Source organism: Chaetodon auriga, chromosome 20 (genome assembly GCF_051107435.1).
Source record: "Chaetodon auriga isolate fChaAug3 chromosome 20, fChaAug3.hap1, whole genome shotgun sequence".
Taxonomy (NCBI): domain Eukaryota; kingdom Metazoa; phylum Chordata; class Actinopteri; order Chaetodontiformes; family Chaetodontidae; genus Chaetodon; species Chaetodon auriga.
The window spans coordinates 20,230,490-20,518,847 of NC_135093.1; the positions used below are offsets into that span (position 1 = coordinate 20,230,490).

Genomic DNA, 288,358 nt, shown 5'->3' on the forward strand with positions numbered 1-288,358 from the left:
AAAACATTGTCTGACGATTCTGGAATGGAATGTTCTTCAACATTCTAAATCACATGTTTGACAATTCTAGAATGGAATGTTCGCCGACATTCTAAAAACAATGTCTGACGATTCTGGAATGGAATGGTCGTCAACATTCTAAATCACATGTTTGACAATTCTAGAATGTAATGTTCATCAGAATTCCATAACGTTGTTTGAATGTTTGAAAATTCTAGAATGGAATGTTTGTCAACATTCTAAATCACATGTTTTATAATTCTAGAATGAAATGTTCGCCAACATTCTAAAATCAATGTCTGACCATTCTGGAATGGAATGTTCGGCAACATTCTAATGGAATGTTCGTCAACATTCTAAATCACATGTTTGATAATTCTAGAATGAAATGTTCGCCAACATTCTAAAAGCAATGTCTGACGATTCTGGAATGGAATGTTCGCCAACATTCTAAAAGCAAAGTCTGACAATTCTGGAATGGAATGTTCGTCAACATTCTAAATCACATTTTTGACAATTCTTGAATGGAATGCTCGTCAATATTCTAAATCACATGTTTGACAATTCTAGAATGGAATGTTCGCCGACATTCTAAAAACAATGTCTGACGATTCTGGAATGGAATGTTCGTCAACATTCTAAATCACATGCTTGACAATTCTAGAATGAAATGTTCGCTGACATTCTAAAAGCAATTTCTGACGATTCTGGAATGTAATGTTCGCCAACATTCTAAAAGCAATGTCTGACCATTCTAGAATGGAATGTTCGTCAACATTCTAAATAACATATTTGACAATTCTAGAATGGAATATTCGTCAACATCTTAATAGCAATGCTTGACAGTTCTATTATGGAATGTTCGTCAGAATTCCAGAACGTTGTTTGAATGTTTGAAAATTCTAGAATGGAATGATTGTCAACATTCTAGAATGGAATGAATGAAATGTTCGCTGACATTCTAAAAGCAATGTCTGACGATTCTGGAATGGAATGTTCGCCAACATTCTAAAAGCAATGTATGACCATTCTAGAATGGAATGTTCGTCAACATTGTAAATCACGTTTGACAGTTCTAGAATCTAATGTTCGCCAACATTCTAAAAGCAATGTCTGACCATTCTAGAATGTAATGTTCGTCAACATTCCAAATCACATATTTGACAATTCAAGAATGGAATGTTCGTAAACATTCTAATAACAATGCTTGACAGTTCTAGAATGGAATGTTCGTCAGAATTCCATAACGTTGTTTGAAAATTCTAGAATGGAATGTTTGTCAACATTCTAGAATGGAATGTTCGTCAACATTCTAAATCACATGTTTGATAATTCTAGAATGGAATGTTCGCCAACATTCTAAAAGCAATGTCTGACGATTCTAGAATGGAATGTTCGCTAACATTCTAAAAGCAAAGTATGACGATTCTGGAATGGAATGTACGTCAACATTCTAAATCACATTGTCTGACAATTCTAGAATGGAATGTTCGTCAACATTCTAAATCACATTTTTGACAATTCTAGAATGGAATGTTCGCCAACATTCTAAATCACATGTTTGACAATTCTAGAATGGAATGTTCGCCGACATTCTATAAGCAATGTCTGACCATTCTAGAATGGAATGTTCGCCAACATTCTAAAAGCAATGTCTGACCATTCTGGAATGGAATGTTCGTCAACATTCTAATGGAATGTTCGTCAACATTCTAAAAGCAATGTCTGACCATTGTAGAATGGAATGTTCGTCAACATTCTAAATCACATGTTTGACAGTTCTAGAATGGAATGTTCGCCGACATTCTAAATCACATGTTCGACAATTCTAGAATGGAATGTTCGCCAACATTCTAATAGCAATGTCTGACCATTCTGGAATGGAATGTTCGTCAACATTCTAAATCACATGTTTGACAGTTCTAGAATGGAATGTTCGCCGACATTCTAAATCACATGTTTGACAATTCTAGAATGGAATGTTCGCCAACATTCTAATAGCAATGTCTGACCATTCTGGAATGGAATGTTCGTCAACATTCTAAATCACATGTTTGGCAATTCTAGAATGGAATGTTCGTCAACATCCTAATAGCAATGCTTGACAGTTCTAGAATGGAATGTTCGTCAGAATTCCAGAACTTAGTTTGAATGTTTGAAAATTCTAGAATGGAATGTTTGTCAACATTCTAGAATGGAATGTTCGTCAACATTCTAAATCACATGTTTGACAATTCTAGAATGGAATGTTCGCTGACATTCTAATAGCAATGTCTGACCGTTCTGGAATGGAATGTTCGTTAACATTCTAAATCACATGTTTGAGAATTTTAGAATGGAATGTTCGCCAACATTCTAATAGCAATGTCTGACCATTCTGGAATGGAATGTTCGTCAACATTCTAAATCACATGTTTGACAGTTCTAGAATGGAATGTTCGCCGACATTCTAAATCACATGTTTGACAATTCTAGAATGGAATGTTCGCCGACATTCTAAAAGAAATGTCTGACCATTCTAGAATGGAATGTTTGTCAACATTCTAAATCACATGTCTGACAGTTCTAGAATGTAATGTTCGCCAACATTCTAAATCACATTTTTGACAAAAAATGTTTTTTTTAGAATGTTTGTCAACATTCTAGAATGGAATGTTCACCGATATTCTAAAAACATTGTCTGACGATTCTGGAATGGAATGTTCTTCAACATTCTAAATCACATGTTTGACAATTCTAGAATGGAATGTTCGCCGACATTCTAAAAACAATGTCTGACGATTCTGGAATGGAATGGTCGTCAACATTCTAAATCACATGTTTGACAATTCTAGAATGTAATGTTCATCAGAATTCCATAACGTTGTTTGAATGTTTGAAAATTCTAGAATGGAATGTTTGTCAACATTCTAAATCACATGTTTTATAATTCTAGAATGAAATGTTCGCCAACATTCTAAAATCAATGTCTGACCATTCTGGAATGGAATGTTCGTCAACATTCTAATGGAATGTTCGTCAACATTCTAAATCACATGTTTGATAATTCTAGAATGAAATGTTCGCCAACATTCTAAAAGCAATGTCTGACGATTCTGGAATGGAATGTTCGCCAACATTCTAAAAGCAAAGTCTGACAATTCTGGAATGGAATGTTCGTCAACATTCTAAATCACATTTTTGACAATTCTTGAATGGAATGCTCGTCAATATTCTAAATCACATGTTTGACAATTCTAGAATGGAATGTTCGCCGACATTCTAAAAACAATGTCTGACGATTCTGGAATGGAATGTTCGTCAACATTCTAAATCACATGCTTGACAATTCTAGAATGAAATGTTCGCTGACATTCTAAAAGCAATTTCTGACGATTCTGGAATGTAATGTTCGCCAACATTCTAAAAGCAATGTCTGACCATTCTAGAATGGAATGTTCGTCAACATTCTAAATAACATATTTGACAATTCTAGAATGGAATATTCGTCAACATCTTAATAGCAATGCTTGACAGTTCTATTATGGAATGTTCGTCAGAATTCCAGAACGTTGTTTGAATGTTTGAAAATTCTAGAATGGAATGATTGTCAACATTCTAGAATGGAATGAATGAAATGTTCGCTGACATTCTAAAAGCAATGTCTGACGATTCTGGAATGGAATGTTCGCCAACATTCTAAAAGCAATGTATGACCATTCTAGAATGGAATGTTCGTCAACATTGTAAATCACGTTTGACAGTTCTAGAATCTAATGTTCGCCAACATTCTAAAAGCAATGTCTGACCATTCTAGAATGTAATGTTCGTCAACATTCCAAATCACATATTTGACAATTCAAGAATGGAATGTTCGTAAACATCCTAATAACAATGCTTGACAGTTCTAGAATGGAATGTTCGTCAGAATTCCATAACGTTGTTTGAAAATTCTAGAATGGAATGTTTGTCAACATTCTAGAATGGAATGTTCGTCAACATTCTAAATCACATGTTTGATAATTCTAGAATGGAATGTTCGCCAACATTCTAAAAGCAATGTCTGACGATTCTAGAATGGAATGTTCGCTAACATTCTAAAAGCAAAGTATGACGATTCTGGAATGGAATGTACGTCAACATTCTAAATCACATTGTCTGACAATTCTAGAATGGAATGTTCGTCAACATTCTAAATCACATTTTTGACAATTCTAGAATGGAATGTTCGCCAACATTCTAAATCACATGTTTGACAATTCTAGAATGGAATGTTCGCCGACATTCTATAAGCAATGTCTGACCATTCTAGAATGGAATGTTCGCCAACATTCTAAAAGCAATGTCTGACCATTCTGGAATGGAATGTTCGTCAACATTCTAATGGAATGTTCGTCAACATTCTAAAAGCAATGTCTGACCATTGTAGAATGGAATGTTCGTCAACATTCTAAATCACATGTTTGACAGTTCTAGAATGGAATGTTCGCCGACATTCTAAATCACATGTTTGACAATTCTAGAATGGAATGTTCGCCAACATTCTAATAGCAATGTCTGACCATTCTGGAATGGAATGTTCGTCAACATTCTAAATCACATGTTTGGCAATTCTAGAATGGAATGTTCGTCAACATCCTAATAGCAATGCTTGACAGTTCTAGAATGGAATGTTCGTCAGAATTCCAGAACTTAGTTTGAATGTTTGAAAATTCTAGAATGGAATGTTTGTCAACATTCTAGAATGGAATGTTCGTCAACATTCTAAATCACATGTTTGACAATTCTAGAATGGAATGTTCGCTGACATTCTAATAGCAATGTCTGACCGTTCTGGAATGGAATGTTCGTTAACATTCTAAATCACATGTTTGAGAATTTTAGAATGGAATGTTCGCCGACATTCTAAAGCAATGTCTGACCATTGTAGAATGGAATGTTCGTCAACATTCTAAATCACATGTTTGACAGTTCTAGAATGGAATGTTCGCCGACATTCTAAATCACATGTTCGACAATTCTAGAATGGAATGTTCGCCAACATTCTAATAGCAATGTCTGACCATTCTGGAATGGAATGTTCGTCAACATTCTAAATCACATGTTTGACAGTTCTAGAATGGAATGTTCGCCGACATTCTAAATCACATGTTTGACAATTCTAGAATGGAATGTTCGCCAACATTCTAATAGCAATGTCTGACCATTCTGGAATGGAATGTTCGTCAACATTCTAAATCACATGTTTGGCAATTCTAGAATGGAATGTTCGTCAACATCCTAATAGCAATGCTTGACAGTTCTAGAATGGAATGTTCGTCAGAATTCCAGAACTTAGTTTGAATGTTTGAAAATTCTAGAATGGAATGTTTGTCAACATTCTAGAATGGAATGTTCGTCAACATTCTAAATCACATGTTTGACAATTCTAGAATGGAATGTTCGCTGACATTCTAATAGCAATGTCTGACCGTTCTGGAATGGAATGTTCGTTAACATTCTAAATCACATGTTTGAGAATTTTAGAATGGAATGTTCGCCGACATTCTAAAGCAATGTCTGACCATTGTAGAATGGAATGTTCGTCAACATTCTAAATCACATGTTTAATAATTCTAGAATGTAATGTTCGCCAACATTCTAAATCACATTGTCTGACAATTCTAGAATGGAATGTTCGTCAACCTTCTAAAACAGGTTTGACAGTTCTACAATGTGATGTTCGTCAACATTCTAAATCACATTTTTGACAATTCTTGAATGGAATGCTCGTCAATATTCTAAATCACATGTTTGACAATTCTAGAATGGAATGTTCGCCGACATTCTAAAAGCAATGTCTGACCATTGTAGAATGGACTGTTCGTCAACCTTCTAAATCACGTTTGACAGTTCTAGAATGTAATGTTCGCCAACATTCTAAATCACATGTTTGACAATTCTAGAATGGAATGTTCATGATCATTCTAAATCACAGTGTCTCACAATTCTAGAATGGAATGTTCGTCAACCTTTTAAAAAACGTTTGACAGTTCTACAATGTAATATTCATCAACATTGTAAATCACATTTTTGACAATTCTAGAATGGAATGTTCGCCAACATTCTAATAGCAATGTCTGACCATTCTGGAATGGAATGTTCGTCAACATTCTAAATCACATGTTTGGCAATTCTAGAATGGAATGTTCGTCAACATCCTAATAGCAATGCTTGACAGTTCTGGAATGGAATGTTCGTCAGAATTCCAGAACTTAGTTTGAATGTTTGAAAATTCTAGAATGTATTGTTCGCCAACATTCTAAATCACGTTTGACAATTCTTGAATGGAATGCTCGTCAACATCCTAAATCACATGTTTGACAATTCTAGAATGGAATGTTCATGATCATTCTAAATCACATTGTCTGACAATTCTAGAAAGGAATGTTCGTCAACCTTCTAAAACACGTTTGACAGTTCTACAATGTAATGTTCGTCAACATTCTAAATCACATTTTTGACAATTCTTGAATGGAATGCTCGTCAATATTCTAAATCACATGTTTGACAATTCTAGAATGGAATGTTCGCCAACATTCTAATAGCAATGTCTGACCATTCAGGAATGGAATGTTCGTCAACATTCTAAATCACATGTTTGAGAATTCTAGAATGGAATGTTCGCCGACATTCTAAAAGCAATGTCTGACCATTGTAGAATGGAATGTTCGCCAACATTCTAAATCACATGTTTGACAATTCTTGAATGGAATGCTCGTCAACATTCTAAATCACATGTTTGACAATTCTAGGATGGAATGTTCTCCGACATTCTGATAGCAATGTCTGACCATTCTGGAATGTAATGTTCGCTAACATTCTAAATCACATTTTTGTCAGTTCTAGAATGTAAAGTTCGCCAACATTCTAAATCATATTTTTGACAATTCTAGAATGTAATGTTCGCCGACATTCTACAAGCAATGTCTGACAATTCTAGAATGGAATGTTCGTCAACATTCTAAATCACATGTTTGACAATTCTAGAATGGAATGTTCGTCAGAATTCCAGAACTTAGTTTGAATGTTTGAAAATTCTAGAATGTAATGTTCGCCAACATCCTAAATCACGTTTGACAATTCTTGAATGGAATGCTCGTCAACATTCTAAATCACATGTTTGACAATTCTAGAATGGAATGTTCATGATCATTCTAAATCACATTGTCTGACAATTCTAGAATGGAATGTTCGCCGACATTCTAAAAGCAATGTCTGACCATTCTAGAATGGAATGTTTATCAACATTCTAAATCACATGCTTGACAATTCTAGAATGGAATGTTCGTCAGAATTCCATAACGTTGTTTGAATGTTTGAAAATTCTAGAATGGAATGTTTGTCAACATTCTAGAATGGAATGTTCGTCAACATTCTAAATCACATGTTTGATAATTCTAGAATGGAATGTTCGCCAACATTCTAAAAGCAATATCTGACGATTCTGGAATGGAATGTTCGCCAACATTCTAAAAGCAAAGTCTGACGATTCTGGAATGGAATGTTCGTCAACATTCTATATCACATGTTTGACAATTCTAGAATGGAATGTTCGCCGACATTCTAAAAGCAATGTCTGACCATTCTAGAATGGAATGTTTGTCAACATTCTAAATCACATGTCTGACAGTTCTAGAATGTAATGTTCGCCAACATTCTAAATCACATTTTTGACAAAAAATGTTTTTTTTAGAATGTTTGTCAACATTCTAGAATGGAATGTTCACCGATATTCTAAAAACATTGTCTGACGATTCTGGAATGGAATGTTCTTCAACATTCTAAATCACATGTTTGACAATTCTAGAATGGAATGTTCGCCGACATTCTAAAAACAATGTCTGACGATTCTGGAATGGAATGGTCGTCAACATTCTAAATCACATGTTTGACAATTCTAGAATGTAATGTTCATCAGAATTCCATAACGTTGTTTGAATGTTTGAAAATTCTAGAATGGAATGTTTGTCAACATTCTAAATCACATGTTTTATAATTCTAGAATGAAATGTTCGCCAACATTCTAAAATCAATGTCTGACCATTCTGGAATGGAATGTTCGTCAACATTCTAATGGAATGTTCGTCAACATTCTAAATCACATGTTTGATAATTCTAGAATGAAATGTTCGCCAACATTCTAAAAGCAATGTCTGACGATTCTGGAATGGAATGTTCGCCAACATTCTAAAAGCAAAGTCTGACAATTCTGGAATGGAATGTTCGTCAACATTCTAAATCACATTTTTGACAATTCTTGAATGGAATGCTCGTCAATATTCTAAATCACATGTTTGACAATTCTAGAATGGAATGTTCGCCGACATTCTAAAAACAATGTCTGACGATTCTGGAATGGAATGTTCGTCAACATTCTAAATCACATGCTTGACAATTCTAGAATGAAATGTTCGCTGACATTCTAAAAGCAATTTCTGACGATTCTGGAATGTAATGTTCGCCAACATTCTAAAAGCAATGTCTGACCATTCTAGAATGGAATGTTCGTCAACATTCTAAATAACATATTTGACAATTCTAGAATGGAATATTCGTCAACATCTTAATAGCAATGCTTGACAGTTCTATTATGGAATGTTCGTCAGAATTCCAGAACGTTGTTTGAATGTTTGAAAATTCTAGAATGGAATGATTGTCAACATTCTAGAATGGAATGAATGAAATGTTCGCTGACATTCTAAAAGCAATGTCTGACGATTCTGGAATGGAATGTTCGCCAACATTCTAAAAGCAATGTATGACCATTCTAGAATGGAATGTTCGTCAACATTCTAAATAACATATTTGACAATTCTAGAATGGAATATTCGTCAACATCTTAATAGCAATGCTTGACAGTTCTATTATGGAATGTTCGTCAGAATTCCAGAACGTTGTTTGAATGTTTGAAAATTCTAGAATGGAATGATTGTCAACATTCTAGAATGGAATGAATGAAATGTTCGCTGACATTCTAAAAGCAATGTCTGACGATTCTGGAATGGAATGTTCGCCAACATTCTAAAAGCAATGTATGACCATTCTAGAATGGAATGTTCGTCAACATTGTAAATCACGTTTGACAGTTCTAGAATCTAATGTTCGCCAACATTCTAAAAGCAATGTCTGACCATTCTAGAATGTAATGTTCGTCACCATTCCAAATCACATATTTGACAATTCAAGAATGGAATGTTCGTAAACATCCTAATAACAATGCTTGACAGTTCTAGAATGGAATGTTCGTCAGAATTCCATAACGTTGTTTGAAAATTCTAGAATGGAATGTTTGTCAACATTCTAGAATGGAATGTTCGTCAACATTCTAAATCACATGTTTGATAATTCTAGAATGGAATGTTCGCCAACATTCTAAAAGCAATGTCTGACGATTCTAGAATGGAATGTTCGCTAACATTCTAAAAGCAAAGTATGACGATTCTGGAATGGAATGTACGTCAACATTCTAAATCACATTGTCTGACAATTCTAGAATGGAATGTTCGTCAACATTCTAAATCACATTTTTGACAATTCTAGAATGGAATGTTCGCCAACATTCTAAATCACATGTTTGACAATTCTAGAATGGAATGTTCGCCGACATTCTATAAGCAATGTCTGACCATTCTAGAATGGAATGTTCGCCAACATTCTAAAAGCAATGTCTGACCATTCTGGAATGGAATGTTCGTCAACATTCTAATGGAATGTTCGTCAACATTCTAAAAGCAATGTCTGACCATTGTAGAATGGAATGTTCGTCAACATTCTAAATCACATGTTTGACAGTTCTAGAATGGAATGTTCGCCGACATTCTAAATCACATGTTCGACAATTCTAGAATGGAATGTTCGCCAACATTCTAATAGCAATGTCTGACCATTCTGGAATGGAATGTTCGTCAACATTCTAAATCACATGTTTGACAGTTCTAGAATGGAATGTTCGCCGACATTCTAAATCACATGTTTGACAATTCTAGAATGGAATGTTCGCCAACATTCTAATAGCAATGTCTGACCATTCTGGAATGGAATGTTCGTCAACATTCTAAATCACATGTTTGGCAATTCTAGAATGGAATGTTCGTCAACATCCTAATAGCAATGCTTGACAGTTCTAGAATGGAATGTTCGTCAGAATTCCAGAACTTAGTTTGAATGTTTGAAAATTCTAGAATGGAATGTTTGTCAACATTCTAGAATGGAATGTTCGTCAACATTCTAAATCACATGTTTGACAATTCTAGAATGGAATGTTCGCTGACATTCTAATAGCAATGTCTGACCGTTCTGGAATGGAATGTTCGTTAACATTCTAAATCACATGTTTGAGAATTTTAGAATGGAATGTTCGCCGACATTCTAAAGCAATGTCTGACCATTGTAGAATGGAATGTTCGTCAACATTCTAAATCACATGTTTGATAATTCTAGAATGTAATGTTCGCCAACATTCTAAATCACATTGTCTGACAATTCTAGAATGGAATGTTCGTCAACCTTCTAAAACAGGTTTGACAGTTCTACAATGTGATGTTCGTCAACATTCTAAATCACATTTTTGACAATTCTTGAATGGAATGCTCGTCAATATTCTAAATCACATGTTTGACAATTCTAGAATGGAATGTTCGCCGACATTCTAAAAGCAATGTCTGACCATTGTAGAATGGACTGTTCGTCAACCTTCTAAATCACGTTTGACAGTTCTAGAATGTAATGTTCGCCAACATTCTAAATCACATGTTTGACAATTCTAGAATGGAATGTTCATGATCATTCTAAATCACAGTGTCTCACAATTCTAGAATGGAATGTTCGTCAACCTTTTAAAAAACGTTTGACAGTTCTACAATGTAATATTCATCAACATTGTAAATCACATTTTTGACAATTCTAGAATGGAATGTTCGCCAACATTCTAATAGCAATGTCTGACCATTCTGGAATGGAATGTTCGTCAACATTCTAAATCACATGTTTGGCAATTCTAGAATGGAATGTTCGTCAACATCCTAATAGCAATGCTTGACAGTTCTAGAATGGAATGTTCGTCAGAATTCCAGAACTTAGTTTGAATGTTTGAAAATTCTAGAATGTATTGTTCGCCAACATTCTAAATCACGTTTGACAATTCTTGAATGGAATGCTCGTCAACATCCTAAATCACATGTTTGACAATTCTAGAATGGAATGTTCATGATCATTCTAAATCACATTGTCTGACAATTCTAGAAAGGAATGTTCGTCAACCTTCTAAAACACGTTTGACAGTTCTACAATGTAATGTTCGTCAACATTCTAAATCACATTTTTGACAATTCTTGAATGGAATGCTCGTCAATATTCTAAATCACATGTTTGACAATTCTAGAATGGAATGTTCGCCAACATTCTAATAGCAATGTCTGACCATTCAGGAATGGAATGTTCGTCAACATTCTAAATCACATGTTTGAGAATTCTAGAATGGAATGTTCGCCGACATTCTAAAAGCAATGTCTGACCATTGTAGAATGGAATGTTCGCCAACATTCTAAATCACATGTTTGACAATTCTTGAATGGAATGCTCGTCAACATTCTAAATCACATGTTTGACAATTCTAGGATGGAATGTTCTCCGACATTCTGATAGCAATGTCTGACCATTCTGGAATGTAATGTTCGCTAACATTCTAAATCACATTTTTGTCAGTTCTAGAATGTAAAGTTTGCCAACATTCTAAATCATATTTTTGACAATTCTAGAATGTAATGTTCGCCGACATTCTACAAGCAATGTCTGACAATTCTAGAATGGAATGTTCGTCAACATTCTAAATCACATGTTTGACAATTCTAGAATGGAATGTTCGTCAGAATTCCAGAACTTAGTTTGAATGTTTGAAAATTCTAGAATGTAATGTTCGCCAACATTCTAAATCACGTTTGACAATTCTTGAATGGAATGCTCGTCAACATTCTAAATCACATGTTTGACAATTCTAGAATGGAATGTTCATGATCATTCTAAATCACATTGTCTGACAATTCTAGAATGGAATGTTCGCCGACATTCTAAAAGCAATGTCTGACCATTCTAGAATGGAATGTTTATCAACATTCTAAATCACATGCTTGACAATTCTAGAATGGAATGTTCGTCAGAATTCCATAACGTTGTTTGAATGTTTGAAAATTCTAGAATGGAATGTTTGTCAACATTCTAGAATGGAATGTTCGTCAACATTCTAAATCACATGTTTGATAATTCTAGAATGGAATGTTCGCCAACATTCTAAAAGCAATATCTGACGATTCTGGAATGGAATGTTCGCCAACATTCTAAAAGCAAAGTCTGACGATTCTGGAATGGAATGTTCGTCAACATTCTATATCACATGTTTGACAATTCTAGAATGGAATGTTCGCCGACATTCTAAAAGCAATGTCTGACCATTCTAGAATGGAATGTTTGTCAACATTCTAAATCACATGTCTGACAGTTCTAGAATGTAATGTTCGCCAACATTCTAAATCACATTTTTGACAAAAAATGTTTTTTTTAGAATGTTTGTCAACATTCTAGAATGGAATGTTCACCGATATTCTAAAAACATTGTCTGACGATTCTGGAATGGAATGTTCTTCAACATTCTAAATCACATGTTTGACAATTCTAGAATGGAATGTTCGCCGACATTCTAAAAACAATGTCTGACGATTCTGGAATGGAATGGTCGTCAACATTCTAAATCACATGTTTGACAATTCTAGAATGAAATGTTCATCAGAATTCCATAACGTTGTTTGAATGTTTGAAAATTCTAGAATGGAATGTTTGTCAACATTCTAAATCACATGTTTTATAATTCTAGAATGAAATGTTCGCCAACATTCTAAAATCAATGTCTGACCATTCTGGAATGGAATGTTCGTCAACATTCTAATGGAATGTTCGTCAACATTCTAAATCACATGTTTGATAATTCTAGAATGAAATGTTCGCCAACATTCTAAAAGCAATGTCTGACGATTCTGGAATGGAATGTTCGCCAACATTCTAAAAGCAAAGTCTGACAATTCTGGAATGGAATGTTCGTCAACATTCTAAATCACATTTTTGACAATTCTTGAATGGAATGCTCGTCAATATTCTAAATCACATGTTTGACAATTCTAGAATGGAATGTTCGCCGACATTCTAAAAACAATGTCTGACGATTCTGGAATGGAATGTTCGTCAACATTCTAAATCACATGCTTGACAATTCTAGAATGAAATGTTCGCTGACATTCTAAAAGCAATTTCTGACGATTCTGGAATGTAATGTTCGCCAACATTCTAAAAGCAATGTCTGACCATTCTAGAATGGAATGTTCGTCAACATTCTAAATAACATATTTGACAATTCTAGAATGGAATATTCGTCAACATCTTAATAGCAATGCTTGACAGTTCTATTATGGAATGTTCGTCAGAATTCCAGAACGTTGTTTGAATGTTTGAAAATTCTAGAATGGAATGATTGTCAACATTCTAGAATGGAATGAATGAAATGTTCGCTGACATTCTAAAAGCAATGTCTGACGATTCTGGAATGGAATGTTCGCCAACATTCTAAAAGCAATGTATGACCATTCTAGAATGGAATGTTCGTCAACATTGTAAATCACGTTTGACAGTTCTAGAATCTAATGTTCGCCAACATTCTAAAAGCAATGTCTGACCATTGTAGAATGGAATGTTCGTCAACATTCTAAATCACATGTTTGACAGTTCTAGAATGGAATGTTCGCCGACATTCTAAATCACATGTTCGACAATTCTAGAATGGAATGTTCGCCAACATTCTAATAGCAATGTCTGACCATTCTGGAATGGAATGTTCGTCAACATTCTAAATCACATGTTTGACAGTTCTAGAATGGAATGTTCGCCGACATTCTAAATCACATGTTTGACAATTCTAGAATGGAATGTTCGCCAACATTCTAATAGCAATGTCTGACCATTCTGGAATGGAATGTTCGTCAACATTCTAAATCACATGTTTGGCAATTCTAGAATGGAATGTTCGTCAACATCCTAATAGCAATGCTTGACAGTTCTAGAATGGAATGTTCGTCAGAATTCCAGAACTTAGTTTGAATGTTTGAAAATTCTAGAATGGAATGTTTGTCAACATTCTAGAATGGAATGTTCGTCAACATTCTAAATCACATGTTTGACAATTCTAGAATGGAATGTTCGCTGACATTCTAATAGCAATGTCTGACCGTTCTGGAATGGAATGTTCGTTAACATTCTAAATCACATGTTTGAGAATTTTAGAATGGAATGTTCGCCGACATTCTAAAGCAATGTCTGACCATTGTAGAATGGAATGTTCGTCAACATTCTAAATCACATGTTTGACAGTTCTAGAATGGAATGTTCGCCGACATTCTAAATCACATGTTCGACAATTCTAGAATGGAATGTTCGCCAACATTCTAATAGCAATGTCTGACCATTCTGGAATGGAATGTTCGTCAACATTCTAAATCACATGTTTGACAGTTCTAGAATGGAATGTTCGCCGACATTCTAAATCACATGTTTGACAATTCTAGAATGGAATGTTCGCCAACATTCTAATAGCAATGTCTGACCATTCTGGAATGGAATGTTCGTCAACATTCTAAATCACATGTTTGGCAATTCTAGAATGGAATGTTCGTCAACATCCTAATAGCAATGCTTGACAGTTCTAGAATGGAATGTTCGTCAGAATTCCAGAACTTAGTTTGAATGTTTGAAAATTCTAGAATGTATTGTTCGCCAACATTCTAAATCACGTTTGACAATTCTTGAATGGAATGCTCGTCAACATCCTAAATCACATGTTTGACAATTCTAGAATGGAATGTTCATGATCATTCTAAATCACATTGTCTGACAATTCTAGAAAGGAATGTTCGTCAACCTTCTAAAACACGTTTGACAGTTCTACAATGTAATGTTCGTCAACATTCTAAATCACATTTTTGACAATTCTTGAATGGAATGCTCGTCAATATTCTAAATCACATGTTTGACAATTCTAGAATGGAATGTTCGCCAACATTCTAATAGCAATGTCTGACCATTCAGGAATGGAATGTTCGTCAACATTCTAAATCACATGTTTGAGAATTCTAGAATGGAATGTTCGCCGACATTCTAAAAGCAATGTCTGACCATTGTAGAATGGAATGTTCGCCAACATTCTAAATCACATGTTTGACAATTCTTGAATGGAATGCTCGTCAACATTCTAAATCACATGTTTGACAATTCTAGGATGGAATGTTCTCCGACATTCTGATAGCAATGTCTGACCATTCTGGAATGTAATGTTCGCTAACATTCTAAATCACATTTTTGTCAGTTCTAGAATGTAAAGTTCGCCAACATTCTAAATCATATTTTTGACAATTCTAGAATGTAATGTTCGCCGACATTCTACAAGCAATGTCTGACAATTCTAGAATGGAATGTTCGTCAACATTCTAAATCACATGTTTGACAATTCTAGAATGGAATGTTCGTCAGAATTCCAGAACTTAGTTTGAATGTTTGAAAATTCTAGAATGTAATGTTCGCCAACATTCTAAATCACGTTTGACAATTCTTGAATGGAATGCTCGTCAACATTCTAAATCACATGTTTGACAATTCTAGAATGGAATGTTCATGATCATTCTAAATCACATTGTCTGACAATTCTAGAATGGAATGTTCGCCGACATTCTAAAAGCAATGTCTGACCATTCTAGAATGGAATGTTTATCAACATTCTAAATCACATGCTTGACAATTCTAGAATGGAATGTTCGTCAGAATTCCATAACGTTGTTTGAATGTTTGAAAATTCTAGAATGGAATGTTTGTCAACATTCTAGAATGGAATGTTCGTCAACATTCTAAATCACATGTTTGATAATTCTAGAATGGAATGTTCGCCAACATTCTAAAAGCAATATCTGACGATTCTGGAATGGAATGTTCGCCAACATTCTAAAAGCAAAGTCTGACGATTCTGGAATGGAATGTTCGTCAACATTCTATATCACATGTTTGACAATTCTAGAATGGAATGTTCGCCGACATTCTAAAAGCAATGTCTGACCATTCTAGAATGGAATGTTTGTCAACATTCTAAATCACATGTCTGACAGTTCTAGAATGTAATGTTCGCCAACATTCTAAATCACATTTTTGACAAAAAATGTTTTTTTTAGAATGTTTGTCAACATTCTAGAATGGAATGTTCACCGATATTCTAAAAACATTGTCTGACGATTCTGGAATGGAATGTTCTTCAACATTCTAAATCACATGTTTGACAATTCTAGAATGGAATGTTCGCCGACATTCTAAAAACAATGTCTGACGATTCTGGAATGGAATGGTCGTCAACATTCTAAATCACATGTTTGACAATTCTAGAATGTAATGTTCATCAGAATTCCATAACGTTGTTTGAATGTTTGAAAATTCTAGAATGGAATGTTTGTCAACATTCTAAATCACATGTTTTATAATTCTAGAATGAAATGTTCGCCAACATTCTAAAATCAATGTCTGACCATTCTGGAATGGAATGTTCGTCAACATTCTAATGGAATGTTCGTCAACATTCTAAATCACATGTTTGATAATTCTAGAATGAAATGTTCGCCAACATTCTAAAAGCAATGTCTGACGATTCTGGAATGGAATGTTCGCCAACATTCTAAAAGCAAAGTCTGACAATTCTGGAATGGAATGTTCGTCAACATTCTAAATCACATTTTTGACAATTCTTGAATGGAATGCTCGTCAATATTCTAAATCACATGTTTGACAATTCTAGAATGGAATGTTCGCCGACATTCTAAAAACAATGTCTGACGATTCTGGAATGGAATGTTCGTCAACATTCTAAATCACATGCTTGACAATTCTAGAATGAAATGTTCGCTGACATTCTAAAAGCAATTTCTGACGATTCTGGAATGTAATGTTCGCCAACATTCTAAAAGCAATGTCTGACCATTCTAGAATGGAATGTTCGTCAACATTCTAAATAACATATTTGACAATTCTAGAATGGAATATTCGTCAACATCTTAATAGCAATGCTTGACAGTTCTATTATGGAATGTTCGTCAGAATTCCAGAACGTTGTTTGAATGTTTGAAAATTCTAGAATGGAATGATTGTCAACATTCTAGAATGGAATGAATGAAATGTTCGCTGACATTCTAAAAGCAATGTCTGACGATTCTGGAATGGAATGTTCGCCAACATTCTAAAAGCAATGTATGACCATTCTAGAATGGAATGTTCGTCAACATTGTAAATCACGTTTGACAGTTCTAGAATCTAATGTTCGCCAACATTCTAAAAGCAATGTCTGACCATTCTAGAATGTAATGTTCGTCAACATTCCAAATCACATATTTGACAATTCAAGAATGGAATGTTCGTAAACATCCTAATAACAATGCTTGACAGTTCTAGAATGGAATGTTCGTCAGAATTCCATAACGTTGTTTGAAAATTCTAGAATGGAATGTTTGTCAACATTCTAGAATGGAATGTTCGTCAACATTCTAAATCACATGTTTGATAATTCTAGAATGGAATGTTCGCCAACATTCTAAAAGCAATGTCTGACGATTCTAGAATGGAATGTTCGCTAACATTCTAAAAGCAAAGTATGACGATTCTGGAATGGAATGTACGTCAACATTCTAAATCACATTGTCTGACAATTCTAGAATGGAATGTTCGTCAACATTCTAAATCACATTTTTGACAATTCTAGAATGGAATGTTCGCCAACATTCTAAATCACATGTTTGACAATTCTAGAATGGAATGTTCGCCGACATTCTATAAGCAATGTCTGACCATTCTAGAATGGAATGTTCGCCAACATTCTAAAAGCAATGTCTGACCATTCTGGAATGGAATGTTCGTCAACATTCTAATGGAATGTTCGTCAACATTCTAAAAGCAATGTCTGACCATTGTAGAATGGAATGTTCGTCAACATTCTAAATCACATGTTTGACAGTTCTAGAATGGAATGTTCGCCGACATTCTAAATCACATGTTCGACAATTCTAGAATGGAATGTTCGCCAACATTCTAATAGCAATGTCTGACCATTCTGGAATGGAATGTTCGTCAACATTCTAAATCACATGTTTGACAGTTCTAGAATGGAATGTTCGCCGACATTCTAAATCACATGTTTGACAATTCTAGAATGGAATGTTCGCCAACATTCTAATAGCAATGTCTGACCATTCTGGAATGGAATGTTCGTCAACATTCTAAATCACATGTTTGGCAATTCTAGAATGGAATGTTCGTCAACATCCTAATAGCAATGCTTGACAGTTCTAGAATGGAATGTTCGTCAGAATTCCAGAACTTAGTTTGAATGTTTGACAATTCTAGAATGGAATGTTTGTCAACATTCTAGAATGGAATGTTCGTCAACATTCTAAATCACATGTTTGACAATTCTAGAATGGAATGTTCGCTGACATTCTAATAGCAATGTCTGACCGTTCTGGAATGGAATGTTCGTTAACATTCTAAATCACATGTTTGAGAATTTTAGAATGGAATGTTCGCCGACATTCTAAAGCAATGTCTGACCATTGTAGAATGGAATGTTCGTCAACATTCTAAATCACATGTTTGACAGTTCTAGAATGGAATGTTCGCCGACATTCTAAATCACATGTTCGACAATTCTAGAATGGAATGTTCGCCAACATTCTAATAGCAATGTCTGACCATTCTGGAATGGAATGTTCGTCAACATTCTAAATCACATGTTTGACAGTTCTAGAATGGAATGTTCGCCGACATTCTAAATCACATGTTTGACAATTCTAGAATGGAATGTTCGCCAACATTCTAATAGCAATGTCTGACCATTCTGGAATGGAATGTTCGTCAACATTCTAAATCACATGTTTGGCAATTCTAGAATGGAATGTTCGTCAACATCCTAATAGCAATGCTTGACAGTTCTAGAATGGAATGTTCGTCAGAATTCCAGAACTTAGTTTGAATGTTTGAAAATTCTAGAATGGAATGTTTGTCAACATTCTAGAATGGAATGTTCGTCAACATTCTAAATCACATGTTTGACAATTCTAGAATGGAATGTTCGCTGACATTCTAATAGCAATGTCTGACCGTTCTGGAATGGAATGTTCGTTAACATTCTAAATCACATGTTTGAGAATTTTAGAATGGAATGTTCGCCGACATTCTAAAGCAATGTCTGACCATTGTAGAATGGAATGTTCGTCAACATTCTAAATCACATGTTTGACAGTTCTAGAATGGAATGTTCGCCGACATTCTAAATCACATGTTCGACAATTCTAGAATGGAATGTTCGCCAACATTCTAATAGCAATGTCTGACCATTCTGGAATGGAATGTTCGTCAACATTCTAAATCACATGTTTGACAGTTCTAGAATGGAATGTTCGCCGACATTCTAAATCACATGTTTGACAATTCTAGAATGGAATGTTCGCCAACATTCTAATAGCAATGTCTGACCATTCTGGAATGGAATGTTCGTCAACATTCTAAATCACATGTTTGGCAATTCTTGAATGGAATGCTCGTCAACATTCTAAATCACATGTTTGACAATTCTAGGATGGAATGTTCTCCGACATTCTGATAGCAATGTCTGACCATTCTGGAATGTAATGTTCGCTAACATTCTAAATCACATTTTTGTCAGTTCTAGAATGTAAAGTTCGCCAACATTCTAAATCATATTTTTGACAATTCTAGAATGTAATGTTCGCCGACATTCTACAAGCAATGTCTGACAATTCTAGAATGGAATGTTCGTCAACATTCTAAATCACATGTTTGACAATTCTAGAATGGAATGTTCGTCAGAATTCCAGAACTTAGTTTGAATGTTTGAAAATTCTAGAATGTAATGTTCGCCAACATTCTAAATCACGTTTGACAATTCTTGAATGGAATGCTCGTCAACATTCTAAATCACATGTTTGACAATTCTAGAATGGAATGTTCATGATCATTCTAAATCACATTGTCTGACAATTCTAGAATGGAATGTTCGCCGACATTCTAAAAGCAATGTCTGACCATTCTAGAATGGAATGTTTATCAACATTCTAAATCACATGCTTGACAATTCTAGAATGGAATGTTCGTCAGAATTCCATAACGTTGTTTGAATGTTTGAAAATTCTAGAATGGAATGTTTGTCAACATTCTAGAATGGAATGTTCGTCAACATTCTAAATCACATGTTTGATAATTCTAGAATGGAATGTTCGCCAACATTCTAAAAGCAATATCTGACGATTCTGGAATGGAATGTTCGCCAACATTCTAAAAGCAAAGTCTGACGATTCTGGAATGGAATGTTCGTCAACATTCTATATCACATGTTTGACAATTCTAGAATGGAATGTTCGCCGACATTCTAAAAGCAATGTCTGACCATTCTAGAATGGAATGTTTGTCAACATTCTAAATCACATGTCTGACAGTTCTAGAATGTAATGTTCGCCAACATTCTAAATCACATTTTTGACAAAAAATGTTTTTTTTAGAATGTTTGTCAACATTCTAGAATGGAATGTTCACCGATATTCTAAAAACATTGTCTGACGATTCTGGAATGGAATGTTCTTCAACATTCTAAATCACATGTTTGACAATTCTAGAATGGAATGTTCGCCGACATTCTAAAAACAATGTCTGACGATTCTGGAATGGAATGGTCGTCAACATTCTAAATCACATGTTTGACAATTCTAGAATGTAATGTTCATCAGAATTCCATAACGTTGTTTGAATGTTTGAAAATTCTAGAATGGAATGTTTGTCAACATTCTAAATCACATGTTTTATAATTCTAGAATGAAATGTTCGCCAACATTCTAAAATCAATGTCTGACCATTCTGGAATGGAATGTTCGTCAACATTCTAAATCACATTTTTGACAATTCTTGAATGGAATGCTCGTCAATATTCTAAATCACATGTTTGACAATTCTAGAATGGAATGTTCGCCGACATTCTAAAAACAATGTCTGACGATTCTGGAATGGAATGTTCGTCAACATTCTAAATCACATGCTTGACAATTCTAGAATGGAATGTTCGCTGACATTCTAAAAGCAATTTCTGACGATTCTGGAATGTAATGTTCGCCAACATTCTAAAAGCAATGTCTGACCATTCTAGAATGGAATGTTCGTCAACATTCTAAATAACATATTTGACAATTCTAGAATGGAATATTCGTCAACATCTTAATAGCAATGCTTGACAGTTCTATTATGGAATGTTCGTCAGAATTCCAGAACGTTGTTTGAATGTTTGAAAATTCTAGAATGGAATGATTGTCAACATTCTAGAATGGAATGAATGAAATGTTCGCTGACATTCTAAAAGCAATGTCTGACGATTCTGGAATGGAATGTTCGCCAACATTCTAAAAGCAATGTATGACCATTCTAGAATGGAATGTTCGTCAACATTGTAAATCACGTTTGACAGTTCTAGAATCTAATGTTCGCCAACATTCTAAAAGCAATGTCTGACCATTCTAGAATGTAATGTTCGTCAACATTCCAAATCACATATTTGACAATTCAAGAATGGAATGTTCGTAAACATCCTAATAACAATGCTTGACAGTTCTAGAATGGAATGTTCGTCAGAATTCCATAACGTTGTTTGAAAATTCTAGAATGGAATGTTTGTCAACATTCTAGAATGGAATGTTCGTCAACATTCTAAATCACATGTTTGATAATTCTAGAATGGAATGTTCGCCAACATTCTAAAAGCAATGTCTGACGATTCTAGAATGGAATGTTCGCTAACATTCTAAAAGCAAAGTATGACGATTCTGGAATGGAATGTACGTCAACATTCTAAATCACATTGTCTGACAATTCTAGAATGGAATGTTCGTCAACATTCTAAATCACATTTTTGACAATTCTAGAATGGAATGTTCGCCAACATTCTAAATCACATGTTTGACAATTCTAGAATGGAATGTTCGCCGACATTCTATAAGCAATGTCTGACCATTCTAGAATGGAATGTTCGCCAACATTCTAAAAGCAATGTCTGACCATTCTGGAATGGAATGTTCGTCAACATTCTAATGGAATGTTCGTCAACATTCTAAATCACATGTTTGACAATTCTAGAATGGAATGTTCGCCGACATTCTGAAAGCAATGTCTGACCATTCTAGAATGGAATGTGCATCAACATTCTAAATCACATGTTTGACAATTCTAGAATGGAATGTTCATCAGAATTCCATAACGTTGTTTGAATGTTTGAAAATTCAAGAATGGATTGTTTGTCAACATTCGAGAATAGAATGTTCGTCAACATTCTAAATCACATGTTTGATAATTCTAGAACGGAATGTTCGCCAACATTCTAAATCACATGTTTGACAATTCTAGAATGGAATGTTTGCCAACATTCTAAATCACATGTTTGACAATTCTAGAATGGAATGTTCGCCGACATTGTAAAAGCAATGTCTGACCATTCTGGAATGGAATGTTCGTCAACATTCTAATGGAATGTTCGTCAACATTCTAAATCACATGTTTGACAATTCTAGAATGGAATGTTCGCCGACATTCTAAAAGCAATGTCTGACCATTCTAGAATGGAATGTTCATCAACATTCTAAATCACATGTTTGACAATTCTAGAATGGAATGTTCGTAAACATCCTAATAACAATGCTTGACAGTTCTAGAATGGAATGTTCGTCAGAATTCCAGAACGTTGTTTGAATGTTTGAAAATTCTAGAATGGAATGTTTGTCAACATTCTAGAATGGAATGTTCGTCAACATTCTAAATCACATGTTTGATAATTCTAGAATGGAATGTTCGACAACATTCTAAAAGCAATGTCTGACGATTCTGGAATGGAATGTTCGCCAACATTCTAAAAGCAAAGTCTGACGATTCTGGAATTGAATGTTCATCAACATTCTAAATCACATGTTTGACAATTCTAGAATGGAATGTTCGCCGACATTCTAAAAGAAATGTCTGACCATTCTAGAATGGAATGTTTGTCAACATTCTAAATCACATGTCTGACAGTTCTAGAATGTAATGTTCGCCAACATTCTAAATCACATTTTTGACAAAAAATGTTTTTTTTAGAATGTTTGTCAACATTCTAGAATGGAATGTTCACCGATATTCTAAAAACATTGTCTGACGATTCTGGAATGGAATGTTCTTCAACATTCTAAATCACATGTTTGACAATTCTAGAATGGAATGTTCGCCGACATTCTAAAAACAATGTCTGACGATTCTGGAATGGAATGGTCGTCAACATTCTAAATCACATGTTTGACAATTCTAGAATGTAATGTTCATCAGAATTCCATAACGTTGTTTGAATGTTTGAAAATTCTAGAATGGAATGTTTGTCAACATTCTAAATCACATGTTTTATAATTCTAGAATGAAATGTTCGCCAACATTCTAAAATCAATGTCTGACCATTCTGGAATGGAATGTTCGTCAACATTCTAATGGAATGTTCGTCAACATTCTAAATCACATGTTTGATAATTCTAGAATGAAATGTTCGCCAACATTCTAAAAGCAATGTCTGACGATTCTGGAATGGAATGTTCGCCAACATTCTAAAAGCAAAGTCTGACAATTCTGGAATGGAATGTTCGTCAACATTCTAAATCACATTTTTGACAATTCTTGAATGGAATGCTCGTCAATATTCTAAATCACATGTTTGACAATTCTAGAATGGAATGTTCGCCGACATTCTAAAAACAATGTCTGACGATTCTGGAATGGAATGGTCGTCAACATTCTAAATCACATGCTTGACAATTCTAGAATGAAATGTTCGCTGACATTCTAAAAGCAATTTCTGACGATTCTGGAATGTAATGTTCGCCAACATTCTAAAAGCAATGTCTGACCATTCTAGAATGGAATGTTCGTCAACATTCTAAATAACATATTTGACAATTCTAGAATGGAATATTCGTCAACATCTTAATAGCAATGCTTGACAGTTCTATTATGGAATGTTCGTCAGAATTCCAGAACGTTGTTTGAATGTTTGAAAATTCTAGAATGGAATGATTGTCAACATTCTAGAATGGAATGAATGAAATGTTCGCTGACATTCTAAAAGCAATGTCTGACGATTCTGGAATGGAATGTTCGCCAACATTCTAAAAGCAATGTATGACCATTCTAGAATGGAATGTTCGTCAACATTGTAAATCACGTTTGACAGTTCTAGAATCTAATGTTCGCCAACATTCTAAAAGCAATGTCTGACCATTCTAGAATGTAATGTTCGTCACCATTCCAAATCACATATTTGACAATTCAAGAATGGAATGTTCGTAAACATCCTAATAACAATGCTTGACAGTTCTAGAATGGAATGTTCGTCAGAATTCCATAACGTTGTTTGAAAATTCTAGAATGGAATGTTTGTCAACATTCTAGAATGGAATGTTCGTCAACATTCTAAATCACATGTTTGATAATTCTAGAATGGAATGTTCGCCAACATTCTAAAAGCAATGTCTGACGATTCTAGAATGGAATGTTCGCTAACATTCTAAAAGCAAAGTATGACGATTCTGGAATGGAATGTACGTCAACATTCTAAATCACATTGTCTGACAATTCTAGAATGGAATGTTCGTCAACATTCTAAATCACATTTTTGACAATTCTAGAATGGAATGTTCGCCAACATTCTAAATCACATGTTTGACAATTCTAGAATGGAATGTTCGCCGACATTCTATAAGCAATGTCTGACCATTCTAGAATGGAATGTTCGCCAACATTCTAAAAGCAATGTCTGACCATTCTGGAATGGAATGTTCGTCAACATTCTAATGGAATGTTCGTCAACATTCTAAATCACATGTTTGACAATTCTAGAATGGAATGTTCGCCGACATTCTGAAAGCAATGTCTGACCATTCTAGAATGGAATGTGCATCAACATTCTAAATCACATGTTTGACAATTCTAGAATGGAATGTTCATCAGAATTCCATAACGTTGTTTGAATGTTTGAAAATTCTAGAATGGAATGTTTGTCAACATTCGAGAATAGAATGTTCGTCAACATTCTAAATCACATGTTTGATAATTCTAGAACGGAATGTTCGCCAACATTCTAAATCACATGTTTGACAATTCTAGAATGGAATGTTTGCCAACATTCTAAATCACATGTTTGACAATTCTAGAATGGAATGTTCGCCGACATTGTAAAAGCAATGTCTGACCATTCTGGAATGGAATGTTCGTCAACATTCTAATGGAATGTTCGTCAACATTCTAAATCACATGTTTGACAATTCTAGAATGGAATGTTCGCCGACATTCTAAAAGCAATGTCTGACCATTCTAGAATGGAATGTTCATCAACATTCTAAATCACATGTTTGACAATTCTAGAATGGAATGTTCGTAAACATCCTAATAACAATGCTTGACAGTTCTAGAATGGAATGTTCGTCAGAATTCCAGAACGTTGTTTGAATGTTTGAAAATTCTAGAATGGAATGTTTGTCAACATTCTAGAATGGAATGTTCGTCAACATTCTAAATCACATGTTTGATAATTCTAGAATGGAATGTTCGACAACATTCTAAAAGCAATGTCTGACGATTCTGGAATGGAATGTTCGCCAACATTCTAAAAGCAAAGTCTGACGATTCTGGAATTGAATGTTCATCAACATTCTAAATCACATGTTTGACAATTCTAGAATGGAATGTTCGCCGACATTCTAAAAGAAATGTCTGACCATTCTAGAATGGAATGTTTGTCAACATTCTAAATCACATGTCTGACAGTTCTAGAATGTAATGTTCGCCAACATTCTAAATCACATTTTTGACAAAAAATGTTTTTTTTAGAATGTTTGTCAACATTCTAGAATGGAATGTTCACCGATATTCTAAAAACATTGTCTGACGATTCTGGAATGGAATGTTCTTCAACATTCTAAATCACATGTTTGACAATTCTAGAATGGAATGTTCGCCGACATTCTAAAAACAATGTCTGACGATTCTGGAATGGAATGGTCGTCAACATTCTAAATCACATGTTTGACAATTCTAGAATGTAATGTTCATCAGAATTCCATAACGTTGTTTGAATGTTTGAAAATTCTAGAATGGAATGTTTGTCAACATTCTAAATCACATGTTTTATAATTCTAGAATGAAATGTTCGCCAACATTCTAAAATCAATGTCTGACCATTCTGGAATGGAATGTTCGTCAACATTCTAATGGAATGTTCGTCAACATTCTAAATCACATGTTTGACAATTCTAGAATGGAATGTTCGCCGACATTCTGAAAGCAATGTCTGACCATTCTAGAATGGAATGTGCATCAACATTCTAAATCACATGTTTGACAATTCTAGAATGGAATGTTCATCAGAATTCCATAACGTTGTTTGAATGTTTGAAAATTCTAGAATGGAATGTTTGTCAACATTCGAGAATAGAATGTTCGTCAACATTCTAAATCACATGTTTGATAATTCTAGAATGGAATGTTCGCCAACATTCTAAATCACATGTTTGACAATTCTAGAATGGAATGTTTGCCAACATTCTAAATCACATGTTTGACAATTCTAGAATGGAATGTTCGCCGACATTGTAAAAGCAATGTCTGACCATTCTGGAATGGAATGTTCGTCAACATTCTAATGGAATGTTCGTCAACATTCTAAATCACATGTTTGACAATTCTAGAATGGAATGTTCGCCAACATTCTAAAAGCAATGTCTGACCATTCTAGAATGGAATGTTCATCAACATTCTAAATCACATGTTTGACAATTCTAGAATGGAATGTTCATTAGAATTCCATAACGTTGTTTGAATGTTTGAAAATTCTAGAATGGAATGTTTGTCAACATTCTAGAATGGAATGTTCATCAACATTCTAAAAACAATGTTTAACGATTTTGGAATGGAATGTTCTCCGACATTCTAAAAACAATGTTTAACGATTTTGGAATGGAATGTTCGTCACCATTCTAAATCACATGTTTGACAATTCTATAATGGAATGTTCGCCAACATTCTAAAAAAAATGTTAACAATTTTGGAATGGAATGTTCGTCACCATTCTAAATCACATGTTTGACAATTCTAGAATGGAATGTTCGCCGACATTCTAAAAACATTGTCTGACGATTCTGGAATGGAATGTTCTTCAACATTCTAAATCACATGTTTGACAATTCTAGAATGGAATGTTCGCCGACATTCTAAAAACAATGTCTGACGATTCTGGAATGGAATGGTCGTCAACATTCTAAATCACGTTTGATAATTCTAGAATGGAATGTTTGCCAACATTCTAAGAGCAATGTCTGACGATTCTGGAATGGAATGTTCGCCAACATTCTAAAAGCAATGTCTGACCATTCTAGAATGGAATGTTCGTCAACATTGTAAATCACATGTTTGATAGTTCTAGAATGTAATGTTCTCCAACATTCTAAAAGCAATGTCTGACTATTCTAGAATGGAATGTTCGTCAACATTCCAAATCACATATTTGACAATTCAAGAATGGAATGTTCGTAAACATCCTAATAACAATGCTTGACAGTTCTAGAATGGAATGTTCGTCAGAATTCCATAACGTTGTTTGAATGTTTGAAAATTCTAGAATGGAATGTTTGTCAACATTCTAGAATGGAATGTTCGTCAACATTCTAAATCACATGTTTGACAATTCTAGAATGGAATGTTCGCCAACATTCTAAAAGCAATGTCAGACGATTCTGGAATGGAATGTTCGTCAACATTCTAAATCACATGTTTGATAATTCTAGAATGGAATGTTCGCCGACATTCTAAAAGCAATGTCTGACCATTCTAGAATGGAATGTTTGTCAACATTCTAAATCACATGTCTGACAGTTCTAGAATGTAATGTTGGCCAACAGTCTATATCACATTTTTGACAATTCTAGAATGGAATGTTCGCGATCATTCTAAATCACATTGTCTGACAATTCTAGAATGGAATGTTCGTCAACATTCTAAATCACATGTTTGACAATTCTAGAATGGAATGTTCACCAACATTCTAAATCACATATTTGACAATTCTAGAATGGAACGTTCGCCAACATTCTAAAAGCAATGTCTGACGATTCTGGAATGGAATGTTCGTCAACATTCTAAATCACATGTTTGACAATTCTAGAATGGAATGTTCGCCGACATTCTAAAAGCAATGTCTGACCATTCTAGAATGGAATGTTTGTCAACATTCTAAATCACATGTCTGACAGTTCTAGAATGTAATGTTCGCCAACAGTCTAAATCACACTTTTGACAATTCTAGAATGGAATGTTCGCCAACATTCTAAAAGCAATGTCTGACCATTCTAGAATGTAATGTTCGTCAACATTCCAAATCACATATTTGACAATTCAAGAATGGAATGTTCGTAAACATCCTAATAACAATGCTTGACAGTTCTAGAATGGAATGTTCGTCAGAATTCCATAACGTTGTTTGAAAATTCTAGAATGGAATGTTTGTCAACATTCTAGAATGGAATGTTCGTCAACATTCTAAATCACATGTTTGATAATTCTAGAATGGAATGTTCGCCAACATTCTAAAAGCAATGTCTGACGATTCTAGAATGGAATGTTCGCTAACATTCTAAAAGCAAAGTATGACGATTCTGGAATGGAATGTACGTCAACATTCTAAATCACATTGTCTGACAATTCTAGAATGGAATGTTCGTCAACATTCTAAATCACATTTTTGACAATTCTAGAATGGAATGTTCGCCAACATTCTAAATCACATGTTTGACAATTCTAGAATGGAATGTTCGCCGACATTCTATAAGCAATGTCTGACCATTCTAGAATGGAATGTTCGCCAACATTCTAAAAGCAATGTCTGACCATTCTGGAATGGAATGTTCGTCAACATTCTAATGGAATGTTCGTCAACATTCTAAAAGCAATGTCTGACCATTGTAGAATGGAATGTTCGTCAACATTCTAAATCACATGTTTGACAGTTCTAGAATGGAATGTTCGCCGACATTCTAAATCACATGTTCGACAATTCTAGAATGGAATGTTCGCCAACATTCTAATAGCAATGTCTGACCATTCTGGAATGGAATGTTCGTCAACATTCTAAATCACATGTTTGACAGTTCTAGAATGGAATGTTCGCCGACATTCTAAATCACATGTTTGACAATTCTAGAATGGAATGTTCGCCAACATTCTAATAGCAATGTCTGACCATTCTGGAATGGAATGTTCGTCAACATTCTAAATCACATGTTTGGCAATTCTAGAATGGAATGTTCGTCAACATCCTAATAGCAATGCTTGACAGTTCTAGAATGGAATGTTCGTCAGAATTCCAGAACTTAGTTTGAATGTTTGACAATTCTAGAATGGAATGTTTGTCAACATTCTAGAATGGAATGTTCGTCAACATTCTAAATCACATGTTTGACAATTCTAGAATGGAATGTTCGCTGACATTCTAATAGCAATGTCTGACCGTTCTGGAATGGAATGTTCGTTAACATTCTAAATCACATGTTTGAGAATTTTAGAATGGAATGTTCGCCGACATTCTAAAGCAATGTCTGACCATTGTAGAATGGAATGTTCGTCAACATTCTAAATCACATGTTTGACAGTTCTAGAATGGAATGTTCGCCGACATTCTAAATCACATGTTCGACAATTCTAGAATGGAATGTTCGCCAACATTCTAATAGCAATGTCTGACCATTCTGGAATGGAATGTTCGTCAACATTCTAAATCACATGTTTGACAGTTCTAGAATGGAATGTTCGCCGACATTCTAAATCACATGTTTGACAATTCTAGAATGGAATGTTCGCCAACATTCTAATAGCAATGTCTGACCATTCTGGAATGGAATGTTCGTCAACATTCTAAATCACATGTTTGGCAATTCTAGAATGGAATGTTCGTCAACATCCTAATAGCAATGCTTGACAGTTCTAGAATGGAATGTTCGTCAGAATTCCAGAACTTAGTTTGAATGTTTGAAAATTCTAGAATGTATTGTTCGCCAACATTCTAAATCACGTTTGACAATTCTTGAATGGAATGCTCGTCAACATCCTAAATCACATGTTTGACAATTCTAGAATGGAATGTTCATGATCATTCTAAATCACATTGTCTGACAATTCTAGAAAGGAATGTTCGTCAACCTTCTAAAACACGTTTGACAGTTCTACAATGTAATGTTCGTCAACATTCTAAATCACATTTTTGACAATTCTTGAATGGAATGCTCGTCAATATTCTAAATCACATGTTTGACAATTCTAGAATGGAATGTTCGCCAACATTCTAATAGCAATGTCTGACCATTCAGGAATGGAATGTTCGTCAACATTCTAAATCACATGTTTGAGAATTCTAGAATGGAATGTTCGCCGACATTCTAAAAGCAATGTCTGACCATTGTAGAATGGAATGTTCGCCAACATTCTAAATCACATGTTTGACAATTCTTGAATGGAATGCTCGTCAACATTCTAAATCACATGTTTGACAATTCTAGGATGGAATGTTCTCCGACATTCTGATAGCAATGTCTGACCATTCTGGAATGTAATGTTCGCTAACATTCTAAATCACATTTTTGTCAGTTCTAGAATGTAAAGTTCGCCAACATTCTAAATCATATTTTTGACAATTCTAGAATGTAATGTTCGCCGACATTCTACAAGCAATGTCTGACAATTCTAGAATGGAATGTTCGTCAACATTCTAAATCACATGTTTGACAATTCTAGAATGGAATGTTCGTCAGAATTCCAGAACTTAGTTTGAATGTTTGAAAATTCTAGAATGTAATGTTCGCCAACATTCTAAATCACGTTTGACAATTCTTGAATGGAATGCTCGTCAACATTCTAAATCACATGTTTGACAATTCTAGAATGGAATGTTCATGATCATTCTAAATCACATTGTCTGACAATTCTAGAATGGAATGTTCGCCGACATTCTAAAAGCAATGTCTGACCATTCTAGAATGGAATGTTTATCAACATTCTAAATCACATGCTTGACAATTCTAGAATGGAATGTTCGTCAGAATTCCATAACGTTGTTTGAATGTTTGAAAATTCTAGAATGGAATGTTTGTCAACATTCTAGAATGGAATGTTCGTCAACATTCTAAATCACATGTTTGATAATTCTAGAATGGAATGTTCGCCAACATTCTAAAAGCAATATCTGACGATTCTGGAATGGAATGTTCGCCAACATTCTAAAAGCAAAGTCTGACGATTCTGGAATGGAATGTTCGTCAACATTCTATATCACATGTTTGACAATTCTAGAATGGAATGTTCGCCGACATTCTAAAAGCAATGTCTGACCATTCTAGAATGGAATGTTTGTCAACATTCTAAATCACATGTCTGACAGTTCTAGAATGTAATGTTCGCCAACATTCTAAATCACATTTTTGACAAAAAATGTTTTTTTTAGAATGTTTGTCAACATTCTAGAATGGAATGTTCACCGATATTCTAAAAACATTGTCTGACGATTCTGGAATGGAATGTTCTTCAACATTCTAAATCACATGTTTGACAATTCTAGAATGGAATGTTCGCCGACATTCTAAAAACAATGTCTGACGATTCTGGAATGGAATGGTCGTCAACATTCTAAATCACATGTTTGACAATTCTAGAATGTAATGTTCATCAGAATTCCATAACGTTGTTTGAATGTTTGAAAATTCTAGAATGGAATGTTTGTCAACATTCTAAATCACATGTTTTATAATTCTAGAATGAAATGTTCGCCAACATTCTAAAATCAATGTCTGACCATTCTGGAATGGAATGTTCGTCAACATTCTAAATCACATTTTTGACAATTCTTGAATGGAATGCTCGTCAATATTCTAAATCACATGTTTGACAATTCTAGAATGGAATGTTCGCCGACATTCTAAAAACAATGTCTGACGATTCTGGAATGGAATGTTCGTCAACATTCTAAATCACATGCTTGACAATTCTAGAATGGAATGTTCGCTGACATTCTAAAAGCAATTTCTGACGATTCTGGAATGTAATGTTCGCCAACATTCTAAAAGCAATGTCTGACCATTCTAGAATGGAATGTTCGTCAACATTCTAAATAACATATTTGACAATTCTAGAATGGAATATTCGTCAACATCTTAATAGCAATGCTTGACAGTTCTATTATGGAATGTTCGTCAGAATTCCAGAACGTTGTTTGAATGTTTGAAAATTCTAGAATGGAATGATTGTCAACATTCTAGAATGGAATGAATGAAATGTTCGCTGACATTCTAAAAGCAATGTCTGACGATTCTGGAAGGGAATGTTCGCCAACATTCTAAAAGCAATGTATGACCATTCTAGAATGGAATGTTCGTCAACATTGTAAATCACGTTTGACAGTTCTAGAATCTAATGTTCGCCAACATTCTAAAAGCAATGTCTGACCATTCTAGAATGTAATGTTCGTCAACATTCCAAATCACATATTTGACAATTCAAGAATGGAATGTTCGTAAACATCCTAATAACAATGCTTGACAGTTCTAGAATGGAATGTTCGTCAGAATTCCATAACGTTGTTTGAAAATTCTAGAATGGAATGTTTGTCAACATTCTAGAATGGAATGTTCGTCAACATTCTAAATCACATGTTTGATAATTCTAGAATGGAATGTTCGCCAACATTCTAAAAGCAATGTCTGACGATTCTAGAATGGAATGTTCGCTAACATTCTAAAAGCAAAGTATGACGATTCTGGAATGGAATGTACGTCAACATTCTAAATCACATTGTCTGACAATTCTAGAATGGAATGTTCGTCAACATTCTAAATCACATTTTTGACAATTCTAGAATGGAATGTTCGCCAACATTCTAAATCACATGTTTGACAATTCTAGAATGGAATGTTCGCCGACATTCTATAAGCAATGTCTGACCATTCTAGAATGGAATGTTCGCCAACATTCTAAAAGCAATGTCTGACCATTCTGGAATGGAATGTTCGTCAACATTCTAATGGAATGTTCGTCAACATTCTAAATCACATGTTTGACAATTCTAGAATGGAATGTTCGCCGACATTCTGAAAGCAATGTCTGACCATTCTAGAATGGAATGTGCATCAACATTCTAAATCACATGTTTGACAATTCTAGAATGGAATGTTCATCAGAATTCCATAACGTTGTTTGAATGTTTGAAAATTCAAGAATGGATTGTTTGTCAACATTCGAGAATAGAATGTTCGTCAACATTCTAAATCACATGTTTGATAATTCTAGAACGGAATGTTCGCCAACATTCTAAATCACATGTTTGACAATTCTAGAATGGAATGTTTGCCAACATTCTAAATCACATGTTTGACAATTCTAGAATGGAATGTTCGCCGACATTGTAAAAGCAATGTCTGACCATTCTGGAATGGAATGTTCGTCAACATTCTAATGGAATGTTCGTCAACATTCTAAATCACATGTTTGACAATTCTAGAATGGAATGTTCGCCGACATTCTAAAAGCAATGTCTGACCATTCTAGAATGGAATGTTCATCAACATTCTAAATCACATGTTTGACAATTCTAGAATGGAATGTTCGTAAACATCCTAATAACAATGCTTGACAGTTCTAGAATGGAATGTTCGTCAGAATTCCAGAACGTTGTTTGAATGTTTGAAAATTCTAGAATGGAATGTTTGTCAACATTCTAGAATGGAATGTTCGTCAACATTCTAAATCACATGTTTGATAATTCTAGAATGGAATGTTCGACAACATTCTAAAAGCAATGTCTGACGATTCTGGAATGGAATGTTCGCCAACATTCTAAAAGCAAAGTCTGACGATTCTGGAATTGAATGTTCATCAACATTCTAAATCACATGTTTGACAATTCTAGAATGGAATGTTCGCCGACATTCTAAAAGAAATGTCTGACCATTCTAGAATGGAATGTTTGTCAACATTCTAAATCACATGTCTGACAGTTCTAGAATGTAATGTTCGCCAACATTCTAAAAGAAATGTCTGACCATTCTGGAATGGAATGTTCGTCAACATTCTAATGGAATGTTCGTCAACATTCTAAAAGCAATGTCTGACCATTGTAGAATGGAATGTTCGTCAACATTCTAAATCACATGTTTGACAGTTCTAGAATGGAATGTTCGCCGACATTCTAAATCACATGTTCGACAATTCTAGAATGGAATGTTCGCCAACATTCTAATAGCAATGTCTGACCATTCTGGAATGGAATGTTCGTCAACATTCTAAATCACATGTTTGACAGTTCTAGAATGGAATGTTCGCCGACATTCTAAATCACATGTTTGACAATTCTAGAATGGAATGTTCGCCAACATTCTAATAGCAATGTCTGACCATTCTGGAATGGAATGTTCGTCAACATTCTAAATCACATGTTTGGCAATTCTAGAATGGAATGTTCGTCAACATCCTAATAGCAATGCTTGACAGTTCTAGAATGGAATGTTCGTCAGAATTCCAGAACTTAGTTTGAATGTTTGAAAATTCTAGAATGGAATGTTTGTCAACATTCTAGAATGGAATGTTCGTCAACATTCTAAATCACATGTTTGACAATTCTAGAATGGAATGTTCGCTGACATTCTAATAGCAATGTCTGACCGTTCTGGAATGGAATGTTCGTTAACATTCTAAATCACATGTTTGAGAATTTTAGAATGGAATGTTCGCCGACATTCTAAAGCAATGTCTGACCATTGTAGAATGGAATGTTCGTCAACATTCTAAATCACATGTTTGACAGTTCTAGAATGGAATGTTCGCCGACATTCTAAATCACATGTTCGACAATTCTAGAATGGAATGTTCGCCAACATTCTAATAGCAATGTCTGACCATTCTGGAATGGAATGTTCGTCAACATTCTAAATCACATGTTTGACAGTTCTAGAATGGAATGTTCGCCGACATTCTAAATCACATGTTTGACAATTCTAGAATGGAATGTTCGCCAACATTCTAATAGCAATGTCTGACCATTCTGGAATGGAATGTTCGTCAACATTCTAAATCACATGTTTGGCAATTCTAGAATGGAATGTTCGTCAACATCCTAATAGCAATGCTTGACAGTTCTAGAATGGAATGTTCGTCAGAATTCCAGAACTTAGTTTGAATGTTTGAAAATTCTAGAATGTATTGTTCGCCAACATTCTAAATCACGTTTGACAATTCTTGAATGGAATGCTCGTCAACATCCTAAATCACATGTTTGACAATTCTAGAATGGAATGTTCATGATCATTCTAAATCACATTGTCTGACAATTCTAGAAAGGAATGTTCGTCAACCTTCTAAAACACGTTTGACAGTTCTACAATGTAATGTTCGTCAACATTCTAAATCACATTTTTGACAATTCTTGAATGGAATGCTCGTCAATATTCTAAATCACATGTTTGACAATTCTAGAATGGAATGTTCGCCAACATTCTAATAGCAATGTCTGACCATTCAGGAATGGAATGTTCGTCAACATTCTAAATCACATGTTTGAGAATTCTAGAATGGAATGTTCGCCGACATTCTAAAAGCAATGTCTGACCATTGTAGAATGGAATGTTCGCCAACATTCTAAATCACATGTTTGACAATTCTTGAATGGAATGCTCGTCAACATTCTAAATCACATGTTTGACAATTCTAGGATGGAATGTTCTCCGACATTCTGATAGCAATGTCTGACCATTCTGGAATGTAATGTTCGCTAACATTCTAAATCACATTTTTGTCAGTTCTAGAATGTAAAGTTCGCCAACATTCTAAATCATATTTTTGACAATTCTAGAATGTAATGTTCGCCGACATTCTACAAGCAATGTCTGACAATTCTAGAATGGAATGTTCGTCAACATTCTAAATCACATGTTTGACAATTCTAGAATGGAATGTTCGTCAGAATTCCAGAACTTAGTTTGAATGTTTGAAAATTCTAGAATGTAATGTTCGCCAACATTCTAAATCACGTTTGACAATTCTTGAATGGAATGCTCGTCAACATTCTAAATCACATGTTTGACAATTCTAGAATGGAATGTTCATGATCATTCTAAATCACATTGTCTGACAATTCTAGAATGGAATGTTCGCCGACATTCTAAAAGCAATGTCTGACCATTCTAGAATGGAATGTTTATCAACATTCTAAATCACATGCTTGACAATTCTAGAATGGAATGTTCGTCAGAATTCCATAACGTTGTTTGAATGTTTGAAAATTCTAGAATGGAATGTTTGTCAACATTCTAGAATGGAATGTTCGTCAACATTCTAAATCACATGTTTGATAATTCTAGAATGGAATGTTCGCCAACATTCTAAAAGCAATATCTGACGATTCTGGAATGGAATGTTCGCCAACATTCTAAAAGCAAAGTCTGACGATTCTGGAATGGAATGTTCGTCAACATTCTATATCACATGTTTGACAATTCTAGAATGGAATGTTCGCCGACATTCTAAAAGCAATGTCTGACCATTCTAGAATGGAATGTTTGTCAACATTCTAAATCACATGTCTGACAGTTCTAGAATGTAATGTTCGCCAACATTCTAAATCACATTTTTGACAAAAAATGTTTTTTTTAGAATGTTTGTCAACATTCTAGAATGGAATGTTCACCGATATTCTAAAAACATTGTCTGACGATTCTGGAATGGAATGTTCTTCAACATTCTAAATCACATGTTTGACAATTCTAGAATGGAATGTTCGCCGACATTCTAAAAACAATGTCTGACGATTCTGGAATGGAATGGTCGTCAACATTCTAAATCACATGTTTGACAATTCTAGAATGTAATGTTCATCAGAATTCCATAACGTTGTTTGAATGTTTGAAAATTCTAGAATGGAATGTTTGTCAACATTCTAAATCACATGTTTTATAATTCTAGAATGAAATGTTCGCCAACATTCTAAAATCAATGTCTGACCATTCTGGAATGGAATGTTCGTCAACATTCTAAATCACATTTTTGACAATTCTTGAATGGAATGCTCGTCAATATTCTAAATCACATGTTTGACAATTCTAGAATGGAATGTTCGCCGACATTCTAAAAACAATGTCTGACGATTCTGGAATGGAATGTTCGTCAACATTCTAAATCACATGCTTGACAATTCTAGAATGGAATGTTCGCTGACATTCTAAAAGCAATTTCTGACGATTCTGGAATGTAATGTTCGCCAACATTCTAAAAGCAATGTCTGACCATTCTAGAATGGAATGTTCGTCAACATTCTAAATAACATATTTGACAATTCTAGAATGGAATATTCGTCAACATCTTAATAGCAATGCTTGACAGTTCTATTATGGAATGTTCGTCAGAATTCCAGAACGTTGTTTGAATGTTTGAAAATTCTAGAATGGAATGATTGTCAACATTCTAGAATGGAATGAATGAAATGTTCGCTGACATTCTAAAAGCAATGTCTGACGATTCTGGAAGGGAATGTTCGCCAACATTCTAAAAGCAATGTATGACCATTCTAGAATGGAATGTTCGTCAACATTGTAAATCACGTTTGACAGTTCTAGAATCTAATGTTCGCCAACATTCTAAAAGCAATGTCTGACCATTCTAGAATGTAATGTTCGTCAACATTCCAAATCACATATTTGACAATTCAAGAATGGAATGTTCGTAAACATCCTAATAACAATGCTTGACAGTTCTAGAATGGAATGTTCGTCAGAATTCCATAACGTTGTTTGAAAATTCTAGAATGGAATGTTTGTCAACATTCTAGAATGGAATGTTCGTCAACATTCTAGAATGGAATGTTCGTCAACATTCTAAATCACATGTTTGATAATTCTAGAATGGAATGTTCGCCAACATTCTAAATCACATTTTTGACAAAAAATGTTTTTTTTAGAATGTTTGTCAACATTCTAGAATGGAATGTTCACCGATATTCTAAAAACATTGTCTGACGATTCTGGAATGGAATGTTCTTCAACATTCTAAATCACATGTTTGACAATTCTAGAATGGAATGTTCGCCGACATTCTAAAAACAATGTCTGACGATTCTGGAATGGAATGGTCGTCAACATTCTAAATCACATGTTTGACAATTCTAGAATGTAATGTTCATCAGAATTCCATAACGTTGTTTGAATGTTTGAAAATTCTAGAATGGAATGTTTGTCAACATTCTAAATCACATGTTTTATAATTCTAGAATGAAATGTTCGCCAACATTCTAAAATCAATGTCTGACCATTCTGGAATGGAATGTTCGTCAACATTCTAAATCACATTTTTGACAATTCTTGAATGGAATGCTCGTCAATATTCTAAATCACATGTTTGACAATTCTAGAATGGAATGTTCGCCGACATTCTAAAAACAATGTCTGACGATTCTGGAATGGAATGTTCGTCAACATTCTAAATCACATGCTTGACAATTCTAGAATGGAATGTTCGCTGACATTCTAAAAGCAATTTCTGACGATTCTGGAATGTAATGTTCGCCAACATTCTAAAAGCAATGTCTGACCATTCTAGAATGGAATGTTCGTCAACATTCTAAATAACATATTTGACAATTCTAGAATGGAATATTCGTCAACATCTTAATAGCAATGCTTGACAGTTCTATTATGGAATGTTCGTCAGAATTCCAGAACGTTGTTTGAATGTTTGAAAATTCTAGAATGGAATGATTGTCAACATTCTAGAATGGAATGAATGAAATGTTCGCTGACATTCTAAAAGCAATGTCTGACGATTCTGGAAGGGAATGTTCGCCAACATTCTAAAAGCAATGTATGACCATTCTAGAATGGAATGTTCGTCAACATTGTAAATCACGTTTGACAGTTCTAGAATCTAATGTTCGCCAACATTCTAAAAGCAATGTCTGACCATTCTAGAATGTAATGTTCGTCAACATTCCAAATCACATATTTGACAATTCAAGAATGGAATGTTCGTAAACATCCTAATAACAATGCTTGACAGTTCTAGAATGGAATGTTCGTCAGAATTCCATAACGTTGTTTGAAAATTCTAGAATGGAATGTTTGTCAACATTCTAGAATGGAATGTTCGTCAACATTCTAGAATGGAATGTTCGTCAACATTCTAAATCACATGTTTGATAATTCTAGAATGGAATGTTCGCCAACATTCTAAAAGCAATGTCTGACGATTCTAGAATGGAATGTTCGCTAACATTCTAAAAGCAAAGTATGACGATTCTGGAATGGAATGTACGTCAACATTCTAAATCACATTGTCTGACAATTCTAGAATGGAATGTTCGTCAACATTCTAAATCACATTTTTGACAATTCTAGAATGGAATGTTCGCCAACATTCTAAATCACATGTTTGACAATTCTAGAATGGAATGTTCGCCGACATTCTATAAGCAATGTCTGACCATTCTAGAATGGAATGTTCGCCAACATTCTAAAAGCAATGTCTGACCATTCTGGAATGGAATGTTCGTCAACATTCTAATGGAATGTTCGTCAACATTCTAAATCACATGTTTGACAATTCTAGAATGGAATGTTCGCCGACATTCTGAAAGCAATGTCTGACCATTCTAGAATGGAATGTGCATCAACATTCTAAATCACATGTTTGACAATTCTAGAATGGAATGTTCATCAGAATTCCATAACGTTGTTTGAATGTTTGAAAATTCAAGAATGGATTGTTTGTCAACATTCGAGAATAGAATGTTCGTCAACATTCTAAATCACATGTTTGATAATTCTAGAACGGAATGTTCGCCAACATTCTAAATCACATGTTTGACAATTCTAGAATGGAATGTTTGCCAACATTCTAAATCACATGTTTGACAATTCTAGAATGGAATGTTCGCCGACATTGTAAAAGCAATGTCTGACCATTCTGGAATGGAATGTTCGTCAACATTCTAATGGAATGTTCGTCAACATTCTAAATCACATGTTTGACAATTCTAGAATGGAATGTTCGCCGACATTCTAAAAGCAATGTCTGACCATTCTAGAATGGAATGTTCATCAACATTCTAAATCACATGTTTGACAATTCTAGAATGGAATGTTCGTAAACATCCTAATAACAATGCTTGACAGTTCTAGAATGGAATGTTCGTCAGAATTCCAGAACGTTGTTTGAATGTTTGAAAATTCTAGAATGGAATGTTTGTCAACATTCTAGAATGGAATGTTCGTCAACATTCTAAATCACATGTTTGATAATTCTAGAATGGAATGTTCGACAACATTCTAAAAGCAATGTCTGACGATTCTGGAATGGAATGTTCGCCAACATTCTAAAAGCAAAGTCTGACGATTCTGGAATTGAATGTTCATCAACATTCTAAATCACATGTTTGACAATTCTAGAATGGAATGTTCGCCGACATTCTAAAAGAAATGTCTGACCATTCTAGAATGGAATGTTTGTCAACATTCTAAATCACATGTCTGACAGTTCTAGAATGTAATGTTCGCCAACATTCTAAATCACATTTTTGACAAAAAATGTTTTTTTTAGAATGTTTGTCAACATTCTAGAATGGAATGTTCACCGATATTCTAAAAACATTGTCTGACGATTCTGGAATGGAATGTTCTTCAACATTCTAAATCACATGTTTGACAATTCTAGAATGGAATGTTCGCCGACATTCTAAAAACAATGTCTGACGATTCTGGAATGGAATGGTCGTCAACATTCTAAATCACATGTTTGACAATTCTAGAATGTAATGTTCATCAGAATTCCATAACGTTGTTTGAATGTTTGAAAATTCTAGAATGGAATGTTTGTCAACATTCTAAATCACATGTTTTATAATTCTAGAATGAAATGTTCGCCAACATTCTAAAATCAATGTCTGACCATTCTGGAATGGAATGTTCGGCAACATTCTAATGGAATGTTCGTCAACATTCTAAATCACATGTTTGATAATTCTAGAATGAAATGTTCGCCAACATTCTAAAAGCAATGTCTGACGATTCTGGAATGGAATGTTCGCCAACATTCTAAAAGCAAAGTCTGACAATTCTGGAATGGAATGTTCGTCAACATTCTAAATCACATTTTTGACAATTCTTGAATGGAATGCTCGTCAATATTCTAAATCACATGTTTGACAATTCTAGAATGGAATGTTCGCCGACATTCTAAAAACAATGTCTGACGATTCTGGAATGGAATGGTCGTCAACATTCTAAATCACATGCTTGACAATTCTAGAATGAAATGTTCGCTGACATTCTAAAAGCAATTTCTGACGATTCTGGAATGTAATGTTCGCCAACATTCTAAAAGCAATGTCTGACCATTCTAGAATGGAATGTTCGTCAACATTCTAAATAACATATTTGACAATTCTAGAATGGAATATTCGTCAACATCTTAATAGCAATGCTTGACAGTTCTATTATGGAATGTTCGTCAGAATTCCAGAACGTTGTTTGAATGTTTGAAAATTCTAGAATGGAATGATTGTCAACATTCTAGAATGGAATGAATGAAATGTTCGCTGACATTCTAAAAGCAATGTCTGACGATTCTGGAATGGAATGTTCGCCAACATTCTAAAAGCAATGTATGACCATTCTAGAATGGAATGTTCGTCAACATTGTAAATCACGTTTGACAGTTCTAGAATCTAATGTTCGCCAACATTCTAAAAGCAATGTCTGACCATTCTAGAATGTAATGTTCGTCACCATTCCAAATCACATATTTGACAATTCAAGAATGGAATGTTCGTAAACATCCTAATAACAATGCTTGACAGTTCTAGAATGGAATGTTCGTCAGAATTCCATAACGTTGTTTGAAAATTCTAGAATGGAATGTTTGTCAACATTCTAGAATGGAATGTTCGTCAACATTCTAAATCACATGTTTGATAATTCTAGAATGGAATGTTCGCCAACATTCTAAAAGCAATGTCTGACGATTCTAGAATGGAATGTTCGCTAACATTCTAAAAGCAAAGTATGACGATTCTGGAATGGAATGTACGTCAACATTCTAAATCACATTGTCTGACAATTCTAGAATGGAATGTTCGTCAACATTCTAAATCACATTTTTGACAATTCTAGAATGGAATGTTCGCCAACATTCTAAATCACATGTTTGACAATTCTAGAATGGAATGTTCGCCGACATTCTATAAGCAATGTCTGACCATTCTAGAATGGAATGTTCGCCAACATTCTAAAAGCAATGTCTGACCATTCTGGAATGGAATGTTCGTCAACATTCTAATGGAATGTTCGTCAACATTCTAAATCACATGTTTGACAATTCTAGAATGGAATGTTCGCCGACATTCTGAAAGCAATGTCTGACCATTCTAGAATGGAATGTGCATCAACATTCTAAATCACATGTTTGACAATTCTAGAATGGAATGTTCATCAGAATTCCATAACGTTGTTTGAATGTTTGAAAATTCTAGAATGGAATGTTTGTCAACATTCGAGAATAGAATGTTCGTCAACATTCTAAATCACATGTTTGATAATTCTAGAACGGAATGTTCGCCAACATTCTAAATCACATGTTTGACAATTCTAGAATGGAATGTTTGCCAACATTCTAAATCACATGTTTGACAATTCTAGAATGGAATGTTCGCCGACATTGTAAAAGCAATGTCTGACCATTCTGGAATGGAATGTTCGTCAACATTCTAATGGAATGTTCGTCAACATTCTAAATCACATGTTTGACAATTCTAGAATGGAATGTTCGCCGACATTCTAAAAGCAATGTCTGACCATTCTAGAATGGAATGTTCATCAACATTCTAAATCACATGTTTGACAATTCTAGAATGGAATGTTCGTAAACATCCTAATAACAATGCTTGACAGTTCTAGAATGGAATGTTCGTCAGAATTCCAGAACGTTGTTTGAATGTTTGAAAATTCTAGAATGGAATGTTTGTCAACATTCTAGAATGGAATGTTCGTCAACATTCTAAATCACATGTTTGATAATTCTAGAATGGAATGTTCGACAACATTCTAAAAGCAATGTCTGACGATTCTGGAATGGAATGTTCGCCAACATTCTAAAAGCAAAGTCTGACGATTCTGGAATTGAATGTTCATCAACATTCTAAATCACATGTTTGACAATTCTAGAATGGAATGTTCGCCGACATTCTAAAAGAAATGTCTGACCATTCTAGAATGGAATGTTTGTCAACATTCTAAATCACATGTCTGACAGTTCTAGAATGTAATGTTCGCCAACATTCTAAATCACATTTTTGACAAAAAATGTTTTTTTTAGAATGTTTGTCAACATTCTAGAATGGAATGTTCACCGATATTCTAAAAACATTGTCTGACGATTCTGGAATGGAATGTTCTTCAACATTCTAAATCACATGTTTGACAATTCTAGAATGGAATGTTCGCCGACATTCTAAAAACAATGTCTGACGATTCTGGAATGGAATGGTCGTCAACATTCTAAATCACATGTTTGACAATTCTAGAATGTAATGTTCATCAGAATTCCATAACGTTGTTTGAATGTTTGAAAATTCTAGAATGGAATGTTTGTCAACATTCTAAATCACATGTTTTATAATTCTAGAATGAAATGTTCGCCAACATTCTAAAATCAATGTCTGACCATTCTGGAATGGAATGTTCGTCAACATTCTAATGGAATGTTCGTCAACATTCTAAATCACATGTTTGACAATTCTAGAATGGAATGTTCGCCGACATTCTGAAAGCAATGTCTGACCATTCTAGAATGGAATGTGCATCAACATTCTAAATCACATGTTTGACAATTCTAGAATGGAATGTTCATCAGAATTCCATAACGTTGTTTGAATGTTTGAAAATTCTAGAATGGAATGTTTGTCAACATTCGAGAATAGAATGTTCGTCAACATTCTAAATCACATGTTTGATAATTCTAGAATGGAATGTTCGCCAACATTCTAAATCACATGTTTGACAATTCTAGAATGGAATGTTTGCCAACATTCTAAATCACATGTTTGACAATTCTAGAATGGAATGTTCGCCGACATTGTAAAAGCAATGTCTGACCATTCTGGAATGGAATGTTCGTCAACATTCTAATGGAATGTTCGTCAACATTCTAAATCACATGTTTGACAATTCTAGAATGGAATGTTCGCCAACATTCTAAAAGCAATGTCTGACCATTCTAGAATGGAATGTTCATCAACATTCTAAATCACATGTTTGACAATTCTAGAATGGAATGTTCATTAGAATTCCATAACGTTGTTTGAATGTTTGAAAATTCTAGAATGGAATGTTTGTCAACATTCTAGAATGGAATGTTCATCAACATTCTAAAAACAATGTTTAACGATTTTGGAATGGAATGTTCTCCGACATTCTAAAAACAATGTTTAACGATTTTGGAATGGAATGTTCGTCACCATTCTAAATCACATGTTTGACAATTCTATAATGGAATGTTCGCCAACATTCTAAAAAAAATGTTAACAATTTTGGAATGGAATGTTCGTCACCATTCTAAATCACATGTTTGACAATTCTAGAATGGAATGTTCGCCGACATTCTAAAAACATTGTCTGACGATTCTGGAATGGAATGTTCTTCAACATTCTAAATCACATGTTTGACAATTCTAGAATGGAATGTTCGCCGACATTCTAAAAACAATGTCTGACGATTCTGGAATGGAATGGTCGTCAACATTCTAAATCACGTTTGATAATTCTAGAATGGAATGTTTGCCAACATTCTAAGAGCAATGTCTGACGATTCTGGAATGGAATGTTCGCCAACATTCTAAAAGCAATGTCTGACCATTCTAGAATGGAATGTTCGTCAACATTGTAAATCACATGTTTGATAGTTCTAGAATGTAATGTTCTCCAACATTCTAAAAGCAATGTCTGACTATTCTAGAATGGAATGTTCGTCAACATTCCAAATCACATATTTGACAATTCAAGAATGGAATGTTCGTAAACATCCTAATAACAATGCTTGACAGTTCTAGAATGGAATGTTCGTCAGAATTCCATAACGTTGTTTGAATGTTTGAAAATTCTAGAATGGAATGTTTGTCAACATTCTAGAATGGAATGTTCGTCAACATTCTAAATCACATGTTTGACAATTCTAGAATGGAATGTTCGCCAACATTCTAAAAGCAATGTCAGACGATTCTGGAATGGAATGTTCGTCAACATTCTAAATCACATGTTTGATAATTCTAGAATGGAATGTTCGCCGACATTCTAAAAGCAATGTCTGACCATTCTAGAATGGAATGTTTGTCAACATTCTAAATCACATGTCTGACAGTTCTAGAATGTAATGTTGGCCAACAGTCTATATCACATTTTTGACAATTCTAGAATGGAATGTTCGCGATCATTCTAAATCACATTGTCTGACAATTCTAGAATGGAATGTTCGTCAACATTCTAAATCACATGTTTGACAATTCTAGAATGGAATGTTCACCAACATTCTAAATCACATATTTGACAATTCTAGAATGGAACGTTCGCCAACATTCTAAAAGCAATGTCTGACGATTCTGGAATGGAATGTTCGTCAACATTCTAAATCACATGTTTGACAATTCTAGAATGGAATGTTCGCCGACATTCTAAAAGCAATGTCTGACCATTCTAGAATGGAATGTTTGTCAACATTCTAAATCACATGTCTGACAGTTCTAGAATGTAATGTTCGCCAACAGTCTAAATCACACTTTTGACAATTCTAGAATGGAATGTTCGCAATCATTCTAAATCACATTGTCTTACAATTCTAGAATGGAATGTTCGTCAACATTCTAAATCACATGTTTGACAATTCTAGAATGGAATGTTCGCCAACATTCTAAAAACAATGTCTGACGAATCTGGAATGGAATGTTCGTCAACATTCTAAAAGCACCCCTCCCAACACTAGACGTTATTTGGATGTTGTTTTTTGGGCTAAATCTGGTCGGTCTGTCATTGTCTGGATTTAGCCCAAAAATAGACGTTGAAAATTGGGCTGAGTTTAGTCCGTCTGATTTGGTCCAAATTTAGCCCAAAAATAGACGTTGAAAATTGGGCTGAGTTTAGCCCGTCTGATTTGGTCCAAATTTAGCCCAAAAATAGACGTTGAAAATTGGGCTGAGTTTAGTCATCTTATTTGGTCCAAATTTGGCCCAAAAATAGACGTTGAAAATTTCGCTGAGTTTAGTCTGTCTGATTTGGTCCAAATTTGGCCCAAAAATAGACGTTGAAAATTGGGCTGAGTTTAGTCGTCTTATTTGGTCCAAATTTGGCCCAAAAATAGACGTTGAAAATTGGGCTGAGTTTAGTCGTCTTATTTGGTCCAAATTTGGCCCAAAAATAGACGTTGAAAATTGGGCTGAGTTTAGCCCATCTGATTTGGTCCAAATTTAGCCCAAAAATAGACATTGAAAATTGGGCTGAGTTTAGTCATCTTATTTGGTCCAAATTTGGCCCAAAAATAGACGTTGAAAATTTGGCTGAGTTTAGTCTGTCTGATTTGGTCCAAATTTAGCCCAAAACTAGACGTTGAAAATTGGTCTGCTTTAAGCCCGTCTGATTTGGTCCAAATTGAGCCCAGAAATAGACGTTGAGGATTGGGCTTCATTTGGCCCAACTGATTTGGTCCAAATCTAGTCCAAAACTTGGCGTTGGCTGAGTTTAGTCCATCTGTATTGGTCCAAATTTAGCCCAAAAATAGACATTGAATATTGGGCTGCAGCTGTCTGATTTGGTCCAAATTTGGTCCAGATTTGGTACAAAAATCAAGCTCGAAAGGTGGACTGAGTTTAGTCTGTCTGATTTGGTCCAAATGTTGCCAAAAATACACATTGAATATTGGGCTGCTTTTAGCCTGTCTGATTTGGTCCAAATTTACATGAATTTACCTGTAAGTGGATATGCTCTTTAATTTCTTATGGAGAAAAAAAGTGTAATATCTAAAAAACAAAAAGAAGAAGGGGAAATCGAGGGTTGAAGGACGCTGCCTTCGCGGCCGCAGGAGTTTTCCTCCGACAAGCACCCTCAACCGTAGTCTATCTTATTTGTTCAAAACTTAGCCCAAAACAGTCAGTGACAACTGGGCCATTTAAAACAAACATAAAACGTATCAATCGTATTTTTTTTTTTTTTTTTTTGGCATTTTTGCCTTTATTGATAGGACAGGCTAGAGAAAACAAGACAGAGAGACGGGGGACGACACGCAGCAAAGAGTCAAGGGTGGGAATCGAACCAGCGGCCAGAGCAGAGGACCAGCATATGAGGCAGACGCCCCACCTACCGCCAAACGTCCACCCTATCAATTCTACATTTAACAGGAAATTAGTGTAGGGATGCCAGCACTATACTCTTTTTCTTTTTCCTGTTAAAAACTGGGCATGCTGAGTTCTGGATGCTGCAGTCAATAGAGGGATGCAGGCTAACATATAGTGAGCTATTAGGGTGATTCTCTGAATTCGGTGCACTTTAAGTCCCTCAGATTTTACCTAAAATAATTTCAAATAAAGTAACCAAAAATGCATTTTTAAAGCCAAAACGGATAGATCTAGGTGTCTCTGGATTATAATACACACAAAAAAGAGAAATTAAATTATTTTTATTTTTTTCATGGCTTGCTAAAGAGTAGATGACAGCCATATTTGCATGTCCCCAGTAACCAAACTTACTTTTTCATTGAATATAAAACAAATATAAATCGCAATTCACAGCAATTTTTCTGCTAGAATAATCATATGTCTGTCTACTTTAACCAAAAAGAAAGAAAAATCTGAAAAAGATGCATGAATTATTTATGAAATGGCAATATTTAAACATGTCCCCCGGTTTGGATTCAACCCCGTAACAGCACACATAAGTCCCTTCTTTAAAAATAATAGTTCAGTCCAACATCTGCAGTACTGAGGAAGTAACATCACACAAATCTTGTGAAGAATATACTGTAAAGAGTGCTAAGAATTAGCATCTCTTCTTATCTGTATTTCATTGTTTTTATTGTCAGTTTGAGATTGTCAAGCTTAACTGTTCAACTGTGTTACATAAATATATGATAGTACAATAGTGTTGAAAAATATAACAATTTCATGATTTCCTAATGCCATGTGGTGCCGTGAATCTGGGTTAATGATGCACTTAGGGTTGTTACAAGCTAACATCTTCAACCCCGTAACGTTCAACCCCGTAACAAAAACCAGTGTTATGGGGTTGAATCATTGTTACGGGGTTGAATTTATTACAGTTTTTATAGTCGATTCTGTTGGAGATTTAGGTGGCAAAGAGATACAAAGGCAGGAAAAAAGAAATCACTCAACAAACTGAATGACAGAGCTAAAATACAAAAGGTGTAAGATGTGGTGGAAGGCTCAAGAAAGAAGAAAAACGCTGAAATCAACTACAGTTCCCCTCCACCTAGTCCTGATAATCAGTCACGTTTACATGGACATCTTAGTCAGATTACAGCCATGGTTGGAATATGCTCCAGTCACACCTTTGGTAGCTGTCCCAATATACACGCTGGTGAGAAAATCTAATTATTGGCCAGAGCATGTCTTACTCTGCTACAATAGGTGCCGCTGTTCCCCCTTTAAGTAGCAGAGCCACTTGCAGCTAACTGATCAGCCAGGACTTCGACAAAATTGCTTCCCATCTATAAATTTCAGAATATTTAATTCTTGGACCTGATGAAGCATAAAATGTGTCTTCTATCCAAAAGTGTTTGTTTGGTCGTGCACCTGGCGCATGCACACAACACAAAATCCAACTGCTTTATATACTATAAATTTAAATGTGAAATACTTAATGAAATGTTTGTCTACATAATTAAAATCAGTTTTCCATGTTATTAAATGTTATGTCATTAATTTTCCAGGTCAGTAATAGTCCATGTATTACTGGAATACTATTTGTCACTTCAACCCTGGTATCATTTTCAACCCTGTTACAGTGAGTTCAACCCTGTTACGTCATAGGTTTTCATTAATTGTTGGATGAAAATAGGAAATATTAGTTAAATGTATGTTGAACTGTGTGCAGAATTGAGAGGGCAATCAGAAAATATATGAAAGCCTAATCGCATCCATATGTTACTGCATATTTTTGATAAAATGTGAAGACATATTTTAGATAAAGTTCTCATGTCCTACTTGATACTTATCTTAAGTTATTTCAAAACTAGGGACATTTGATAATTAAGGTTCTAAAAGAATTGGCCTGAAATATTTTTAAAATTACATTCACACAGGGATCAAGTTGTCTGTTACGGGGTTGAACTCAAAGCAATTTTTAGTAACCAACCAATGCCCAATAATGTTTGGGATTTCATGCCTGAGGTGGGAAAATGTATTTTCTTAGAGGTTTAAGTGGTCCATTATCAGATGTAGTGTTGAGAAATACAATTATTTGTGGTTCATTTTTCAAAAGTTGTGAGACTCAAAGTGCACCGAATTCAGAAAATCACCCATTAGTCCAGTCTAGCATGGATGGAGTTTGCCGTGTGAGCCCATAACGGTTAGAAAGCGGAAGTGAAGTGACCTACGGTATCTTGGCGGTAATGCACGGCAGCGGCTATTGGTCACTCAAAAATAAAAAATTCAAGTACCTGAAGGTGATTGGTCAGTGGAGAAGGAGAGGGGCGGGTTCTTTATTTCGGCGCATTTGTCAGTGAGCAGCGAAGGAGACACACACGGTAAGTTTTCTTTCCATAATTTTATGAATAATTTGGATAAAAGGCAACTAAAATGTGTTATATGTTATATTGTTAATGTTAGCACACTAGGTCGACAAACCCTCCCAATTTAGCTTTCTTTCCGGGCAAATCTTATGCAGACAGCGACGTTGATAGCTGCCTGAAAAACTTAGGATGTACATTTAACATAGCTTTATTATTATTATTATTATTATTATTATTGTGATTATTATTATTATTATGAGCGCTAAAGCGTTCAGTCAGGTAAAGCTGTTGTGTTGGAAGCCGCGTGTGACATAGCCAGGCAGGTGTAGGAGAGGCTCGAGCAGCTGCAGTCCCAGCTAACGTTGTCAGTGTAATGTTAGGCAAACATTACACTGCTGTTCAGGTGCCCAAAACGTTTTGCTAATTTGTGCTAATGTGGGGCTTTCAGGCATGGGCTGGCGGTACCAGGTTAAATCATGGTATGAAAACGTAATGCGGTATGCTCTGTTTTATGTCTCATCAAAGAGAGAAAGTGCAGGTCAGAATAATCCCTCTGGTGTTGTCAGGGGTCAAAATGAGCCGGAACGGACGGGAACGCCGTTCCGTTAAAACATTCGGGACCGAAATGGTGTTCCGTTAAGGAGAAGCTGTCAAAAAATAACCTTTCACAAACGCACGTGCAACAAGTAAACAATCTGATTACAACTACAACTAAATAATTCAATAATGTAACACAAAATAATGATTAGGCTAAAATACACCAGTCTGCTGGCTCTGAGTGGACACAGCACTGCTGATCCTCTGCGCTTCTGTGCTGTCAGCTGGCAACAGGCTCCCACTTTGCCAGCTGTTGCTACCGCGTCCTGCTGCCTCTATAGCAACTTTGCGCTAAATAGATCAGCTGATCACCACCTCATCGCACATTATCCCGCTTGGAACACGGCATATAACTAAATCAGACAATAGTGTGGCAAAATGATTAAATTACACCAGTCTGAGCACTCTGTGTGGACACAGCGCCGCTGATCCTCTGCGCTTCTGTGCGGTCAGCTGGCAATACGCTCTGGCATTCTGCTGCGTTCTTAACCAATCAAATTCAGGTTTGTGCATCTTAGTACATGATATGGGATTAGTTATTAGGGATATCTGGTGCATGGTTAAAGCATTTCTTTGTGATTATGGACTGGTATGAATAGGCTATGAATAGGACTATATAACAATTGTTATAACAATCACGTTTCATTTTACAGTACAGCCTAATGCAGGCATAAGAGCTGTAGTGTTTGTATTGTGTGTAGGCCTCTGTGCCCAAATGTAATTTTCTTTGCATTAACAGAGGTTTTGGTGACTGGGTTGTTGTGCCCATGGTCGTGCCAATATGGGGATCGATGACGATTTTAAGAACGTGTTTCATGCGCAGTGAGAGTTTTTTGTTGTCGTTACGTCTGGTGTGTTTTGTCCAGGTTTAGATGGCAGGTTAGAGTTGAGGTTGTGACAACGTCTTTTAACTATTCGTTGTGGGATTCAACACAAAAACTCTGGGTAAACATTTTGAGATATACCCACTCTCTCCAATAAATAGCCTTCCCATTTGTTTAGCCTGTAGCACCTTTCATACAAATGGAACATAAAGTGCTTTACAAGTTTAAAAAAAAATGAAAGAAAAAAGATCTGACCCCACACACACTGATATACAACCACTCGCTTAAGAAGGATATAATTATTGATTTTATTGTTTATTTTAAGTTGGTACACAAAATGATGCAACTATCCTAAATGTTATTCAAAAATGAAAGACTGTGTTCTCAGGAAAAGTTAAACTACTGATTCAAATTTAAGAGTTGCATCATATTCTTTTTCTGTGATGTTTTTTCCAGCGAAGCCGAATGTTACCTGAATAGCTTTTTTTAATGTAAGCTGATAAGAAGTCAGTGTGTTGAGTTATTTAATCATGTGTGACATTTGCTTACTGATCTTAGTAGTTGCCAAAAAGGGGCATATTTATAGTGTCCATTACAATGTCCATGACTCGTGTGTTATAATTGTATTGTGCTTTAATTAGTTATTGTTTGTCTCATTTCACAGGTTTTGGATTGAGAGAGAACAGAGAGCAGATTGTGGATACTGAGAGGGTACAGGAGCAAGAGGTTAGTGTTCCCAATTAACACATTACTGTCAAAAAAATGGCATCAAGCTATCTAAAAAACTGGAGGAAGATCAATTCTATGGTTAACAGTTTAGCTGAGGATGACAGTGATGAAGAGATTTTTATGGATCATGATTCCTGTGACGAAAACATGATTCTTGATGATGAGATCAATCCAATGGATCAAGATAATGAGATCAATCCAATAGAACCAGAAAGACACTATGTATGCCTTGACTCAGAAGATGACAGATTTGAAGAGTTAACTGAGGAAGTCAATGAGCACCTAGATGAAGACAGATTAGACCTATGCAGTGACTTGGCAGATTGGGCAGTCACCAATAATCAGACCCACAAATCAATTAGTGACCTGCTTCGAATCCTTCGGAAACATGGACATCATGAACTACCTACTGATTCAAGAACACTTCTCTCCACTCCAAGAGTAGTTGAACGCCAGACAAAATGTGGTGGGGAGTACATTTATTATGGCCTAGGAAAAGGCATAGGCGGTATACTTCTGCAGTGCCCAGCTTCAACAGAAAACATTGCTGTGTGCATAAATGTTGATGGTGTACCATTATTCAAGTGGTGCTCAGTTCTGACCCATGTTGGCAAAAGTGGATGGATTTGAGCCTTTCATTGTTGGTCTGTTCAGTGGTGCGGCTAAACCAGAACCACTGGAAGACTACATCCAGGATTTGGTGGAAGAAATTAGGAGGCTAAAGGAAAATGGAGTACAGCACAATGGAAGAGTCGTACATGTGGATATAAAAGCCTTTATATGTGATGCTCCAGCAAGAGCTTTCCTAAAAAACATTACCTACCACACTGGATACTCAAGCTGCGAAAGATGTGAAGAGGGAGGTGAATGGTTGGGCAAAGTAGTGTACAACAGCAAGGATACATTCCCAAAAAGAACAGATGAAAAGTTCAGCCAGCTGGCCTACACAGCAAAACATCAGAATGGAGAGACACCATTGATCAGAGCAGGCATCCCATGTGTCACCTCATTTGTACTTGATTATATGCATCTCGTTTGTCTTGGAGTAGTGAGACGCATCCTTCATTACCTGTGTCGAACCCCCAACCCTCGGAGGCTCCGTCGAGGACAGAGAGCTGAACTCTCCAATAGACTTGTTGGATTGAGGAATGCAGTGGTCAGTGAACTGGCGAGGAAACCCAGATCCCTTCATGAGCTGGACAGATGGAAAGCCACAGAGTTCAGACAGTTTTTACTATACACTGGACCTGTGGTACTCTGTGGGATTGTGGGCCCAGACTTGTACCACCACTTCCTCTGCCTTTCAGTTGGGATGTCAGTCCTTCTCACTCCAGACCGTGAAAGACGAAAGCAGTTACTGCCATATGCAACTGAGCTCCTAAATCATTTTGTGAACAACTGCACTGAGATCTACGGAAACAAATTCACTGTCTACAATGTGCATGCAGTAAAATACCTCCATGAAGATGTTGCACATTTTGATTGCTCCTTGAACAATGTGTCTGCTTTTCCCTTTGAGAGCCATCTTCAAAAAATCAAGAAGCTTGTGAAGACCAGCCACAACCCTTTGGTGCAAGTGGCAAAACGTATGGCAGAGCAGGCATGTTCACGAAAAAGTGAGATGCAGAAGCAAAGGCCACTGCCCTTTGTGTCAGTGAAGATGAAGGACAGCTGCTTTCTACTCCAGGATGACAGTGTGGCATTTGTTACAGAGAAAAGACCTGATGGCAAATTGGTTTGCAGCGTGATCTCTGATCGACGAACCTCCAACCTCTTTGAGAAGCCTTGCCAGTCAAAACTCATCCATGTTGCTTTTGTTGCCAATATCCACAGCATGGCTAAAACAAAGGTCCTACAAATTCAGGACTTGAAAAGGAAAGCTCTTTGTCTACCACACCGTGGAGGCTATGCCATTTTCCCTTTGTTACAAGAAATTGAATGAATCCTGGACTGTTATTTTTAATTTTTAAAATCTCTCATAAAAATGAAAATAAGAACAATTGCTCTGACTTGGATATAATTCTTTTTGGACCAGACACAGTAGTCAGAACTTGACAGAACTTGAACTTCAACAACAAAAGTGACATTCTACATTCTCTGTCATTTCCAGTTTATATGTTTTTGGTGAGAAACAACAGCATGTTGACATGATCCCCTTTCAGTCTGTTTCTTCTCTGGCTCACAACTCTCCTGCCTTGGAAAATAACCTCTCTGAGGGTACAGATGAAGCAGTGATTCCGAGGTACTTGGCTGCAAGTTTGCTGAGGGACGGGAAGGTTTGCTTGTGGCTTTGCTACCAAAGTAATGGGTCCTTGTCCCTTGGAACTGGATTTCCTCCACATAGCGACGCATTTCAATAAGTGCATCGGTACCTGTTGAGCGGTGCTGTCGGGCTGCCAAAACCTGAGTGTCAAAATCAGCCCATATACCTTTTTTCACCGGGGCAGAACTGGAAGAAGCTGCAGGACTCCCTGGTGAGGCAGAGCTTGGCCCAGGTGCTGAGGCAGCTGCTGGTGGGGCTGCAGAAGACAGCTCTGAGGTTAGTTTCCTGCATTTCAGTTAAGGGTAGTGCTTCCACCCAGCCTTGTGAACAGCAGAAACGATATTAGCACCGTTGTCTGTGACAACTGCTATCACCTTCTGAGTTATGGCCCACTCATCTGTTATTCTTTTCATCTCTTGACTAATGTTGTCTGCTGTGTGTTGACCATGGAAACATCGAGTTTCCAAAACAAAGTCTTGCATTTGCCAGTTGTGAATGAAATGGCAGGACACAGTCAAATATGCTTCTGTGGTCCTCGAAGTCCACATATCTGTTGTGAGAACCACGCTGTGTGCACGTTGTAGAGCTGCCTTTACTTTCTCTTTACAGCTGTTGCACAAGTCTGCAATTGTGCCTTTCATCATATGTTTGCGGCTTGGGATTCTGTAGTGTGGATCAAGAGTCTTAACAAATGCGTTAAAATCTCTGTCTTCTACTACTGCTGCTGCTGTGTGCGTGTATCAGTGCGCGCGAGCGCTAAGCTTGAGTAGAGAGCGGAAGCTTGAAGGAAAAGTAGTTCTTTTATCCGACACAAATATTGACTACAGATTTCACTTTTTACTCTTTTAGAATTGATTACAGATTCGGTGTCATAAGAGCATTAATATTTCTTGTGAAAGCGGACTTGGGATTGATATTTTGATGTGAAGATCGATTCTAAAAAACACACGTCTAGATCGGAAGTATATATTTCAAGATCGATACGCACATCCCTATAACACAGAGCACCCCTAGAAATGTGTATTTTCACTTGTCCAAACTAAAGTCTATTATAATAAACATATATTTTTCAGACAATGGTGTATGCAAGGTGTGTTTGGATAGAAGGGGACAGACACTATGAAGGCGTTGTCCCAAAAAACTGGATCGAGGAAGAACAAAAAGTTTTGCGATGGCCCAAGCACAATGTGCATTCTGCACATAAAAAAAAGATGGACCCAGAAGAGGACTGGGAGGCTTTCACACTTGTGAAAATTAAGATGACGTCAGGTATGTCATTTCTATATTTTTAAAAAGTAAAAACAAGTGCTTTGAAAAATAATGAAGCAGACAATTCCATGTTTGTTTTGGCATTTGACTTGTCATTTAGCGTCAGAGACAGTACAATCGTACTTCTATTAATGTGAATCTTTTTTGGATGACACCTTTTCTAGAAAATGAGAAAGAGTGTGAAACATATGATTACACTTCTGCCCAAACGGATAACGAAACCACCGTCCCAGAAGTGACAACCAAGAGGCTGGTGAAGAAAAGAAAATTTCAGGATTATATTGAAGGTAATTGAATAAATGCTCCCAACTTTAAAAATGTCATTCATGTTTTACTTGTAAAAGTACTTAATTATCTAATGATTTCAGGATTTTTGTCAGAAGATGATGAGGTGAAATCAACAAAGCCATCAAGTGAGTATGAATATATTGTTTTACTCTTTTACAGATTTTGAAAGGCTTTTTCAAATATACAGTTTTTTACAACATAATTAGTGCATGATGATGTATGAATCTTTATTGTATATTATACCTAGGTAAAAAATCCAGTCTGGAGGCTTATCCAAAGCCTCCGGAAATTAATAAGAAGGCTCATGCCAATATTGATGACATCACTGATGGAGGTAAGTTGAGTGGGCCTAATAAGCCAGGGTTCAACAGAAGTGTCATACTTTTGGCATGATATTGTTGGGATGGACAACAGATAATTTTATATTGCATTATCGCACTGCACATACCAGTATATTACCTTAATTTAAAGCTTGGATACAATTCACGTTATCTGAATTGGTGTCAAATATAAGTTTCATACATGGTATTTGAAACTTGATTACAGGATCCTCTATGGATGAGTTGGCCGATCCATGTGGCTCAAGTGACAATAGAGCTGAAAATTCCAGTACTCATGGTAAGATATGTTGTATAGCAAGCAATCATTTATCACTCTCCATTCCAGTGTCCATTGTCCTTTGTTGGCTTATCTGTTGTCCCAGCCCTGTTGGGGTCACCTGTGTGTTACCTGCCATTTTCCCCTGAGTCCTTTTTTTGTGACATTTGAAGACTCCTTATTGTTAAGAAGGAACTTTTTTTTTTTTTTTTTTTCGAAATCTCAGTTCAGTTAATCAATTTAAGTGTGTTCCTGTTTTCCTGTTCCACATCTGCTCTTGTTGGTGTTGTAGGGCAGCAATCCCACCATGGGAGTGATATAGTCTACTCCACTTCTCAGAGTCCCTCATCTGCGGGTTCATCTGCTAATTCATCTCCCAGACATGGTAAGATGATCATACAGACTTGTATACGTAAGGGATAAAGTATAGTTCGGAGGTTGTTATGGAGAAATAAACCCCAACAGGATGTATGGAACCCGGACACGAAACAGAGGGGTTTCATTCATCCTGAGGGGGTTTATTTCTCCATAACAATCGACCAACTATACATTATCCCGCCTATTACATAGCTTACGAGTGAAATAATTAATTTGAAACATAATGTTTGTAGCGCCTGTAGTCTGATTAGCAACAACAAATGACACTAACATTCTTGCTAGGTTCGGAGAGCTGGTAATAGTTAGACGAGTACGATTCCATGAGGTTAACAGTTGACAATTTATTGCCACAACAGTAATTATTTTGTGAATGAAAATAAAATATACCGAAAAATAGAGCTCTTCCAAAATGGTAGAAAAATAATAAAATAAAATAAAAAAACAATAAAAAAGTTCAAAAGAAAACGTCCTTCCTTCTTTGTAGAAGGTTAGAGTTCGGTTCAGTTTCCGATCGTGTTCTGTGTGTGTAATGTTCAATGTTCAGTCCATAAGGTTACTACCCGGGTAGATTTTTGTGTTATGTTCTTATCTGTATCACAAGTGAAGTGAGTTGATGTCAGAAGCTCCTCGGAGTGGATCCCACAGCTGGCCAGACCGTGCACCGTTCCGTCTGAATCGCTCGTCCTTATGGCTCGCCACCGAACCTCCTGGGTCCGGAATTGGAATGAAGTCCTAATCCATCAACAAAACCCAAAAGGAAAACCAGTCAGAGTTCTCAGAGGCTTACACGATGAAACTCGGCTCCGCTCTCGCTCACGCACACTCACACGATTTTTCCCCAGTTCGTCAGCTCGTTCCATGTGCGAGTGCTCTGCTCAGTGGCTCAGCTCTGACTAAGATGGCGCTCGGTGCAGACTGTGACTACGCACAGGTGAGACCGAGATTACGTTCAATGCGTCTGACGTTACGCATAGGGGTGGTGCGTCACCAAGTGGTGAAACTGAGGTACTACATTTAAATCACAAATATTGGTTTAGTAACCATGTGGGTTACATGTTGATCATAATACGACTTAAAAATACGACATGAACAAGAGATTAAGGGTTGCGACTGTGTCGCGGAGCTGCCACTGAGACGAGCAGCTGTGACACCGGGTCTTAGGCTCTGATCAGCAGGTTGGGTTTCCAGCCAGTAGGTGGAAGGAGCCTCCACTCTCTCTGTAACAAGTTACAAATCGTTATCTTAACATCCCAATTGGTCCGAACCCCAAAGCCGTTTAATAATGGTAAAAATGATGTATAAGGTAAATATCCCACATAGTTTCTCTTTTCTGTGCTCCACTAATCAGAGCAGTGTCCCTAGCAACGGCCTTGACAACGGTAATTGACATCAGTCAATTATACAGAAATAACTGACCGCAGAATGCAGCAATTGACCAATCAGAGCGCAGCATTCGAGAGATTATTTATTAACTGTGTTATGATTTTATTTAATAGATGCATATGTTTTCTATATACATTCTGTGCATATTTAGCATGCAGCATGTTTCTGTCCTCATGTCCCACATGTGCTGCTGTTGGTGCAGTAGGAGACAGAGGGCACGTCTCTTCTTTATCACCCGTGATACCATGTCTTCTTGCAAGTTCAACTCCCAAACAAGGTAATATATCCATCCATCAATCTATCCATTTTCTTCCTCTGTCATCAGGGCCGGGTCACGGGGGCAGCAGCCTGAGCAGGGACGCCCAAACTTCCCTCTCCCCAAACACTTCCTCCAGCTCTTCCGCAGGAACATAGTGTAAACACCTAATGTGTTGCTTTTGTGGGAATGTTGTCCAATAACAAGAGTGATCTGAGCATTCTAAGCATCTTCCTTTCCCTTTATCACATGACATTCTCTGGGTGTTACAGGGAAATCCAGATCAAAGAAAAAAAACTCCAAGTCCCATCACGGGGGTGAGAGACTTCATTCAAGATCTGGACAGGGTAAGATTGCTCAGTTATAATGTCAGTGCCTAATGTTACAAAATTGGTTTTGATGTAATGTGTAGTGTCAGTTTTTAACCTTTTCTCCTCATCTTCTGAGCATCTTCCTGTATTTCTGTCACATGTGTTCCCTGGGTGTTACAGAGAAATCCAGATCTAGCAGAGAGAAGTCAAACACCTCTCACGGGAGTGAGAGTCGTCATTCCAGATCTAGACAGGGTAAGATTGCTCAGTTATAATGTCAGTGCCTAATGTTACAAAATTGGTTTTGATGTAATGTGTAGTGTCAGTTTTTAACCTTTTCTCCTCATCTTCTGAGCATCTTCCTGTCTTTCTGTCACATGTGTTCCCTGGGTGTTACAGAGAAATCCAGATCTAGCAGAGAGAAGTCGACCTCCTCTCACGGGAGTGAGAGTCGTCATTCCAGATCTAGACAGGGTAAGATTGCTCAGTTATAATGTCAACATAAAATCTATGTGTGGGCATATTATTTTCAATCCTATTAGCAAACAGAGCAATATTATCTTACCTGAATTTGTTATTACACTCTGTATAAATGTAGAGCTGCCTCAGACATCAAGGACCCCTTCGGAGCCATTCCCAATGTCCACAGCCATTAAGTAATTTGTCTATAATGGACTCTATGCACAGCTCCACTACTTCCTGAATTTAAGGCTTCTTGTTTGTTTTCTGTCTTACATTATTGGACAAACTGATTTATCCAGGTGTGTCTGACCTCAGTAGTCATAATGGTCAGTCACACCTGGATTGAAATCCATTCCTGCAAGCTTTCCCTAGACCAGTTCTTCCCAACCTTTCCTAATTCATGGCCAAATGTTAGGGACAAAGTAGCTGAGAGTCACACTATTTGTGCTATTGCATGAACTTATTTTATGTTAACTTGCATGTTTTGTTTAAGCCATTATTTCACCTTTCTTCTGTAAAGTGCATGCAGACTATACTGGGTTATTTTGAGTTTGCATTATTTTCTTTACAGATCAAAAACAACATCCAATAAAAGCACATACATAAGTAGTGTTACAGTAAGTAGCAATGCGCAGAACTGTGTTGAGGCCTTGGGGCATGTGCATATAAAGGTTTGCTTCATTTAGTGCAAGTGACATCATGTCATATCTAAAGTGGTTCAAGTAATATAAGAACATGTAGAAAGCGCAATAGATCCCTGCATGTATGTGTTTGTGTTCGTACAGTCTTAATACAGCGTGTTTAAACAAACTGCCAGTGCTCACTGTTTTTAAAGTGACAGACATGAAATGTGGACTGATTGAATTGCAGGCTTCATAGATGTTTGTGTTCAAAATAAAATTAATGCAGTTTACAAAGTTGAGGATAAAGTAATTGTCAAATGGAAATAACATTCTTTTTCAAATGTCATTTTTCTATTTTAGAGTTCCAGAAATGTGTCCTAGGGATGGGTACCGAATTTCGGTACTTTTTTGGTACCGACCGAATTCCCGCTGAAGTACCGAGTATCGATTCACGGGAAATCCGTCGGCACCACATTTCGGTACCTGAACGCACCTTTTTTTTTTTTTTTTTTTTTTTACCCTGTACGCACCTTGACGTTATGCGTCGGCGAGAGCGGAGGACTCGGTGACGCGGTTACGTCAGTGGACCGCAAGCGCTCCGAAGTCTGGCTTCATTTTACCAAGCTGGATGCCGACAACGCGCGGTGCAACAATTGTGATGCGAAGTGCAAAGCCAGCAAAGGAAAGACGTCCAACTTGAGGAAGCACTTGGTTAAACACCAAATATTCCTCAAGGCGGAGGAGTGCACGATTTTTGACAGTTTAAAAACACAGGCTAACGTTACCACAGCTACTCGCCCGGCGCCAGCATTAAACGTTACCGCCAGCAAGCCTGCTGCAGCCAGCGGCTCGACACTTGCAGCCAGCTTCGAGGAAGGAGAACAACCGCCCCTTTTAAAAAGGCAGACGACGACGCAGCTTCAATTAGCTCAGCAGCATCATTATTTTGAAAGAAATCCGCCTAGTACAGGCTGCAAATGTGAAACATTTTATACAGTTATTTATTTTGAATCTATTTATTTTTAAGTTATTTACTTTATCCCCACACACATTTTTCTCAAGTTCTATGTTGGAGTTATTTCACTTGATGTTATTGAATAAATGTTCAAAATTCCGAAGTTTTGACTATTTTTTAAATATACAAAATAACTTTAATTACCAAACACATATCCCCCCCAAAAAAAGTATCGAAAACAGGTACCGAAAAATACCGGTATCGATTCACAGGTACCGAGTATTGGTATCGTATCGATTCAGATGTGAAAGGTACCCATCCCTAATGTGTCCTCAAAAAATTAGTTGAACTTATGCAGGAGGTGAAGCGTATTGGGGGGGCTGACCCCATTGCGTCAGCCTACCAGCTGAATAGAATGGACACTCTGGAGGAGCTGGATGCCGCTGAGGAGAGGATTCAGCAAAATGATGAAAGACAAGTTCTGGTAAAATAAAATTTGTGCGATGTGTGGTAGACCGGAGGTGGGCAACCATGTCTTTTTGATCTACTACTAGATCTGAATAGATCTCTGGATGATCTGAACAACCCAGAAAAGGACATCGGTCTTAAATTTCAAAACCAATTAGTTGCCACATTTAATAATAATTACTTGATGCAACCAGGATGTCACCCAGCAAGGATGACCTATGATTATCAAACAAATGCAGCACTCATGCCTTAATTTAAAAGAAGGATGTTAAATATCGACCATACCATGTCTCCATTATCACCTGTAATTACTCAGCCTTAGTAGTGGTGGTGATTTTCACTCTTGCAATAATAGATCTGTATAGCCACAGAAAAGGGCATAGTAGATCCCCAAAAGGTTGCCCACCACTCTGCCTGCTAATGCAACCTACTTACAGTCATTATACTAAATTTTATCAATTCTGGCATGCAGTGTGCTGTAAATTACGACGGAGGATTAGGGCCACATTAAGGGAAAAAAAAAAATTATTTACGAGATTAAAGTCATTATTAACGAGAAAAAAGTCATTATTAACGAGAAAAAAGTCATTATTAACAAGATTAAACTCATTATTAACGAGAAAAAAGTCATTATTAACGAGAAAAAAGTCATTATTTACGAGATTAAACTCATTATTAACGAGAAAAAAGTCATTATTAACGAGATTAAACTCATTATTAACGAGAAAAAATGGTAACCCTTTCTTTTACGGTACAGTAATTACTGGGTATTTACCCAGTAATTAGATGGTAACAAAAACATGTTACCAGGTAATTACAACTGGTAACAAGAAGGTAAGTACAATGAAACTATGGACAAATTGCTGGGTATTTACCTCGTAACTGTTTGGTACATTTTAGTGTGTTATTGGGTTATAAGCTGGTAATAAGCAGGTAGCTACAGTCCCCTAATTACTAGCTACTTACCCAGTGAATATATGGTAACAAAAAGATATTACTAGGTATTAACCACTCTAATAAGAAGGTAAGTACAATGAAACTATGGGCAAAGTACTGGGTATTTACCCACTAAATTATAAAGCATTATTGGTAATCACTACTGGTAATAAGTGGGTAAAAACAGCAAATCTACGGCTGAAATACTCGGTATACTAGGTAAATTATACTTAAGATTGTAGATACTTTCCCTTTGCCATTGAATCAACACAAACTTGTACCATGTGGGTTCAGATATATTACTATGTAATACACAATCATTTACCTGGTAAGTAAACTAAAACTGTACTGTAAAAGAAAGCCTTGTTTGTTTCCATGTAATTACCATGTTCTTACACATATAATTTGTAATAGATAACTCACCTCACTGGTAAATAAACACAAACGTGTACCATGTAGGCTCAGATATATTACTATGTAATACATGATCATTTTTTATTTCATCACGAGCAGGGAGCACAGAGGAAGCCAGGACACGAAACTTCAAAATAAAACAGGAACTTGAGACGGACCAAAAGACACAGACCATGACACAGGAAAACAGGGCACAGAACTTCAAAATAAAACAGGAACTAAAAACACAGACCATAATAGTCTGAAAAAACGCTGAAACATTATGTATGTTTGTTATACTTTGTAACATGCTTGGATATCTTCAAACAAGCGTCCAAGAATGCCCTCTTTGTGTTTTTTTCCAAGCCAGTGATTCCATTCAATGAACCTTAGGTTCATCCTCAAAGCCTCCTCTGAAAAGTTGCCCCGGTATCTGTAGATGTCCTCTTTATAATTTCGCCATGCCCGTTCAATGTGTTGCGTATGCGCACCAGTCCCAGGGTGGACAAAATATCTTTGGTGATTCACCTGATAGTGAATGTACCCTCGATTGGACAAACTATTGTAGGCCCTCCAGCAATCACTGATCACCTCAGTGCCCGGTCTAATATACCTTTGTATTATTGGCAGTAATCGCCCTCTTGACCGATTTTTCACCAATTTCAAGATGGGACGTCGTCTGGACCTCTTCACCTCCAGCATGCCAAAGACCCATGAGCGCCTTTGCCAGGTGTGTCCTCGTCGTCCACGTCCGTACTGAAAAATAAGCATGTCATATATAAAGGTATTCCACCGGCAATGTATCATTTGATGTTGGATGATGATGCATGTTAGATTCACCCTCATGGTCATGGTACATACTAGAGATGAAACAGTATGAAATTTTTATATCTCAATACCAATGACTGATGATAGGTATTTATATTGCCATGGTAATTCACATGTAATCTACTATTCAAAGCATAAATTACAATTTTACTAAAACAAAGAGTACCTTTCTTTTGTGTCTGAATTTGCTCTCATCAATTGCGACAAAAGCTCTCCTCCCTCCAATGCGCATTCCTCGTCTTCTCTCCAGTCGCCTGACAGCTTTAACGCATATTTTTCGTAAGAGTGTTGTCACCCGAGTCAGTGACTTGCTGCTCCCACATACTCCATCCTCTATCAGGTCGATTTGCCGCTTTCGCAAACCCTGTGACAAACTAAGACAAAAAAAAGTATATTAGCAACTGATCAGCCTGATTATAATCACAAAACAACAATGAAGAATCTAATTAGATTTTTACATAAAACATGCTAATCTGGTCTTAACAGGTCAGCAATAATAGGCCACATTCGTACAGCATAAAAAAAAATACACTGAGAGACAGACACGGAGAAGGACCCTGACCTGTGCATGATTGTCAGCCAACTTGGCAACGGAATGTGTGACCCAGAGAATATGGAGCCCTCCCTGATGGACCTTGTGATGCCCCTGCTCTTATGGGCTGTCTTTCTACAGATCCTGTAACAAAATTTGCAGATGGCACAGAGAAATAAGCATTAATTTAATGTGTTGACTTGATAAATTAAATTTACTATGTTTCTTATGTGTTTTTGAAGGCGAAACACTATTGTTCATTCATAGTGACCTCTAAAAGTCTTTGAAGTGACTTGTTTCATTATTTTGGTTTTATGCTTCAACATGATACGTTTGAAGGATTTAGTGTAGTTTTATATGGAGTTAGATTAGTCTCAATATTAATAAATGCACACAAAAGGATTCACAAATACATGTTAAGATTTATATATAAATGACTCTCTCCACACAAATATTTTCAGTGCACACACATATATTTGATATTTAATATAAATGTAAAAAAAATCCACAAATAACAAAAAAAGTTTCACAAATGTATTTCTGATGCACACACAAATATTTATTGTTTTAAATATATGCAATAAGAATCCACAAATATATGTATTTTTATATATTTTATTTATTAATATTATATGAAATGCCAAATACATGTGTGTGCACTGAAAATATTTGTGTGGAGAGAGTCATTTTCACCAATAAATAATATTGCAAAGCATTTTTACTTGTTTCTAACATTTCTTGCACCAAAAGTGTAGTATTGGGCACAGTTGTCATATTACGTCCGTGGTTGCATATCCATTGATTACAGCACATCTCAAGTGGGTGACTTGTAGTCACCACTCTAGTCAAGAGACTGTGCAGACAAAATATGCTTGAATGCCATTCTACATGTAATTACCCTCAACCACTAACCCTAAGTATAGACCAAAAAACACAGACAGATATATATCAATAATCCCACTTAGGTCTGGTTGGTATTTCAATATTCTGAATGACAAAATGCTTATTTTCTTTTGAAACCTGATCAATTTTAAGAAGGCTAAAAATACAGCAATGTAATGGTACACTTATATGAGTGTGTGTAGCAATGATGCGTCGACCTTACCACCTATATCCATCTTTTGTTGTGTCTGTTCTTTTCAGTTTCATTCTGCTGTTGCAGACAGGGCATCGCTTTTTTCTTGCCAACAGCCTGTTCTTCTGAAGCCATCTTATCAGGTTTTTACCACCTTGTGCTGTCTTCTGCAGTAATTTTCTTGTCAGTGTCATTTTACTGGAAAGAAAAAAAAAAACAATTCAAAATATAACGGATGTAACATTAAATGTATTTGTAATATCATCGTGTTGTCTTTATATATTGATTTAATAGTTTCAACCTACTTTTACCAGGTTCGAAACTCCCCATAGATATCAGCAACGTTCTCCTCTTCTTCAGTCCTCAGTTCCTGTTGAATTTCCCGACCTTTTCACTTTAATAAAATCAACACCAATGCACCGAGTACAACAACGGAAATACTTCACAATAAGAGTGTCGCTTGTGAAAAAAAAAAAAACTGTACGAGTGCGCCAAAGCACCAGTCTTTCATAAGTCACTTTCATTACGTAACATTTATTTAACATTTTCAAGTCCATTCATTCACATGTAATTTGTACTGTCACATGTACGTAGATTGTTAAAAAGAAATGTCTTTTACTTGCTGGCGATCTCCGTGTAGACCGGAAGATGCGTCAGACCTGTGGTGCTGCTCTGTCAAATTTGATGAGAAAAGAAGACGGCGGGGAGTGAATAACGCGCCCTTCAAGGAGCATTTTGCTAAGGTATGTTGATTGTGCAAGATACAGTGAACTGTTTTGTGAAAATTTTGATGCATAACGTTATTCCTTCGTTGTAGCCTACTGCATTTTGACTACCAAAACTCAGCAACAACGTAACGCAACAGGGAACAAACTTAACCAGAGCGATGGATTCTCTCCATGGCTTTGGGATGCATATAAGTTAATATTCTGTTGTGCATATATTTTTTTTGTTGTAATCATTTAACAGACAAGCCCCTGTGTACCAACGCCAGCCAATGTACAATCTTTCTTAAGATGTAGCAGGGTCGCTTTTTGAACTATGCTAATGTGTTTTGACGTTACAGTTTAATTTGGGACTTTTTTTTTTTTAGCAGCCACGTGCTGAGCGGATTATTTCTCTCCATCCCACACTGCCAAGGAAACCCGCTGTACAGTGTTGGAGCCATAGCAACTCTGCAGCCTGAGATGCTATTTCATAGAGCCAGCACACAAAATCATTCGTGTTTATGATATTTACTCTTTTATCAGTTGAAGACGATTGATCAGGTGGAAATGAGGGGTCAGTCACAGTGATATTTCTCCCTCATCAGATTTTCCATCCTCACTGAGGTCCTGAAGCTGTCAGAGTCTCTGACACTTCCACTTCTTTTTATATGGCCTGTTTCTTGTTTTTTTCTGTCTTTTGGTGAGCTAGATATAGCTTAATAGCAAGCAAAGGCTGCTGTGCTGTCTCCTAATGAATGAAACGTCTTGAGTAAACAATAGGCGTTGCTAAGCAACCTGGCATGGCGCCAATCTAGAGTTCAGCCATACAGCTATTTCTATGGGGGTAAAAATGACCCCTCTGCGGTTCTAGGTATGAATGGTCATATTTTTCTTTCTTTATATCTCACACTCCTGATAATTCACTACATGATTAATAAATCAATATTAGGTAAAGTCATGAACTGACAGATGTCAGGAATTTATTTTCACAGAATTACGTGCATTTGAAAATGCCAGGGGGGTAAAAATGCTCCCTTGGGGGTGGTTCTAGTGTTAAGTTATTTTGCTAAACATTAGCTACAGTCCATGTGCTAAAGGACACTAACACAATGTTAGTCTTTATTTTTTTTTCTTTCTTTCTTTTACATGTAGTCATGCCATTCACACGGGGTAAGAGACGAACCAACACATCAAAAAGAAACCACAACCCACCAGATGAAGACTTGCTGCAGTCTGGCAATGAAGGTAACTTAATTTTATATGGGAAAGGATGTAAATACTACAAAAGTATTTTGTGTGGTTGCAAGATAGGGTTTTCCTGGCTCAAAAGGGGTACTGCCCCAGTCATGAGGAGTACTTCCCTTGGTTGACATTTAATGGCCTGTACTGTGCAGTTTATCCAGACAGGTTCTGACAATAATATAATATACTGCAAATGTAAAGTAAAAACATTAAGTGTATAATGGCCACCCGGTGTAAAATTGTTATCATGCACCCTCCTCTGGTTGATAATTGAAACAGGTTTTAGAAACACTAACTCCAAGCACCTGTTCTCAGGCCCCTCCACCACTTCCAGATAATGACAGTATTATTATACAGCTCATTGCAGCCCTAATATATATCAATATGAAATAATTCAACCCAGTCTCACAGGAAGTCGTGAAACTGTCACGTTAATTAATCTATTGTTTCGTGCGTGCCAACACGATGTTCTCACTTTTTTCGTGCTACCCAGAACGCATTTCAAACTAATGTATTTCAATGGGAAGTATATTTCGTGCGTCCAAGCACGGCAATCACATGCCACGGCGTACAGGAGGAGTTCGATTTTATTGAATTTTTGAGCCTTGAGAGCAACTAAATACGACATTCTCCATCATCAGGTAGGCTATTACTTTTTTTTTTTTTTTTTTTACGTCAAGCATGAATTCATTGCAGGCTTCCTCGTCATATGATCTAATGCTTTTATTCTTCTTTTTTGCTGTGGATTCAGGTATTGTGATCAGACAACTCTTTTGTGGTTATTTTTAATCTTTGCTTCCTGCCTTTTTCCTATAGCCTGCAATATAGCTCAGGCCCGGCGCCAGGATGAAGTTATTGAGGGGGCAATTAAAAATTGCGAGGGGGCAAATCTTCTGTAGTGCAACACGCCGCACCATTTCAGAACCAGGGACAGCGCAGCGCAGGTGTACAGATATCCATTTTCAAAGTAAAGCTTGTTTATGAAAACTTGTCAGGTTTATTGTTCGTCCTGTCCCGGCACAAGCGGCGTATCTTGATGTCTGTGGACCAGTTGTGGAAAACGTCCCAGTGCATTAAATCACACGCACTGAACTCCATAGCAACCGCTGTGTTTCGGAAGTAGACATGCATGCACTCACGTACTGCTGAATGCGATCTCCGGTCGTTAGCTCATTTTTTTCCCTGAGCTTTAATATAACTTCAAGCCTGTACATTTAAGTCCCAGGTCCCATATTTATGATCTAATGCTTTTATTCTTCTTTTTGGCTACAGGATTCAGGCATTTTGTGATTAAAAAAGTATTTTAGTGTTATTTTATTTGTTATTGTTAATATCTGTATCCTGCTTTGTCCTAAATGCATTTATTTTTCATAAACGGCAAATACACTACGTTTTTTAAGGTACCACTACGTTTACAATGCAATCTGATATTAGTTTAATATCTTATTTTCTTACTCTTATTGTGAAAGTATCCTAGTCCTTCCCCCCCCCACCCCCCCACGGTTAGCGCCACCTGCTGTCGGAAGCATTCTGCCCTTCTCCCGCTAACCCTTCCCGAGGTAAGATGTGTGGTTTCTCTCTGAGCTGATGCCTTACTTTTCCATTATTCACACGGTTTACATATTAAAGCGATGATTAACAGTGTTCTCATTATTAAACACAAGACTATGAAAACGACCATCTGACTTGTGAGGGGAAAAATAGCCGTGTCTTGTAACTTTTGTCTGGCTAGCTTAAGACAGCTATGTGTACGCTAATAGTTATAGTACATACTGTAACGGTATTCCCGCGTGTGTGCCGCATCACCAAAGAGTAACGTTAACGTTATGCAATAACAGGAGGCATAATGTCTCATTAGGCCCCCTTAAACACTGTGTATTGATTTAGAAAAAACGTGACCTTTTGTATTCATTCAAAAGATGGGATAATCATGGTCCAATCAGTTGCATACACTTTTTAAACCTTTCTGTATGAATAGGAACACAGGTAGACTATAGCTAGCCTGCAGTACTAAATATTTGTCTCTTTTCTCCTCCTAGTTTCTGTCAACCCATCCCCCAGCACCGCATCTGAACCATTTAAATAAACCCAAAGGCACTTTTAAGAGCCATCTTCTATCTATCTATCTCTCTATCCCTCTATCTGTTTCTCTGTCTATCTCTATCTGTTCACTGTTTGTTAGTCTGCCTGTTTGTCTTTATCTGTTTGTTTGTTTGTTTGTTTGTTTGTTTGTTTGTTTGGTCTGTATCTGTCTTCTTGTTTGTCTGTCTGTCCGTTTGTGTTCCTATCATAATGCCAGGAGGGTCTACCAAGAAGACTTGTCCCTTTTGCAAGGGAGTTTTGTTTTGTGCTCAGAAAGTGTGCTGTCACTGCAAGAAAGAGCAGCCTCTGAAGCAGCGCCTCAAAAAGAAGCTTCAGAGGTTTGATGAAAAGAGAGAAGAATGGGTGGTTGGCCGTAAGAAGAACCACAACGTGGCATCCATCAAGGATGAAGCCATCATCATGGTTTGTACATATTTTTAAATGACTTTAAACTGCTCAGATGATATTGGAAATAAGTTCTGTAGTACACATGGAAAATCATGTGATCCTCAGGTATTTCTGAGTTCGTAACAAAAATAACAACCTCAAATGTGTAAAGTTCATAGATAAATGGACTGCATTCATACTACTACAGCTTGTAAAATGTAGACACTGCCACATATAAATGCATTTGCAACATTCACCTATTCACTCATAGAATCACAAAGGTTTCTCTCTGTTTTGAATGCATTTAGAAATTTATCATCGTTGAAACTCAAGTTTCTTGTCATCTCTAAACTCTAGTTTCTAGTTACAGTATCTAAATGAAAAACGAGTGTTACATGGATGCTGTCCTCAGTAATGTCATATTTTTTGTCAATAATTAGTGTGTTTAGTTTGTTTTGTAGTTGCTATTCCATTTTTTTCAACTGATAATGCAAACTTGTGTCATTGCAGCTTGAGAAACTCCATGCTATTGGCTACAAGCCAATTCTTCTTCTTGGAAAGAAGACAAAAAAGGAGCAGACCAAGTGTGAAATCCTCACCCCACGCTGCACACTGACTGATTTTGCCCAGGACTACCTACACAAAATAGGGTCATTTTATGAGTACCTTTGTGAAGGTGAGATGCATGCATTGTATGCTTAACAAATGATATTGTTAATGCTTAAATTAAAGTATGTATTGGAAAGCTTGTTATTATCCAAATCTGACAGAACACCAATTTGTGCCAGTATTTAGCCTTAGATACATCCAGATAATACACACTCAAATAATTTCAAATGATTTTTCATTGTACAGTTATACATGGTTTGAAAGTAATGGACTCTATGCACAGCTCCACTACTTCTCTATGCACAGCTCCACTACTTCCTGAACTTAAGGCAGCTATTGGACAAACTGATTAATCCAGGTGTGTCTGACCATTGTGACCGCTGAGGTTAGACACACCTGGATTATTCAGTTTGTCCAAATATGTAAGACAGGAAAGAAAGGAGCTACCTTAAGTTCAGGAAGTAGTGGAGCTGTGCATAGAGCATGTTGCATAAATTTTGGGATGACAGTATAATGTCTATTTTGATAGTGAATTACTGACATAATGCACAGATTTGACCATTGATTGTCTACCTTCATGAGATGCAGAACAAAATACTACTACTACACAAGCAGAGCAAAAGATGCAAATGGACCATTAAATAGTTAGATTGTTGGACCATTAAATAGTTAAATAGTTTAGTTTAAATCCTCAGACTTGACAGGATAAAATTGAATTTTTTTTATTCCCAAAGGACATTTTCACACCATATTATTATTATTGTTCAAAAGTCACAGTGGTTGACAATAAAAATAATAAAATAATAAATATATAAGGAAAAAAAGTAGAAAAGGTATGTACAGAATATAGTGTGAATGGTGAACTGTCCATGATACTGAGAGTTTTCCTCAGTATCCTCCTCTCTCAGCCAAATGGGGCTCCACTCCCAGGACAGGAGCAGCTGATGAGTTTGAGTCTGTAAGCATCCGCTTTCAGAACAGGACGCTGATCATAGAGTATGTGAGGGACAGGGTGATATTGAATAGATTCAGATGTCTGCCACTCGACAACAAGGCAGCTCTCACGACTAATTGGGCATGGGACGCAAGCTTAGATCTTATCAGCCTGTAGCTGGCCACCTCTGGTGAGGGTGTATAGTGGCCAAAATAGTAGGCCAAAACACCCAATGAGCCAGAGGAGCACTACTGATGGTGCATTCCATAAATTCAATTTACCCCAAAGCTTCTCCAAATCTATCATCCACTATACTATATATGCTTGCACAAGGATATCAACATCTCATCCTGTGTTTTTTTTTTAACCAGAAGAGTCAAAAAAATGTTGTAATCTAAAGTGAACACAAATCTAGTTGAAATTTTACAACTTGTTTAACTGCACAGGTTGGACCCCGGATTCAGATGACAATGGGGAGGAGCTGATTACACTGTACCTCACACCCTGTGACCCACTGGAAGGAACAAGCCAGGCGAACATGGAGAGACAGGCGAACACGGAGAAACAAGTGGAGCAGACGAACATGGAGGGACAGGCGAACACGGAGAGACAAGTGGAGCAGACGAACATGGAGGGACAGGCGAACACGGAGAGACAAGTGGAGGAGGCGAACATGGAGGGACAGGCGAACACGGAGAGACAAGTGGAGGAGGCGAACATGGAGGGACAGGCGAACACGGAGAGACAAGTGGAGGAGGCGAACATGGAGGGACAGGCGAACACGGAGAGACAAGTGGAGGAGGCGAACATGGAGGGACAGGCGAACATGGAGAGACAAGTGGAGGAGGCGAACACGGCGAAAAAGTCGGGTACGTACTAATGTTTGTAGGGTATTAAATTGGTATTCTCATGTCTGCTGATTATCGATTTCTCATTATCTCTGTTTATTAATACATTACATACAATTAAGAAGGAATAGTGTCATCTTTTAAAAGATATATGAGTGAACTATGATCTTATATTGCAGTGGCGACAAGACATATGCCAGAGAGGAAGAAGCTACAAAAAAGTAAGTTTAAATAATTCCTGTTTGTTATCCTTACAGTACAAACCAATCATTTAATATTTTTTCTTTGGCAGGAACTTGGATAATGGTTCACTGGTTAACTGAACTGTATTTCAATCAGGAAAGACTCTGAAATAGATGATAATCATTTATTGCACATGCAAGAGATCACAACCAGAAAGTCTTTGGCGGTTAGACCCCATAGCAGTGAATAGAATATGCACGTATAAAAGAGGGGGTGATGAAGCAGAATAGGAACCCCCCCCGGGGTCTAGACACTGTTGGTGGTGTGGAGTGATGAGCAGGGTTAGGTGAGGTGAAGACGCTCCAACTCTTGGAGAGTTGGTCAGGCACCATCATATCTCAAAGAGCTCATAGTACCCTATCAACCCATTAGAACACTGTGCTCCCAGAATGGAGGCTTACTAGTGGTTCCTACAGTCTCCAAAAGTAGAGTGGCAGGCAGAGCTTTCTACTACACCTACTACATCTACTACACCTTAATTGCCTGAATGAGTAATATTTAATTTCCAAACCTACAGTTGTCTCTGCTGTCTCTACTCCACTTCAAGACGGAGCTGTGAAACACAAGAGGAAGCGGGGAGGTATGTACCGAATATTTTTGAGATTGAGTTCAAATATTATATATTATTTTAAAAAGAGAATTGGTAATTCACTACCGTCTCTACCCACCATAGCCTGATTGTCTTATTTTGAATATGAAGGTAGTTTTGAATTTGTTTGAGAGAAATTAGAAAAAGGACTGTAATAATATGTCAGGTAGATCTGCCTGAATGTTTGTTTGAAATTCCTGAACATGTCTTATTAATTGAAAATGATAATACTATTATCTCCTTTCATACAGTGGTTCAAAGCCAGAGGAAGGTTTCACCCAAGGGTAAGACAAAATTGTTTTGTCATGATTGGAGCACTGACAGATCGTTTTCACCTCTATCAGCATGTACTGTAGGAATTTACATTATTTTCATGGGTATTCATCACAGACCTATTGTGTCTAAATTAGTGCACTTATATTATCAGTTATTGATGTTTCTATCAGTCATGATGCCAGTAGATAAGCATAGATGGTTCTGTTGTGAAAAACATGTTTTTTGGATTGACAGATTGCACCTACCACACTGGCCGTGATTCCTATGAAATATGCGGCTACGTGAAGGAAAGAGTCAGACAGGTTTGACAGGCAGAGTGACACATGTGGGGTTAACTGTAGGAAGTTTAATTTACTCATGTATACAAGCAATTTGCATAAATATTTGGAAATAACAACATAAATTAATTTTGTCTACCAATTTATAGGCCAAAAGAATTAATGATCTAACTAAATTTATGGTTCTTTTCCTTAACAGGGCAAAACAGAGGTCTTGGTGGAGTGGCAGCCTTGCTCAGTTTGGTATGTTTTCACCTTTATTTATTAAGGGGAGAGTTTCAGTGAGTTAAGTGCTTTCTTTTCAGGAACGCACTGACCACATTCACACACTAACACAAATTCACACTGGAAGCTGCCCAGTAAAACCACAGTTTGATCTGCTGCCACTGAGCAGCTTCACTTGAGTTGTTGCTGCTTTTTCACTTTCCTTGCCCAGATTTACCCTGCTGATCCTGAGGGTTGAACTGATGTTCAGTCCAGTCACAAGCTTGGTTATCTAACCTTCAGGCCCCCCTGCCTCCAATTGAAGTTCCTCTGTATTTGATTGTTTATGTTAAAGTGCTTCTCTCTTTTTCATCTCACTTTATTGATGCAGCCTCCCAACCACTTCTTTGCTTTTTTGCACAATTGTATATTATACCATATTATTTTGAACCATCTGTGTTCCAGACCACACAACATGCCAACTACTGTTATTGTAACAGATTCTGCCATCCAGATTTCCTATGAAGTCATTTCACGGCTTTCTTCCTCATTTTTTTTCGTATTTGCACTAATTACAATTTTGCCCTGTTACAATTAGATCTCCGAGATGAGAATCAGTATAAAATAGTTACAGTATATGCAGTTTGTTATATAAGTGAAGGTTGGTTAATATACAGAAACCTTTGTTGATATTTACCATTTTTTCTCCTCTCTTTTCAGTGGAAAGAAGTGGGCCAAGTCCTGGCAGCCAAAAGACTCAGTAGTAAATTTGTAAATATGTATATACTGCAGTTAAGTTTCCACTCCAATCCTGAGGTTTCACAGACCACTGATGGTTAATGTAAAGTAGTTTGATATACCAGATATTAACAGATATGTATATAATGTTTTATTTTATTTTCCTGTTTTGTTCTAATTTTAATTATCTGTATATATGTTCTATGTGTGAAGAGTATGGAAGGGGCGACATCTCTTTGATTCATTTTTGCAGACCTGTGTTGTAAAATGACAAATAAATTACCTTTATTCCCTGAATCCTTGAATCCTTTACCTTGCTAATCAGAGAGTACAGATGACAGCAGAGGACAAGATGACTCCTGCCTCTTATTAAAAACATGACCATCTTACAGAACCACTGCAGCATCCTCCACAAAACTGTGATTGAACTATGATGTGCTGTTTCAATAATATTTACAATCTTGTCTCAGGTATGTTAATACATACAAAAAAACATAGCCCTTGCAAGTAAAGCATAGCTCCAGAAACTGGGCTTTTTAGACTTTGATGCAACAGTAACTGTATGTTGAAGTATGTTTTCATCAATTGACTTTATGTACAGCTCCACTACTTCCTGAACTTCAACCAGCTCCTTTATTTACAGTCTGTCATAATTGGACAAACTGATTAATCCAGGTTTGCCTGACCTCAGTAGTCACAACGACAATGGTCAGACACACATGGATTAATCAGTTTGTCCAGTAATGACAGACGGTTGAAGCTGGTTGAAGTCCAGGAAGTAGTGGAGCTGTGTTTAAAGTCCATTTCCTTGCTGTTTTCCCCACTCCTGTGGCTGTCACATTTGTCTAACATTAACATTCATTCATTCAAGTGTTATCCGAATAGGAACCAAGTAGCAGTCTCATTTTATCCCTGTGTCTCACATTTTTCCTATTTCCAAATGTTTGTTTCATGTTGAAAAGTGTTTGGCTGAATGGGAGTTCAGGGGAGGCAATTACAAGTGCAGTATTTATAAAAACAGCACAGATGTGGCTATCACAGAGTCATTCAACAGAGCCTTTCATGCAATATATAAAATGTTATAGTGCCATAAATACCATACATTAATCCATTGAGACCGAAGCTGCGTTCCAAACCACAGCGCTATGCCATGTTCACTAACCAAATAGTTACTGCTAGCTAATTGCAACTGCTAACGTTTATTAATAATATGTATGTTTGGAAGCCTCATTATATGTAAACAAATTATAAACCATTTTAATATTTTAAAATAAAAATAAGAATTAAAAAATTAAAAAAGGGCGAGGGACGAGGCCCGGAAGTTCCGTTTGGAAACGTTGCTTAATCCATGTGTGTCATTGAACGCGCACTTTTCAGTCAGTGAAAGAGAGGGGCAAGAATCGCGTCTAAAATAGCACGTATAGATAAATATGTTTGTTTTTCAGCATATTTTTTTCCTAATATAAATTCATATGTTAAGGACAAACTTTTTCTGATGAAAACTGAGCGGATAGATGTTTTCTAAACCCGAATTTCACAACCCTAACCCTAGACCGGAAGAATCACACAAGAACTACAATTGGCGTGGAGTTGCAGTACACAGTAGAGGGCTGCGCTATATGTTTTGTAGTTCTAAAGTGTTTTAAATATTTTGTTAAATTGTGGTCAGAAATCTTGAAAGCACATTACAGGTTTTGGGGGGTGGGAAGCACATCTGTTTGGTCAGATTTGATGTTTATCATTGGTAAAAGGGTGAAATTATTTTTTTCCTGGTTTTGACCCTACTCAGTGACGCCCCCTGTTGGTTTGCCTTCGGGTATGGTAGTAGAGATCAAGAGCTTTCCAAAACTGTTTACCCCATATCTCTAGCATATTTTTTTGGTGCCCTATATGCCTTCAAAAATGTCTCAGGTTCAAGGTTCAAAGGTCACCCCTAAGGGGCAGGAACCAACCATAATGTTCATACTGACATAGGTTACTCTCTAGGTCAAGGCCTTTCCAACGATGTCTTCATTGTTGTCCTATGACAAAGTTTTATTTTCAACTTGCTCCAAGCCAAGGCCCTTTGACATGTCATTTCTCATAGCACTTTTTAGCAAAGCTGGATAAAAATCAGACAAACATATTTTAAAGGGTATTTAGTGGCCAAATGTAGTCATGATATTGATGTATACCTTATGCACAGTCAGACTTTTCAATTTGGACCAATTAAGACCCAGTTTTCTCCCATAATCTGTAAATGTTTCTTTTGCATATTCCCCCATTGACTTAATATGGCTGTTTATAGTCCCTGCAACCCCTTCCCCAGACTGACAGGATGGTCCTAGATTATCAACTTTATAGTATATTGTAGTGCCAGTATTTTTCTGTGTACACTGTAAATTTTGCACACATATCTTAAAAAATGACCATGATATGACATTTTCTCAAAACAGTCAGTAGGCCTGTGCCACACAACATGCTGAGGGAGGGAGATGCATATAGTCCATAAATGACATTTTAATTTTAACCCTTCCCCCAATCCTCTAGAATGTTCCTTTATGTCCTGGATTGCATTCAACTGTCCATCCGCCGTCTCCCGCTTATCCGTGTTCAGGTCACAGGGATAGCAGGGACAATCTCAATAGGAGATATTGGAACAAAAGGCAAGGAATTTCTTTTCACTTTCCATATTGAAATTTCACATTAACAATGTGGACAGTAATGCAAACATTTTCAGTATTATTAGTTATAACTATTTTGTCACTTACATATTCAAATCAGCAAGTCTTTCCTTAAAAATAATATACATTTACAAAGTTTAAGTATCAAAATCTCAGCACAGGGACCACCAAGATTCTTAAAACTGTCATGTCTTTCTTTAGAAGTCCTTTCAAATGATGTAGGAAATTGTTAAGGAATAGTTACAATAAAAAGTTTCATTATTACAATCAAAGGTGAACTGAGTTACAAATGGGAAAATGTCTTCCCCAAATATTTTACAATGTAAAAATATTACTCAGATAATGCATATTTTATCAATCAGGAATAAGATGGTATACACTATAATGGCTGAAAGCTTAGATTCTGTATGTTTGCCTTCCTTTTCAACAGACTGGGAACAATTGTATTTCAGCAAATCTGTTGCTTTCTTGACATGGCTTTGTTGATTAGTTAATGTTGATGTTTTTTTTTTAAAAGACAATTCTTCAACCACAACAAATTCAATCATACATTTATGTTACCTTAGATGTTGATAGTGAAGTACAGTACTCAATAAATAGTATGACATTAAAGAACACATGACTTCTTTTTTCAGTGTTTTATTGAAGACAGTGATGATGGAAACCAGAACTGATGGAAACCAGGTGGCTTGATTGCAGCAGCAGGGCAGGTGTAGAGTGGGAGGCAGGCAGATCCAGGAGAGGTGACAGTATATAACTCAGCAATATAGTGAAACGCAGGTATAGGCCAAGTCCATGTCCTTCACCACAGTCTGTCATGCAGCATCAATCTGGTAAGAGAAGGTGAAGTCAAGAATGAACAAGCAATATAAATCATTAAGAAATACAGAAATGCTGACATTTGTTTAATTTAACTCGGTAATTTCAGTTTTGAATGAAAGGGCAGTTTAAGCCAGGTTTAAAGTTGCCTAAGTCACACTAGAATGTTCGAAAATTGGCCTAAGTCACTTTATTCTTTAATGTTACATAATGCATGTCTATGTATGTCAACAGTCATCCACTGTCAAACACGACTTATAGTCCAGAAAATACAGTAATCCGTGTGGAAAAAGAGTTACAGGAATAGGTTTGCAAAACAAACACTAGTATACAGTACATACTTTAGTAAATTACTTAAGTAAATTACCTAAATTGTGATATCCTCTTCATCGTCACTGCTGTCTGGACTGCTGAGGGCACTTTGATCCTCGTCCTCAACTTGAAGATGGGCAGAGGCCTCAGGACCTAAAGCAGTCTTGTACTGTTGGAGGACCACTTGCAGCTGCTCTGACACCTCGGAAAGTTGTTTTTTTAAGAGACAGCAAAGTCCTTTGTTGCCCTGTTCTAAATTTCAAAGGACACAAGACATCACATTATAGATGCACTACAAAATAAAGCTGCGTTCCCACTGCAGGAACTACTTCCTGGTTCCGGGAACTTGTTCCAGGAACCGTGCGCGTTTCCACTGCAGGAACCAGGAACCAAAATGTAGTTCTGGGGTAGAAAAGAACCCTCCAAAAAGCTCCTAGTCAGGGGTAGGTAGGTACTTTCCAAAGGTCCAGGAACTATGGTAAGTGTCTCGAAAATCATTTGAATCAGCATTTTTTTTTAAAACATAATGATGATGCCTGGTGGTTCGTCGCTTTTATTAAGACGACATGGCTACTGTCACGTCTTCTTTTTCCTGCCACACACTGGTGTACTGTCTTTACGTCGTCGACCATATTTGCATACTCTCCCCGGGACTAGCAGGCAACAGGAGCCATTTAGTTCCGGGTACTAGAGGTTCCTGGAACTTTCGGTGGAAACACAGCTTCAGATGTCTGTCTGCTGTGACTGACACTGACTTCGACTTATTTCTTTTAATCTTGAAATCTTAAAAGCCACGCTTTCAATAAATACCTTTTTGTTTCAGCTTACCATTCTCAGCCACCTTGTTCTCAAGCTCCTCTGCCTGCTTCTGCAACCATGTGCAATGTTGCGCCATCTCCAGCACCAAAATGTTCTTTTCCTCTTGCAGTCGCATTGTTAGCATCACCTGGTCGTACAGTCTCTTCTTTATCGTGATGTTTGCTGAACACAGTAAAATTAAAATACATCCACAAACCTAATGAATATCAAAACACTTAATATGTTATTAGCATGATTTCGTTCAGTTCTAAGTAGAAGAATTCAAAATCAATTCTTATGAAGCTTTACAAAACTGAAATACCATTGCCATGAACCTCCCAGGGCCACAGAAGGGACACAGTGCTTTCTCCAGCAAATGCATTGTCCACAACAGCCACATCAATTGCTGCAGAGCCTGATACGAGGCTGTTGTACCTCTGCATCGCCTGAAGAAGCAGTTTTTTGTCTTCTCCCAGCTTCCTTCGAAGGCGGTGGCGAAGCTTGCTGCTGTCTAAAGAGACATTAAAAACAAGAACCCAATCTAGATTATCATAATCAATTATGGCAGTTTAAATAATGGACAGATATAGTAATTCATGAATTGCACGTACATGCTTTTGTTGGTGGAATATTAACACTATTAAATACAGCAGATGATTTTATGAACTTATTTTACTGTTATACCATTCTGGCGGTAGAGGGTTTGCTTCCGTTGCCTGACACTAAGGTAGAGTCCCACAATGGACTGCTGAAGTTCGGTCCGTGTGGTGCCTTCAGTGGTATGAGGTGCGTTTGGTGTCTCTATAGAAATAAAAGTTAAAGTGAATTCAGTATAGCAGAACACACAACACTAAATGTAAGTGTTTGTTTTGGTCTACATATAAAAGCCATTTGGCTGTAAACCATGCTATGTGCACTCTCTGCACACTGTTGATTTCTGTTATCTGGTGTTGCTTACCTCCAGCTGCCCATTCATTCACCTCAGAGATCCACTGTGATGCCATTTCATCTGAGCAATGGAGCTCTGTTTTTAGCACAGCTAGCCTTGCAGTCTCATCTTGGAGCCTTTCACATGTCTGATAAACAGTGTTGTACAATAATCAGGTTAAAGCTCTTTGGGATTGACAAGCCAAGTGAACAACAAATGTGTCGACAAATGACTCAACAAATCCATAAATACAGACTTACCTTTACATATCTGGTGGAAAGTGCCTGGTGTAGACAGGCCCTTTTCTTGTGGTTCCACCCCAAAGCATGCAATGTAAGCATGTCCACGTCCTGATGAAAACAAATAATGAGTTTAGGAAATGCAATCTAATAAAGGGTGCAAAGACATGGTAAACAGATTAATCACCTGCTTTCGACATATATTTCGTCGTCAGGGCACAACGAGATAGGTAGCTGTTCACTTGCTCCACCTCCTCACCAGCAGTTGTCCCTGCTCCTTCCTGGTTCCTACCACTCCATTTGATCTATAAGTAAGTAAAGGTGTTAATATTAATGCAAAAGGCTACATACCATAGTTATACACAGGCTTAATTTGTATGTTATTACTGTGCTTTTAAATATTAAAAATGCACACAACACAAAAATATTACCAATACCTCACACTTGCATGCAAGCATGTTGCATGAGCCCTTGCATGCAAAACACTAAGGAACGGCTTCATTTTTGTCAGCTCCTGGAGGGCAGGAAGGGCACTGGCAGCTTTTTCTAGGTAGGGCCAATATTTGCAGGCCACATCCATGGCAAAGAATTGAGGCTTGGCCGGCATCAGCTCTTTTTGAAGGTACAGGGGGTAAGCAAATATCTCCCCCCTGTACATATTAAGGGCTTTCAAAAGGAAGCCATGGCGACAGACAGCAACCTCCATCCCCTCTTCATCCAATTTGGAAGCCCTCTTTGAGGTCTCCCTTGCCGCTGTCCACTGGGAATCTCCACATTTCCCTTTTCCATGTGTCTATGACATACACAACGAACATAAATAAAATTAATGTAATTGGGTCTGCTATAGAGGCCAGTGTTTCTCTCAATTCAATTTCGGTAATATTTCAGTAATACAGCTATTTTGTCACATTATCAATAATACTTGCATTTTTCACTGCTTTTTGGATGGTCTCGGTAAATGTGGACACTTCACTGTCTTTTGCCACAAAGAGGCCGTCAAAAAAGGCAGGGTCATCAGAGCTGAATAAGAAAGAAAAATAGACAGATCCATTAAACACATGGGAATATCAATTAATCACTAAAAACACTGGAGAAAAAATCACCTTCCACTTTGGCCAAAGCGATATAGCTTTCTGTTTCCATCTGCAGAAACAGCCAAGATTTCAGGTGTGCAGGCTGGGCAGGTGAAATCAGCACCACAGCACAGCTGATTTTCCTCAAACGAAGAGTATGAAAACTCTAAGAAGCTGCGCTGCAGTGCATCTCCGTTGATATGTCCAGACTAGAAGATACAGAGAATTATACATTTTTGTGATGTTGTCTGCCTATGTAAATAAAGTTTTTTAATATGGTTAGGAACAAATAAACTTACTCTTCCTCCGCACTTTGTGCGATGCTCCAGCAACTTTGCAAAGGCCTGTCTGGCAAAACCAGGAGAAATGACCCTCAGTTCCTTAAAGGAGCTCAGAAGGTCCAGCGTGTACAAAGTACACACATTAAGAGAGGCCGGCCAATATCCACTCCTAATGTGGTCCTTTAAATCAGGAGTCCACTGCCTCTCGCATGTTCCACATGTATATAGAGGCTGATGCAAGTCATAACGCCCTTGGAACATAAAGCAAATAAACAACATCATGAATACATACCAACCACATACTTAATACACATGATCTGTGTAGCGTAGTAAATTGTTCTTACCATTGATGGTAATTAAAATCACTGGTTTCCCAGGTGATGTGATGACATTTGTGCCCTCACAAGAACAGCATGTTGCCTTCACAGCTGGCAAAATGCATGCTGACAAAAACAAGAAACCACTCCATTACATTATTTGTAACAAGCTAGAAACACATATGGAAAAAATAAGACTTAGATTAAGACATGATGAAGACCTTGCTCATGAGTGCAATATCCACCCTCCTGTTTAATGATGTGGGTAGTTGGAGGAATTGCTTTAAAAAACCCATCAATAACGGATTCCCTGTTGTGGAGTGGCTGCTTTTTGTGATGCAGTACATCACAGTCGCCACAGAACCACTCCTCGGGAAGACAATCTCTGCACCTAGGAGGGAAAGACAAAATGACTATAAATAAAATGATTTCATGAGAATAGTGATAAGTAGGGGTGTCAACATCTACATGTGTAAACGGGTACACGGATAACAAATCATAACCGTTTAGAAAAATCAATAACCGTGCACATGTAATTTTTTTCTCCTCCTCCTCGTTCATTTCTCACCTATTTATTTATATAGTATTTAGGGGTGATAATATTGCCTGAAAACTTCAGGTAATAACATTAACTATACACTTACTGTAAATGTTCCCACTAGTGAAGTTATCCGCAAACATAATAGATGCATGGGGCGCAATGTTACGTTGATATAAAAAAAACACCGCAGCCACAGCCAGTGATATGATATTTATTCTGTCCCTCAGTTTTGTGTTATTGTTTTACTCCTTGTCTGGAGGTTTATTTTCAAACAGATTTAAGCTGTTTCAGTCTACAGCTAGTCTGGTTACTGCGCCTTTAAGAGAAGCTAGTGATTTTGAGTTTGTTTTTAATCCTACACTGCCATCTAGTGGCGTATGTTGGAAGCAGGGAGTGTGTCAAGCAGGAGCTAGAAAGTGCAGCAGAGTCCAAAAACATGTCGCTCCTGGGTCGTGTCTGTCTACTTCCTCAACTTCTGCGCTTGTCAAAGGCATAATCTGTGAGTTAAACCAAACATGCTTATTTAGGAATGTTTGTGAGTGCTTTCATTTTGTGTTTTGTGTTATTGAAGGCGGTACGCCATTTACTCGGTGTAGCTGTTGTTATCATTTAGCATTGTGCTTGCTATTCAAAATACTATGTGTTGCTAATGTTAAGACCTCAGGTTGGTTATTCTACACACAGAAATAATTGTGAATGTACATTTTTACACGGAAACTGAACGTTGTTTATTCTGTTTCTGTTCTCACAGTTTTACAAGTAAAATGGATCAGTAAACTGAAGAATGCTTCACGTGTGGTTACTGAAGCCATATGTTTAGCTCGCTGCATAGGCTAAAGCTCTTAGCTGAGGGCAGAAGAGTAAAAAGATTCTCTACGCATCAAGTGCATCGTCGGGGTCGTGAGACTCTCCACGCCAGTGAAAGCAGACATGTCTAACCACGGAGACACCCCACCGCTCTCCCAGCTAGAAGTCAGATCAAAGTGCAGCTCAGCTTCATCACACCGGTCATCAGCCTGCCTTGCTGTAGCAAAAGCACGAGCCGACGCTGAAGCCGCCAGCACCAGAGCAGAGTACGCCAAGCGCCAAATAGACATGGAGGTCGAAAAGGCACGCATCGAGATGGAAAAGACTCGGCTGGTAGCTACTATGAACGCCCTGAAACAAGAGGGAGAGGCAAAAGCAGCGCTCGCAGCAGCAAGGGTCCTTGAGGCTGCAGTTTTGGACCAAACAGAGTTGGAAGAGCCACCAGAGGTTCCTGCTACAATAGCCATGGCTGCCAGCCGCACTCAAGAATATGTAAACACTCACTTTCATAACGATGCTAATATGGAAGGTGAGACAAAGCCTGATAAAGAACAAAAGCGGGACATAAACAACACCGTCAAAGTCGAGCCAAGCGGGCCAACAGCTATGACACATGCATGTGAACGCACCCCCAGCTGTCAACCCATCAGACAACTCAAGCCACCGCCATTCCATTCCCCCACCTACATTGGAGCATGTAATGTCCCATCTCCATCTTTGTGCCAACAAACTGATGTATCAGACCTCGCTGTGCTCCTCTCACGTCGTGATCTCCTGACAGCAGGACTCACAGTGTTTGATAACAGGCCAGAGACCTATGTAGCATGGAAATCTATGTTTCACAACGCCACTGGAGATTTGAACTTGAAATGCTGCGAAGAGCTTGATCTACTAACCAAATGGCTGAGCGGTGAGTCCCTCCAGCATGCTCTGAGGATCAGAGCCGTCCACGTTAGCAACCCCGAAGCAGGTCTTGAACGTTTATGGCAAAGGCTCGACAGAAATTATGGCTCACCAGAAGCCATCGAGGCTTCGCTGTTCATTCGCTTGGAAAGTTTTCCCAAAGTTGGCCACAAAGACAGTCACCTCCTGCAGGAGCTTGCAGACCTTCTCCAAGAGCTCGAGGCGGCGAAAAATGAAGGGTATCTACCAGGCCTCAGCTTCCTCGACACTTCAAGAGGAATAAACCCGATTGTGGGAAAGCTCCCTGGTGGCCTGCAGGAGGCGTGGGTCAAAGAGGGGTCAAGATATAAAAGAGATCACAAAGCTCACTACCCACCTTTCTCCTATTTCGTCCAGTTTGTCAACAACCACGCTGAAATGAGAACAGACCCCAGCTTCATCCTGCAAAACTGCGGCCCTGCACACATGAAAGCAGAAATGACACTAGCGAGACAAACACGGTTCAAAGTTCCTGTCACAACAAACAAAACACAAGTCGGTGCAGCTAACAGTGAACCTAAAGCTCCCCCTCTCGACCCCAATAAACAGTGTCCAGTACACAAGAAAGCACATTCTCTTGCCAAATGTAGAGGATTCAGAATGAAGACATTGGATGAGAGGAGAGGTCTGCTTAAGGAGCTGTCAATCTGCTACAAGTGTCTCTCATCAACAGAACACAAGGCTAAAAACTGTAAAGCTGTTATTCACTGTGTGGAGTGCAGCAGTGATTCACACACTTCCGCCATGCACGCTGGGCCACCCCCATGGACAGATACGGGCCCTAACACCCTGCCATTGGCCCATGGCGGGGAGCCAGATACCCCAAGCGCCACAGTGACCACATCTAGCTGCACTGAGGTATGTGGACAGGGACTACGGGGGAAGTCATGTTCTAAAATTTGCCTGGTGAATGTGTACCCCTGCTCAGCCCCCAACGAGAAAAGGAAAATGTATGCGATCTTAGATGATCAGAGTAATGTGTCATTAGCTCGGTCCCCCTTTTTTGACATGTTCAACCTGCATGGTGAGGCCCTCCCATACACAATGAAAACATGCTCAGGAACAGTAAACACACAAGGGCGCAGAGCTCATGGCTTTGCCATCGAGGGCATAAACAGAAATGTGTCAATAACACTACCCATACTCACTGAATGTAACCAGATCCCAGACAACAGAAGTGAGATACCCACCCCTGAAGCTGCAGCCGCACATCCTCACCTCTCTCACGTAGCCACACAAATACCGCTACTTGATCCATCAGCTGACATTCTTCTCCTGCTGGGCAGAGATGTGATTCAGGTTCACAAGGTCCGCCGACAGATAAACGGCCCAAACGAAGCTCCTTACGCCCAACAGCTTGATCTCGGGTGGGTAATTATTGGAGATGTCTGCCTCTCAGGAGCCCACAGACCCACAGTGAACTCCTACAAGACAAACATACTTGATAACGGCCGCCCAAATTTCCTCTCTCCCTGTGAAAACAGAATCTACCCAAAGGTAAAGTTCACAGAAGACAATCCCCTTTTTGAGAGCATGCAACCCAAAGACGAGCTGAGCAAACACATTTTTAAACACAGCAGATGACGACACTCTCTGCAGAAGATGAGGCGTTCCTGAACGTTATGCACCATGGGTTTGTTAAAGATGAGGCAAATAACTGGGTGGCCCCCCTCCCTTTTCGTCATCCCCGACTCCGCTTGCCTAACAATAAGGAGCAGGCACTCACCCGCCTCATGTCTTTACGCAAGACACTAAAGAGAAAGCCGGAAATTAAAGAGCATTTCGTGGAGTTTATGAAAAAGACATTCAGCAAAGGACACGCAGAAAAGGCCCCTCCTCTTAAACCACACCAAGAATGTTGGTATCTCCCAAGCTTTGGCATTTACCACCCACAAAAGCCGGGCAAAATCAGAATTGTTTTTGATTCAAGTGCTCAGTGTGGAAATGTGTCTCTTAATCAAGTGCTGCTTAAAGGCCCAGATCTTAACAACAATCTTGTAGGTGTGCTTCTCCGTTTCAGAGGCGAAGCATACGCTGTGATGGCTGATGTGGAGCAGATGTTTCACAACTTTATGGTCAGTGAGGACCATCGTGATTACCTGCGCTTTCTCTGGTTCCAAGATCACGACCTGGATGGAGAAGTGCAAGAGTTTCGAATGACAGTGCACGTGTTTGGAAACTGTCCATCTCCCTCAGTCGCCATTTATGGACTCAAGAGAACCGCTGTGGAGGGAGAGAGTGAGTACGGCAGTGATGTGAGGAAATTCATTGAGCACCATTTTTATGTAGATGACGGGCTAAAGTCATTCGCCTCTGAGGACGAAGCAATCGACGTCCTCATCAGAGCACAAAAAATGCTAGCTCAGTCCAATATCCGTCTCCACAAGATATCGTCCAACAGTCCTGTAGTCACCAGCACCTTCCCCGGTGAGGATCTCGCCACAGGTCTGCAGGGACTTGAGCTCGGACAGCATGCCCCGCCCATGCAACACAGCCTCGGACTGGGCTGGGACTTGTCTACAGATCAGTTCTCGTTTCGAGTGGAGATCCATGATGAGCCCTTCACCAAGCGTGGCGTGTTATCAGTCGTCAACAGTTTGTACGACCCGCTTGGGTTCGCCGTGCCAGTCAGCATTGAAGGACGCTCCATCTTGAGAGAGATTTCCAAAGACATCAGTGAATGGGATACTCCACTGCCTAAGGAGCAACAGGACAAGTGGCAGAAATGGAAAGACTCTCTAAAGCACCTGGGACAGCTCAAGATCTCCCGTATGTATACATCCATCTCACTGTCCAAAACACAGAGAAAAGAAATGCATGTGTTTTGCGATGCATCCACAAAAGCAGTTGGGGCTGTCGCCTACCTGAAACTCACCGCTGCCGATGGACACAGTGACGGGGGCTTTCTCCTCGGCAAAGCCAGGCTAGCTCCAAAACCAGACATCACCATTCCCAGGCTAGAGCTGTGTGCCGCGGTGCTGGCTGTCGAAGTAGCAGACATGGTCCAAGAAGAGCTTGACTTTACATTTGATGAAGTACACTTCTACACAGATTCTAAAGTGGTACTGGGCTACATTTTCAATGATAAGAGACGCTTTTATGTGTATGTACATAATCGTGTAGAACGCATCAGGCGCTCCACTCAGGCCCACCAATGGCATTATGTGCCCACACATTTAAACCCAGCTGACCACGCCACACGTGGACTGCCTGCTGAGCATCTTGCCCACTCTACATGGCTGAGCGGGCCTCCCTTCCTTACTGACTCAAGCCAAAGTCAAACACAGGAAGTGCCCTTTGACCTCATTAACCCTGAACATGACACTGAACCGCGTCCAGAGGTTGTATCCTGTGCTACCTCCCTGTCAAAAGGCACGCTCGGAGCTGCAAGGTTTGAAAGATTCTCCAGCTGGAGTCGTCTGTTAAGGACCATCGCCAGGCTGCTCCACATCGTCACATGCTTCAAGGCTGCCACTGAGAGCAGATGCCATGGATGGCACAAGTGTGACAAGAACGTCACTGAAGAACAGCTCCAGCAGGCCAAAGCCATCATTATCCGTGCAGTGCAAAGTGAGGTGTATGCAGATGACATCAGGCACGTGGAAAGTGGTGAGTCTGTTCCCAAGAAAAGTCCACTTAGCAAACTGAATTCAGTCATGGACACTAACAGGGTCCTCCGAGTTGGAGGTCGGCTGACAAAGGGTCAACTCACAGCAGACGAAACACACCCCATACTCCTCCCCGGCAAACACCATGTCACTCAGCTCATAATCAGACACTTTCATTCACAAATACGCCACCAGGGCAGACACTTCTCTGAAGGTGCTATCAGAGCTGCGGGTTTCTGGATAGTGGGCGGGAAAAGAGCCGTCAGCAGTGTCGTCTTTAATTGTGTTACATGTCGCAGATTGAGAGGCAAACAACAAGAACAGATCATGTCAGACCTGCCAGAAGACAGAATGTGCACAGACCCTCCTTTCACATGTGTCGGCTTAGATGTTTTTGGTCCGTGGCCCGTCACAGTCAGGAAAACACGAGCAGGTCAGGCAGAAGCTAAGAGATGGGCTGTAATCTTCACCTGCATGAGTACTCGTGCCATCCACATTGAAGTAATAGAGTCAATGGACACTTTGTCATTCATTAACGCACTGCGACGTTTCTTCGCCATCAGAGGCGCTGCCAAGCTGCTCAGATCAGACTGTGGCACAAATTTTGTGAGCGCTTGCAGAGAACTTCACATTGACAAAAAGGGCTGTCACAATGACAAAATCAACACCTACCTTGGAAACAGTGGCTGTGAGTGGCATTTCAATCCCCCACACGCCTCCCACATGGCTGGATCGTGGGAGCGCATTATCGGCATCAGTCGGCGGATTCTAGACGCAATGCTGCTGCAGCACGGAAAGGCCAAGCTCACCCATGAAGTGCTGGTGACGTTCATGTCGGAAGTGACTGCTATTGTTAATGCAAGGCCGCTTACAGCAGTTTCCACTGACCCAGAGCATCCTGAGATTCTCACTCCTGCCATGCTGCTCACGCAAAAAGCAGCTACGCCCCCAGTCATCCCAGGCCACTTGATGACCGTGACCTGTTCAGAGCGCAATGGAGACGTGTACAGTATCTGGCCAATGTCTTCTGGGGACGATGGAAGAGGGAATTCCTCAGTGGACTACAACCTCTTCGAAAATGGAGAACACCTAAACCCAACCTACAAGTAGGAGATGTCGTCCTGCTAAAAGATGGACAAGAGCACAGGAACGACTGGCCTCTTGGTGTTGTGGCAAAGACCTTTCCTAGCCAAGATGAAAGGGTAAGGAAGATCCAGGTCAAGATAACCCGCAATGGCGAACAGAGACTGTACTTGAGACCTATCAGTGAGGTCATCCTGCTGGTTCCAAGGAACCACAACTGAAAGACTCCTCATATCCTTTGAAAACAGTGGGTGTGGGTTAGTATGACATCTCCTGATGTCAGACGGGGAGTATTCTGTCCCTCAGTTTTGTGTTATTGTTTTACTCCTTGTCTGGAGGTTTATTTTCTAACAGATTTAAGCTGTTTCAGTCTACAGCTAGTCTGGTTACTGCGCCTTTAAGAGAAGCTAGTGATTTTGAGTTTGTTTTTAATCCTACACTGCCATCTAGTGGCGTATGTTGGAAGCAGGGAGTGTGTCAAGCAGGAGCTAGAAAGTGCAGCAGAGTCCAAAAACATGTCGCTCCTGGGTCGTGTCTGTCTACTTCCTCAACTTCTGCGCTTGTCAAAGGCATAATCTGTGAGTTAAACCAAACATGCTTATTTAGGAATGTTTGTGAGTGCTTTCATTTTGTGTTTTGTGTTATTGAAGGCGGTACGCCATTTACTCGGTGTAGCTGTTGTTATCATTTAGCATTGTGCTTGCTATTCAAAATACTATGTGTTGCTAATGTTAAGACCTCAGGTTGGTTATTCTACACACAGAAATAAGTGTGAATGTACATTTTTACACGGAAACTGAATGTTGTTTATTCTGTGTCTGTTCTCACAGTTTTACAAGTAAAATGGATCAGTAAACTGAAGAATGCTTCACGTGTGGTTACTGAAGCCATATGTTTAGCTCGCTGCATAGGCTAAAGCTCTTAGCTGAGGGCAGAAGAATATTACTTCAAGTCAAATTGATTCGAGGATGTGATGGCGGCGAACAAGAAGTGGAGCACTGTGTGGCAGTTTTTAAAGTTAAGTTCCATGTTGCTGAGAATGTTTTTACTGAATGATCTGTGTATTCTGTCAGATTTAGGATGTGCGCAAACGGCACATGCCTGTATGCGGTGCAGAGCGATTACTCGGTGCAGTGCTCACTGCTCACACTAATAACTACATTTTGTAAAATCCCTCAGGATGTCAGGATGATTTCGCTTTGAATAAACATTTGAATAATGGTGAATAACGTTTTTGTCTGATAACTACTGGAATGGCTTTGATTTAATGGGATTAGGAGGTATTTGAATGGAGACAGAACCCTCTAGTGGTTACAGCGCAACTGCGATAGAAAGAAATCATTAATCCCCGACGTGTAACTGGGTACACAACGTTTAGCAGGCCCGTGTACACGAGTAGAAAAAATTGTAAACGTTGACACCCCTAGTGATAAGTACTATAAATTCAACTTAAGATATTCTGAATTAGGTGGGATACAAAGTTTTATTAAATTGGGATATGTGCCTCAGGGTTTAGCCCCTTACAGTTCCCCTTCTGAAATTTTATAGGTTTTCTACCAGCTAAAGAATACCAACCGAATGACAGCAGGCTTATTGCAGAGGCAGCACAAAGGATGACCAACAGCCTCTTTCTCTATGAGGCATTGGAGATTGTGTGGTCTCGACGCTTTCCAGAGTTCTGAGGCTTTCTGCTGACGAAAAGACCAGGATGTTGCTGAACTTTTTTGAGGCTCACCAGAATGGCATGACGCCAAAATAGCAGAGAGCCTCTCCATATTTTTCTCTGTAAAGAAAATATAAACTTGAGTTATAAAAGATGATTTAAATAACAACCATTAAAATAATTAATAAACATACACATAGTATACACATATTTTCACTATGAAACTGGCTCTAATCATTAGTGTTCATATTCAACTGTAAGTGTTAAGGTTTGTTTCAATCTTAAATTCAGTTGTACACAGAGATTTGAAGATTTAATATTCTTTCATCACTGTGATTTACCTAATGTCGTCAGAGGACTTGCTGAAGGTAAACTAGGCAGATCTTCCACACTGGATGACAGGGAGCACTCAGTTGGAGGCTGTGACACTGTAAATAAGCACATAGAAGAATAAGAATGGATTAAGGTATACTTTCACAATAAGAGTAAGAAAATAAGATATTAAACTAATATCAGATGGCATTGTAAACGTAGTGGTACCTTAAAAAACGTAGTGTATTTGCCGTTTATGAAAAATAAATGCATTTAGGACAAAGCAGGATACAGATATTAACAATAACAAATAAAATAACAATAAAATACTTTTTTAATCACAAAATGCCTGAATCCTGTAGCCAAAAAGAAGAATAAAAGCATTAGATCATAAATATGGGACCTGGGACTTAAATGTACAGGCTTGAAGTTATATTAAAGCTCAGGGAAAAAAATACTTATGAGCTAACGACCGGAGATCGCATTCAGCAGTACGTGAGTGCATGCATGTCTACTTCCGAAACACAGCGGTTGCTATGGAGTTCAGTGCGTTTGATTTAATGCACTGGGACGTTTTCCACAACTGTCCACAGACATCAAGATACGCCGCTTGTGCCGGGACAGGACGAACAATAAATCTGACAAGTTTTCATAAACAAGCTTTACTTTGAAAATGGATATCTGTACACCTGCGCTGCGCTGTCCCTGGTTCTGAAATGGTGCGGCGTGTTGCACTACAGGTAGAAGATTTGCCCCCTCGCAATTTTTAATTGCCCCCTCAATAACTTCATCCTGGCGCCGGGCCTGAGCTATATTGCAGGCTATAGGAAAAAGGCAGGAAGCAAAGATTAAAAATAACCACAAAAGAGTTGTCTGATCACAATACCTGAATCCACAGCAAAAAAGAAGAATAAAAGCATTAGATCATATGACGAGGAAGCCTGCAATGAATTCATGCTTGACGTAAAAAAAAAAAAAAGTAATAGCCTACCTGATGATGGAGAATGTCGTATTTAGTTGCTCTCAAGGCTCAAAAATTCAATAAAATCGAACTCCTCCTGTACGCCATGGCATGTGATTGCCGTGCTTGGACGCACGAAATAAACTTCCCATTGAAATACATTAGTTTGAAATGCGTTCTGGGTAGCACGAAAAAAGTGAGAACATCGTGTTGGCACGCACGAAACAATAGATTAATTAACGTGACAATTTCACGACTTCCTGTGAGACTGGGTTGTAGTCCCACAACAGCCACTTGAATCCACGTAACAGTTACACAGAAAAATGCATTGTTTGACTCTGTTGCAGGTATCAACATTGAGGAGCAGTGCACGCTTTGACGCGGTCAAGAGCAATCACGCTCCCATGGTCCATTGCCCAACACAGTGTCACGCATCAAATTGTCTTTCCTCAGTGGTGGATGCATGCTGATATAATTACTTTAAAGCCTACTCTTCTTCGCACATGAACGAGGCCTCGCACAGCCAGCTGGGGATGCTGTTCTTCAGGCACGAGATCAAGGCTCAAATCTGCAAACAGAAACAACAGTGCAAAGTGCATACAACTTTATACACACTTTCAAAACAAACAGCAAATAGTCCACTACTTGGTTTAAAGAAGCAACTGCCACTTGGAGTTCCTTCACAACTCAATGGAGAAAAAGAGGCGTGGTCATGACTAAAACTTAGTAAATTGAGGCCATTTAACTTAGCGTCATTCACATATTCGACTATGTCTGTAAATTAGTAGAATATACTTGGATTTTATAGTAATGTCATAAAACTAAACCATTTATGTGCATTGTAATTAGATAATTTAATTAGATATTAAATCCGGGCCAACAGTGTGGAGGAAGACATCCTTCTTGAACTGATAGAGGCCAATCCTGACCTGTCCCTGACAACACGTAAGAGCATTTCAAATGAAGGTCTTTCAATATTATTAAACCTGAGACTACTTTATGTACCTTACTGTCTGACTTAGTGCTGCCACAGCATCGATTTTTTTCCTTACCATACAAATTAGCTATTCAAACCATCGCCGTAACCGCCATAAAAGAACATAATTTAAACCTCAGATGTTATGAAATAGTTGGTTCCTAAATAAACTGCTAATAAATAAATAAGTGCTTAAAAATGGAAAACTCTACCCAACCAAGAAGCTGGGACACAGTAAACAAACGCACAAGCAAATGACAGGCACTGACAGTTTTCTCCATAGCTTCCTGTTGTCTTCCCTTCATATAGCTTGGAGCCAAAGCCCCTCTATCAGGATCATTTTTTGGACACTGCAGAGGAACAAATCGGAGTTTGGGGTTTTTGTTGTTGTTGGTTTAACCAACTATACAGGGACTCTTTATAATTATTTTCGCCTCTGCTTATTTGCGTGTAGTGAAGCGGTGATAAGATTGACTGTTGGTGGCCTCGATTGCGTTATTGCTATTATGTGGTAACCGCTGCAGCTCTAGTCTGACTACTATGACAATTTAAAGTAGGTGAATAAAGGAACAATTTTTAATTGGAAGACATATCAGCATCCATTTGTAAGAATAGCTTTAAAATGTTGGTTGTGATTGTCCCATGCTTGTGTTACGCAAGGTCACCTTTTGCATCATCTCTACTGTAGTGTCAGGCTATCCCTGAATAGCACGTTCCTAGCATGTCTTGCTTGAACTTGACACATTTTCATCATTACATTTTACTTTTCAAGACGTTTGTCCTTCAGATAATTCAGCACTATCTTCCCTCACGGACATTCTTGAATTGGTGCCCAATATGAGACAAAGTTGCTTTTGGAGTATCTCTCAGATAATGTTTTGTCCAAACCTGATTTGTTGTCCAGAATTTATGCTTTTGACTATGGGTACCTGGAGTGCAAGTATAATCCTACAAGGATTAACCTGGACAACACTGGTATTATAGGGCTAAATTCTATCCAGACTCTTTGTCTTGTAAGAAACATCCCTTTGCTTTTTGGTGATGTTGTGCCAGAAGGAAACCAAAACTGGAATTTGCTGTTGCTTTTACTACAGATAATCTCTAATCTCCATCTGTTACACTCAGCATGACTGTACACTTGAGACATTTAATAATGGAACATCATGACTTGTTCAAAAAGTTGTATCCAGATAGGAACCTGATCCCAAAACATCACTTTATGATACACTACCCAGCTTGTATACGAAAGATAAGACCCTGAGATTCGAAATGTGGGGTTTTCAAAAACACTCTGAAAAACTTTAAGAACATCACTAAATCACTTGCAAAAAAAAAAAAAAAAAATCAAATGTCCATAGGATACCGTTGGGACACATCACCTTTAAACTATACTGAATATGGACCCTTGATACATTTAGTTTGGACAGTGAGAACGATAGTGACATGCTTACCCAAGCCTTGAATGCTGCTGTGCCAAAAGACATTTTCTCTACCAACTGGGTTAAAATCAGTGGGACAGAGTACAGGGCAGGACTAATCATTTGCACTGAGATTGAAGATGAAATGCCTGTGTTTTGCAGAATCAAAAAGAATCTTTTACTTGATGGTTTTATTCATTTCCTAGTAGACAACCTTTTGGCTGACCATTTCAGTGAGCATTTTCATGCCTACCAAGTATTTGAAAGTGATGAAAAAGATGTTCAAAACAGACAATCTTGTAATGTATAAGCCCTTTGACTTAAGCCTGGTTTATGCTTCTGCGTCACGTCAACGCCGTACCTACGCCGTCGACGTAGACCCCTGACTATGTGTCGCGTCGACGCGTCGTGACGTGAACGTCGAGGACTGTGATTGGTCCGCTCAGAACGGAATTTCCGGTTCAGTCGCAGCCCTATGGTCGCAGCACAACAACACCGCCATTTTCAAAGTTTCTGTGGTGAGAGCTACAAGAAAAAATGGTTCTCATCCTCGACTGCTTCAATGGAGTAACAACATTTGTTGTTCAATATCGATGAGCTCCATCTCCAAAAACAACCGCCCCATCTCGCCATTGTTGTCTCTGACCGGAAGAAAACCAAGGAATCCGACAAGAGCCCCCCGAAACCATACAAAGACACAGCCACACCCCCCTAGCGGCTTGGCGGTGAATTGTGGAGCAACGCGTTCCCTCAACGCAGAACTATGAATGCTCAGTGACGGCGTCGGGTGTACGCCATAGGTACGGCGTCGCCGCGACGCAGAAGCATGAACCAGGCTTTACAAAGTGCATATGTAGGGGCGGGGCATGCGGACAGGCATGCCAGGTAGTTGCTTGGAGCCCCCAGGCACTAGGGAGGCCCCTGCCACTTATTTACAACAACAATTATTAATAGGCCTGGGCTTTCAGGGACCTCTGTTGGTCCCTGGGCCTCACTTTGAGAACCACTAATCTATTTTTTCAGTTTTCATCTCAAACGTCCCAGAAATTGTGCATTTATGTGCGCAAAAAACAAATTTTTGCGGCATGCACGGGTGGGGTGGGGGGCCCAGGAATTTCTTGCTTGGAGCCCCAAGAGACCCTAGCAACGCCACTGTGCATATGGTGAAAATGAGAGCCTATATATTGTACCACTTTTTCCTTTGTAAATGCTCAATCCATATGGTGCTTGAAAGATTTTTCTTTTTCAGAATAAAAGAGTTGGCTAAGTGACAGTTTGTTTGAATGATTTATTATTACTTGCTCACTTTTAACTCTTGGGGGTAAAAACATTTAAAGGTATGTAGGCAAACTGCTGGCTTTTCTGTAGTCTTACTGAGTTTAGAAGCATTTTCAGATTTGATGAAAACATTCATGGTGGCAAGTGCATGCATTAAAATGATGGTAAGCACTACAGATGAACTGAAATGTTACAGTAAGTCTTAAATAAAACTATTGGAAGAGAATTGCTCAATGTAGTATCAAAAAATACACTTTCAGATGCCATAAAATAACACTCTGAGTGTTGGGCAGTAACTCTCCTGGTGTAAAGGAATAACACTTTAATGTGTTATAAAGTAACACTGTGAGTGTTAGAAATTTAACATTATAAAGAGTTGAATAATTAACACTATCAAAAGTCTAACTTTAACTCAAAACCGGTGAGGATTATATAACACTGAGATAGTGTTAATTTTAACACTCTGCGAGTTAAATTAACACTGATGATGTTGCCGTGTTCAGTATCTGTTCACGACAGCTATAGTATGGTAGATGTCAGGGAAATATGATGGTTATTGTTAGTTTTAAAAAAGCAGATGTTGGACATTCCGGTTGCTCAGTCATCTCAGCACGTACCAAATACCTCCAGTGTCACTGGTTTGGAGTTTTGTTGCTTGTCATACAGTATACCGTGCCACTTCAGATCCTCCTGAAGACACAAATCTTTAAAAACACCTCACATATACAGTACATAGCCATTTTTTAAGATCAGTCGTCTCCTAAAATAGCTGGCCACTGGAATTTTTACTCAAATCAATGGAAACTGAGCAATCGTCAGGTACTATTTTCACTCACGGATTAAACCACAGTTGGTGCTCTCGCGAGTATTTCTGGAAGCAGGACAGTGTATGTGGGATTGACTTTAGTTAGGTCTATGGCATAGAGGAATACTGTGAAATAAATCAGGCTTTGGATACATTCACAATAATAATAAGATCTGTTGAATAAGAAAAATACACAATCTTTCATGATTACTGTGAGAACATTACATTATGATTTAACACCTACATGAATGTAACTAATTCCAAATAAATGGATTTCAGTACTGCACACTTTGGGTTATTCTCATTTTCATTTGTTATGTACTGTATATGTAGTATTTCTGATCATTAATGGATGGTTAATAATGACTACCATGGGATAGTGGAGATGTGATAATAATGGATTCTTCTCATTGACTGTAAAAAACAGATTCCTTCAGGTAGAAGTGACATTAGTGTCTATACACTTTTATATGTTCAATACAATGTGCCCAGTAAAACTGTCTCGTTGATTTGTTATGCAACCTTTTGAATTATGGTCAGATATTTTCTCATCATTCAATCACAGATAAGGTCTGTGCTGAGAACTGAACGTTGTTGTGATAGGCTGTTCGACTGTATGTCATGTTTACAGAGTGAAGCAGCTTTTGTCATTGTTTGAAGCACTGCGTGATCACGACCGGCAGAGTCCGCTAAGCAGCAACTGAAAGAAGTCAAATTTAGATTCACCAAAATCACAGAGCAGAGCAGTGACTGAGAGTTATGTCAAGTTGAGGAGAGTTAGCCCGAACAATACCAGAAGTATCTTTATTTTTTCAGAATAAAAGCAATACGTTTTAATAAAAGGTAATTTACGAAAATGATTGAATAACGTTATCAGTTTTTCCACATGCATGAATGGCTGTAATTAACATATAAAAGAGGGCAAACGACATGATGTTCAATAAATGGGCAATACGACTGATAAAATGCAGCTCTGACAAATGCTACATTTTTTTGTTGGTACAATTTCAATCAATCAATCAGAGCTGTGATGGAACATGTTTGAAACTGTAACTAAATGAGACAAAAAAAAAAAAAAACTGCGAGTAACTGAAACACTTAACACCCCCCCCCCCCCCCCCCCCCCCCCCGGTCATTTATAAAGTCACACTAATGTCGCGCTCCAATTAATGTTTTATTTTGAAAGACCTGACCGGAATAGCAATGTTGTTATCGTACCCACATTGGCACGGCTGTCCGATATTAGTTTGGTGGTCTGTCGAGTATTAGGTTAAGTAAAGACGGACAGTGTGGTAGTGAAAGAAAGTTTGTGCTTGTATACGTCTCCTTAAAAGCTTTCTAAACGCCAAATAACCGACCATGTGAGACGAAAGGGCAGAAGGAAGGAGCTCTGAAAACTGTTGTAAATTCAAAGTCGCGTCGGAACAAAAAGGACGACGAGTCAAGCAGTGGATCCGGTGGCATTCTTCATTCAACACCGTCGAAAGTGAGGATTGTTTTTTCTCTAAGATAGTCGTGTTTCAGTGAGAGCTGTAAGCTTCCTTGTGGGTTCCCGAGTTACCGAACAGCCATTGTGAAAAAAGAAGCCAAATGCGTCCTCTGATATTTCGTGGTAAGTATCGCTCCAGTGCTGTTCTTTCCAAAGCTGCTTGAACTCGCCTAACTCCACTTGGAAATCTTTCCTTTGCAGTTCGCTCGTCTCATACGGACTTTTGTGCCTCAGAGGACAAGAGGCTGAGGAGTACAAGGGACTGTACTCTTTAATCTTCAAATCCACATGTTTTACTCTTCATTCAATCTTAAAATTGATCACAATTCCACCTTTGTAATGTTCTCGCTCAGAATCAACACCTTTATTTCCACCAGACAATGTCGCACAACAATAAGCTGTAACCACATGTAAACTTGTTAATGTAATGGAGATGACAATTGCTTGGTAAATTATATCATGCCGAATTGAACAGTGTGCCTATTTGACTCCTAAAGCAACTTGTGTGATAATTCTGCGAAATGTAACGTGGAGTATAAATAAGTCGTTCTTAAATGTAGGTGTTTTAAGCGGAAGTAGCGTAGTTGTTTGCTATCCAAATGTTCAGAGCTAGCTGAAGCGTTGGCATTAAAGCCTGTAAAGCGACGTGTGTTCGTATCAGGTACGGAGAGCGCTTTGCTTTCCAAACACATGAGCCAGCAGACCACTGCAGGCTAGGTCAGTGCACGACTCACATCGCCCTTTAAACAATGCTGGAATCCACACTTTTTTTCTTTTTTTTTTTTGCATCAGTTGCGGATGTTGCAGAGATCATTGTCCTCACAATGGCAAACAACGTTTTTTTTTTTTGTTTTTTTTTTTGACTTGATTTGAAAAGGCGCATCAAAATTTACAAGAGCCTAAGGTGACAAATATCTCTCTTTGTCTGACCAGCAGCCCAAAACCTCAATGCTTCTGATTGTTTGGGCTTTTTAGTGTGGACAGAGAGTTTTACAAAAACCACCTGAAAGCACTGGCCACATGTGGCACATATTTAAACAATTATTTACTGTGTTCTGGTTGATGAGCTGTATTCAAAGATCTTAGTGCGATCGACACCAATGAACACTGAAGGCAGATGTGTTTTCCCCACAGCAGAGGGACTTTGTGACGCTAGTTGTCAGGTTTCAGGTAGGTGGTTTTGGTGCAGTGTGGACATGGTCTTCTGCGGGGCAAATGCTGGGCTTCATCCCCTGACCTGAGCTTTGAGGGACAGCCTCTCTGTGGTTGGGGTGGCTTTGCTCTCCTGAAATAGAAACCAGTAAATCTGCTTGAAGCCTGGCTCTCAGATGTGACTCCTGTGAACTTGTTGGTGAACTGCTGGCTCTGAATGATGATTCACCTAAATCAGACCAGTATGAACACCCACCACATCAGTAAGAGTTCAGCCTGTCTGGTGCTGGTGGAGCTCAGTGGGCTGTTTGTGATGGACAGAAACCAGTATTGGAAACAGATGTCCGGGACATTTATTTTGGGGGCCACAAGCCAATGGGATCCAGCGAGCTGTAAAATGGGGTACTAAAAAGTTTCCTCACAAAAACAAAATGAGTTGGTGAGAAGTTGACAAAATGTATGAAAGTGAGTGATTTTGAATATATTTAAAGAGTAAACTGTAAATAGAATTGCACAGTGGTTAAAAGGTTAAAGGGACATGAAGCAGTGTAAGACCTGAACTATGAAGCAAGCACAATTTGATTTCTACTTCCTTTGGATGGAAATGTAACATACATCAGAAATGGTACTTTAGAAGTAATGGCAATGTTTTATATTATGGTCTGTAATGTTCTAATAACTTCTTAGACCTCCTCCTCGCTCGTCATGCACATGCTTTATGTTGCATGATACCCTGGTTTCACTCTCAGAGGTGCTTGGTTACAGGTGTCTACTGCCATTTTTCTGTGGGTGCCATATTGCCCACTTCAGGCATGCCATGCCAAACAGGGTCACGGCTACATGTGTTTCCACTGCTGACACACACAGCTGAGGACAACCGCACCAACTAGCACTATGATCGTACTTGTTAGCAGGGCGGACCATGGCCAACCTGAGATGGTCTGCTTCCTCAAACCAAATCTGTGTCCTCACTTGAAACTGATGGTTCAACATGTGTTTGTGCTGCTGACCTGACACAAAGCACAAAGCTGTTTTTAATAGCCTGTCTGCACTGTGGTCAGTGTTGCATGCCTTTACAGTCTGTAACTGAATCTCTGTGCAATAGAGTCCAGTTTCTCTCCTGTTTTTTCACCTATCAATCATATTTTTGGCTGTTTACTGAATTTTTTTTGCTTATGGACCAGCATCAATTTACTGCTAAAAATACATTCACATTATGCTTCCATCCCACAATAATGCATATTCTCTCATTCACTATAAATGAATCCTGCATGATAGAAGTGTTTCCTGTTTCAGTGTGATCCTCGGTCGCCTGCAGCAGCCATGCAGCTTTGTTCAGCTTTGACCATATGGATGTGCAGGATTGGCCAGTTAAAACACTGATGAGTGTTTTCCATCAATCTGTTTGTACACTATCATACTGTCAGAGTAGAACTGCTGCAGCTTGTGATCAATATTAACGCTGAATTCTTGAAATCATAATGTTTTATAGTTTTGTGCAAGGCAGTTCCATTTGATGGAAGGCTAATGTGACCATACCTAAATGACCCTCAATAATGCAATTCATGCCATGTGATCTCCTTTAAATCAGAGCTTCTCTCACCTGTTCAGAGCTCTCTCATTCTCTTAGTAAGGCCTGCCATGTAACTGAAGTGTTCGACGTGTGGAATTCATCTTAAGTGAACATGCCTCTAAATACACTGTTAAATCTCTCTTTGCAGGACTCCATGTAACAGTGTGAGGATGGGACAGGGTGGTGTTGGAAGTGACTGCAGCCCTGGAGGCTGATGAACCTGCTCCATTGGCCAGTCAGGATGCACATAGCTTCAGTGGGTGTCAGCAAGTTCTGCTTCCTGTTTTCTCTTGCATTCTGCAGCCTCCTGCTTCTGCTCATTCCTGCCCTCCAGCCCCCAGCACGCCAAGTGGACCTGCCTCAGCCCCGACCTCAAGTCAGAGCTGCACAGGCAGGCCCATCACACCATGCCAGGGTTCCGGCAGTCTCTGTCCACGCAGGAGAAATGGACTCCTCCACAGGGCTCAACAGGAGCTCCACAGGGCAGGGGGGATCCATCGAGACTGATGGTACCAGGAATGATAACCATAGTCCCAAGAGGGCCGCAGGCTCCAAAAGACAGTTTCTCCCTGGAGGAAAGGGTGGTGGACTTTTAGGGTCTAGGTCTTGGGACCTGTTGGAGTTTAAGGACATTTTTATTGCAGTGAAGACCACCAGGAAGTACCACAAGTCCAGACTGGAGCTGCTGATTCAGACCTGGGTTTCCCAAGCTAAAGAACAGGTGAGGAGAGGTGGAGTTATTTAAGGGTTTGAATGGAGCTTGGAGCTTGTGCTCACTTTTGGGCTGGACTGTTCTGAATGCTTGATCATTGCTCTCAGTGACACTTAGTGAATCAGATACTGTAGTGCTGACAAGATTAGTTGAATGACAGAAATTGATAAACATTTATGATAATTGATTAATAAGTCATTTATCCATCCAAATCTGAAAATGAGCTGGTTGTGCTTCTTGTATTTGCTGCCTTTGAGTATCTTTGATTGAGAGCTGGACTGTTTGTCAGACCCAGCAAACAATCTGAAGACATCAGGATGGGCTCAGAAAAAATAGTTTTATAGAAATTATGAAATGATCAATCTGAAAATAATCAGTCAATCAGTTGATAGAGGTGTGTAGCTCTCTCCCGATGCAGTGTGTATCTAAAAGGTCCATGTTGTCATTATGCAGCTGAATTTGTAACAACTCTAATTGCAATTCAAAACTGATTTGAGTCTGTTCAACCGGGATTTCTATTTTTTCAGCTAATACTCAAGAGGATTGAAGTTTATTCAATTGAAGTAACTAAATAAAAAAGATAAATGTTTCCTTAAATTTTAATTCAAGGACGAGGACATGGACAAATTCTGAACAACATTTTGTTTACTGCCTCACCAGTGACAGTAAACATAGGGTGTGACACAGCTTTTCAGCTTTTTTCTCCCAGAAGAATTCATTATCATTTAAATGCTGCTGGCTGAGTATTTCTAACCTCTGTTCCAGGGTCAGTGGCATCCATCTTAGTTTGGCCTTTGTGTCGAAGCTGTGTGGGCACATGTCCTTGTAAAATAAAACATCTCATGGCTTCAGTATTTGCATGACCTCACACAAAATCACACTGCATTGATTTAGCAGACACATTTATCCAAAGCGACTTGCTTACAGGAGAAAAACTTAAAGTGGAGCCTTACCAAATAAGCAGCTGCTTTCAAAAAGGATCAGTTAAGGGAGCTTGTGAGTTGGAGTTCCTCATCAGTTTGTGCTTCCCCTTACCTGAACCCAACCAGCCTTAACCCCAGCCACTCATGAATAACCTAAACTCAGTCTGACAAAGACCACAGAATTAACCCCAACTACTCATCCGTCCAGTGCCTAACCATAACAGACTTTGACAGAATTGTTTTCAATGGAGCACGTGTGTGATTGGAGAACATATTTAACTAGTGAACAGGTGGTACACACTCACAGAGACACACTCAGGATTCGTGTAATCATATCTCTGACTGTTATATTTGTTTTTCTGCCATGTAGAGATGAATCTTTCTACATCTGTTAATTGATAATGAAAATAACTTAGTTACAGCCCTAAAATACTGTGCTTGGCTAGTTTACAACTTAACATGACTTCAACACAAAATAAATCTTACTTATTTGCAGCTCCATGTTAAAATGCTATATAAACAATCTGTGTTTGCTAAATTCTGTGGGATTTTAGAAATATGGCCACTCTGCATAACCCCTGTCACCCAAGACCTGAACCATTCAATATGTTCGCCAAGGGTGTGGTGAAAGCCTGCTATAATAATTCATGAGTTGTGATCATTCAGTCTTATCAGCTGCATAATGACAGCAGGTCATAACATACAGAGCACATCTTAATATAAATAAGCAGCTCTTGTATAAACACATTCCTGCAGCATGTACCAGGTCCTGTGGTGACAGAGTGAGGCGAGACACAGGAACCAGCGGGGCCTCACCACCATGTGTCCACTAGTTTACATTTGGATTAAGGCTTGTACAATGTTAGGGCTAATGGATTTGGCTCTCGCTTGCATACACCCTGTGTCTGTCGTTTGGGTGGTTTTTCGGGTGTTGCCTTACCACCACCAGAGATTCCTCGCTGATGCGGTGAGAATATGTCCTCACAGACATTTAGTGGAGCCACAGGACATTTAGAAGAAAATAAATCTTGACTTCACTCCTCAGCTGCTCTCAGAATCCCCACTGTCAGACCAAGATGTTTATCGAGGACATTGTGGAATCACTCTCTCACACACGCACACACACATATCACTCACCACCCCACAGCTCTGACTGTCTTCCAGTATACAGAACAGTTCTATACTCGAGCTTGACAGTCCATTGCCAAAATCAGAAACTGTTGAGAAAGTAAACCTTCAACTGAACATCTTAAATATACTCAAACGCATGAAAGCTTTAACTTCCACTGTTCCTGGACAAGTAAGCAAAATCCATATAGTGAATGTGATAAATGAAAACAAAAGAGTGTTTTTTTTTTCCTTGTTTTTGTCAGATTGGACTTCTGTGCATGGCAGGCTGAGGTTGGGTGGATTTATGGTGGGAAATGTGCTAGGTCAGCAAAGTCCATATGCTTTATGCATATGTCAAGGTGTAATTTGTTCTGCCCTAGCAGGTACAAGAAAACTTGATCTGGTCACACTAGCATTTAGTTTATGAACAGTGAATTAACTCATGGAATTGCTGCAAAGCTGTGGGTGATAAACGAAGTATATTTAGTAAGTGAACAACATGGAATTTTGTTGCCTTGGTTTAAGTGGAATAATGCCTTCCAATTTGTACATTCCATGATTGTAAAGGCATTGTGTCAGGTGGTTCCTTGCCTTTGCATCATCTATCACATTCATGGAACATACTTTGAAACTTGTCAGGTAATATCCTTGTTTAACCCTCCACAACAGAGATGTGGCATGGTTTACAGTCAGTGGTGAGACAGGAGTCACTGTGTTGGCTGCAAATACAGCACATAACTGACTTAACTTGCTGTTTGGAGAGTGACCAAGAGAGCAAGCAGTCACTCCATCACCAAACCTCAGACACCACAACTTATTTCGCAAGGGTGTGCAAAATGAATTAACACCCTGGGAGCCAGCGACATGTCAGTCAAGGATGGTCTGTCTGTACACACCCTCACAGTTCTGAGAAGAGGTCTCGTCACTTAGACTAAATTATAACACCTGTGGGAACGGTGCAAGAGTGTGTGAGTGGGTTCAGCCTTTAATGTTCTATGGCGTCAGACATACTGAATCTCTCTGCTTGTTCTAATATGGTGCAGCTGTGAAGCAACCTTTGCAGATGCCATATGCTGACACTTTGTTCCACTGACCAGGCTTGTAGGAAAAATAATTGTGCTTAACACTCAAACTTTGAATTAGAGCTGAAGTTAACATTTATTTTCATTACTGATTGATCTGCCAGTTATTTGTTTTGTCCAACTATTCCAAAAACAGGCATCCCTCACACTTTAGAAGCTGTATTTATAGAATGTGTGGTATTTTTTGCCTGAAGAATTACTCCAATTGTTTGATGATTGAAATGTTGACCAATTGATTTTCTGTCAATGGACTGATCAACTAATTGATTAAGCAATGAATTGTTTCAGCTCTGTTTTGAGCAGCTGAGAGTTGCAGGTCCAGCTTTAGTTTACAGGCTGGTCAAATGGAGCGTCCATTACAACTTTTAAAAAAAGTCATTAATAGTCAGCCAATGTGACACGGCCAGTTTTCACCCTTAAATGTTTTTTACACGCAAACTAAAATGTGAATGAAAAGAGGCTTTAGTTCAAAGTAGCCCTATGTACCTCATATAACGTTTCAAGTCTCCAACACAGACAACACTGTGAGTAGCTCAGTATTGAGCACTATTCAAAGCAATTAGTAAGTTCCACTGCCAGACAAAGGGTCTCAGTGTGGAGAGAGGGAGGTCTGACTGCAGAAACACTCTGTCCCACTTCACCCAGAAATGTCAGAGAGGGTGGAGGAGTTCCAGTTCAGTTTGTGCTCCCAGTATCAACAGCTTGGCTCATACTGGTTCTGAGTGCAGGTCTGCTGTGAAGGGGCTCGACTGTGAGTCTGTTCTGTATTAGCTGTCAGCTTTAACTAACCATTTACTATCACATACAGGTCTGTTGCCATTTTATTTTACTGCTCATAGGTCAGTAAAACCTGACCCTCGTGTTTACAACTGCCTGTAAAATTAAAAGCTTGTCATACCACTTTGTATTTAATGTGAATGTGTCGATGTAGCTCTTCCACTGCAGCAGTCTGTGTGGTGTGTAGAGAAGATATCTTCACATTCAGGTTATTTAACAGAAGCTCACGGTCAAGTTTAACGCCCTTTGACCTTGCGGTTTGAGGGTGTGTGATGGTTAAGCCTACCTGCAGGGCTCTGAAGAGACTCCCTCAGCATGCCTGTGTCAGTGTAGCAGGTGAACCTTGTGTCTTTTGTCTGTAAAACTCTGGCATTTTGATTAGTTTAACTTGGATCTTATTTGCACAGCAGAACCTAAATAGAAGTGAAAAGGTGAAAAGAAGTTAATGTCTTTATGTTATTTCTGGAAAATACTCACCTCATTTGGTACTTGTACTTGAAGGGGTCATTTGAAATGTGCTCTTCCTCTACTTCTTTTATGTCAATTGTTTCTGGCACGGTTGTGTGTGTTTGTGTTTGTGTGTCATGTTTGTCTTTTGCTCTCGTCCTCATCAACAACAGAAAACAATGGAGCACTTCATTGTGTCCGAGTAGGGGAGCATGAATATGCGTGTGTGCTTGCAGCAACATTTTTCAACAATGTGCCTTTGTCTGTTTCAGACCTACATATTCACTGACGGTGAGGACAAGGAGCTGCAGATGAGAACAGGTAAGAAGCTGGACAGTTCTCACAGAAAAAAAAGACTGATGTTCAAAAGGGTTCCTCATTGTTTTTGTGTGGCCATAGTATGTGGTGACTTAGCAAATCAGAATAAACTTTAATAACCCTTTGGGTCAGGATGAAGAATAGAATACAGAGAAGACATATAGTGTAAAGGCAGATGGAAGAAGAATGGTAACATTTATGATGTACATTGTCTCTAGTGCTTATGTGCTGTATGTGAATCATCTGCTATCAACATGTGAGATACACAGGTGTTGGAACAGTATAGTGCTGTGACCATACAGCAATATGGATTTGAACTGTGCTGCTATCTCTTTCCCAGGAGCTAACATCATCAACACTAACTGCTCAGCAGCTCACACTCGACAGGCTCTGTGCTGCAAGATGTCTGTGGAGTACGACAAATTCATAGAGTCTCAGAAAAAGTGAGTGAGAAGTGATCTGTACCTGATCTTAGCAGATTAAACAGCAGAGATGCAATAAAAACAGTTAATTAACCAACAGTGCTGTTATTTCTAGCAGTCAGTTGCAAGGCCACCAACACAATTAACACATTTACACTTATAAGTTACTACTTTACTGTCTGACTGTGTGTGTGTGTGTGTGTGTGTGTGTGTGTGTGTGTGTGTCAGGTGGTTCTGCCACGTGGATGATGATAACTATGTGATCCTGCCCAGCCTGCTGCGGCTGCTCTCCTCCTACCACCATAGCCAAGATGTCTACCTGGGACGGCCCAGTCTCGATCATCCTATAGAGGCTGCAGAGAGGGTCAAGAGTGACGGATCGGTCAGTCAGCTTACACTTTATTAGAAGTTTCTAGCTCCACTATCTGACAAATATAGCAGCGAGCAATGAAATCAGGCTTCAGGGTGTTCCTTGAAAACTTGGTAATGTAACAAAAGAAAGTTCTCTAACAACTGACTGATCTGGATGTTTTTGTCTCGTTTCAGGTGTCTGTCAAGTTCTGGTTTGCCACAGGTGGAGCAGGTTTCTGTATCAGCAGAGGTCTTGCATTGAAAATGAGCCCATGGGCCAGGTTGGTCATGGTCTCCTCTGAAATTGGAACTGTTATACCTTCTGAAATCAGGGTACCCATGTTGCTGCATTTTGTGCTCGATACCCTGGATTTCTGTGTACAGTAACAGCAAGCCTGTCTGTCAGCTCTGAAGTAGCTGGAGAACGATTGTAAAATAAATGTTTGCAAGAATGTCTTAGATAGCCCTCAAAGAATGCACCTGGACTGACTCCAGTCTGTTTTAATTTTTAGATGGAGACAGAAATAAAGTCATTATTTTCCACTTGCTTAGGAGGAAAGTGAGTTTAGAAATGGCTGAAGTAAACAGCTGCTGTTGGTGTGAAAACACACTTGGACAGGCTGAAATTGTGCCCTCTGGTTACAGTTTGGGGAATTTCATCAGCACGGCAGAAAAGATTAGACTACCGGACGACTGCACCATCGGCTACATCATTGAAGCGCTGCTGGAGGTGACCCTAACACACACACACCTCTTCCACTCTCACCTGGAAAACCTGCAGAAGCTGCCCACTGACACTGTGCTGGAGCAGGTGAGTGTGTTAAACTGCATGGATGCAATAAAGAGTTCATTAACCAATTCAGCAGATATTTCTTGCATTGAGTGGAAGAGCAGCAACACAATTAACACGTTCCCTGAGGTGGCTCAAAGATACAGTTCTGTGAGCATGAATCTGCACGTTACATTTTCAGATGTGGCATATTTTTGGCAGTGACTCAATACTTGCTCTCGCCCCCACTTTTATATGAAAATGTCAGTATCATATTAGCATCCAAAACATTTTTTGTTGGGGTTTTCCCTGAGCTCCTTCGATAATTTGCTCTCAGTGCCGAAGTTGAACTGTGTATATTTTATGTTTTGCAACAGGTGACTCTTAGCTATGGAGGTTTTGAGAACAGAAGAAATGTGGTCAGTGTTGTTGGAGGCTTTTCACTGGCTGAGGACCCTACAAGGTAAGCATATTAATCATGAAACACTGTAATATGGCCCCTCTGCTTCTCCAGTGCACATTTGTTATCATATACTGTATCTGAGAGACAAACTTTGGTTAAACTACAATACTGAGCCAAATATGAAATTTTATTAAAAATTACATCTGATTCATTAACAATTAGTATGAAATTAGCAAAGTTTTTCTTTAATGGTAATGTGGCACTAAGTTGGTACTGGCACTTGTAACATTTTGTTCTGGGATTTTATATTTGTAAGAGCTATTTATGACATTTCTGTCAGTTTTAGTTATGCTGGAAAACATCTAACATTTTGGAGATTTAGTATTCTGCCTGTTTCCGTAGCAGAATGAGTTTTAGTAACTGCAATGTATATAACATGGCCAGTGCGTAGACCAGTATGTGTTCCAGTCATGGGCATAAATGTGTTGCTTGAACAGTCTCCACTCATTTGGGTAGACTTTCCACCAGATTTTGGAACCTAGCTGCAAAGATTTGCATTTCAGCCATAAGAGCGTTGGTGAGGTCAGCCACCAATGAGTTCTGGCTCACAGTCAGCATTCCACTTATTTCCACAGGTGTTAGAGGAGGTTGAGTTCACCATTCATATTCTTCCACAGCAAAGTGGGAAATCTGAGCAGTACTATGCTAGAACATTAAGATTTTCCTTCATTGGATCCACAGGGCCTAGATCAAACCAAAAAAAAACACACCCAGACAAAATTACTCAAAGGGATGTGTCCACATTTTTTTTTGCCCATGATCTGTGCTTGAAATGTGGACAGAGGACAGAATTGGTGTCAAAAACCTGTTTGGGACATCCTTAAAACACACTTTGCTAGTTGATCAGTGCTATGCATTTTTTTCATCCCTTTACCCACATAGATTTTCCTAAGGTTTGTACACGAGAACTTTGAAAGAGGTGTTAATAGGTCACTGACTCTCTTCTCTTCCCACCCTGCAGGTTTAAGACAGTCCACTGCCTTCTGTATGCGGATACTGACTGGTGTCCAAAGCTCAAAGGTCACCACAAAAACTAAGTTTTTATCCTGCAGCACTGCCACTTGCTGAACCTTCATGCCACTGCCTCACCCTGCCATGTCTGGGTAAAACTATGTTTCGCTGGAAATACTTTACACATGTCATTTGGTGAATACCTTTATCCAAAGCAGCCTCATCTTTTGCTTCATGAATGCATTGAACAAGCTATCGATAGTTTTTCACACCTCAGAGGCAGAGATATTCAACAAACTCTTCAAGTCAGTAATGGGTGGAGCCAAAGAATCCATTAGAAGAATCTATTAACACTAGCCGTTATGTTCCTCAACAGAAAAACAGCCTCTTTTGATAATTTAAACAAATTACATGTTCATGTTATGGCCGTCAGAAAACTGAAACATGGTGACCTACAACTAGCAATGTAAGCATTGTAGCTAAGGGGACACCATTTAGTACAGCGGTGTTTCCATAGACAACGACTTGACTAGAATCCAGTTTTAAACCAAACAAGGACTGTGGATGTTGTCTGCCATGTCTTACAGTGCACACTTTGACAGTAGAAGACTTCCTACTTCCTGCCTTTATCATTGATTCAGTGAAGGAACAATTAGCCTGATTCCTTGGCTTCATCCACTGTGGTTTAACTTTACCAGTAGCTGCTGGTCTAGCTCACTGGCCAAGGATACATAAGTAATAATCCTAAAATGACTAGAAAAGAAGTTGCTGTATTTCGATTTCCTGCTTTGACAGTCATGTTTTCCAGACAGCTAACTTCTACTTTGAGGCTTTCCACTAAATCTAGTGGCTCTTTGGCTCAACCAGTGACTCTGCATGTCAGTGCCACACTCCTTCCACTGAGTGGAGAACTCTTCATGCAAATGACACAGTATTTTAAGGACAGCACAGTATTATCATTGCTTTGAGTTCTCTGCTCCAGTTATGAGGGAGTGTTTAATCAAAGACCTGATTTTCCACTGACTTCAATTGTTTTAAATTTCATTTCTCAGCTTAATTCTTTTACTGTTGACTTTTAAGCCCAGAGTTCACATAGAAGCCAGATAGTTTCCTGAGAATTAAAGATTGTTTGAGGTACTTTTAAAGAGTCTGAGTAAGATGTATCAATGTTATTGTATTGTGTAATTTTTGGTGTCAAACATGAACTGAACTGATGATTTATATGACCAGGTATGAAATTATGTTCGAGCAACTGACAGAAAATCTCTGTGTGTGCGTGTGTGCGTGTGTGCGTGCGTGCGTGCGTGTATTTCAGTCTGTTGTAATTGTTCTACTATCTTCATATTCTCCACTGAATGCCTTCTCCTTGTATCAGCCTCTTTCTTATGGGCCCATCTTTATAGTTTTGCACTACATTGATCTTGTCACTTCCTGTATGTAACTAACTAGAGTTCCATTTTACAGTGTTGATGTAAATATGACTGAACAGTGTTCCGTATTGTTACTTTGCATAGGTTATAGTTTGAGCTCTGCATACCCTTTTTTGAGGCAGTGCTACTCAGGAGGCAAAGATAACAAGATTTGTTGGAGTCAGATTTCAATAGAGCCAAAGATATCTCAACCACATTGCCTTGGAATTTGATATGGATATTCATGGTCCCCAGAAGAAGGGTGCTATCTTTGCTAATAGGTTGTTAATAGGCCTAATTTAAGTGACCCCTGACCTTTTATTGGTCACTGCCATTAGTTCAAACTTTCATTTTGACCAACAATGTGTACGTTATTTTAACTTGATGTCTTGAAATAAGTCAGGATGCCAAGCAGCAAGAAGCTATAAAATGCAATCAGAGAGACTAATTTATAAATTACCGTTAAGTGTAAGCCAATTAATACTAAATACCAGGAGATTAAATCACTCAAATAGGAGTTGTGCTATTTTTGTTTCTAGATGGCAAAAAACTGAGGCAAGGCTTGAACACTGACAACCCATGACCTTCAGGTTAGGAAGACTGTGTGTTAACCACTTAACCACGATGGCAGCTGACATCTAGTGTGGTGTACCAGCCATAGCAGTGAGTCCACCACTTTGGTTCAGACTGAAATATTTAATCAGCTGTTGGTTGGTTGGGATGAAATTTGGTTCAGACATTCATGTTCCCCTCAGGATGAATTGGAATAAATTTAGGGATCCTCTGAAGTTTTAGCTAGCTTCATAATTCTAAAATGTTGGCATGCTAACAAGCTAAACTAATATGCTGAACACAGTGAACATACCTGCAAAACATCAGCTTGTATGTTGGCATTGAAGTACAGCCTCAGTGTAGATGCGTAGTCATATTTTTAGCAAAGTAACATTACATTGAAGTTCAGTGAAGATTCCTTATTAGCCACAGCTGCACTGTCACATCTTAAGTATGCCAGTTGGTCTGCTGACTCTATTATAAATGTTCATGATAAAATGGAAAAGGAAGTTCTTGCAGACATTTTCTTCAACATTAAGACTGCAATAAATTCTTCAGACTTCATATTTGACTCCAATAAACTGCTTCTTTGGCCCCACCCACTCCGGTTCCACCAACCAGTGTCAGTGTTTCTGACTGTATATAGTATTTGTGTAAAACACTTGTCTGTACTTTTGCACACAAGACTAGAATCCAAAATCCAGAGCATGTGTCCCACTGCAGGTCAGTGGGTGAGACTGAGTGAGAGATGTGTTTTTGTAAACCCTTTGCCACTGATGTATTATTGTGCTGATTCAATGAGAATAAAACCTTTCTGCATTATCAAGTGTTTGACTGTTTTATTGCTGCCATATTGCAGAATTGATGTGTATACCTGTTTTGCTTGGGTTATTGAACAGAACACCATGGAGTCAACCAGTGCTTTGGAAGTACTGTATTTACTGCAGACTTAATGCCATCCTGTATAAGTCAAATGGAATTGTTGTCAGACTTCTAGGAGCTTGTTTCTCACACCCCTTTGGACTTCTCCACATTTTACAGTGTTACAACTTGGAATAGCTCTTTAACGTTTGATTAGCACAACATGCAGAGTGCTCTGAAGGTGCGAAATACTTTATTGTGACACAGTTAGAGACAAAAGCAACATCTGTTGGATAAACAAGTATTCACTCCCTTCAGTCAATACTTGGTAGAACCACCTGTTGCTGCAATTACAGCAGCCAGTCTTTTGGGGCATGTCTACCAGCTCTGAACATTTAGAGATCTGCAATTTTTGCCCATTCTTGACAAACTTGCTTAAACTCAGTCAGATTGGATGGGTATAGGACATGAGCAGCAATTTTAAAGTCTTCTCAATCAGACTGAAGTATGGTCTTTACTGGGCCAGTTAAGGCTGGCCCATCAGTTTTGGTAGACTGCTGTCTCTTGGTAGATTTGCTGTTGAGTCACATTCTTTCTGTTTCCTAATGATGGATTTAATGGTGCTCCATGAGACATGGAATATTTGAATCTATTTGTAAATATTTTTGAAAACCATGTCAAGTGTGTCAGTAAGTCATGCTGATCCTGAAACCTGATCCTGTGTCAAAATCTAGTTAGTTAGATCTACATTATTTATGTAGCATTCTGAGATGTTGTATATCACCAAATTAATCTGTGATCATTTGTGTTATCAATTTGCCACACAGGTAGTATTCCACCACAGATACACATAGGATGCACAAATAGTGGGAGGAATGAAGGGTTAACAGCAACTCATTTTTGCCTCTGGGCCCACAAGCAGGTTAATCTGACCACACTCAGATATGCAGGAATCAGAATATTCAATCAATCAAAGTTCATTTGTGGTCTTTGTCTAAACGCAACTTTATTTCAGGACATGCACAATATAAACTGAAACAGACTGATTGTGGCACTAATACTTTGGCTGTGCAAACAAATTTGCAATTAATCAAATAAGCCAGAGGTTCATTCAGTGTACCTGAACACTTGGAAAAAGTCAATGATGACTTACGTGAAGTTTTTCGATACTAGTGTTTACACGATGGCTGCTCAGTAGTGACACAGAAAATGCTTTTTTCAGACCTTAAACCACAGTCCACTCACCTCCGCCATGCTGCAGCGGAGGCAGATCTCAGCAGTGTTTGAGGGAGAAAATACTGCACGTGTTGTTATTTGGGTTAACTGACCATTTAACTTATTAAGACACAGACAGCTGACTGTAGTGTTTCCTGCTTTTTCACAGTGACTATGCAGGACTGATCTGTTAGGCAAACATGTTTTGACCATGAACGCTGCTGTGAGTTTACTCTTTGAGCCCAGCGGAGCGCAGACGGCACTTCCTGCCGTCTGCAGCCCGGATCCAGCGCTCCGTCTGCGGCACAGCGGGTAAGCTCCTCCACTCTGAACCTTAAAACACCAATGATTCAGGGTTAGTGTCTGCATGCAGACAAATGTGTGGCACGCGGAGGAGAAAGACAGGAAGTTAAAGCAGAGTTTAGCTCGATTTGTGCGCCGATAGACAGGAACGACTCACAGACTTGTGCATGTGACCTCCCTTCGGTCTGTTACTATACGTGTATTGTTGTCTATCAATCTGCAGCTGAACTCGAAACTGAGCCAACATGGAGATTTCATTTGCTGGCAAACGAGCTCTGGTCACCGGAGCAGGAAAAGGTAAACATAACACTTATCACGAATATACATAAATAAGAAGTGTTGAGAGGCCACACTGACACCAGCAGGCTGCTTTAAAAACTACAAAACTACAGCCATCTGTCCATCCCTGCAGACACACACAGGCTGATTGTCTGTGGTTCATCTAATCAGTGTGGGTTTTAGATCATTTATTTATGTTTTTGTTATATATTCATATGCGATTCAAATGTAACTCAACTTCATTGTCCACTGAACGAGCAAAACATAGACTTGAACATATAGGACACATGAAACAAGAAATAAATAACTGGGAGAACATGAGCTGAGTGTCCAGCTACAGCTCTGGACCTATACTGTCAAAACATTGTTCAAATCCACAGAATGTTATTCAAATTCTAGTGGAATTCATAAAGTTTCCAAAGATGTCAAATATGTCAGGCTGAATTGTGGAGAAATATATCTAAAATGATGCACAAGACATCTAGAATATTTATTTTGATGCAGCAGTGCCACCACTGTCTTGACTTCAAATATTAGTTTCACACAATGTAAGTGCCAGATACAGCTTCAGTGTAGCATTCATATTTACAGAATGCATGTGGGCGCATGTTTCATTCAGATATTTGAGCTTCCTATGGTCTGGGGGAAAAGAAAGAAGTGGCATTAAAGAAGTTGAAACTACAGTGTAGTGAAGATGATCAACCAGATTGAGTTCTATGGGAAGAGGAAGTCAGAAAAACTATTTTAAAAAGTCTTCATGTGACATGAAGGCAAGAGGAATATACTGAAAAACTGAGTGATGGCTTTTTGTGTGAAAATCATCATTAGCTTTTTTACATATTTATACAAAATCCTTTTTTAATTCAGTCCCTAGTTGTCAAAGGTGAAATGTGTCTAAACACAACCAGCTTACAAGAATTGTGGTTAAATTAAAGTCTAAACTTATCGGAACTGATAATTTAACAACTAAATCCAATGAATTGTTCATGCTGAGTTCCACACATGGAGGAGCTGAGTACCAAGGCAACCCTTTAACATACAGTATGTGAGCAGTATACGTACATTTGTTCACAAGCACGTACAAGTGCTTTAAAACAGACAATAATATAGTCATAAGCAGATACAAGTGTTTCTTAATGTATTTGTCAGCAACTGTCTCGTTCTGTGGTCACCCATCAGTGGAGGCTGCTGTATAAACACACAATAAATGACAATATTGGTCAGTAATAATATAAAACTATAGATGTTATAATTACTGATAGATACTGTGTATTAATGAAAACTTTAAATTGTCCTTAACTGCTTACAACTACATTATAATCTGTTATAAACCATCTATTCATTTTTTTTGTGTATTGCTTATAAATGCTGGGACTTAAAGTCTGACTGATGACAATAAGCTGTTGGGCCGCTGAGCCATTTTTGATGAATTTGCACATACCTTCAGAGTCTTGTCAGTTCCAACACAGTGATGAAATGGAATTTAAAAAAGCTTTGTTCATGGAGTGCAGTGTGGCGAAGCCTGAGACATGTGTGGAATGTGTGCGTGAGTGTGCGTGTCAGCTCTGGTGTCACAGCAGCAGCTCCACTCAATAATAAGTCTTTGTGTTTATGGATGCTTTGTGTCTCAGGGATTGGAAGGGCCACGGCTCTGGCTCTGGCACGCTGCGGAGCAAAGGTCACGGCGGTCACACGCACGCAGGCTGACCTGAACAGTCTGGTGCAGGAGGTAAATTCCTTCACACACAAACACACGCACGCACACCCTGTCAGCCATCTGAGGGCCCCATGTCCCCCGACCTCTGACCCCTCCACACCCTCCTCTGTCCAATTGTGCTCCCATTCCATCTCTCTGCTCATTATCATCTGAGGTGTCTGCATTACTCTCCACTCCAACGCTTTGTTCATCTTTTTTTATTGTCTCTCCTCATCATCCTCTCCATCTTCATCAGTGGATGAGGTGTGAAGACCAGCTCTCCTCTGGCTGATTATGTTGGTATTTGGAGTAGTTTCAGAATCAGAATCAGAATCAGAAAAAGCTTTATTGCCATGTACGCTTTTACACATACTAGGAATTTTTTCTGGTGAAATTGGTGCATGACACATCTATCAAAGTAAGAGCATAAGAATATAACAATTTAAATATATATACACAAGTCTGTTTTTGTTGTTGCTATTACCGGAAACACAGTTCTGTTTTTCAGAAAGAAGTCCAAGTTGAGCGTTAATGTAACGCATAGAGTTATATTTATATCAGTCAATGTGACAGAATGAGTCCGAGGTGGAATGTGAAGAGTGTCAGGGGGGGTTCCAGGCCTTGTTGGTAAGGCTGACAGCAGACGGGAAAAAACTGTTCTTGTGGCGTGAGGTTTTGGTCCTGATGGACCACAGCCTCCTGCCAGAGGGGAGTGACTCAAAGAGAGAGGGTGAGTGAGAGGGATCAGCCACAATCTTTCCTGCACGCCTCAGGGTCCTAGAGGCGTACAGGTCCTGAAGAGATGGGAGATTGCAGCCAATCACCTTCTCTGCAGACCGAATGACACGCTGCAGTCTGCCCTTGTCCTTGGCGGTGGCAGCAGCGTACCAGACAGTGATGGAGGAGGTGAGGATGGACTCAATGATGGCTGTGTAGAAGTGCACCATCATTGTCTTTGGCAGGCTGAATTTCTTCAGCTGCCGTAGGAAGTACATCCTCTGCTGTGCTTTCCTGATGAGGGAGCTGATGTTCGGCTCCCACTTGAGGTCCTGGGAGATGATAGTTCCCAGGAAGCGGAAAGACTCCACAGTGTCAATAGTGGAGTCACAGAGGGTGATGGGGGCTGGTGAGGCTGAGTTCTTCCTGTAGTCCACAACCATCTCCACTGTCTTTAGAGCATTGAGCTCCAGGTTGTTCTGATTGCACCAGGTCACCAGATGGTCAACCTCCCACCTGTAGGCGGACTCGTCGCCATCAGAGATGAGTCCGATGAGGGTGGTGTCGTCCGCAAACTTCAGGAGCTTGACAGACTGGTGACTGGAGGTGCAGCTGTTCGTGTACAGGGAGAAGAGCAGAGGAGAAAGAACACAGCCCTGGGGGGATCCGGTGCTGATGGTCTTAGCGTCGGAGAAGTGTTTCCCCAGCTTCACGCACTGTTTCCTGTCAGACAGGAAGTCTGTGATCCACCTGCAGGTGGAGTCAGGCACGCTCAGCTGGGAGAGCTTCTCCTGAAGCAGAGTTGGGACGATGGTGTTGAAGGCAGAGCTGAAATCCACAAACAGGATCCTGGCGTAGGTTCCTGCGGAGTCCAGGTGCTGGAGGATGAAGTGGAGGGCCAAGTTGACTGCATCGTCTACAGACCTGTTGGCTCTGTAGGCAAACTGCAGGGGGTCCAGGAGAGGGTTAGTGATGTCTCTGATGTGTGAGAGCACAAGGCGCTCAAAGGACTTCATGACCACAGAGGTCAGGGCGACGGGTCTGAAGTCATTAAGTCCTGTGGTCCTTGGCTTCTTGGGAACAGGGATGATGGTTGAAGACTTGAAGCAGGCTGGCACGTGACATGTCTCCAATGAGGTGTTAAAAATGTCTGTGAATACTGGAGACAGCTGATCAGCACAGTGCTTCAAGGCAGATGGGGAGACAGAATCCGGTCCAGCTGCTTTCCGGGGGTTCTGTCTCCTGAAGAGTCTGTTGACGTCCCTTTCATGGATGGAAAGAGTCGTCACTGAGGTGGGTGGGGAGGGGGAGAGGGGGGCCTTTAAGGTTGGCATTGGTGGAGGTGACTGGAGCTGTTCAGAGGTGTCGTGGGGGATGGTTGCTGGACTGTCCCTTTGTCTTTCAAAGCGGCAGTAGAACTGGTTCAGGTCGTTGGCTAGGCGTCGATCGTTGATGGAGTGGGGGGCTTTAGGCTTGAAGTTAGTGATCTGCCTGAGCCCTTTCCAGACAGATGCAGAGTCGTTAGCTGAGAATTGGTGTTGGAGCTTCTCAGAGTACAGCCGTTTAGCCTCTTTCACCGCCTTGCTAAACTTGTACTTCGACTCTTTGTATCTGTCTTTGTCCCCACTCATGAAGGCCTCTTCCTTTGCCAACCTTAGCTGCCTGAGTTGGGCTGTGAACCAGGGTTTGTCATTGTTGTAACTCACTCTGGTGCGTGATGGAACACAGCAGTCCTCACAGAAGCTGATGTAGGACGTCACAGTCTCCGTGTACTCATCCAGACTGTTGGTAGCAGTCCTGAACACATCCCAGTCAGTTGAGTCCAAACACGCCTGGAGATCCTCCACAGCCTCACTGGTCCACTTCCTTGATGTCCTCACTACAGGTTTGCAGAGCTTTAGTTTCTGCCTGTACGCAGGAATCAGGTGCACCATGACGTGGTCAGAGTGGCCCAGTGCAGCACGGGGGACGGCGTGATAAGCATCCCTGACGGTGGTGTAACAGTGATCCAGAATATTCTCCTCTCTGGTCGGGCATTTGATAAACTGTCTGTATTTAGGGAGTTCGTGGGTGAGGTTACCTTTGTTAAAGTTGCCAAGGACAATAACTAAGGAGTCCGGGTTGGTCCGCTCCACACGCAGTATCTGGTCCGCGAGCATACGCTGTGCGTCCTGCACGTTGGCTTGCGGCGGGATGTAAACGCCGACCAGAATGAATGAAGCGAACTCACGGGGTGAATAAAAAGGCTTACAGTTAATGGTGAAATATTCCAGGTCAGGAGAACAGTGCTGCTGGATCACTGTCACGTCCTTGCACCAACCACTGTTGATGTAGAAACGGATTCCTCCACCTTTAGTTTTGCCGGAAAGTTCCGTGTCTCTGTCCGCGCGGTGGAGTTGGAAGCCAGCCAGCTGCAGCGCAGAGTCCGGTATTAATCCACAGAGCCACGTCTCGATGAAGCACAAAACTGCAGAAAGTCCCAGTTTTTACCCAACAGCAGTTGTAATTCCTCCAGTTTGTTGGGCAGTGAACGCACGTTAGAAAGAAATATTCCCGGTAACGCTGTGCGTAGTCCGCGCTGGCGAAGGCGCACGAGCGCGCCGGCTCGTTTTCCTCTCCTCCGGCGTTTCACTGCGTGAGCAAAGGTGAGCGCACCTTTGACCTGTATGTCCAAAATTTCCACTGTTGGGAGCAGAAATTTAGGAAATAAATCCTCTGGTGTTGCTCCCCTGATGTTCATGAGCTCTTCTCTGGTGAAAGAGCTCCGGGTACCGTCACAAAAAACAGAGTTAAAACACAAAACAAAACAAAACAACGCGCACCAACACACCAAGGCAGCCGTCCGCGGCGCCATCTTGATCTACACATACACATACACATATGATGTACAGACATTAAACTGCTTTGACTTGCAGTTATATAGATATAAAGGTGTAATAAATGAAACACTATACTCCCATATATCCACAAACCTGTTCTGTTGTTCCATGCTAAATACTAATAATATACACAGCATGTACTTCATACTGATTTTCATAGTGTACTGTTTTGTGAGTCAGTACACACAAAATCACTACTAACATGATATAATTATGTTCTATTGCATGCTGGTTTCTATGTGGTTGTTTATGGAAGCCTTCTTCATGTATTATCTGCACTGACATGTCTAGTGTTGGTTTCCTCCCACAGTGTGCCTCCATCACTCCAGTGTGTGTGGACCTGGCAGACTGGGAGGCCACAGAGTTGGCCCTGCAGGACTTCGGCCCCATCGATCTACTGGTGAATAACGCTGCCTGTGCCAGCCTGCAGCCGTTTCTGGAGGTGACACCTGACCAGTTTGACCAGTAAGACAAAATGCAGATACTTTCGTGATCTCTAACTAGGAAGGTGCAGCAGCAGCAGCAGCAAATGGTCACAGAATACAGCAAAGTGTAGAACACATGAGTCAAAATTCACTGTTTCATCAGGTGGCGACCTGTTCTGTTTGTTATGCTGTTTCATCTTCAGGTCATTCAATGTGAATGTGAAAGCTGCGCTGCATGTCTCCCAGGTACAATAATGGCTCTTCCAAAATGGCTGCACTTGCATGTTTCATTTGTTCTTTGATTTTTTCTTTTTGCTGTACGATGGCCAAATGTAAATGATGTCCAGATATTTTCAGCAACTTTGAAGCTGTTTGGCAGCAGCAGTGTTTTGCTAATATAAACATTAATGGTAAACTCAGTTTTTGCTGTCAGAGAAAGTGTACAAGAAAACTCAGACGGCCTCTTTACACATATCTCTTCTGGAATGGAAGAGTGGGGTACCGGAAGGTGTTTAAGAACACCGTTAGTTTCATTTCAAATGTCTGCTTCCTCAAACAGCTTGTGTTGAATCAAACAAAGCTCTGTCTCTCTGGTCAGATTGTGGCTCGTGGTATGAAGGCCAGAGGATCAGGAGGCTCCATTGTCAACGTGTCCAGCCAGGCCTCACAGTGTGCCCTGAGAGACCATGCTGTCTACTGTGAGTAACAGAGGAACAGCCCTGTGCTAACATTCATCAAGAGTTCAGTTTATGGAGCTCTGAAATGAAAGTAGCTTCGATCTTCAGAACATGTGCAAACAAATCTTAAACAGAGTCTTTGAGCTGAACTGATTGCATTGACTCACTGTCACTGAACCTGTGGCCTCTAGCAGTGGAGCTCCTCACCTGTTAGCTCAGCTGTGACACCCAGTGTGACACTTCCTGATTAAAAGCTTGTTAGAAGCCAAGCCAAAGAAACATGCTAGTGTGATAACTCCAAATAGCTGCTGTACTGTTAATTTTCTAAACAGTTGGGTTATTCCTCATCTCCTTCCTCATATCCTGTTAACGCTCTACTGTAAATTGATACGTGTATTTACTGTTTATGTTTATATTTATTTAGACGACATGTTAAAAGAAAAATTATTCATCTTTTTGTCTTTAACAACTGAATGAATTTTTTTTCAATGGGATATGAATGCCCATGCCACATTGGAATAAAAAAAACAGAAAGAGGTGTATTACATTTCAGTGATGTCCAGCAGAAGGCAGCATGGACCTGTTACTAGTTTTCAGGAGGGAGGTTTTTGTTTTTACGAGGAGGAAGCATCATCATGCCAAAATGAAAAACAATCAACTGTCCAATCACAGCTTTGGGGGCGATAACATGGCGGGGCTTCTTGGCACTGGCTCTGTCAGTGATGATGGCAGCCATGACCGAGAGAGCCTTTCCCATGAAAACAGCACTGCTGACTGTATATTTGTGATTGACTGTGTGTGTGTGTGTGTGTGTGTGTGTGTGTGTGTGTGTGGGGCGGAGGTGGCGGGGGTGCAGCACTGAGACTGCACATAAGGGCCCAGGTTTTAATGCTGTAACCATGGTAACTTTAAGGTTTCTGTTGCTTCTGTCCAATCAGTCTTTGTGTTCCTGTCATTGTTCAGGTGCCACTAAAGGAGCCCTGGACATGCTGACTAAAGTGATGGCTCTCGAGCTGGGACCCCACCAGGTACCCTCACGCTTACACAGCATGGCAGCTTCCCTTGATCATTTCACCATATTTTGGCTCATTAGTTTTAACAGAAGGCTGCATCTAGTTTATATTCACTGAGCAATCAGAAAAATAGGAGTCCCTGTATATTAATGTGATGGAACACTCATATGTACTTTATTAGCAGGTTGTGACACTATGTGAAATGTAAAAAAACAGAAAATTATTGCATTTACCGACAACAGTTTTATGAAGTGTGTCTGAGCCCATATAGTACCCTTTATACCAGTGGTTCTCAACTGGTCTGGCTTCTGGACACACCCTCACCCCTTAATGACAAGACACGATCCAAGCCGCAACACTAAGGCACTCCACTGCATAAAAAAATATCCTTCAAAAAGCACTGGATTTTTTTTCTTAACATTTTCTTTTGCCCAGGCAAAGGCCCGCAACCCACTGAAAATGGGTCCGGCCCACCAGTTGAGAATCACTGCTTTATACAAAGTGGTGAACCTCGCTCCATCCTTGATCCTTGTGAACGACTGAGTCTTTTGAGGATGCTCCTTTCATAACCAATCATGATACTATCACCTGTTACCAATGAACCCTCTGAACCCTACAACCTGGGGAGGACAGGTCAGAAAGTTGGGGTTCTTTAAAAATGTTGCCTAAATTACACTGCTTCCTAAGGAAAACTTAACCAAATTTAACCTTAAAAAATAATTTTTCACCAAGATCACTATTCTACATCTCATTTAAAATTTCACCAAAATCCAACTATTTGCACTAAACTACTAATCCTGTAAAAAAACATCAAATTCTGCACTCTTCAGAGAAACTGTGAAGTCTTGATGACGAGGCTGAGACCTACAGTCATGTGACAATAGTTCAGCAAGAATTCATCTGAACTGCAGTAGAAGACACGGGAGACTGTACAGTTTGTAAGAATGGAAATATTTCAATATGTATAACCTATGGAGCCCTTACTTTTTCCCCAAAGTTGGGGGCACTTGGAAAAATGATGTTTATATAGATTCCATTTTTTTATTAAGTTTGTAAATAGTCAAAGAAGTTGTGCTTCTAGCCATGACTACCTCTAATAAAGCACTATTAAATCCATAATTTGACTCAGCCATTCAAGAACATTGAAAAAGATAAAGTAATGAGATGTTTAAACGTGGGGTGAATCATTCTGGAGAAAGGTTGTTCATATTGCCAGCGCCCCCTCTTCACAATGCAATTACACAACACTAGCCCACCAGATTTTCCGTCCCTTTAGCTCACCCATCTCCCCTCCCCATCCCCTTATTCTGTGCATGCGGACAAACGCCTCCTGTTGCTGATTGGCTGGAATAGTGTTTGTGGCTCAGTCCAAGCCACTTTGTTGGTTTCCCATTTACAAAGCCAGGGCTGTGTACAAACACTGGACAGAACAGACAGCTTAGTGGACCCTGAGAAGACATTATTATCAACAATGACTCACACCACCTTTAAGTATAAGGAATAATGGTTGTTAATGGTGCTCTGATTGATGAATGTTGCACTTGTTTTAACTTCAGTGCCGGTGTTATGTTCTGATCAGATCCGTGTGAACAGTGTGAACCCCACAGTGGTGATGACAGAGATGGGTCGCCTGGGCTGGAGCAACCCCAAAAAAGCCGAGACCATGACCTCCCGCATCCCCCTCGGCCGCTTTGCAGGTCAGATACCACAGGCTATATACACATATTATTGACTTGATCAGCATGTACAGCAGGACAGAACAGATCCTCCTTTGATTTTTCCACTCTGTAATACAGTAACATGTAATTTCAGGTCACTGTTTGGTACCACCCTCTTTCTGTACAGCTTAATGATATGTATTTCATATCCCCATCCATTATATATGCTGCCAGAGCCTGTCCCAAAATGCACTGGGTGAAAGGCAAGGTGCAAATACATAGTCAGCAGTCCATCTGGTTACTACCTGCACATCGGAAGGGGATATAGCAGTTCAACATATGGTTATTTGCTTTCTTTCCCACAGAGATGAGATGAATGATATCAATCCCAAAATGGTGTTTTTAGGATTTTGCACAGAACTGCTCCCAGCTACATTTACAGCTATTTTAAGAAGGCGTGGGAAGCTCATAGTCAGAACACCAGAGCCAGTGTAGCGAATCTTTATAGATATAAGTCTAAGATTGGTAAGTTTATGTAATTTCACTTTGTTCTTACTCTCTAAAATATCTTGGAGTTTTCTAATTTGTCAGTCTCTGTCTTGATAAAGGTTGGTGGACTGTGTAAATTACCAGAGACAATGGGTATACAATAGGTAAAAGTCCAGGGCTTTATCATTCTTTAACATTCTAAATATATTCAAAATGTCAATATACCAAACCAAGCCTGCCTATTCTACAGACAGATTTGGATAAATACACATTTTATGTGTTTGTTTAATAGCTAGATATATTTTTGAACTTGTCAGACTTGACTGTTTTCCTCTGTCTCAAGTCTTTATGCTAAACTAGTTGTAGTGTAAATGCGTGAGACGCTCTTCTCATCTCGTGCTTATAATAATTTCAATAATGAACTATTTTTTGGATTTTAGGTTGTCCTCCTCTTTGCAAAAGAAGGTTTGCTCCCACCACTTAGTGTCCTCAGAAAGTTCATACAAGGTTGCTGAAAAGGAGGCTGGTTGATTCAGATTCAGGAATGTGGATTCCATCCTGGTTGTGGAACAATGGAGCAGCTCTTCACCCTTGCCTGCCCATCCCATGTGTTTTGTAGACGTGTATAGGGTTCATTATGTCCTTATAGCTGGGCTGAGAGCTGTGTTCGTATTCTCTGCAGTGAAGTCCAGCATGTTCATGGTCACTGTTGGACTCCACCAAGACTGAGCCTTGTTACCAGTTCTGTTTATTGGTATCACTGACAATCAGAATCCATAGCTGCAGTCAAATTCAAAGAAAATCTTTGTCAGCATGAGTATAGACCAAATGTCTCAGTGATGAAGTGTATGCACATACTTGCACCTCATAAATGTGTTAACCTAAGTGTTAACTGAGCTCCTTGTGTGTCTGTGTGCAGAGGTGGAGGATGTGGTCAATACTATTTTATTCCTACTGAGTGATAAGAGCAACATGACTAATGGAGTCACTCTGCCGGTGGACGGAGGCTTCCTGGCCTGCTGACCGAAATGAGGCTCGTCTCAGAACACCGCCCATCTTCTCAGATGAAAAAGAACACATATTTCCTGTCTTATCACCTCACTGCATTATACAGAGGTCATTTTTTGTCAGTAATTAAACTCAACCATTGTGCAATCAACCTCTAACTTTCCTTTATTTGTCTGTATTTATATCTAACAATGGGGCACGTTTCTGTTTATTTCTGTTTATGTAAATGATTTTGAGGATTATTGGTCATTACAGAGGCTTAAAATGTTTGCACATGAGGTGAGAAACAAATCTGAGTAATGATGATGTACAGTAGATTTACTTAACACTATATGGACAGCTTTATGCAGATGGTACAATCGTGATGGCTGAGACACCAGAAAGATTGTGTATTATTGTTGTAAAACTCGTTTGGCTGTGGCAGTTAGCCATACATTTAGATATAATGGCTTTTTTGAGTGAATCAAACAAACTAGGAGGCCAGTGTTTGCTCTGATGAACAAAGTTGCAGACTGAGGTCACCACAGACACCTGGGAGAGTTATTGTCTGGAAGTGATTCATGGGATTTTTATAATCTACATAATACACAGAAACACAGCAAACTCTGTTGTCGATGGCAGCATTTCCCATCCTGGTCAGGACTCAGGGCTTCATACAATGAAAAGCTGGATAGGAGAGAATTAAAACATATTTTCTACCAAACGTGTATATGTTTAAAGAGTAGTGCCCTCCAAAAACAGTTGTTCTGTGCTTTGCTACAGAACCTCTATGACAGTGATCAGTCATATGATGGTATGATTATGGAGATATCGTAGCTTGATAATCAGACAGATTTGCAATTCATTTGATTTGAATCAGTTAGCAAATCAGAGATGTGGGCAGTATTTAGAGGTCTGGCACCAGGCTAGAGTTGATCCAGTATACATGAAGTCTCCCGTTAACCTTGCACCCAAAGATGTGGATGTTCAGGATGAGCATGATGAGGTACAATAATTCCATAACTACAGGCTGTTTAATCCTGATTCTGTTATTGATAAAATCTCTTGCTAAGGCCTGTGTAGGGCTGCAGCTAATTATTTCCTGGATTAAACAAGTTAAATGATATTGTAACTTTTGTCTCAAGTGATATCGTCACATTAATTGTTTTATGTCAGGAACACTCCAAATCTCATAAAAAAAAAAGGAAAGCAGCAAATTCTTACACTGGTGGAGGTGAAACCAGAGAATGTTTGGTAATTTAGCTTGAAAAATTAAGTAGAAGTAATCAAAATAGTTGTCATTTTTATTGATTGACTTATCAGAAAATCCACTTGGTCCACTATGTGTATATATTGTAAAAGTCTTTCTACATTAAGCATCTACCAATCAAAAAGAATCAAAAGATATTTACATACTGTGTCCCAAGGCCATTCAGTTTGACTGAAGATCAAGAAGTCAAGTGTCATATAAGTATAGCATAGGATTACTTCAAGCACTGTTAAATAGGTAGCTATTGAATAATTATTTGAATATCGGTGTTTGCTTGTTTACATGTTTGTTTATTTAACTGTCCAGAGTTTGATTTTCAATTACTAGGCAATAAGTGTTGCTGTCCAATAACATTACTTTCTTTTGCGTTCTAAGGTGCAACTAGGGATTGTTGGTGAATAAAGAAAGAAAAGGCTTAGTGAAGAACAAATCATGACACTACACTGTGTACCTGACATATACATTTGTATTTAGTATACAAAAAATTGAAATATTTCACCACACAGACATGTGAAGTAATAAAAAATAAGACAAACAGTTGGAACAAGTATACAAGTCATCTTACATTACATACATACATGGTCAATGCATTTCATCATACAACCTCTCTTAAGAATTATAGTGGGTCAAATAACCAGAGAACTTCCATGCAATAGTAGATTAGAATTTTTCGCTGCATTTCTCAGATACATTTTGACACCTTAGCTAGGCAGGACCACACAACATGATTCAACCACACAGTTTGCTATGCCAACCAAAGACAGCATGACAGAGTGGACTGCGGTGCTGCGTCTCACTACGCGAGGGAGACAGACACACTGCAGGCCTGCAATCATATAGAAATGCATTTCATAAAGGTGCAATCTGCACTGTTTGCCACAATGACAAACTCCACAAAGATTGGCCCCTTTATAGTACACTGTTAGCAACACTTCTAACTTCAACATGAGCGACTATAATCCCTTTAGATTGAATTGTTTTAGAGCTAAATATTCAGGTACATGTAGATAGATATTCATAACGCATTCTTTTTCCAAGGATTATTCTGTACATCAGTGGATGTCATTAATATTCATTTTTTCTTTCTTTATGTCCACAGATTTTTGAAAAGTCTTGTGTATTACTACAATACAATATGAAATAGTACCAAAAACTGAACACTAAAAAACTTGGCTTAAAACAATACTGTCTTTTATGCACTATCCCAAACTGTCAAACAAAGCTGTCTCACTGATACCGACACATGCTCATCCACACACACAAACACCAGCGTCCATATACAGAGCTGTGATGCACACACTCACTCTCTCTCTCACTTCCTCTCACTCACTCTCTCTCTCTCTCTCTCTCTCTCTCTCTCTCTCACTCACACACACACACACACACACAGAAAAACAGAGACAAGATCTAAACAATGGGATAAATTAAGACAGAATATTTTAAGACCCATGCAAGCTCCTCCACCCCCAGAGGCAGAACTCAGGCAGCAAGGTTGTACAGCCCCCATGTTTGGCATGCTCATCTGTCACATGTTCACAGTTAGATGAAGTTACCCAAAAACACTTGACTAAGATCAGATGCTTGTTGAAAGTAAGAACACAACCGTGTTCAAGGAACAGACACAGATTTTTTTCACCATAAAAGGATTGCGCGGGTTGGATTCACCATTTCTACTTGCTAACAGTGAAATGTTTCGATTAGTAAAATAACTTGACAAAATGATGTTAACTCAAGCTATTAGCTTTTCTGACTGCCATCAACCACATCTCATGTGCTTCATGAGCAAAGACCCAGTGAATGACCCACAGAAGTCTTCATCATCTCTCCTTGATGAAGACCATGGGATATGGTTGAAAGCTTACAAAACAGCTAGAAGGTGGACTTTGAGTTCAGATTATTTTGTCAAATTCTTATTATATTCACATGTTGAGCTATGAGATCAATCACTGTCATTGGAAATAGCCGTTTTTAGCCTCAGTCAAAGACTGAGCAAACTCTTCCACTGATCAGGCATCAAGTGTGAAAGCTCAGGTGAAACCAAGTAAGTGGACCACATAAGTGAAAGGGTTTATTTTTGTCAAACTACTCTTCACTGGGCCAATAATGAGCCTTCACAGTCAAATTTCAGGTTAGCTTAGGGTTGAGGATTTGTGCAAGGCTAAATGAGAAAAGCCAAAAATGAAGAAAACGTGTAATGAGTTCAGAGCCACTGGAGTTACAAGTCACCACTCTGACTGCTATTTAATTCTTGGCCACGTCTTTTCCATACAATCTTTTTAGAAAACATGTTTATAGATTTGTCTATCAGTTTCAACAACACTGTACTCACTACAGTCATTTTGAGATCTCCAAAAGGGGAACGGACATCAGCACTCAGACCCCATTAACTCTCATTCCTTTGACTCTGTCTAATGTTACAGTTTTTCTAAGCTAAAAAACAACTGGGCCCCAGATTTTCTGTGGTAATTTGATTTAATACACCAGTAATATGCAACATATTAGTTCAAAACTGAAATAATGAAGGTCTTAAACTAGAATTTGACACAGGGGCCCTCTACTTGACAGGGCTGATGCTGGAGTTGTTCTACAGCACTTCAACACTTTCTAGACTTAAATTTCAGCAATTAACTTGTTAAGTACAACGTTATTACTAATTGGAATGAAACTCCAAAAACAAGACCCAGGTTGTAATAAACCATATAACATATTTCCATTTAAGACATTGTGCTCTATTTGTGAAATTCTGTGAAGTGCAGACAGTAGTATTCTGTTTTTACTGTCAATTCCAACAGACATCTGTGTGCATGTCAGTAGTATGTGTTTTTTCCACATGCTGATCTTAGATCAGGAGCTGAGGGTAACTTCTGACCTGAAGGCGTATTCACAGTTCACTTTCTATTTAGTCAACACTACATTAATTCAAGCAAGCATGGCTGAGAGAGATGAGATATTGTAGTATGAAGACAAGTAATAGAAACCACTGTCAGCCCTCATGGCAACTCCATGTAGTTCTATGAGTACAAAGTAGGTGGACAGTCAATGTCTTTCACAAAGAAGCTATGAATCTATTCAGTAATGTTAAAAAAATCAGATTAAATATTGGTCTTGTTACCAATATTGCGTTGAAAAAACATCAATATAAAGAAAGCAATCTCAGCAGTGCACACTCACGCTCGCTAGTTTTCTCTCTCATCCTCTCAGATAAGTAGTGGTTCTTGTTCATGGTGATGTAGTGTAGTGTTTTAGCAGTGTCTCCTCCTCAGAACATGGTGCATCTCTTGCCCCTCTTCTTCACGGGCGGAGGGCAGAGAACGGCTCGGATAGCCTCGTCAAATACCGTCTTCAGGCCTCGCTGGGTCAGCGCAGAGCACTCCAGGTACTTCACAGCCCCTGACGGAGGAAGAGCGCATGGTGTGAAGAAGACTGCTCTGTGACACTTAGTGACACTGCTTCTAGTGCTCAAGTGTAGCACGGTTCAACGGTTGCTTTAAATGTTGCTTGTTGGACAGCACTGAAACATCCCTCGAAACCTTTCTGACTAATTGCGGGGCTTTGACAAACAGTGAGTTTCTGAATCTGACAATCTGATGAGCACATCTCCACACAGCAGTTGGCCAGGTGTGCAGAGGCAGTGTTTCCCACACACGCACTTTACTTTGGCAGGCCACCCAGGTGTATTAACAACCATCAAAGTATATTTGGCCCATTTCAGCATTTTTTTATTTCAATTTTTTTTACGACTGAAAGAATGACGACATCTGTAATCGTTCACTCTGTCCCTCCCGTCTACTGCAGGAGAACATGCAGAGAAACAGAGAGAGAGATGTTCTCTGGTAAACATCCCTCCTGGAAATGCACTGTTTGTGGTGTGACCTTTCCTGCTTAAATTAGGCCTACTGATGCAGTTTTTTCGTAACAGTCCGTAAGTGCAGCTGGCTGGTGCTGACGTCATTCCATACCACACTGCTTTTGATAGGCTAGGTCGTTTATAATAAGCCTCCTCCACACACGGCTCACCTGCTGTTGTGAAAACGGAATTGCAGGTGAAAAAATCCAAAATGCGAGTTGTGTTTTTTGGGTGACTTTATGAAACATACTGCTGATGAAGAAAGTCAACAAAGCAGAAAGAGGTGGAGCAGGAAAAGCTGGTGTGTGTGCAGTAAGAGAACAGAGGTGTAGGTCTGTGTATGTGTGGAAGGGGGGTGGGAGGTGGGGGTGAGGGTGGGATTGTGAAAACTGTTCAAAAATGTGCACCCTTATCTCCTTGACTAGGATTCATTGTGTTGAGACTACAAAGACATGGACAGACTTGGTGGTCTGGAGAGAGATCAGGGAGGTATTGAGAGAAGGCTACCTCAGCAGGAGTTCTCACTGCCTTCAAGTGTGACTGTTTGTGCTGATGGCTGCCTGGATGGCTAGCAGTATGCTTTGGGAAAATGGTCAGCAGCAATGCAAGGTTTATTGTTATTACTGTTGTTACACAAAGGTCCCCTAGATTCCCTGGCTGAAAGGAAGAGTTCAACATTTTTGGCTGCTTTCTAGGAGTGAGATGAGATGGATATCAGTCTCAAGTCTGTGTGTTAAATACAGAGCTGGAGTCAGGGCGTTGTTAATTTAGCTTACCACAAAGACTGGAAGAAGAAGGAAACAGCTAGCCTAGCTCTGTCTGAAGCCCAAAAATCCACCTACAGTACCAGCAACTCTAAAGCTCACTGATTAACATACTGTTTGTTCGGTGTTGGAAAGATTCCTTGATTTCTCTATCGCAGCAGCTGTGATGACAAGACTTCATGAAGCAGTCACACACCGCGACGGTTCCAGAAACAGATCAGGCTCCAAAGTCCAATTAAAACCACAAACTGTGGTTTTTACATTTTGTTTGTGTATACATACTAAACCAACGACAGACATGTTCATTACTGAGCCTTGAAGGTGCTGCTCAGAGCCTCCCGTCTTCATGCTAAGGCAGGCTAACCATGTCCTGACTCAAGCTCTGTACTTAAGGCACAACTATTTCTGTAAGACTTTGACTTGATGCCTCTTCAGCTCATCAGTCACACCTCAGTAAGAAATAACTATAGTAAATGTGATGTATTTGCTGCCTGTACTGTCTGCTGGGTATGGTTCCTTCATCTAGCTTGGCTGAGATATAAATGCAGGAAATTTCTGACTACCTTACTGTATGAAGGTCACTCTGTTTCACCTGATTTGTGGCAATAAAAGCTTGCTTCCTTTATTTGATCTCACTTTCTGCAAAGCTCGTATAATATGTATCACTCATCATTTGTACAAGAAAAAAAAATGCCAATAAAGGGTTGAATGCTCATTTAAAACATCTCCAGTTGTGCACATGGCAAACACAGCCTCACCAATCTCTCTTGCCATGGCCAGGCCCTGTGGGTAGGTGATAGGGGAAAGCTTCTTGTCTCGCAGCCTCTCAATGGTGTCCTTGTCATCTCGCAGATCCAGCTTGGTGCCCACCAGGATGATGGGTGTGTTGGGACAGTGGTGTCTCACCTCAGGGTACCACTGGGGCACCACACACACAAATGCACGTGTACATATGAATATACAAAGGACAACGTCAGTGAGAGAGGAGAAAGAGAACAGTTAGCTGGATACAGAGGCAGAGCGATGAGCGCCTTTAGACGACACAACAGACTCTGTGAGTTGTGGAACTAGAAGAAGTTGTTTTTAACAGATCTGTCTGAATGGAGGCATAGTTGTATGAACACAAAACATCCTCAGGCAGAGTAAATCTCCAACACATCACATGATGGGAGAATCGTGTCAGAAGCATACAGACTCTACAGAGGTAGGGTGGGCCTTCAGGAACGTGTGATTTCATATGAGAGCGTCTCATGATGCTCAGCAGACCAAACCACAGCCGGCCGTCACGCTCCCTCTGCAGAGTGTTTGGACTCGATCAGACCTCGCCTTACAACATGTCTCTGCACCACTGCCTGGGAGAGTCAGCTCAAATCCAGACTGTTCTAAACCAAGGTCTGAACGGGTGGGGCAGCGGTGTGATTAGCCAGGTGGAGCCATAGATGTGCCTCCTTGTGGTCAGACTCGGCATGGAGGGGGACAAAGGGAGGGGGCAGGCGGTCAGTCAGCGTACTGACCTTAGCTCGGACGTTCTCAAAGGAGGCCGGACTGACCAGGGAGAAGCATATCAAGAACACATCCTGGGAGAGAACCAGAGAGACGGCTAGTTGAGAGCAAGATCTACGTGTGTGTTTGAGTGCGTGTGTGTGTGTTATTGGAGCCGCACCAATCATCCTCCTTAATGTGACGGTTAAAGTCTGTTTTTTCTTAAAAGCCTCCAACACTTCTTTTTTAATCTGTTGTTTGAAAAGTTTTCAGTCAACTGGCCGATTGATTAATTGTTCTGATTGATCTACTGTTCATTAAAGATGAAAGCCTGTTTGTGATAACCATGATGCTACTTGTAACTACATGCTTAATTCTTCTTTTTAGCAGACTGAAACAACGTAGCACTTTATTTTGTAATATCACAAAGCTTGTGTATGACTTAGTTTTACTTAAACACATGGAGAAATATGTCTGCTTCAGACCTAGTGGTCTTCATGTACTTTAAAATTAAAGGGACATATCTGAATGAGCAATCTAATCAGCCTTATTTGCGCTAACGTTATAGGAACAATGTGTGATTTCTGTGAAATGGAATTTAGTGATATTTACATAACAAATGTATTTAACATTCTCGGCATATCTAGATGATCTTAATTAGGGCTACTGTTGACACTAGTCATAATTTGAGAGTGAAGCATAATATGTTATACTATAGAGCTTACATCATTATGTATGTAAGCCAAGAACAGACATGCCTGCAACTATTTTTTTAAATGCCGTTATCTCTAGATCACAAGTTAATTATTTTGTTGTCCAAAGAAAACAAAAGGCTGATATGTCGAGATAATACAATAATCTGTCACAAGAAAACACTGGTTCCAGTCAAAGTCGTATCATGACACAGTCAGCATTTTCATGTGCCAAAATTAGAAAGCTGAATGAAAACATGCAAACATTGATCCAGACAGGCTGTCTGATGTGTTCACCATGGTTAGTGTCTTAGAAGACATGTAGTGACTATATGTGCATCTGTGTGTTTGATCTGTCCTACATGTATTCTTTGTGCCTGACTTAGACCTTGATTCACTTACAGCCTGATGCGCCGATCAATAATGGGTAATTATTCCTTGATGTGACATTTTCAGCATAAATCAGTTGCTACAGGTGTCACTACGCCATCCATGCAGGCTGGTACTCCTTACCTCTGAGAAACATTATAAGTAATAAGAGGAAACAGCCTTTTGTTTTCTCATGTTAATGAGTTGATCATCTCATTATCTCAAGATAACAAAGCTCATTTTCTTGCGTTGATGAAATAATTCACTCATGATCTCAGGATGCTCTCAGCTTCTGTTCTCAGCTTCATTAATTATGTATGTTCACCATATTCTGTTTTCTGTCTTTACCTCTTTAATCTATACAGGGCATACATCCTATATGTTAGTTCCGTCTGTTCAGTCAGTTGCTAAATGTTCCACCTAACAGTTAGTAGGTCCTAACATTTGGTAAAAACCCATCTCTAACTAAGAACTAGTTTGTTTTGTTGAACGCATCATTATTTCTGAAGCGTAATTATCCACTTTGTAAAGACTAAGGTTGGAAATGCTGGTGCAACTGGCTCCAGGTGTGCAACACACTCAAATACAAAAGTCTGAATACTCGTGCATTAGTCTGTGCATGTGTGTGCTGTGGCCTGGGGGACGGGGCCTGAATACCGTCTGTGGGTAAGACAGTGGTCTGAGCCTATCGTAGTCCTCTTGTCCTGCTGTATCCCAAAGGCCCAGATTCACTGGTTTCCCATCCACCATCACATTGGCAGAGTAGTTGTCAAAGCTGCAGGAAGGCAGATACCACACTGAGTGTAATGCAGGTGAGAGATTTTGTTGTGTTTCTATACAACAAAACAATCCTGCTATAACCAGCAGCTGGTTAGCTTGGCTTAGCTTAATTTAGCTTAATGTACATAATTTGACAAAAGATATCTTAAAATGAGCTTCACTTGCTAGCTTTTCTGGGGTGCCTAATTGTATCTCACACTCTTCATCAGCATATGGAGTTTGCTAAGTTTTTAATAGGGTTGGCTCAGTTATCATCATGTGACCTATATGTGGAACTTTGGTCACGTGGTAAAAGGTGGTCTGGTCATATGTATTATCTGCTCGTGCATGTTATGATGGGGTTCATGTGATGAAAATATGGTTTAAATTTCTGGTGAGCCAACCTTAAGTGATTTTTTTTTTTTTCCAAGCTGCTTTTTCTACAATCAAGAATGAACTTTCTCGCTTAATGATTAGAGCTAAAATACCCAGTGAGGACAGATGGCTAATCCATCAAATGAAAGAGCTGACAAACCAAAGCACTGATGTAAAAATCTTAAAGAATATTACCATAAACCAGCCCTGTTCATTGCAAGTACCACTTGCTGAATGGCCTTAATGACTGAAACACATAGGCATGTTTTTACTGGTACTATGATTCAATAGCTATGACATATTAAAGGATTTTAAGTTGACTACCCTCTTGAGTGCACTCCATGCACACAGCTTTATTGACTTTTCAGTCAACTTTGAGATTTGCTCATTGATTATTGCCTTCTATGGTCAAATCTGAGATATTAAATTGAGAGCTGTCAAGGTATAAACAGTATTAAAATCCCACTCACCATTTCTTTTGTCTCAAGGTATATATTGTCATATCACATGGTTTCATGTTATATGGTCCTACAGCATGGACCTACTGCTTATATCAAATAGAGTAATGTGCAGAGTGTGTTACTCACACAGTGGGGATGTATTCACCGGGGAAGGCATTGGTGGTGTAGCTAATCAGCAAACAGGTCTTACCCACAGCCCTGAAGAAGAGGGACAGCAGAGGATGCATAAGTACAAATTCATAACACAGTTCCACACTTACATGTACCAAAAACAACTCTGTATAGACTGTGTGTAAGTGTGTATGCATGACTATACTGTATGTATGAGTGAAAAGGCAGGCTGCTATTACCTTTTACTGTGCCACACAGACACTGGCCTACATTCATGTTGCCTGAGGGACACTGTAGCCTCCCTATGATACAACCCCCCCAACTCTCTCTCGCACGCACGCACACACACACACACACACACACACACACACACACACACACACACACACACATGCACAGGCACAACCTACCTCTCCTGCTCACATACAATAAACATAACATCCCCCGAGTACTGTACTGTACTGACACAAGCTGCAGGATGCCACACAGATTGGCGGTGGCATAGATGGGTATTGGCTGTGTGCTCATGCATGAGGTAATGAGCAATTTTGTGTACATGTCTTCATAGACTCAGCAAATGGTGGTGACACATAGCACCAATATGTGTGAGGGTGCCATGAGACTGATTTGAGTTCAGTGAGGTTCACTGGCTGCGATGGAGAGCGGGACGGAGAGGTATACAGGGTGAGAAAATAACAAGAGAGATGAAAGTACAGGGCCTGATACGAACAGCTTCAGTTCATCAGAAGGAAGAAAGCCTGCTTGTCGCTGTACTTAAGCACCCATAAGCCTTGGTTTCCCTCGTTATAGAGAGGACACTAATCAGAGCTGTGACAAATTTTGAAAGCCTTTGCAGACTCAGACCAGATATTTTCTAACACAGTTGTTCATCTTTTGTACTGATGATTCAACCAGGAAATTTTCATACTCATCGAAGACTTGAAGTTCTCCAACTGTCAGCTAACACTGCCTATTAAAGAAATGATCATGACCTTTACTTTCAGGACCCTGAAGCCACAAATTACTCCTCCCATTCACAACTCTACTGCATAGAAAATCAAGTTCAATACATAAGTGGACAGAGATTTGTGCAAAGAAGTGGATACGGTGTGAGTTGAAAGTGTTTCAAATTCACGCACATCTCAAAAGGCTTTTATGAATCCAATCCATGAATGTATGGAAACAAGAGGGAATGCAGACAGACTGGAGGAAAATAAGAGAAATTTGGGTTTCTGAGATTAGTCAGAGTCTGAGCTGGTACACAAACACCCACAGGTGGTCTCCAAAGTGTGTCCTCTGCTAGGTAGCTGCAGCTAATGTCTGTGCAGCTGGTACACAGGCCTTTTTAACAACAGATCCAGATTCATCATAATAGAAAAAGCTCCGGAGCTATTTATAACATTAGCAATAATCATGCAAGTGAACCAGCATGAACAATTCCAGGATCCCAACAGTGAAGCTGTTAAACAGGATTCAGCCTTCATTCATCTTATTTACACTCGTGCTGTTCCTTCTGTGACATGTTGAGATGTCAACTGTTAAAAAGCCTGTGGCCTCATATTGGCTGTTTGGGCTAACAAACATAAACTGCACAAACAGTCCAGGGGTCAACTGGCATAGACAAAAGACAGGCACACTCCACACATACTCAAGATCTATATTTTTAGCAAGCTACACCATGGCTGCACCATCTGTACAGTGGCTTCTGCAATGAATAAAAACTGACACTACAAATGTATGCAGAAAAGGCAAACACTCACATACAGTCACAACATCCTCAGACCCTCCATGCCACAACCCCAATTTGTGATGCAGACTTTCCAAGGTGAGATTACCCTTATGACATCAGTAAAAGTAAAATGCAAAATGCTCCTTTAAGTGACTTCCAAATAATCTCTTTCACACATATCATCTGATAGAGTATTAATCTAGAGGAGGATTAAGGTCACAAACTTTTTTTCCCCAGAGTTTTGTGATTAATTTTAGAATTCTGATGGATATCAGGACAGAAAGTGCAAAGTCTTCTCTGATTCTAACAGAACTGTTTTAGTTTTAGCATTCTGACTTCTATCATTTAAAAAAAAAAAAAAAACCAAAAACACGACATCAATCTTAGGTTCATTCTTGATTTTCCAAAGATATAACTTTAATGTGTGAGTTCATTTTCCCTGGCCTTCATCTACACCTAGCGATGATATTAAGATTTTCTAACAGAAATCCCAATAATCCTGCTACAAATTTCAGTCCAAATGAAGCTGACTGAGGTGTGGATGCAGTAAGAAAGGCACAGTGAGAGCAGAACTAGGGCGGCGGGGCCTGTCTGCCACTGACAGGGCCACAAATTCCTTAGCGTGCATCAGCACTTCAGCCTGCCTCCAGTGGCCTACGAGGCGTGTAGGTGTTCCCGCAGAGCATCCCGAGGCTCTTCGCTGCTACCGTCACAGTGAACCGGAGGCCACGATGCGATCAAACCGAATGCAATCACAAAGCAGAGAACTGAGGAAATCTATCGAGCATCGGGGAGCAGAAGACAGAAAAGCAGCACGACCGACAGATCGTTGAGCCCCAACCCCTTTTCCTACATAGCATCCTTCCATCATCCATCCATCCGTGGACGCTTCACTGAATCTCACACGAGAAAATGTGCTGGTGTTCTGTGTCTGGGAGCATGCTCTTACCCGTCGCCGACCACCACACATTTGATAGCTTGCATTTGTACAGGAACTGGAGGCTTCCAAGGAGCCGGCGCTGGTGGTTTAATGGATCCAACAGTCTGCGCTGAGGTCTCGGATGAGAGCACCGGGCCAGTCCGCTCGGCGATGGAGCCGCAGTGAAAGGGGTCGATGACGAACAGTGCCGAGAGAGTCCGGAAAGTACCGAGTGTGTTTAAAGGGACAGAGAGCGAAAAAGAGGAATCCGAGCAGAGGGAGAGAGAATTCACTTCATCTACTTCCGTCTTCGTTTTAATTCTTTTCGGGATAATTGGGATAATTATTATTACTACACATTTGACGTATTGCTAAAGCTTTGCACTGCCTGGCAGTTGAGTATAGAGGAAGTGATGCTGCTCATTTTGATAACTAATACCTATAGCACCAAAATACATTACTATAGAAGTCCATGTCTGCCAGCTAATGAAACTGCTGATGAAATATCAGGAATCACAAATAAAAAGAATTCTTATTTTTGAATACAAAATTATGACATTGATGTTTATAAGCCTACTATCTGACAATTGTGACACAGTAATAATATGTTTGATTCAGTATGTCACAATTTGAGCCAGCAGGTCAATATTTGGCCGTAATATTTTCCTAACTTTGACTGACCATGTGTATATTTATTTTGGCGAGTCCTTGCTTTAAAAATAGAAACCCAGGAGGTCCCTTAAATCTTCAAATAGTCAGCTGGTGGCATCTCCCATGATGCACACAGACAGAACAAGCCTCCTGCTAATCATAATCACTTTCAAATGAAAGTATTTATTATTTCCATTTGAAAGCAAAATTAATAGGAAAATAAATCAATTAAATGCCCAAATTTATTTCGGTCCCTTATATAAAACTCTTTCAATTGCCTCTGTATTTGAATTGTGCTACACAAACAAACATGCCGTGCCAAGGAGGTTCCATTACATCCTTTGAGGGGACTTAATTTGCTGTCTTTGAAAGTATAATGATTACATCCAGAATGAGTGTGGTCATTGCAGTCTGTATTTAGAGATTTATGTTAGGGCAACACATGGTTATTAACAAGCATGCCAGGGTCCATTCATGAATGTTCTCATTTTAGATAGGTGCACTACTAGACTAGTAGAATATACTTGATTAATAATGGCATGATTCCATGAGGAAATAAAGTGTAGGAAGAACAGTATAGCCAAACGGTTTCATAGGCTTGAAATGTATGTGAACTATCTTGGCAGTTGAAGATCTTTGGCTATAATTTCAAGACCCAGTGACCTCATACATCTCCAACCCACCAACACACCACCTCTGAACACCCTGCATGTTATCTGTTAAATAGAAAGATAAACTAATCCAAATCAACCACTGCATTATCCACACATTGCTAAAAATTTATTTCAGAAATGACCACATTCAATATATATAAAACACCTCATTAAAAACGCATTAAAATGGTAAAAACACACCTGAAAAAATAAAATGACAAATATTCATCACATATCTGAGACAAAGTCAAGATATAAAACAATCATTTGTATTATGAAAGACTGCATTCAGAGTTTAATTTAGACTTTCTTCATAAAATCTGATTTGTAAAAAAGAAGCTTAAGGGGCAGCCATCTGGTTTGACAGATACAATATTAAGGCGTACTTGGACTAAATCGCAAACACTAACAGTGCTACATTGCCTTCAATTCATTTAGGAGATGAACTAGAATGAACTGAACTGAAGCGCAAACAGATGATGGGAGGGCTAAAGACAAACATGCAGAGAAGACATTATTTGGCAATGACTGGAGCATGTGTAAAACACTAAGACAGCGCTGTGACCATAGGAAGTAAAATGTCCTGAGAGCAGCAGTTAAATCTCATGTCCAGCAGGATTTTCTCTTAAAAGGCTATAATGGAGATGTAAAAGCACTTCTTCCAATTCGAGAGATTTTGATTATCAAGGTAGAAAGAACTTCCCTGATAATATTTTGACCCTTTTTCTTCTTTTAGATGTTTTCTGTGTCACTCCATTAAAAAGAGGATAGATAGGATACATCTTGAAACAATGGACCATCACTCTATTAATGTGTGACTAAAAACTGACACTAGGCCCCAAAAAGAGATAAAACATGTTGTTTTGTAACTGGTAAAAATCTCATCCAGCTGGCAAAGTTTGCTTTAAAACAAACAAAGGGGTAAAAGTCTAATGGACTGGTAGTGACCCCTAGAGGCCGAAGTGTTCATTGCAACCAACAACATGAACTCATTGGACTCAATTAAATGACATTAGGTGTTGAGATATTTGGAGGACTTCACTAGTAGTGGGCTTAAAAATGCACATTTTGCTCTGAGGCTGGAGATAGATGAAAGGTCACAGAGTTGTTGGTCCCCTGAAGAGCATTAATGTGAGAAATTTATCTAAACATCTAGACATGTATCTGAAGATATCTTGCATGTCATATCTGTCCTCTGTGGACCATCAATGTCCACAGCAAATGCTAGCAGCATGGCTCTGGGGGTGGTAACGGTGGTCAGTCCACCACTTTGGTCTGAAAGACAGAAATATGTCAGTAACCATTTGATGGATTGCCATGAAATTTTGTTCAAACACTCCTTGATGATGAATCCTAATGATTGTGGTCATTCTGTGACTTTTCATCTCAGGTCAAAGTCTCACTGTGTCCACATTGGTTCATGACCATATACCTGCAAAACTAATGAAATTCCCATCAGCCTCAGCTGTTCTTTGTTTATTGCTAATTAGCAAATGTTAGCTTTGAGCATGGCTGCCACTAGCATGGTTGTAGACTCTTCATGTTGACAAGCTAGGGACTGAAGTGTAGTACTGGATTGATGATGGACAGGCAGACCCACTCTGCAAACGTCAGGAAATGTAATATAGCTTTGTATGGATAATTCTGGTTTATGACACCTTAATATTTTGTTTTGGTTCACCCTAACCAGTCAGTAGCAAGTGATTTATCTCTCCAGCTGATGTCCTTTTCAGTCAGCACACACTGTAGTAGTGTTTGATGTTTTTCGCAGCAATCGAGGAAATATGTCACGATTTATTTCTATAAGTGGATTTAGAACAACTTGTAAAGCTGTGTGTACGTTTGTTGTCATTTCTGTGATGTAGCTGATCTCATCTTTTACTTTAGTGACCACATCATAACAGACAGAAATGATGCGCAGAACAATCAAAATAAGACTCAAGTTGTAATAAACCAGAATTATCCTTTAAACTTTGACTGATGATGAAACCAGATTGAGTTACTTGTTAAGAGGAGCACTTCTTCCTTAGAAGTTAGGTTTGTATTGATGAGGTGCACTGACTGGGAGTAAGAACAAGATTCCTACAGTTTTGCTTTTAAAACTGCAGACTTTTAACCCCTTAATTTCCTGACTGGACCTGAACATTGTGTTAGGGATGATCAGTCATACTGCACAACACCAATTATCTCCTCCATGTTCCTATTCACTCCTGATTTTCCAGTCTTTTCTACTTCACAAGTTGATGATTTCTATTAATCCTTTGGACTGTCCTGACCTGTTGAGGAACCCAGTCAAGGCTCAGAGGTTACAGCTGAGAGGTTGAAGTCTCTGGGTCATTTCTTGGGGCTGCTGTAGTGTCCTAGAGGAGACCCCTGAACATAGGTGAGGATGGCGCTCTGCAGGTAACTGGCTCTCTGCGCGGCATCCTCCCTCATCCTCTGAATCTCTGCCTCTTTCAGCCGCAACTTTTCCAGCATGGAACACATCTCGCTCTCTTTGTCCAGGAGCACCTCTCTGTGGTTACTGTTCAGTACTGCAGGACGGCAAACCGCAGGTGGAGAAAGGAATGAAATACAGCAGCAGAGAAAATATTTCATGATTTGAAATCTACGATGTCTGACCTGGGTACAGGACAAAATACTAACGTCATAAAGACAATAAAAATAAAGAGACAGTGAGTGCACACCTTTAATCTCTCTCTCCAGAGCACTGATCTTCTCTTTGAGACCTCCCTGTGCCGTCCTCTCTGCATGTAAATGTCCAATCTGCTCCTGCAGCTCCACCCTCACTCGGCTCACCTCAGCCACTTTCTCCTGGTCCTTGCCCGACAGCTCCTGCAACAACACGGAACCTGTTCAACACCCAAGGCAGTGACATTTGGCAGTGTATCACAGAGTTGCATATTGGGTGTTATTTTGTGTGTCCAGCATCTGCCTGCAAACAAAGGTCCCATTAATTTTCTCATAGGCAATGTAAGGCAACTGAAAGTTCTCTCTCATTTTGGATGGACGTGAAACTTTCCTAGTTGAATCATAAATACAAAAGATGAACAGCAGTATCAGAAAATATCTGGTTCTTTGACAAAAAGGCGAAAGTACAAGTTTGTGAACATAAAAGGTGAAGGAGACTCCCAAGTCACATTTGAGAAAGAAACATCCAATCACCAAGTTTGAAATTCTGATGTATGAGCCAATAACAATAAGCAGAGGCTAAAGATGGCACACTATATAAATGTGATAGTAGGCACTGCATTTTAAATCAGTCAATCTTTGAATTAAATAAATTAAACTTGAAACACTTCAAACCAATTGCAATAACATAAACCTACAGCATCATTAGATTTTCCACAAGACTCCAATGCTTCTACAGCATGTTGAAAAACACTGTGGAAATCATTAAAACTCAAAAGTCAACATACAGTATAGACAAAAGAAAATTCAAATAGATTTTTTTTAAAAAAATCACACCTAAAATGACTTTAGAGTTTCCAGTTTGACTGAAGTGAATATCTTTATCTTTATGTTGTGACAGGGAACACAGCCAACGCATATAAGCTGCAAACAGACAGGCCCTAGCTGGCCAGTTAGCTTCAAGCTCTCAGCCACTCTGATCTCTGTGAGAAAGCCCCATTTAATCCAGTGTTTTCACAGGCCAACATTCACATATCAACATCAATCTGATCCGACTAACTGCACATAAGATTTCTTATGGTGATTTGCACATAATTAATTCATACACAGGAGTCACGTATGGAATTAAGATGCTCATAATTAAGATGCCGTCACATGATGAAACTAAAAGGTTGACAGCTGGTGGGTCCTGACCTGCTGGAGTTCATCTATCCGGCGCCGTAGACCATCCATCTCAATGCTCTGCTGGCTGTTCTTGACCTGCAGCTCAGAGATGGTCTGCTTCTGCTGGGAGCAGTGGAGCTGGACCTCCTGCAGGGAGGAACGCACCGAACGAAGCTTCTCTTCCAAGGATGACACATGCTCCTGCTGCTCAGAGGAAACAAAGATTATGGAGAACAACTGACTGATAACCCACTCATTATCAACACTGCTCATTGACATTAGCAAATCTCAGTTCGGATTTCTCCTGCTAGCCAATAAAAGCTTGAATGGTAAATCTAACTTGAATCCCTGCTTGTGACACTTGTGTCAGGTGGAACACAGAACTGAATGTTGCAGGACTTGTTATCAAAGGCTTCTCATGGATCTATTAAGGCTAGGATTTTACCTCATCTATGTCCCTTTGCCAGTGTAGAGCTGTAATAGTACTAACATTTACTAACTGAAAATGGAGATTTTTTAACCCACCTCCTCCAGACGCACTTGTGCTCGCACTCGTCCCAGTTCCTCCTCTGCCTGGGCCCTTTCAGTCACACAAGCTGCTTTAGCTTTGCTAAGTTCCTACAACAGATGGACATTAGAATATGACATTTCATAGAGCATTGGTAGACTGGAGATTTCAGAAGTGCTTCTCACACTGTACTGAAGGTGTCAGTGAACATCCAAACCAAAAGAGGAACAACTGTTATTTTAACTGCAACTTCATCCCAAATAAATAAGCCTAAAATACACAACTATTGTATTTGATCACAGTAGTGTGAAGATGTTTATCTGACCATGTCCACCAACTGTACCTCTCCAGAGTGGACACTATAATTCAACTCTCCAGACTAAGGTTCCACATTCAGTCCCAGCTTTACCTGAGAAGTGGGAAATTCCCAGTTTGAGAGATGCCAACTTGTGAATTTGAATACCTGCACTGTTTGGAAAGTTACAGTTAGGGCAACTTCCCCCTTCAATAAATACAGGCCCATTCAGTCTTTGGCACTGAACGAATTCTGTTTGTGATGAATGTATGTAAATGTGGGATTATGTGGCACAGTGTACAGGCATCCCACCACCATCTGATGCTGGAATTAATTCATAGTTCAAGTCTTTTTTTTTTTTTTTTTTTACCTCACCCTGTGTCACAAAGCCTAATTTGCCTGAAGGGGCCCACAGATAGCAGTTTCACAATATTAGACGGATGTGATGTGCATAATCAGGGCATATCTTGCTGTAATCATAGATCCCACAGTAACTGTGTTCACATTCCTTGATTCCCTGTGATAGGGAGCGTTGATCTTTGTGAGCAGATTACAGTCTTCCTTCAACTTCATGAATGTCGCCTTTACTATCAACGGTCTCCACTGCGTCACTTTCTCTGGCATAGTTCTTAAATGTTCAGGTCTTACTTAACTGGTCAACAACGCTATGTGGCCGCTCCACACCATAACCACTAAATGCAGGAAATCTGGCATTACGCTAAAAAAATATCTTGGATCTGTTTTCTGTTATTAGCACTTTGTTGACTAAATGTATGTCTTACTTTATGTGTTTATCTTTTAAACATAGTACTCCATAGTCTGACCTCTTCCAGTTGTATCCGCTGCCCCTCCAGTTTGAAGATGCGTTCCTGCTGAGCTCTCTCAGTCTCTTCTAGGTGTCGATTTACATGCTCCACCTGTACAGAAATGTGCTCTAGTCTACATCTCTTACAATAGAGTTTCCATATAAAATAGAGAAAAGTGAACAAACTAGCAAAATACATCTTGTTTATTTAATCCATACAAAAACCAAAGTATAAAAAACAGCAGACTGTTGTTTTACAGGGCATCACTGTATGTGGTGGGACTATTTCTTGTAACTTCCTGGAGTTACTGCTGATTGAGTGTTGAACATCGCCCTCACAGTCCCCCAACCTAACCAACATTGAAAATCTGTGGATAGACCTCAAAAGAGCAGTGCATGCAGGACTGCCCACTAATCTCACAGAACTAAAAGCATTTTGAAAGGACGAATGTGCAAAAATTTCCCACACAAGAACTGAAACTAAATTGACACTTAGCTGGCTACAAAAACCCTTTATGAGCTGGGATACTAGTCAAAGGGGGTGTTACTAAGTACTGATCATCAGGGTGGCCAAACTTTTGCTTCTGGCACTTTTCCTTTTTTGTTATTTTGAAACTCTTGTCCCGCTAGGATAATGCTGTCTATAGCTGATACGGACAAGAATAGATAGGGGTTGAATAGCAGGTTGATCCACAAGGGGAAGCTGCTGCGAGCGAAGGGTGTGACAGTCTTTGCTGTGGGCATAGAGGATGTTCAGGGAGGCACGAGTGTGATATTAACAGCAAATCATGTGTGGAGCATGGAGCAGCATGCTGCAAATTAGCAGCAAGCATGTGACTAGCTAGCATGTTCAAATGAAGACTGTCTCTTCTATACAGAGGGGAGAGGACAGCTCTTACAACAGGAAAGTTGTGTGTATGTATGAGAAAGAGCACCTCCTTCTGGCGCAGACTATCCATGTCCTCCAGAGCTTGCTTGGACCTTCGCTTCTCTATTTCCAGACGCTCTGTCAGAGGATGAAATCTTTGCTGGGTTACAGGTGAAAAAAATGCCATTCTCTTTGTATTTGTAATAAAGAATGTGTGTGTGTGTTCTGTGAGTGTGTGTTACCATCTGCCTGGGCCAGTCGCAGCTTTAGCTCTGCTGTGCTGTTGGTCAGCTCCTGCTTCAGCTCAAAGATCTGCTGCTGCTGAGACTTACACCTGCGCTCCATCTCCTCCACCTAACATTGGTCATAATGCAACTTTGCTCTGTGTGTGTACTGCTCAGGACTGGCATGTACCATTTTGGTACAAACACTCTGACATACAGTAAATCCACACTGTTCTGAACAGACATTACTCTTACTTTATTCCTGAGCTGGATGTTGGTTTCTGTCAGGTTCTGGATCTCTCGGAGTAGTTTTCCCTCTCTGAGTGTACTGTCCTACACGATGGAAACACATGAGGTACATTCACTCAAGACAGCAATATCTCAGCAAGCATAAATGATTTGGATTTTGTGTTTGACAACCTGTCAGTGTGTTACTGTTTTGCAGGAATTTGATGTCAGCCTGTGTCTAAAGTCTAAAGTCTAAAGTCTAAAGTCTAAAGTGATGTTCTTCTTGGTATTGCAAGGTTGATTTCGGTAATACTGCCTGGGTCCATATGTGAGGTGAATAACAGAAATGAAACAATAACTGAAGAAATTATTAAAACTCAACTCGTTATTATCAAAAGTTGTCTGTTTTATAGAGATAGATAGATAGATAGATAGATAGATAGATAGATAGATAGATAGATAGATAGATAGAAAAAACGTGTTGTTTGTTATTGTGTATCTGTTTGTTTGTGTTGTTTTGTTACTTGTTAAATAAAATATTGATCAAATAACAAGGGCATATACAAAATTATTTTGTACCAGAATCTCACTTGTAACATGTGCATGCTCTTATAATGCCATGACAAAACATATGCTACATCACATGACAGAAGAGTTTTCCCAGTACTGTAACAACATTTGCATTTATGGAGAAAACTATTCATGAGAAATGAGTAATGAATGACAGTTGGAGTTATGATGTGTAGGGAACCTAGAAAATCTATAGCAATTTTGAGATCATCATAAGATCAACAAGCTTGTCTCTGGAGGTTGAATATTTCCCCCCTTCACAATCATGTGACCTCACACAGTAAAAAACAGCCAGTAACAAAAGCCATTTTCCTCACTGGTGTTGATTCAATTCATCACCACATGTGAAAGTTTTCATGGGCTACCTATAGGATGAATCACATGTGGAAAATCTGCTGAAATCTCGTTTCCTGGACAATAACATTTGCAGCGTTATGTCTGCTCCAATCTGTCCATACCTCTTGCTCTTTCTTCCTCTCTCTGCTCTGTCGTTCCCTCTGCTCTTCTTTCTCAGCCTTTACTCGTGTCAGCAGCTCTCCCATGTTGTGGTTTTTCTGCTCAGAGAGGGCAAGGGCAGCCTCTGTCATCTGCAGTCTGCACAACATCACAACATAATGTGATTAGTTACTGTATGTACTTCTTATCATACTTTAAGAAACACTAGTGAGCAGCGCATTGATGATTTGAAGGTGAAAAGACATCTACTCAATATAGAATTTAGCATGTACACCCACACATAGGCCAGCCAAAACAGCATTTCTTCTTGCTGAATGTGCAACATTATTTCATATACCCCCACCGAACTAGAAAGAGGATGTGTCACCTTTGTGAGAGGATATCAGGACAGGTAAGAAATAATCTGCTTTCATAACCAAACTGTACCAAAATCATTTTGTTATGTTTGAGGAGGCTCCTGAGACATCGCATTTTAGTATATTACTTGTCAGCAGACGTTCTGGCACAGCATCAATAAAACTGCAAGGTGCATGGAGAAGGAAAAGCTGTCCAAACACCTGCAGTATTAAAAACAAGTTTGCTGTCAGACCCATGCATGTCCTGCTAACCTGATGACCATGGCCATATTTACTTGGCATCTCAAGGACCAACATAAGCAGCACTCTTTTTGTCATCTTCCTGCACATGTGTGTAGTGTTTGGTGCACAGATGGGAGGAAAGGCACCAACAGGTGGGAGGTTCATTCAAATGAGGCAGCACAAGGGGAGTTCATGGTTTTGGTGGAAACTGGATCTTCAAGGGACATTAGCTTTCAGTACACAAATATTTGCTCTGTCTCCAATTCACTTCTGCTGAAGCCCAAACGATAGACAAATTCAAACGTGCAACTCCTATTGTGTTGGGATCTCCAGCCAGTTCCAGTGGATTGGCAGGTCAGAGTTCACCTTTATTCAAATCTGAAACACTGCTGCACTGTGTTTGGTAATGTAGGCATTAATATTCTAGCTTGTTCCTTCACCTTTTTTAATTCATTATCACACCGTCAGACTACAAACTGTAGCGTCGCTCTCGTTCACATGACCTTTCTCAGGGCAGACTGCAGGGAAATTTCATTCAACAGAAATGTAATATGACTATGCCTCTAGACTTTGCACTGAGAGCCTTGACTGTTTCTGGCATAACGTCCCTCAGTCACCAGTCTGGTAATGACTCTTGTTTATGTGGGAGATGTGGCTTTACAAAGGCTCATTGATCCTGTGTGGCACTGACTCCTTTCCAACTTTCCTTACTACAAAAGTGGCATTTTCATGTTTTATTCTTGAAGTGTATAATGGTACAAACACTACAGTGTCACATTTTACAATATAATGTAAGACAGATATAATTATGACACCAGATACAGTAGAATTAAAATTGAACTAGACTGCTGGATTGATGCTGTCACAGGGTTTCCTGTGGAACGGGAGGCAATGAAAATAAATAAATAAATAAATAAAATAAAGTGTGGGTCGCATCCAGACTTCCTGTGATTGGAGGTTTTTCGGAAGCTTGTCTCATCTTTCCTGTGCCCGCTCCCCTCCCGCTCCCCTGGCCTACAGACTGTCAGTATTGCTCTTGAACAGAACCAGAGCAGAAAGAGCAATAACATACGAGTCATGCTGAATGAACAGAAGCTTAGAGTTAGGGTTAGGGTTGTATGTGTACCTGAGAACCTTCAGTAACCAAAAGTAGCTGCCCCTTCAACTGCCTGATTAAATATTTACTATCTAAGTGTGTTTCAGGAGGGCTGAGTCAGTGAAGACGTGTAAAGATACTGCAGTCCTTCATACAACCTTGTGCTTGACTGGAAAATTACTAGACACTTATATTACAATACCTAGACATAGACTGTGCTGTTTTTCATATTGTAGATATGGAATAAAGGAAAATGAAATGCTTACTTTGCAGTTAGAGAGTTGACAGCTGACTTCCTGTCATTTAGAGCTTCCTGGAGTTGGCCTATCTGAACAGAGGTGGACCTAATCAAACAGAAAAGGGGTAACAAGGTCAATGCCATGAGGTCATAGATACAAGATGTGGAAGGTGAAGAGCCGTTGTAGGTATTCGCTGCTTAGATGAGTTCTACATCTCGCTGCATTTACTTCCTTAGTGCAAATACATTGAGTTAAAGGCAGATGTGGTGGATGTGCCTCTCAGTTATAAAACTATGGTTATGGCCAATGACTGTACAGAGTGACACCTAAACTCACCTGCTGGAGCGTCCCATCTCCTCCCTCTGTCTGTCTATGGTTTCCATCAGGCTTAAGAACTGAAACAGCAGAGGAACAACCACAGTCATCACCACAAACATTAACCTAAATCTGTATTCAAAGTGATATTTCACCCAAAATGTTGTGTGTATCAACAAAAGGCCCCAAAGTCTAGTCTAATTGGATTAGATTAGATTAGAAGAATTTAACTGAACAGATTTGACTTGACTTTCACTTGAACAAATCACAGACCTCATTGTGCAGTTTCCGCTGACACTCTTCCTTTAGCAGAAAGTAGTTCTATGGAAGACTGATGGGAAGGTCTGTGAATATCTAACTGAACTACGATTCTACAGCCATGCTAGTAGCTCTGTGAGGCTACACTTGGACACAATGGTGCCTTGAGCTAAGTTCTTACAACAAAATATAATCCTAATCACAATCAGCAATTCGATAATTAACATAAAACATATTAAATCTTAGGCTGATCATTGGTTTTGATCTCCAAAGGCAGTAGAATTCATCGTGTAGGAGCCATAAATGGCTTTACAAAAATTTTATGCAAATGCATCAACATGTTGCTGTTTCACATAACCCTTGACTTAAGGAGGAAAGTGTTATGGATATTGCAGGTATGGCCTGTATCCCTCTCTTTTTTTTACTATTTCCTTTGTGCTGCTTTTATGTATTTTTTATATGTGAAACTGCCGTCTTGACCACTATTCCCTGGAAGAACAGACCTTGTATCTAAATGGGACCTACATGCCAAATAAAGAATAAATAAAATATGCTGAGATATTTTACAGACGAAGTGAAAACTCTGACCTGCTGGTGGTTTGAGGGATAACTATAACAAACTGCATGGCAAACCAAACAATAGCTGTCAAGGTAGTTCACTAAAAACCAAGAGTAGAGGTAAAGTCAGGGGAATTCAACATCAGGGGTTCAGATATTTCAAAAGTGAACTTTTGACCTGTTAGTGGCATTTAAGGAAAGGTCAGGGATCACCAAAGTCATTAAGTTTCATGCATTTATTCTTGGCAACCCATCCCATAATTATTGAGGTATTTCACAAAAAATATCAACAACATGGTTGAATTCATCCTTTGAGGACCATGAATGTCTGAACAAAATTTCATGGCAATCTATCTGATAATTGTTGAGATATGTCAGTCTGGGTCAAAGTGGTGGACAAACAGACCTGAAAATCTCTGTATCCACCCGCATGGCCAGATTTTCATTGGGGCTTCTTGTTTTTTATGATTTCCTTTTAACAGTCTTCATCCACCAGTGTTCCTGTATTGCATCAGAGTTGTTTCATTCTTCAGTGAGGGGTTTACCTGCCGGCCTTTCTCCTCCTTCAGTGTATGAATCTCCCTGGTGAGGACCTGGCTTCTGCTGTGGTTCTCTCTCATAGTGGACTGTCTGTCTGAGTTGTGCCCTGTGGTCTGCTCTGCAATTGTTCAACAACAGGACAAAAAGGGTAATGAGTGAAACATGGGTCCAGAGCAGAGGACAGCATGCTAGCAGGCATCAGAGTGAGTGATAATCTGAATCACATTCAAATCCACATTATGGTAGTGTTAATATTTTCCAAGTAATGACATGTAACAAAACGTGATTTAAGTTGAAGCCATACTGTTACAGGTAATTATTACTTCCTATGAATATAAGGCCGAAGTTGAGGCAAAACAAAAAACATATCCCACCAGCAGCAGTCCTCGTGGTGTAGGTCTTATTTACTGTAGGATGTGATCATATTCTGCCAAGAAACTGTGCATCGTGATGAATGTGTGGAGCATCCAAACTTGTATCCCAGAAAAACTAAGGCCACTGTTTTCGTAACATTATTGAGAACCTATTGGCTGTGTTTTGAGTCAAACTTAGCTTAAAACATTTTGGTCACACTTGGACAAAATAATTATAGACCCTTGCACAGCTCATGATATGGTGTTTGTTTGTTTGTTTCCTAGTAGTAAGCTGGCGTTGAGTTTCACTGTAGAATTCAACACTCACTGGCCACTGTATTAGTTACACCTGTTCAGTTGCTTATTAACACAAATAGCTCATCAGCCAATCACATGACAGCAACTCAATGCATTTAGGCATGTAGACGTGGTCAGGACAACTTGAAGTTCAAACTGAGCATCAGAATGGGGAAGAAAGGGGATTTAAGTGACTTTGAACGTGGGTGCCAGATGGGCTGGTCTGAGTATTTCAGAAACTGCTTATCTTACTGGGACTTTCACGCACAACCATCTCTAGGGTTTACCAAAAATGGTCTGAAAAATAGAAAATATCCAGTGAGTGGCAGTTGTGTGGATGAAAATGCCTTGTTGATGTCAGCAGTCAGAGGAGAATGGGCAGACTGGTTCAAGATGATAGAAAGGCAACAGTAACTCAAATAACCACTTGTTACAACCAAGGTATGCAGAATACCTTCTCTGAATGCACTACATGTCGAACCTTGAAGCAGATGGGCTACAGCAGCACAAGACCACACCAGGTGCCACTCCTGTCAGCTGAGAACAGGAAACTGAAGCTACAATTCGCACAGGCTGACCAAAATCAGACAATAGAAGATTGGAAAAACGTTGCCTGGTCTGATGAGTCTCGATTTCAGCTGTGTCATTCAAGTGGTAGGGTCAGAATTTGACGTAAACAACATGAAAGCATGGATCCATCCTGCCTTGTATCAACGATTCAGGCTGGTGGTGGTGGTGGTGTAATGGTGTGGGGGATATTTTCTTGGCGTACTTTGGGCCCCTTAGTACCAATTGTGCATCGTTTAAACGTCACGAGTATTTGAGTACTGTTGCTGACCATGTCCATCCCTTTATGACCACAGTGTACCCATCTTCTGATTGCTACTTCCAGCAGGATGAATTGGTTTCTTGAACATGACAATGACTTCACTTTACTCCAATGGCCTCCACAGTCACCACATCTCAATAGAGCACCTTTGGGATATGGTGGAACGGGAGATTCGCATCATGGATGGGCAGCCGTAAAACTGCAGCAACTGCGTGATGCTATCATGTCAATATGGACCAAAACCTCTGAGGAATGTTTCCAACACCCTCTTGAAGGTATGCCACGAAGAATTAAGGCAGTTCTGAAGGCAAAAGGGGGTCCAAGGTGTACCTAAAAAAGTGGCCAGTGAGTGCATATTCAGTGCTGTGTGCAGCATAAACTAAATTCCACCTCAGTAGCTGTGGGGTGAAGAAAGAAATCTCAGAGACAAACATCTCAAAACCTGGACAACTAAAACCAAAACTATCTGAGTGGAGGGTTACGTCTACAGCAGAGTGAAAAAATATGTTTTGGGATTTTTCTAATTTAGTTGAACCTCCCCTTTAAGGAGGCAGACATAATGTAGCTGCCTGTTTGTGAGGGGTGTAACACACAAAAAATGCAGAAACAACAACTTTGAAAATAAATTACAATTAGTACTGCAGAGCAGAAAGGACAGGGGTACGTTTGTACAGACACACATGCTTAACCATGTTCTGACAGACACACACACACCTTACCAAGTGCTTTGAGTGTGTCACTAGGTATGTTGTTTCCTGCCATCTCCAGCTGCACTATGGTCTTGTTCTTCTGCAGCGCCTCCAGCAGAGACCTGCCACCCAGCAGACCAATGTTGTTCCACCTCAGATCTGTGAATGCAGTCAGGCAGAAAGACCAGAGAGATCATCAGTCAGTCACACAATATACACCAGAATACAACAAAAATCTGTTCTTTAACACTCGAAGATGTGGATCAGACTCATCATTTGTCTGACAGACGCACTAAGCATTGGTGTCAGTATGTCTATAAAGGCCTGGTCAGAAAACTACCATCATATATTACTTCTATGTTACACTGGAACCATGATCAATATTTAACTTCCTCCAGGGAGTGGCTGGTTCTTCAGGTACATCATCTCAGCACTGACTTTGGAGGAACTGCTTTTAGTTAGTGTGGCAGACTCATGGAATCTCTTGCAATGTGACCTAAATCTGAATACTCATATACCTATTTAACACTTTAAACATGTACTTAACAACCAACCATTACAAGCCTGTAACTGTTTGAACTGATTTTGTTTGTTGTTTGTATTTTCATGGTGTAATCTCAGCATCAGGCTCACTGGTAACAGGTGATAGTATCTTGATTGGGTATGAAGGTTGAGGTTCACCACTTTGTGAAACACATGATTGTGTAAAGGATATTACTAAAACCGTTTTCTGTAAATGCTAGATTGTTACAAAGTGAAGAGGTCAGATTGTATTTCATTGTGTCACCTAGCACTTCCACTGTGTTGTTGCGTTTGAGTGCCAGAGCGAGCTCAGATGCTCCGTGGTGGTTGATCTGATTGTTGCGCAGGTCTAGCTGAGTCAGCACGCTATTGGAGGCCAAACCCTCACAAAAGAGTGAGAAGGCTTCATCCCACACGCCCAAGGCGTTCCACTCCAACACCAACCTAGAAAAAGTATTTACAAGTTTTAGGCATGATGGGTTTAGGCAAGATTGTTGGTTAAATTAAAGTAGAAAACATATACTATTATTTGTCAGACTAACGTGGGCAACAGGGGAATAATGGTTATTCCAACCACTTCTTCAGCATTATCAATACTGGCTGCATCATATCTTTTATTAGTAGATGCATGGTTTCTTTCCACAGCGATTTATGTGAAGCATATGACCAACAAACAGTTCACCCTACATTGGCTACATTAAGAGCATGTCTTAGATTGTGATTGGCTGAAGCAGATTCACTGAAAGCAATAATAATAATAATTCAACCATCTTGCAGTGAGGAACCTATCAAATAAATGTACCAATTCCACAAACAACATCTGATATGTCAAAATGGAAACAGATTTATTAATCAATTATTTTATCAAATACAATTTTATGTATTTATTATCTATATGTTTATTTCAATTCCAAAAAACACATTTGTAAATGTTACTTTAGTTGTAAAGTTCTGTCTTGACCTTGGAAATAGGAGTCTAAACAGTGGATAGAGTTTGCTCAAACTCAAAGACCATGAGATGTAGATGAAAGCACTGGGAACAGCCAGTAAGTCGACCTTGAACTAAGAATCTTTGTCCAAATTCATGTTATTTATTTGTTATTTTATGAAACAAAAATTATAATGCACACTAAAATACATTCAAAAGTCATGTCTGCTGTTGCCACAACAGAAAACGTCATCACACAAAGCATCGTTCTCACCTACGCAGAGTCTTGTTATGTGCCAACAGCCTTCCCAGCACTTCAGCCCCTTTGGATCTCAAGTTATTCCCCTGTGAACAATATTTTGCATCAACTGACTATCGATACACGTCTCATTAAAAAAAAAAAAAAATTAAATCATTAGTGAGTTAGAGTGTGGACAGTGTAATCTGACAAGAGTTACCTTCAGATCCAGAACTCTCACAGTTGTGTTGCCAAACAGTCCAGTCAGCAGTACTTTGGCACCTGAGAGTCATACATGAGCATGAAAGCTGATATTGTTAAATGTGATTTTATATTTACTGTCATCAAATCTCATGTGCAGAGCCAAGACCAACACCAACAATGAATTTACCTTACCAACAAGTATTGTGAGTTTATCAAAACTTGGTATATTTTCTTCCTCTGTGCCACAGAGCTCCATTCTTGTCCAAAAATCTAAACTTTTTACGATTTATATCTGCAGTAGGAGCCAATGGGATTGAGACTGAGCCCCACAGTGAGGGGCAGAGAAGGTCAGAAAGCACTGAGAGACAGACTAACACATTGAATAACGCCAGCTTTCCCCTTTAAATGTCAGCCTAACTGAACAGCATTAGATGAGTTTGCAGTACTTCCCACAACCACACTGAAATGAGTTCTCTCCTCAGAAATCAGCTTTTTTTTATGGCCAAAGTAAATGTACAAGCCAATGCATCAGTAAAGGTTATCCATGTGGAAAATCAAAAGATGTATCAAACAAATATCTGCATTCAGATACCTATTTGTATTCTCATAGAACCTGCTATTTATTTTGAATTGTGCAATATGTAAGAATGTTAAATTCAACCATTGTCTGTTTACTCTGCTTTACTTATATTGTTTACTTTTTATCATTCTTTGCTTTTTCTTTACTGATGCTTCTTGCTATGGCGCTATCCTCTTTGCTGGTGTAACCCTGCAAATTTCCCTGCTGGATAAAGGATTCTTATTTTATCTTATCTTCTGCTGTGCAACATACAACATAATACACCAGGGTATATATACTGTAGTCTGTTTGTGGATTTACATACCTTCCTCGCTGAGCATGCAGTCACTGAGTGACACCTCTGTGAAGACGGTATCTTTTTGGAGGGCCCTGGCCAGCACAGAACAGGTATCTACAGACAGGCTCTGTCCATTCAGGTCCAGTCTGGTGCCCTGAGCAGCCCTGTTCTCCTGGAGTTGAGCCACAACACCCTCTTGAGGCTCCACTCCTCCCTCCTTACACAGACGCAGGTATGTCCGCCTGAAATCCTCCATTCTTAATCACAGTTTCTCCTTTTCATCTGAGATGTACAATGCTGCCTTCACGTCTTTCTTCTGTGATCCGTTGACTGGAGAAGAAAAGACTGAACATAAAGATTAGGGACGAAAGGACTAGATCATTAATTGATTAACAGGAAAGTAAGCTGCAACTATTTTGGTAATTGATTAGTCTTTTTTTTTTTTTGGATGAAGTCATTTTCCAAGCAAAAAAGCCAAATACTCCCCAGTACTAACTTCTAAACTGTGAGGATTTACAGCTATTCTTCAACCCGTGATTGTAAAGGAAATATCTTGAGATTTTGGACAGCCGATTGGACAAAACCAGACATTTGATGTCACCATGGCCTTTAGGAAATCATGATGCGCATTACTATTTTATGTACCACGGCTTAAATGTATGAACTGAAAATACTGTTGTCAGATTATTCAATAATGATAAAATAACTGTTAGTTGTAGCGCTATTACTAAAACAGTGTTTAGCAAACTCTTGCCAAATTGAAAATGAATTTTGCTACTATATACTACTATTGTAATTATTATTGTAAATATGTCTGTCCTACATCAAGTACATCCAAACTGCATCTACTAGTGTTTTAATTATCTAAAGAGATCCAAAAGCAGCCCATTACCATCAGTCAGTCAGTAAGTGGAACTGGATGCAGAACTGCAGAAGACCAAAGTCAAACTGCAGTAATGAACTGCCTTTGTGAGGCTGAACTGCATGAAACTCTTGTGTGGCAGACTGTCAATGCTTCCCAATTACCAGGTTCATCTACGTTTCTGATTAGGAATACAATACATGATAGCTTAATCAGGTCAGGATTTGTTAGACGCTGGCAGTGCCCTGGGTCTCTGTAAAGGACAGTATGGCTGATCATTTGGAGATATCCAACCCAAGAGATCTCTTTTCAGATCTAAAACTGCAGCCACAAGGTCCACTCATTTGCTAGAGCAAACTCATTGGCTACCAGCATCATGAAAAATAACAAGTAAATTAGAAGATCTAAATTAGGTGTTGCAATTACTCCATTGTGCCAAACGCCATAAAAACCATAGCAGTTGAGAGTATATCAAGATGTCAACAAAAGCACAACATGCCGTCTTAACATAACGTTCGATCTTACTAACACCACTAGAATCACCTCTTCAATTTGGCATCATCCAACTTAAGAAAATCAAACTTTTGCTAGGCGTGTCAGCTTGCTGTGAGTGAGACGCAAAAGCAGAAAACTGAATTAAATAAATGCAACTTGGTGGAATCGCGTGTGTCGAAGTGCGAGTCAAAGGTTTGTGTATGGCTATCGAATGGTCAACCTCCGTGAAAAGGAAAACAGTATTTGACGGTTTTCCGGGAAAATAATGACGGTACCTTCAGCAAACGTAAAATAAAATAAAGTTTAAAAAACACAAACCTCAACGACTGCAGTACAAATATCTTCCTGGCAGTTATTGTTGTTGTAGACAACACAGCTGTCAGGAAGAGGAAGCCAAGCGGCAAAGTAACTAGGAAGTGTTTTTTCGGCGCAATGCATCTTGGTCATAGTTTCTAGCTCGTCCTGGAAGAGGACAGCTAACAGCTAACTAAAACTGCACGCAGTCACCCTTAATCTGTCAAAACGTCTATGAGCACATAAGCTTATTTAATATAACGCTCTAACGTTGTACCGTTGTGCAATTTTGGCTTGAAGCCCATATTAGAAAAATATGTACAAGAGCTTAAGGAACCAGCAGATGGCGGAATACAAAAACAGGTCGCTTGGCCACAGATGGCTAATATGTGACTAGAAGAAGAGTCGAATCGGCCGAAGAAGAAAAAAACAAGCATGGCAGGAAAAATATCTGATACTGCTGGTCCGATAATTAGTTCTCTATCTAAACTGCAGTCTTTAAATGGACTGTTTGCGATTTACAAAAAACAAGGACCGACATCTGCAGACGTGTTAAATACGCTCAAAGAAGCTTTACTCAAAGGTAATACAATAGGGGCCGGAACCAGGAAGTACGCCTGTTGTAATTTGTTGAAGCTAACAGTGAAATGTTTTTGCCTCACTTATCTTTCAGAAGCTGGAGTACAAAACCCAAACCCGCGAAAGAGGAAGAAGCAGAGCCTGAAGATGGGGCACGGAGGGACGCTGGACAGCGCGGCCAGCGGGGTGTTAGGTAGGCGGGGTGTCGCGTTTACTTCCAGGTGCGGGTCCACGTGCGACTGTTGTCATTTCTGCCTTGGCTGGTGAAAGTGAAGCAGGTGCATAAGGACAGTTCACCCAAACACTCAACCTCTTATTCAAAGGCCTACTGGGGATGTAGGTTTGGTTAACGTTATGAAGCTGGTAGAGATTGCTGCTGCAAGCAAGAAGTTATGGATAATTATGTACAAAAAAAAAAAAAATGCACATTTGCCTGCTGTAACTGATCAACAATGGTGTTAAGGAATACATCAATATTTTTCCTGTCTGTCTTAAAACAGCACTCACATGCCCATATACTGCAAAAACCTTAGTGACATGCCCATATATAGTCATTGGTCACTGTCTGTGGAAACACAAGCAAACTTGGAACTTAAAAGACTTTAGCATCTGAACTTAAGGTAACTTTGATTGATCTAACTCAGACTGCAGAAGACTCATATTTTCTCTGGCTCAAATTAAGAATTCTGTTTTACACAGAATGATGAAGACTGTGAATTTTGTCCTCTGTCACTCACAATGAAATCACTTTTGAAAGGTATCCTCGTGCAGCCAGTATGGACAAGAAGCATAATTACAATGACCAGTAACTCTTTCAATGTATATGTGCACATGTCAGTATTGTTTAAGATCTGAACCATCTCCTCATTGTCCTCAGTCGTAGCAACAGCTGTGGTTTATTAAACGATACACATTTGGACAAAATACTTAAATAAAAACTCATGTGTTTTTCACTACATCCAAAGGAAAGAAATGTTTTTCAATGAGTTACTTCTCGCCGACTCAAATTTTAACAATACCATTATCCTCCACAACATGGATGAGATTGTAATGAAATAGGACAATTTTAAGGCTGGAAATGTTGCAAAATCATCAGTATATGGTTTGATTTGTGGGACTTTTTATCATTTGGTGTAATGAGTATTGACACCTCTAGGGGATGCTAGCAGGACTTTAGAGAAGAGATTCTAACATTGTCTCTGTTTCTTGCAGTTGTTGGTGTTGGCGATGGCACAAAGATGCTCAGTACAATGTTGGCTGGCTCTAAGGTGAGTTTGTTTGCATTTACAGTATGTAAACAGTGAAAGTCAGTTGATGTACAATGAAGTTATACAGAACTACTGTATATCAACCAAACTGGAATAGTGTATTATTGTCCAGCCAGTGATTTCATGCACTTAATCATATGCATGAAATGAAAAACTGGGTTAATTACTTTAGTTTTATGTAATGTTTCAGTATTTGAGAGTTTTTGTCTCCTGCATACTGCATTAACATTAACAGAGTTGACTGTCACTTTAAAGCTCTATATTTGTATAGAGCTTCTCTAGTCTAATGACCACTGATCACAGAGACAGCTCTGATAAATCCACTGCAAAGCAACAAACAGCAGACAGACACAGTTAGACACTAGCTGGTGGACATGGTGGAGCATATAGCAGCTAAAGAGCCTGATATTGATGGTGAGTGCCCTGGACTTCCATAGTTCATTTGGTTGTTGTGAATGTATGACCTGAAGGTTAGTCTTTGTTCTAGGAGGCACAACAACACGATCTTTTTAATGTTTTAGGTATATTTCACTGAGGTCAGGGCATACTTTGACCACATGAGGCGCTTGATGTAAAAAATGAGCAGCATAAATATTTTCAGATTTCCACAGTTCCATATGAATGGTCCTTCTTACACAGACACAACAACGTGATGTTTGTTTTTCAGAAATATGTTGCCGTGGGGGAACTGGGGAAGGCAACAGATACTCTTGATGCCACTGGCAGTGTGATTCTGGAGAAAGACTTTGGTAAATATTGAAGTATGAATTACATGATTTCATTTGAGCAGTTCCTACCATTCAGTAGTCTAACCCATGTGTGCATGTCCCAATAGGGACCTTGATAACACTTGGGACACTTGTGCTACTGGCTGTGTAACAGCAGTCATTCATTGTTGGAGTTACCCGCAGCCAGGTGTGAATTTTTAGTTTCCCTCATGCACAAGTCTGCATCCCTCACTGCATTGGACTGCATGCATTGTGTCTGGGTGTGCGGCCTTTCAGGTGGAGCAGTTTCCATCTTAGTGTTGCTGGGTTTGAAATCCTCTTGAATTTCTCCAATTCTCCAGACATGGATGGACAGTGTTGGTGTTCTTCCTGAGTCTTACGGTGTCCAGATCCACAAACTTTATGTGTATCCCTTAGATTTGTGTACAGCACAGTCCAAAAAAGAGCAGTTGATCAAACAGAACTTCTCGTGTGAACTTGATGTTACTGTCCACTGAGATGATGTGTTCTATGAAGGCTTGTACTTCCCCAGTTTTGATTTTGACCCATGTGTCATCCAAATATCTAAACCAGTGGCTTTGTACTGTTCTTCTTAAGGAATTCAGGGCTCTGCCCTCATCTTTAACTTTGTAGAGGTTGGCCAAAATGGGAGATAGTGGTAAGGCCATGCCTCAGCCATGTTTTGACTGTAAAACCCTCCATTGTATTGCAGGTAGGTCCAGCTCTTTACAAATTTGGGCTGAGGTTGGCTCTATTGTTAAGCATATTGTCTTGTGGTTGAGTACTGTGGTGACCTTGGCGTGGTAGTCTGCTGTGTTTACGACCACCACACACTTTCCTTTATCAGCCAGTAGCGTAGTGATGTTTTGGTCCTTACTCGGTGATGGAGGCTGTTTAGTGTGAATCTGTGCTGTTGGCATCTCAGGTTAAACGGTAGGTGGTTTCTCTAGTCTGTAGTCTTCCCAGCTGTCCTTTCATATTGTCATACCATTCTGAGGTAGACCTCTCTCCCTGCAGTTTTATCTCTTTACAGGATGTTATTTGTGTGATTTTTGCCCACAGAACACATAACCAGACTGGACTTTGAGGAGAAGCTGAAAGCTTTCACTGGTGACATCATGCAAGTTCCTCCACTGTGAGTAAAGCCAGTCTAAGAAAATGGTATCATCACAATAACATTTGTGTATGTGAAAGTAAACTGTCCAATCATTCCAGTCTCCACTCATACCCACACAAAACAAATCTCAAATGTACTGTACGTCTTCATGGACACTCCATGAGTTTCTGTTGTCACTGTTGTTAAAGCATGAAACCATTATATCATTATCAACTATATGGTATCTGAAGCACTATGTATAATTTAGAATGAGAGTTTTTAGCTCACAAAACTGCTTCTCTGTTCTAAGTTGCTATCTGTTATTGTTGAACCACTTTTTGTCACAGTACTCAGGGGTGTAAAGGACTTAAATAGCTTCCAGTGATTTTTTTTGGCAATTTATTTCTGTTTTTCCGTTCCATTTCCACTTCTGGTCTGGCCGTATTCACTCGGAGCTAGCTAGCTAAAAACAGGAAGCTAGGGAAGGACTTGTTTCATACATTGATTGGCGTTTACAGTAGCAATTACAATATCTGTCCAACAGGAAACTCTGTAATCAGCCATAAGTCACCTCAATAAACTTAATCTCTGTTGTGAAACTGCCCTTTTGATATTGAATGTCATCTTAATGACAAGTCCAAATTGTACCACTATAGTTGAGTTCAGGAAAAATATTAATATTAAATTATATTGGTGTCAAGACAGCCAATGTAACATATGACAGTTTAATGTAATATTAACACAAAAAAACAATTTTTTTAAGTTTGATAATTAGGCTTGCTATGGCAGGTTTATGACAGGTGATGTTGTCTTGGTTCCTGTCAAGTTGTTGTAACAGACATCTCAAACAATGTCCACTTTGCATTAAAAATGACATAATTGACTGGATGACACTTGATGACCACAGTCATGAACATTCATCAAGTATCCTTCATGGTCATGACAGGTGTCATGTCAGTCCTATGCACACTTCAAATAAAGCGTTACTGATGATTGTAGTCTGCAGTCATAATCCAGAGGCAGAGGTTGTGGCAACCAACATTAATCATGTAATAGTTGGATGACTTGCCAACACCAGCTGTGGTGCAGTGAACCTTTCAGCCTCTAGAGGTCGCTAGCAGGGCTTTAGACATGTACATGTGTCACATTGCCTGTGAAGAGGCTTTCCTGCCAGTGGTCATGGCACAACAAGTAGACAAAGAGCCTAAAGTTGCAACATTACAGTGTCACTCTGATATGGAACAGTAGGATTGGTGTGATGTGTGTATATAACAGTTCTTACTGCAGCTTATTTTTCCAAGTAAAAAAGACAGGCATCTTCCCCTCATCAGAATCACAGATCACCTCCTCATCACCGCCACATTAAATCACTCCTCTGGAAGGCTGGAGAGCTTCACCTTGGTGTGGACAACTACTCTGCCTACATCTGCCCATCCCCCGATCCAATCCATTTTCTACCACCTCAAAAACATCTCCAGATTCTGGCCATCACTCTCATACTTCTACTTGAATACAAAATCCTCCTCCTCACCTATAAATCCCTTCTTGCCCTTGCCCCTCAGTACCTATCAAACTGCTTCCATGTGTATACTATCCCAGAATCAGCGGCCCTTGGACATGGGTCTGCTCACCATCCCCACACCAGCCTATGAACCTTTGGGGACAGGACCTTCAGTTGGCAGCTCCCACCCTTTGGAAATCTATCCCAGCAGAGACATGCAACATTGCATCTATTGTGACTTTCAAAAAAAAACCTGAAAACCTGCCTGTTCAACTAGGCCTATGGTTTGAGTTCATGCTGTCATCCTGGTAATCAGTGGCACTGCTATTATTATTGTTGTTGTTGTTGTTGTTATTGTTGTTGTTACCATCTTCAGTATGCTGTGATTTATTGACTTTCTGTCATTTCAGCTACTCAGCACTGAAAAAGGATGGCCAGCGTCTGTCTGTCCTGCTGAAGAAAGGTCACAAGGTTGAGGCCAAACCAGCCCGACCAGTCCATGTGTACAACCTGAGCCTGCAGGAGTTCAAGCCTCCTCTCTTCACTCTGGGTTAGCATATGCCCCTTCATGCAGTTTTTCTTTCTTCCTCTACATAAGACTTCTGAATTTCTGGTATTTAAAATAGCATTTTTAATGTCATTTTCTACTGTTTCCATTTTCTTTTTATGTTGAATTAGACATTCAAACACTCATAATAGTTGTATTTCTGCAACAGATATTGAGTGTGGTGGAGGATTTTATGTGAGAAGCTTGGTGGATGACCTGGGAAAAGGTGAGATTAATTCAATCCATTTCACAATTTCCTCATCAGCACGTTTCTGGAAAAGTAAATAAACTGAACTAACCAATCAGAATTCAACCCTGTTAACACTTAAGCGTGAGAATAATCTGTGTGTGTCCTGCAGCCCTGTCATCATGCGCTCATGTGAAGGAGCTGATCCGAACCAAGCAAGGCCAGTTCACCCTGGATGAGCACGCCTTACATGAAGAGCAGTGGACACTGGAACATATCCTGCGCTCTCTGCAGCCCTGCTCACAGTCAGAGCCGGAGGTGAACTGTACAAAACCACCTGAGTGACACCTGAGGAACACATTCTGAGCAGGACTCAAAGTGAGAGTGATGAGCTGGAGTTGCTGTCTGTTTCATGATTAGTCATGACTCACCTGTTCAGGTTTTCCATTGAAGAAAACATCCTATCTAAACGCATCAGGCTGTCAAGGATATCTTCAAGTGTGCTATTAGTGACAAGTTGAGACAAAATGTCAAAACCGCTGTTGTTTTGCAACTTAATAGACCAGAGTAATGACTCTCCAGTGGGCTCGTCATTTCCAGTCCACATTCTGGTGGTTTCTGTCTTGTTTCTGTCTCATCTGCAATTTAAGTTTGAGTTAAATTGGTCTTCATCTGTTCTCATCCCTCCAGGAGAGCTGTGTGGTAGAAACATTATACATATTTCTCACAATTTCAAAAATGATTTCCACAATATGAAAATGTGTTACTGTGATAGGAAACTGTTTGGAAAACTTGCTTGACAATGCGCACCGCAGCTTTCAGTTTTTGGGATGTGAAGTCGAGTATGAAACAGACAGTGCATACTGAGCAAACATTAGAGAAAAACATTCACACTGCTGAAAAGATATTTTAGTGTACTTTAGTACAGTTTCTTTTTTTAAAATAATTTCTGTTTGCCTTCACAATTATGAGGAATCAGCAGAAACATCAACTTAATTTAAATTGTGATGTAATCTTGACTGTTATGAAAAGGAATATTAGAATATTTTTTCCATTTGTACCATCTTGATCTGGATGGTCTTGTGTGACACACTAGAAGTTACACCTTGCTGGAAAATGCATTTGCAAAGCAGGTAAAATATATCAGTCATTTTCCCTGTATTATGGAACAGCCATGCTGTTTGGAGCATTAACAGCAAAGTGTTTTGTTTTTTTTTTTAATTGGTGTACTCTGGTGTACATCTGAAATGTTGTAGCATCAGTCATGGTGTATATACTACACGTCTAGTTTGTGCTGCACTTGCCAAACAAATAAATATTCAAGTGAAACTTCTATAATTTTTTCTCTGATAAATTCTCTATTTAGATTTCGTTCCACGAACTTTTCTGTGTGTGGAAATGTTAATGGTCACATCTGTGGCGCCAGCTGCCTCGGAGCAGCAGCAGCGCCTCTGCGGAGAAGTTATCAATCGTGGTGGACAGGAGTCTGACGCCGCGGGGAGCTAGCCGGATCAATGAGCTGCACTGGTTGTCTCTGTCCAAATATTAGCCGTGTGGTGATTTCTTTCATGCCTTCAAGGCTGCTCATATCCCTGTTTGCTCTCTGAGTCCACTTTATCTAAATTACAGCCGCTGGAAAGTTGGCAGTTAGCGTCGCGCGCTTTTAAGTCGCTTCAGAAAATCGAACTATTGGATTCTATTAGTGCGCACGTGCAGGCCTATCAGCTAGGACAGGCTTCCTCACGACGCCGAGGCGTGACTGGTGAGCATGTCTTTAATGAAGTCAGCTGGTAATAAAAATGATGAGCATCACACGTGCACCTGGAGCCTTTCTGTTCGTGCTGCAGCGCTGAAACAGAGAAGTTATCAGTTATTGTTTAACACTTTGGGGAAACGTTTGTGGAGGGATAAACATTGACTAAGTGAGTCATTAGATCGATTTGCATTTATTGTCATTATCATAAGTATATCACCTCAACCGTACTGATAGGCGGATTTCCCAGGAAAACTCCTAACATTCAAATTATGAGTTAATCACTCGCCATTCAGCTGTACCGTTACGGATGTGGATTGCAGTTGACTTGTATTACATTGTTAAAGATAAAGCTGATTGTTAGTCAAAGACCCATTTAACTCGATTTGGCCTGTGTGTAAAACCAGGGTCGTGACACTCGTGTCATCTGGGTTTTCTCTTTACGGAATTTACGGTCCTTAATCTCACTATAAGGAGAACTGTTGGTCAGAAGTAGGAACTACTAGTAAGGTGAAAACTGATCACAATAAAATACAAATATTAATCTATTAATATTTTATTTATTTAGTTTAAGGCAGCATGACACTGAGAAGCCACTTCACAGAAATAGAAAAAAAGGGTAACATGTGACTCGTGAACAGGGGCGTAGCACCAAATTCTGGGCCCTGTACACTCTCAATGTCAGTGGGCCCCTATCCATGCCAGTGCACGAGGCGCGTGGGCAAAAAAAAAAAAAAAAGAAGAAGAAGAAGAAGAAAAAGACAAAAAGAGGGTATTTATTTAAAATTAAAAAAGCATAAATAGGGTTTTAAGCTACAGCCAGATCAGATTATATTGATGAGTGGTTCTTTCATTCACCACCTGAATTGATGCATTTGGTCTACTTCTGCTCAAATACCTAAAACATTAGGCTACATCTGGTTTCTGTACTAACGTTTTGATCCATGACACTCTTGCAAATTTTGATTTAAAAACATTTATTCCTGAACAGGAGAACAGGAGACAACTGCACACTCAGGATCAAATCAAATAAGCTGCATTACTTTTGTAATGAGATGGTACAGTATAAATGAACAGAAAAATATTAAGGTTCAATGTGAAAAAAAGAAGCTGTGACTGGTTTCTGCTTTTTACATTAAAGGCCTATGTCATTTTATCAACAGAGCCTGCGATAGTACAAAATGTTGACTGTCAAATTGTTCTTCAGCTTGCAGAAAAAGAAATAAAGCCTTGCTGACATGAGATGTAAAGTGACAACTAACGTTATCTAAAGCTGCAAAAAGCTGCAAGCAGCCTGGTTGGAAACTAGCAAAGCTAAAGACTTCACATGAGCATACAACATCAGCAGCAGCTGTCTGTAGTGGACTACGTTAACTTTAATTGGATTTTGCATAACAAGCAAACTCGGTTCACCTTTTGGAAAGAAAGCAGCCAACAGCTGCCTCCCTTCATTCTGCCTTTTTTCTTTTGCCTTCCGCTCTTTCTTCTTTTGATACCCCGATTTTTGCTTTTTGGGCAGCATGCTGTCTGACCCCCAAGTCATTCAATCCGGGCTCACTGATGTTCCACTTGTCGCCGGTCGCTGTCGGGCGGACTAAACCATTTTGCGCGTCCAAGAGGGGGGGCCCCCAGAATGTCCAATTTGTTGGGAGGACTGTGACATAAAGTTCATTCTCTCAGTTGATGTTATAAATATATTTGAAATAAATTATGACACCAATAAATTGGAGGGCCCAATTCATTCGAAATAAAAACATCACAAAAAAAAAAAAAAAAAAAAAAAAAAAAAAAAAATCAGGATTGTCATGGGCCCCTCTCCCAACTCGGGCCCTGGGTAGTCAGGTCCACTTTTCCCCCCACTACCACGCCCATGCTCGTGAATGTACGTAATGTCAGTGAAGGCAGCCCCAAAACTCAACGGCCGTGTATTAAACGTAAAGAGGAGCTGAGGAGAATGATTTCATGTTCAGGTTCCGTGCCTATGGGTGTGCCGGGCACAAGGCCAGGGGCCAAAGGTGTCACGGGTCCCTGAGCAGGAGCCTAAACAAGAAGCGCCTGTAAAAAGCATTTTAATTAAAAAATCGAATAGCTCTGATAAAACTTCTCCTTGACATATTTTTTCCTCATGATCCTTTAATGTTGAGTATCTGATATAGAAATACAGCTTTGTCTTTTTCTATCTCTGCACGTTTTGTCCTAATACACCTGCACTGTGGGTGTGTTCCACATTATTGAAATTAGTAATACAGTGTTAATGTTTGACAGCGCAAAGCTTTGCTTTAAGAAAATCGTACCTGCACCAGGTTTGCTTTCTTTCTGTCTGTTTCTCTTTTCTTTCTTTCTTTCTTTCTTTCTTTCTTTTCTTTCTTTCCTTCTTTCTTTCTTTACAATATCTAGTAGTCTCTCTTCATCTCTATCTTAACAAAATAGAATCAGTAATAATAATCCATTTTCATAAAATTCTAAAAGTAGCCATTATGCTGAAGTGTACTCTAAGCAGATTTTTCTTGATAATACTTCTGCACTTTTACTTAAGTACGATTTTACATGCAGAAGTTGTATTTAAAATGGAGTATTTTTATATTGCAGTGTTGCTTTTAAGGAAGTGAGGCGTGTGAATACTTCTTCCACCACCGAGTATTAGAGAATGAAGGTATAATCTTTCAATTGTATGATCAGCCTTGTTGCCAAAAGGCTCACAACTTACAGTATCAAGATTCATTCACATAAAATCTCGCCGATGTTAGTATATGACCAACTATTTGGCAACAGATCTACTTAAAATCAGTCGAGAAAAAAAAAAACCTTACAGGAATCACAACAGGGGATGCTGTAAAAGGAAGTTCTCATTTCACTTTGATCTTTTCCCCATGTTTCTTAATGCAGATAAAATCTCACAATTTCCATTGATTTATTTTACTTTTTTCTTACACCCTCTTATTTGCTTTTTATATATTTGCTTGATATCTGGGCGTTTATTTTCAAGCGGAGCTATGTACTGACACAATTCCTGCTTTTCAAAATGTGTGATTGGTCAGAATGACCTAAGCTTGAGGTGGTTTTGTTAAAAACACAAGCCAAGTATCAGTCATCGTTGAACCATTCTATCACTCAAACCACAGGCTTTTTCGGCTTGCTAGTTACCAGATGATTGGCTGCAGAGAAGTGAGTCTCCTGAAATACGATTATCTCTTCTCTCCTGTCATCTGATCGCTGTTTGGCTCGATTGGAGCTGCGACTCAGCCAATCAGAAACGACCGCTGGCCACCTGCAGGAAGTTGACCGTGCACTTATCTCCACCCTCCTCCGCCTGCAGCCAGATAACAGTCCCAACAGTTGGATCAAGTACCAGCTAGTCCACCACCGCAAACTGATGGCCACCAAAACACCCAAACGGTCTCCCCCGCAGCTCTGACAGACTGTCTCCAGTGGGCTTCGGGTAGTCCGTGGACTGAAGTTCCAGTAGATGTCTAGTAGTATGTAAAGAAGTTCTTCTGAGATACTGTCGATAAAGAGGAAGGCCGCAGGGAGAAGAAAGGAGGGACGCAGCCTTCCGTTAACTCAGCTCCAGTGCGCAGCGACGGCAAAAGGCACCATGAGCGTCCCGCTTTACGCACCGACTCCCATCCAGCCGGCTCACCCGACACCCTTTTACATCGAGGACATTCTGGGAAAGACTGCCTCCACCACCTCATCCTCTCCTTCTTCTTCTTCTCCTTCTTCTTCTTCTTCCTCCTCCTCCTACTCCTCCTGCTCCACTCCGATCATCCCCACTCCAACTCTCCCGTCGCCCAACTCCTCCTTTACCAGTCTCATCTCACCGTACCGGACGCCGATTTATGAACCCACACCGATCCACCCCGCACTGTCTCACCACGCGGCTGCGGCGCTGACGGCGGCGACGTACGCATCTGCCGGGACCTTCGCCGGCTCCATCTACCCGTTCCACCACCAGCACCACCGCTCCATGGGGGAGTACGCACAGGCGCTGCTGAGGCACGACCCTCTCGGTGAGTTGGACAAGTGTGTAATTTACAGCATCTCCCAGGGCAATACAATCATGTCTGTTTCCTTGTGTGGAAAGGCTCTAGTCTGTTGGCCTGCTGTGACACTGACAGTCTCTATGGTTGCTTTTGAAAATCTTTTCATAAATTCGTGTTTGCATGTTGCATTTTTCATGTCTTGTTGGACGTTAGATGAGTGTGTGACATTCAGGGGACACTGTCCACTTCAGCGCAAAAGAAATCAAACTTACTTGGATGATGTGGCAATAAATCACTTTTTACACCTTGCATGAAAACTTTTCTGTCCTCGCAAGCTTCGTTTCAGTGCCAACGAAACCATTTTTGCATAAGTATATCACGCTTGGTCATGCATGCATGTCGAACTCAAGACAGTCTGCAGTTACATGTCGCCTACGTAAACAGTTTGCAGAGTGGGTGACTCTGGACGTGTTTCTCTCTGCAGTCTTCACCCCATCTCAGCCCGAAAGTTCTGCATGATGCCTGACCACGCACATATGAGTCACATTGTACTGTGACAGACATATTTGGGGCCACAATAGCAGCAGGCTTATCCATTCAGTGTGCTGCTGGTGGTGGTGATAGGGGGTGTGTGGGGGGGGTGGGGGGTGTATGGCAACCTTGACTCTTTTTCCTGACTCCCATTGTTCTGAAACATCAGAGGAGCAAGTCGCCCGGTGACTAAAGCATAGCTCGGCTCTAAATCACTTGTTATTTCACTGCTCTGTGTGTGTGTGTGTGTGTGTGTGTGTGTGTGTGTGTGTGTGTGTGTGTGTGTGTGTTTTCACATAGCCTACTTCTGAGCACCAAATGGAATTCGAAATGCATACAGTTATGTGGTTCTATGCTGTTGTATTTGACATGAAACCCTCCAGTTTGGTCACATCCATCGGCTCCATCATTACGCACAAACGTTGCACGGCTAAGCTGCGTTCAAGTTATCTTATTTCAAATTCTGCTCATCATCCTGGAGTTGTTTTATTACACATATCTCAGATTAAATTCTGAGGTAATGCAGAATTTAAATATTTCAGGTTGATGCAGTGGCGTATCTGTTGTTCAATAGTTTATATTAACTAGTTTTTGAGGTTAGGATTTGAGTCCACATTAGATTGTGTTTGGGGTAGAAGCTGTGGCCGATGGTCCTCTGAAGTATAGTGGAGCAAGCGAACCGTCTGACTTGTGTTGCACTGAACAAGCCGGGCCTTTTTCCGTTCATAGCGGAAGCCGTGGGCCTGTCGATAGGAGTAAATCTGGTTTCAGAAGCTGTTAAATGTTTTCCTGGCTCACCCCGGCCAGCCGCTTCCTCGGGAGCTCGCTGCACGCTGCTGATTATTTTATCGACATCCTCAATACAGACATATTCAGGAAACACTCGGCCTCTGATAGCCCGGGATCCGTTTTTCACATATTGTTGCACTTCCTCTGCCTGGCCAGCGAGGATGTGGCTGACTTTCTTTATGGTTGGCGGCGAGAAGAAAATAAAGCAAACAGGGCAGCACGCAGGCTAATGGGACCTTAACAGAAAAGATAACGACTCATTTAGAGGAGCTTTTAGTAGTACAATAAAAAAAATGAAGCGTTCAAGTGACGTCTGTGGAAAATAAAAACAAACTACTGCTAATAATAATAAACGTGATTTATACAGAAGTTTTTAAAACAAAGTTACAAAGTGCTTTACATTGTGGAAACTGGAATATATTTCAGGGCTGAGACAAGTAAAATCAGACACTTTGAAATACAAAATAAAAATAGATGCAAACAACATAGATAATAATAATAATAATAATAATAATAATAATAATAATAATAATAATACAGATAAGACATGTTGGGATTTTTTTTTTTAATATTCATTCTGAGAGATGATTGACAGGATTGTGCAGCCTCAGGTCTGGAGCTCCTTTCAGTTTGACGATCAGCCAGGAGAGACCTCGAAAAATGTTGAATACAAAAGACAATAACCGAATCGCGAGGAAATAAAAGCATGAATGACCTTCTCGAGATCCGACCGACAGAGAAAAGACATGATTTTTATGATTTTCAGTTTTATCCGACAAAATAATAAGCTCCAAAAAGCCTGCTCGTCAGTTTCTGAGGCCAGCACTTGATCGTGTCTTGCTTGGATTGATCAGATTGAAAAAGTTTAAAATCAGGCCTGTGAGTATACATGAGTTTAATCAGCCCACAGTACATGTGCATTGATCTGTTTGTATTCGACTGTTTAACCTACTTATTCACCTTTTGCTCTGTTAAAGTATATTATAGTTAGGCTGTTACAATTCTATTAAAGCACATGAACAATGCAAACAAAATGTGAATGGAAAATAAAAACTGCTCACCCATGTTTTTGTAATAAGAACCGAGGAAACATGGATGGGAAATCATAATTAGTTCAAAGTAATCCTACAAGAGAAGACGAGGCTGCTGCTGCTGCTGCCGCATAAATATCATTCTACTAAAAGCACTAATGGCTTCATATTTTCGCTCATTAATTCAGGTCAATCATAACTTTATTCGACTAAAGCTTGATTTTCATGATATTTTTTTTTTTTCAGAATTGACCTCATGGGGCTGGATTAGCTAACTTCCTTTGGAAAAGTGCAGCAATAAGCTCTCCGAGCACAACAAATTTATATTGTGTCAGTGAGCAGAGGACATGAACGTCTGTTGGTGGATGCCATCGCCTATAATCACACCACAAAGCAGGAAGCACATGAAGCGGATATTTGGCCATAGTTTTCACTCTGTCACGACCTTCCTTAAAAGACAGCGCGCAGCAGGCCCGAGTGGCGGCCGCAGCCTCGGCCATTGTTTGTTCCAGGCTATTAACTGGAGAGGAAACCAGACAAGACAAACACAGCCCTGATTAGACTCTGCCGCTTCTCTCAGATAAATCTGATCGCTGCTCTTTTGAAACAACATGCACAACAACACGCTGTTAATTGGATCATGTTTGTTAGACTGTTGCAGTTTAAATAGCCTTACGCAATTCATTTATTTTATTCGAGCTGAGTACGATATTTTCTCCCTTTTCCTGTATTGTTTCACTTTATTCTAGCCTACTCCACTCACTAATTAGAAGTATTAGAAGCATATTGTGAGGCTTGATGGACTCGAAATGACTTGTCGGCCTGACCTGTGTCTGCCTCCTCCTTTCTGAAGGGAAACCTCTGCTGTGGACGCCCTTCATCCAGCGGCCCTTACATAAAAGAAAGGGTGGGCAGGTCAGGTTCTCTAACGATCAGACGATCGAGCTGGAGAAGAAGTTTGAGACGCAGAAGTACCTCTCGCCTCCGGAGAGGAAGCGGCTGGCCAAGATGCTGCAGCTCAGCGAGAGACAGGTGAGCATGGAAGCTGTGTCTGCAGGGGAGCCGCTCACTTTAGAGACGGCGGGGATTGTCTGTCCTTCACATATTTAGGCCTTTAATTATCCCATGGAGCTTTTTGGTCTGTCCCTGGCTGCGGAGCGCGCGCAGAGGATGGCGTGGCCGAGGGGCAGTGTCATCTGCCGTCATTACGACTTCATGACCATGTCACAAAGCATACAGGAGCCTGATTATATTCCACCCAGAAAGACTGATTGAAATATTGTCATATTATGAACTGAGGTTGTGTTTGAAATCGCCTTTTCGTCACAAGCTGCTTCAAGTTCATCGATCATCAAACAAATGAGCGCTTCTGTATTTCCTGATGTGCGCTACAGGCCTGACGAGGTGCGGGTATGTGGTCACATTATAGATGGACATTTTCAACCAGTTAGTGTGGAGTGAAATTTATATTTAGGGCTTCGACTTAAAAATATAGTCCAGGTAAACTGTTGCTTCAGGAGAAACTCAACAATGCTGAGCAATTTCCCGTCATTTTCGCTAAACAAGATTCTCATCAGTTCTGCTGAAGCCCAAATCATCTCCACAGTGACATCATAAGGAATTATCTACTGACGGATTTTAGCCCATAATTAAAATTATTAGCCCCTAATACACATGATCAATGCATGTTCCTTGACGAATCAGTCAATAAATGGAATGGAATGCGATTCCTAATGTGTAATGTAATGTTCCGCAGAATTAAGCACATTCCATTCCATTTTAATGATTGCTCGAGGTTTTCGGCTACAGTCACTGTCCCCCAGCTGGACTCCACCATAGTTTACTGTGCAGGCAAAGCTGCAGCGAGCAGACTGTGCGCGTCCAGCTGCTTGGATTATTTTGCAGTTATCAGATTATTAATTTATCTTAGCTTTGTTCCACCTGCATTGTTTCTTCAGCTGAATAAAATTCACAGTTATTGGTTTATTCATTTATTATTTATTTATTTCGTGATGTTTTTCAGGTTAAAACCTGGTTCCAGAATCGACGAGCGAAGTGGCGGAGGCTAAAACAGGTGCCAAGCTTTGACTAATGTCGCATTATATCCCTTCATTAGAAACTGAATAATTATTTATTTAAAGGGCGACCGCACAGGCCTCTTAATTCATAAAACTATTTCCATTTGCATCAGGAAAATCCCCAGGGAGGTAAGAGGGAGGTGGAGGATGACAGTTCTGCAGGGAGGAGCACCAAAGGAGACGACCTGAGCGAGCCTTCGGGGATCCAGAGCCCGGAGCACCGACATACAGTCCCGGCCTCCGAGCTGGCGCCGACTGGCCGCTGCGGGCGCTCTGTGTCCCCGCAGCAGCCCCACACAGAGCTGGACTCTGACGTGTCCGATGATACAGACCAGGACCTGGACATAGAGGACGACGCCGACTTCACACTGAATAACTAGTTCTGAAGCACAGGCTCTTCTCTGGATTCACACTGGATCCACTCGGACATCAGGAGCTGGCTGATGAGGTGATGAAGATCACAGGACTCATGTGACACTTCACCTACACGGGGGTGGTTCTGCCAGAATGACAGACAGGATGACAGACTACTTCCTGCTGTAATATTTAGGAAAAAAATCAATTCCCAGAATCTGACGCTCGCCATCCTCCTTTCACACAGGAAAGTCATCTCAGTTGGATGTTTTTGTCTTGTCGTAGGCTGTATGAAGCATAGTGTTCTGCTGTATTTGTGCTGATCGTTAGGCCTGCTGTTATGTCTATCAATGTAAATAAACAGCAGGTCTAAAGCTTAGATTAGTTTCTCCTGTGCTGTATGTGGTTTTGGATGATAAACGCTCTTAAGTGTATGGGCCGTTGCCAAATGTGATATGTCATTAATAATCAGTGTAGCGCAAATTTTGTTTTGTTTGGACATATCTAATAAACTATTTTTGTGGATTTTTTATGGTAAGAATAAATTTGTCACTTTTGGATGTAGCTGGATTTTGACTGTGATTTCTCATGCTGTATTTCTTTAAATTGCAAAGGAAATCAATAAATTACGCAATGTTTTGAATTACAGAGCATTTATCTCTCAGCAAAGAATTCAAACGGCAGAGTGAAATAATGAAGTTAGCAGCCTAAAATCGTATTTAAATCAGAAAATCATTTGAGCTCTCGTTGTCATTGGGTGTATGCTTTTTCCCGCCCTTTCCACTGATTTAATCGGAGCCTGTTTCAAAAGTTTTATCGCATATATTCTGTAATTATTAACACATATTAGAACACATGTCGCGTTTGAGGTTTTGGAGGTTGTTGCTCGTTCCTGAGCTGCCACTGGTTACATTTATTTTACTACCGTATGAAAATCAATAGAAAGAGCCATGGTGGAGAAGAAGTAACTGGATGCGTTACTTAGATCAAAGTAGTAAAACATTAGAAAATAAAAGTAAAAGCTGCATTTCAAATTTTATTTAAATAACAGTCCAGATGTAACAAAACTGTATTCAAAATATCAGTGCTAAAGTTACTCACAATGTAATTTGGCCCCTTTTTCAGAGTACTTATTCTGCAGTTAATTAATTAATTAATAAGTAGTGGAGTAATCCTGTCAGGAAGCAAAGCGCAGGGGACACAGTGCCACCAGCTGGTGAGAGAAGTATCACTTCTCAACATGTTTAGATTGAAGTAAGTTTCTAGAAATATACACGCATGTGTATCAGTATGTAAAGATGTATGTTTTATAGTTTAAAGACTGATTCTGCTTTTATTCATATACTATAACTACATTTTATTGTTCGATACCTCGGGGCAACATTGTGCAGTTAGACCACTTTAGTTCAGATCATGCTGAGGTGTGGACATGTTTGAATTTCTATCGACTGATACTGACAGGAAATGGACACAACTACATTTCATGGGCAGAAGGAACATGATGAGCAGTTAGGCTCATTCCCCCTGACAGTGAGGACAGGTAGGAAGGCTGGATCCCCCAATCAGGTTTGAGAGACAGTTAGGAGGTCACATCTACCAGTGACTGAGGTTCCACACATAACAGGATATCAGAGTGTGCTGTCTAAACAAAAACACAGATTCAAACAATAAGCCACACAAACACATATTACACACATATAGACACATATAGACACAATGAAACACACAAACCTGCACACACAATCACACACACATGCACACAGTCATGTTTCCATCACTTCTGGGGACATACTTACACTTCATACTACTGCTGGAGGCTGACCTTAACCATAACCATAACCATCACCCTCACCAAACCTTAACCCAAGCCTTCAGCCTAAAATTGAATGATTGAGGTTAAGGGGACTTGCATTTTGACCCCATAAGGAAAATCCTCACAGTGTGAACAGATTTACAATCCCGATTCCAAAAAAGTTGGTACACTTTGTAAAACATAAATAAATGTGATAAATTGATAATCTTTTTTGACTTACACTCAACTGAAAACAGCACAAAGACAACATATTGAATGTTTTACCTCCTCAGCTTCTTTGGTTTTACTTAAATATCTGCTTATTCTGAATTTGATGCAGCAATATGTTTCAAACAAGTTGGGACAAGAGCAACTAAAGACTGGGAAAGTTGTGGAATGCTCCAAAAACACCTGTTTGGAACATTCCACAGGTAAACAGGTTCATTGGTAACAGGTGATAGTTTCATGATTGGGTATGAAAGGGGCATCCTGGAAAGGCTCAGTCATGCACAAGCAAAGATGGAGGGAGGTTCACCACTTTGTGAAGACATGATTGGATAACAGATATTAATACATGTGTTCAGGAACACTTTGTAAAGCTGTTCAGTAAACATAGTTCATTTGCAAATGATTGAATTCTGTTCTTATTTATTTATACAGCGTCCAACCTTTTTTGGAATCTGGGTTGTATGTCCCCACAACGTAATACACATCCAACCTCTCTCTCTCTTTCTCTCTCTCTCTCTCCCACAGACACACACATACACACACACACACACACAGTGGATGACCCTGAGGGAGCCTTAGAACTTTGCAACTGCAAATATGTTTTGGAGGGGTGAAGGAATTATGTTTTGTGTTAGCATAATGAAGAAATGTTATTAATTAATGTAGCCTATTTGGTTAGTAATGAAAATGTTGATCCTGAATTAAGGCTTACTGACGATGGCTTTCACCAATGCAATGCACTATCCATTTGCAAAGAACATGGTCTATAATAACATAGAAAAGGTCAGCAGCAAGTATGATTATTGTCTGACTTTAATCAAAGTGCCTTTGTTACCTAAATGCACAGTCTGGACAAGAACCCTGGATTCTGGTGTCACAGTCCTTTGTGCACCCACCATCAACCCGACCACCTCCCTGCATCTCAGTGCAGTACATAAAATGTAGTGTTTAATTCACATTACATTACACATTTCATCAGAATGTATTTTAGAATAAGTTTTAAATAATCTTAGCTTAATTTCAAGGAGTCAGGGCTTCTCACTCCTGTCACACTTCACCTCAAAGATGACAAGAGTCACTCAGCATTGTCTTTAGGGAGATGCTGAACCTCAAACTGCTTTACACAACTGTGAAAGTTGCCTGTAGGACAAGACCAGCTAAACTAATTAAAACAACAACACAAAGCTTGCTGTTGTTGTTTGAAGCATAAAAGCTGGATCCATAAAGGTCCAGTTCAAAGATGCAAACCCAACTGCTCTTCATTCTACTGTTTCACTTCCTCCTTATTTCCTGAGGAATCAAAGGCAGCCACAGATTAGCAAACAGTTTAGTCCTTGTCAATGGTTGTCCCATCACCACATTCAACTTCAAATAGCTTATCATTGAGCTCTCATGCAAACACTGTGAGTGGGAGTTTTTCAGTAAGTAGATTAGGTTAATGATTGAGTGAACCCTCAGAACGGCAGGGACAGCAGAGAGATAGCAGCGGACTGATTGATAGTCATACGATATGTTCACAGAACTTTTTAATTGAAGAGATGAGTACAGTTGTGCTGCTTGTTTTTGAATGTAGTGAGATCATATGAGGCTGATTTGGATTTTTTTTAGGATGAATGCTCATTGCTCTCATAACCTTGTTTGAGTTACATTACTGAAGTTCAATGGCCTAACCCATACAAGACTATTCCAAAACCAACAGTAAGCACATTGATCTCAGCCTCTGTATTGTGTAATGGTTCACAAATTGTGCAGGGTAAAGTCAACATTTGGAGGAATAGCACACACAGTTGGTGGGTGAATGTTCAGTAGATAGCTGCCTGATTCCAAAGTGCCCATCTGATCTGGTCAATTCACATGCTCTCTCTCTCTCTTTCTCTCTCTCTCTCTCTCTCTCTCTCACACACACACACACACACACACACACACACACACACACACACACACAGAGTCATGTTTCCATCACAACTGGATCCACTGTCACTGTCTTCTGAAACAGATGGCGATCAGGTGTCATCTGGAGGGGCAAAGTACTTTATTTCTCTGTGGCTGTTATCATAAGTTAGCTGTTCTGATACACAGCTGATATTCTGACCAGGGATCAGTGACTTTGTGTTACCCTTTTAATGGGATGAAACCCTCATAGACAAGCAGGACAGTATGCACAGCTCATGAACAATCTATTAGTTCTGTGTGTGTGTGTGTGCCCTTGTGGACAAAAGTTAATGTGTGGTTATATTTGAACGACTGAGGAATGTGTTGACTGTTGACCTTGGCCAAATGGAAGCCATTATCTCCCCCCACCGAGGCCTCCTTCCTCCGCTGAGCTGATAAATTAATGAGAGAAAACACTGCTTACATCGATACTAGTGTCGCCAGCAGCCACAGAAACACAGAGAAGGAGAGAGACAGAGGGAGGAGGGGGCGAGAGGGACAAAAGGAAACAGAGACGCAGCCACCGAGAGACACAAACATCACTGAGACACAGATAGGCAAGGTGAGGAAAACTGAAAAACAGCAACTATTTGGTATTGTTAACCTTCCAGCATTGTATTAGCTGGTTAAAATGGAAAAAGATTTAGACAAGCGTGCAATAATGTATTTAACAACTCTGTTCATCATCTAGTTCAGCAGGTAGACACAGAATAAATAGAGAAAAGAAAATTAATTACAAAACTGAAATGATAAAAGGCTATAAGCTTAACATGTTACATGTTACTGTAACATGTTGCTTAGCATGTGGATTTGGTAATGTTAAATACAGGGGAAAGGACGTTGAATACTGCTTACTCTGACAAACAGTAAAGAGCACAGTGATGTCCTGACAGCAGCGATTAGTGTTCACTTGTTAAGATGTGCTCCTGTATGACTCTAATAATGTTTGAACAGATCTTAACAATACAGTTCAGGCAGTTTCCATCCTTCAATGTCCGACTGTGAAATCTACTAATAAAAGATAAAAGCTCAAAAGACTTTCAGTTCAACGACTAAGAGTAACTGAACTGACAGAAAAGGTGGAGCTTCATCCCTCAACATTTCACACTGACAGGAAAAAGCATTGAAAAAGCACTGACTGACAAAAATCAGAGCCCAAGTCACATGACTCAAGTCATGAATTTAATTACAAAATCTGAATTGACCTTCAGCTGTTTTTTTTACATTAATACCAGTTGATGAATACTTCACCTGGACTCAAGCCTCTTCCGATAAGGCAGTTTCAGCAGCAGCATATGCAAAACTTGTTCATCATTTAGCTTTTACCTTTAAAGACAAGAGAACCACTGACTTCCTGTAGGCTTCTGAACATGTGCAACAGAGCCACTTTGAAGAGAAGTCAGGAACAGTTTCATCTTCAACTAAGCATAGCCTTAATCATAAACAAAGTCTAAAATGGAACAGTCGGCCTCATGGGCACCAGCAACCATAATGAGACTCTGTGAACAGATTTTGCAAGTGAACACACAAACGTGCACACACACAGGACCCAGCTATAACAGAGTAGCTAACACAATTATTATTGCCGCCTGGGACCATTTAGTCATGTCTACACGTCTCAGTGCAGAGGAACTAGGAGTTAAATTGGCTGTGTACTGATTTGTGTTGAAAGAGAACAAACAGAGGCTCATGTGCTCTGCTGAGTGGCAAACCAAACAGCTTTCTGAAGACTTGTAATGATGACAAATGTATGTTTCTGGGTGCACCATGGGGAAAAGAGTGAGTGGAAGACCACAACGTCCTTTAGCATTAACTCGCCATTAGGACAGTGTGCTACTCTTTAGTGCCATTCATTTCTAATGAAATTGTTTCAAGTTGACTGTTTTTCATTATGGTTCACATATTGTACATTTGTTCACCTCTATATTAATTACTTCCTTTGCATTGAGTATGTCATTAATTATCTGAAATAGTTAATTTGCTCATCAGTCACATTTTCTTTTTTATTTATTTGTTTGTTGATTAAACACGAAAAATGCAGATGAATAATTTTTACATAGGAAGAAGAGAGGGAGTTATGTAATGTATAAAGGGCATCCAGCCAAAGCTACTTTGCAGCCCTCATTCTTGGCTTTGGGCTTTTAAATTGAGGTTAAATGAGTTAAACAAGACCAATTCAGGAAAAAACAACAGAACAGATAGAACAGATGTGTACATTTATGCAATTGTATCATGCGTATATATTGTATGTGACTGTGTATGCACTGACCTTGTGTTTTTCATACAAAAATGCACGTCAAAGAGCAGGCAATTTGAACAGATAGAATATTGAAATACATTTAAAACAAGGAAGAAAGTAAAATCATAAACAGTTAAAAATATATAAAGTTAAAATTATTAGCATCATTGTTATTACCACCATAACCACTTTCATCATCATCATTATTATTCTCTTACAGTGATAAGCGTGATGCTCTAAGATTCATCAGTAGTTCTAAGCGCTTTCCAAAGGAAACTCCCCAAGAGCCCTTTGAAGCAGAACTCAGTGTTTTAGTACTGCATGTCTGTAAAGGTGGGGGACTTACAAGATTAAAGAAAGTATGGTTAGAATTAAAGTAGCAGATGCCGAGACATGCTGAGTTTTATTCTGTAGTATGGGTCAATTCAACACATGCTGAATAATATTTTTGTTTAACAGTCCTCCCTGGTAAATGTCATTCAAAGTCAGTGTCTCCAATTGGCAGCTCAGGCTTCCTGATATTGCTCCATGGTCTCCAAACCCAAACTGAGGTAACTGTCACTATGACATCATCAGAAGACATTGTACAACTGTTTTCACGGGCTGAGTAGTCCTCCTGATAAACAGTAATCTGATGTTTATGTGTTAAGTTGGTAGACTTCTCCTTTAAGACACACCATGATGAGACAGGACAGTGCTGTCCTCTGTGTAACAGTGCAAGCTGAGTGGACAGAATTTCAAGTGAGACACTGCCGGTACCAGTTCCCAAAACAAAGAAGTGAAACCAGCATGCACTCCAAAGATATCAGTATTGTATATGTCAGCAGCCCATGCACACTTTTTACAAATGTATACTACACAGAAGACACAGAACACAGAACACAGAATATGCTGGTGCATTAAGTCAAGCCTTGTAAGACATTATGAATCAAGCAGAGGCATGTAGAGGATGCTTAGGCAGCCAGATGAAAATGATAGTAATAAGTGGTCATCCACTGGTCCTAAGGAATCATAAAGAACAGCAAATGCTGGTAATGCTGAGAAAGGCCACGAACCAGCTCCCAGCCACATTAAATGATGTTTTGTAGTTAGGTTTGGAACACCTTGAACACCTCCCATTTCCACACAAAGGGATTTAACACCACCTGATCCATCCCCTTTCCCTTTGACTCAGTTTTTGCATCCTTCCACCCAAAACCCTTTTTCTTTTTTCTCTCCCTTCTCTTCCTTGACTGAATACAGGAACTGCTAGCAAGCACAATCCGATTCGATTGTCTAAATCCAAGCACAGGAAGAGAGAGCTTGAGTCAACCCAATATGATGGTAATTTGTAGGGATACGCGGCTATAGAAGATGAATGAATGAATGAATGAATGAATGTAGGGGTACTGGGCTGAGGTGATTGCCAATTTGAAGCAAAAAAAAAGAAAGAAAAAAAAAGTGTTGAGTGTGATAGAGAAGACTAGCCATAGGTTTTTATGTGACCAAAATAACACTAATGAAAGACAGAACATGTTATATTCACTGCATCATCGTGCCCCTCTACTCAAACTGGTTTGGGAAAGCCCTTACTATACAAACTCTCCATGTGAATAAATGGAGGTGAAGTGGAGAGGGTGAGGGCATAGGGAGACTGAGCCATACTGCCAAACCCTGACTGGACCTAACTGCCAGCTCTCTGCATCATCCCTTTGTGTGGAACAGACAGGACAGACTTCAATCACTTGTCTAAATGAAGGGCAGAAGGACCCAGTGACCTACAGGTTAAAACATATTCACAATACATTTATGTAGCAATTTAGAGAACCCATAGCCTTAACAATTAAACACTGTTACAGACACTGAGTACCTCAGCATATATAGTTTCAGTCAGTCAAGTGCTCTGGTGGAAAGCTGATGTCTGGTGAGACCATTTCCTGTTGTCCAAAAGCACGACCCTCAGGCATTTACAAACAAACAGGAGGCTTTAATAACCAAGTCTGAGTCCAGACAAACAAAACAGGCAGGCTACAACTACAGGAACAGGCAGGGGAAAATTAAAGAAACAGAAAGAAATACAAATTACCTAATTAACTAATAACAAACTGGTATGGCACAGATAGGAGACAAATTCAGACAATCCAGAGAGGGAAAATACACTGACTAAATACACAAGAGAAGAAAGACTAATGAGGGACAGGTGAAACTAATCCACAATCACAAAGGCGGGAAAGAGACAAAGGCAGGAAGTAAAACAAAACATGACACATGAGGAGAAATTATTTCAGCATAATACAGGAAATAACTAAACTAAAACCCAAAACCATGACAGGAAACCCACACAGACATGGGGAGAACATGCAAAGTCACAGAAAGACCGTCCAGATGGGGATCAAACCCACAGCCTTCTTGCTGTGACATAACATAAAGTTTCACTTGGACTTGAGTTAGCAGAGTAAGTGAAGCCACAGTTTCCATCATAATCAGTTAGGCAAGGACAATAATGTAAATTAGCCAGATTATTTTCTTTATGTCATGACTTATGTCAGCATATATGGTTCAGTATTTCACAAGATCTCATGTGTAAAAGTGGCAGACTGTGGCCAGGATGGGGAATCGGTCCCCTTACATTTGGACAATGGAGCTAGGCTACATAGGGGAACTGTGGACATTACAGCAATGTGGCTTGCACTGTGGCATGCAAATTCAGCTACCAGCATGGTCCAGGTTAAATCCTTTAACTGTAAATGATCACTTTACATTTTTTACAAAAACACTTAGTTCCACATTCTTTCAGTTTTGTATGAATAAGAAATACTGAAAAAGGTGTTAGAGAGAAATCTAAATTATCAGTGAAAAAGTTCAAGTCATGGTAAACTTATTCTTTAAAAATACTATAAAAAGTAATTTCATGGACTACATGCACTCAAGCACTACAGCCAATTCAATAAGAAGTAAAACTTCTATCTTCTAAAACTTTTAACATCACTTTTTGATCATCGCTTTTTTCAAGTTGGTTTCTCCAATTTCATTTTGGAAAATCTTCTCAACATTCACCGCAGCCTGCCTTTGTTCAGAGTCCCATCTGGTGAGTCAACAGTGAGGCCTAGAGTTGTCCCAGAAACCACTTACTGTGTGTGTGAAAAGGATCCACATCGATACATTCATCCGCCAAACAATAATCCAATAGATAATGCGTGAGGGAGGCCATTTGAAACAATGGAGAACAGGAGAGGGGAAAGGGGGCCCGGCAGGGGAGATTCATTCCTCTGGCAGCTAAGGAGATATCACTCACCGATTCATGGGTGCACTCAAGTGTACTATTTGCTTTTCAATTAGGCTATATCCAAATGGAAGATAGGGAGGTTTTAAAAGTATTCACATGGTAGTTAAAAGAGTACTGGATTTTCTGCCTCACCATCCAATTTAGATAGCGTCCATCTGAACGATTAACTGCTCAAACAAGCTGCCCTGGCAGAGCACACACACTGATAATAAATAGTTATGGCCAAGTGTTGCACACATCCGACTGAATTAATGTGCTATTAGCTCACAAATGACATTTTAGGAACAATGTAAAAGGATATTTCCTGAAGTAAGGTAGGTTGCTGGTGAAAATGGAAACTTTTCCACTGTGATACGATTAGAAAAGTCAGGCTTTCCCACAAGACCATGAAGTGTGAAAAGCTGCTGGTGAAGAAGAATAATTATTATCTTTTCTCTTTTCCATTATTTCAAGAAACTAATTTATTATACCTTACCGCCACAGGTATTTTGATATGTTTTGTAATGTGCCTGGTAAAATATGGAATGAAATGAGAACAAAAAAGCAAACAAACAAATAATGAATGAACTGACAATTTTGAAAGGTGTTTTCAACATTAAATGGACAGTTCACCATGTAAAAGACATGTACTTCAACACTTTAACACACTTCAAAACCATGTGTCTCTTTTTAAGCTCAGGAAAAATGTCAGAAATCAACCCTGATTTGTTGTTGGTCATAGCAGGATTAACATGTTTGTCAGCTCTGATGCTATTGGGCCTCTATTGACCACCCAAATCCTACTCCCCACTTATCACTTCTGTACACCTCTGTGCTTTGTACCATGATGCTTCCATTAAGCACAATGCACACAGCAGACTACGGACACTTGATTATTTGCTGAGGGATGCCCACATCTAGAGATCAACCAGTACTCTGGAAGAAAAGTAATTCTTGCTCCAGGTTTTCCATGTTTTACTTATTTTCAATAGTGTATGAATAGTTTGTGCTGATTTAATAATAAAACTAGTTTTCACACAGGGAGCCACAGGACAGGGCAACATGACTGTAATGGTTGATACTGTACTTTGATTGAGTCATTTCCAAATGACCAAATCACCATAACTAAGCTGAAACCTTTGAGGCCTTTTGGGAGTCTGGGGCCTGGAGGACTGCCCACTTTGCCTGGCTGGTAATCCAACAAACAGAGCACAGCTGCCCAGATTTCATGCAGAGAACTACTATGTCAAATGAAATAGGTATCACAGTGAAAAAGGCAGCTTTTTGACCTGAAAGAGGCAGCAGCGTGCACAGGTTGAGCTTCTTATGGCCATGTTTACCAATCATAATACACCTGTCACCGGTATCTGATCAACAGCATGCTGCAACGTGTTTCAACAAACCAGTGGGCTGTACTAGTGTACTGACAAGGATGTAATCTCTCACCAGATTCCCATCCAATGCACACAGATATTGTTACCAGTGAGTCATTGACCACTCTGTGTGAAAAAATCTAAACCATCTCTTGAAGTCAAGCCCAGTCATAAAGATGTGATTTGTCACTTGGTTATATTCACTGAGAGGATACTGACATGAGGCATACCTCTATAGATTGTGTGGTTTAGTCACGTTGGGGTTGTTTTGCACATCAGAGGGCATCTCACTTCACTGAATTGAAGCACATTTCAGTAAATTGTTATTGTCAAAGAATGTCACATCAAATTTCTGAAATATAGCATTTCACAATTACTGCAGCAATGTCAAATCAGAAATGTCATTTTGCCTCTCTGGATACACAATGCCAGTATTGTAATGTCTGGATTCATGGAATGTCAGAGGAAATAGATCAAAAGTGTGGCTCAAGGCTTATCAGCCTGGCCCCAGTCATTGTTGTACAGTGACACTGATTACAGCTGTTACACTTTAAAAATCACAGTGTAAAACACACAGTCCAAAAGTCAACAATTCTGGATAACATCCAATCCGAACATTTTTCTAATTCTTTCTTTCTAAAACATCTGTGCATAGATTTTGATATGTTTTGTAATGTGCCTGGTCAAATATGGAATGAAATGAGAACAAAAAAGCAAACAAACAAATAAGGAATGAACTGACAACTTTGAAAGGTGTTTTCAACATTAAATTGAAAGTTCACCATATAAAAGACATGCGCTCTCACACTTTCTTCAAAACTGTGTGTCTCTTTTAAGATCAGGAAAAATGTCAGAAATCAACCCTGATTTATTGTTGGTCATAGCAGGATTAACATGTTTGTCAGCCCTGATGCTATTGGGCCCCTATTGACCACCCAATACTCCCCACTTATCACTTCTGTCCACCTCTGTGCATTGTACCACAGTATAGTGGTACAACGTATAGGGAAAGACTGACTGGCTACAGTATAGGGTAACTACAGTACTAGGGAAAGGCTGAGGTTGTGGTTTAACCAATCAAACCTGGTTGGGCAACTAAAAGTTTGGAAAAGATCACAGTTAGGGTTCATTTCAGGTGTGTGATAGGATGCAAAGTCTGGTCTCCTGCATGAGGAGATCAGATGTGTGCACTGGCACTGAACATTGGCACTGGATCTAAATCTTTAGGTGCAGAATTGTCATCGTAAAATGTGAATTTTGTGTGTGTGTATGGATGTATGTGCAGAGGTATGTGTGAATACTATCCACACAGATTGTATCTAGTTTTACAGTGTGAATAGCAGCTCCTATCATGCCGTCCTAGAGACAAACAGACCTAAATGATCCGGTTATAAGCTTTCATCGATCTGCTGCAGGTTGTTTTATGACATGCTTGTGCTGTTGTTCCCATCCCACACCATTGATTTTTGCTGCCTGTGTAAACAGCAGGCCCCCTTGTGAAACTGCCAGTCTACAGCAATGTGTTGGGCAGGTTGTGTGTGTGCTTGTGTGTTTGGGTTCAATGATAAAATGATAATCCTAGATCAATGAGAGATAGAGTTTAAGGATGCTAATCTTTCTACTCACATATAGGAGCCTTGACAAACAGCGGCAAAATCTTTTATTTTACCTTTATCTTACAGGTACAGTCAGCAGTTCTAGTCCAATACACATTTTTGGCATGTTCAGTGAATATCTCCTCATGGTCTGCTAGCTGTCCATTCTGTGTGGAAGGGCAGGGGACAGTGGGAGCGAGAGGGATGGTGAATCTGATAAGATCACAAAGAGGAGAAGGTCAGAAGAACTAAACCTGGAAAAGACAGTGGAGAGAGTTGAAAGGCAGGCATCCTTTCTTTCAGCACATGCTCAGCTATAAATCTGACTTATTGCTTTTTCAATTTAACCAAGTAGGAAGTTAACCCAAAATACAACAAAAATGGCACAGGTGTCTACAAAAATGCACAAATGTTTCGTGATAATCAATCATTATTATAGAGCCATTCAAGGTTATAAAATAGCATGAATAATACAGTCATTTCATATATAAAGAGATTTTATACCAACTTGTTTTTGTGACTTTTTCATTGACAGCCCCTTAATATGTTTTTAAAATTTCTTTTAAAAATTGGTCTACAGACCAGATATTGTGTGAAATCCCCACATCAGCACTTTCAGTTGCTTTTCTCAGCTGGTTTCTACACGATACATAAATGAACTTTTGTTACTCATATGTTAATGAAACATACTCACATACGTATTCACAGATGAATAGACAAAATCAAACATCCTATCATTTCAGAGCCTACCATTCCCCCCATGTCCAGCAGTTGTCTCCAGTGTATTCCCACTTTTCCACAACACCTGTCCAACACAGCCGTCTGCCCACTTCCCAATGGCACTATCAGCCTCCCAGTACTGTATATGTGTTTGGCCTTCTTGTCTGAAACTTCAACCAAAGCTAATTTTGGACTTTTACCCACCTGCTGTTCATTAGCTGACAGGAGAAGCAGCCTAAAGCATCCTTTTATTGTATGACTCCTGTCCAGTGAAATCCAGAATTACTACAAAGCCAGGGCGTGAGTTAGGATGGAATCATCTTGACTAGTTTAAGAACAGATGCTTTAACAAGCGCAAACCAATGAACACCACAGCTCCTGAGCTTTGGATGATAGTGTGCAGGACAGAAATGAATGCAAATTTATTACTAATTTTTTTTTTTTTTTAGCAAAGACATAACCGTTAGGAACATACTGATGGATGGGCAGTAGAGAAGTAAATTATGAAGCAGGTTGTAAATATCATGGATTATGCTAATTCAGTCATCATGTGATCATTTTGAGATCTGGTGCCCCAGTTGGCCACATATGTTTGTCAGGACCATGGTTAGGTTTAAGATAATTAAACTTCTTGACTGGACAGATCATATTTATGGTTACAAGCAGCCAACATTGGCAGCTGTCCCAGTACACAAATTTCACTACACTACTGCTCAACAGATCCTGAAATCAGGATTAGATTGGACCAGTTAAAAAAATCTTTACTGACATTTTCATTTTTACTTTACGTTCAGAAACAGGATAACCAGGTTGTTTTTAGGCCTTATTTCTGTTGGGACCTCACCAAATGCATGAACAATGAGAGGCCTGCATGTAAAATGCTTGAACCATGAAACGTGGTCAGTGGCCTCACGCATCTAACCCACCTTTCCTGGAAGAGACCCATTAGAACTCAGGGGAGTTCCTGCAACACGGCAATGACTTCACCAAGAATATAAAAACTGACACAGCCCACTCCACCTCGCCTTTCAACTTCAAAGTCAAGTTGCTACAGTTGGTCTTCCTTCTAATCAAACATTTATACTTTAACTAGCAGTATAAATGTCAATTAACTTTATTGTTTAATTGACCTGTGTCATGGTTGACAATTCTGAGTTCGCATGCCAAGTTCCTGAGTGATTAAAGGACAGGCCATTTTGTTTTTCCTTGACAGCTAGGATATTCTTTGCTTCTCTCTGAGTGTCTTTCCCTTTAACTCCTTTACTAACTTGCACATGCATGCACCTGCACACCTTTACATGTATCCATACACACAACTTAAATGCTCAAATAGTGTGGTAGCATAACTTAGCTTGGCTTCAGGCCATCTTGTTGTCAGAGACATGTGAATCATGTCCCCCTGTATTACTTCTCATTTATCTGTTTAAGTCTTGTGGTTCCACCTGCCATTTTGCCTTCCCTCTCTCTCCCTCTCTACAGAATGATTAGTATGCACATGCAGGTACAAGTAATAATTAGCAATTAGCTCGGTGTTCTCTGATCACAGCAACAGAGACCAGTGTTTAGGAATATGATCACTGATGAGGAGCTCTGCTTTTAGAAAGTCTTATAGGTCTTGTCACAGTAGACATTTTGACTTGACCTACTACGAAAAGCATGTCTAATTATATTCTACTGTAGTGTCCTAGTAAGTCAAGTGTGGCTGTAAATCCACCATGAACAAAACCGGGTTTTTGAAACTGAGCTGTTAAATGGAAATCAGACATCAGTCATTTCATTATTTACGTGCTACTTTTCCACCTGCCACATGTTAAAAGACAAAAAGGCCTATTAAGTATCCCAGGAAGTCATGAAAGTGGTTTTCATCACCAGGAGACCATTCAGCATTCTATGCTGTTGTTTCTTCAGTCTATCCGTGAAGGCTAATAGGATGGATAGGATCTCTATATGGACCTCAAAATTGCTTGTCTACTATTTTCAGATAATGTGGTTCTGTTGGCTTATTAGACCATGATCTTCAGCACACACTGAGGTGGTTTGAGTAAAATGCAGTGTGAGCTCGAACCGTTGGTGCACTATCAGAGCTTGGAGTGCATTGAAGGAAGCCAGTTTAGGTGGTTCAGGCATCTGATCAGGATGCCTCCTGGGTGCCTCCCAGGCATGTCCAACTGCTACTGGCACAGTAAGAATATATAGCACAGTGAGAATATATAGGCGCAGTAAAAAATATTGAATATTGAACTGGATAAGTTGCACATATGTAATGAATATTAGTGTATGATCACATAACAGGGGCAGATGTAACATGTAGATCACTCCAAAGATCCTGAAGTGATCTGCAGTAGATTAGATTATAAAAGTGAGTACTAATACACTTCATAAGGTACAATGCTTTAAACAGAGCTTGAATTTTTATCCAGAGACTGATTTAACCTCAAGAATTCTCATGATGATCAATAATAACAGTTACAGATGTGTTGTTTAGAGAGGCAAGAAATATGGAAACCCCATTAAAAAAATGTAAATGTGTAACATTTCTTATCATGTTTTGAATTAAAAAGCATGGCTGAATAATACAAAGGCTGCTTGGCAGACTAAGGGTGGTTTTATTGGGATGTTTTTGTCGGTGGACACCAGCTGAGGAAACAAATGCACATGAAATCCATTGTTGTATTTCACAGCCTGCTTTGTAAAATAATTCAGAAATAGATCCTCTGTCAAATAATTAATGTTTCAAATAATGATTCACAAGAACATTTTACATTGGGCCAGGAGCGAGTACCATTTTCTTTATGCCACATTATTGGTTTCTTTGCAATTTGTAAGTAAAGTTGATCCTGGCATTGTAGACCAGTAAGTTTTGTAGGTGTTTGTCTACATGCACAGTGACTCTAGTGATTCTATGTAAGAAAACAAGCTCTCCATGGACCCTGTTGCATTCTTCTTATCCATGGAAAGTGTTATCTGAGACAATGAGGGTAACAGGATGTGCTTTTTTATCACTTCCTCCCAGTCCCACTCTGTTTAGAACTGCGTCACGGTGAGTGAAGGAAAAGAGGATGGAGGTGGAGAAAAACTACAGAACTGAAAGGGTAAATCGGAAGTTGGTTGATTAGTGGCTGAAAAGTAGATTTAAAATGTAAAATCCAGGTATTTATTCGCACTCCAAATGTTGGGTCAATTGTCTTGTGCGTTTTGCGTCCACACTGCTTACTTCAGAGTCTTACCACCTCATAGTTAAAAATAGTTGACTTCTATATGGCTGTGTGGGGGACTGCTATGCAATACAAGTTAGAGAATCACTTAATTGAAATGTGCCTGTGAGGTTATCAGATATCATGAGTTTCTAACTTAGTGAGAGAATGGTGCCAGAGGAAAAGCCATGGAATCATCAAAGCAGGGTTCATTCCAATGATCATCCACAGCGAACGTGACAGAAATTCAGACATTATACTTGTATTCTTTTTATGTTTCGTGCCATTTTTGTTTGATTTACTGTAATCTAAAGAGTAATTCACACCAGGGGCATTTTTGAAGTGTTATGATGTCTGCCACTCAGTCGTGTCACACAACAGATACACCACTATTTTATAAAAAAGGAACAATCCACACAGACTCCAAGAGTGTGTGTCTACCATCAGCAAATTTTACATTCCAGTGAAGCATAATCTCCATAAACAGCTATTCAAGTCAGGCGGATCTCCTGCTGTCTGTAGGTTGAATCTATTAAATGTGTGACAATGGCACCCAGTCTTGCTCACAATCTGCCATCACTGTGAGCATATAAAGCTACGCTTGATACAACACTGTTTTCCTCTTGTATGCTCGTCATGATAGCTACTGTAAAACTATTTTGTCCAATAAATAAGTCTGATAAACCTCAGCCTGGTTAAGGTGAAAAAGTCTAAATTGATTATTGTGCCTTCCATGATGGCAGTACAAGAAAAAACAAATGTTGCATTAACCTAATGCTTTAAGTATTGTTCATGTAACAATCCTGCTGAAAATACTTTCTCATTTCCTTTGTAGATGTGTACAACTATCATAGATTATGTTGTATTTGTATGTTTAAAAGGGCATTGTGCTTTACTATGTTGTCTTTGATGCAATAATGTGTCCAGACTTTTTTTGTCTGGCACAAGTGGGACACTGACTTATGCAGGGGTGGCATGATGTACTTAGAGGCCAAAAAAAGAAAGTCTTGCTTGCTGCTGCTCGTTAAGCTCACTGTATTGTGTGTATTGTATTGTGTATGGAATAAGTGAAGGCGGCTGAGTTTCTGTGATCACTGAATATACATGAAAAGAAATCTCATTGATTTTGCACTCAAATAATCAAGACAGGGTTAAAAGAACTTTCCAGTTTGCATGCAAAACCATGTCAAGTATCTTGCCATCTAACCCTGTTCCCAGTGCCATCCTCAAGTTTTGTGTCAGTAGGATCATTCTGTCAAGTGTACTGTCATTCTTAGTGTACATTGATTTAACACCGATTGCTAAAACCTACATCATATTGCTGATTACACACTAATAGACGTAGGTTTTACTGCTCAGGCAGACAGCAGGTCTGCTTCTCTGCCAAACTGTGACCTCAGATAATGTGTTTTTTTTATTCATGTGGTCTCAGGCTCTTTATTCCGTTTTTCCCTGACACTCTCCTTTGACCTCTGTCTCTGTGTGTCTCTGTGTCTGTTGAGTTGAGTGGAAGCTCCTTCTCCACGCTCTGAAGTCACTCTGAAGTCAGTGATGGTACCCAGAGGATTTGCCTATCAGTAACTGCACATGTCCTCCTGTTCAAAAACAACAAGCTATCAAAGACCACACATGTGTCTGTTAGGGCGTATGACTGCACTGCTTTACTGAACACCCTGCATGTGTGTGTGTGTGTGTGAGTGCGTGTGTGTCTGTGTGTGAACATATCTCTGTCTCTCTTTCAGTTCCCCCTTCTAAATGAACAAGCCAATTTCACAACCGTGACAGACAGACTGGATTAGCTTGAGCACAGACTCAGACACACACACACACACACACACACACACACACACACACACACACACACACACACACACACACAGGCAAGGTTAAGATCATAATAAGGCAATCAACCCATTAAAGCGGAAGTGTGTGTGTGTGTGTGTGTGTGTGTGTGTGTGTGTGTGTGTGTGTGTGTTGAGATTATCACCTGTTGTTTTTGTGGTCACTGTTTATATTGACTGTAATGATAACAACATGACTTCATGGCCTTCAGCTGATGCATCAAGAACACATTTCTTATGGCAGCTAGTTACACAGTGATTCAGTTATCAGATCACACTTCAGGCAGCTTTCACATCCCTCATTGCTCTCTTGTCTTTGTTCTTACCAGCTACTATATTTTTTCTTCATGATAACTTGTTCTTTTTAAAATATTTACATTTTAACGTTACAACTTTATTGATTCATTATTATGGCTTTATTCTTGCAGTATGATCATACAACAATGCCTGACGGCTTTGCTTTCATGACTATTAAAGTATATTAAAATAAACATTGATTATATGAGGTACCTGCACTTTACTGAACAGCTAGAGTTACTTCACAAATGAATGGCTGACAATACTTATATGTTAATACTTGGATGATCTTTTCAATGCAGTACTTGTAACAGAATATTTTTAGAGAGAACTGTATGAGATGCAGAAGCAGCACCAGATGATTAGACATTGGCATATGATAAGGACATATAATTTGAAAGGTCTGACACACCAAGCTGATCTAAGGATGACTGATGAAATGCTTTGCATCACCACAAGTCTTACATTAAGCACTTGAAAACCACAAAGACAACTGACAACCAAACCATCAGCAAGAAAAGGAAAAAGTGTAAAGGATGGAAAGGCAAAAAGGGACAACCTATGTTTCTATGTCACTGTGTTAAGTGTCTTTGAACTTCCTATGTGTAGTTAAACAATGGCGACTGAGAGTGAGTGGATCATGTTTGAGTATGAGCTTATACAAGTGGAGCAAGGGTTAGTTTAACTGAAATTACTGACTATTACGGCCACTGACCCGAAGAAAGGTGAATTTTCTGTGCTTAAAAGGCCACTTATAGACATGGACGATTACAGCAGGTAGATTTGACAATCTGGTTCATTGTCTCGCATCACTCTCCACACAATATGCCCAGGGTTCTAAATTAACACCCGCCAACCCGCCAAATGCGGGTTAAAATTCATGTTGGCGGGTGTAAATAAAAACTTACTAGCCAATTTGGCCGGTAATGCATTAGGCAATCATGTCAGTCAGAGCCGCTCTACAGTTCTTGGTCATTTGTCCCCCGGACAGTCCGTCCTACATTTCCCATGAACACTGTTCTACGTGATGACGTACAAGACGCCCATTGGCTGTGCGCAGGCACACTACAGTTTGTAGTGCAACCGGCGCGAGAAACCACGGAAACGCAAACACAAAGAAGCGTGAACGTCGGCGTATGAACTGTAAAAAAGGAGACTTAGCTAGCTAAAAGAAAAAGTAAAGTTAAACTAAATGCGTGGCTGGGACAGACGTCTGGGGGCGAGAAGAGGAAGGAGGCAGGGGATGAGAATGTCGACAAAGCGTGCGAAACGAAGAAAAGAAAGTTTAACGCTAAATGGCTGACAGGTCGTGAATGGCTTGTGTTTGATCACGAAAATGCCGTCATGTTTTGTAAGGACTGCCGCATGTACACGAAAGAAAAAAACAAGACGAATAATTTTGTGGTGGGGACTAATCATTTTAAAGTCGAGGCAGTAAAGGACCATGAGAGTGCCCGAAGTCATCAGGAGAGCCTAAGGAGTCTGCAATACTGACTGCTGCACTATTTGTGTTTTCTAGTTGTACATACATAATTAAATTTATTACCAATGCAATTTTTTGCAAGTGTTTAAGTCATGGCTGTTACTTATATATATTTCTTATTAAAGAAGGAAAGCAGATACACTTGAAGTTGAAAGGAAAAATACATTTTATTAGGAATGTAATGATACTAAATACTGGAAAAATGTCTTTTATAAATCTGACAGCATCATTTTTTGTTTGTATAAATTAAATGTTTGCACTTTCTGTGTATATTTTGTTTCATGTGTTGTACTTTCTGTGCATTTTTCATGCCAACAATGTAAATAAAATGATCAAATGCATTCAGTGGCACTCACAATCTCTCTTATTTTCACCGGGAAAAAATCTGGCTAGTGGAAATTCTGATTGGCTGGTAACTTTAGAAGGTCACCAGCCACATTGGCTGGTGATCAAAAAAGTTAATTTAGAACCCTGAATATGCCTATAAACATCAGAGAAGGAAATGAGATGCTACCAAGCAGACCAATCAAAGTTGTTACAGTCTGCAATGCCGCAACATGTAGTTAGATTTCCAAGGAGGTGCACAGGCTACGGTTGGATTGTGGCTACCTATGAGCTAACCTACGAGTAGATTTAGTATAGTATAAAGTATAAATCACCCTTCAATCTGAACCATTATTACAATTTCATATTGATCTACAGTTCTAAGGCTTCCAAAGTCTGTGAGTCCTGCTGTGAGTCCTGCGTTTGGGTCCAAAATGAGTTTCCCACGACAGAACAATCTGGCCAATGCATACTCAGACTCAGAAACAGTGAACATTCAGAAAGCTTTTTCAAGCCAATGTCAACATGAGAAATTATGAGAAACTCCTTTGATAGCAACCAGGTTATGGTAAATGAAATCACTCAATTATCTACTGAATAATAATGAACAATGTTTTTTTCGTAACTGTCCTCATCAGCATCTGCTGTGCAAGCCATTCAGCATGTACCAGTTCCACCACCTGCATCTTGTCCACCCAGGGAGTCGAAGGTTCCTGAAGCAGAACCCTTCACTGGGGATCTGGGGAGTCTCCTCCTTCAGTGCTCTCTGGTGTTCAGTGGCCGTTAACTTTTCCTTTGGATCAATCTGAAGTACATTACGCTATGGGACTTTTGAGAAGAAGAGTGTTGCTTAGGCAGAGACAGTTATCACTAATCAGCCTTTTCTCACTCTTTCTTGTGATGATTTCATGTCAAAAAGGAAAGGAGTTGTTGATCATCCTGATCACTGTGGAAATGCTGCTAGACATCTAAATCACCACAAAGGCTTTAGGAGTGTGGCTGCTTTTTCTGTGGAGCATTGATGCTGGCAGCTGACTTAAGGCAGAAAGACGAGGCTCTATGGAGGGAAGCAGGGAGATGGGCTTCCACTCACGTTTTGCCTCTCCCGACCACCTATCGTAAGACTGGGAGTCCCTTTAGTCCCCATAGCGCAGGCTTCTTCATCTCCCATCTCCTCTGAAGAGGAGCCCATGCATGTGTGCTCTTGCACAGACACAGTTTGATCCTGGTAATGGTCCTCCCATCTGCCTATTTGTGCTTGAGTATGTTCTCAGGTTCTCCAGTGTTTGTGCACTTCCTGGTTTGCCCACCAACCAGGAATAAGCTGCACTCTATCCCCCCTCAAACAACACTTCTGGTGGCCCACTATGGAGGCAGGTACTCACCTCTTTGTCTCGGCATGCACTGTCTGTGCTTGAGGAAAGTCTTCATCATCCACCTGCGGGTCTCCCTATTCCAAGTCTCTCCTGGGCGCACGTCACCCTTGAATTCATTACCCCAATGCCTCCTTTGCAAGGTTCTATGAAGCAGTTCACTCTATTCACAGCTGAAATAACCTGCAAGTGCTATTACACACACTTTTCACATCTTGCAAATTTGTGTTTGCATAAACCTTTTTTGTATGTTCACAAACAGTGATATACAGCTGACTTCAAAATTGAGTCTGAACATCAACAAGCTGAGAATTTTCAACCTACAGAAGGCTGAAGGAGACCATTATCTTTGTTTGACTTCCTCTTCTTAGTGTTTGATAAATCTACATAGCAGGATGAGCTTGACCCCTTCATTCACCCAAACAGAGGTGAAGAGGTGTCCACAGCAGTCGCAGACAGAAAGACTACACTGCAAATAATCACAATTCTGCAGACTGCTGCTCTACTTAGCGTCAGGATACTTTGTTAAAATGATGTCCTTCTTTCTAATATTTCTTTTCCAAAGTAATTCAGCCTGTTCAGAAAACCCAATTTGAATTATTCACTTACACAATAAAATCACAGTCTCTTCATTGATGGCCACTTATACTGGACAATTCCAGCATGAGGAACGTTTGGTCTTTAAACTCAATTGCTCATGAGACAAAGATCTTTTAAACTCTAGGATTTACTCTTGAGAAGAGAAATGTGTAAGACTAACTGTCTATGGTGAACTCTGAATGCACAGAAAAATCACCTGCCAGTGCTTTACGATTCCGACCCCGAAATATTACCCATATATTAAGAGAAGCAAACACTCTCAGGCTTGTTGTTTTTTGTAGTGTGTGAATGAGAGAAAGAGAGAGAGAGAGAGAGAGAGAGAGAGAGAGAGAGAGAGAGAGAGGAAGAAGTGTGTGTACATATGTTAACATTCCTCCTGGTTCCTGCCCACTTGAAGGAGACAGGAGAGACAGCCGACAGCCTTTGAGAGGTTTATGTCTGTTGAGCAATAATCATGCATGTCTGTGTGTGTAAGGGAGAGTGTGTTTGTCCATGTTATATGTGTGTGAGGGTGCCAGTGTAAGTGGCGAATGTGGCTGAGTAAACTAGACACTGAGAGAGAGACACTCAAAGACCCATCAGAGCTTTTTGTCTTGCTGACAAGAGCTCTTCACAGAGACAAACATCCACCGAGAGCAGCCTTTCAAAGCCAAGCCCACTGTCCATGACTGTTATCTCCAACAGCAGAAACTGGCAGCTCCCTTCTAAACAAGCTGCATTCAGTATGTTGCAGGTTTGTGCAGTATTGATTTGTGAAAGAATTTTCACTGTCTGATCACCTCAAATCATCAGCCTCTTTGAATGTTGCTACTGTTTTTAGTTGTTCTTCACCACTTTCAACTACTTTTGAGGGAGACATTACCAGCCACGCAAAACTTAAGCACATTAAACAGGTACAGCCTTTGTCTGGTTGTTGTCTGATATAAATAATGATTAAATGATGTGATTTGGGGGGGGGGGGGGGGGGGGGGGGGTTTGATGATTTTTGTGTTGTTTTAGATTTTCAGCCTTTGTTAGAAAGAACCTATTGATCAGTTTGTAAGTGACAGTCTTTTTTTTCAGTCAGTATAAATGTAACTGACGGATTTAATTTTAGTTAACATCCACTTTTACAATGGACATGTTAAACTAGTGAGCTATGTTAAATGTCTTCTACAGGTTTGTGATACCTGAAGGAACACTGAACTTGTCTTTTAAAGTGTGTGTGTGTGTGTGTGTGTGTGTGTGTGTGTGTGTGTGTGCGCGCGCGCGCGTAGCTTTTGATGAACCACTGCTGTGGTCAGAAGTGTTAACTAAATGACAGTGGCCATTGAATTTTTTTAAATACTTAATTTTCCCTTGATGATGCCATCATTAGGTCACCTGATTGAATCTGAATGCAAAGAGACCAGAGTATGGATACATTTAAGCACCGGACACCACCCTCTCAGATGACATCCATGCATTCCAATGAAGGTTGCTCACCCAGCTCATACACACACATTTTGTTTCTTTTCTTGGATTACTTCTGTGCACACACTGATGTTGCTGCTTGCCCCATAAACTTTATATTAAGATGATGCACATATGTTCTAGGTTCTGGAAAACAAATACTAAATTTTCATAAGATTCACAACTGACTGTAGTTGGAGGTGTCAAGTGAACTGTTTTGTAGACATCTCAAAATGCTGTTTGGGCACTGGAGCTGATTCAGTACTATCTCAATGGGAAGAGGAACAGGTTGTGCACTGAATACAGGGTTGGCAGTGCGATCCCTAACTCCTCCTGGTTACAAGTCAAAGCATCCTTTGCCAAGACCACTTTCTTAACAAGTAGAAATTACGGCTGAATACATATGAACTCTGCATGTAAGCTTATTGTAGTGTGCAACAGTTGCCTTTATCTTTGATTTTAAATGAACTCTATTAAAAAGTAACATGGTGCAAAGGAAAAAATACAAACTTGTACAGACACAAAAGAATAACATGAAAAAATGAGACATAATACCCATGATAATAACTGATGTTAGACAACAACACACAGACACAATTACAGCAGAGTTCCAAGACTGTCGTGCTGCAGAGGATTTCTCTGTGCCAGTTTACTGAATAATTAAACCATTCTTACATGTATAGGTGTGTGTGACCTTGTGCTGTGTGTGTGTAAATGAATGTACGTTAGATACATGATAGTATGCAGCAGAGCACAAAAGATAAGAAGAGAGAAGATGAAAAAATAAACAGGCAGCAAGAGAGACAATTGTGTAAATGAAAGTGCAGAAGTTTGGATAAGGAGGAGTAAGGGTGAAATAACATATGGGCACAAGAGCTGTGAATCAAACATCTTTCTTATATTCCATAAAAAATATTCTGATGGACAGTATTTTAGGAAAAATAAAAACATGTACTTTTCGTAAGACAAATCTGCAAAACACATGACAAGAAATGAGAAGAGTTGAAAAGTTTGGAGAAAGCAGGCCAGAGGCCACAACACACTCTCTGTGGCTCCCTCTGCAGGCCAGCAGCAGTCAGTGCTGCTTGAACTGGTGGACGGTGAGTTCAAAGTATAAATAACATACACAAACAAATACCACTAACAAGTGTTTGTGGTATTCAGTAATTTTAGTATCCCAAAATCAGCAGGTTTAGAACATTTTTATTACCTTATACCATTTATTACCATTTTATTTTCATTAGTTTTTTCATTGAAGTTATTTTTCCCAGAATAGTAAGTACACAAAGTGTATCAGCTTCAGCCCCATTTATGTATGGATCTGACTTAATCAGGGATCGAACCGCCATGTTTGATACATTGTTATTATAAAAATATGAATTAGTCACTCAGAGCAGCAGACTTGAGGAAATTCTTGCATATATTGGTGTATAGGTGTTTGCTACTGTAGCATGTAGCCTTAGCAGGCCAATTGTAGTTGTTCATCTTTGTTGTTATCATCTTTTTTTATTCATAGTATATTTTCCCTGTTTCCAGTCCTTGTTGCTAAGAAGAATACATCCAGGAGGCAGTTTTCTATTTGGTTTGTTTGCAAACTATGCCAAAATGTCAAACTGAGTCTTCAATGGTCTAGTTGGCCCCTGGCCTTGTCTGAAACATCTGGACAACTTCCCTGGCTTAACAGTGGACTGTCTCCATTCCAGGATGTCCTTCAGTGCTATTTGTTTGGAGTGTAACTTACAATGAGAGGTCAGCAGTTGTATAGCAGCCTGTGCTCCGGACAGACGTGGGGAGCTGGCAGGAAGCTGGCAGAGCAGGGAAAGGAAGAGCACATGGAGAGAAAAATAGGCACAGTGACAGTTCACAGAAGACCCTCACTGCTGTGATCCATGTATCCTTTTTCAGAAGTGACACATGCACACAGATTTATCACTTGATATGAATTACACGCCATCACGTTCTCCAGAGTTTACTGAGAACATTCTGATGTAGACAGTTTGTAACAGTTGGCTATTTTTGGTGCTTGGTAATACACAGCAAAATGGGGAATCTAAGTAAGATATTAAATCAAGGTAATATATGTTTGTTTTTTGTCTGACAAGATATATCTTCATACCAGGCAGTTTTTATATGAGAGCATTTCACTGTTTCTGAATAACTTAATGTTTGAAGCCAAGATTTCGAAAACTATAAAGCTGTTTCATAACTGTTTGAACACTGACAAGATCCAAACTGTTTTGGTGAAATCAGAATTCTTTGTATCCAGACAAATGTACTTGTTATTAGTCTGCACTATTATGAAGATAACTTTGGGTCTGGACATGGCCCACAGTTAGTGTCTTCAGTGCTAGCTATGTGTGAGAGGAAGAATTAAGAGATTAGGAATCTCCCTCTCCCTGAAACTACATCTATATAGGTCAATTCAACACCTGATGATTTACATTCAGCACCAATGCAGGAAGTGGTGTGTCCTTCATGTTGTGAGGAGGAAAATAAGTGTGTGGAGGTGGGGGTGGTGGATGGCTGTGTAGCACATCACACTGAAATTTGAATCTTGATAAAGACATGTTCAGTGTAGGTTTTATGATCATATGTTGGTTTGCACAGGGTCAACTGTGCAATGAAATGTGTTGGACAAGAAAGACAAGTCAGCGTGTGTGTGTGTGTGTGTGTGTGTGTGTGTGTGAGAGAATGGGGGGGGTGGGGGGCAGCGTTATTTGTATTTTCCACCCATCTGTCATCTTATATCTTTACATATATTCCTGCTTCTCTTGCCCCCATTGTGTAGCATCAAGCCATCTGTGTGTCTGTTCCTGCAACTCCGACACATTTCCTATAGTGCTGGTGTGTGTGTGTGTGTGTGCGTGTGTGTGTGTGTGTGTGTGTGTGTGTGTGTGTGTGTGTGTGTGTGTGTGTGTGTGTGTGTGTGCATGCGTGCGTGCATGCATCTGTACGTGCATGCATCTGTGCGTGCATGCATGTGAATGTGTGTGGACATGTATTAGTCTTGTTGTGGGGACATCAATCTATTTACACAGTCACATTGTGGGGACTTGCCTTCCTTATAGGAACAAAATGAAAGTATCCATAACATAAATCATTACATTTTCGTGTAAAGACTGTGGTTAAATGTTAAAGTAAGTTTGGGGTTAGGTTAGGGTAAGGATTAGGGTTAGACAAATAGTAGGAAATGAATGTAAGTCTATGTAATGCCCCCAAAAGTGATGGAAATATGACTGTGTGTGTGTGTGTGTGTGTGTGTGTGTGTGTGTGTGTGTGTGTGTGTGTGGGACCCACTTCTTGTTTTTGGTGGAGTAATAAGGAAACTCATAGTCAGGGCTTTTGTAAAGAGCTTATTGTTAACTACTACATCCACACTCCTAATGGCCCAATCCATTTTGAGAAGAATAGCAGGAAATAGAAAGTGGTTGTGTAAGCTTGTGAAGGCCTGCTGCCTTACTCACAATGCAGTTTCAGAAAACGTGGTGTATGTAACCATTTATTTTTATCCACACCCATCAAGTGGCTCACTTGTACACTGGCATAATTTGACAGATGTATCAAATGTTATTTATTGCACCTTACAATTACTAAATATTCGGTGAATATGAGGAAACCCAGGTCTCTAACTGATTATACTAACACACACACATACAAACACAAACATGAAACACAATACAACAATAAACTTTTAAATATTTGTATAGACCTTCTGTATGTGAAAAATAAAATGTACTATAGTACTACTTCAATACAGATCTGATGTATACTGTATGTGTATGCAGTATTTTTACTTTATATGTCCGCTCTGCTACATTTCAGAGGAAAATGGAATTTTTTACTCTGGTTAGCACAGTTGCAACACAGTCGTGGGTTTGACTCCGGAACAGGAAGGATGGGAAAGACAGATCCCTTTTCTTCCCTCAAGTTTCACCATTTTCCCCTTTTAAACAGCTTTTGTTTGAATATTTCCATAATGAACTAGTATTTCCCTAACTGTAAAGCCGTCTGATGCAAATTTGTAGCCATCTACTGTATGTGCGAATGGTCGTCTGTCTATGTGTGTCAGTGTGAGACTGGTGATCTGTCTGGGTGTACCCAGCGTGAGCTGGGTTAGGCTCCAGCAACCTGTGACTTAGCAAAGGGTAAGCGGGTACAGACAAGATGGTTTGATAGAGATGTATTTGGATGGATGGGCTCCAGTGCACATATCTGACAGCTGTAGTTGTAGGATTTAGATTTTATATACAGCTTTGTCAACTCTGACTGTGCGGATCTGCAGTTTCCCTTCCTTTTATCCCTTCGTTTCTCGTGTTTCCCTCTCCCTCTGTCTCCTGTCTGTCTCTCCCATGTCAGTTGTTGGTGTGTCTCCCTGCAGGGTGTGGCTGACAAGGTGGGCTTGGTCTCCTCCTCCCTGAGCGCAGCTGCACTCAATCATGGCATTTTGGGTCCTGTATTTTGCTAAATACAACACTGACAAAATAACCCTGATGATGTCATAGTAATATCGTAAGTGTAAATTTGGTTTGGGCTTGCAGAGAACACATTTTTAACACTCATAAAGCCTGCATTACAAAGTGGGAGTGTGGATTTGGAACGTTTGACTCAGCAGATGGTCTATCAAAGGCTACTGAAGTGTAACATGGGTGTTTTTTGAAGTATTTCCTTAATACCTAAGTGCACTAATGAAAATCATATTTCTGGATTTAGTTTGAATGCAGGACTCACATTTTTACATGGTAATATTGTTACATTTACATTGTTGAAGATTGAAGAACTGAATGTTTCTTTCATCACTGCCACTTTCATCAGAAGTAACTGGGTATACACAAAGAAGAGTTATCTCTATACAAAGGTGCAAAATAATTGAGCTCCTTAATAACTTCTAAAGGCCACAGTGACTAAGACGCAAGTGTTATATATCATACAGTACATTCCATTTATGTGTTTTAGCTAAAATTTTGTTCTCTCCACCTAATCTAGCTGCAGACCTCTTGGGTCACGCAGTTAAGCCTGTGTCACATACAATCTGATCTGTGCTGTATGTTCAAGTGAGAGGAGGCATTGTCAGTGACACTGCAGTGTTCTTTTTATGTTTAATTCATTCTCTGCTGACATCCAAACATTTGACCTCAGACAGGTTGTGTGTTATCAGAAGTTTATATATGATTTAAACTACTTCTTTTTGACAATCAGAATTTCCTCACTCTCTTGATTATCATTCATTCATATATTCATTGTCTAGAACTGAAAATGAACATCTAATTTGACTGCTGACTGTGTTTTGAACCTGGACTAGTGAGTACAGCCAAAAGGACCAGGCTTCTTCATAGTGTTACCTCTGGGTTGACAGTTGATGAGATAAATGTATGCAGAGGGAGTAGCTGAAGTTAGTTTTGTTGGCGTCAAAGTCCGGTGAATCACAAGGTCTTATTTTCCTGTTGCTCACTCTTTTTCTGCTGACCATAGCAGGTATCCTGGAATTCAGCGTGCACGCGCATGCACACGCACACGCACACACACACACACACACACACACACACACAGAGTTCTTGCTTTCCTTCTCTTTCATATATGCAGATATTTAGTCCTCAGAGTCCTCAGAGAGAAATGGCCAGTGACAGGGTCCATGCTGCTTTACCTGACCCTCCGAGTCAAAGAGAGGAGGAGAACAAAGAAGAGGAGAAGGCTTTTGGGAATATTTTTGTAGAGTTAGAATCTGTGGACCTGCCTCTGGGAACCACCTTAAGGTAAACTCGTGCAATATTCAGGTTTTTGAAACAAATACCACTGCGAAATCTGCATGGTTTTGGTGAAGCTTGTCTTTTAAATCTATATTTTGATTCACAGCTGACAATGTATAATTATTAGAGTTTCTTAAAAACACTAGAACTGAACATGAAAGACAAGGCAGTATCACTGTTCCCCTTTTAAGTAAAGATGCAAATACAATCTTTGTGATTATGGAAAACATAAGAGATTTAAGCAACTGAGGCAACAGCCAATGTTATGGCAGCGACAACATCATGGTTTTCCTTGTCGGCCACGGTGTTTTTGGAGGACGGTTTTGGGAATGTTAATTCTGTTCCAGTGACCAGCTTTCCTGTAATGTGGTAGCAAAGCTGCTGATATTGAATTCATTGGAGCTGCAGTGCGCCTCCTACAGGCCAGACCTCATACTGACCTGTAAGCCGCTCCGCTGTAGCTGCAGTGATAGCCACAATACACACAACAATCATGGCGGAGAATGAAACCCTGGAGTATATAACGGAGCACGAGCGGATTTTACAGGAAATTGAGAGCACCGACACGGCTTGTGTCGGTCCCACTCTTCGGTAAGAATACATCGCTTCTTAAAAAGCCTGTGACAATCAGAATGTCTGTGTGCTTGGTTGCATCTCCTACGTTATCAGACCTTTTGTTCAAGAGCTAGCTTAGCTCCCCTAGCCACCGGCAGGCTAACATTAGCAATTTTGATGCTGAAATGAAGCATGAGCCTAGCTGGCTTGTTAGCTAACGGGCCAGTACTGACCAATGTGTCTGTCCGTTGACTGCAGCTGTAGGTAAACTCCGTCTATGTGGGATTTTCCTGGTTCTGGGTGTTGATGGACGGCTGATGACCTGTCAAAATGTAAACATCATTTGTGGGTGTGGCTGTGGGACTCCACAGATTATCATTAATGCCGCTAATATTAGCTAACGGTGCTAACAATTTCGGCTAGTTGCTCAGCAGAAATTTGAAAAGTAACGCTACTGACATTCCGTTACACCATGATTTGAGAAGTCATCTTGACCCCCTGCGGTTTGCTTGTGGTTGCCAAAGAGCTTGACAGCGGTGAAACGGGATGTGGAATTGCTCAAGCTAACGTTCTCCAGCACACTGCATTGCTTATGTTAGCTACCAAGCTTCCTTCCGAGGCCATAATGAATGACATTAGTTTGACAAGCTGTGCACAAACGGACTTCAGCCTCTGCTGAAGGCCTCCTCCTCTCACCCACACCTGTTCCGTAGACATACCTGTAGCCCGTGGTTGGCTTTCAGCATATCTGGGGAAACATTATCATTGTATGGTAAAATACTATGTTCTCAGGCCGGTACTCTTTACTCCTACAGTCATGAATTGAGACATTATGTGTATTTATACGTGTTTGTAAATTCAGTTGCACATGCAGGCTGGGCCCTGGCTGAGTACGCACCATATTAGCATATGGTTCACGTTCTACCAGGTGAGCTACTGGCCTGTTCCTATTGCAGTTAGTTTTGTAGTTGGGCAGTTTTGAGACGGGACTGTTAAAGTTTATAGCCTGCTGCTCTGTCTACAATGATGCAGCTGATAATTTGAAACACGCACTTTTAGGGGGCAGTTCTATTATAACCAAATCTTAATTGCTTTGAAGCAATGTACAGTGTAGAGCACAAAAATTGGCTCATTTCCAGGCCACAGAAGGAGGAAGGAAGTGCAACAGTAACTGACCAGCTGGGTTGAAAATGTGAGAATGTCACATTTATTTTATCTGTTTATCTATGTGGGTTACTGGCACCCGACCTATGACAGCACTTAAGACTTAACAGACTAGTGATTGCATTTGGCAAAATGGACAAAAAAATTCACTGAATCTAATTTAGCAACAATACAAAAATTGCAGGGTGGTAGTTACTCTCTGATTGTGTCAATTAGAAACATTTTGAAAGGTAGAATGATGACGCATACTGTTTGCATCCCGAAGACCACTGTACTGCTTGAAGTAAACATCTTGCCCTGCATGAAGCAGGAACACATGTAGCCTATTTGTGTCAGCAACCACCTGCTTTCAATTATTAATAACAGGAAGGAGGAGCCTGATATGGCAACATGAAGTAAGGCCCTCTTATTTCTGTGACGCAGAAAACACAGACTGAATCCCAGAATTTGATCAGAAAAACTGAATCAACTGGTATGTGCAGAATATCTTGGAAAAAATTATGTTTTTCTTACCATTATAAGCATTTTTTTCACTGTTCCTAAGCGAATGAAAAAACTAACCTACTATGCTTTGGTGTCTCACACACACACTCTCTCTCTCTCTCTCACACACACACACACACACACACACACACACACACACACGTACACACACACACGTACACACACACACACACAGTCATTTTGAAGAGGTCCAGCGTGTTTGCAAGAGCTTATCCCTTCAACTCTCAGAGGTGCAATCACATCACCAGATACAAGACCTGAATTTGTTGAAGACTTTGTGGCTGTATGTGTAGAGTCAGATTATCTGTTGTGAAAAACGAAAAAGCTACATCCGTTTCTGGTCAAGCATCGTAAACATGGAGGAGTGTGGCCTGAACGTGAGACTAACCTCTGTCAGACCCACTTACCCAGTGTGTTCAAGCTGCATAAGGAGGCTGTCCTGCAGAAGATCCATGATAAAATTCAAATTCATTGATATTCATTCAGTTTGCTGAAATTTTATTCATACACCACCCGATAAGATATTCCTGATGACAAAATGTGCTAATATCGGCAAACACAGAATATAGGAAAAAAATAAAACAGGACCTGACAAAATGTAACTTAATTGCATAGGGCCCTAATAAAGACTGATGATTACTGGGTTGCAAGGAAGTGCACATGTTCAGTTTGTAAGTGCTGTGCCATTCGTTACATCGGGTCTGTTTCTTAGCTTCATTTCATTGAGTTCTGTGGTAATCAGTCATTTATCAGGAACACCAAACACTAGATAGTGCTAACTTTCCATTATAAGGATTTGCTGCTTTTCTTTTTATCATATCCCTATAAACTGAAAACCTTGGGGTTTAATTTGGACTGTTGAAGCAAACTGAAGCAATTTTTGAAATTTATTTTGAACATTCTTTAGATGAGATGTAAAAAACATGATAGTTTAATCAACAATGAAAGTAATCAGTCTTTGCAGCTGTAAAAGATAAAGGCAGTGACTGTGATGATGCTGATTTCAAACTCTCCTGCAAGTCATGTGAAAGTGAGGCAGCATCTGATTTGCTTAACAAAATGTCTCCACTGGAAAGCTCCACAGAGGTCAAGTCTCATGGCCAGGGTTTGTTGGCTGTATGATACTGGTTTGTCAGAACAATGGGGTTTAAGGAGTTTGTTATATGGGCTCAAAGTAGAGCAAGAAACTGGGCAGTCAAAATATTGAGAAAATTGTTCAACAATTTCTAAAATTACTCAAATAAAATGAATTAAACAAGAAAATGAAGTGTAACTAGTTGTGCTTGTGTAATTACTACCAAACAGAATGTTCTAACTTTGTGAGATGAGCGCACTCACCAAAACCTGTTTGCTTTGTCTTTCCAACAATCACCACCAACTCTGGTTTGGTTGAAATCAACCCTTGAAGGTACAGTGTGTAAGAACTGGCAACCAAACAAGTATGGGGCAGCATATCACCAGAGTCACCACTGCTCCAACAGCTGCTCACTATACACTTTACTGTAGATGTCTTTGGCTTTAGCTGTTAGCTAGCTAGTTAGCTCAGTTAGCCCTGCAGCTAGTGGCCCTATTAGCTGACTGGAGTGTGTCCCGACTAAGAGCTTGGAGAACTGGGGGATTGTTGGTGTATACACCGTGGCCAAATTTATTTTGTGTATTATATTCAAAACGGTTTGAGCACCTGCAAAACATAGCAATGCATTATATCTCCCAGCTGAAACTACAGAAGTCTATACTATCGGACATCACCTGTTGAGGTACAAAGTGCTAAAAAGTGGCCCTGTTGTCTTGATTTACTGGATCATGAGTGACAGATTATGATGATACAACAAACTGTCCCAATGCTTTGTTGAAGCAGCGGTGCCGTGTCAGACTGTGGACTGAGGACCATCTTACTCTATAAATTGCTTTCTTCCAAGAACCATTAACATCAGATAACATTACTGATAGAGGTAGAACATCACTGAATGCCAGATGCCTCCTATTAACAACAGAATAACATTTCAGACTGCTACATCAAACTCTGAACAAGAGATGTTTTGGGTGGTAAATGATACTGTTTTAGCTATAGAGTATGTGATTCTGCAGATGCATGTGATCAGACTGTGCATTAAAACAGCAGACTATTTAGTTCATTTGTCCAGTTATTCATTTTTCACAGCTTGTATTAGTTACTTGAAGAATTGAACGCATTTCATTTTATGTGTATTTGTGACATTCAGCAATTCCGGATGATGTTTAGAGTCTGAAAATATACTTATCAACAGTGTCTATATTGTCAGTAGTCTTTGTATTAAATATATAACAGAACCACCAGGGTGTTCAGATGACCCTAAGGTCATCATTTTAGTTTGAATTGGCTCTGTAAGGTGTATGTAAATACACAGCCCAGGAGCTCCCTGCACCTGTCTTTAGCAGATTTTTGTGAATGTTTATCAGCAATGACCTGCAGTTCCAGATAAAATATCTTTTGACAAATGCTTTTTAAGTTTCTCTTGAGTAGATTTACTGCTCAGACCTACACAAGACACGCACGTACACATACATCTTAGGCAGGTAGAGGTCTCCTTATGTGGATCTGTTTGTCTGTTTGTGGTTTTGTTAGCATGGCAGAACGAAAAGACTGGAGCTTTAGGCCTGTTTGTTTTGATGAACAGAAAAAGGTTACGTGTCATTGGGAAAAATGGTGTTTTCAAATGAAAATGGATTATGAAATAAAAACTGCTGGAATTAAATAGAAATGATCTTTAGTGTGAGGATCAGTTCCTTGCAACCATAGACTGTGGTGTAAAATTCAGCTTTGCAACAGTGATGATTTGGGTCTGTCACACAACCATCAACTTAAGCAGTTGTAAAATTAAACTTTGATTGCTCTTAAGCCGGGATCAGACTATACGAATCTAGGATGAGTTTGTGACGATTTTGTTGTGGCCGATGAAATATCAGCATCATTGCTGATTGCGAATGACAATCAGGCATCTATACCCGAGTAGTTTGACATGCTGAATGACTTATCATGCAGCCGCTGGGATGCGCCACGACACCCCAACGAAAAGTCTAGCATATTTTTTGTCTTGACGCGCCTAGTGTGACATCTCTCATGACGTGTTCCCAAGCAGTGACCAATCACATGCTCTCTCCAGAGTGCAGTCAGGTAACAAAACATGGCAAAGAGGAGGAGGAGGAGGGATGCTGTCAGGTGGCACAACGAAAGAGGCGAAAAGTTGTCCATACTGTCTGTCCGTGCCAGCCAGAATTCGCATCCACGCCTGTTTTTTTTGCTTGTGTTTATCACATTAATTGTTAGCTAGCGGGTTAGCTGTTAATTTTTATGGAGTGGAAGAAATCTACTTTTGATGTCCAGCATGATAAGAAACACTGGGAAACAAGAGTTTGTTTATTTGTTGTATCCCATGTAGTTTTGAATGAGGCAGCCAGTTCAAAACCATGCCAAACTAGCCATGTGGGAGAAGGGGTGTTACAGCCACACCCTGGGGCATCCACAGCTTTGGCCTTTTGACCGTGGTGTAATTCCTGCCCTGGAATTAGACAGTAAAAGAGAAGATTATTACTTATGTATTGCAACTCCAGATTAGATTGTATGAGTATAGACGCAGTCCTCTATGACTGTTTTTAGTGGGTTTATCCCTCTCACACCCACGCAGAACTGAAAAAACTTTCATCCACACCCACTTGCAATGAGGGCCCCACTTATGCTCTCATCTTGTGTATGAATTGCATTGAACCTGAACAGTCAGCTCCTGGAAAAAATAAAAATAAAAAAAATGTTAGCAGTACATGGAGCCAGTGGGGGCCGGAATAGAGCACAGAATCTGGAGTTATAGTACATAACTAGAATTCTTTTTCATATAGGCTTTGCCCTCTAACTATCACTTGTGGGATAAGGCCAAAACAGGGTATGGTCCATGCCTTGTTAGGTCTGTCCGGTACCACAAGCACAAATGCTCACCTGCTTCATGAAGTGAAGCAATAAGCGTTCCATGTCAGCCATTGTGTCATGTGTAATGACACATCACAGAACCCCATCAGGGCTTGACATTAACTTTCTGAGGCACTTGCCGTTTGGGCAGTTCATTTACCTTTCACTTGTCCAGGCACCAAAGTAACTTGTCCAGCTACAAAGTGACAATATTTTCCTTTCTTTGCTAATGCAGAATTCAGGTGTCCAAACATAAAAATTACTCAACTTGGGAATATTAATAATATAAAGTGGCTGTATGTAATGTCTTCTCCTAAACTAATCATTTTGATATTCATTGAGATTGTATATAACATACATGTCATATGTCAGAATTTATCATATTTTATTCAAATTGTGTACTCAATACAGTAAACATTGCTGTTGCTTTTTTTTTGTTGTTTTAAATGGAACCACTAATTAATGATGATGATGTTGAAGGATAGTACTGTAAAATGAAAGAATATATTTAGGCTGCAAAATAGAATGTTAGCCATTTTTCTGGTTAATTCTGGTGTGGCCATGCAGAAGAGGGCTGTTGTATCTTTATAACTGATCATCAGTGGTATGCACAGATGGAAAAATCTGTCTCTACAAATAGAATTTATTCTTGGTTTGGACATCAGGGCTTGGTGGCGTCATGTGATGTTGTTCTGCTAGTGTTGCTGGATTAATATTTTACATCTGAGCTGGTACTATGTTATTCTGCAAGTAAAGAGCCAAAAACAGTCATTCCTAGCAGATTATTCCATTTCCCTTAATAAGTTTCATGGACTGGGCTTCTTTTGGTTAATAGATGAAAGTCAATTCATCAGAATGGATGTCAAGATCAATTTTATGGTGACTGAAGGTTTTCTCTGTTACATAAAGAAAAAGATGACTATAGTATTGTAAATAATTAGGCATAGATGTAGACTAAATATGCCATTACATCTTGAAGTTATCCTGTAAATTCAATGAATTGCGTGATTCACGTAACTGACTCTGCCTTGATCGAGATCATGATGATCACAAATACAGAAATACAGTAATCATAAAAACATTTTTGACAGAAAACTACAATAAAATTGAAATCACCTACAATAAACTGTAGGTATTATGCAATAGAAATTGGATTACTTCACAATTTCATTATTATATATTTTGTCCGCATTGATATAATTCTTTATTAGATGATGTCCCACGGTGAATATGCTCATTGTAAAACATGAAAATGGCCAGCTCCTCCCCAGTGGTGTGTTCCTGAAAATCGTTACAAGCACCTGTGACCACAGTTCTGTCATTATCATAAAGGTGGTTAACAGGTGGGCTCATCAAGTGGTTGAATTTTTCCCATGAACAGTTTGGCAGTTTCCTTGTGTGGGTGTTGGACTGTGGGACTGATAGTGGACATGTTCAGGGTCATTCTCAGTCTAGCCTGCATTTAGAAATAAGTAAGAAAAACAGTAGGACTCTCAGTGGATTAAACGTCTATCATATTAGGTGCATTTTATAAAAATTATGTTATTAAACTGCCACTCCACTTAAAAGTGTGTTTTGTTTGTTGTTCCTTAACTTAGATTTTTGATGGACAGAGTTTGTTTCACATCCCTCAGCTGATGAGGGAAAGTTTCTCTGTGCTCACCTTGAATATCAGTTTAAGGCTTGCACAGCTGCAACCAACATTTTCATTTTCTTTATCAATTACTCTGTCATTAATGGATTTACACTACGTTTACACGTAGCCGGCTATTTTCATAAGCGGACATTTCACCCTCTCCGTTTTCAAAAATAACATTGCGCACACATTTTCAGAAAACTTTTCGTTTAACCCGTGTACGTATGCCATCGACGCTGGTGGTGACGCGGACTGGCGCTCCGTGTTTTGGGGGGTGGGGTTGCAAAATTGCTGACCTCCGAGCACTCATTCATCTCTGCTCCTCGATATGATAGAGCAGCTGTATTTGCAAATGCAAACATAAGAGAAGGGTTTGCACCAACATAAATGCGACTGCTACTTTGAATGCATCCGTGATCACTATAACCAAATGAAAATGTAAACATAGATCACACTTTTGGCGCAGGTGCAAGTTCTTGCGCATAATGTGACGTCGGCTAATTAAAACTCTGTTTTTCTCCACTTTTCTCCATTTACATGCAAATGTGCAACCGAAGTTTTCCAAAATCTCCACTCTGACCGGAGTTTTTAGAAAGCATCGTTTTCATAGGGAATTCTCCACTTGTGTGTAAATGAAGGGCACAAACGAAGGTAAATGTCTCCATTTTTCAAAATATCCATGTACGTGTAAACAGGGCTTGAGTCTACAAAATGTCAGAAGTTTGTGAAAAATGCCTTCAAATTGCTTGTTGTATCCAACAAACAGTTCCATATCCATAAAGAATCACTTTATAATCATATAAATTGGTGTCTCTGTTGAAAAAAGGGACTTACTCAGTTCTCAGAATAGCTGCAGAATCATTTCATGTACTTCTACTTGCAAGCACGATTTTGTGAAATCACAAATAGTTTAGAAACCAGTCATGGTTTCATATACAACTTACACAAGTGTGATGTGGAAACCTGAAGTCACCAGTGTACATACACTCAGAATGGACTTCTGTGAAGTTAGAGACACCTGTCTCCAGAAGTCAAACTCTTTGAATGAAAAATCTTTGCAGATTCATAGAGTCTGGATTTTTCAATTGGGAAAGGGCGAGGTGTTATATTAAGAATTTAAACCAAGACACAAATTCTTGTTCCAAGCATTTTTATATTTATATGTCTCGAAAACATCTGAAAGGGATCTTGATTTTGGGTCAAATACAATCGCCATAAAGAAATAAATGCTAAATAGGTCTTAATATGGATGTTTGCATTAAATGAATGCTATTATCTTGAGGTTAGAATATCATTGTCTTGGTGTTTTCTCGTGATGACAGGTTAAGTATCATGAGTAAAGAAAAGATGAAATGAATGTTGTTAGCTGCTGTAATGTTGGGTTTGCAACTCAAACTGCATAAAAATACAGCAGGCAAAGCTTCAGGAGCTAAGGTGGTTAATTGGTACAATCATTTGTCATGATCTCACTTCAGTCTTAACCTTCACCTCATCTTCACTGTGGGCTGTATCAGCATGCTGGGTTTGTCCAGCTAGATGGAGGTGTGTTTTAAATAAACCTGCAGTGGCTCCGGTTAGAATTTGCTGCCGGGGGCAGCCAACAGGAGACTGTCCACTGACCTTAGTGTCTAGAGTGAAATATCTCTGTAATGTGTCTGTTACTGACTCTACCTTAATTGCATTAAAATTGTTATTCTGTAAATGACAGAATCCTGCTGCATTTGTTGTTAGTGACAGTGTTAATACAGTAAACTGTAGGCCTGTCAGAAATCCCAAAACAACACTGTTCTTTCAAATACAAAAAAAATATGAACACTTATGAGCATTTCACTACAGTGTCACTAGATGGAGCTGTTACTCCAGCTCTAAGAAATTGTGGTTATTTGTAGTGTAGGTGATGGGCTCATAGATTTCGTCAGTCTGGAATCCTCATTCATCATTCTCTAACCCTGCCTACCTCAGACGCATATAAAACTTACCAACCTATGTCATGTTTTAAATTTCTATCCTTGCTGTTAAATTAGTTTTATGGCTGTAGAATGAGCCGTTGAAGACACATGTACAGTAGCTGCCGGTCACCACACTTTGACATTCTGTTTCCGACACACTGCATTATTTGTTTTCATTATTCTTTCTGGAGCTTCTCACATTATGTCCCAGCTACCTGTTTTATGGAACAGATGCAAACACACACAAACTGTAGAGTAACTTTAGGGTAAACCTTTAAGAACAAAAATAAAAAATATTGTGTTGGAATTCAGTGACATAGCTCCAAGAAACATGTGGTGTAAGAATAATGCAGGGTGCTGTCTACAATCAGGAGAAATACATACATATTTAGAAGAAGATGGGGAAAGGAAAAGATGGGCACAGGTGTATATTTTACTATGTAGTCTAATAGATTTTAAGTGAAGGCTTATTTTTATTATAACATTGTATCGAATGATAATGTGATAACAAAGTGACAATGTGAAAGGGGTTGCTCATAGTGACGGGCCGATCCACTCACAGGATCTTCATTTTCAGCCACAGTTCCTCTAAAACCCCACCAGGCCTGCCCTCTAAAAGTCAGTGATTTAAGTCAAGAACCCAAGTGAACTTGCATTTTGCCATTTGAATCACTCCACTTTCTTCGTAGCTGTGCCATTGCACACAGGAATGCAGCAGCAACAACATGGCAGGATGTAAACTTTATAAACAGTCTTTTCTCAAAATGACCTAACCTCAAAAGTAAGGAAGGCTAATGAAATAGGGAGCAGCCCAAAGCTGGACAGTGTGAAACCATGCAACCTGTGTCTGTTGGCTTCTCTGGAGTTCTCTGCTTCAGGGCTCACTGTCTGATTTTAGAACTGAACTATGATCAGGACACACACTTTCACTTTCTGTGACTTTGAAAATGATGTTTTCACATCACAGGCACAGGCACCAGTAATAATGCTGATTGATTCTAAAAAATATCTGTAGGGAAGAAAAAGCATGAATCAATGAACCACAAGCACATGACAAATGAACATTCTGAAGTAATATTATTTATGAAAGTTGTTTCATCTTATGAGAAATACTAGTTTATTTGCCACACCAAGTTAAGTCAATCAAGCCACCCCCAAAAAATGAAACAAAATCTCGTCAGGGACTATGGTTTCCTACAGTGATTCTAATATTCTTACTAGGTCGTGTTTAAAGACCTCTCCTGTATCTCACCTATGACTGCGTTACCCCTCCAGCATTTGTGCTGTATCCTCAACGGAATTGGGGAAAACAAAAAAGGACAAACTGTAAACACTTCTTGGACTGATATCAAACTAATTCACAATTCAATAATCTATGGGTGTAACATGTACTTCAAACTTCAAACTCTGAAGTTCAGCTAATGGCAATAATAGCCCATCTTCATAAGCTAATATAGTTTTTAAACCATTTATGAATGACCAGTGTTTTGTGTTTACACTTTTGTGTCTCACTAGTTCCATGAGTGGATATGGATGTTAGTTTTTGGCCAACGTCCGTGCTAATGGTGCCTGTTTATACACAAATACACACATTTTGTACAGTCTATGGACACTCAGTCTATGGGCGTTTACTTGCAATGACTCAAAATTGATACACAATCACACTTAAGCTGTCTCCGGTGTCTCTCTCTCTCTCTCTCTCTCTCTCTCTCTCTCTCTCTCTCTCTCACACACACACACGCGCACACACACACACACAAATACACACACAAATACACACACAGGCCATCTGTGCCTGTTGAAGCCAGGCCAGGGTGGAACTGAGTGAAATGTGTGTGTGGTTTTTAGATGGCATGTAGTGATTCATAGCATGGTTCTTTACAATAATGTGCTAACAACTGGCCACCTAGGCCTCCTTGCTGCCTTAGCAATGTTGGTTCTCAGTATTTTTGCAGCATAGTTGTTCAGTATGGACACATAATGACGCATTGTGAATTTCAGTGTGACATGTCGCACAGAGCACCGCAATCAAAAATTGTATTGGAATTTATTTGACCTTTGTAAAGGTCTTCATTCCCCACAAGCCTCCATCTGAGAAGTATAGCACTTGCCTGTTCAACAAATTTCCTCCATGGAAAACTCAGTAGTTCTTGTAATGGGTGATTTCAACTCGTGGTCTGTAGTAGAGACCAAAACTGGTTTTTGTATGAGGCTGTAAACATGTTTATTTCTGTTCTAAAGTTGGCCATTTTAATATGGGGACTATGGGGATTGACTCGCTTTTTGAGTCAACATCAAGTGGCCATTCATGGAAGTGCAGTTTTTCAGCATTTCCACATTGGCTTTGTTTTTCAGCCCCTCATTCTAACAGTTGTTCTGACAGTTCTTTGTTGTGCCATCACTCCTATCCTGCCTCCATTTCCTTACTTATTTGTCTCTCTCAGGTCCATTTACGATGACCAGCCCAATGCCCACAAACGCTTCATGGAAAAGCTGGATGCCCGGATAAGGAACCATGACCGTGAGATTGAGAAGATGTGCAATTTCCACCACCAAGGCTTTGTGGATGCCATCACAGAGCTCCTCAAAGTCCGTGCTGATGCAGAGAAACTGATGGTAAGAGAGACTGCTGTAAAAAGGACTGTAGGCCAGAAGAGCCAATAGCAAGGCAGTTTGATCTGCAACCTACACTGGTTGCCAAATCATACAATACAATGGACAAACTAGATTGTTAAGAGAACCTAATAAAGTATGGGTTGCTGTAGTAGTATTGTCTGGTGGGGTGGATATTTTAGAGAGACAACTAGAATTTTTTCTGAAATAATTCATTACATCACTGCAGAGCTAGTAGTCAAAAAATTGATTCTGGAAAATTCTCCAAAATCATATTTCAGACACATTTAGAGGACTTTTTAGTTGGAAGGGTGCTTTAGTGAAATTGTCCTTACAGGGTAGTCTGTGTGTGCCTGTGTGCATGCGCCCCTTACATTACAATGATCAAAAGATCTGTTTATCATCTTGTCTTACTTCAGTGCACTGTAGCATGGTCCTCCAAACTTGTGAAGGTAATGTTGTGTTTTTCAAGCGTAGCAGATAGGGCTTGTTGACAGACAAAATATCCTCTATCAAAGTCTAAATAGTGTCATATCACCATATCATTATACAGTATGTTGTGTGACATAATGTCTGTTAGACCTCACCCTATCCTTGCTTGTGAATGACAGAGCCTTTTCGTGAATGCCCCCTCATACCTAAACATGTACATGTGGTATCTCTGTAGCCACTGTTGGCTGCAGTTTCAGTTTTTCAGAGGTGCATATAATCTAGGGATGAGCGAGTACACCAGTATCTGTATCCGTATCTGTACTCGGAGTGGGCGGGGCCTAATCCGGAAGTGGGTGTGGTAGTAAATCGGAAATCGGATATGGGTGGGGCTTAAATCAGTACATTATTTTAAGTCTGAAATTGATATACAACAAAAATATTAATATAGGCTACTTTGTGTGTTCAGCTATATGTGTGTATGTGGTCTGTAAGACTGTTTATTTTTTAATGATCTGTGTGAACTTGGTGATTTATGCAAACATCAGTGATGGCAAACAGGGAAACAGCAAAGTTTTCCAACTGACTTTATATCACCAGCTAAACTAAGAGCAAGCAGATGGAAAAAAAAAAAAAAAAAAAAAAAACCTGACAGGAGTGGAGGCAGTGACCGACGTGACACGAGCCGTTTTCAGCTTTGTCTTGTCAAATGCACCGCGTACGTTACGGAACAAATCGTGAGAACAAAGCAGAGCGTGAAGACAGTTAGTTACCCAATGAGGATTTTCCTTCAGCATGAGCACGGATAGTGACGAGTTTTACTCAAAAATTCTTTATCCGTACCGGATACTCGTCTGAAACGAGTATCTGGCTCAACCCTAATATAATCACATCTAGTCAGGTGGGACATAACATAGTTGCCATCTAAATTGCAGGGTTCCCATGGAAAACACATGGAAACTAAGAGAAAATGTAAAATGTCCTGGAAAATTGTGTGCTGTCCTGAAAAATTCTTTCAACATTCTTCTATTTTCCCTTAGCTGAGAGTCAACTACTCTGCTATCTGTCTGAGGTGCCCAAAACGATTGCTCAGACTGGGTGTGATTAGCTTTGCTGAAGACTCCACTTAACATTACAAGTATAGGGCCTAGTAAAATGAGTAATTAGTAAAGTATGTGTGATAAACTGATGATGAGTCAGTTGCAGTTAATAATCCAGGCAAACTCGACTCTATTTGTACATTTAGATCTTTAAAATTCAGTCTAATCAGTAGGCAAAATTATTTGCTACTATTTGAGTTACTGGTGTTCAGGCTATTGTTCAGGCGATTGGTGTTTTGGCAGCAACAGTTATTATAATTCATAAGAAAATTCAAAATACAATAATAATACAATGAGGGAGTACTATAAAAAATTGAAAATTTAAATATAATGACAATATTGAAACAGGGCAAGAAACACAGGAACATTAAAACATCTCAAGGTTATGTACATATAGTCTTTTAAATCAGACCTCCGTACAGAGGAATGCATTATTGTATGGTACCCTACTTGTCTGTCATACTAGCTGTATCATCATTAAAATGTCCTGGAAAAATCCTGCTAAGTCAGCTGTAGAAAAGAGTGAGAACCCTGCTTTTGGCTAATCTGCTTTCAAGTGACAGTGCTACAAACTAATGACTTGGGAGGCATCTCCATGGCCTTTACAGGAATTATGTTTGAATTAGCTCATCTTTAGAGTTTACAAGCTCTATTAGCACTTCAGGCCCCAACAGGGCTAGCCAGGGCTCTGTGGGGATTAGCAGTCATCCAGAGAAAATCCAGAAGTGTTAAATCAAATGTGATTTCTCCTGCTGTAAATTCTTGAACACATTTCACTTCTCATTCAAACCCAATGAAAGAAACAAAGGGTTTTTTCTGTAATGGGACAAGATAGCTGATGAGAATGCTGTCTCAAAAGAGGTAGGTCACAGGTTGTCCTCCCTGGTAGCTATCCAGTGCAGCATTATGTTGTTTTAGATAACAGTCTTGGTTGTGTGTCTCAAGCACTCTTGCTGTGGTACTGCACCCCAGCTGAATTATAAAAGGGGCAGTTATTATGTAGTCGGTCCCCCTTGTTTGGAAGCTTCACTGTTGAAAGGATTGTCATCAAAAAGCCGACTGGTCAATTGGGTCATGGCTCTCAGCCGTGTGACAAGAGCCGAGAGTTCAAAAATCCCCATCCAGAATCGAGAAGTTTGTCACTGAATCTGTGAGAAAGAGCCTGTCACAAGCCATTAAACCCCATGAAAGGCCCAGTGCACCGACGATGGGTTCAGGTCCCCGCTGCCTGGTTAATCTGAATTTGCCTGCTTTTGTCCTTGCCCCTTCATGGACAATGAGCTGATTACAAGGCTGAGCAGCTGCAGCGAGGGAGGTAGAGAGGGAAAAGAGAGGGCATGAAGAGGGCGAGAAGACAGGGAGAGGAGGGATGGATAGACATGTGACAGCACGTATGGCTGAACCAATACCAAGGTATTCATACATTCTACTGAAGTTGGATTTATGTTTGAAAATTTGAAAAACTTGACAAAATTAAAAAGTGCTTCCTAAAAGCATGTCATAGAATTAAACCTGAATTGCCACAGAAGCCTAAGCATGGCAACGATGGAGAAGATTTGACAGATTTTGTGGAAGTCAACTTGCAAGATATCTCAATATTAAAGTTCTCAAAATTCAAATCTGGCTCAAGGTATCTTTATTATCCTTGAGGGGCAATTTATTGTACAGCCAGCAGTAACCACATAACAATCAGAAGAATAATAAACAGTCAATATGTTACAATACAACACAAACAAATTATCACATTGAGTTATTCAAAAGATCAATGGCAGCAGAGACAAATGAATTTGTAAGTCTGTTGGTCCTGCGGCCTGACGGAAGCAACCAGAGTGGTTGGGATCAGCTAGGATTAACTGGACCTTCTTCCAAGGTCAAACCTTGGACCTGTGCCTCGCTCCTGGTTTGTTTTCATTATGCATCAGGTACAACTGCAGTTTTGAAAGATGATGCTGGTTTTATTACATTTCAGTAACATTTCAGTTCATTGACTCAAAATAAACTACAGTGTGTGTGTTCATGGTAAGGAGAATACATGTCACACGGTGCAACAGTGTGGCTCATTGATGTGTCTTTAATAGTTTTTGGACAACAGTTAAGCTCTGTAGCACAGTGGAATAAGACATGTGGGATTTGTTGACAGTAAACAAAAATTTGTAGGAATCATGAGTAGAGGAAAATAGGAGAGATGCTGAGGCTGTACAGTTAATCTGATGTCTTTGTTTGTTTTGAAAGGGTCAAGTGACAGACACTAATTACAGACTACAAGAAGCTGGCAGGGAGGTAAGTCCATGCATGCGTGTATGCATCAATATGCAGAAGACAAAAACATATGCGTGCTCATTAACTGCAAAGACAGATTTGCATTAACAGTGATCTTTCTCATTGTCTCCTTCAATTGCCTGTTCTTTCCCTCAGGTGACAGCTCAGACGGAGGAGGTGATTCGCTGTCGGATTCAGCAGAGGAACATGGTCACGACTGTGGAGAAGCTTCAGCTCTGTATACCAGGTACCACTGCTGCTTGTGTGTCAGTGGGATAATTACTGTAATCCTAGAGATAATGAAGTGTTAGTGTTAGTCACCCGCGTGACCTCAGGATGCCACTGGCGTGCATATACCTACATGTACTTGGCAGAAATCTTGGGCATGTTCAGTCAAGTCTTTCTAACTAGATGAATAGATACTAGACAAATAGATACATATAGTTTGTACTTGTGATAAGAACTTGTGCAATTCTTTAAATGTTGAGGAAAGCTTTTATAGTACTTCCTGTTCTTTCTCTTGTAGCTTAGGTATTGCAGAGATATTATTAATGAATGGAAAGAAGATACTGCTGCCCCACATATCCTTCTTCCAGCAAAAGAAGACTTGTAATTCCGTTTTTTCTAGCTCATATTCGTCGGGCTGTGAAAGTTAAATTCAGATATTTTGGGCTTGAAGATAATGAAGTCTTTTGGGTAAAAACTATGCAAATAATTTTGTTGGTACACTGTTAATGTATGCTCTCATAGATAAAGTTTTAAAATGATAAAGAAATTAGTTAATATAACCTTTGGAAGCTGAGTATGAGGAGTATGAGGCCAGTTTTATTTATTGCACTGGTAGAACACTTATGACTCCATATGCTGTAGCAATATGGACGATATTTTATGGTTTGTAATCTGGATAGTCCAGTATGTTTCATAATGATGTTTATGGTCTTCGTATGCACTGGAAATTTTTTCTTTAGGAGCAAAAGTGAATGAAATGTTTGAACCAACAAACCCTGCTACAGATCCTCTTTCTTGTCTTCTCTTCCTTTGCAGTGCTAGAAATGTACAGCAAACTAAAGGAGCAGCTGGATTCTAAAAGGTATCCATCTCACAAAGCATTTCATCACAATGTGACTGATGTATAACTGCAATATTAAAAACAACTAACAAGAATTTCAAAATTCTGAAGGTTCCCAGATTCTTCACCCAATCTAGTAGTCTGACTTACTCTGCCAGCTAGAGAACATCTTTTTTCTTCCAGCCTGTGAAGCTTTGATGTACTGAAGTGCTATAGTGCCATGCTACATTTCTGTTGGTTGTGGTGGCAAGTATATCTCACCACCTGACCACACCCAGCTGTGTAACACAGTACAATATCACAACAGTACATTACTGGTTACTAAACAATGTTGACAGGGAAAAGCTTTGTATCCTGGTATTAAGTTACATTTAAGTAATTGAAAGTGTTACTAAACAGTATACTAAAACTCTATTTTTTTATTGTCTATTCTAAAGAAGTGTTTTTCATCCTAGATAGAAAGAGAGAGCCCAGTGCTCAAACATCTTATCAAACCAGTCTGCAAACTGTTCAGCTCATCCACTGCTATCTGGGTTTGATTGAACTTCCTTTTTACCCCATGAACTTCATGTTTGGCCGTATTTACATGCCTGCCTAAAGAGGTGGGGGGGGGGGGGGTTCACTTTGGACAGGAAAATAATGACCCTTTCTTGTTCATTACTGTGTACCAAAGGAAAAGGCCATTCACTGGCAGGACAATTGACCCTCAGTGTGCCCTTGTTCACAACAAGGCCCCCTCACTGCAGCTCTGTCACGGCCCACAGCCAATCCAAGGCAATTAGACCATGCCGGCCACCTTGTGGTATTTGTGTGTGGTTTGTACTGGAAGCACTAATGACTTACCCTATACACTTACTATAAATTGGAACGTGTTTGTGTGGCTCAAATGCACATTATTATTTGTACTGTATGTGCTGATGCCCAGGTCACATTCTGTTCACGTCCAGCCACTTGTAGCCTTTGTGTTCTCTGTCCTGGTGCTCGTCACTCTGACAAACCTTTTCACTGTACAGTTTATGAGGCGGTCTTCTGTTCATGTGTATACAACACATTTTACACTCACTGACCGACCAATTAGATCCCTTCACAGCCTGCCTATCAGCCTAATGATGGGAGCTCAGCACACTGACCCAAGACTGAACCCACTGATGTGTGCAGACTATGAAAGACCACAATATCCTTAAAACACAGGTGCCAAATAGCCATTGAGAATAAAATATCACACTGCACCACATGCAGTGAATAAAACATATAATACATAGTTCAGTGATTCCCCTGTAAGGCCTTAGAATGTGAGCATCTGCCCATCAGTAGGTAATTTAAAGGAGGTAGCACTACCCCACCATATCTTCATACACTGGTCACAATTTTAATACCTTACTCTTCAATCATTAGGTGCTCTCTTGTTGTCTGGAAGCACTATAAATTCTCTCAGAACTTTCTCATCATGTACTCAATATGTATTCATATGTAACCTGGCAGCACATTGCTCAGTGAACCAAATGTAAAAGTAAACTTTTGCTTAAAGGATGGGTTACTAATTTTTCAAGTCTGTCTTAATACATTTGTCAGGTATCTATATGTACATTGAATCAATCATTGTTTTCTGTAATTGCTCTGTTCCTTCTATTCATACTGGCTCTTAAAAGAGTACCCCAGTTTCATTACGCTCTTATAATCTTGTCATTCTCTCAATGGGCAGTTAATAAGAAAGATCAGAATTGATGCAGCAGAACCATAGATGCCATCTTTATTCCACCCATTCTTCTTCCTTCTCTAAACTTGGTGCCTACATTACCCACGACGCAACGTAGCCAAACGAACTCACATTTTTTTTTATTTTCAAGCTTGTGGCACCGCTGTTGCCTTTACTTGCCTTTACATCTTCTCTAGCTCCTCTTTCAGCCCTTGGTATTTTTTGAGCTTCTCTCGTTGCTTCTTCTTGATGTTGCTGTTGTCAGGATCACTACGTCTATCACTACTGCCTTCTGTTCCTTGTCTGTAAACACGACGTCTGGTTGGTTAGCCACCACCATTTTGCCAGTCTGGATCTGGAAGTCCCACAGGATCTTGGCTAGGTCATTCTCCACCACTTTAGGAGGTGTCTCCCATTTTGACCTTGGGGGCCAGCATCTTACACCCTGCTACTGTGTGCTGAACTGTCTGAGGGGTACCTTTGCACAGCCTGCAGCTGTCTTTCAGTCTAGCCTTTTCCAGCTACTGGAAAGATTTCTTGATATCAGCCACATCTTCTATCTGGATTGGTACATGTTGTGAAGGAGCTTGTCCTTTCATTATTGTCTGTGCTCCTCTTCTGTATTATTGGGTTTCTGCTGTTGCCTGAGGTATTCACTTAGTAGCACCTCTTTGGGGGGCATCTTCAGAATGTATTCCTGGATCTTAGTTGTTTCCTCCTGGACAATAGCTCTGATGTTCACCAGTCCTTGGCCTCCCTGGTCCACTTAGTGTACAGTCTCAGGGTGCTGGACTTGGGATGAAACGCTCCATGCAGTGTGAGGAGCTTCCTTGTCTTGATATCAGTGGGTTCTTTCTCCTCTTCTGGCCAGCTGATTATACCAGCAGGGTATCTGATGACTGGCAGTGCACATGTGTTGATAGCCTGGACCTTGTTCTTTCCATTCAGCTGACTCTTCAGGACCTGCCTTTGTTTGTCTCTGGCTGACTTCCTTGCAGCCTCCTCATGGTTCTTCCATTTGCCTGTGGTATCCCAAGGTACTTGTAGCTGTCCTGAACATCTGCAGTGCTGCCCTCTGGTAGTTCAACTCTTAGTGTCCTGTTGATGCTGTACAATTCTAAGCATTCCAGCATTCTTGTGTGTGACATTGAGTCATAGGCTTTCTTGTAGTCAATCCAGGCGGTGCGCGGGTTATTTTGTCTGGTCTTGCGGTCTTGGGTGACTGCTCTATCGACCAGTAGCTGGTGCTTGGCTCCCCTGGTATTGCTACCAATTCTTTTGTGGACCCTGCTCATGTATTGGGCAGTATGCCCAATGATGACTGACAGGAGCTTCCATGTTGTACAAAGGCAGGTAATTGTTTGATAATTGGATGGGATCACACCCTTCTGGGGGTCCTTCATGATCAGGACAGTCTGCCCTTGGGTCAACCACCCTGGGTAGGTCTCATCCATCAGTAGTTGAAGTGTCTGTACTGCCAGGCATTCACAGAGCACACTTAGCTTCCTTAGCCAGTAAGTGTGAATTATGTCTGGGTCTGCTGCTATCCAGCTCTTCATACACTCTTTCGTGGATGTCTGCCATTGTGATGGTTACCGGTTCTTCTTCTGGGAGATTGCTGTGGTCTGCTCTTAGACCCACTAGCCACTGAGCATCAATGTTATGTGATGCCTCCTTTTCCCATGTGCTCTACCAGTACCTTTCAGTTTCAGTTCCTGGTGGATGTACTCTTACGTTCTTACTCTGCCACTGAGAGTACACTTTGGATGGTTTGGTGGAGAGCGTCCTATTTATTCTCCTGGCGTATGCTTCTCTGGTGTATCTCCTCAGGCGCGTAGACAGAGCTGTGAGTCTTTGCCTAGCAGTCTGTAGTGCCTAAGGACAGTTGCTGGGACTTCCTGGGAATCCCTTTCTTCCCCACACCATTCTAGAGCTCTGAGAGTTGACTAACTTTCCTTGTTGCCTTGATCTTGGCCTCTAGCCTCCTTCTCCATGGGGAGTATGGCTCCTTGTGGCTGTTCATGTTGTTCATCTTATAGCCAAGCATCTCTAGAATCACTGTTTGTATGATTTACAACAGCTGATTGGTCTCTGTAATTGTCCTAGTAAGAATAGGTCATAGTGCTGCATTCACATCTTCAAGCAAACTTTCAGAGGATACTTTATCACTCAGTCGTGGTAGTCTGGTCCAGGGGTGGCGGGTGCTATTCTTAGCCATGATCTTCAATCTTGGGTCATTTGCCCTTAACACAGAACTGTTAACGGTGTGGGTTAAGGGTGTCGGTGGCTGGGTCTTGGAACCCAATCTCGGAGTGTGGGGAGGATGATTGTACCTCCCCTCTGACCTGTCATCCTGGCTCCCCCTGGTGTTGTACCTTGTCAATCTCTGTGAACTTTTGAACTTTTCACGAAATTTTGCTGTTTACTGTAAGAATGTTTTCCCTTGTGATTTGATATGAGAGTATTTACATTACAGCTTAGTAAGGGATAGGCTTACATACAGTGGTCATCTTACAGAAGAAGTGTTAATATCCCGTCGGCTACAACCAAAAGAATTCTTGTTGGCATTGGGGAACTATAAAAGAAACTACCTACATTGGTGGGTGTTTGAATGATATAATAAAGTATTTATATAATTAAGTAAAATTGAAGTACAGTAATAATCTTCTTTTTTTTTTTTTAAAAAAACTTTATTTTACATTTTTCAAGTTATGAGAATGGTCACATGCAATATATAAACAACCAAAATAACAAGTGTATATAAACACATACCACTCCCTCCCCCCACCCCTCCCTCCAAGGCTCAAATAGGAAGACAAAAATAAAAAAGAAAATTACAAAAACAAATCACAGGAGACTAGACAGGTACATCTCATTTCAATTCAGAGTAAAAGTATTCACATGCATCTGTATAAATATTGTGGTTACAACCAGATAAATAGTACAGTCACTGGAAGGGAAAGTCAGCACCTCTCTTAGCCACTGTGAGAATGACTTTGATTCCTAGATATATGAATACCTTACATTCAAGTTTAAAAGGGAATTTAGAGTAGTCTCTATCGGTGTGATTAATTGGAAAAAACAAGCTCTTTGTCCTGTCCTGTCTCACTTACAGTGGAAATGATTGGAAAGGGTTCTCGTAATGGCCATTATGAACAGGCGTGGATACAGCAAGCAGAACCTGTTTTAATGTTCATATGGTCACCGGATTATTCTTTACAGGCAGACTTCAAAATTATGAACTTGTCCTTCAGTGGTTGTGAGTAAAGGACCATACCTGTGATTCATCCTAACTGAAGCTTTACTGTTTGCAGATACTATGCTGCATTGAAAACCATGGAGCAGCTGGAGAAGGTCTACATCCCCAGGTAGGATTATACCATCAAAATTCTGGTAGAAATGCTCTAAAGATGGCTCTGAAAAGTTTGTAGCCTCGTTCTAGACAGGTTGGATTTAGAACAGTTATAATATTCCATCAGTGACTCAGAGTAATGGCAAAAACACATGAAGATGATAAGATGTCCATAGAAACTTCTCAAACCACGACTGCAACATAATCCAGTTCACTGCTGTTGATGCTCACTGTATTATTTATACAGAAAAGAAGAAGGCATGCTCAAAGTGTTACTAATATAGCTGTCAGTAATGTAGTGTGGGTATTGGTAGCATGACACTGATTGGTAGAATGTCTCGTTATTGGATCTGCTTAATTTACCAATTGTTGCATTGCATTCTTTTCATGTAAATTTAGATAATGCTGTTAGATTGAATAGTGCTTCTTAAATTGGACATTACACTTCTGTTGTGTTCCCTGCAGAGTCAGTCAGTACAGGTTCTGTCAGATCATGGCTGAAAACCTGCCCAGACTGAGAGAGGAGATTAAGGAGATCTCCATGTCAGATCTCAAGGACTTCCTGGAGAGCATCAGAAAACACTCCGACAAGGTTGGAGAGACTGCCATGAGACAGGTATGAGAGTATATATTTTTAACAGCTGTGAAAAAGTATTTATCTGCTCATTGATCTGTGTGTGTGTGTGTGTGTGTGTGTGTGTGTGTGTGTGTGTGTGTGTGTGTGTGTGTTGTTTGTGCCTGTAGGCACAACAGCACAGGACCTTTAACAGTGCAGTTGCCAAGCAGGCCAGTATGGGCCACTACACCAAGCCTCTGTACTCTCTCAATGGACGAACACACACTCACACTCACAACGGCCTGATGATGGATGACGACACAGGAGATGAGGAGGAAGCAGATGAAGAGGTGAGGAAACATTGTGTGTACTTGAGTGTTGTGTTCCTCTTTACCTGAAGTTCATTTTATTTGGAGCGTCAGACTACAGAGAGTTGAAAATCCAGCTGGAGTTGAGTTTTTCTCTTCTATAACTGTCATGAACGTAATCATTTTCTGTGAATAAGGTAGATCATTTTTATAGTTGTCTACATGTTTTCATAGCTACATGTATTCATCACTGCTGAATGAATGTATAGAAAATGTTAAAGGAAAATTTGACAAAAATCATGTTTCCTCATCCATGTCTGACAGATTCTCACAGCTCAGGACCTGGTGGACTTCTCACCTGTCTACAGGTGTTTGCACATTTACACTGTGCTGGTAGGTTTCAATCTGTTTCACACACATATACACACTCATCTGCAAGCTGGGTGATGGTAATGATTTGGTATAGCAGCACTATAACTCCAGAATTTAACACAATGAATAAATGACTTCTTCACAGACCATTTTCGTACGACGTCTGCTCTAATGAGGCAGCATGCACACACATGTTGGAGGACTCGAGCAAAAACAGTTTGAAATCCGGGTCCATCACAACAGAGCAGTAACATAGTTTTGATCCAAGGCCTATTCATACTAAATTGTACATTCAGCTGCCTTTAGCTCTGCTGAGACAGTGGATACAAAGCTCAGAAAATATTACATACACTGTTCCTATTAGCTAGCCCAGTGGAGGGTGCTGTAGGCACATGTCATCATTTTGAAAATCTTAAATTTCTTTTTTTGATGCAAAAACATGAGAGTGATGTTTTCAGATTGAGAGAATGTTTTTGAAAAGCTACATGATTCCATTTTTAATTGTAGATGCTTTGGAAAGTGTTTCTCTTTCACTTTCTCCACTATGACTTTCACACGTATCCAGTTTGCACAATGATCTTTAATTCTATTCCACACCAACTATTGTGGAAATATATTTGTTAGGAAAAGTTTTAAAGAAGACTCAGGAACACCGACTGAAATTTATAAGAGTAGATTGTTTGTTCTTGCCGCAAGGGAACAAGTCACTACAGAGAACCTGCAGTGTAAATGTTCAATAATACTAATAGTAATAGTTCATGTGAGCAGGGTTCTAAATTAACTTTTTTGATCACCAGCCAATGTGGCTGGTGACCTTCTAAAGTTACCAGCCAATCAGAATTTCCACTAGCCAGATTTTTTTCCCGGTGAAAATAAGAGAGATTGTGAGTGCCACTGAATGCATTTGATCATTTTATTTACATTGTTGGCATGAAAAATGCACAGAAAGTACAACACATGAAACAAAATATACACAGAAAGTGCAAACATTTAATTTATACAAACAAAAAATGATGCTGTCAGATTTATAAAAGACATTTTTCCAGTATTTAGTATCATTACATTCCTAATAAAATGTATTTTTCCTTTCAACTTCAAGTGTATCTGCTTTCCTTCTTTAATAAGAAATATATATAAGTAACAGCCATGACTTAAACACTTGCAAAAAATTGCATTGGTAATAAATTTAATTATGTATGTACAACTAGAAAACACAAATAGTGCAGCAGTCAGTATTGCAGACTCCTTAGGCTCTCCTGATGACTTCGGGCACTCTCATGGTCCTTTACTGCCTCGACTTTAAAATGATTAGTCCCCACCACAAAATTATTCGTCTTGTTTTTTTCTTTCGTGTACATGCGGCAGTCCTTACAAAACATGACGGCATTTTCGTGATCAAACACAAGCCATTCACGACCTGTCAGCCATTTAGCGTTAAACTTTCTTTTCTTCGTTTCGCACGCTTTGTCGACATTCTCATCCCCTGCCTCCTTCCTCTTCTCGCCCCCAGACGTCTGTCCCAGCCACGCATTTAGTTTAACTTTACTTTTTCTTTTAGCTAGCTAAGTCTCCTTTTTTACAGTTCATACGCCGACGTTCACGCTTCTTTGTGTTTGCGTTTCCGTGGTTTCTCGCGCCGGTTGCACTACAAACTGTAGTGTGCCTGCGCACAGCCAATGGGCGTCTTGTACGTCATCACGTAGAACAGTGTTCATGGGAAATGTAGGACGGACTGTCCGGGGGACAAATGACCAAGAACTGTAGAGCGGCTCTGACTGACATGATTGCCTAATGCATTACCGGCCAAATTGGCTAGTAAGTTTTTATTTACACCCGCCAACATGAATTTTAACCCGCATTTGGCGGGTTGGCGGGTGTTAATTTAGAACCCTGCATGTGAGGCTTTTATAATGCCAAATGGGCAGAGGCTTGCATTCTTGCCACACTCATGGTGAAGACAATTTGTTGTTTGTCATACAGGAGCAAACAGGTGAGATGGCCTTGAGGAGACGAACAGAACTTCAAACTTCAAACTTTATTTATTTATATGGCACTTTTCATACTTAAAAAGCAACACAAAGTGCCTCACAGAGGTTAAAAATGACAGAGAAGAAAACCCAGCCCTCCCGCCCCCATAACTACATACAGAAACACACACACAGACACACACGCACACGCACCCATACGGATAAGATAAGTAGACTGCTCTGTTCCTCTCTGGTATTCACTTCCCTGGACGCAGCCTCTGTCATCATGAGATAGTAGCACAAACTCTCACACAGATAATAATATGAGGTCAATACGAGGTGGTCACACAAAATGGGCATTAAGTATAAGAATTTCTCTAGCAATATTATTATATATATTATTTTAATAATTAAGATCATCTGGCTTGTAACAGCAAAAGAATCTCGATTTAACTACTTGTCATTGTCAATAGATTTTGGAGAGGTTATTAAAGTCTGTTGTTTTTCTCTGTGTCTCCAGGGTGACAGAGAAACATTTGAGAACTATTACAGGAAACAGAGGAAGAAACAGGCCCGACTAGTACTGCAGCCACAGGCTAACATGGTGAGCGGCGTGACTGATGGAAAAACAGTATCATGGAACACACATGTAATGCGTCTTTTTGAAATTCAAAGAACCTCATTAAAGTTGTAGTCTATAACAGGAGTGAATATTCCTGAATTCAGCTCTGCTCTTTATGGTAAAATGTTTTGAATGAAGACAAATAGCCTGTTAAGTGACAAAACATAAATATTGTGTAAAACATTCAAACTATATTTTTTAGAAGAATATTCTGTTCAGTTATTAATTCATTGAAAGTTTTAGAACAGAAAACCTTATTTTTTAATGTCATATTTGAAGTCTGTCAATAGTGGTTGATTTCTTGACGTAGCTGTGTTCATTCCCAGGATCGTTGTACATGATTTTAAGATGTTAAAAGTGTTCATAAAATGTAGGCATTTCATGTCAGCATTAAAGTTTTGTAACACATTCTCCTCAATGTGTTTTCACTCTTTGCTTACAGTGGGATCAAATAACTCACTAGCTTTCTGACAACCAATAGATAGATGATAGTGAAAGAAGTTGCTATAGTCCACCTTTTTGTTTAACCTCATCATGTTGCCTTGCCATAGAAATGTTGGGATAGCTTGAGCAAAACTTCAAACTAAGTGTTTTGTATTGTAACAGGAATGTAGTTGACTGTAGGAAGAATATTAATCTTTCCCATGTTCACCTGACCCCACAGAGAAATGGGGAAACTTGATCAGTCTGTTGAAATCAGTCTGTCTTTGACTTTATTTTATACATATTTGTGTGAGATTGATTATCTCATGTTTGATAAGTATTTGTTGTAGTTCTTAATCCTAAGTATGTTATTTCTAATTCCATTAATCTTTGTTGTTTGGATGCACGTTTGGATGCAGTGTTGTGTGTTTGATTCTAGGTTGCTTGTTTTTCCCATAAAATGTTGTGATCAGCGAGTCAAATGCATTCAGCCACTTGGGTGTTGGTTGGACAGGGGTCATTGAGAAGATAGTCTGGATGAAGTTTACATTTTGAAACATAGCAACTTTAAGTAGAGCATAAAGTATTGCATAAAAGGATAAAATCATATCATATCAATCAAAGTATCAAAATTAAAAGCAATTTCACTTAACACACCAAGAGTGACAATTTGTAAAACAGTCCTAGCTCACCAATGCAGTGCTGCACAGTGATAACACTGCGTACTGAATTTCATGCATTCATGTACTTTTGATAAATGTGGCTTTGTGTCTGTGTGTCCAGCATGAGACAGTGGAAGGCTACAGAAGATACTTCAATCAGATTGTAGGGTAAGATGTTCCTCCTAATGTCACTTCATTGTCACACTACAGAGCAATGGCTTTAACATCACATTCTGCTAACTTTTAAAACTCTCTTTCATTCACCAAGTTTGTCTGTAAGTTTTCTTATCTTCAATGTGAACATAAAGCATGAGATGTATGTGCTTTCTGTGTTTGTGCCGTTAGGTTCTTTGTTGTGGAGGACCACATTCTTCACGCCACACAGGGGCTGGTGACCAGAGCTTTCACTGATGAGCTGTGGAACATGGCCCTGTCCAAGATCATTGCTGTGCTCCGCACACACTCTGTAAGCCCACACACACATAGACACACACATTCATGAACGCGCACACACACACACACACACACACACACAGCCAGCAGGGAGTGCACTGTGAATGAGAGGAAGACTGTTAAGAGTTAACAGAGATAATATACAGCCTGCTGTGGATCTATTTATATTGGAAGAACCTTCATTCACTGGCTGATACACACACACCCACACACACACACACACACACAGCACACCATGGAGGTCATTGCACCCACAAACACACTAATGATGTCACTCTTTAAGAGGTCAAAACACACATACGCATGCAGCGAAAGAGGAGGTCATTGGGGCCTTAATGAGAGACAGATTGCAACAATAACAGCAGATTAAGAAGGCATATTCCTTACTGCTGGGATCCAGTCAGTTGTAAATGACCCAGAGGATTATGCTAACAGGCCAGAGAATGGCCCGCACAGCGTGGGGTGAGAAGACTAACAAAGATCCTGGTCTCCCCCTGGCCTCCAGCTCTTCTGCTGGGCCACGGCACAGGCAGCTCCACACTGCCGTGGTCCTGCCCTTACAGTGACTGCGTGGCCAGCCCACAGGTTTTCAAGCTTTGTTTATACTCACACAAGACACCATGGTGCAGGCCTCCACAGATGGCATGCAAGTATTTATGCTGAACGTGTTGTTCGCTGCAGTAGTTCTCCGAAGTGCCAGGAGGCGAACAAACAAAACCAGGAGAACCAGAGGAACATATCTGTGCATTGTCCTACAGCTGCTCAATTCTAAAGATGCATTGATTCTTTTAGGGCTAAACAGTAAAGAGCGACACTCTGGATGTGTCATAATCAGAAGAGTACAGTGTTTAGAAAAATGAGTGTGCAAATGTTCACAGTATAAAGATAGATAAGCCACAGCCACAAATGTTGTGAATACAAAACGTGATAATATTAACACTTCACGTACCTAGTTTCAAAAATTTGGAGGTGTATAACATACCAATGCTGCAACTTGCGTGCACGCTCTCACACAGGGGACACAGTGTTGAGCATAAACCTATCTTAAGTCTTTTTCACAAACCTGTCCATGAGCCAGTCCACTTCTAATTCAATGTAAAAATGTCCACAATTTTATGGCAAATAATGAAAGATGTTCATACTGTTAGTTCTCACAAAATTTGAATGAAATCCCTCACAATAAAAATGTTACCAATTCTGTTCACCATCACTATCACAACAAATTAAAAGAAAACACTCTGGATAATCGTACACACTGCAAGTCTAAAACATCACGTCAGATTCACTTCTAGCATGGATCAGAGCTTGATAGATACAGGCTAATAAACCTGTCTTAACTGGTGAGGTACATTCCTGCCACTGCTGTGATTTGCTGCTGTTTAGTCCAGTCTCCAGCTGATTGTTTGTGTGTGTATGTGTGTCTCTGAGTAAACAAAGAGGCAGGCAGACACTGCTTTATGTCAAATCTCTGGCTGTGTTCATTTACTCTGTTGATTTACGCACTCCTGTGTTGAGTGTTAAGGGACTCAACTGTGCAGCTTTCAGGGTCATAAATCACTCTGCACTCCAGAAAAATGGAGGGACTTTGTTGATGTTGATTGACCCTTAGCTAAGCCCCTCCCCCCGTAAGCTGCATTTCCACAGCATGGTGCTTCTTCACTCTGCTCAACTCGCTTTTGTTTCCAGTTGCTTTTCTCTGCTTCGTTTTCCACTGCAGATAGTGCTCCCTCAACATAGGCGGAACTCTGAGCTGATCATCACAGCGACATCATGTCCCCTTTATGTTTCCAACATGCTGGAAACAACACAAGGGAGCTGCATTTTGATCTTGAAGAAGATGCAGCCTTTATTCACTGACAAACTGTAACCTACACTGTGCATTTACTGTTAAACCTCTATATATAACTGGGCAATATCAATATTTCCTATGTGCAGTTAAGTGAATTCAGTCATAGTTTGTTTTACTCATTATTTTGTGTACTTATTTGTCATATCTTACTTTTGGAACTGATGCTTCTTACTATTACACAATCCCCTGTGCTGCTCTAACACTGCGCATTTCCCTATTGTGGGATAATAAAGGATCATCGTATCTAACGTTACTGCTCCACTCACGTTCACCATGACTCTCTGCCACCCCCTCTGTCTCACTTGCTAAACCACACACTCACAAAGAAGCTACACTTCTCTTACACTAGAACAGAGGAATGGATGGTATATTACACCTTGTAGTATTGACTCATCTCACTTGACCAAGGTGATCCTCCAAAAAATACCAGGTACCAGCAAGGCACTATCCACAGTGGAAAAAGAAAAAAGAGCGAGCCACACCATGCAGTGGAAATGCATCTTCAGTTACTGTTGCTACACCTGTCAAACTCTCTATTCTAGAACTTCATGTTTGCAGTTTGCAGTGATAACTGTGGACGATTTAGCTCTTGAAATCAGGGTGTTGTTGCTTGCTGATTATTATGTTTGTTGTCCCCAGTCATACTGTGATGACCCAGACCTGGTCCTGGAGCTAAAGAACCTCATAGTCATCTTCGCTGACACACTACAGGTTGGTGTAGAGCTGCACCGACAGCATTTGAACAGCTTGTAACTCTGAAGTGTGGAGAGCAACTGATATGAACACACTCGATTTTCTGTATGTGTGATTTTTGTGCGTGTGTGTACAGGGTTATGGTTTCCCAGTGAACCGGCTGTTTGACCTGCTGTTTGAGGTCAGAGACCAGTACAATGAAACTCTGCTGAAGAAGTGGGCACTGGTTTTCAGGTGGGCTTTGCTCATATAGTATGTTTCATGTTTCATTATGTTTCCGACTCGTCTTAAAACGGATTCAGTTCATTTATTTTCCAATGAATCTACACATAATCGCACATCAAAAACAGGTTTTTGGAGAGTTTTGTAAATTTACAAAAAATTAAATACTGAAATATCTCATGTACTGCTGTCTCAGCATTCAGTACTTGGTTGAAGCACCCTTTGCAGCAATGACAGCCTCCAGCCTTTTTGGAAATTATGCTACAAGCTTGGCACACCTTTCTTTTGGAAGTTGGGTTGGTTGGATGGGTAATGTCAGTGCACAGCCAGTCTGAATATTTCTGAAACATAACAAAATGTGGAAAAACCCCGGACTATTGGTCCAGGTTAGGTAACTTATTATATTTAGTCATTTTACTTCATCCAAATATCAAATTGTTTTCATAACACATGTACAAGTCTCCATGATGATTGTGACCTTTATTTGGTGTTTTAGAGTGCATGTTGTTTCTGATAAGTGCAAATACAGCTACAGCATATTGTCATGTTTGGGTGAAATCTGAGGAGAACATTTGTGTGAAAGAGAGAGGGATTTTCAAAGCTCTAAAGCTCGTACCAAAAATGTAAGTATGCAATTGTGTTATTTTCCACAGGGAGATCTTTGAGTTGGACAACTACAGTCCCATCCCAGTGGAGACAGAGGAGGAGTATAAACTGGTGGTCAGCCGCTTTCCCTTCCACGATGCTGAGATAGAGAAGGTACCCAATTCATGGACCACAGCCTTACAAACCAGTATATCCAAAGCAAGACTACAAAGATTTCATCCCTTCATTGGGCATGCAGATAACCATATAAAAGAGGTTTCTAGAACGCTGGTCCTCAGCAGATATTCCCAAAACGGTTATTAGAAAAGTGTGCGAAATGATCATCATCACAAAAGAACATTTCTTCCATCTGACATGCAAGTTCCCTGAAAATACCTCACTAATGCCCCCTCCAGACACACCCTCCGACCCCCTCTAACCTTCCACAACATTTATATTCATAGAATCAGAAACAGGGAACAGATAAACAGTCAATAAAATAATCCTGCAGTTACAGATTATGTTTGATCTGCCTTCTTGTGGGACATTTGAAGTTTCATTTATGCAGCAATACCACCCTGGGTGCAAGTGTTGCAAAGAATCTAACTGTAGTTAATTGTACCAGTTAATGTGAACATGAAAAGCATTTGTCCAGAATCAAAGGAATAAGACTTTAAATTGTTAACGTGGGCATATATTAGATGAGTCAGTCCTGTAATGTGACTGTAACTGTGTGTGTCTGTGTTTGTGTGTGTGTGTGTGTGTGTGTGTGTGTGTGTGTGTAAGCAGCAGGACTTTCCAAAGAAGCTGCCAATGTCCCAGTCTGTCCCTCAGATCTACACACAGGTCAAAGAGTTCATTTACGCCAGCCTCAAGTTCTCAGAGTCACTACACCGCAGGTTGGTCTCACTGCTGAATTACTCTATGCTGTGAGTTATAAGTAGACACTAGAACATTTTGTACAGCTCGGATCTTCCCTGGCTGTTGGTCTCTTTGTTGTGCAACTGTAAAATATCTGGACTTGTTAAACATAAACTTTGTTTGTGTATCCAGTTCAACAGAGATTGATGACATGTTGCGAAAATCAACCAACCTGCTGCTGACAAGAACACTCAGCAGCTGTCTGCAAAACCTCATCAAGAAACCCCACATAGGACTGACTGAAGTAGGAACAACATGATGGCTGTTGCTGATGACACACACATCATCTAGACCAAGAATTTCTTAATTTTGTCCTAAACTGTAACCTTCTTTCTGTAGCTGGTGCAGATCATCATTAACACCACCCACCTGGAGCAAGCCTGCAGGTATCTGGAGGAGTTCATAACAAACATCACCAATGTCTCCCCTGAAACAGTGCACACCACCAGACTCTATGGCCTGTCTACGTTCAAGGTAAAATGTGAATGTAATGTGGATTCTGCTTTGTGTCTTTTTTTTTTTTCTTTTTAAAGAAGAAGAAGAAACTTTATTGTCATTGCAAGGGGTACAATGAAATTCTGTTTGGCAACATCTACTGTAGCAGCTACAATGTCCTAGTCATAAATATAATATATATAATTAGTAAAAAAAAAAAAAAAAGGTGCAGTTTACAATATTTGCAACGCAACAGATACAGACCTTAATAGTCTGTATCAAGAGTGCAAGACAGTCAGTAGTCTGGGGAGGTAGTAGTGGGTGTGGGTGTGACTCTGAGTCTGCCAGTGGGAAGGCTGGTGAATAGAGAGTGTCCTGGGTGTCACCTTTGTTAATTACACAGTTTTTTCTTGTCCTTGTGCTAGAACCCACTCCTTGAACCTGATGACAGGCTCTACTGCTCTTGCATATAGTGCTACAGTATTGTCTGCTCCTATTGAAAGCATTGTAAACTCTACCATATTGGATTGTTGCCAAGTATCTTTTGACACAGCATGCTAAATAAAACCACCACACCCAAATCTGCGACCTAACTGTTGGCAGCTGCTAATTCACTAGAGTACTTTTTTAAGGACTTGTTGCTCTGACAGCAGTTCCAGATACACTTTAAGACATCTTTGAAGAAGTAAAAAACCCAGGCTTGTATCAAATCATCAGCAGTCAAGTCAAGCTAACTCAGTTATCCAGTCATAAGAAATATGGCCATAGTCTGACAAATTGCAAAGTAAATTTGCAAATTGTGAATTTGTGTTTCTATTCCTGAATGACTGCAGATAAAAGTCTATATTACCTGTATTTCTTCTTATTAAGTCTTGTCAAAGGGACTTATAAAAGCTGTTTTTCAGGATGCTCGTCACGCTGCAGAGGGAGAGATTTATACCAAACTCAACCAGAAGATTGATGAATTCATCCAGCTAGCTGACTACGAATGGGGCATGGCTGAGTCGGACGGTCGTGCCTCTGGATACCTCATGGACCTGATCAACTTCCTGCGTTCCACTTTCCAGGTCTTCACACACCTTCCGGTGAGTCTGATCCACCTACTAACTTCTGACCCGTTGAACCCACCGCTTTTCTGGAACTGTGGGACATTGTCTTCCTGGTTTTATACTCATTTTAGCTGCTGTCCAATGGTGTGTGGCAGTGTTGACTATGTTTTTGTTGATAATAGGGATATCATAATTCCTTTTTCTGTTTGTCTTTCCATTTTCCAAACTTCCAACTGTCGTCTGCTGTTTTGCTTTATGTTCATCACATCCCTATTAAAATGCGCGTACTGTCTGAAAGTGAATTGTGTTCCACTGTGACTTTAACGTTGAACTGAGTATGTGTTGCATTGGTGATCTGTCCATATGCATGGTAACTGTGTTGTTACTGACTCATAGACTGATTTTGAACATACTGACATTATCTTCAACATGACACATTTGGTGGTATCAAAGTAAGGACTTGGTCAGTAAATGTGTGTGTTTTGGCCCAGATAGCTGACAGCTACAGCCTGTTCAGTTCCACTCTGTAGGCCACTTGCCTGCTCTTCTCTCTAGCATCCCTTATCATGTCTTAAATGAGTTTCATCTTATTTTGTTTTCCAAGAATGTCTCCTGTCTTCCCATCCACACCCCTGTAATAAACAGCGCTGTAACTAATTTGTTTTACTAGCAGTTTTATTGATTAATTTTACTTCTCAAGCATGCAAGTTATCTCTAGTTGAAATTACCTCCTCCTGTCCATTTATTGTTGCCACATTTCTTTTCCTGTCCTTTCCCTCTTTCCCTCCCCCTCCTCCATTTTTGGTTGGTTTGGGGGTGTCTCTGCTCAGAATAACAACAATGACCATGCGTCGATGTCGGTGAGTATTCCTGCCTGGCTGATACAACAATATGCTGCCGTTCTACAGGCAGAGGGGAGATGAAAAGCATGCTTATGTTTGATTGTGGAAGCTCCGGTACTCCAGGCTTGTTGGTTCCTGAAACCTGTAACCCTTGTGACGGCATTGAAAGACTGTGTTCACATTTGCATTTTAACAATAAACACTTTGATCCGAGTGGACTTTGAGTGAGAGAAGACCAAGCAGCAACCGCCATACTGAAAGCTAAAGCCAGAGGGGGGAAAGCCGGAGAAGGTTCTCTAATGATGGTTACATGCTAGCCAAGCTTATTTGCTTATCTCATCCTGTCTCTTACTTCTTTACTGTGTCTTGCTTCGTTGGGAGGCGGGCATGATTTCAGAAGAAAAGAGATAAAAGTGGAATTGTAGAATATGCATGTAACAGGGATGATAGCAGCTGTCATTATGGGTAACAAATAATCTCAACTCAAAATTCCATTGAGTAACTTTCTGAGCTTTCAACTGTATCTCTCAGTCTTCAGTTATGTTGTCACACATACTGTTCCCAACTTCCAGAATGATCTTCATGCTTCACTAGAATCAAATGTCAGGGCATCCAGGTCCTGTGCTCAGAGACCTTGATAACTGCATCTCACTCAGCATTTTCATTTGCACATGGCTCAGTTGGTTGTTTTTGGAACTTAACCTTAGGTTTCATTTTTGTCTTTACTGTTGTATTTTTCCGAAAGTAATTCTGGGTAATCTGGTACCTGCACTGGTTCTAATCCCCCTCAGGATGATCATAGAGTTAGTGAGCTATAAACATCTGACATGTTCGGGCTTAAGTTTCTGTCTTGATTTCCTAAAAAGTGATGTCAGGAATAGGACACAATTCATTCTGTTCTCTTTTGATTACTGTTAGTTAATTACTGAATTCTGGATGTACTTTTACTTTGGATTTGTTTTGTAGAAGTTGGAGCAACATCAATACCATTTCGCAGCAAGTCTGTGAACTGCTGCTCCAGCTGAATGACAGGAAGTCTTTAATGAGCCTCAGTATACTTTCTCTCCCCTCACTGCTTTGCTTCTATCAAGCCCGTGGGACAACGTGCAACTGTTAGCTCTTGCACACCTGTGGAGCTGTATTTTATGTCACATTCATTTTTAATTCTGTCTTTTGTTTTAACATCATCAGCATCATCTTTTTTTTAAAGTGACCTGTTCGTGTGAGTCGAAGTAGAAAAGGACACTAGTCCAAGTCAAAGCAGTGCTTTAAAAAAAGGCTTTGAAAAAATGTTCAGCAGATTGTGTGAAACAGTCCTTCTAACGGAAGAATCAGGGGGCTGGGTTTTCGAACTATCCTATGAACACGCCTACTTTATGCTGTGATTGGCCAGGTGTCTTCAGCACCGGTCTGAAGGTGATATAGTTGTGAAGAGATTTAAAGTTCTCTCACAACCTATCTTTTTCAGTCTGCATACAACTACGTCCACGTCTTCAGTTGTTCAGCAAGTGCAACATCATGTGGGCTGTCAGAATATTTCACAGTTTTATTTGTCTTCCCTTCTATTGACACAGACGCTACATTCACATTTATACTCATACACTGATAGAAAGCTTAGGTTCTCATGAATCGATAGATGCAAGCCATTTCTAAATACAATCGACAAGGGGCACAATAAGTGCCAACAACAAACTTAAAATTAACGCAAAATTGATGCAATTAACATCTTTGTGATCCACAGATAGATAATACTTGGACAAAAATGGTCTAGTAACTTCCTCAAAGGTCCGCACAGTCCACTGCAATAAAAATATTTAGTCAAAAACTAGATTATAATCAACAGAAAGCTTTTTTCTCCTTTCGAAAAGGAAGGCTATGTGTTCATCTTTTGGTTGTCTTCAGTGTTTACCGAGTTACAACTTCCCTAAATTTATGCAGAGGGAAATTATCTTGCCTCTAGTTACTCTTTGGAGTCTCAGGTTTCAAATTACAATTCACATCAAATTACTTTGAGTATGTCATATGCTCATTTTTACTGGAATGGTATTTGGAATTTTTAAGACAAGATAAAGCAATGTATCAATGTATGTAGCTATGATATCCCCATTTGTACAATTTATTTTATCTCCCCTTTTTATGTCAGTGTTTTTTTTTCCTTGGCTTTGAGCCTTTAGATGTGGTCGGATGACACATCACACAATCTAGTTTATGTGAGGTATACTAAAACCTGGCTGAAAGTTATCTTCCTAACTTTACTGCGATACAGCCCCAACCAGGCTCACTGCATTGTTTGTTTGAAGCTTCATTTTCAACATCTACACTAAAATACCATTGGCATTCTGAAGACCATTTTGAAAAAGCTCAGTTTTCAGGTGTCAAAGACAACAACTCATTGCAGATGGAAGGCCAAAATAGAGTTTTCAAACTTCATTTTCAAATTTAGCCAACTCAGTGTTGATGTACTTTGAGTGTGAGCAGTCACTTCTTTCTGTCGGCATGCACAAAGTTAAAGCCCTTTCCTCAGTGGTGCCTTGGTGTTTTGGTGTTTAAGCAGTCCCTAAATTGGCTGCCAGTCTATTCAGAGTAAGCAGTTTGCTTGTGTGATGTAACAAATTTGCAGTCATTCAGAGTGAATGTGCAGCCCTTATTGCTGCTACACCATCTATCACTGCTGTCTGTCTGCATGAAAGATGTTAAAAGGGATGTTGTGGGACTTAAACAAGGGACAGCTTTTGCAAGTGAAACCCCTCACATTAACTTTCTTATATAAAGCCTCTGCGGCTCCCTAGGGTGGGGAAAAAAATATTTGTAAAGTGCCATCAGTGATTGATGTTTTTTCGCATATATCTTTTATTACAGGGGTCACTGATTGTCTCTTCAGTGTTGTTTTTAATAGGGGTCCTTCCTTATCTAAGTCTGTATTTCAGTAAGACTGACACTGGGGTCACCACATCATCCCTGGGATGGAGAGTTTTTGCATGAGTATCTGTGTGAATGGATTGTGCTGATTTGCTGTACTTTTCCTGTTTATCACAAACACTAACTGTAAATTACAGATCCATTCAAAGTCACTGTCAGCGTTTCAAACACTTGAGAGAAGGTTTAACATATAGCAATTCCTCTTGTTTCAAGGTGGATGATCAGCTAAAACAAAGTTGCTCTCAAAAGAAGCCAAGAACACCTCAATTGGTGGAAACGCTCACAATTCTTACTTGGTTTGGACTTGGAATGGTGATGCTGTGTAGAGTATGTAGAGTGTTCCATGTATAGAGTTATTGATTGAACTTCTGTTGCGCCTAACCTGCATGCATTGAGCCTTCTGTGTTTTTTTTTTTTATGCTTGATGTTTTGCAGAGAACTCCTGTTGGGAAACAGCAGACTAAATGCTCTAATACTTTTTGTATGACACAATGATAAATTGACTTCCTGGTAATCAAAGCATGATTTAGCAGATATTCACGGGAAGGTGAGAGTTAGTGACATAAAAATCTCTTAAAATAGAAAAGAGTCCAGTATAGTTGAGAATTGTTTTTCACTTGTAAGAATTTCCATTGCCCAGTATTTCTGTATTAGGCTAAATCAGGGGTTGGGAACCTTTTCATCTTGTAAATTGTTAATTAACAATCAAGGTATTGTTATTCATTAGATTAACAGCACATTATAACAATATATACCACAAACCAATTCATTGTAGCCTTTTAATTTTCTTCTATGAGTGACCTATATATTCCTATCAACTGTCAATATGCAGATGATGATTTACTTTTGTCATCAGTTACGTCTTAAGTCTGAACATGGCTTGTCGTAATTGAATCAATTTATGGACAGTTTACATGGAGACAAAGTCATCTCCTTTTGTGTTTGTCAGTCAAGGCAGTACCATTGATACAGTGAGGCTAAAAAACAAATATCAATGACTCAACAGCACTTAAACCTTAATCCGACTCCCTAACTGTTGTTTGAGAGAAAGTAGCAGTGAAAACCATACTCAGAGCAGTAATCAGATATTGGGATAATTGGGATAACTCTGTAACTGGGATATTGTGTCTGCGAATACTTGTTGCTATTGAATTCTTCTGTCTTTTTCTGCGTCTTATCACATACATCATCTCTCTGTCACTCATCAACTACACACAAGTGTTTCCTGCTTCAATAACAGAGCTCTAATAACAGATAATGTCGTAATGAAAATCATTAGCAACACCCACATGCTCCGTCTTAGTCCTTTTGTCTATGTTTGTGATTTGTGTCTTGCCTCTATATAAATAATTCATTGACATTGTTTCCATTGCAATTCGTCATCATTAATGTTTTGGTACAAATCATCACTGTGTTCAAAGCGTCATGCGCTTTTCTGTCTGCACTGCTATAAACATTAGGATAGGGTCAGGTGCAGAGAAGGTACAACCCCGATTCCAAAAAGTTGGTACACTGTGTAAAACATAAATATAACAGAATGTGATGGTTTGCTAAATCATTTTGACTCATTAGAAAACAGTTTATTTAATGTTTTAAGTTCAGCAGCAACAAAAGTCTAGGAAAGTTGTGGAATGCTCCAAAAACACCTTGCCAGTCTTCAGTCTTGTGTTGCTCTTGGTCAGACCAAGAGGTTGTGCAGCCTGTATGCTGCAGTCTCAGATAATCTTCCCCTGCAAGACAAGTGGTCTCTACCAAATAGGCAAAAAACATTGATTAGGGCAGTCACACTCAACAAAGAGTTGTTTTGTGTTCACTGTGAGCACATCTTAAAGCCAGAAAGTGGCACAGCAGAGTTCATCTTTGAAGCCTTACAAAATTGGTGGTGCTAGTCGCTTCTTGGAATAATGAGTACATGCAGAACTAGCCAACTGCTGTTCACTTCCTCTACTTTGGGCTCTCCAGCTGTCAACATTGCCAGGATGGTATGCAATTGGTGAAAACTGCACATTTGTGTCAAAGTTCACCGAAGTTGAACTTGACTGAAATAATGTATTTCCTCCACTGATAGCACCAATTCCAATATAATTAATTGATTGATTAATTGACAGTTTCCTTTCTTTAGACACAGTTTAGTTGGTATTGGAAAAGTACACGCAACCTAATCCAAAACTTGTGGTTGCCTCCAGTATACTGGTTGAACATGCATTGACATTTTATCATGAATAACTTCATTAATAGCTGTATTTCTGTGTATTATGTACTTCTGGTCATGCAAGTGATGTACTGTATATGTCATGAGCTCTGTGTTAAACAGAGCTCATTTACATGTCTTCCACTCTGTCCAAGTGGGGTTTGACAGCTGTCAAGTTCTCTATAGAGAAAGACACTTGATTTCTTGTTCACCAACTTTAGAAAATGGAAGAAAAATTAATAATCAGGTATCTTTGAAGAGGCTTTATCGCTCACAACCCATAGGTTCCTGACCCCTGGGCCCGATAGATGATTGTGCTTGTTGCTCTGACATACATATTTGCATCTGTGTGTCTGTTTATCCAGAATTCAAGGTGGAGCTAACGACAGTTATCTTTATGCCCTTCTTGTTCTCTATCCCCCACATCTATTTTACTCCCATATCTTCTTCACACAAACCCTCCTTCTGTTCTTTCACCATTTAACCTTCTGCTCTCTTGCTGATTGCTTTGCACAATCTGTTTTTATTCACTTCCTTTTATTCACCTCTCCTACACACTTTCTCACACAACAATCTTTTCTGTACACAATTTTTCTCTCTTTTTATTCATGTTAACCTCTTACAATGACCTCATACGCTTCTGTCCCTGCCTTCTTGTCCTTGTTCGTTGTCCCCCTCATCCCCATCTTAATCTTTCCTCCACCTTTCCATCTTTCCTTCCTCTTTTGTGTCCTCTCTTCCTCTGTCACTCTCCTTGTCCTCCCTCCTTCTCACTGTCCCTCTCCCTGCAGGGTAAAGTGGCCCAAACAGCTTGTATGTCAGCGTGCAAGCATCTGTCCACATCACTGATGCAGATGCTGCTGGACACAGAACTCAAACAGATCAGTATGGGGGCCATTCAGCAGTTCAACTTAGATGTCATTCAGTGTGAATGTAAGTAAAAACTAAATGTAATTTTCATTTTTATTGACGTTATAGTTTAATGTTATATCTACAAAAAAAAAAAAAATGGAAGTCTGTGTTCAGTCTTCTACACAGTGGACAGAATACAGAAAATGTATTTTCAACATATATAAAATAACAGTAATATTACTAATATTGTTATTATTGATCATTTAAGATAATATTGATTTTAACTCAAACTCTCAGACTGCAATGTACTGTGTTATCATTTGTCTTGTGTTTTTGTTCAGTTGTATCTCTGTTGTTTAGTAGATGTAACATATTTTTAGATTTATTACATTTTATAGTCACGGTGTCAAAACATTTGTTTTTATTTATTTATTATTCCTAAAAGCCCACCCAAATGAATTCTTGGCAAATGGACAATTAGAAGACCTGAGAAATGAAAACTATTTTAATATTGTTTTGATATTATTTTCAGACTTAGTATCTAACGTGTTACTGCCCAGCACTGGCAGTAGTACATAGTTCATGCTTACAGGTAGTCTTATGGAGATTTACAGAATTTTTCACAGGATAACTGTACACAAAAAACATACAGTTCGAAGTATATACATACAGAAGCAGAGAATGGCCATGCTGCAAATATTTTATTAATGCTGTTATCTGAGGTCACGTGTGAATTATTTCAGCATCTCAATACAACAAATTGTTTTCTCGTGAAAATTGCTTAATTTATCTCATTATCTTGAAAAAGAAGGCAGATTATGTCTAATTATTATAAGGGTTAGGCTTACATGCAATGATCAACTTAAAGGGGTCATATGTAAGACATAAGATGAAGTTTAGTTTAAAATGTTAAACTAAATAAACTAACATTATCAACAGAATATGACGCAACAGTTCTGACGGTACGTCAAAGACGTCTAAGTATTGTGTTGCAGATATCTAGTGAAGTTAACCTGCTAACCAGTGCACCACAGCCCGTTTTGTCTCGTAATACCACTTCGTACCTCAAGAGGTGATAGTATGTTAGTATAGTTCCCCCATAGTTTCAGCTGGGGCCTGTATGCGAGCAGCGATTTTTCTATGCTTCACAAGTACTCTTCACTTTTGTTGTCTAATAAATAAACAGAGTATAAACAAAATAAATTCTCGGTCCATTACTGTTCTCACTGTACATGCTGCTACTTGGCGTCATCATTAGAGAACACAATGTGTGTTTCCATAGTTACGCAGATGACACACAACTGTACCTCTCTGCTGAACCAAACGATGCTGCAACTATAGACTCCATTGCTAACTGTCTTTTGGCAATAAATAAATGAATGAGCAATAATTTCTTGTCTGCTCACCGAATGTAAAAAAAACACGCCATATTACTTCAATTTTCATGTCATGCACCGGTTACCAGTGAATTTTTGAATTTACTGCAAGCTTTACTTTTCATTTTAAAAGCTAGACACACAGAAATCCATGCTGCCAGGTGGGTGTCAGACCACAGAAAAGACGGAATTAGTTGACATCACCATCAAAAAGTTTGAGGTTTGATAGGTACACCTTATGGAACCTTTACTCTTTGTGAAGGTGAATATACAATATGCTCCTGCAATTTCAGTGCAATCACACTTTTAATTCTTGTCGCCCGTTTATTTGTATTGGTACATATACATCAGCCAGTAAATTGTGGGACCATCCCATAGTTTCTCCAGCAGAGAGCACTATCAAGTTTTCTGTAAGCCTAGAAAATGCTCCGCTCAGTGGATATCTTGGTCACAATTCTGTAATTATCAAATGAAAGGAATCCTTGTCAACACTGCTTTTTAGTTATGTGCTTATGCTAAAAAAAATGGACCAACCAATGTGTCATTATAAGAGATTTTTAAACTCTTGACTATTAAAAGTTGTATTTGTGGCAAAAATCCATTACCGGTAAGGCTCCAGTGACTAGCAAGCTGCCCATACTTCATCAAAGTGAAGTTGGCACTTTGATGAAGGTTACAGTTTTTGCTGAATCCATGCAGTCTTTTATAAATCTTTGTTTTGTTGCATTTTTAATTAAAGCATTGTGAGCCTGCCAGTCAGTGGTCTTTTTTCACACAGCAACAAAGTGAGAGAGTCTGATTGTGTTTCTTTTATTGAGCTGCATGTCAGTCTATCTTTGACCCAGCTTTTAGTTGAATGACTGTAAACCTCCATGCTGTCCACTGTGTTGATATGTGGTCCCAGCGCTGTAAGTGGATCCGTAGTTGTGGACACTATGCGTACTTTATTCTGTCATTTTAAAGTAATTGTTGTGCGGTGTTATTTTTGTTTCTTCTCAGTGTTTGCCAGTTCAGAGCCAGTCCCTGGATTTCAAGGAGACACACTCCAGCTGGCCTTCATCGACCTACGACAGGTAAACCATCTCATTGAGCAATATAGAAGAAATTCATTTACTTGTGTATAATGCACAACTTTTAGAACAGCTTCATATACTGCAGCACTTTTTTTTTATAGAATAATGAGACAATCCTGGCGTAAATTGTTGCAGTCCGTGGTACTTTTCAGCCTTTCATTCTCTTTGATAGAATCTTTAAGGGGTGTAAAGGTACAAACAATTGGTTTGGTTTGTCCTTTCAGTACGTTTTTTGACCAGCAGGGCAAACAGAAAAAATTTAGACAATAACGTTTATGTCTTTTTATTGAAAAATGTAAACAGTCAACAGTGGCTTATTTTCCAGAATTCTTACTCTAACAGTCAAGGCTTAGTTGTATAAAGGATATTACTACACTTCAGGAACACTTTGTTAAACTGCTGTCCGCAAACACAGTTCATTTGCAAATAATTGCATTCTGTTTAGAGCTGATAAAAATGCAATGATTTATATTTAGTTACAAATGAATTCATGTAGCTTTAGTCTGTTTCCATCTTTTTCCACTTCATTTTTTACCTCTCAGCTGTCCCACATCTCACCTATCTTATATCACATCCAACAATACTGTGTTTCACTGGCCATGTATTTTGCAGACTCGTGTCTGTGTGTAACCTTTTCAACTTTCACCTGTCCTATAGTTCACCTACTCAAGAAAATTCCTATTCCCTCACACACAAGCACAAACCCCCTGCCTCCCTTTTTGGTGTAAACACCAGTGGTATGTAAAGTGTTTCTGGGTCTCATTAACTCATTTCTGGAGTGACCTGTTAATCTGAGCCTGAGGTGGAGGCTTGCCTCTGTATCCAGTCCAGGTCACAGCAGTGTTATTGAGTGAGGTTGTTCAATATGCTGCAGTAAACTAAAAGATTTTTTACAGTAGCATAGGACCTCTGAACCTGAGGAGATAAACTAACATCCCACAGTCAAAATTTAACAACACATGGCTTTGCATTTTCCCATTTTATTTATTAGTTTTAAATCATATCACAAGACTTGAACATAGAGAGTTGGGGACAGGCAGGTGAAGGTGAAAACATGTCTGCACATCAGTCAACTTAAAGTACAAACTGGTGCCTCAACAAACAAGACAACTAGGCAGAATTTGGAAAGATGAGATCATGGGCAGAGTAAGAGCTTTTAATCATGTGCAACAATTAATGTTTCCACATAAAGCATGTTAGCATCACAGGTGCGCCCAGGCAAGGTGCGTCCAGCCAATAGGTGTCTCTCATAGCATGCACAGGTTCTGGGCATCGCTTATGTGTTGCCAATGGCATGTTTTCACAGCATACATGGTGAAATGTATACGATAAAAATAGAATAGAAACTGTCAAGCCTTTTAGAAAACATCACAGAGCAATCATTAAAAACATGACCTCAGTGGTAGCTACACACCTGCCGAGCTCTGAGTTTAGTTTCCTGCAATGCAGCTCATTAGACAAGATGTGTCCATGTTCCCTTTTATACAGGCGGCTTGGTTGACATGTTAATCCTAGCCTTAGGTAAACGGGTTGGGAGACATCCACACACTGAGGTTACACTGAGGTCATCCTTTTACTTTCCGTTTATCTTTGCGCTGCTGATTTTAGTAGCTGTAACAGCGTTTAGATTGTTACCCTGTAATGATTTAGAGTGGTTGAAAGTCAAATATTTGGTGCGGCTGATGTGATGTCAACAACAGACTGGGATGCAAAAAGGCTTGAAAATTTTGGTTTTGAAAAAGTTGTTACGGTTTGTACGCTACTATGTTGTGTTGCCCGTGATTACATGCAAAGTTAATAGAAGATTACAAGATTTTACTCAGGGCAGTTGAGGCAAAGATGCATCTGTGTGAGCTGGGCAAAAGGAGAAATGGATTGTTCCCCACACACAATTGGTGTGGTGCACTGTGAGCTACAGCTAACGTCTTGTACAGCATTGGCTGTTTGTGGCAAATCAACTTGGACATGAGTACAGCCTAGTAGTCAAAGTTGAAAATTTGCTTCCAAGTCCGACTCAAACAATACAGATGCAACATATTTCCATTTTTGTAAATTAAACCACTAAAAATATATTGTCTTCACCCACCACTACTACATTACTACTACTACTACTACTACAGCTGTGAAGATGTGAGGAAGCTGAAAGAAGTGTCTCCTGACATGCAACAGCTATCCACTTGTCTAAGATGTAACTTTCACAAGTTACCAGGACTTGAAAAGGAAAATGATGCATGAAGAAAATGTTTCTGAGGAAGTACTAGTGTGAGACAATGAGTTTCCAGTCATACTATGAGTATGAAAATTACCTGCTCAACACAAACATGTTTCAGGCTTGTAGATGTGAGTGACAGCTTGTTTCTTTGTATCTGTACAAAGATACACACATTAAGAATGCCATATGCTCATGTATGCTCCTGTATGTATAAAAATGTTGCTAGTTTTTCTCACTTTTGAGTGGTGGCTGAATGGCCAGAGGAACAGCTGGTGCTTTTTCACACATGAAGCTGACATTTATGACAGGAGCTGTATATGCAGTTTAGGGCTTCATGCAACGCCCTAATGCCTTGAAAAGAGCCATCATCCATTCATACAAGTTTTTTAAGGTGTAAACATGGAGTCGCACCTAGAGTTTACATTTTTTCACCTCTGGACCATAAGTCTCTGCTGACAAGCCCATGGTGACCAAAAAGAGTTTCGTCTTCCATGATAATTTACTCTCTACCAAATAATACAAGTCAGTGAGACAATAGAATCTAATAGGAGACGTCCAAAGTGAAGCGTTGCAAGTGCATAAAGGGAAGGAAAGCAGAGATGCATTTCTAGAGTTTCAGAGCATTACACCTGACTTATTGTTTCAATGTAAAGGTGAAGCCAGGGAGTTTCACAACAAACCATGAAGTCATGTTAAGAGGACATGATTTATCTGACACCATCCTTTAGGGAAATCACACACATCTCATTCGCTTTTTCTTTCTCTCAGGCTCTTTCTGTTAATCATAAACATTCACCTCAGCCTAACCCTGGACATCAGCTGCATGTAGCCTCGTCACGTCTTTGTGGCAGTTCACATGTTTACTGGAGGTGTTTCAACAGTGAAGACATATTTCCCATGTTTAGTTTTTCAAAACTTAAGGACATAAAACAAAGTCAATAACAAATGAATTACAGAATCAAATATTAATTTCATGTCAATCACCAATAAGAACATGCATTTCCATACATTCACAGGGGAAATTTGAGTTTCAGAGCCATCGGAATTTGGGACAGACATTCAACATGCATACACACAGACACCATGCCAAAAGAATTTTTTCCCTAAGTGTTTACTATTCCACTCTTATGATAACATGACTCAGCTCGCCCAGCAGAATCCTCCGTGCTCACACTGATTGTTGTCTTCACTGCATTTGGGGTCATCTGTCAGATTTATGTGACAGAGTGGAGTGTGATGTGACTGAGATTTCACTGGATGGGGTTAGAATTTGAGAAATGGTTGTTTTTTTTAACCCTGAAATTTAAGTTTGGACCAATTGTTTTTCAATTACATAACAGGTATTTCATGTGTCAGTGCACCTGTGTAGTGTTGGTAATATAGCAGACTAGAGCAGGCACTAAAAAGTGTGGCTATGGTTTACAAAAGACATGAATGATTCCTCTAAATTGAAGCACTGCATGAAAATATTTTTCCTCCATATTTGAATGATAACTTGAACTTCACACTTAACATGCCTTGAGATGACTAAACATGGCTTAAGAATAACGTCATCTTGGCTTTTGTTTTCGTTGGTTTGGCCATCGGTTGTCCCAGTAACCTTTGAGTTCTGGACAACAAATATGAACAGTCAGACCGCTCTTAAACAAGCAAACAGATTAATCAGATTATCTAAACCACTTAATTTGGAGGTCAAACTGAAAGTGAGTGCCAGAGCCTTACCAGCAGATAGGTATCAGCAGTATATCACATACATATGGTATAGGTGTATATGTCAGTCAACAAATGCTAAAGCTTGGATTCTGAAACTGTGTCTCCGTTCCATAGTCTGTCCACCAGAGAGCACTGACAAGTTTATTTTTACACTGTGAAATGTCCTGCTCACTAAGAATCTTAGTTTAATTACCAGATTTAGGGGACCCTTATCAGAATTGTTTGTTCAGTGTTGGTTTATGTAAAAAAATTCATACTGGCCAATCTATTATCCAAACATTTCAGTATTGGTATCCGTTTCAAAAATCTAGAATCCGCTGGGCTCTGTTGAGCGCACCTGAAATGTCACTGTCAACAGGAAAACTGCATGTGCACACAACTACGTTGCTGTACCTTATAGAAACATGGCCAAATTTCTGAAAATAAAATCCAGGGTGTAATAAACTGGAGTTTTCCCCATAAGGAATTCTTCTTAGACTGTGTTCGTTGTTGTGAACTGAGTGGGATTTGGCTGCTTGTGGCTCATCACTTAGCTCCAGGTGAGAATAATGGCATTGTTGCTAAGCCTCTCTCTGTGTCAGAGTCTCTCAATCAACTGAATAATGCTATTATCACTAAGCTGCTCTTTCACTGCTCTTTCAGCTTGACCCAAACACCCAGCTGTTTCACCCTATGACATTAGCATACACTGTGTGTGTGGGTGGGTTAGGGGGGTTATCGCCATCAGGTTAACCAGAGGTCGTGGGGGGGTCATTTTAAATGTTCCTGTTCACACTCATCATGTTGCAGCAGAGCCCCCTCCCTCCTCCCTTCATCTCTCTGCATCTCTCACTCTTCTGTCTTTTCTCTGCGTCTGAGTGACGCAGTAAGCCCAGGATACACAAGTGTTTACCCTCTTCACACTACCTGACCCTGACCTGGCTTTTAGACAGCTGTCACTCTGTCACTGACAACTGTTTTTGATGCCAAGACATATGTTCGCAGGTTTATGTATTAACTGCATGCACAGGGTATCTGATGCTTTGTTTAGGGATTACTTACAGGAAGGGGTGAGGTTGACTTCTGCCCTTTGTCCTCAATTTAAGATACTCAAATATGATTGTAGAATGCAAGTTGCTGCATTAACTTCTCATACATAAAATTACACAGTTTATCTTGTATGGTCATTTTTAAGTGGTCGCTGCAGTGTATAGTGTCAATTACATGCAAGTAAACTTGTAAGCACACCATTTTGTCTTGTGTCATCCCTCTGTTCAGACTAAAACAGACTTAAGCATTTTCTTCTCTATAAATGTGGCTTTTCCAAAACTGTCTCCAAAGGGCCGACTTGGTGTTATATACTAAATCACTGAACATGTGTATCATACTAACCTCGGTGCCGATTAGAACTACCATTCTTTGTCAAGGCATCTGATGTTGGATGGTAGTGATGGTGATGATGCTATTCACAGCTGGTTTTCCAGGTCTGGGTCAGTCAGTCTTGAGATGAACCGAGTCTTGCAAGAGTCTGTTTTGAGAAGAGCTGCTCACAGTAGAAGGTTGTTGCTTTGCAGTTCAGTGTTGGTTGTCAGGTACACCAGCTGCTTCCATATTAAACTGCCTAGCAAACATGTTCCTTTTGTCTACTTTCTTCTTTTGAACATAGTCAGCATGATGTATTAGCCCGAAATCAACCACTACATGCATGTTGCGTTCAGGGACCACTCAAAGGAACATGTTAGTCTACTATTTTATGTGTTTTTCTTTATCGCTGAAAAGAAGCAATTACTTTTTTGTATGTATGAGTTGCCTTACAGCTGGATCAAACCCCTATGCTAAACTGTGACCATATAGTCAGTGCTAGTGTCTGTCATGTCAAGTTAAGGACAGGCTGCACCTCAGTATAAAAGCCCCCTGAGGACTTTTAAGCATTGCAATGTTGTAGCTATTATCACCAATTGTGAAGTACAATAAATTGGTCTTGTTTATTAAGACAGATGAACTTTGAAATTCTTTGAAATTAACTTAAGTAAAATACTGATTCAAATAAGATTCTTTGTTGATCAACCCATCTGATTTTATAAAAATCTATAAATTCTGATATATTCTCACTTTTAAGATCATTTTGTAAAAGTCACTGTTTGTATAAGTCTACAGTCTTCACAGTATTGTTTATTATCTCTGGTGGATGAAGCCTGTGACCGCTTCCCAAACAAAACTGGCCTGAGCACTATTCATTTTGCCACATCAAAGATACTGTAGGACGTGCATGTGAAAATTATGATGTCTGTCTCTTCATAAACTTCTCCCATCAAACTCGCATCCAGGACAAGCCTCAGTTTTCCTCTTTTCCTCTCTGAGGTTCTGTCTGAAGTTCTCTAAAGTGACGTTCTGTTGTATCTCTGTGTGTTTTGTAGCTCCTGGACCTGTTCATGGTGTGGGACTGGTCGACTTACCTGGCAGATTATGGTCAGCCAACCTCCAAATACCTGAGAGTGAACCCAGCCACTGCCCTGGCCCTCCTGGAGAAGTGAGTGGACACTGCTGGGCACATGTATACAATATTTCAGCATCATTTTTAAAGGCCAGGTAGCACTGACAGTTCACATATTGGCAAATTCATCCAAAGATTTATGCACAATGTCTGTTTCCGTTGCACTTCGTTGGATTTTGTTTTTATCAACACACCAACTTTTCCACCTCCAAACATAAAAACTTTTTGTGATATTTCACAATTTTTTTCAATTTTTTTTCACTATTTTTTTGTTCACATTTCATTTCTGTTTTTTTTTAAATGCATGGATTTTAGATTTTTATGTATAGGGTTAGGGTTTTATTATTACATTTATTGCACTTTATTACAGTATTTTTTGAATAGAACATATGACAACCTTAGTTACACACTCACTGTCCACCTTCTTAGGTACACCTGTTCAATGGCTCATTAAAACTAAACTGAAAATATCTAATCAGCCAATCACATGGCAGCAACTCAATGCATTTAGACATGTAGACATGGTTGTGGCCATCTGCTGAAGTTCAAACCAAGCATCAGAATGGGGAAGAAAGGTGATTTAAGTGACTTTGAACATGGAATGGTTGTTGGTTTGAGTATTTTCAGAAACAACATGAAAGTATGCATCCACCCTGCCTTGTATCAACGGTTCAGGCTGGTGGTGGAGGTGTAATGGTCTGGGGGATATTTTCTTGGCAAACTTTGGCACCCTTTGTACCAACTGAGCGTTGTTTGAATGCCACAGCCTACCTGAGTATTGTAGGCTGTGGCTCAAAATTCTTTGTTAATTCCAGAGGACGGAAACTGATCACCACCATGCATATAGAACAGAAAACAGGTAGAACCGTAGGAAAAAAAATGCACATCTTAAGGCAGTACAAAATAAGGGCACAGCACAGCACCATAGTAAATTGTGCAAATATTAATGTCCATCCCTTTATGACCACAGTGCATCCATCTTGTAATGGTTACTTCCGGATGACACGCAATGTCACAGAGCTCAGATCATGTCAAACTGGTTTCTTGAATATGACAATGAGTTCACTGTACTCAAATGGCCTCCACACTCACCTGAGCTCAGTCCAACAGAACACCTTTGGGAATGGGGGATCCTCATCATGAATGTGCAGCCAACATATCTTCAACAACTGCAAGATGTGATCATGTCAATATGGACAAAAATTTCTCAGGCCTATGCCATGAAGAATTAAAGCAGCCCTGAAGGCAAAAGGGGGTCCAACCCAGTTCTAACAAGGTGTAACTGTTGAAGTGGCCTGTTATTGTAAATGTGCCTTCTTTGTCTGTTTTCGCCCTCTCCTTGTGTTTTGTTTTTTTGCCCTGCTGTTCCTCTAAATCTTCTTCTCTCTTCTTCCTGCTCTTGCTAACTGCTGCTGCTCAGAGTCTACAGGGGGTAGGTGCAGAGTTTGTCTCCTCTTTATCTCAGTGGAAAGACTAACTTAAAGCATAATACTTTTTCATAATGTAATTAAATTTCTACACACAAACTACACACAATAAACATCCATTTTACTTTTAGTGACTTCTTGCTTGAACCTTGCACCACTTTACTTCACCATAGTTATGTGCACATAATTGAGTTAAACTGGAAATCTTGGTGAAAATTTGCCTAGTGGCTCATGGTTTGATGCTGCATGGGCTCTATTTTCAAGCTTAGTGCAGCATCTTAAGCCCAGACCTCAGTCTGATAAGAGAACTGTTATCTTTATTGCATCTGGTTTAATCATGTCATAGTCAGCTAATTTGGTAAAACAGTTTAAATAGACACTTTCAGTAAGGTGCTGCAGGTGATCGCTCCAACCAGTGTGGGGAGGCCATTTATAGAGTTTTCTGATAGACAGATAGTAACTTTACTTGTTGCTAAAGTTAGCTAACTGCTAACCGCTTCAGGCTCAGCAGCCTCCCAGTGAAAACAGCCGGACTGGGAATGAACACAGCCTCCTAGACATGGAGGCCAGTTTGACGACAGGGAAGTTCAGCACGGAAGTGATTTAGGGAGCTTCCTGATGGACAGATAGCTTTACTTGTTGCTTAAGTAAGCTAACCATTAAATGCTGTTAACTGTAGCTACCGTTAGCTAGTTAGCTTGGTTAGCCATCTAGATAGCGATGCTATAAATGGTAGCTGACTCAGGGGGGTCAAACCACCTTGCGACTATATTCCCCGCCATCAAACTGACCTCCATCAGTCTCAGCTCTGTTTGGTCATAAATTTGCGTCCTGGTTGGGCCATTCACTGGGAGTTAGCAGAATGCTATTTGATTTCAAATACTCACGTGATTCCTGTAAAGACACAAAGGGACATAATGGACGTTCAGCGGTTACTGTAAACACCATTGATAGTAACAAGTCCTTCCCTGGCTTCCTGTTTCTACAGGTGCCCTGGTATGTTTATGACAGGTGACGTTGTCTTGGTTAATGCCCAGTTGTCATAAGAAAAGCATCTAAAACAATGTCAACTTTGCATTAAAATGACATCACACTTAATGACAACAGAATTTTTCTGTGTACAACTGAGTGAAACACTAAGAATTGATTCCATTTGCGAATCTGAAAATGTGTTATCCCATTATTTTAATGACATTGCATCATCATCTTTCTGGTGGCTTTGGTCTCGGTGTGGCCCTAAATGTGCTCATAGTTGCCCCTTTGCAAAAGAAAAGTCTTCCATCCTCAATAGTTGAGAAATTGTTAGTTCACTCTTCCAAATTGAATTCCGATACGTCGGTGTCTGATGTCACACTCGGTATAGTAAGACAAACCAAACCTAAATAACAGCTAGCCAGCAAGTACACCACTAAGAGAATACATTTGTGTTACTTGTGTCTCTGACGCTCTCTTTCTCTCTCTCTGTGTCAAGGATGAAGGACACCAGTAAGAAGAACAACATCTTCTCTCAGTTCAGGAAGAATGACCGAGACAAACAGAAGCTGATAGAGACTGTGGTCAAACAGCTGAGGAGCCTGGTCAACGGCATGTCCTCCTGAACACACACACACACACACACACACACACACACACACACACACACACACACACACACACACAAGGAGAAGAATGAAACATGCATGCTGTCACATGCACACACTGAACTGCCAGAACACTCCCAGAGGAAGGAGATTTTCACACATGGAACGAAGTGAAAACACACAACATGACAGTGACACACAGGGAATTTACACACACATAGACACACAAAAGGGACAGCAATACACACACAGTACAAGGCATGCAGGGGATTCCTAGTAAATATGACACACACACACACACACACACACACACACACACACACACACAAAGTCATATCCTGTTCTTATTGTTATACCTGACTGAATACTCAATGTAAGTAACACACACACACACACACACACACACACACACACACACACACAAAAACTTACGAAACAGTTTACTGGACTCCTCACAAGAGTTAACAGTAAAATGTAAAGTATTTTTAATGGCTATGATAAGATAAACTATGTTTTGTACATTTGTGAGAGTGTCATGATTGTAGCTGCAGAGGGAGGCTGGTGCAGCAGAGGAAGTGGCACTCATGAGTACTGGGACAAGGTCAAAGGTCATCACCACAGGTGAAGGGGATACATTCAACATGAAAACACCTCTACTGAAAATTAGATTAGAGCACTTTTGTCCTCCATTGATCAAGGTGAGATGTATTTTCCTGGATTTCAGTCTGAAGAATAAGACATTGATTTGTTAATCTAGAGAAAACAAGCTATTGGTCTTCAACTGATCAAGTTATTCATTGAAAACAATCATTTCTTTCTGTGTCAGATGAGGGTCCTATAGATTTAATGAAACTATGATTGTTAAAAGATACAATGTGCAAGGTTAACATTCTTCTGATCATGTTTGCTCATTTTTTGAACATTTTAAAATACAATTCGGACCATATCTTACACATTGCACCATTACAGGCAAAATAGGAACATCTCCACTTTAACCAGTCTGTTTTTAACATGGGTCTCATGTGAAAAGATGGAAAAAACATACAGAGTACATAGTAAGTGTGAAATAAGTGTGAGCTCAGAACCCCAGTTGCGCATTACACAACAAAAAGGAAGTGCCATATAAATAAATAAAGTTTGAAGTTTGAAATAAATAAACAAAAAATGATCTCTAGGAGAGATCTAGCTGGTGAAAATGATCCTGTTTCTCTTATCGTCTACCCTTAGTATGGAAAGCAGATTTATCACACTATAATCAGTGCATTTCAATGGAATCACTGCTCTCAAAGGATTCAGTCATGGGGGCAAAGTAAATATGTGCAAGTAAGCTCTAATCTCAAAAGAAACCATATTCAGATGGTTACTCTGACATGAAAACATCCCACTTTTTCTGTTTCGGTTTCACCATCTGTCACTTTTCCACAGAATTAGGGGGATTGAAATGTTGCCATAGATGGTCCTGACCAAGTAAAACTCATTGTCCCAGTACTTCAACTTTTACTGTGTATGCATGTGTGCAGAAACAAAGTACCGCTGAGGTCATGGATGGATGGAAGAATAGATGAATGGATGATGACGTCTTGAAAGACTGATGTTCATGAAAAAGTGACGTTTTGTTGAACTTTGTGGCGTTGCTTGCTCTTTGTCTTCTTTTCTTGCTCACATTGTACATTGAAGACAACACAGACAGAGCTGCACAGTGACTGAACATGGAGGAGTTCAGTGTTTGCTTGAACATGACGCATCGCTGTCACAGGCAGGAACCATGATGAACCCTTTTTGCAGAGAGTGGTTGTGGGGATGAGTCTTTCACACTCTCATTGTGGTTAAAATCTTCGCATGTTCTCTGCACTTGAGAATGTCAAAAATGAGGGTGAAATCCTAAAAGTGGCTTTTTAAATGATTTATCAGATAATGCAGTCCATTACAACAACACACAAATTCACTGCAGGTTGTTCTACTGAATTGTATTAGATTGTACAGGTGGACACATCTGGGTTTGTTCAGCAAAGGCTCCAAGGAACTGATGAGGATTTTGGGTTTGAGTGTCAGTGATCACTGCATGAAACCATCCTTATTGAGGGTTTGCATGTGATGTCACCATGTGAGAAATTTACCACAGTTACAGGACACTTAGACCTGGTATTGACATGCAGCAGAATACATAGCAAATGAAATGTGATTGGATCAGTCAGACCACCTCTGTACCATGAGGTGTATCACAGTCAGATCTCAGCTAGGTGTAAATTACCTTATAATCAACACTTTTTTTGTCCCTGTGACTTCAATCTCATCATTTAGCCATGTCTGCAAGGGTCCAGCTCAAAAGTTATGACTGTGCATGTGGAAGCACACCTTCAGCTGTCAGTGCCTGTAACTCGTGAATGATTGACAGCCAGGTACACTCCAGAGCACAGTGAATGCACACATGGTTCTCTTTATACCACATTCAGTGTCTGCGTAGACAGACACTTTCACACGTGCAGGTGGGATCATGTGACCTACACATGCACTGTACACATGCATACATGTTGGGCTGCTCATAGACACAGGTAGATGATGAAATCTACAACATGCAGACTCTAATTAGCACTCAGCTGGTATTCTGTGGATCACCACCTGTCATGTGACATGTTCATCAAGAGCCTCCCATATTGTTTTAAGATGATATGGGGCGCGCCATGTTTGTCGACATGTCTGCCTGTTCCACGTACCTATATTTGCATATTGAGATGTGATCACAGTGTGGACAGAATCTATATGAGAAGACCTCTTAATACCAGGTGGAAATACACTGGCCTATGAGCAGATGTCATTATCCAGATACATGTTAATACCAGGTAACAGGGTTTCAATTTTTCCAGCACATTTCAGTACCCACAGGCCAACAGACATGTGCACATCATTCAATCTTTTGACCTTGTATAAGGCTTTTACAGACAAGGTTGTTTTCCTCCCAGTATCACACCTGTACTCATTCATAGCAGCCACAGCAGTGTTCAGCCACTCGGTGGTCTTGAGGGTGGTCAGGAGGTCTCATGTGAAAGTGACATCCGTGCATGCCCTCTTCCTCCCTCTGTAAATCCTGTCAGTTGTAGGGTAAAGGACATTATTTGTGTAATGTTAACTACAGTTTTGTCTTACAACCCACTCAAACTACTTGATTCATGCTTGCAAGAAAACAAGTCCCCCTTGGGGAATTGTATGTTATTAGTGATTATATATACATATACATATATATATATATATATATATATATATATATTTAACAGTTCAATAACTTGCATTCTAAATTCTTTCTTTTGTTCCTCAGGGTGAAATGAAGCTTTAGAATCTCTTAACCCACATATATCCACAAAGCACAGCAATAATGAATTGGTTCCTTTACAGCCTCGCAGCAAGTTGATGCTTACCTAAAACCTGCACATGACTCCTGATGACAAACATTTTGTATTGAGACTGTTTCTATTCTGTTTATGTTTTGGGTCTGTGCTCCACTTTCAGCAGGCATTTTTGCACTGAAACTGATTGAGGTTTTTTCCTTTTAGATTAATGTTTTGCCTTTTTTAAAATTTGCTTGTAAATGACACTGTATATACTGCATATTTTGTAAAGAAAATATTACAGCAGTTTGTCTGCTACAGACAGAATTGGAGGTTGTCATTGTGAAATGCACCTCCAGCAACACGAAAAGTAAATATGTAATTAATAGAGTTTGAATTTGCATTTGTTGCTTACTTGGTGAACACGGTTCAGTACAGTGTGAGGAGCTCAGTGATTTACATTGGTACCTTCTCTCCACTCATTTGCATGGTTAAGAAACATGAATGATATAGTATGTTCAAGCAAGGATCCTGTATAACATCCCAGTATGAAGTATGTAAATACTGGTCCTAAATATTCCAACTAACTGCGCATAGATATTATCCAAAATAAAGGACAGTTCCAAATGAGGTCTTAGTCAAAGGGATTCTGTGCACACACTTCCTGTCTGGGGGTTTCGTGAGTGTGAACTGCTTCTCCTGGTTTGGAGGTGTAAACAGGGCTTCTGTCATTCAGTTCTCCCTCACCTGCCATTCATTATGATCCATTTTACCATAAATCCAAAAGGCAGCTTTTTTGAAGTCTTGAGCTTCATCAACAGCAATCTAACAGTGATTGAAAAAATGGGAGGTGAAAAAGGAGAAAAAAATCAGTGTATGAAAACAGTATGTGTGAAAAAGAGAAACTCATAGCAGCAGAATAGTAAGTATGGTGTGACTGTTGCTGTTAATGCTGAAATGTAATTTGTACTTATCAAGAGGTTATCCTGGAAGGATGTTGAATTTACATCAACAGCAAACTAAAGCAGGAGCAGATCAGAAAACAAGTAGACCTCTCAGTCATATACAACCCAATTCTGTCTCCTATGAAAGAAGATAACCTTCACAGCATATGTGCTGCGCAAATTAGTTGTGTTAAATTAGTATGTTCATTAATATATGATGTGCCACGTAATCTCATGTCAGATGACTAAAGGAAATTAGTGACTGTAGTAGATTCAGATACACACCTAATACTAATAAAAGTACAAAATTCATCAATGCTGCCAAATAAAAAGACCACAGGTCACGATTAAACATCAAGATCAAACTGCTGTAAGCCAATGATTATTTCCAGTGGAATAGAAAGACGAGCTGGTTTTTCTTGCCTTCCGCAGAAGTGGAGAGAGGGTACATTTTGATATCCAAAGGAATCCTTGCTTTACCTTTGTCATTGTTCTCAGTAAGACACCCTGACTGAGATGTTGTTTTCCTAAACAAAACTGTTGTTTTTATTTTGTGTGCTGTAATAAAAGTTTATTCAACAGTAACGTCTGCTTATTGTTCAGCATGCTGTTCGGTCCAGTCCAGTAGACAGTACATGGTTAACACTGCCCAGCATTTTTCTCTATGCCAAGATGTATCTGAGCAACTGGCATGGGTATTCATAGACCCCTGGGCATTCTTGAATGATGTTGTGATGCCATGATGTTCTCTGTCGTATGAGGCTGGTCCATGACAAGGCATCTCAAAAACAAAACTCCAGACTTTAATGCAATATGTCATGGAAATTAAAGAATGATTCCAGTTTATAATAATGTCTCATTTTTGTAGTTTTGGACGTCATTTCTATAATAGGTACGAAAAATAGGTGCATACATACATTGTCATTTATTTTGAAAAATGTAAACATGAAGTCACCTCACTGGCCATACTGAAAGCTACTCAAATTCTGCAATATGGTTAGTCATAAAAGTGGAAATAAATGTTAATATGAAAAGTTCCGTGGTTTCCAACCTGCATGTCCTCACATATGAAGTCAGTTTTAAAAATGACAATCAAGAGAAGTATTTATAATTAACTTCAATTGGCTGTTAGAGCCAGCAGTAGAGATTTTTGACATGAAATGTATCACTTTTCTTCATTCTTTGCACAGTCAATACTCTCTATTGAAGTTTTACACAGTTCAGTAGCTCTCTGTATCCCTGGAGGTCCATCCATCCATGTTAAGAGCAACTGCCAAGGCACTGGATAATTCCTGGATGACTGCTGCTTCTGCTGGTTTGTAAAGGAGGGGGAAATGAACTAAATGATGTACATGTGAAGGAATATTACCACAGGACTCAAGCCCTATAACAGATGAGTTTCAGTAACACTGTTGCAAATGGTCAATGTTGGCACATGGCTTTAAATACAACCCACTCTTCAACTAGTGTTGCTTTAACTTACTGGGAAACCATAATGATTCCAAGCAATAGAACTAAATGACACTGGAGGTTCTTCCAGCTGGTATCTCATTTGTATTCACCTTATGAGCGGTACACATGGGCTTACCCATTGTATAGGCAGGAGTAACAGAAAATATATTGTTTTGTTTATACGCATTGAAGCCATGAAGTGAAACAAAAGTGCAGAGAGATGGTGCCTCATCTTTAATCTAGATATGGGTGCCCCACCATCACTACTACCACCACCTCACACACACTCACACAAAGACAGAAGCATCACTTGTTCTGTGAAGGTTTTCTGTCATCATGTATCTCACCCTGAGAGCCTTGCTGTATCCCACCACACGCTAACTGGGAAACAGCAAGTGAACTTTGGCCTGGGTCAGCATTTGAATGCGAGGATCCCTGTCGCCACAGATGTAATGAGGCGAGAGACATTTGGAGAGCTCTATTATCACTGGACAGCAGCCACCCTGCCAACACACACACACACACACACACACACACACACAGAAATGTGTTTGTTTTCCTCAGGGGGTTGCTGTGCACTCTCAGCTCCCCTGTCTTGTTATATTCTGCCACTGTTCCTGTGTAACACTAAAATTTCTTCTATATACATGTCCTCCATCTCACTACATCTACAAATGACTGTGCTGTTGGGAGAGCTGCAGAAGAGTCCTAACCTGAGTCCTAACAGGAGTTACTGAGAGATGGAGGTCACTAAGAGACATTCTGTGGAGAGACTTTCTTTTGTGATAATTAGCATATTGAAAATTAACATTTTGGCAATAATAATAATGATACTTTGCTGTCCCAAACACCTTCACAACACATGATCTAAAGATCCGTGTTACTCTCGATGGCATTGCCCTGGCCAGGGTATTTACTTCTCTGACCTAAAACAAACTTGAAGAACTGCCTTTTCTCACCAACATCACATTACAAAAATTAAGCAGCCTCTGTCTCAAAAAGATGCAGAGAAAGTCCACGCATTTGTTACTTTTAGAAAGGATTATTGTAATTCCTTATTATCAGGCTGCCCCAACAAGTCTCTAAAAACTGTGCAGCTGATCCTGAATGCTGCAGCACATTAACTGACAAGAATATTACCATCTCTGCACTGGTACCCTGTAAAATCCATAATACAATGTAAAATCCTTCTCCTCACCCCCAAAGCCCTTCATGGTCAGGCACCATCATATCTTAAAGAGCTCATGGTATCCTATTACCCCATTGGAACACTGCATTCCCGGAACGCAGGGCTAAACTGTGGCTCAGAGTCTCAAAGCAGAATAGGAGCAAGAGTCTTCAGCCATTAATGTATGTTACTAACTGAACATCTTCTCTGTCCCGTAGTTTGGTGCTTTGTCTTCTCCCTCCTCTCTCCTCCTGTTACTTTCTGCAGATATTACTGCCTCCAGAGCTGCAGAGACTGGATCTGTGATTGCAACCACCTACTGCCCCCAGGGTCCTGCTCAACACCCACTGCTACAGTTATTATTATTATTATTATTATTATTATTATTATTATTATTATTATTATTATTATTATTATTATTATTTGAAGAAGAAGAAGAAGAAGAAGAAGAAGAAGAAATAACTAACCACTAATTATTGTTTTGTTTTGTTTTTTTTACAGTGCTTATAGGGTTTTTACTTTTATATATTTTCTACTGTGCAATGTGACATTGTACTGTATGTTCTCTTTCCTCCTCTCTCTCTCTCTCTCTCTCTCTCTTTCCACAACTTATTTCTTGGTGGGAGCCTGAGATGCTTCATAAAAACAAGCCTGGCTCTCCAACATCACCATTAAGTCACAGCAAGTTTGGGCTCTATGTCTGGGTGGAAGCAGCAGATATTGCATTCCTGTGTCGATGCAGTGAGAGGAGGTGGGGTCAGAGTTTGCTTCCTGCATGTCAACAGGAGTGACAAGTACTTAGGTGCAAGGATCAAACACTTTAAACAAGGCAGTAAACAGCTTTTACATTTGCTTCAACAATACAGCAGGTAGACGAGGAGGAAGAGAAGACACATACCTCCAATAGTGCACGAACACATTCACGTGGTCCGAACCCCCACACAGACTTTACCAGTATTACAGACTTACAGTATATCAGACTTTTTATCTTTTTACAGCTAATCAATAAATTAAGTCTGGGTTCTCCACTTGTAGTTAAATTTAAAGGTGCACTCAAGTTAGTTCACTCATCACAGAGTACTACTGAGCCTGCATAATATCTTATGGAGGACCTTTTCACAATGTGAATTAATAACAATAATAATAACCCAAGTCACATGTTCCATCAACTTTTGTGATGTGGAATGATGTTGACTATTTGCTCCATCACCAAAGGTCTCTGTGCTTGATCCTTGCTCAAAGTGTATTTAAAATAAGAACAATAATCCCCTTCCACCCTCACCCATACTGTCAAATGAATTGTGAGCTCCTCTGAGTGGTAGCTGGTTCACCACAACAAATTCAACAACATCAGTAGATGATGTTAGGTGGTGCTGAGTGTGCATCAGCTGATCTGCTTTAATGAGTGGAGATCTCTTGCCCCATCTGTGTGTCTGTCTACATCCCAGCTTCACACACCTCATGTTCTTTTGATGCAGCATGCTTAATTAGTCCCTTACCACTTACCACAGCATGTTTCCAAAAATTGCAAATGCAGCTGGTTTGCATATTGTGCTGCAGCTTTAGGTGTTACTCGCTCAGCTATACCCTTACATACTTATGAGTGGAAAGCCCTTGTTGGCTGGTTCTGCTGATTGCTAAACTGTTTTTAAATTTGAAAATACTAACTGTCTGTTGTTGAAACCTATAGAGTTTCTTCGACAGTGATGTCAGTAGATAAACAATTTTCTTCCATAACTCATGGCAGGGACACCAAGAGACATATGTTTGTTATCATTAACGCTGCATTGTTAGCACAACAATGGCAAATTATCTCCCTATATAATTTAAATGGCTGGCATGTTAGCACACAGCTGCCTATTTATATATACAGCAGACACAGAGCGAAATTATCATTCATTCAGAGTCATGTTTGTGTCCACCTGATGATTACAAATCTAATCAGCTCTATTTTTTTTAGCTCTGGTTTGGTCTCCACCAACCACCAAAGGGCAACCCTTTTAAACACACTGAGCTGTGCCAAGTTGTGCCCGAGATGAATCATCTCCAGAGTATGGTCAAAGCACACCCGCCATTGTGATGTCAGATGGGTTACATCAACTTTCAGGAACGATTCAGCAGCATCTTTAAATAGATTCTGCTGCTATTGCCAGGCTATACAGATACTTAATCAGTTTCAATGATTCCATCTTCATTTTTCCAGCAATAAGTGGTAGATCCCAAGCAACATTGTAACACCAGCCTGAAAATCCATGCTATTAAGCTGGCTACCAACAACTCTTGCACAGTGCAATAAATGGGGCACTGCTTGTCTTTTCCTTGACTCAAGATAAGCCCATCATCAGTTAAAGACACGCCTTCAAGTAGACAGCCCTGTTGTGCTGGAGATGAAAATCCCTTCCACGCTGGGCTGAGTTCAACTGTACAGCCAAGCCAGCACTGTGAATAGAAAAGGGTTACTAGTCTCTGTGTCTGTCTGCTGTTTGCTGCAGGCCAGGTCATATACAGTGGGTTTTTGGGGGTTATTCACGGGCAATAGCTGCCTGCTGTGGCCAAAAACAACATTACAAGAGTGATGAGAGTGAAGAGCAACATTAAAGTTGCAGATCATAAAAAAAAAGATCTGAAAGTTGCTAAAACGCAGCGCTGAGGGGAACAGCGGAGTCAGTGGGTTCTGCAGGTAATTATTCTAAAATTATTCAACAATTATTCAATAGTGATATTTGAACAGACAGATCAATTGTCTTCAGCACTTTTACGTGCTGCTCTCTCCCTCTCTTTTCTCTCTCTCTTCTCTCTCTGTCTATTCTCCCTCTCTTTTCAATCTCTCTCTCCATCTCTCTTTCTGTCTCTGTTTGACGGCCAGTGAACTTGGTTGCGAGAGAGAGTTCACTGAGATGTCAGGGTCACAAGCAGGTCAGCCAGCGCGAGCTGAGGGAGGAGGGATTCAAACATGCGCTGGCACTTGTGCTGACTGCGCACTCTCTGCAGTGTGTGTGTGTGTGTGTGTGTGTGTGTGTGTGTGTGTGTGTGTGTGTGTGTGTGTGTGTGAGTGCATGTGTGTGTGTGCGTGTGTTTTATTGAGCTGCTTGTTTTGCAGTTAAGTAGTAGTAGTGATAACAGTAAACGCATTAACAGATGTCTGAGTGAATTCATCATCAGCCTCTCAGCTGCCTGAGCTTCCATCATCACAACAGAGAAAGTAACTACACACATTTACTCAGGTAATATATTTAAGCACAGTTTAATGTTACTGATAGGAACGTTTTTATTTCAGTAGTTTCTATCTATAGTTAGTCCACTACATTTCAGAGGTAATGTGCTTTTTTACAATGTAATAAACCCACAACTCTACGACATTATATGGAGACCAAAGTTTAAACTACAAAACACATAAGCTCACAAGCTCATAAATATGATGTACTGCTGTAAACTTAGGCCTACGCAATAGTATCTGAATTATTCATTGGCCACCAGGGCCATCAGACAAGCTGAAGCTGTTATATGACTCTCTCCAAAGCCACCTTTGGCAAAATCTGTCATTTTACCTCACAGAACACAGGAGTTTCTGGTCCACTGCTGCCTCCATTAATTAGTTTGTGTTATTGCATGACTTTGGTGAATCTGAGCTAACCCTTTAAAACACTGAAGTCACGCAATTACACAAAGTGTTTGAGGTAGTAGTAATATTCATAAGTCAATTTGTAAATAAACACTTTCTGTTATTTCTTTTTTACTTGAGTAAAGGATTAGTACTTTTTAGTAAAATAGTAAAATATATCAAGAAGAGCAAAATTGTTTAAGTTTGTATTTCTTTCTTTTTATCAACTGACTGGAGATAGAGGAAAAAATAAAGCTTTTCTCTTTTTTACCAGCTGATTTGGGGTTGAATGAAAAGTATAAAGCTTTATATTTCGCTTTACACACAATGGTATTTGTTAGTGTATTATGTTGTACTATTTTATACTGGTGTGATAACTTTTTATTGTCTATTGTTGGTTTTGGGCCTTCTTATGATTCCAATAAAAGTCTATTTGTGTCAGGTGTTACTCTTTATTATTTTTTTATTTGATTGCTCACATTTTGTTTTCAGAGTGGCACATGTACGTTGTCCCTTTTGAACTGACCCTAGTATTGACGTAGCATGCATGCTGCAAATGAACCAAAACAAAAGACAAAACACCTCTTGGCCGTCTGTCATGGAAGCACGGCATGGGAGCTTGTCCTGATGGTGGTGCTAGAGGAAATGTCATGGGGTCGTTTAAATCAAAGAGGTTCATTCTCAGGAGAGTGTGAACAGGATCGGTTCGTTAATTACAAACTTTTAAAATAGATTATGTGTGCAAAGTTGATATTTTGTCATGCAGTTACTATTAGAAGGAAGTTCATGGAGAGAACAGTCAAATCTATGCGTTCAGAGCTCACTGAGGTGGTCCAGCAGGTGATCAGCAGGTTTACAGTGAGTTTGTGGTGTAGCATGGTGAGGTGCAGACTTAAAAATCATTCTCTACACTTGAACTTCCATTCACCCACCCACCTCCTCCGCCCTGCTCCATCACACCTGAACAGCAGAATCCTGTTTCACACATTCACGCTGTGGTGAGAAAAACTCACCAGCTACAGCATGCCCAGCTGGAAACCCATCCACCCTGAACATGCATCACCCACTGGTGTGTGTCTGAACACAGAGTAAACAAGGATTTGTACATAAATATTGTGGCTGATGTTGGATTCAGTTTTCAGTGGCCTATGTACTGTTGAGCAAATACAGTAATGATCATATTCTATCATCAGACCTTTTCCGTTGTTGTCATGCTCAGATTCATCACTTTACTCTGTATTTAAAGCCCATAAACCTTCCTTCAAACAGACAAAAATACTGTATAGTCAAAATAACTTGATTTACATTAAATGCTCTGTGGTTCTGTTCCGGCCAGAATGGCACATCTTCTGAGAAGTATTCAAGCCGAAACAAATCAGTCATTTTAAAAAGTATTTGTGGAAGTGTGTGAAAACAAGGACATTTTACATTGAGAACCCCTAGAGGCATGAAGCAGAGTGTGTTAGGATTTGGACTATTTAGTGGTTAGTTCCTGTTTTATTTTGGTAGCCATCCCTCATGTGTCTAAGATGATTTTACTTCCTGTATTTTTCCCACCCTTATAATTGTTTGACTTTGTGGCATCACCTGTGTCTGATTAGTTCTCCTCTCAGTCTACTTAAGTCAGTGTGTTTCCCTTTGTCTTTGTGGCATCAAGCCTTATATGTCCTTGTTCCTTGTGATTCTTGTAAGTAATTCCTCTTAGTAATTCCTAGTCTAGTCCTTGGTATTTGTGGTTTTTGATCTGTGTCCTGTTTCCCTGTAGCTTTCTTGTTAATGGATTTTTTAATGTAGTTGGATTTTGTCTGGCCTTATTTTTGTTAAATAAATCATTTGGACTGTTTGCTCTTGGCCTTTTTGCAGTCTACATCATTGGGTTCACTCCTTGTTTTTTGCTCGGAGTTTCCCAGTGTGCACAACCACCACATTCAGCCGGAGGGTAAAGTACGAAGAATGACTTGTATACAGAGCAATAGTCAGGATTTTACAAATACTGAGGTCATGATACAAACCCTTCACCCTCTTCCCCAGTGCTGACACTCAATAGAAACTTCCATTTTTTCTAAACTGTTTACAGTGTTAAAATTATCTTCATTTAACTGACTCTGCCTTGGCACATACTCTGTTTTCCTTATGATTATTACATAGTTCCTTCAAGGAAACATTCTAGGAAATTATGAGGAACACGGTGTTACTGATTTACTAGCCATATAAAGGGAATAAGTACCAATAAAACACACTCTAATCTGATATGATGGATGCAGGACCAGGTAATAGTCTGTCTGAGAGAAGCTGTACAGAGAGTGAAAGGAAGTAGGGGTCAGTTAGAGTCTTGTTGCTAATTTGTGGCTGAGGGACTCTTAGCAGGTGAATCAGTCCTTTGATTTGTATGCTTGGAATAAAATGCTGATGGATAAATCATTTATTTATTTAGTTAGTTATTGTTGCCCTAAGAGTAGCCAAATAGCCTACTGAGTCCAAACTGTAGAACGTAAACTCCACAGGTCCAGAAGAAATACAGACAGCAGTGTCCTCACTGCTACAGACTCAGCCCTGCTGCTAACCAGCAGAAAGTCAGTCAAAAGTCATGGAATTTTACATGCAAGCCAAGATGGGACATTAGATTATATGTGTTGGGTTTTGTGTGACTGGAATAGTGACAGTTGCCCTGCCTTCCCACCAGGATGAACCTCGGGGCACCCTGTTCAAAAAACGCACACAGTCAGCCAGAACAGACAGATCCATCCATGTAATGTGCTGTTGTAAAAACAGCAGCCTCACTGTCACCGACCGGTTGCCCCTGCCACACACATAAACATACGCACGCGCGCGCGCACACACACACACACGCACTGACGTTATAGCAGGTCGTAAAAAACAAGAGTCCAGATTCAGGGTGAGGATGTGGTGACTGGGCTGATGAGCGCCTTCTCTGCTCCGTGTTTACTTTTCATGCGGCGTAGCCCGGGGATAACCTTCCGTGCGTGTGCGTGTGTGTATGTGCGTGTGCGCTCCCTCCGCCTGTCTCCGCTGACCCAAGTTTGAACCCACTGAGAGATATCATTTTTATAACACACACACACACACACACACACACACACACACACACACACACACACACACAGGGCAGGTTAAAGTCTTGTTGTAGATTAGAAAGACATTTAACCTGAAAGCAGACTGATAGAAAGCGGAGTCAGGCAGAGGGCAGCGACCTGTTAATCACAGTCTCTTCTCTCGGTCAGTGCTTCTACTGACACATCATCCCAATCTAACCTTAAAGAGTGCGCAGCCTATAACTTGAACTAAACTAAGAAGCGTTGGGACTTTGAATGGCACCAGTGAGACCCACGGGGCGAGGGATTAAGACATTCTTCAACCCGGAGCCTCTTTCCATTTTCTGAAGCATCTGAAAATGTGCTGCTTAAAAGCTTTTTGCTCTTGAATGCAAGCCGCCCTGCAGGTATGATCACTGATCCTACAAGCGGGGCTTAAGCCGAGGTAATGAGTGTGTAAACTAGCCGCTTTAGTGCCAACAAAGGCGGCTTAGGCTGCGCTTCCATTGTCTCGGAGGGAATCATCACCTTTTCTCAGTGAAATCCGCCGCGGATTGTCTGCGTGCAACAGGAGGTAGGGATTAAAGATGCGGCCCTTGTAACAAATGGTGAGGCAAGTCAGCCAGTACAGGCCGGAGGCGGGGCCGAGCGACACCCACAATTAAAGATGAACTTTGAGTGAACTAATTTATCTGAGGGAGGAGAAGGTAACGGGCTGCCCGCAGTCCTGGCAGCCTATAAAAGCGCAGGATGGGCAGCCCAGAGCCTCTATCGCTGACAGAGCTTCACCTGAGCCACTCCACCTCGTACAAGACGCCGCCTGTCACTGAAGCCGCTGCATCATGGCCCTGAGCACACTGCTGGCCACTTTCCTGTGCACCATCGTGCTTCCTTTCTTACTGTTTTTGGTGGCGGTGAAGCTGTGGGAGGTTTATTTGATCCGAGGCAGAGATCCGAGCTGCGCCAGCCCGCTGCCCCCCGGATCCATGGGCTTACCTTTCATCGGAGAGACGCTGCAGCTCATCCTCCAGGTAAGCGCCGCACACCGCTGCTGACATGTCCTTTCACACGGAAACACTTCTTTCCTCACGTGGATCAGGGTGCTTCAGGCATGAGGAAATGAGATTTGAACTTTTGCCAAGGCAAAGGGTTCTCACATTGGTAAACAAATAGTACTGCTTTAAACTCCGTGCGCTTCCATGAGGCGCTAATGGCACATACAGGGTTAAAGATCGTGTTAAACTGGAGTAAATAAACGATTGCACTTTAAATCTAGACTACCATACTGAATCTAATCTTAAGGATTTGCAGCTAATCTGCGACTTTGCCATCGTAGTAGTATTGATTCATTCAACTTAGTATTTATTGATCAGTTTAGCTTTGTGTGCGTATTTTAAGTGTAGTGGGCTGCATGTCACCATGTGTGTAAGCTTCTGATCTGTATCAGTGTGTCTTCGTCACTCACCGGTTTGTGTGTGTGCTCATGTTTGCAGAGGAGAAAGTTTCTGCGGATGAAACGGCAGAAGTACGGCTACATCTACCGCACACACCTCTTCGGGAACCCCACGGTGCGTGTGACCGGCGCGGACAACGTCAGGCACATCCTGATGGGGGAGCACAGGCTCGTGTCCGTGCAGTGGCCCGCTTCTGTGCGCACCATCCTGGGCTCGGACACACTGTCCAACGTGCACGGAGCCCAGCACAAGACCAAGAAGAAGGTTAGTTCCTTCATTTGAAACCCTGCTTGCCTTACTTACAGTGGGATGTGAAACGTATCGTAGTGGCTAGAATCCACTTCATTTGCTCAGTTTAGTCTGAAACTCTCAGTAATTTTTTATTATAACCTTCGTTATTGAGACATTGTCCTTTCCAAGAACAAAATGATTTCTCAGATTATAGTATCCTTACAGTACATTTTGATTTGCTCCTATATTTATCAGTAAAATGAGGAGCAAATATCTTTTTTAAATTTTACTTAAGTTATCATATGGAGCACAATAAATAACATTTGTTGTGACTGTTTCAGTTCTTTAAATAATAAATAGTCTGTTCAATACTTTGTCTGATAATTAAACACACTGAGCAAATAAATAGCCAATATCTGATCAGTGGATCCTCGAAGCCTATGCTCAAGCAAAAAAAAAAATCTGCCAGTGCAGTTCAAGTATCTCAACCTGTCTTCAATAGAAATCTACTTTTTTGAAGAGTTTTCTCTAAAATCATACAGAATATATATATATAAAAAAGTATTGGTAGATTTACACTTGAACCAGGTTGAAATATTCTTAATGCACTGGCAGATCGCTTAACTTGCTCTAAAAAAAAATCAACCTTATGGGCTGAATTACAGACAGATACTAGATTTTTGTACTGCACTAAGACAACATAAGATCTACTCTAGTGGGAGACCAGAAAGTGCCAAAAGTATCTTTTGAGTCTTTTTTTTGGGGGGGGGAATTAAGTTTGGGTGGAGGATAATACTAGATGATGTTTTCATGTATCCAACCTCCCTCCTGTCCTCCAGGCCATCATGCGGGCCTTCTCCAGAGAGGCTCTAGAGCTCTACATCCCTGTCATCCAGGAGGAGGTGAGGGCTGCAGTGAAGGAGTGGCTCGCCAAAGACTCCTGCGTGCTGGTTTATCTCGAGATGAAGCGACTGATGTTCCGCATAGCCATGAGGATCCTCCTGGGCTTCGAGCCGGAGCAGATCAAAACCGACGAGGAGCAGCTTGTGGAAGCTTTTGAGGAAATGATCAAGAATCTGTTCTCTTTGCCCATCGATGTGCCTTTCAGCGGCCTGTACAGGGTAAGAGAGGCACTTCATCACCATGTAGCTACACTCACTCTTTTGAGCTTTTAACATGTATCAAATTTCAAAATTAAGCAGCAGCAGGGATTTTCCAATATTGGCAGCCTTATTTCCTTCTCCCTTCAATCCACCTCTTCCATTTTCCTGCCCTCCAGGGTCTGAAGGCAAGGAACTTCATCCACTCCAAGATAGAGGAGAACATCAAGAAGAAGGTTCAGGAATCGGACAAGGAGTCCAAACACAGAGACGCTCTGCAGCAGCTCATAGACAGCAGCAAGAAGAACGGGGAACCTATCAGCATGCAGGTAGTGACACAATCACATTACAGCTACTGAATCAAACTCCATCTATGAAACACCAAACAAGACATCTCAGGCATCCTCTATTCTTCGTATAAGCCATGGTTTTGGTTAGAGCCTAAACTGATTCTGTGTACACATTTTTGCTTCCAGGCCATTCAGGAGTCTGCTACAGAGCTGTTGTTTGGGGGCCATGAAACCACAGCCAGCACAGCCACCTCTCTGGTCATGTTCCTGGGCCTGAACCCTGAAGTTGTGGATAGACTGAGGCAGGAACTGCTGGGCAAGGTAATTTACACTGTACAGCTTTAGTTCTATAAATTGTTGTTCCAGCAGCTTAAATAGTGGCTGCTGCATTTTCGTTACACTGAACGTTCAACATAGCAACTTTGAATTCATCTCATTCATTTTATGAAGTATGAATGTATATTTATGAGCAGGAAAATGTCATTCTTGACCTTGCAAACAGTAGCTTACCAAAAAGGGTCTCAAGCTCAGTCTGCTTACTATTTTTAATGAGTTTTCAATACATGTCATGGTCTTCCTTAGCAGATCAAATTTGCTCAATTGTCTGGTGTTATATAGTTACTTCATTAAAATGGGATTTGTGTAACCTATACTTGCCACAGAGGTAGTCATCCACATTAAAGCTTTCTCTGTGAAACTAATGAGTGCAAGATATGTTATATATTGGAAGGCTAGTAGGGCTAATGAGCTAACCTACAGTAAACAAGTGATGTTGATAATTTTCAGTTTGTAGCATCTACCATTATTCTTTGATTCAACCACTGAAATTTTTACTGCAATACAAAATCATCATTCTAAAACTAGTGTAATTCCATTCCTCACCCACTACAATTCAACTTTGGTTAATATCTTCCTATGCCTTGCCTCTTGTGCCATTCAGGAGGAGCAGGGGATGGACCTCGAGAGTCTAAACATCGAGTCCTTGGAGCAGTTGAAATACACAGGCTGTGTCATTAAAGAGACTCTGAGGATCAACCCTCCTGTTCCGGGAGGCTTCCGAGTGGCCCTCAAGACATTTGAACTCAATGTAAGTTAACAAATATCTCCACGAACAACATAAATGTGTAAATGGGAGATTGCAGAGATACAACTGAAATCTCCTATTAACCTGTCTGTTAACTGATCATTTCCCCTAACCACTTCAGGGTTACCAAATTCCCAAAGGCTGGAACGTCATCTACAGCATCTGTGACACCCATGATGTTGCAGAGATCTTTCCCAACAAGGAAGACTTCCAGCCGGAGCGCTTCATGACCAAACCCTCCACCGACTCCTCCAGGTTCCAGTACATCCCATTTGGAGGGGGCTCCAGAATGTGTGTGGGGAAGGAGTTTGCTAAGGTCCTGTTGAAAATCTTCCTTGTAGAAGTGGTCACAAATTGCCACTGGACTCTTTTAAATGGTCCACCCACTATGAAAACAGGACCTACTGTATATCCTGTGGACAATCTGCCAACCAAGTTTACCAGCTATGTACAAAATTAAACAGAGATGAAAAAGGGTTGTTTCCTAAAGCAATGTAGAGCAGAATGTGAAGTTTCCCAAAAGTCTCAAATCATCTGTGTTTTACCTCTCAATCCACATGGGAGCTACAGTGTAATCAAGGTACTTAGAGAGTTTTTGGAAGCATTCATTCTCTTTAGGAAACAAATCAAAGGCCACATTTACACATGAAATGAAAACCTGTTTGGAATTCTGAGCTTTTGGAGCTTGTGTCAATGTGGATTTTAATGCATGACATAAATTGTACATATTGTAGATGATTTAAGAACGTATTTTACATGCTATATTATGTTGTTAATACATTGGATTTGTATATATTTTTTTAAAGATATGAATAAACTAAACGCGAGGCACTGTACACGATGTGGAACACTTTAATCAGCTCAGAGGTGTATCTATAGGATTATGTACATATGTAATGTAGAGGTTGTTTATATAACTTTTGTATCTTACCCCAACTTATTTAAGTGACTTATGTTATAATGTATGGGCTTTTTATTTAATAAAACTGTTTTGTGGAGAATCTTGGTTTCTGTCATTTCATTTAATTTGAAGGGTTAAACTGTAATTTATTGAAATAATGTAACATTTTGAGAAATCCACCAATTTGCCCTTTTTCTGAGTCTATGGAAAAGATTGAGATAAATCAAAAGCGTGCTAAGTGCAGAGCTGTGGTCAGGTTAGCTTAGCTTAGCATAAAGACTAAAGCTCATTTATAACATGCACATCTCTGAACTGTTGGTGGTTGCGTTGCATTATTGGTCAGGTTTTACCAGTAAGTCAAATAGACAATATCTCTGGTTCAGCTGCATCAATTCATATGGGTGGGTCATATGGATGCAATGCCAAATAGGTGGAATACTCTTAAAAACATGACAAGCTTGAACTATTTCTTCATAAACCTGTTTATCCTCTCACCCTGCACTTCTGTTCTGACTATAGTGCAGGTTGTCACATGTGGTCATTGAGTACTAGTTTTATTATTGGTTTTCATAAAGGTGCAGTGACTATGTTGGCAGTAGTTTGCCAAGACATCCAGCACATGCATTTCTTTTTCTGTGTATGGATAAACAAACAGGATACAATATGCTGATTAGTGGCCTTTAGAACTGTTGGTGTGTTGTTTTTTTAAAGTATTTTTTCACTTTAGACAGTCAGGCTAACTGTTTCCCCTGCTCACTGTTAATATGCTTTTATGCTTAACACATAAAATATTGATACAATCTTACCATCTCACTCTCAGAATGAAAACAAATAAGTCTCTTTTATATAATACTGATTTAAAACGTGATGTACTGGTCTTCTTGCATCAAGAATATTCTTACTTTCAGACAACCTGACAAAACAGAGTTGAAGGAAAAACAGGCTGTATGTACACTGCTAAAGTGTGAATAAATAGGTTTACTGCTGTGCTCATGTTCACCTTAAATCACATTGGAAATGACGAGATAAAGAGCAACTCTCTGTGGTTTATTTGGAAACACCAGGTAAAGTTTGCTGATGACAGTTAATGTATTTACTCTGTACACATAGACAGTGGGTGGTCGTAACACACACACACACACACACACACACACACACACACACACACACACACACAGAGAGAGAGAGAGAGAGAGAGAGAGAGAGATTCCATTATCCTTATAGAATCAATAAGTTGTGAGGGGAAAGGGAAAATAGCAGAATCCATAGAAGGAAGGAAAGCAAAGCAGAGGGCTGATGACCCTGGCAGATGAGCAGACAGGGTGAAATAGAGTTCATACTGATCAGTTCAGTTTCAGGCCACTGAACCAGTATTGACCTCCAGTGGAACAGTGGAAGTAGGCCAATAGCTTGGAAACATGACTACTGCGGGGTCAGAGATAAGATTCTTTCCTCACATTTAGAGTAACAAACAGTTAATGGATGACTGTTGAAGGTGTTTATGTTGAGGTGGTCACTGAACAGCAGTTCAAAAGTGTGGATGTGTTTAAAAAGACTGCAGCTGCTCCAGAGATCAGCTGATGATCAGATGAAAAAAAGTATGCTAGAAACAAAGTCATACAAAGTGCACTGGATTCATTTTGGCCATTATTAAAAACAAAGAAATGTGGGACCACAAACTATCCAACAATAACTGAAACTCTTTAACATGACTGTTTCATGGCTTATTCTTTGTTTTTTATTCTTATTTCTAGTTTGCAATTCTCATTTTTTCATTGAACATCTTAGTCTTTCTTTGCTTCTGTGCTTCTCAGTGTTTCTGAGCTTGGTCTTTACAGTCAATGGACAAATGTTCTATGGGCAGGGATTCTGTTTGGTGCGGCTGAGCTGCTCCTCTATTGGTCCAATAAACTGCCAGCCACCTCCTGCCAGAAACTCTTGACACTGGCTGCTCAACAGCAGTTTCCTTGTTTGTTTCTTTGCCGAACTAAAGAGGAGCAACAAAAGATTTTGCCATTTTCTGTCCACTGACATGAACTGAAAACAAGTAGCATTAACTAGTGTTTCCACATTCAACTGGCTTAGTATGGATGTAGCTAACAAATGAGTAAACAAGTTTGCTAGCATTTGTTCATGCAATAAATGGACTTAGACTACCATGGGTGGCTTAATTTACTTGCCAAGTGACTGTAAGGTTTCATAAATATGTGACGAAAACCAGCTGTAAAAATATCAACTCTAAAGGGCTAATACTAGCTGAGTGCTAATAGTGTCACTCCCATTTGTCTGAAGAGATCTCGCACTTTGGCGATTTTTCTGTTTGGGTTCTAACCAAAGTTTGAATTGTTCATTAGAGATTCATGAAACATTAAATGTACACTTGCCCGGCATCATTCAAACATTTAGCATTCAAATTTTATTCAAACACCATTTCACCAAGGTGCCATACATGGAGGGAGCGATGGAATGCTGGGAGAAAATGAAGAAACGTCAAAACTCAAGTGACTTTGTTGTATTAACAACTTTAATGTCAAACCAACAGATTTCAGCTTTCATCGCCCTCAGCAGGGTCATCATAAAAGACATTACAAATGACATGACATTACAAAACAAAGCTAAAATGGTTTAAAAATATAAGAAACAATCAATCATGTGCATCCACACACCTATCAGCCAATGAGCCACCTGCTCATGCAGGGTTCCCACATATTTTCATTGACAAAATTTCATGGTCAAGACTTCACTTTCAGACTGTTGCTTGTTGTTTTTTTTTTGTAAACCAATTATTAACATTTCTTTCAAATTTCAGATGAGTGAGAGTGAGTGAGACTCTTGAAAAAGGGACACCTTAACTGCTAAAAGTATCTCAGCAGGTGAAGTTGAAGTAGCAATGGGTGCTGGAATTAGGCTACATTATTAAAGCATTATGTGTGGGGTTCCCAGGTGACTCACCTGGCAGAACACACACCATGTACGAAGGCTGTGCTGCGTTTGATACTGACCTCAACGGTAAAAGTGGTTTTGGCTATTTTGAATCTTACAAATGACAATATGGTGCACAGGGCTGACACGATGTTGATGGAAATGGTCATGTAAGGAATGACAAAAGAGAGAGAGAGAAGTTCAAACCCTGCCTACTTTTACACTTTCACACACCTGAGCAATCAGGTGTGATCGTCATATTGACTTCTTGTATACTTTGGATGGAGCCAGGCAAGCGGTCCAGTCAAATGCTAAGCTAGGCTAACTACGCTCTGGTTGATAGCCCATCTCATTTTAGTGGTTACGCCGGCATTTTTGCACTCAAAACCACGAGTACCACATTATCTTTACCTTTATTATGCAGCAGATAGCCATATTATTGGAACAATAAACTGAGAAACATTCAGTGTGTATACAAGTTCTTATGTTACATTCATATCAATTGAGGTAGACAGCAGACAAACTGGCAAACCAGAAATCACTGAGAGAATATACAGGTAAAATTAGCTGAGGCCAGCAGAAAATACGGCAACAGTAACAGCTGACGGCATTGCCATCAAAGATAAAATATTTTCACATTCTGTCATGATCTGCAACAGAATTTACAGCCTGATGTTACGGATCTCCCTCACATGAGGAGAAAACAGGTTTGATTTTGATCATGAGGTATATATAATTTTTGTGCAACAACACCTAAAGTTATATGATCAGAATACTGAGATATTAAAATAAATAACTTTTCATGTTGGCAATGAATGAATGACCATACTTTTTGGAGGGAATTTGACATTAATTTTAAGTTTACAGTAAAATATTGAGAGAAAACTAATAATAATTGCATAAAATAATAGACACAAAATAATAGAATCTTATTTTTTTTCCCTTCTTTGTAAACATCACCATAGCAATATATTGTTGTGCATGTTTCGTTGTGCCATCCTCCCATCCCATTGGATTGTGGGTTTGTTTTTCCCGTCCTATTCAGGAGGTGTACTGTCTGCCTGAATCCATGACTCATTCAAAAAAGAAACCTGGTTATTGTGATACAAGATTTGCATTGTAAAGAAAAGCTGTGCTCCAGCTATCTGTCTGTCAGTCTGTCTGTCGATCCTCACTGCATTGCCAGTATGGTCCAACATAGACACACACACACACACACACACAGACAAGAAAAGAGCAACAAGTCAGAACTGACCAATCAATACAGTAAAATCAGAATGCTGTGGTTCCAAGATAAGGTCTGTGGTAGGAGAGAAATCTGGTTCCTGATCTGTTGCATGTATACGCAGATTCACAGTAACCAGGTCACTACAGTGCATAGAAACGGGTTCTTTGATTGGCTGTGTAACCTGCTTTCTCTGAGCAACCTGGTTACTTATGCATGTAAATGCATGGATTGATAGTGAATGTTGTAAACTGTCCTCAGTCTAATCAGCCACATGAGATATTATGACTTCACGTATCTGAAACACTTTCTTCTTCTTCTTCTTCTTCTTCTTCTTCTTCTTCTTCTTCTTCTTCTAAGTCTTTACTTAGCTTGGTAATTGAGAGCCAGTGTTTCTGCGGGCTAGTGGCAGCTTTACTGGCAGATGTGCTTTGGCCTCTTTCACAAGTTGTTTCTCTTTTTGGTGCCCTTCTGATTTACACCCGGCCTCCCTCCACTCCTCGTCGACTTCTTAGCATTGTGCTGTTGTCCCTGGCGCTTGTTTATTACTGTGCTACTTGCGATTATTGGATCCACAAATGCTGAACTGTTGTACTAATTGTAAGTCACTGTTGATAAGAGTTTCAGCTTAATGGCCAAATTGTAATAGTAAATTGTAGCTGACACCTTTATGTCTGGCCATCCTATCCCCACTGGTCCAGCCCTCGAACGATGTGAATGAACTTTTCTGAACTTTGCCTCCTCTGCTCATTCTAAAGAGCGTCTGCTTCCCTCCATTGTTCACCATCACCCAGTGGAGACAAAACTTTGCATGGCCAAGGCCATTTTCATCTAAATTTGTGACCATTGTAGTGAATTTACAACACAGTGTTGAAAGAGTATTGAAACTAGCTTGCTTTCAATTAGATCCTCAGGCGTGAACATAGTCCAAAGTAAATCATTGTAATAGCTAGTGAAGTAGTGTTATTGAAGGCAGAACTTTTATACACCAAACCACTTTGTTGCCATGAACAGTACATGAGCGAGGTGAGGGGTAGAGGCAGGAGGAAGCAGAGACAACCACAGAAATGAAAGAAGAGGGAAAAGGACACCAAAATCAGGCCTGCTTTCTTAAGTTTTGTCTGTATTTGGTTTCCAGGTTTGAAATATCCCTGGAACAGTGCATTGTGTATTGTAAACTACAGTATATAAGTGTCTTGGTGCAAATGAAATCTCCCCCATGCACTATGGATGGATTGATTTTTCTAAACCATTTCTGCCTGTCATCTCTTCCTCTATCTCTTTTACAACAGAATCTACTAGAAATGCCTAACCTTTAGGATAATATGCCTGTGTACCATTTTACGCAAAGTAAAATAACATTTATTTTATCTCTCTGTATTCATAACAGTGGTACGAGCTAAGTACAAGGACTGAATGCCAGGGTATGTGCTCGCACACTGTGCGCTATAACAAATGGAGAAAAAGGGGGGAAAAAAGTGCATGTTGTTTTGAAATTGAAAATAGTTTGGTGATGGAGCTATTTCCTCAAGAACACAGACTTTTTGGGACCATTTTTAAAGTGAAGTAACTCAATATGTTCTTGAGGTCTGGACATGTTCCTGAGGTTAGTGTGTGTTTACTTCTCTCCTTGTACATCTCTATTTTATTTTCTCTTGTTCTTTTGTCTTTTAACTGCAGTGCTTTCCTACAGCCAACTCTTGTGTTTTCTAAATCCTGTGCTTTGCATTTTTTGAGAATGCACCATGAAGGGAATGTTCTCTTATAGACTCTTTCATAGCTTCAGAGTTTACGCACATGCTGCTGAAGCTATCCTGTAGCTGAGTGCACCATGCAAGATTGAATCATCCTTTGTAGCAAAGCCGTCACCACTGCAAAGTTTCTGCTCACTGCAATCACTTGCAAACTAGACACTTTTGAGGAGGTGGTGGAGAGGAGGACACTGGACAGACTGTTATCCATGATGGATAACCCTGAACATCCTCTTCACCACCTCATGGACAGACAGCGGAGCTCCTTCTCCAATAGACTGCTCCAGCCCCACTGTCACAAGGACCACTTCAAGAAATCATTCCTGCCACGAGCCATCACACTGTACAATAGAAAATTAAACAGTTAAACCCCAATATTTTACATATTATCTGCACTACTGCAATATTGCACATACAGTCTAAGGTTTATATTTGATTTATCATCTGAAACTGCACAATTTTTGCTGTAAATACTTGTATACTTTAGATACTTAGTTATATTGTATTTTTTCTTATATTATTATTATATAATCTGTATTATACATTATAATACATATTATATAACTATATATTTAGTTATTTATTTAGTTAGTTATATTTTTATTATTATTCCTGTTTATATTTTTTGTTACTTTTTTAAACAATTCTTGTATACATTCTGTATTATGTCTGTATGTTTAATTGCTACTGCAACAAAATAATTTCCCAAATTGGGATCAATAAAGAAGCAGTCTAAGTCCAAGTCTAAGTCTGATCACTGCTCTCTATCACAGAGAATGAAACAAGGTAAACACGACTGCAATGCAGGAGAGTCCTATCTTTGAAAGCATGATTTAAATCCATTATGATCATTGAACGTCCAAATGCGAAAGGAATGAATCCACTTACACCATGGCCACTTGCCAACAGAATGTTTTCCAGCATTTATTCTTTCATATTTCAAATTTACATGGAACTGTATGCAAGCTGATCACCGCCCTAAAAATGTCTGTTTACATCAAACAAATGGTCAGCAGAAGGATATAATCTTATCAGATGAAAGTTACTCGTCTTAATGCTATCATGTATGCTTAATCAGGCACAGTGAGGGTGCACTTTAACTTCAATGGGCAGCTATTTGGTCTGATTACCAAGGTCATTGAGAGTCAATTGGCTTATGGTGTCTGTGCTGGGGAAGTCAATGTAAGTCAATGGGAGCGTTAACTCCTCAAACTGTGTTTGCACGGCGTCTGCCTGCTCCTCAGCCCCTGCTGTGGAGTCATATGAGTGCCCAATAAGAGATGCTAATAGCGTCATTACCATGGCTGTTGGTAGCTCACTGTGATTATTCATAATTTGAGAGACTGTTGACAAGTTCAGCAGGTCAGATAGAGTTCAGCACCCTGGGAGAGAGGTGCTTATTACATCAACACTTCCAGATTTACAGACTACTGTTGTGGTGAAATGCCTTAAATGTTAAAGAGCAACTACATTCTACAAATGGCAGCAGCCGATCATTGTAACTGTTCTACACAAATTATTTTTGGGGGCCTAAAATTTTACAGTACTGCATGTCAGATTATACTTGAAGGCAACAAGCATTGTCAGGTGGTATCCATCCAGTTCATCCTTTTTCCAAAATAAAAGCCTTAAATGTTGTTACTACAGTGAAGAATGTAGGCAAAAAATGCTGGCAAAAAGGTCAAAGGGAAGCAGAAGAGACAACAGAAATAATCACAGTCCAAGTCACATCATTTCAAGTCATATTAGCTGTTCCTCTTTCTCCCAAACCTGTAACACAGAAGGTGTCTGTACCAAACACGTTGTCAGAACAGTCTGGCATTTCAGCAACATAGCCACCTTCTTAAGGGCACAGCATGGGCTTTGAACCAATCTGCATGACATCTCCTCCGCCACAACCAATGATGTGTGCTTAACTTGTACTATCATCCGAGAGTTGCCATTACACTCCAACACTGTACTTTATGCTGTGGACAGGCTGGGAGGCCGCTGAGAGGTCAATGCAAAACCAGATACACCTGTTGCTTTGTACAATGATGAACATTTGGTGCAGTTTAGATCTAGCTGTTTGACTGAGAACCCTGAACCATGGACAAAAGACATACCATAAACTAGTGATTGATGAACCCAATGCCCACTGGATGCTGACGATATGCTGCCATTCCAGTCAGTGTGTTCACTGGCTGCATGGCAGGTGGGTTTCACTTGTTTTTTAACATGTACATATCATCCATCACTGTGAAATATAAATGATGCACGCTGTATATAGTGTATAGGCCTATAGACGATGCATACTTGCTGCACATAACCACCCACTTAATGTATAGCTACTCAACATTTACATTATTTCTTTGTATTATTTGTATTGTTTACAATTTACAGAAACAGCTGACTTGTATAAACACAGTGTATGTTGTTGGTCATTGTTGCTTTTATATATATTTATATATACACCAATCAAATTAATAGTGTGTGTACACATACAAGCCAATAAAGCAGATTCGGATGCCTTTTTGTCCTCATGTACAGCTAAACTAGTGTTTTTGTCACTTCTCCTCTGAAGTCTGTGAAGTAGGAGAAGGAATGCTATGATTTTTCCAAAGGATTAGACAGTGTTCTACTTACAGTAAATAAAACGAGTAAGGTACAGCCATAAAGTATCTAAAAGCAGATGTGATGAAATTGCATGCAGTGGACGTGGAGTTCAGTGTGCTCATCATGTCATTCAGGCGCTGAAATCTTGATATGCTAGCAGTTTTCGTGCTTTTTTTCACTAGGATGTCAGCAGCAAGCATCAGCAGGATCTCCACCCCAGTGCTGTCTGCACATTCCCATTAAAATATCACTCAGTTCTCCTCATTTGTTCAGGATCATGTCAACCATAAGCAAACACGCTAGGCTGTTCCTGTGCGAGCAGTCCAGTGATTGAATCTGTCATTCTGGACAATGTCAAGATGAAAATTACACCAAGTACTATGAGATGTCCCCACATGAAATAACATCTAGTGCTGGCCAAGAACAGCATTGCTCATCAGATGAAGCTCAGGCCATACAATACAATACATGGTCTAAGATTGCTGATCCCTGCTGATTTGTTTTTCTCATCATAGTTGCTAAGATCCTCTCTAAGCAGGTGACTCACAGCAGCTGAGCCACCTCTAACTTACAGTAAGTGTCCAAGTCTGGAGTCTGGAGTCTGGAGGTCACGTCTCATTTACTCCCTGTCAAACAACAGAGCCATTAAGAGACTGTGAAAGTAATACTTGTGTTTGGATAGAATCACTTTCAAATTCACACACACATTCATGCATGCATGCAAGTGTCTCAGTTGTCAGTGGTTCACCTTTCAGACTCAAAGTCACATGCACAAAGTGTGAGGTCACCTGTGTGCACATATACACATACAATCTATTCATCACAAGTGTCCTGAGGGGGAAGAATGGTTTCATCCGTAAGGCAAAAATTCTCTTTAAAGTGGCTGAAACTCACATTCAGTAAAGGCACCAGGTTGAAGTTTTGCTTTGTTGTTGTACTCTGAGAAACTGCAGAGGTATGAACAGGAGGCTAAAAAAGTACAACTACACATAAACCAACTTTTCCAAGCAGTTTTCCCCTGCTTCCTGTCTTTCTGTTTAAGGAATAGAATAACATTTTCTTTATCTTCTTTCTTTCCAATAAATTATTATTGTCATGCTTCAGTGTGATTGTAGCTGGAGGTGTCAGTGTGATTCAGTGCCTCCATAATTAGCTGCTATAGATGATTCCACTGTTCACAGCAGAGCATAGAACTTCTGACAGCTACAGAGCAACCTCTATCATCTTCAATGCTAAAGAGGCCAACAACAGAGAAACAGAGAGATCAGGGAAAAATATCTCAAAAAGTTTCATTTCAGCATTTCATGCCAGATAGTGGAATCCAGAAGGGAAGCAGTAAGATGTTGCTATGCCACAGCAGTTTGCACATGTTCCTAGTCAAAGTATGAACAAACTTCTAATGCACTTATTAGAGTCCCCATCCACCCACCCAGCCGAAACTAGGCCAAGGATACTGACATCCTGCATGTTGTTTCGTTCCAAATCACAATATCTTAAGAAATGCACAGGAGGAGGAGGAGGCCTCTCTTCTTGTCTTTAAATGACTGATGTCCAGACTGCGGCGTGAAACCTTTAAGTGACTTTATTTATTAAGTGGCATGTCAGCATTTCACTTTGCACACTTGCTTGTTAACAGGTTCATATTGTGAGCACTCTGGGATGATGCAATAAAGCCGTAAATCAAAGGACGGACGGCCAGGTCGACAAGCATTGCTGTTGCAGCCCTCCATCATATCACCCTGCAGCCTCAGTTGCTGTACTATCTCTGCAAGGACTATCTCTTGTGACTACAGATTCATTACTTTCTGTGTCAGTCAGGGGCAACATCATTCCATTGTTCAGCGAAGCCCTCAGTCTGACTTCAAAAAGCATAGGGATTGGCATTTGCCTCCATCTGTTCAGCTACAGCCAACATATTTACCACTGCTGATCTGCACCGGGTGCTGCCTTCTTGACTTAGTTGAAAGCAGTAGATTCAAGTTCAACCACCAGTTGCAGGGCAGAGCCTACCCCCTGACTTTTGATGGATGAAGTTGACAGATTTATTCATTTCACTGCAGCAAGTTACACTATGGATAAATAAAAGAATAAATATACATGAAAATAAATTAATGAATAAACAAAAAACTAGGGCGGCACGGTGGCGCAGCAGGTAGTGCGCGTGCCTCACAGCAAGAAGGTTGCTGGTTCGAACCCTGGGTCGGGCAGGGCCTTTCTGTGTGAAGTTTGCATGTTCTTCCCGTGCATGCGTGGGTTCTCTCCGGCTTCCTCCCACAGACCAAAAACATGCTCGTTAGGTTAATTGGTCTCTAAATTGTCCGTAGGTGTGAGTGTGAGTGTGTGAGTTGTCTGTCTGTGTGTGTATGTAGCCCTGCAATCGGCTGGCAACCGGTTCAGGGTGTACCCCGCCTCTCGCCCATTGCTAGCTGGGATAGGCTCCAGCCCCCCGCAACCCCGAAATGGGATGCGTGGGTAAAGAAGATGAATGAATGAATGAAACAAAAAACTAAATATATAACCAAAAAAATACAAAAATAAATTGAACATTTAATGTTTATTTATCTGTGGTGACACTTAAGCATTACATTGCATGATTATTCATTTGTTTAAGCATTTTGTTATATAATTATATATTTACTAAGCATTCAATATAGAATTGTTTCTGTATTTATTCCTTACTGTATTCCTTACAATCATTTCTATATTTTTAAAATTCAAAAATCTCTCATTTATTTCAACAGGCGTTCTTATGCCAGGATCAGACCACATGAATCTAGCCTGATTTCGAGACGATTTTAGGGTGGCCAACAAGTTACCAGTGTCATGCCCAATCATGAACGACAATCGGGTGTGTGACATGCTACGTGACCTGTCGTGCAGCATCTGCGATGGCCCACGACACCCTGACAAGTCTAGTATGTCAGAATTTTTTTGTCTTGACGCGCCTAGTGTGTTTAACAGTGCATTGCTATTCATATGTCTCATTATGTTGGCACATGGCTCATTTGCATAGATTGTCTTTGTATGAATAATTGTGGTTGATGTGAATTAACCAGGGTGGCTTCTTACAGCATCATTAGTAAAATCCTGACCAAGAACTGAGAGCTTTTTTTTCTCTGAAAAAGTAAATTCATATTTTATTATACAAAATTTCAGCTTTCGTTGGAAATGTACAAATTTCAGTGAACTGCTGTAAGGGTTTGCTGAATATCACTGGTTAGTAGTTGTATACATGTCACTATTCTCAGTACTCATACTAATATGTTATCTTATTATCTTAGTGCTATCTTAGGAACACCTTTGTGTGAGAGCATCATCTTGATCTAGTTGAAGTATTTTAATGGTTCTGACATGGTTTACGTGTCAGCATGTACAGAGCGGGCATTTACAGCACATTGTCCTGAGAGAGAGCAAGAACAAGAGCAGTTCTCTTGGTCTCAGATGGGGAAATCCTCTCTATTTCACTGCTGTCAAAGTCCACAGGGATTACAGCGTGCAGATTTTCCTCGCTGCCTATTGCGCTCAAACATACTTTGCCAAGTTCAAAAGTTCAGAACAGCTCTGAATTCTGTCAGGGACTCTGGAGGCAGGCAGGAGGCAGGCAGTCTATTCTTCTGAGTTAGCCTGTACTTCAAATAACAGCTATTCCCAGTAATGTTCTGGGAATGCTTGGGATACCAGAGGAGTTACAACTTAAGGCCAAGGTGAGGGTGACACTAATGACTTAACAAAGAGGTCATGCAGGAGGCAGCAATAATACACGCACACACGCATAAGAGTGGTGCCGTGGTAGCCAGTTATTGGTACTGAATGAATACTCAGTGTGAAGTCACAGTGGAGGCTTGCAACTTGAATTTGTTTAACTCTGACCGCAGCAAACTCTTTACAACTGCGTTCATCATTTGTCACAGCATCATTGCTCTTTACTATGAATGTTGTAGCACTCAGACTTGTATTTTACCATATATGATACTCAGTACTCAGACACCACCAGCACACCAATGAATATATACAAATATACACATTCGTGTACTTACATCTTAATGAGAAATTTAGATTGATTATATTAATCCCTGATCCCTGATTTGTACTTCTACACTCAAATTTAAGATTACATATTAGTCAGATTTTTTTCCTTTGCATGTTGTTACAGTGATCTAGCATTAACATTATTTTTTGCAATGTCCCATTCTTCCTTAGGGGAAATGAGGCTCTAAAGACTTCACTAAACAACTACCTCTGTTATTTATGCTTGAGTTAACTATTCACATTCTAGTTGTTGACCCTTACCAGAAAAGTAGGAGACGTGAGTTTAGCAAGTTTCTGGTGTTTTCAGTTTTCTCCTGTGTTATTTATTAGTTATTAGGCTGTTCTAAGCTCATAGTTGCTGTCACCATCAGCAAAAACCTCACAGATGTCACCAATTAGCAGTTACTTTCTGATTAACCTCTTAGGATCTGGCGTCCACATATGTGGACATCACACTTTGGGTTGTCTAGACCTAGTACTCTGGTCTAGACAACAATTTTGCAATATACTGATAATTCTTTGTTTTTAAACTCATCAGGTCAGCCCAAATAGCAAAGAGAAATTAAAAATGCATGCCATGCAAGAGTTCAGGTCTTAGGAGGTTAAATGCATTTGTAACATTTCTTTAAGTGACCCTAAACTCTACATGTTTATAGAATCCACCACAAATCTTTACTGCAACTACTCACATCAAATAAATCTTACTTTTCAAATAGTCTTGTTATTCTGACAAGAGATGAAACGCTGGACGGCTGACTGTGAACTAGACCTGATCACCCAACATCAGCACAGGACTTCACTAATGTTCTTTTAGCAAAGCGAAGCCCGGCAGAAGAAAATATAGTCTACCACAATCACTCTCTCACACAGATACGCTTTTTGTTTGTTTGTTTTTTGCAAATTGTTAAAGGTAATTTCTTCTAATATGTTTAATATAATGAAATACCTGCTTTGATGCACTGATACAACTTAATGTAGTAACCTAATTCAATGAAAACCATGTTGCAGATATGGGAGATGGTGTTTGCAGCTGCAACACATCATTTTGAAGGATATAAATATTAAGTTCTAAAAAAGTGGCCTTTAACTCTACTGACTGTTCTGGATTTGAACATCAAAAAGAGTCCCAACTGATCGACTTTGAAATGAATGAATCTGAAGGTCCACAGTGGACACAGTGTGAGCATTCTTGCTCTCTGATTTAAACTTTAAGTAAGGCTGAGCAGGAATTGGAAGTGAGGATAGAACAGGTGAGGAGGTCATGAGGTACACATCATTAAACTTTTACAAGGATTCCCTTGAGCCCAGGAGCAATCAAACATCTAAAAGACAATAAGAAGGAAATAAAGGACACAAACAACACCCATTCCTTAGTGCCGTTAACGTCTCCCCACCATCATTTACATCCAAATGCAACACCCTGTCTCATAAACACTGATAGACCAGCAGAGACTCTCTGATGTCTCCAGCCAGAAGGACACACATACACACACACACACACACACACACACACACACACACACACACACACACACACAAATGCACACATACGATTAGCAAATTACACAGCACATACCAATTACCATTTACTATATTTTACTCTGAAACCAGCCATTTATATGTGCTCATATGCTACAGACTTCCACACACACATCAGATTATCTCATGGTGAGGTTGGAGGCCATGGAGAGGCCAAAGGATCTAACATCTATATGTCACATTTCAGACTCTGTCAGTGCTTTGATGAGGAACAAAGAAAGAAAAAGGCTATTGTCTGTGAGCAGACCTCAATATAACTGTTTCATCAAACTGTCAGGAAGGACAGAAATCCTTTTACACACCTACAGTCTCTCTCACACACACATACACACTCTCGTGTGTACACACCCACTCAAACATACACACACACATTAGGTTTTCATCACTTCATCACTTAAATAGACTTACATTAATTTCCTGGGGACTTTGCCTAACCCTAACCTTAACCTAAACCTAACCCTAGTCTTCACCCTAAAATCTAATGACTTACATTACACACACACACACACACACACACACACACGCACATACACACACATACATATACACACCCATACCTTGTGTGTTATTGGGCTTTTAATGCAGTATCAGAAACTGCTGAAGGATGCTAATTCAAATCAGTACTCTGACTTTAATATTTTAATGATGAAAATCAAATGTGAAAATTGCCTGTTGCATGTCCTGAGTTCGTTTATGACAACACGTTCTCAAATACAGTGATATGTGTTTGTGTCTTTGTCTTTCTTTCTGAGTAAAATAGAAAAATAAATAAAGTCAAATAAAATAAGATGTGTATGGACATAATCAAATGTTACAATAAAATGTCAAAACACCAAAAGAGGCCACGCTAAATTATTGAACACGTATATCACACTAATCTCTGTGATGGCTGATGGGACTGATGTCAGAGGGTAGTGATGATGATGCTACTTGCAGTTGGTTTTTCAGGTTTAGGTCAGTCAGTCTCAAGCAGAACCGAGCCCCCCTTGACATCACCCCTGCATGATATCAACTGTGTACCTGTTCAGGGACCATTCGGAAAAACATGTTAGTCTACTAGTTTATGTTGTTTTCTATGTTGCTGAAGAAAAGTAATTGCTTTTTTGTTCTTATGATTATTTCGTGGGCCAGATCAGTCTGTCTCTTGGGGCTTAACGTCTGTGATGACTGATTAGTCAAAAGCCAGATGGTGGTGATGGTGATCATCATGATGCTATTCACAGCTGGTTTTTCCAGGTCTAGGTCAGTCAGTTGTGAGATGAACTGAGTCTTTACATGAGTCAGTTTTGAAAAGAGCTTCTTTCAGTAGTAGGTCATTACTTTGCAGCTCAATGATGTTGTTGGTTGTCAGGCACATCAGCTGGTTTCACATTAAACATGTTCAGTTCCTTTTGTTTCCTTTTCATGTTCTGAGTCCTCTCACCAAAGGCCTGAAGGAGTTTTCACACTCAGCAGCATATTCAGACGTGAGCGCAGGCTTTTGTTCTTGCAGAGCAGAAAAATGCACATTGTTACCACTTTCTACTTGTAGTTGCCACATCTTTAATTTAGCTTCAAATGATTTCACAATTGAAAGCAGAAGCTGAGAAGCTGTTGAAGCTTGAGATTCAGCTCTGAGAGGTTCTTGGTAATGTCCACCATGAAGGCCAAATCACACAGACACTTTCTATCACAGAGTTTCCACAGCAGATTTTCCCTCATCTCTATGAATCATTTGAGGTAAACAGACGCTCTGGAAGAATTTTACTTTATCTGGTGCTAGCAGCTCTGCAGCAGCAACAAAGTACTCCTTCACAAATTCTCCTTCCGAATAAGTTTTCAGCTTCTTAACTATTATCTCACTAACCACAAACTCAGTGGTGCCCCAGACATTTTTGCTCACTTGGGGGGCAGCAAATGTATCAGGGTGGCCATGACCCCCCTTGGCGGCACCCCTGCTTGATTATCAACCATCATGTGCGTGTTGTGTTCAAGGAAACGGGTTTGGAAAAACTGAATAATGT

The 288,358-nt window shown here is 39.6% G+C and overlaps 10 protein-coding genes across 17 annotated transcripts; 7 read left to right on the top strand and 3 right to left on the bottom strand.

The window, feature by feature from the left end:
- Positions 1-65,833: 65,833 nt before the first annotated feature.
- rfng (RFNG O-fucosylpeptide 3-beta-N-acetylglucosaminyltransferase) lies at positions 65,834-111,456 on the top strand. 3 transcript variants are annotated; one of them, XM_076760456.1, is made up of 10 exons: positions 65,834-65,917; positions 67,034-67,126; positions 100,498-101,070; positions 105,673-105,721; positions 106,059-106,161; positions 106,369-106,522; positions 106,687-106,772; positions 107,137-107,302; positions 107,638-107,723; positions 108,685-111,456. In XM_076760456.1, exons 3-10 carry the CDS (start codon positions 100,564-100,566, stop codon positions 108,758-108,760), a joined length of 1,227 nt encoding a protein of 408 aa, XP_076616571.1. In that variant the 5' UTR covers positions 65,834-65,917; positions 67,034-67,126; positions 100,498-100,563; the 3' UTR covers positions 108,761-111,456. The 3 variants fall into 3 exon arrangements, with proteins under 3 accessions (XP_076616571.1, XP_076616570.1, XP_076616572.1); XM_076760455.1 differs by lacking the exons at positions 65,834-65,917; positions 67,034-67,126 and adding an exon at positions 97,384-97,747; XM_076760457.1 differs by lacking the exons at positions 65,834-65,917; positions 67,034-67,126 and adding an exon at positions 97,384-97,621.
- LOC143339288 (uncharacterized) lies at positions 67,141-74,566 on the top strand. Of its 2 annotated transcripts, XM_076760458.1 has the most exons (10): positions 67,141-68,682; positions 69,163-69,628; positions 70,103-70,268; positions 71,582-72,004; positions 72,163-72,204; positions 72,744-72,806; positions 73,067-73,099; positions 73,326-73,393; positions 73,569-73,612; positions 74,294-74,566. In XM_076760458.1, exons 2-10 carry the CDS (start codon positions 69,416-69,418, stop codon positions 74,346-74,348), a joined length of 1,107 nt encoding a protein of 368 aa, XP_076616573.1. In that variant the 5' UTR covers positions 67,141-68,682; positions 69,163-69,415; the 3' UTR covers positions 74,349-74,566. The 2 variants fall into 2 exon arrangements, with proteins under 2 accessions (XP_076616573.1, XP_076616574.1); XM_076760459.1 differs by lacking the exon at positions 73,326-73,393 and having other exon boundaries at positions 67,141-69,628.
- Positions 77,598-90,812, bottom strand: LOC143339323 (uncharacterized). The gene is made up of 15 exons (XM_076760495.1): positions 90,727-90,812; positions 90,298-90,505; positions 81,963-82,132; positions 81,769-81,867; positions 81,443-81,675; positions 81,174-81,352; positions 80,997-81,090; positions 80,546-80,863; positions 80,092-80,181; positions 79,862-79,979; positions 79,588-79,704; positions 79,226-79,414; positions 78,934-79,086; positions 78,161-78,357; positions 77,598-77,804 (listed from the first exon to the last, which is right to left on the bottom strand). The coding sequence occupies exons 2-14, from the start codon at positions 90,495-90,497 to the stop codon at positions 78,161-78,163; spliced, it is 2,157 nt and encodes a 718-aa protein (XP_076616610.1). The 5' UTR covers positions 90,498-90,505; positions 90,727-90,812; the 3' UTR covers positions 77,598-77,804.
- A 1,481-nt stretch (positions 111,457-112,937) lies between the features above and the next one.
- dcxr (dicarbonyl/L-xylulose reductase) lies at positions 112,938-124,004 on the top strand. The gene is made up of 9 exons (XM_076760302.1): positions 112,938-113,023; positions 113,238-113,311; positions 114,925-115,022; positions 118,896-119,050; positions 119,214-119,256; positions 119,609-119,708; positions 120,651-120,715; positions 122,280-122,397; positions 123,767-124,004. Exons 2-9 carry the CDS (start codon positions 113,260-113,262, stop codon positions 123,868-123,870), a joined length of 735 nt encoding a protein of 244 aa, XP_076616417.1. The 5' UTR covers positions 112,938-113,023; positions 113,238-113,259; the 3' UTR covers positions 123,871-124,004.
- Positions 124,005-125,552: 1,548 nt separating this feature from the next.
- rac3b (Rac family small GTPase 3b) lies at positions 125,553-136,816 on the bottom strand. Its single transcript, XM_076759292.1, has 6 exons — positions 136,643-136,816; positions 133,980-134,051; positions 132,916-133,033; positions 131,230-131,292; positions 130,474-130,633; positions 125,553-128,494 (listed from the first exon to the last, which is right to left on the bottom strand). The coding sequence occupies exons 1-6, from the start codon at positions 136,675-136,677 to the stop codon at positions 128,364-128,366; spliced, it is 579 nt and encodes a 192-aa protein (XP_076615407.1). The 5' UTR covers positions 136,678-136,816; the 3' UTR covers positions 125,553-128,363.
- Positions 136,817-138,023: 1,207 nt separating this feature from the next.
- lrrc45 (leucine rich repeat containing 45) lies at positions 138,024-155,917 on the bottom strand. 4 transcript variants are annotated; one of them, XR_013079291.1, is made up of 19 exons: positions 155,842-155,917; positions 154,194-154,511; positions 153,326-153,387; positions 153,142-153,212; positions 152,205-152,383; positions 151,448-151,576; positions 149,255-149,367; positions 147,915-147,973; positions 147,606-147,683; positions 145,668-145,803; positions 144,667-144,744; positions 144,430-144,541; positions 144,255-144,325; positions 143,339-143,431; positions 142,237-142,329; positions 141,742-141,915; positions 140,604-140,751; positions 140,193-140,450; positions 139,078-139,191 (listed from the first exon to the last, which is right to left on the bottom strand). XR_013079291.1 is itself a non-coding variant. In XM_076760011.1 (18 exons), the coding sequence occupies exons 2-18, from the start codon at positions 154,420-154,422 to the stop codon at positions 140,251-140,253; spliced, it is 2,025 nt and encodes a 674-aa protein (XP_076616126.1). In that variant the 5' UTR covers positions 154,423-154,511; positions 155,842-155,917; the 3' UTR covers positions 138,024-140,250. The 4 variants fall into 4 exon arrangements, 3 of the variants coding, with proteins under 3 accessions (XP_076616126.1, XP_076616129.1, XP_076616128.1); XM_076760011.1 differs by having other exon boundaries at positions 138,024-140,450; XM_076760014.1 differs by having other exon boundaries at positions 138,024-140,450; positions 154,194-154,496; positions 155,842-155,915.
- A 276-nt stretch (positions 155,918-156,193) lies between these two features.
- Positions 156,194-163,061, top strand: trub1 (TruB pseudouridine (psi) synthase family member 1). Its single transcript, XM_076760015.1, has 8 exons — positions 156,194-156,400; positions 156,491-156,589; positions 157,609-157,664; positions 158,332-158,413; positions 159,455-159,527; positions 161,400-161,539; positions 161,706-161,762; positions 161,896-163,061. The coding sequence occupies exons 1-8, from the start codon at positions 156,253-156,255 to the stop codon at positions 162,066-162,068; spliced, it is 828 nt and encodes a 275-aa protein (XP_076616130.1). The 5' UTR covers positions 156,194-156,252; the 3' UTR covers positions 162,069-163,061.
- Positions 163,062-166,794: 3,733 nt separating this feature from the next.
- Positions 166,795-172,886, top strand: hhex (hematopoietically expressed homeobox). Its single transcript, XM_076760256.1, has 4 exons — positions 166,795-167,486; positions 170,664-170,842; positions 171,834-171,884; positions 172,002-172,886. The coding sequence occupies exons 1-4, from the start codon at positions 167,072-167,074 to the stop codon at positions 172,266-172,268; spliced, it is 912 nt and encodes a 303-aa protein (XP_076616371.1). The 5' UTR covers positions 166,795-167,071; the 3' UTR covers positions 172,269-172,886.
- Positions 172,887-202,122: 29,236 nt separating this feature from the next.
- Positions 202,123-258,545, top strand: exoc6 (exocyst complex component 6). 2 transcript variants are annotated; one of them, XM_076759363.1, is made up of 24 exons: positions 202,123-202,243; positions 213,845-214,016; positions 217,775-217,822; positions 217,958-218,048; positions 218,846-218,891; positions 223,881-223,934; positions 224,384-224,534; positions 224,663-224,824; positions 225,107-225,175; positions 227,642-227,725; positions 228,950-228,996; positions 229,174-229,294; positions 231,770-231,841; positions 231,960-232,057; positions 232,699-232,804; positions 233,420-233,529; positions 233,684-233,795; positions 233,891-234,025; positions 234,892-235,071; positions 235,866-235,895; positions 241,779-241,920; positions 244,215-244,288; positions 250,610-250,722; positions 253,585-258,545. In XM_076759363.1, exons 1-24 carry the CDS (start codon positions 202,146-202,148, stop codon positions 253,709-253,711), a joined length of 2,442 nt encoding a protein of 813 aa, XP_076615478.1. In that variant the 5' UTR covers positions 202,123-202,145; the 3' UTR covers positions 253,712-258,545. The 2 variants fall into 2 exon arrangements, with proteins under 2 accessions (XP_076615478.1, XP_076615479.1); XM_076759364.1 differs by lacking the exon at positions 235,866-235,895.
- A 9,346-nt stretch (positions 258,546-267,891) lies between these two features.
- Positions 267,892-272,392, top strand: cyp26a1 (cytochrome P450, family 26, subfamily A, polypeptide 1). The gene is made up of 7 exons (XM_076759993.1): positions 267,892-268,265; positions 268,728-268,952; positions 269,759-270,040; positions 270,199-270,348; positions 270,496-270,630; positions 271,250-271,396; positions 271,515-272,392. Exons 1-7 carry the CDS (start codon positions 268,077-268,079, stop codon positions 271,851-271,853), a joined length of 1,467 nt encoding a protein of 488 aa, XP_076616108.1. The 5' UTR covers positions 267,892-268,076; the 3' UTR covers positions 271,854-272,392.
- The last annotated feature ends 15,966 nt before the right edge of the window (positions 272,393-288,358 follow it).

Excerpts from the sequence above, each read along its gene's own strand:
- LOC143339288 (XM_076760458.1), top strand. The coding sequence starts at position 69,416 with ATGCCAGGAGGGTCTACCAAGAAGACTTGTCCCTTTTGCAAGGGAGTT. Across the intron at positions 72,005-72,162 it reads GAACACGGCGAAAAAGTCGG|TGGCGACAAGACATATGCCA; the intron begins GTACGTACTAAT and ends CTTATATTGCAG. Across the intron at positions 72,807-73,066 it reads ACACAAGAGGAAGCGGGGAG|TGGTTCAAAGCCAGAGGAAG; the intron begins GTATGTACCGAA and ends CCTTTCATACAG.
- LOC143339323 (XM_076760495.1), bottom strand. The coding sequence starts at position 90,497 with ATGGAGAGGCTCTCTGCTATTTTGGCGTCATGCCATTCTGGTGAGCCT. Across the intron at positions 79,980-80,091 it reads TTTCCACCAGATATGTAAAG|ACATGTGAAAGGCTCCAAGA; the intron begins GTAAGTCTGTAT and ends ACTGTTTATCAG. Across the intron at positions 79,087-79,225 it reads CTGGGAGGTTCATGGCAATG|CAAACATCACGATAAAGAAG; the intron begins GTATTTCAGTTT and ends TACTGTGTTCAG.
- rfng (XM_076760456.1), top strand. The coding sequence starts at position 100,564 with ATGAACCTGCTCCATTGGCCAGTCAGGATGCACATAGCTTCAGTGGGT. Across the intron at positions 106,162-106,368 it reads TTCATAGAGTCTCAGAAAAA|GTGGTTCTGCCACGTGGATG; the intron begins GTGAGTGAGAAG and ends TGTGTGTGTCAG. Across the intron at positions 107,303-107,637 it reads CTGACACTGTGCTGGAGCAG|GTGACTCTTAGCTATGGAGG; the intron begins GTGAGTGTGTTA and ends GTTTTGCAACAG.
- dcxr (XM_076760302.1), top strand. The coding sequence starts at position 113,260 with ATGGAGATTTCATTTGCTGGCAAACGAGCTCTGGTCACCGGAGCAGGA. Across the intron at positions 115,023-118,895 it reads TGAACAGTCTGGTGCAGGAG|TGTGCCTCCATCACTCCAGT; the intron begins GTAAATTCCTTC and ends TTCCTCCCACAG. Across the intron at positions 119,257-119,608 it reads CTGCGCTGCATGTCTCCCAG|ATTGTGGCTCGTGGTATGAA; the intron begins GTACAATAATGG and ends CTCTCTGGTCAG.
- rac3b (XM_076759292.1), bottom strand. The coding sequence starts at position 136,677 with ATGCAAGCTATCAAATGTGTGGTGGTCGGCGACGG. Across the intron at positions 133,034-133,979 it reads GGTGAATACATCCCCACTGT|CTTTGACAACTACTCTGCCA; the intron begins GTGAGTAACACA and ends GCCTTCCTGCAG. Across the intron at positions 128,495-130,473 it reads GGCCATGGCAAGAGAGATTG|GGGCTGTGAAGTACCTGGAG; the intron begins GTGAGGCTGTGT and ends TTCCTCCGTCAG.
- lrrc45 (XM_076760011.1), bottom strand. The coding sequence starts at position 154,422 with ATGGAGGATTTCAGGCGGACATACCTGCGTCTGTGTAAGGAGGGAGGA. Across the intron at positions 153,388-154,193 it reads CTGCATGCTCAGCGAGGAAG|GTGCCAAAGTACTGCTGACT; the intron begins GTATGTAAATCC and ends TATGACTCTCAG. Across the intron at positions 141,916-142,236 it reads CACAAGTGCGTCTGGAGGAG|CAGGAGCATGTGTCATCCTT; the intron begins GTGGGTTAAAAA and ends TCCTCTGAGCAG.
- trub1 (XM_076760015.1), top strand. The coding sequence starts at position 156,253 with ATGGCAGGAAAAATATCTGATACTGCTGGTCCGATAATTAGTTCTCTA. Across the intron at positions 157,665-158,331 it reads CAATGTTGGCTGGCTCTAAG|AAATATGTTGCCGTGGGGGA; the intron begins GTGAGTTTGTTT and ends TTTGTTTTTCAG. Across the intron at positions 159,528-161,399 it reads ATCATGCAAGTTCCTCCACT|CTACTCAGCACTGAAAAAGG; the intron begins GTGAGTAAAGCC and ends CTGTCATTTCAG.
- hhex (XM_076760256.1), top strand. The coding sequence starts at position 167,072 with ATGAGCGTCCCGCTTTACGCACCGACTCCCATCCAGCCGGCTCACCCG. Across the intron at positions 167,487-170,663 it reads GCTGAGGCACGACCCTCTCG|GGAAACCTCTGCTGTGGACG; the intron begins GTGAGTTGGACA and ends TCCTTTCTGAAG. Across the intron at positions 170,843-171,833 it reads TGCAGCTCAGCGAGAGACAG|GTTAAAACCTGGTTCCAGAA; the intron begins GTGAGCATGGAA and ends GATGTTTTTCAG.
- exoc6 (XM_076759363.1), top strand. The coding sequence starts at position 202,146 with ATGGCGGAGAATGAAACCCTGGAGTATATAACGGAGCACGAGCGGATT. Across the intron at positions 228,997-229,173 it reads TACTTCAATCAGATTGTAGG|GTTCTTTGTTGTGGAGGACC; the intron begins GTAAGATGTTCC and ends TTGTGCCGTTAG. Across the intron at positions 250,723-253,584 it reads GCCCTGGCCCTCCTGGAGAA|GATGAAGGACACCAGTAAGA; the intron begins GTGAGTGGACAC and ends CTCTGTGTCAAG.
- cyp26a1 (XM_076759993.1), top strand. The coding sequence starts at position 268,077 with ATGGCCCTGAGCACACTGCTGGCCACTTTCCTGTGCACCATCGTGCTT. Across the intron at positions 270,041-270,198 it reads CTTTCAGCGGCCTGTACAGG|GGTCTGAAGGCAAGGAACTT; the intron begins GTAAGAGAGGCA and ends CCTGCCCTCCAG. Across the intron at positions 270,631-271,249 it reads GGCAGGAACTGCTGGGCAAG|GAGGAGCAGGGGATGGACCT; the intron begins GTAATTTACACT and ends TGTGCCATTCAG.